The sequence below is a fragment of the Martes martes genome (genome assembly GCF_963455335.1).
Source record: "Martes martes genome assembly, chromosome: 9".
NCBI classification, from domain to species: Eukaryota; Metazoa; Chordata; class Mammalia; order Carnivora; family Mustelidae; genus Martes; species Martes martes.
In genome coordinates, this window is record NC_137896.1 from 57,271,200 (window position 1) to 57,551,330 (window position 280,131).

Below are 280,131 nucleotides of genomic sequence, written 5' to 3' on the forward strand. Positions count from 1 at the left end.
GGTGCAAGCAAGACACTGTTCCAAAAAGAAGTAAAACAAAAGAAAGAAAAAAGGATCATGGAGATCATGCCTTCACTTTTAATTTCAGAGAAGAAGACCTGAAGTTGATTTCTGTTTAGATCAGTTGTGTACCAGTTGGAACACGGGTGCCTAGCCCTGCAGTGCGGTAATATGATCTGTGCTTTAAATAGCTGCCAGATAGCCATGTGGTGGCTGGCAGCATGCTACCTCCGTGTTGCAATGAGAGCGATCTGTTTCAAAGTGAAGCCACATAACAAGGGGACAAGTAAACCCGATGTGCAGGAGAGCCGTTTTTCATTATCTTGCTGTGTTTTCCTTTTATAGATATTTAAATGTATTCTCCATTTTAAAAGGGCACTAATTCAATTTGGACTTTTTTGGAGGGGTGGGGGTGGAGAGGGATTGGCCAACCACATATAGAAACCCACCCAAGTGATTTCTGAGCTCACTTTTCTTCTTTGGTGGTCTGTTTTCTCTAAAGGGAACATAATACTACAATGGTCACCCCTTCCCCCAAGTTTTTCTGGCTCTCATCACACTCCTGGGAAATCTTATACAAGGAGAGGCAGTGACACGGAAGATGTTCATAAGGAGAATATATAGGAATAAGAGGAGGGAGAGGTCCTGGAAAAATCGCATCCACTGACCTTTGAAAAGTGAAGTTAAGAAATCCGGGATCAAAAATCAGCGTAATTCAGGGTGCCTGGGTGGCTCAGTGGGTTAAAGCCTCTGCCTTCAGCTCAGGTCATGATCCCAGGGTCCTGGGATAGAGCCCCGCATCGGGCTCTCTGCTCAGCAGGGAGCCTGCTTCCCCCTCTATCTCTGCCTGCCTCTCTGCCTGCTTGTGATCTCTCTCTGTGTCAAATAAGTAAATAAAATCTTTTAAAAAAAATCAGAGTAATTCAAAACTATAATAACAACAATAGCAAGAGTAGATAACATTCGTTCATTCATTCATTCATTTATAGATAACATTTATTAAGCACCCACTCTGTGTCAGGCACTGTTCTAAATACCTTGCATAAACATTTTACTGTCCTTACTTTGTAGGTAAGGAGATTGAGACATAGAGAAATCTATAATGCTCAAGATTGTGCTGCTCGTAGTAGAACTCGGATTCCAACCCCGGCCATCTTTCTCTGTCTCTCCAGAGCCCTCTTGCTTATCTGGAAGGTCTCTGTCCCTGCTACCCCAGTTGGCCTTAAGTGGGAACTGTGCCAGAAGTCCAGCTGCAGACTGCACATTGCACTGGGGGCTTTGCCCAATTACACTGTTTAGAGAAAAGTAAAGAGGCTCAGTGATTTGCCTGAGGATACACAGATAGGTTTTAGACTCAGAATTCCACTGTCTTTCCTCTATCACATAGCTGGGTGTTTTTTCCAACACTGTGAGTGACAGTTTTCAATAATAAAACCAGGAAGCCACTTCTGCAAGGCAATATCTGCTTTCCACGTAGCAGCATTTCTATTTTGCCCCCGCAGTGGCATAAGCCATTAAAGTGGCTTCAGACCCCTATGGCCTCACACCGGATCCTAGGTCACGGAGGTCACTGAGCATGTCACAGGGACCCCGAAGTACTGTAACCATCCCATTAATGCTTGAAGCCCAAAGACAACATCAAAGGGAGTGGTCAGTGCAGGATTTTAAAACAGCTCACTGTGTGTGATTTGGTTTTTCATTCATGCAACTAATCCAACACATACCCATTCACAGAAATCTTTCTGTTTTTATTCAAATATGTTCAAAACCACTTTCCAACTGCTATTAGGGGGAAGCCAATTGGTATTACAGAAAGAACATGGAGATTCAAAGACCTCCAAAACAAACCTCCAACTCTCGCTAGCTGAGGAGTGTTGGGCAATGTACATGCCCCTTCTCTCGCCCTTCCTTCAACTGCCCAGGTCAATGACCCCACAGACCACGTACGCAAAGCTACTGGCACACAGGAAGTGCTCAAAAATCATCGTTACTCTTGTCTTGATTTTCGTTCAGTGGAAATTTAGAGAGCACCCTTTATTTTCCTAATGTGATCTTCAATTGCCCACAATTACTTAACTCATGATAACCCAGGGGGACGGTCTTTACTTTTCCTCCTTTTTAAACTATGCCCACATAGACAACAGCAAAGGGACTCCAAAAACACAGACTGGGTTGGCATGCTTTGAAGCTGTGCTGGCTTGGCTGTAATTGAAAGAGTGGAGTAATCTTTGAAATATTTAAAGACACAAACAATGTTCAAGCTATAATATTAAGTAAAAGACAAAACTTTATTCTGTATGACCCTCTTCCGGCTACCTATTATAACTATATATACCACTTGACTCTGGTGGTGGAATTATGGGTGAAATTTGTGTTTTTCTTTCAGCTTATTTATACTTTCTGAATTATCTAATGAATATGTATTACTTTAGTACAGGAAAACAGCTTGGAGAATTAAAAGATTTCTTTAACGACTTTTTTTTTTTTTTTGGTCCTATTGTGTCTGTGAATAGGCAGTAACAGACCTTGGAAACTATTTTTCTGAAAGCTTGATAAGTAGTGGATAAGTAGTGGAACTGTGGGCTTTGGGGTTCACCATTTTATGATTAAGACAACAACATTATAAAACAACCAGGTTAATTTAGAAAATCTTGCTATCTATAAAAAGTAATGTGCACAGATAAAAGTATTGGAAATCATGAACTAGAATGAGAATACTTTGGTCAATCAAAAACAACAATATCTACTAGTGTAAGATGTAGTCCCTCTTCCTGGGCACTTGAGATGTTTTACTTCTTGTGCTAGCGGTCAATCAGGCCAATTATGAAAGAGCAGAAACTCTTCTATACTCCCCTTAAAAAATAAACTCCTCTAATTTTACTACTGATGAATTAAGAAACAGAAGAATTTCTTAGAAGCCAAACAGAGTCAATTTTAAAAATCTTCTGATCATTTTATCAACCTTCCTTCATATAATATACTTTTCCTTTTATCTTAGGGTATTTTCCCAGATCAGAAATGGACAACCTGAAACAAACAATGTGTAATCTAGATCCAGGTTTCCAACGCAATATCCAGTATGTGTGTTGATTATTCTTAAAATAGGAGGCCAGAGGATTCCCATCATGCCAGTGGATGGCTTTCTGACAGTCAGCGGGATTCTTCTAGATTGGAATAAAACTAAGGCCATCAGATATAAACAGGAAATCTCCTTCTCTTGGGGTGCCTGGGTGGCTCAGTGGGTTAAGCCTCTGCCCTCGGCTCAGATCATGATCCCAGGGTCCTGGGATCAAGCCCCACATCAAGCTCTCTGCCTGTTTCCCTCCTCCCCCTCTGCCTGCCTCTCTGCCTACTTGTGATCTCTCTCTGTCTGTCAAATAAATAAATAAAATATTAAAAAAAAAAAAAAAAGAAATCTCCTTCTCAAATACTTATCTAGAGAAGCAAGTCAGGGAGCATCTACCTTCACTAGTGTGATAGAAACTTCCAGATAGGCAGCAACATCCTGACATACTGATTCTGCTGTCATTTTCTATTCCTACTTAAAATATTAACAGATTATCTTTCAACTGTGTTGACTCCCTGGGGTCTTATTCATATGCTTTGCTGATAAGCAATGAAGAGTATTACATTTGACCTATACAAGGTGATTTGTTCAACTTTCCGTAACCCTGACACCTAACGTTGGAACTAGTATGTGGTAAGTGTACAATAGGATTTTTGTTTGTGTTTGTGTTTTGTTTTTTGTTTTTTGTTTTGCCAAGTGTAATATAGTGAGTGTTTTCTCCATCCTGGGTGTCTTCAAGTACATGACCTCCTTTAAGGGACGGCAGGTACACCGTCCCTTCACACATAAATCAGCATGCCTCATGACCCCACTCTCGCCATGGTCCTTTCCCACATCATCACCCTCTCTTCTGGACAGAATGACCTGCAAAATAAGCAAACTGACTCTCATTTTCCCAGATCTTAAGAATGCTTCTCCCAGACCTCACATTCCCTTCTTCCCAAGTCCACGACCCTTCGCTCTCCTTGAAGACAGTCTTCTAGAAGCTACCCAACATGTGTTCTTCACATTCTCACCTCTCATCAGCTCCTCGCAACAATCAGATCCAACTTTTGTCCCCACCATTATGCCAAGACTTCTGTCATCATGTCACAAACAACCTCCAAGCTTCCACAGCCAGAGGTCCCCTTTCTTTCCCTGTCTCAGCCATCTTCTCAGCAGCATTGGTAACTGTCCTGTCTCAAAACATCCCCCCACCCCCAGCCTTCCCCCACCACATTTCCTATCAATGCTTCCATGTCTCTTTCCGGCCTCTCTTCAGGCTCCACCTTCAATTCATTCTAGAAATGTTGGGTTCTCCAGTGCAAAGAGTTCTTTCTCTTGCTAGCCATCCTCCCTCGTCGTCTCATCTTTCCTGTGACTTTAAATGTGGTGACTCCCAAATGTGAGTCTCTAGCTCAAGGTTGTTCCTCTGAGCTTCTGACTGTCACATACTAGTCTTTCAGCTTGGATATTTCACAGATACCTCAAACATTGAGATACCTCAAATATTTCACAGATACCTCAAACATTTCACAGATACCATCAAAATGGACCACAGATTCCATCCCTTTCCCGCTCATACCTGTTCCCTCCCTCACCCCAACTTTCCTGTTCTAGACGTCTGCATCTACCCATTTGCTTAGGTTAGAAATCTGAGAGTGATTTCTGACTTGTCCCTCTCCTCATCCCTTATCCGATCCACCAGCAAGTTCTTTCAATTTTCTGCTTCAAAATATGCTCTAACATCCGCAAGGGGTCTAAATGATTGGGCCTTTCTTCTCCAACTTCATCATGGAACCCTGCCCTTCAATGCCCAGCCACATACACCACCTTGCTGTTCTTAGAACATGTCAAGCTCTTTCCACACTCAGACTGTCTGTCACTAGTCCCCTGCCCTGAGCACCATTCACCCTTCCTAATTTTTATGCACCTGAATACTTGGTGTTCTAATTCAGAATTCTCTTTGTAAGGAGAACCTCTCTGACTACAATTGTGGTTTTATGTCATTATGTCTTATGTATTTTTCCTTAGAGGACTTACCACAATTTCTAAATCATTGTGGGGTTGTTTTTTTTTTTTTTTTTTTTTACTCATTTGCTTGGTGTCTATATTATTTCTCCGAATCCTAGCTTGAAGAATGAAAATACCATGTCTATCTTTTTTAGTGATATCACCCAACATGCAGTACCATTTGTGACATGTAGTATGTACACAATTACTATTTGCTGAGTAAACTAGTAAATATTTTAGATGAATATACTGAGCCAAAGTAAGGTGGAATAACTTGTCAAATTATAAGTTTAAAATCCAGGATTGGATTGTGTGTCTTCAGATACAGATTTAAAACCCTTCCCACCACACCAGAGGATCCTTCCTACAAGTGACCCAAATAAGGAGTTCATGAAGCAGCCGGTTTGCTTAACCTTCTGCAGGAGGATTCAGAAAATGTATCAACAAGGCATGTTGCTTTAGAAAGGAATTCTTTTATCTGGCAAAATTTATTACTATTGAATAAATATTAATTAACAGTTAGGTATCAGTTGTTATAAGATGTTCAAAGGCAAGGTCATTGCCATTAGGCATACATAGGGTCAGACATAACCCATCCACATGCATCACCACATATGCCCTGGATCTAAGGACGAGAGGCTCTGATAGCATTCACTGAGTCTCCCCTATATTCCTCACTCATGGTTGGGCTAGGCTTGCAATAGCATAAAGATAAAATACACCCTCCCTTTCAGCAAGCCTTAAGAGCTCAGGAACGTCCAAGACAGATAGATATTTACAATATGCACATATGATATAAATTTAGGCATTTATTATATACAAACATATATACCTTATATGTACAAAATATTTTCATAAACACACATGGATTATGTATATATGTACATATATATTCAGACCTGTCTATATATTGACAAATATATATGTATTGTTATCCAAAACCATATACATACATGCATAAATTCTAACACATATATAACTATAAGCACTTATAGGTATGTGGGTATATGTTCACAACACACAAACACACACACACACATACACAGAGGTTAATCCAAATTTCTGTTTTACATTTCTCTAGGCATTTACATATACCCATAAAATTCTTGAGAAAAACAAAGGTTGCATTTTGCATTTTGGGGGAGTGAAGACAATATATCAATACTGTGTATAGTGTCTATATAAGCCACACCAAAATATGAGCCAACAAGCATTCTTCTTTATATAACACTCTTCTTAAAGCTGTATTAATCAAATACCTATTTGTTTAGCTAGTTTTCAATGACAATCCAATCTGTAAGCACTGGTAAATTTTTTAACAGTGGCAGTCTCTGTCTAGAATAAATGGAAAAAGAAATGCTAAGAAAAATAAAAACAACTGCTGTGTAAAGAGGGGACTATTTATGTTTTTAGTGAATTATGTCACCATAACTCCTGGACTCTCAAAAGAATGGGAATATTAAAATTTTTGCGGCCTGTGTACTTATTTTATCCCAGTGAGCCTCCACTCCCCTAGACTATCCACACAATACTCAGCATCAGTACAGGATGCCAATTACTCCAACCACACTTATTTCATAAAGCCAATTTTGACTATCACTGTCATTTGTATAAACCAGAAAAATCGTTACTTGAATTCAAAATCATTCCAATTTATTTGCTTATAGATGCCTTACAAATAGAACAGAATGGTTAGACACGCCATACGATTCTCTACATCCAAAGACATATCATTTTATAAAGGTCTATCAGCCAATTGCCTCTTCAATTGTTCCCCATCACAGCGACACACTAGTGGGAAACATGACCCTTCAGAAGCCAGAGTGGGACTTTTCTTAGTACTCCACTGTCATTTCAGACTTGTCTCCAATACTTCCCACGCCTGCAGACAGGTCCAGGCTGATCTTAATCTTCGTGGAGACAGAGGTCCTAACACTTGCCTTGGTTAGCTAGCTCAGAAACCCTAACCCCAAGTTGGTTGTTTGTTCTTTCTTTCCTCCTACCCTGCTAACCAGGTTAAATGTTCCTGTACATGCTTTATGTTCATTATAATATACATGATGTTTAATATTTACCCACCGTCCTTGGCTTTTAACATCAAATACACCGTCTTCTTAAGTTTTTGTTGGAATTTCTGTACCTACACTCAGTCATCATGGAGGAAATGGCTCTATATATTTAATGCTCTCAGACAATCAACAAAAATGTAGTTTCTATTTCATCTCTGCTGTATGAGCCCCCTCATTCCTGGTGGCATCCCACCAAAATCAAACTGGGGACTCATTCTCTTAATATATTTCTTTCCATATAACCCCAGCACTATGGGTCTTTCCCCATAATGCTACCCCCCGAAGATGTATGTACAGCTTACTTTTACTAGCATCCCCTATCTGTCTAATCTTTAATGACATTCTAAGCCTTTTCACAAGCCTAATTTGGTTTCTTTCATGAAAATGTAAGTCAAATTATGTGTTTACCTGAACTGACCATCATCAGTTGAGGAAAACAGGTAAAGTAGTACTCAGGGACATAAACTCTATTACTGTCCCCCAACACTGATTTTTAAATTTTTGCTTATCTCAATTATATTTATTTCTATCATTCACTTTATCTCTTTTATCCAAGGCTATAATTCTGGGTAGACACACACACATACACACACACACTCGCATGTGCTGATGATAGATAAATATTAAGAATCAAATACTAACACCTCATCCATCATATGCCTTTATAAGTGGATTTAATATTCAAATTCAATAAATACATTTCATACATTAGTCATAAAAGTGACTAACTGGCCAGTAATAGCATACTAGTGGTATTTTTTTTTAAGTCCTACCCGCAGCCCCTATATTGAACATCATCATTTAGCTTCTCTCTATGGTTTTTCCATCTAGTTCCAGTGCATAGGCTAACCCCTAACAAATACAATATGGGAAAATCACAGCTTTCCCCAAAGTGCAAGGGCAAAACTCACTGCCCTCTTCATTCTTTCCAGAATGTCACCAGAAAGATATCTTATTTGTTACATTGAAACTTCATGATGCAAAATCAACTCTCTTAAAAAAGGTTTTAACACAGTATTTGGAAGCTTCTGAGAATTAGTCAATACACCAAACAGAGACACACATACTATCCTAAATCAGACATAAGGCTGTTATAAGAATATACTGTATATTTCTGCTATTTTCAAGTATATTTACTTATTGACACAGTACGCACAACTCACCTTCCCTCCTTCCACGGATTGCTGGTAAGTAGATCAGGAAATGCATCTGAATTAAGGTGACTGATGCATTACAACTATGAAATACTTCCAAAGTATGTATCTGTGTAAAAGTGTCATACACATCAGATAGTCAGCCAATTGCCTTATGATAAATATATGGTAGCCGCATAAGTGTATTAGAAAATGAGGATAACCATCTGAAATTTATAAATATTCAAACCTTTACTGAAAGCAGCTTGTATGTGAAATTTAAATGACATATAATACACCAGAAAAAAGGCTCCATTCCAAAGTTCTACAAAAAGGAATTGTATTTACAGATGACATGAACTAATCAAATACATCTAGCATCGTCTGGAAAACTTAATGGCATGCCATAACTTAATATCACAGTAAATATGCATAACAGAACCCATAATTATTTTTCTAATAATCAAACCAAAAGCAAAAAAGTAAATGGAGCAATATAAAAATGAAAACAGAAAAAGACAAAGGCTAGTACCACAAAAAAAGTTTATAACTCAGATGACTTGAGAAACCAGTTAAACCCCTGAAGCTTTTGTTTTTTTGTCTTATATTTTTGTGTTTTGTTTTTATCACATGCTCGTCCTCCCTGTCCCTAAACACTAAAATGCCCTCAAGATTCTGCAGATAGCTCAGAGCGTGGCTATTCCTCCAGAAATCCCTCCCGCGGAAACAGGTTAATGGAAGGTACAGATGTGTCCAGAAGACAGGCAATCCCTCCGTCCCGGGAGCGGCTGAAAGGAAAGCAACAGCCCCTCTTTCCTCCAGCATCTTCTAGGCGGTCACTGTTAATTTTCCTCCGAGCCCTGCCTTAGGTATTCACGACAGCTGCAAAGTAAAATGCTGAGCCCGGAACAAAGCTCACAGACCATGCAGGTTCTCTGTTCCCTCATCAACACCAAACTGCTCCTCCGGGGAGGTTTCCAAAATGCAAATGCAGTGTGGGCTTCTCAGATGGATTTGATTTCAATCAAAATTAGGGCCAAACAAACATCTTTGATATGCAAAATGTCTGCATGTCTACACTAGCAAATAAGAAAGAATTATCCACCAACCAGAATCAAGTTTTCTTCCAAGAGGTTAAAGGAAGAAACTAGCATATCTGTAAATGTTAAAATACCTGTTGTAAAGATGAAGAAACTGAGAGACAATAATAAAGGGAATCAAATTATCAGAAGAACTACCATAAAACCTTGGGAAAAGTTAATATTTCATAGTCTTTAATAAAGCAAGGCTATTATCATTTCATATGGAAATATTTTGAAAGTTTATAGCTAGTGCATATTAAAAGCACATTTCATCAATAAATTTTCACATGCTGAACATATTAGCATATAATTTAAAGGAGGAATTTTAAAATATCAAACAGAATGAAGTACTAAGCTAAGGTGCCTTGCTTTTACGTATTTTCAACCATATTACATATTACAATTAATCCACTGAGCTCCTAACAATCCATTCTGCATTAAATGTAATTTGTTGTACAGATGAGTCACTTTTAAACACAGTTTAAGGTTTATATAAGGACGCACAATTAAGGGAGTACAATTAGGTGACCAAAGTCCTGTTGGCGGGAGAGTGGAGTAAGTATGCGTCCTCAGTCTGGTTGTGGCCCATTTGAACTGATGGGTCTGCCTGTTCTTGCCACAAGCACGCTGCTATCTATTTTTAAGTTTGAAATAATTGGCTTACAGGACTCAGTAATGCATATGTGGAGACGCATGTGTGTGGAGAGGAAATGGAGGAAGTTCTCTGACAACACTTGTTTTCCATTTAATTATTCTCCAAAGTTTGTTTGTTTTTGTTTTTGTTTTTGTTTTTGTTTTTTCAATATCAGCAGAAGTGAATGCCAAGAAGGAAGTTTTAAGTCAAAGCTTCACTGGCCCGGGTGGTGGTGTTATGCCATTATCAGGCCTTTGTAACCTGCATGAGCTCTAACAGTTGCAGTGAGAGGGAGGCCCATGTTACCTGCTCCTAAGAGAACTAGGTTCTTGATAGCACCTACAGAGGATGGAAACATGTGGATGTCCGGAAATATTCTAGGACCTTCCTATTAGAGGAAATCACAAGTAAAATGTAAAAGCAAAATTCAAATACCAGCTCAACAACTAATTCTATGCTGGGATCACCAAAACAAAATGAAAAAGAAATGCTCTGTTTTAAAACCTCTCAAGAAAATGCTGGTGGCAACGGTTTGATTAGTGATGTATCTGTATATGCCGCCCAATAACTAGAAACAGTAATCCAGCTAGCAAAGAAAAAAATATCCCCGCCGGGGCCAGGAAAAATGACCAGCCATAGACAACAGAAGGGGCGAACTCCAAGCAGTCTCTCATTTTCATGTTTTTGTAGCCTTCCATGTCAGCCACTGCCTGGACCCAGATGACATACAGCATCACCACCAGGGAAAACAGGATGCCTGAGAAGGACAAAACAAAAGACCTTTAGCCTTTCTGAAGATGTTTTCCCAAGAACAGTAACCAATCATTTGCCCGATGATAAGTCTCTAAAAATACCATTCTAGCCAAATCACCTACTTTGTACCATACCCTTTAGTATGTATTTTATATGCACCCTGCTTATCTTAAATTTTCAAAGCATTAAGAGTTATGACAATATAAGTACAATGGCAACAGCTGACATGCATTTATTAAGTACTTACTGTATGCCAGGTGCTGTACTAGGTGCTTATGACCATAAGAGTCAAAGATCCTGCCTAGTGGAATTTCTCCTAACATTTCCCTTCTGTACTATGTGTCTGGTTTGGGGTGAGCACTGCAATACATTATTTATTTTGAGACGTACAATGAGTTGATAAAATAGGTACTATTGACCCTCGGTTTTAAGTATGTGCCAACACAACTAGTAGTTTTCAGAGCTGATTTTCAGCTCAGGTCTTTCCAACTATTATTATATTATTATACCATAGCTAACTAGTACTGCAGATAATTTTGTCAATGAAAACAGAAGCCAAAGTAAGTATCAGACGAGAACAGAGATGCAAGCACCGAACTCCTATAAAAGAATAGACGTGATTCTTTTTAATTGAAATGAATTGATGCTGAAGACTGTATAGCATAAAGGCAACATGCCCGGAAAGAATGAGGAAAAAATTTTTAATGAAAAAATTCTGTGGAATGTAAAACCATAGGTTTAAGAGCAAGAGCCTTATTAGGCAAGAAAAGGAACGGAGGAAGGAGGCAGGCATGCAGGGAGGGAGCAAAATGACAGAAGAGCTTCACGAATGCTAAAATTTGAGAATACTGCAAAGCATACACTTTTCCACATGGCTGACCCTGAAATAACAGAAGGGAGGAGCACCACTGTGCTGAGCTGCAAACCCAGGACAGTCGGCTAAGCTGAGACACTGGTGAGTGAGTGACCGGTCCCACACACAAACCACGCAGCCCGAGGGATTCAAATTTGTTGCTGAGCAAAATATACTTGAGGTCATTTGCTAGCTGTCCAAAAGTTCAATCCAAGCAAGTCAAGGGCCTATTACAGTCTTTGAATTAATGAACAAAACCATCAGGCATGAAATCTCCATATTCTAATTGCGAGTCAGTCTGAAAGGTAAACATAACCCTACAACTGGGAGCAGAGATGAAGGCATATTGGCAGGACAGAGTAGCTTTTAAGAGCCTAGCTATTAATCACCCTTCTCGAGTTAATTGTACTCCTCCAGTATTTAGGATGTCCTCTCTCGCTTGGGCCATCCATTGCATAAAGAATCCTGAGAAGTACACACAAAAGAAGAACGGCTCATAAACATGCCAAGGTGAGTCTTAAACTTTCTCATAATCGGGATACAAACCACAGAGCAATGGGGAATCAACATTGATGCTTTGCTAATAAGAAACATCCTTCACACTGTGGTCTGTAATGTAAATGCAAATACTGGAGCACAGAAGAGTGCAATTTAGCCACTGAACAACAGCTATGTCAGAGAGAAATAGTAAAGTCATAGCCGGCGAGCAAACTCCCTGCAAAGCCGTACCTCAGATGCTGACAACAATATGGCAAGGCCATGTGTTGTCGAGCAACTCTGTGCATTCCAATACATTTTTCTGCAAATATATAGACACTGCTCTCCCCTAATGTAAAGGTTTGGCTTAGTTATTTGCATACCACTTGCCTTATGCAAACAGACTGCAAACCTTTGTTATTATTTGTTGATATGTTTCTTAATTCTCTTGCATCATGTGAGTCTCGTGTGCTTTCAGATAGTTTTACACAAACAGAAAATTGCCTTTGTGAAGAACCAGTAGCCTTATGCATATTTTCTTTCAAAAGTTGCAAAAACCCTTACTGAATTTAGAGTATTTAAAAAAAAATGTATTGCAAGTAACCATGTAAATGATTCTTAATAAGGAAGAATTAACTTACATTTTAAAATTGATGTTATTTGAAGAGGATTTACATCCTGAAATCAATGAAAATAGGTGTTTACTACAATCTTTAACTTGTTCACTAATTGAAGATACTGTCATTTAATTCATATTATGTCCATTTATAATTACATCTTCCCATGGGGTAAGAGAGTGTTTCCCTACCTATTAAATTGCTGGTGTTTTATACCAGCGTGTGTATGTGTGCATGTGCACGCTCAAATGCAGAAGGACAAACAGAAAGTGAATGGACTAACAGACAATGGAAAGTATTTATACCAAGGCCAATGGTTTATTTAGCTGACATGGTAGCAAGAATTTATGATGAGGGGTTTATGTAATACATCCGGCCAACAGAAGAGTCAGGAGACTATTACATAGGGGTAGACTGATCAAACCAATAAATATATTGAGGTTAATTGGAATCATGTTCTTCTTCACTGCCTGAAGAGAGAGTTGCAAATTTGAAAAGGGGGAAAGCTAGAATAAAGTCTATGATGTTGTTTGGAATTAAATGTATCAGGGTGAATTTATGGTTCTAGATAGATAGACAGATATAGAAGTAAAAGTATGTGTGTGTTAAGATATGTCCATGTGTATACACCTACATACATTTCCTGGCTCTACGTCCTGGGAGGATCTGACAGCCATAACACCCCCATAGTATGGAGCACACCAAGTGTCTAGATCTTGGCTTCTAAATATGAGGAATCAGACATCTCAAAGAAATAGGTGAATCCAGGTTGGGACAGAAAGTACAAGATAAGTCTGGAATGTCAGATGTGGTCTCGGAATGGTGGGAGTGTTTCAGAAGCTAGCTTTAGAGGCTTCCCCCTGCCAGTTCTGAGGCAATCAGACTATCCAACCAATAATGATAATGGCACATGATACCTCACTGAATAAAAGAGAAATCCATGAGCCCACAGTGATAGAAATACATGAATGAATACATTAGATAGGGAGAAGGGAAAGCTTTTCCTTAGAGAATGCTAACTTATAAATGGAGAAGGAATAGCTCAATTAGAAATCACCATTTGACAATCATTTAAGTAATAATTCAGGCAAGAAACAAAAATGGATGCTAAAACTAGTAAATGAAATTTAGATGAGAAATAAATATTTACAGAGGCTCAACATCTCTTCCTACAAAATACTTATCAATTATAAAGAGGAAAACAGTAATTCCATACTGAAGAAACCTGGCAAATTTCACCTTACTCAAATGATCAGAGTGAACATCACCAGTGGCATGGCATATTGATGTCACTAACCACCTTGTAAGATACATTGAGAATAACACAGCATCACTGCTACGATACAGCCAAAAATGGAAAGCCTAAATCCAATCAGAAGGAAACATCAGACACACCAATTCGGAACATTCTAGAAAATCATGGGCTGTACTCTTGTAGAGCCAAGGTCATGAAGGTCTAAGTAGGACTTATTCTGGTCTGATGGAGATGACATAACTACTAAATGCAAAGCACGTTCCAGGACTGGAGCCTTTTGCTATAAAACACATTGAGATAATGAAACATGAATGGAGTCTCTGGGTGAAGGGATTTTCATCTCCTATGTAAATCTGAAAATATTTCAAAACAAAAGACAAAATGAATGAATTAAAAAAAAACAAAAGCATGGTGGGAATCTGCGGTTGTGTGTTAGAAAGGGCATATGATGGTGGGAATGGGAGGAGAGTACACGTGTTTGTACACCTAGAAAGACACATCTTCTTTTGGTGGACTATTGTGACGATTAATGAACAGTAATACTGCTGATTTGGCTCACCTACCAAGTGGAGAGTCTTATCTGGGGGAACACTAATGGAAAAATACTACGTTAAAATCTTACTTATTATCCTTTGATATCTTAAAGGACTCTCCTTCATGAAAATATAAGTAATAATCGTCCTTGAGTAACAAGTGAGTTACATGTCAGACCCACTTGTCTCTGTGATTTTAGCAGGAATAGAAATATTGCTAATATTTAGGTAATAATTTATTTTAAATTGTTATATTTAAATTTGGCTATATTTTGAAAGCATAAGTTATTTCCAATTAAATTTAAAAATACCTAATTGTTTGAAGACCAAAAAAATGCATTAAACAGCTCACTGGAGGCATAATCAAAGTAAGGTACCAAATCCCAAGAAGATTTGTGATAATAAAACCATGGACAAATAATTAAGTTACAAGAAGAAGGTGTTGGTTCTCTTACTAACATGCAGTGTGGGGAAGAGCCACTCATGATTTTACAACTTTTACAAAGTTGAAAACTTTTCCCTCTAAATATCATGAATTCAATCTGGAAAGCGTTTTCTCTGAAACAAAGGTCACAAAGTCACAACAGACCATTAGGAACACAATTGTTGATGACAAACAATATGGAAATGTTCACAATGTAGGAAAAAATACAAAAGAATTTTACCAACACCAAGTCACAGACTGAAAATAAAACTGCATGTCCTCAATATTTCACGGAAACAGGTATGGAAAAACAAAGATTTTGTATACTACATTATAAAAACCAGATTTAAAAACACATTCCTAGGGAAAAGTTAGCCACAGAAATGGAAACTCTTCAAAAAGACAGGCAAATGTCAAACCCCTATATTCTTGCCTAGAAATACATATACCTGTATTAAAAAACAAAAGCCTTTTAGAGTTGCTGCAAAACAATAAACTTGATCTTTAACTGCTTAGATATAAGTCTTTGAAATGTGTTTTAATAACTTCAATCATGAGCAGCTATTGGGTACTTGGGAAAGAATCATAAATTCAAGATGATTCCACTGGCCTCTTTTAGTCATGCTTGCACATAAATTCAATGGCAACTCATTTCAGCTTTCTATGGGCACAGGAAAGGCCAAAGAATTCCATAGTCCAAAAAATTGCATTATGAAGAAAATTAAAGTGAACAGTAAATTAGAATCAGAATAATATTGCATTTTCTCTAATAGGAGGCCGCATGTACTTTAAAGACAGGACAATATTCAGCAAGAGCATCTAGAAAAACAGAAGTAGAAAATCAGCTTCATAAAATTTTAGGGATGATAGCATCAGCTTACTCCTTGTCTATTTTCAGAGGATGAAATGAGGTCTATAGTCACAAGGTCAAAGTAGCCTGTGGCATAACTCAGACAGACACCCTAATAGCAGGTATAACACAGTAGGATGAAGACACTCACAGACACCCTACAGTGGGGGAAATTTCCAAGGAGGTGGTGAGCAATGAGGGTACTTTTCCAGGTGGGGCTCCCGGGAAGGTACAGAGTGGGTTCATGCTAACTACAGAAATGAAAAAAAAAAAAAAAAATCTGGAGTATGGGTAAGCTTCCAAAAGATAGCAGCATTAATGGAATGGTGAACCTGGATCTGACATGCCCAGGAGAAAAAACAAAAAGGAAACTTGATAAGCTATGTATTTACTATCATTCTCCAAAAGGAAACATAGCAATTTATCAAGAAATACATAATGAATGCCTTCTCAGATCTGCAGAGGAGTACCAAGCAGCATAAATGACCATGTCCACACAAGAAGCTTTTGCAGAAGACCCTAAGTGGTCTTCGTATCAACATTTCTGAGATTGGCCCATACTAACAGTTAAAGGTATTATATTAAGCCCCTATAGTTTGAAGGTTGTTCTGATGGGTAAAAAGCATCCCGGGTTCATTGTTTCTCTTTCTCATTTTTTTTAACCGAGGTGTAATTTACATAGAGCAAAATGTACAAGTTTTAAGTGTATGGTTTGATGAATTTTGATAAATGTAAACATCAGTGTACCCACAGTCCATTAAAAATAGAACACATCCATCACCGTCACTCCAGGGAGGTTCTTTAGGCCTCCTCACCCCCATTCCCCAAAGCACCTACTATAGCAGAGCTTTGCTCTTAGAACCTTGTAGAAATGAAATCATGACAGTGTGCAGTCTTTTGTCTCTGGCTGTTCATACTCAACATGATGACAGAGAATCCACCCTGGCTGTGCATGTCTTAGTAGTTCCCTCCTTTTTACAGCTGAGCACTATTCCCATTGTATGAACAGACCATGGTTTGTTTATCCATTTATCTCCTGATGATCATTTGGGTTCTTTCTAGGTTTGGGCTATAATAAATTAAGCCACTACGAGTATTTTGGTCCATGATGTTCTAACTCAAACACAGAGTCCTGAAATGACATATACAATTCCTTAGACAAATGGTTTTAAAAAAAGAAATGGGCAACAGTATCTGTTTATGAAACAGGATCTTATGCCATATACAGTGACGCTGGGCTTACAGATGCTATGGCAGTGACCTGCAGTGAACCTGCTTTGACTTTCCCCCACACCCCTTAAGAATAAGTCTTCTCGGGGCGCCTGGGTGGCTCAGTGGGTTAAAGCCTCTGCCTTCAGCTCAGGTCATGATCTCAGGGTTCTGGGATCGAGCCCCGCATCGGGCTCTTCGCTTAGCAGGGAGCCTGCTTCCTCCTCTCTCTCTGCCTGCCTCTCTGCCTACTTGTGATCTCTGTCTGTCAAATAAATAAATAAAATCTTTTAAAAAAAAAAAAAAAAAGAATAAGTCTTCTCTTCCTCAAGCTTCAGTTTTGTCAACAAAAATTTGACAGCTGTTCAATTAAAAGCCTTTGAAAAGCATTTGAAAGCTGTGCAATTAAACTCTCCTAGGGCTTGGAGCACAGGGATGACTTTTTAAAGTCACAGCTTTTTGTTTTTGTTTTTGCTTTTTTTTTTTTTTTACTGCATTTATGTATAATGCAGTAAAAATGTCATATTTTGAAATATACAAAATATGACATATAAATGAATGTTATGAAGTTTCATTATCAAATGAACCCCTGCAAACTGATCCCCAAATTAGGAACCAGAATGCTACCTTACATCTTTGTTTTCTGGGACTTCTTTGGAAAGACAGTTGCCCCTCAGGTATCTAGAGATCATCTCTAGCCTTTAATTTAGAGGATATAGAAGCACAACCAAGGAGAAAGAGCTAGACCCTTTCTGAGAATGGGCAAGGGTTTAACCTCTTGGGATGGAATAATAGTGCTCCTTCGTGATACGGATGACACTGGAGTCCATAAGCAATATATGTTTGGGGTCCAAATTCATAAAAGACTTTGGATAATGTCTGCAAATGACCTTGTATATAGGGTCATTACATTTATGCACGTGTTTTAAAAATATAGAGTATTAACTTTTAAAATTAACTTTAAAAATATAGAGTATTAACTTTTAAAATTAAAACTAATTAACAGTACCACAGTATTTTCAAACCAGTTTAACATGCGTTAACTTTTAATACAGTAGGAATCTTAAAAATTGCAGTGTTTGAGACCTTTCTCAACTTTTTAGAAACCCTATGTGTCAGGCTCAGGGAGTAAACATGGCCATTAGTGTAGGCTATTCTCACAGATCCATTCCAGAATCTAAAATGCATACTTATTTTTCTAAACATTACATGAAGGGGAAAAGAAAATTTGCCAATTCTGTATTTTCTCAAGAGTAAGACATGACATTGCATTGTAACATACTTTCAAAGTAGTTATGTATCTGTTATGTATCTGTTATGTAGTTATGTATCTGTTAGTTCATTCACTAAAAAGTTCACTTTTCCAGAAAATGCACTAGAAGTTCTTAAAAAATAATTTAAATTGTACTTTTGTAATAGTCCTTCTTTACATTAACATGCTATCCCTTTCTCTTTTAATTAAATTATGCTTATTTTTACATATCAGACTTCAGAAATTTTTAAACTACTAATGCATAATGGCCAACCACAAACAATTTCCACTCTTCATTTTCTCAGACTCACTTTCCACTGATTTTTCTCCAATTTCCTGAGATAGCCTGAATGCCTTATATAATTTCATGCCTGTATATTTTCATTACATTTATCTGATTTCCAAGTATTCATAACTACCTACGCTTCACCATACTACTGTCCGAATGTATTAACTGCCCTTCCCTTTCATTTTCTGGCCTCATGTTTTTATTTAGTCAACCAAACTTATATAATGTCTATTGGATTTCTCAGATATTTATTACTTTCTTAGATTGGCGTATTCATTGTAGGCATTAAACATCCTGTCTATCCAATACTCTGTACTCTCTTGAAAAACAGTTATTGATAGAGAATGATCATGAGGGTTTATCCATCTGTACAAGTCATTAGGGACTGCATCTGAAAAGCAGGTTTTCATTGAACCCCAAAGAAGTGTTTACTCACAAGAGATGAGTTTCATGAAGCAGGAGGTGGCTGAAGGGCACAAGCCTGGCTTCTGACTGCCCGGGTTTAAATCTTACCTCAAAGGTGTACAAGCTGGGAAGATTTACACTTGACTAGCTGAGTAACCTTGAACAAGTTCTGTACTTCTCTATGTCTCGGCGTCTTTGTTGGTAAAATAGAGATCAAGCAGGTGCCTACTGCAGAGAGTAGTCAGAAGGAATTAATGGACATAACGCACTTAGCAAGGTGCCTGGAACAGGGCAAGCACATAATAAGCATTGGCTAGTTATGTTATTATCATTATTTTTATTGAGCTTTGGCATGAACTCCTGCTAATGGATAGCAAATATTATTCTCTGAAATCTTTTAAAGCATCAGAGCTTCTCATATGACTGGGCTATTTCAGGACTAGTCAAGAGGCAAGGGGATAAACTGCCCCAGTGCCTTCCAGTTCTGAGATTTCATGAGAAGTGAGGGAGGTTGTCTGTCCATGTCTTACTAGAATCTTCCACCAGGTGGCACCAGTCACCCCACAGGCCCATCACTGAACATTTCAGAAAGGGTAACAGGTGAATCCAGACTTGTGCTCACCTATGTGTTAAGGACCATTTTCTGTCTTAAGGGTCCAGTCAGAAAATTTCCTGTCCTTCCTCAACAACCTTTTAGTTACAGGAAGTAAAAATTATTTCTAGTACAGACTTAGTATATGTCAATCTGGTCATTCAGAGGAGTCTATTACTAATGTATCTCTCTTTTGTATAAGTAAGTATAATGGGTGGGGGAAAAGGCCTCAGAAAACTTTCTGTTAAAAAATCGATATGCCTTATTCATTTGCTACTAGTTATTTCTGAGCAAAGTGACTCTTTGGGGGGAGGGTATGGAATAAAACAGAATATTTGCAAAGAAATTAAATCTTTCCCAGAACTAAATTAATGGTAGATGTTAGTGATACACATACTTTAAAAAAGGAGTGTGAAGCAGATGGAAATTCATTCTGCCTTTCCACCATACCAAAACCTAACCCCAAACTAAACATGCCATTTATAAAGTGGAAAGAATCTCATTACCCTACACATCTGAAAACTCCCTTTCAGTGCGGAGGTTAATTACATCCCATAATAAAATATCATGTGAGTAAAAGCATTCATTTGCCAAGCCTACAGCTCTAATTCTCAGAAGAACCACACAGATACATTTTTAAAAGGGGGTGGGGGCCATTTATTCACATTTGCGGTTCAAGGTTTTCCAGAAAGTCCCACTAAAGCTATTACTGAGGTGATCTCTCATACCCTAGGTTCATCTGGGCAGGGGCTGGACCATCACCCAGAATGTTTCCAGTGAGGACACATAGGCACACCAAGCCCAGGTAGGGGTAGAGATTCAGGAGCACAACAGCTCTCTCCAGAGAAACCACTCTGTGTCTCTACTTCATATTCCTCATCCCTTACCCAGGCTCCACTTGGCTGGGGTGTTGGAGGCTCACAGGACTGGGTCTCACTCACCCCTTTTGAATTCTTCCTCTGGGGACCTGCTTCTTCACTGGAGCATCGTACATCCATCATACTGGTGTCCCATTCAAAACTGAGTGGGGACAGGTCTGATCCCAACAGCCTGTTATGCACATTCCAACTAATAGGCAATGTGGGGGAAAATACTTCAAAGAACTGAGAAAGAATAATTATAGGCTTTAAAACATTTCTGTTTTATATAAAATAAAAATTAAATAAAATTTCTTCATAAATAAAATAAAAATTCTTCAGAACTCTTTCCTCTTTAATATTGACCAACGTTGACTCATTCTAGCATTTGACATTTCTGTGAAATGACATATTGAAGACATTAAAATTCCATATCAAAATTTGAAGAGAGGCCTTCCCACGTTATTATGGTATCAATATCCAAAATAATAACTTTGACTGATTCAGTTCCCAAATATGACAACTGAAGGCACAAAGCCAGGGTACGAAGCAAGTGCTTTTAGAAACATAAGGGTGACTGGCTCTTCCGGAACTACTCAAAAAGCAGATCTAGTATAGGAGCTTTGGTCTGACCAAAAGAGAAATCCAAACTGCTGTTTCGTGTTTCATAAAAATTGAAGACAGGAATTCTACTACAACGAGCACATCTGCTAATATATCAGTAACCTACAGTTCTCATGAGTCACCCTTTTGCTTCCATGTGTACGTCTGACAGAACAGACTTATGAATAAAATGTGAAGTCCTAGACTTTGGTCAAATATTCTGTTCCCCACTAGGAGGTCATGCTCATCATTTTCTCCTTCTGGTGCACTAAGAAAGACAGAGAAGCTTTAGAAAAGTCATTCTGGCAAGCATTCCCTGCCCTTCCAGGCCTGTTCTGCTAACACAGAGGCCCCTTTGCTTGTCCAGGGTAAGCGGCTGTTTATAGCCTGGATCTCTCATGATATAGACATGGAGACAGCAGGTGCCAGCAGGGAGATGCGTGTGCCGGTAAGTTTAGAAGCCTGCATCAGGGCTGTCAGCAGTTCCTCCCTAACCCCTTCCTGCTCGTGGTCTTCTGTTTCCTCCACACACTCTTCTCTTGCTCTGCTTTATCTGGAGGAAGACGTGAGGAACAAGGTATGACACTGAGTGCTTCCTGGAAGCCATGTGGTCATTCTCAGCCGCCCCCCCCCCAAAAGGAACATCTGAAATATGTCCCTTGGCTTCTGTGACCTATTTTTTTTTTCTAGAATTAAGGTGAAAAAACACCTTGTAGTTTGCATCCATTTCATCTATCTTATTTCCTACAGAAAGAAATGTGGTTTACTGATGAGCCACTACAAATTCTATTGATCTTTGAGAGAAAAAGGAAAACAAACCTCAAATCCAGTTTAATTGATTCAGTAGTTTATAAATTTTTGTACTCAGAATTTTATATTCTCTTTATATCCACTCACCCTTCCTATGCTACGTTTTTAAGAGGGTTCACATCACTACGCTTTTAGAAAGCACTGTCCTCCAGATCCAAAGGAAATAGATATGAGCTGTGGAAGGATGTGTGCCCAGCATTTTGTCCCACATGGCAGAGGATTTATAAAAATTCATCCCAACTCACTCAGCTGGTATCCCGTGGTGACCAGTAATGGCTTGAGCAGCAGCTGTCTGGGCAAGGAGAACCGTCTGTGGTCACAGAATGGGGCAGGAGTCAAACCACTACTTTGCCTCTAAAGGACTAATTGTTCCAAAGGACCAATTACACTGCAGAGGTACCCTTTGCTTCCATGAATACCTCCTGGGTCTAGACTAAAGGCTGCTGTATTCCTCTAGCTTACAAGATGTCCATATAGTCTCACCAACGTGAGGTCCCACAAGGGATTTAGACATGATCCAGAAGCTTTTCAGGCATCTCTACCCTGGAGGAACTCTGTCTGGCTCTACATTCAGCAGAAAAAATGTAATCGCACTTTGTCACTCAGGAAAAGGTGATTTCAATTACAAAAGAAAAATCTTTGTACCCTAATATGTTGGTAAAATACTGATTTCAAGTTTTTATGGCTTATTACCCAGTGATGTCAGTATCCCAGAACTTCCAGATCCCATCTTAAAAGTTTTATAATGCTATGCCTACCCATTCTAACCTCTTCTGCATCTTTCCTATCACCTCTAGTATCACAGGGTTAGGAGAAGACAAGCGTGAACCCCGTTGGGTCTGACAGTTCTCTGGGACTCCACATGAAAACAAATTTCAGCACTTGTTTAGGCTTTGTAGAGTGTGGGATGAGACTCACGGAAATAGGCTCAGCATTATAACATTCTGACAATTACCATGCACTTGTTCCAGAACTGAACCTCCTTGGAGACCCATGGCCTAGCCTGCCTGAAGAGGAATTTGTCCAGCTGCAAGGAGTGGCAACATATGCCCTCCAAGGTTTGCTCTGAGCCTTTTGACAGAGCAAGGAATAACATGGACCCCGCCCCTTACTCACACAGACAACTGTGACATCAGGAAGACTCAGCCACGCATGGAATGCCCAAAACCAGTCTTCCTGCTAATGCCAAAGAGTCTTTATGCATGCACACACCCAGCATTGGCCGTTCAGAATTTGGCTATTCTCCGTTCTAAAGCCATCTGTCCAAATAAAGAGAGAGTGTGCAGTCTTGTTTGTGGCACTGATAAAACTGCCACAGCAACCCAAGGCCCAAGCTGCACCTGTTCCCAACTGCCCAGCAGAGCACAGAGCATTGGCACAGGGCTGCACCAGAGACTCGGGCAGGGACTGACGAGGTAAGCCGTAAAGAACAAAGAGACTCTAGAATAGCAGGCCCATAGAATACAGTCTCTTCATTTTGACAATATAAAATCTAGCCAAAGAAAGCATTATAAATTTAATTCAGTTTAACTCAGTAGATGACTGTATGCATGGTTCCATATTAAAAGTGGCATATAAAAATTTGGCTGGCCAAAAAACCTAGTGTTTGTTACTTATCTGCCAAGTGTTCATATAGCACATGTAAGTTTCCACTTCCGACTTTGAAAGGCTAAATTGTCCATTAACATTACCCGAAAAAAATGTTCATCATCACTAGCCATCAGGGAGATTCAAATTAAAACCACATTGAGATATCACCTTTCACCAGTTAGAATGGCCAAAATTAGCAAGACAGGAAACAACATGTGTTGGAGAGGATGTGGAGAAAGGGGAACCCTCTTACACTGTTGGTGGGAATGCAAGTTGGTGCAGCCAATTTGGAGAACAGTGTGGAGATTCCTTAAGAAATTAAAAATAGAGCTTCCCTTGACCCTGCAGTTGCACTACTGAGTATTTACCCCAAAGATACACACGTAGTGAAAAGAAGGGCCATCTGTACCCCAATGTTCATAGCAGCCATGGCCACGGTCGCCAAACTGTGGAAAGAGCCAAGATGCCCTTCAATGGACGAATGGATAAGGAAGATGTGGTCCATATACACTATGGAGTATTATGCCTCCATCAGAAAGGATGAATACCCAACTTTTATAGCAACATGGACGGGACTGGAAGAGATTATGCTGAGTGAAATAAGTCAAGCAGAGAGAGTCAATTATCATATGGTTTCACTTATTTGTGGGGCATAACAAATAACATGGAGGACATGGGGAGATGGAGAGAAGGGAGTTGAGGGAAATTGGAGGGGGAGATGAACAATGAGAGACTGTGGACTCTGAAAATCAATCTGAGGGTTTTGAAGGGACGGGGAGTGGGAGGTTGGGGGAGGCTGGTGGTGGGTATTATGGAGGGCACGTATTACATGGAGCACTGGGTGTGGTGCATAAACAATGAATTCTGTTACACTGAAAAGAAATTAAATTTAAAAAATTACCTGAGAATGTTAATAATAAACAACGAAAATATTTTTAAAATTCTTCTACCAAGAAGTATGGAAGCTCAAGGATGATTTATTGGCCCCATAACTGCCTTACAGAATTGTGTTTCACAGTGGAAATTGACACTAGACTGCAAACTTCAGTTATTCCTGAGAACATCACTTTTTCTGCCCAAGATAATTTTGTCTCATCCAACAGAATTTGTCTCTGTGTTCTGCAGAAACAAATGGTCCTACACAAACAATAAAGAATTTCGTCATGAAGGAAATTAAAAGTCAAGTTTGAAAGGAATTGTTCAGTTTGGTTGTTTGCAGAATGGGTCCCAGAATCCCATGGACACCTCTCAGCTCCCAGGGTTTCCACAAGAAGATCTGAGGAAGGGGAACTGCAGCCCCATTCCCACACATAGCAAAGATTCCTCACAAAAAGAAAACACACTGGTCAGTGGCATATGAATACATACCAAATGCTTTTCCTTCCTACAGAGTTTTCAGCCAAATGAAATTCTTTGAATATACTACCTTCTTGCACAATTTAAAAATGATCAACACTTTTTTTCCAAAAGCACTAAACACACACACAGACACAATTCTTTGATCAGACTAAACCAAGGATCAGAGCATTCCTGAGTTTAAAACAACCATGCTTCCATAATGTGTACTAAATTCATGCTTTTACACTTGATCCTCGAGTATGGTGGGGTTAGGAGCACTGATGCTTGTGCAGCTGACAAACTGCCCATAGAGCAATGTTCACAATAGCCAAACCGTGGAAAGAGTCGAGATGCCCTTCAACAGGTGAATGGATAAAGAAGATGTGGTCCATATACACAATGGATTATATTACTCAACCATCAGAAAGGATGAATACCCAACTTTTGTATCAGCATGGACAGAACTGGAAGAGATTATGCTGAGTGAAATAAGTCAAGCAGAGAAAGTCAATTATCATATGGTTTCACTTATTTGTGGAACATAAGGAATAGCATGGAGGACATTAGGAGAAGGAAGGGGAAAATGAAGGGGGGAATCAGCAGGGGAGACAAACCATGAGAGACTATGGACTCCAGGAAAGAAACTGAGGGTTTTAGAGGGGAAAGGGGTAGGGGAAAGGGTGAGCCTGGTGGTGGGTACTAAGGAGGACACGTATTGCATGGAACACTGGGTGTTCCATGCAAACAATGAATCATGCAACATTACACCAAAAACTAATGATATATAGTACGGTGATTAACATAACATACTTAAAAAAAAAAAAGAAAAGAAAATTTCAACTTCCTCAAATCTTAACCGCAGTTGAAAATTTGCCTATAACTTTTTTTTTTTTTGCCTATAACTTTTAGCACCACGAAAACGTAACTGTAGTTAAAAATCTGCCTGTAACTTTTGACTTCCCTAAGATTTCATGACTAATAGCCTACTGTTGACCAGAGAAGTCTTAGTGATAACATAATCAACTAACACAGACTTTGTGTATGTATTATACACTGTATTCTTATAATAAATTAAGCTAAGAAAAGAAACATAAGAAAAATATAAAGAAAAAATAGATTTACAGGACTGTACTGTCAATTTACTGGACAGGACCGTAAAAACATAAGAAAGAAAAAACAGATTTACATATATATATATATAAAAATCCGTGTATAAGTGGACCCACACAGTTCAAACCCAAACTGTTCAAGGGTCAACTATACATACTTCCTTTATTGGAAAAGATTTAAAAAGAAAAGTAAGGGATGAGAAGAAACAGATATTTACCCATCCTATCAGACAGCTGTTATTTCTGGGAAGATCATGGAAAAATATGCACCTTCACAAGACCTTGGAACGAACCAAAGTTGGAAAGTGGTTTGGAGAAGGAAAAAATATTTGGCTCAGAAAATGCTCAGTTTTATGGCTTATGAGGGATTTAGTCTTATGAAATTATGAATTAAAGAAGAGAGATTATAAATTGAGGTTGAAGTGAAAAAAGCCTGACACAAAAGGCGACACGTTGTATGAAGCCATTGATAATGAAATTTCCATAATAGGCTAACCCACAGACATAGAAAGTAGATGAGTGTTAACTCAGGGTCAGGGGGAGGGAGGGAGGGGAGACAATATGAGGTCTCTTTGTGAGGTGATAAAAATATTCTGGAATACTTTTATATATTTTATAGTGGTGCCTGGGTGGCTCAGTCAGTTGGGCGGCTGCTTTCGGCTCAGGTCATGATCCCAGGGTCCTGGGATGGAGCCGTGCATGGGGATCCCTGTTCAGTGGGGAGCCTGCTTCTCCCTCTCTCTCTGCCTGCTGCTCACTCTGCTTGTGCTTTCTCTCTCAAATAAATAAATAAAATCTTTAAAAAATTATTCTGGAATCAGAGAGTGGTAATATTTGTACAACTCTGGACATGTATTAAAAAACACTGTATTATATACTTTAAAATGGTGAATTTTGTAGGTAAATCAGGCCCTTGAAAGCAAGGTCCATGAAAAACCAGTGAGGAAAGGAATTGAATAAAAGTCAAAAGAATGACAGAAGAGGTTAAACAGGACACTTATTCAGAGGGTGGGTTTTGGTTTTGGTGGGTTGTTTCTTTTTCTTTTTTTTTTCTTTTTTGAACTCTTTGAACAGAGGATCCATATCTGATTATTCTTTTTAGTCCCTCCACAGAATTAAGCACAACGTTACGTAATAAGTGTGCTTAAAGGAACTGTTGATTGGTCATTGACTAAATGATGATGGACATCAAGAGCTGCGTCTGCAATGATTTAGAGATGACAATGTTATCCATTCTGTTTTGTTACTATCACGACCATTTCATACAGAAACTCTGTGCCCCAATTTGATGTTACAATATAGCATAGCCATGTACGATTTGGTTTTGGTCATAGTGATGTTTGTCTCATTTTCTAGAACTCTTATCTTTACAAATCATCTATGCTTATATGTTTTCAGATTAATGTTCTTGCTTTTATTTCCCAATTAAATGAGAAACACTTGATATTTGCAAGACACATCTAGTCAATTATTTTCCTATCTGTACTAAGATCTCTGTAACAGGCATTAAAAAGACTAGTTGGAAAGCTGACTAAAAAAAACGCAGGCTTCGCCAAGGAAAGAATGTATTTCTATAACACACACGAACCACAATTAAGAAAAGTGAGTGGTGACCCCGTAGAAAGAGATGTTTTTTGCCTGTGATAAATAAATCATGCCAGTTTGTAATATCATCATGCGGCTCTCTCTTTAAGAGTGCACAGAAAACTTCACCCATATCCTGATGTTACAGAGAGACATGCTCTGGACCCATTTTACAGATAGAAAATAAACAGGTTAAGTGAGGCTAAAGAACAGAGCTTTTCCTTCTAGCGGGTTCTTCATACCATGTGGATGCAGTAAGCAAATGGCGGGCGCTCCAGCAAAACTGTGTACTATTATTACTATAGAGGTCTGAAACCTGAAACTAGAAAAGGAAAATATCCAGAAAAGCCATGGCTGGAAATCACACCCTTTGCCTCGCACATACCTGCAGCAAGGTAACCACCTCCACCGGCTTTATAGAGAACGTGGCTTGCGAAGGGAGCTGCACAGATGATCAGAAAGCTTGCAGTCACCACGGTGATGACGCCCAGCAGCATCAGGACTGCCCAGAAACCACGGTAAACTAGAGATCCCAGAGGGGAAAGGAGAAAAGAAAACTGCATTTAGATTGTGAACCCCACTTGGATTGTAACACGCAGTCAGTTTCTTTCCTCTTTATGGTTCTGATTTCAGTCCCAGCACAGCGAGGCAGAATCCCAAGCCACAGGTCCTGAATGACGATCCAAAGGAAATCTTACTAGAGAACTTTGTACTCAGTGATGTCAACCTTCAACTACCCCGTGTTTGGTATTTGCACCACACACATGCTCAGTACACTCCCAGAGCTCATTTTCCTGACCTTGTTTTCCACTTTAGAAGTGGGAATGTTCTAAAGTTCTGGAAAGAGTTCCCTTGAGTAAGAACCTAGTGTTAGGGTGTTTCATACCAAACGTACAAAGACATGAAAAGTCATTCACACTTACAAACATCATTTCTGACTACCATTGTCACCCCCTAGAAGCTAATAATCACCCCCAATCCCCTAACAAAAAAGTATACCTCTATTTAGACTGTGACTCGACTGGAAAATAGTCTTCGGTAAGAAAAATGGCCAACAAAACCAAAATTAAAAGTTTGTACAGACTGAGATTTTAAATCAGATATATTTAAGGCATACTACTTTCTAGCAATATTTTTCTTAGAAAGGCTCAAAATGAAAAGTTAGAGTGGTCTCTTATGCATGGACCAGAAAAGCTGGATTAATGGATGCAGCTGGTGATAAATGGATTGTGGGTTTGGTGATACATAGTAATCAAATAAAGAGGAATTCTAATGATCATTTTTGAGTGGGATAATTACTGATCTATTAAACAAATTCATCATTTCCCAAGGCCTAAAACACTAACATAAGTTCTTTTTGGTATAAATGAGGGAAAGCTCCATAAAACACATTAGTCAAATTACATTTTTTAATGAAAACATAGAACTTTGTATAAGAAAGCAAAATAAATGATTTTCTTCCACAAGCCCACCTGGTAAGGGAAAAACTGTGCCCATCAGCTAGAATCTTAGAGTAAAGAGTATAGGAAGATGGAAATTTGTGGGGAGAAGGCCCTGCATTTAAATTGGAAACAAAAGCTGGAAATTGTGTGTGGACACGTGTGAAAAACAGAAGTGAAAGACCGGCTTGTACCCCACATCCCATGCTTTTCACTTGCCAGTGGTTTCTGGGTTTGGGGTGCTAGGAATATTCTTTGGCTGCATTCAGGCTCCGCAGGGTGCCAAGCAGAGGAGAAGTACTGAACATCTTTGAGCGTGGGAAGAGTGGTAGACAGTGAGCCAAACACGTTCTGTCCGGGTCATACCAGAATTTACTGGAGAATTGGCAAGCTTCACTTTTTACATTTTCATTCACATGCACACACAAAGATTTCCTTCACATTGGTGAGCCTCACATTTTACGCTTGTATTCCCTTCAATTACTTAATTGTCTATCATGTGGTAGGTTCTGTGGCAAGTATTAGGGGTGAAAACATGATTAAGAGGCAGTCCACAGAATAAGGAGCCTATTCTGTGGCTCCCCTGACCACAACTTAAATGTGGATACACTTGGCAAACAGCTATCTGAGGAGTCAGGAAAGTAAACAGCAAGTGGCTTAAGGAGAGAAGTCAAAACTTAAGAAAAGATAAAATTGGCTACAAAGAGTTTTCTGAGTTTATCCTTTTTTTTCTCCTTCTGGATTTGTCCTGAAAGCAAGCTAAATTGGGAACTTTATAAAAGGTGCAAACAGCAAGGGCGCCTGGGTGGCTCAGTGGGTTAAGCCTCTGCCTTCGGCTCGGGTCATGGTCTCAGGGTCCTGGATCGAGCCCCACGTTGGGCTCTCTGCTCAGCAGGGAGCCTGCTTCCCCCTCTCTCTCTGCCTGCCTCTCTGCCAACTTGTGATCTCTGTCTGTCAAATAAATAAATAAAATCTTAAAAAAAAAAAAAGGTGCAAACAGCAAAACAAAAAAACAAAAACAAAAAAAATCCAGAGTTAAGATCATTCTGGCTAGATCAGCAGGAAAGGGGCTTCCTATAAGCCAGAGTATGGGGAAAGTCTCTGTGTTGAATTTTCTCTTTTTATTCAACCAGTCCTGCCTCGAGGCTTCAAAAGTAAATCTGTACTGCTACCCCAGGGGAGACATGGACACCTAAGATCCCAAATGATGATACAACCTTTTGGCTATAAGAAGCAGAAAAATGGTGTGCCTGGGAGGTTTAGTGGATTGAGTGACCAACTCCTGGTTTTGGCTCAGGTCGTATCTCATGGGTCCTGGGTTGAAGCCCCATATCCAGCTCCCCCCTGCATTAGGCTCTGTGCTTAGCAGGCAATCTGCTTGAAGATTCTCTTCCTCTAACTCTCCCGCCCACTCACGTTCTCTATCTTTCTCAAAAAAAAAAAAAAAAAAAAAAAATCTTAAAAAAAATCTTTAAAAAAAAAAAAGAAGCAGCAGCAGCAGAAAAAAGGACACCCAGTTTGCAAAGAGCAAAGGAACCACTGCTATGGGTTTTCCTCTTCTTTCACTGCTTTGCACTATGATACAACTGCATGAAAGTAGGCCATGGCTCAGGAGGTCAACTCTGAGAAACATCTTTCCAGCGAGAAAAACTGGAAAAGTGGATCCTGGGAGCCTGAGAATATGGAAGAAACCCCACAGATGAGAGAGAACCAGAGAAGAGAATCTCTAATCCTGTGTTTGAACCCACACAAGTGCTGAGCTTACCTTCAAGTTGTACATGCACCAAAAATGCCCAAAGAAGTACAATGAAGACTTTGAGAACCGAATTACAGTACAACATCACTCAAGAACCAGAGCAAGCCCAGCAGACCCAAACAGCATCTCAAAGGCTTTGAAAACTTAACTGACCTTGACACAACCACCACAAAAGCAAAGGACATATCATGCAAGTAGATTGCTTGTTCAAACAACAAACAAATATTCTCCAGAGAAGTTTCACAGCGTGCAAGGTCTAATGATATAGTATTCAAAATGTCCAGGCTATAATCCAAATACTAACAACCAAATCCGACCAATTCTCAAAGGAATGAGCAATCAGCAGATGCCAACCCAAAGACGGTTCAAATGTGTGAATTATCACATAGACTTTAAGGCAGCTGCTAGAACCATTTTCTATGAACTAAGGTGGACACTCTTGAAATGAAAGAGAGAAATTCTTAAAAGAAATAGAGTCTATAAAAAAAGAACTAAATCGCAGTGAAAAATATAATATCTGAAGCTTAGAATCCATGAAATGAGCTCAGTAGCAGAATGGCGATGAGAAAGCGCAAGTGAACTTGAGGAGTGAGCAGTAGAAATTATCTAGTGTTGGGGCGCCTCTGTGGCTCAGTGGGTTAAAGCCTCTGCCTTCGGCTCGGGTCATGGTCCCAGGGTCCTGGGATCGAGTCCCACATTGGGCTCTCTGCTCAGCAGGGAGCCTGCTTCCTCCTCTCTCTCTCTCTGTCTGCCTCTCTGCCTACTTGTGATCTCTGTCAAATTTATAAATTAAAAAAAAAAAGAAATTATCTAGTCTGAACAGAAAGAAAAGAAATTGAAATAAAAAATCACTAGAGTCAGGGGTGCCTGGGTGGCTCAGTCAATTAAGCATCTGCCTTCGGCTCAGGTCATGATCCCAGGGTCCTGGGATCAAGTCCCACATTGGGATCTCTGCTCAAGGGGAGTCTGTTTCTTCCTCTGCCTCTCCCCTTACTCATGCTCTCTCTCTCTCATTTTCTATCTCTCAAATAAATTAAAAAAATCTTTTTAAAAATGGCTAGAGTCTCAGTGACTTGAGATATAAAATCAAAAGATGTCACATTTGTGCCACTGGAGCCCCTAAGGCAGAGGCAGACCATATTGGTGCAGAGCGAACATTCATAGAAATAATGCCTAAAAAATACCCAGATTTGATGAAAGATAAATTTATAGATACAAGAAACTCAACAATCCCCAAAGAACAAACACTGAAGAAAAAAAAAATAAGCCCAGACACATAACAATAAAATTATTGAAAACCATAAATAAAGTTGTTTTTTTTTAAAGATTTTTATTTATTTATTTGACAGACAGAGATCACAAGTAGGCAGAGAGGCAGGAAGAGAGAGAGGAGAAATCAGGCTCTCCACGGAGCGGAGAGCCCGATGTGGGGCTCGATCCCAGGACCCTGGGATCATGACCTGAGCCGAAGGCAGAGGCTTTAACCCATTGAGCCACCCAGGTGCCCGATAAAGAAAAAGTTTTAAAAGTCATCACAGGTGGGTAGGGGGGAAGACAGATTGAATACGGAGGACAACAATCCAAGGACCACATTTTCTCATCAGATATGATGGAGGCCAGGAGAGAGCAGAACAACATCTTTAAGGCAAAAAAAGAAAAGAATTATCAACCTCAAATTCTCCTTCTAATGAAAATATCTTCCAGGGATGAAGACGAGAAAAAGCCATTTCTCAAGGAAGAAGACAGAATTTATCTAAGCAGACCTGTCCTCTAAGGACATAGGAGAAGGAATTTCTTTAGGTTGAAAGAAAGGACACCAGGGTTCACTCGAAACTTGAGGAATAAAGGAAGAAAAACAACAAAGGTGAGTATCTGCATATATGTGACCTAGTATTTTTCTCATCTTCATTTCTTTAAAGTATTCTCGACTGTTGAAATACAAACATGTATTGTCAGCACAATGCAGTAAAGACATGAAGCTTTTACAATCAGGGTGACCTCAGTATTTACCACTTACATGGGATGTTTCCTTGGACCAGTCACTTAAGCTTCCTGAACATCTATCTCTTCTGTAAAATGCAGATGTTTCCATCCATCCTTTAGAGTTTTGGAAGAATTATTAATAAAGTATGTGAAGTGTGTGACATAAAATAAGAAATCAATGAATAGCATTTATTTTGTGGTTGCTTTTATTTACACTATTATTTAAATTGCATGAACACTACACAGCAGGTGGTACTGTGTTCAGTAATAGGAAAGTGAATTACTTTCCTCAGAGAGCCTTGCGTGCTGCTTTTATGTACCATCGACATTTGGAAATGCCTTTAGATTCCAGCACACTGTGCAGAAGAGAAGTTGTGTTTGACATACTGTCTTCCATGGGACGTTTCCTTGTCCCCTAACCTCTAGGAAGGCACTGGCCCTTCTTAGAACATGGGACTCTACTCCTAAATACCCAAAATACACACAAATGAGGTCAGACACCTAACACAAAGACAGATCAAACACGGTGACCTCTGACCCATGTCTTCCGACCTACGTTTTGTAAAGATGAGTTGGGCTAATCCTTGTGATCCCTGGAGAATGGGAAACCTGGAAACATGAGGTGATCTACTAATCAAGCCTGAAGTTAAAAGGAAGCACTGGTCGCTGCTGGATCTAGAGGAGCCATATGCAAGCAAGAGGACGGGCATTATGAAGCGGACCACAGAGAGGACAGAAGCAGCAGGACACGCCTCTCCAGGAGAAAAGCAACGGGACTGAAAGCTGAGAAGCACCTGTGGAGGGAGAGAGAGAAAGAGAGCAAACCAGGGATGTGAATGGACGCTCTTCAGAGCTGCTGCTGTTCCTGACAGCGGCCAGTTCCCGTCCTGTCCTTTGCTCTAACAAAATAGCCTGATTTGATTTTGATTCTGAGTCCTTAGAGAAGGCGGAGCAACAGATCTGCATTTAAGGCAAGGGGGAACCTCGTGCCTGAGAGTCGGGACCACACAGAAATCGCTTCCAAGAGAGACTCCTTACTGCAGTCACTGTGGGCTTTATTTTTCTCCTTGTGCTTCAGCATTCCAAAGTGCGTAACTTCAAGCTTATTTCAGAACTTTTTGGAACTTCCTGTTCCCTAGCTAATTATAGTACCTAGTTTGCATATGTGGCACACGTTGATTCCAGATCTAAAATGTTCACCCGTAATTCAGAATTGTCTTGTGGAATTGGGTAGAGTTCTTTCACTCTCTGAAGTAAAACTGAGGCAATCAGAGAATCTTTAACATAAAATGAAGGAAGCCTATGTGTTTTCGGAGTCAAACATGATACTGGGGTCTTTCCACTAATTGTGTGACTCTCACGGACCATAGTTTTCTAAGATGGAAAACAATATCCTTCACATAAGCTTATAGAAAGAATTGAGAAAATACAAGGAAAGGAGCTACGTGCAGTGAGTATTCACATACATTTGCTATTATTATTATTAATTTTTACCACTTTGTAATAAAATGTCCTTGCCAACAATGTAGCTGACACATAAAAGATATCTACTAATCTCATGGATCTGGGATGGGGACAAGCTTTCAGTTCTAATATATCTACACCTTTGGAACTTTGGCAGGGAGGACGTTTGTATTTGGTTAGTGGTTTGTATTATTTAAGACCCCTAGATCATGACTGTATCTCAGAGAATACTTCACTCATTTTCTTATTCCTTATAGGAATTATAAAAACTGTGAAGTTTTGTCTTTGCAACCTTTGGACTGTGCCAAGTGAAAACAACTCTAAAAATCCATTTGTACCACTAAGTACAATTCAATTAACTTAAACAATATTGGATTTTTATTAATTCCTACGAGAACATGAAGCAAGATTTACAATGTAAATAGATTTACATGTAATCTATATAATCACAATTCGGATTAATTAAAAGAAAGCATCATCTGAATCTGCAGAAGGCCAGAATTAACAACTACTTTCAAAGCAATGAAGTTCTGTTGATTCTGGATAAATTGGTGAATTGACCTAACAAAGGGCTCCTTGCTCGGGTGTTGTAATGAGGATGAGTAGTAATTACTCTAACAACAGATGTTGTAGAAATGCTTCTTTTAGAGTATCCAGTTTATTTTCCTGAATAGATTAAGCTTTTACCCGTACAGTATTAACTTTCACTACCAATTTACTTGGTAACTTCATCCTTGTAGATCTAGATTAAAAATCATCAGCCCTGGGTATCCTGAAACGTCCTCTCAGTATATCCCATGTATGTCCCTTCATATTTTTATACTTTCACTAACATACAGTATTTTTCTAATTTTCATTTGAGGACTATCCTTTTGCTTTTTCGTGAAGAAAAGACACATCAAGTCATTACAGATTGTCTAGTTTGTTAAATAAGAGCGTATGTGGAATGCAAAACTCTGTTTACAATGTGCTTTACTCATAAAAAGTACCTAACATAAAGAATATTACTTGCACTGCAAATTCAAATTTCAGACTGAAACATATATCAAAAAGAGTTCATACCTTGGATATACCTAAAAGATCAAATTCCAAAGTGACATAATTAGGAAGTGTAGGGAGATATGTATTAAGCATCCTTCAGGAAAGAAATGTAAAAATCACCCCAAACACTAGGACAATGAAGGTCATGAATAAAGCAGACTATTAATTATGTACATCAATATTGTGCATAGGTATGAGTGTGTGTGTGTGTGTGTGTGTGTGTGTGTGCACGCACGCACATTTTTGCATGTGTGCAGATTACCGCAGATCTCAAATGGGAAAGTAATGGCAGAACTGGCATCTGCTTTGAATTCCATCTACAAGGTTAGAAAAATAAAACCCTATAGTATCTCTTTTTCTACGAAGAATGTAATAAACGTGCCCTAAAACTCATTAATTTCGATGATGCTTAGAAGCACCCTGAAGTTTTAACTCTGGATTATTTTATAAGACGTTCCATTCCCAGCCATTCACACCCACTCAGCAATTCAAGCCAGTGTCTCCCAAGGGATCGCAAAGAGAGACCCTGCCAGGCTTGCTTGGTGAATAAGTGTGTGGTTGACAACCATGCGCTCCTTAACTTAGCAAACATACTTCCACGGCTGTCTAGGCACCAAAGACCACTAGAGTAAAACATAATCCTTGTCCTCACAAGTTCAATCCAGGGAGGGAAATACAAGTCAGTTTAAGACTGGGTGATAGGCGCCCCAGCAAAGATATGCACAGCATAGCCCGGAGCTGGATGGACAACTGCCCTGAGAAGCCACTATTTCAGGATTGAAGGGTCCTGAGTAAAGCCCTACAGTTCTGATTGTAGTTGAAATGGCAGAATGCAGGAGGAAGGTCAATCCAATCGGAGTTTCCCCTGCATTGGGAAAGAAAAACAGCTCCCTGCAGCTGCCTCCCCTGTGGACAAAGGCACCAAGAAAGGAGGGACAGGAAGGTAGTCACAGCCTCATGTGCCACTCAGAAAGTGTTAGTCCTTATCATACTGGCCCTAGGGAGCCCCTGAAGGTCAGTTATCAGCAATTATAGCCACATTTGTATCCGAACACCACTCCTGCCGCTGTCCAGAGAATAAACTGGTAGGAAAAAGAACAGAACATGAGAAACTGGTCAGGTGGTTTTTCCAACTGGGGCCTAAAGCTGGGAAGTCAGGATAGAAATGAAATCAGCTTTAGTGATAAGCTGTTGTTACAGGAGGTGAGAAACCAGCAAGAAATAAAGCCTGTTTTCATGGGGTTTTCATTTGTATGCCAGAACAGTTTGTTCTCTTAAGATATTAACAAATCTCCTCTTGATTTTGTAATATTATAATGTATACAACCAACCTTCCGTATGGAGTATGGAGGGAAAAAGTCAACCCAAATGATCACAATTCCAAATTCGTAGTGTTTTGATAAATTATTTTATTGTGTATATAAAAATGTAAATATTGTATTTGCAGTTTAAAGATAAACTTAAGTGTTATTCATTTTTCAAAACTTGCTATCTTGCCTCAGACACCTCACAAAGCTAGTTCATAAAGCTAATCCTATGTTTCGACACATCCTCGAGCACACAGTGTGAAGTGCTATAAAATGTTTTATGAGAAGCCAAAACAAAACACGCCACCCCCCTCCACCATCCTCAGCAGCAAATGAGAACCTCCAGCATATGTTGCCGTAGCTTTAGGCAAGACGCTTCTGTTACACAGGCCAGCAAGCCTGTCCTGCATCTCCATACACTACTTGTCTTGGCAGCGTTGGGCAGGTCTAAAAATACAGTCATGCCTTCACCAAAGCAGAAGGACAGGCTGTACAGCGTGTCCGCGTCTGAGCTCCGCAACTGTGGACGTGCCAAGCAAGCCAAGTCACGTGCTCTCCATGGTCCATTGATTTTTTTTTTTTTTTTTTCAGAACAAAAAGAACATTGAAAGGCCTGATGGAATTTATTTACCTCCCTACTGCAAACGGAGGCAGTGAAGGGGAAGAAGGAGTGTCTTAGGTAGGTGGGACAGAAGCCTCACCTCCCGTGCTGGCTGTGACCTTGGCAAGTCCCTGCAGCAGGAGAAACGTGGGTTTCTTCACATAGTTTCAAGAGCTTTCGAGGCTTGAGAGTACATCCATGGTCACTATCTTGTTTCTCCTCCTAACGATCTTAGGGGGTGGGCGGGAGGCTGCTGGACTTTGCAGTACTAGAAGCAGAAGGGGTGGTGGTCGTGGGTAACAGGGGTACTAGTACAGTGCAGCTTGATTGCAGGAGCAGCCGGCATGCTCAAGGTCACAGGAGCAAGGAACTAAAGGCACTTGGAAGTGAGGTGAAGGGGGTCAGAATGTGTCACCCCAAAATATGCCACTTTGGGTAAGATTATTTTGAGCTGGAAGCCAATGAGAATCAGTGAATGTGGAAAGAAACCTGTGGGGAATCTTCCTTTTCTGACTAAAAGCAGAAACTTTTGAGAAATGGGGACTGCCACAAGTCCACTCTTACCGGGGGAGTCTGATGGCCAGGAAGCAGACAGCAAGTCAGCACCAGGGTGGGTCTGCGAACAAATCTACCCAAGTACCCTTATTGCCCCCTTCTCCCCCTATATATTTCCTAGTCACTTTCTCAGTTTGCCACCGCGAGCCTAAAACCTTTTCTTCTCTGTCTTGTCACATCACTACATCCATCGTCCTTTGTTAAAAAGGCATATAAGCTCTCAGGCCTGTCTGCTCCTTTGGCTCTTCATTTTTCTATGAAGGTGTCCGTATACATTTATACCAATAAACCTTTTCTCATCTTCCTCTCTCTTTATAGTCTAATTTGCAGGGTTACAGTCACTGAAACTAAGGGGGTAGAATAAAGTGTTTTCCTTCCCCACAGAGGTATTGTGTACAAAGACACTCAGATCCTGATACAGGGGACCAGATTAACCTCCAGCTCCAAGGTCTTCCTCTGACCCCTGCTGCCTCAGAGGGCCTAGACTGGCAGCCTGCGTCCCTGCCTGAGCATCAGAGCCGCCTGGAGGATTTTAATGTCATACCCAAGCCAGGATTCCAACCCCATCCATTTAGGTGAGAATCTCTCAGGGTGGGCACACAGGATTATATTTTTTAAAGCCCCCTGGGAGGAAGGAATGTGCAGCCAGGTTGAGGACCACAGGACTCTCTGGTCTCTCTGGAGCTGCCAACTTGATTGCACAGGCGCTGGATGCCAGTGGCTCAGCCTTTCCACGGTTTCATCCCTGCTCTGTAGTTTACACATAAGGCTGGAGAGGCTAAAGACAGTTTCAAAAATTAAGCAGTCAGTAAATGACAAGGTCAAGATTTGAACACAGGGCTGTCTGAGTTCAGTCTCAGACGCCATTAGTTTCTGTGTTCTTTGTGGCTCTGTGTGTGTGTGTGTGTGTGTGTGTGTGTGTGTGTGTGTGTGTTTCTCAAATAAACTGCCACAGCTGCATCACAGTCTTCCAGGCTCAAATCCCTCCCAGTCTGGCTCCTCTTACCTGATCCTCCAGAAATGCTGAAATTTTACTGAAGTTTCCTGGTGGGAAATGCTGTTATGCCTCTAGGCTTTTGCAATACTGTTTCCCCTCACTAGAATGAATCGGGCTTCCGACATGTACTTGAGATCTAGTCAAGCTCCTTCCCTCCTTGAAGGGACATCGTGGAGTTACCTCCTCATCTCCACCAAAAGGCAGGAGAGCGTAGAACCACTAGGAGTATAGCTAGACTCAAGAGGTGGAATGCCTCATCCCAGTTGTGTGACCTTGAGCAAGTTACTTAGCCTCTCTGTGCCTTCATTTCCTTCCCCAGCATGTGATAATAATGATACCTATCTTATGGTATTATAAGAGGACTCAAAGAATTAACATAGGGAAACAATGAGCAGAGTGCCTGGCCTGCTCCTCAGTCAGTGTTCTTGACACATGCCAGTCTCGAGATTCAGTGCACTCTGGGCTGTCCTGCTCCCTTTACATAACCACCTCCACTTCTTGACTGCGAGTTCCTTCCGGGCAAAGACTCAGTCTTGCTCATCATTCTAACCCTAGGGGATACTTCATGCCTGAGTGTAAGAGATGGTCAATAAAAATAGGAATGAGAGAATTGTCAGTAATTTATCACCCAGCACCCACTGAAATCTCAAGTGGTGCAGCCAAGGCTGATGGAATATTCGGCCGGGGGACAGAATGAAGCAAACTCATTCAAAACAGAAAGGAGTCCATGGTCTCAGTCTCATTACCACAATGACTGGGGAGAGTTCATTACCTAAAACCCTACTTTAGGTACTTGGAAGAGAAGATCTGAAGGACCAAGTAATGAGACATTAACACCTGGGAGCTAAGGGTACTGAGGACTATGTAACTGCCCTTTCCCAGCTCCTGAATACCCAGTACACAGAAATGAATCAAGAATATCAGGGAGTCATGTCAGTTTTCCCACTGGCCTCTAAAACTGTCAGAAAAGAGATGCATTTCTTCCTTGTCTAAGTCCCTTAAAAAAAAAAATCTGATCTGTACCTGAGAAGCCTTATTATACTTTATATTAAGGCATGAAAAGAACATTTTTAGGGCAACCTTATTCATATACTTTTTGTAACATTGAATTTGAACCTGCTTGCCCAAAGCTTTTGTACAGACAATAGAAAATAATTATTGCCAAGACTTGCTTCTCAGTTGCAAGTGTTCTAGGATTCCCAAGTCAGATGATTTGCATCTACAAATCACTAAAATCCTAGAAAACACGTTTCTCCAGGGGATTGTATGATCTTTTATCATACTGCAATTATTTGTCCAAAACCTTTCCTTAGAGACGTGACTCAAGAGTAGTTTCTACTATTTCTGCATCAAAAAGTTACTTTAGGACTCTCATAGAAATGAAATTATTTGATATGTTCCCTCTATTTTTATCATAAAACACCTAACAAAAGAAGTGATTAACAACTAAATTAATTTCACTCTTTCATCTACCTACACTTAGATACTGATTGAAAAAATCTCCCTTGTATCAGGCACTGTGCTAGATAAGCACTTACTGGTGATATGACATGAATAAAAGTAAAGTATATGTTATCAAGCAGTCTAATAGGAGAGAGTTACACAATCAGATGGCTATTGGCTATGTCAAGTAAAGAGAGAACTCAATGGCATATTACATAAAAATATACCAAGGTATTCAAGTAAGGGTACTTAACCCAATCTTGGCATATGACGGAAGGCTTCCTGGAGGAGGTGACTCTTAGAAGGGAGAGTAGGAATGCAGGAAATGGAGGCAGAGAGCAGAAAGCACAAAGGATACCAAGGAGGAAAGCAGGGTGCAAGGAACTTAGTGTCAAGGCACAGAGAGAAGCTTTGGTAGCAGGGGAAATGTTAGAGAAAGAAAGTAGGAGACAGATCACAATGGTCCATGTAAGATACAATCATTTTCCAGTGGAAGATTTTTGGTCCATGTTATATGAAACTTTCCCCACAAATGATAAGAAAAATCACTGATTAATTTAAATCAAAATAGGCTGTTTGTCCACATGAAGCTTCTATCTATCAATAAGCCAACCACTGGCAGGAGATTTGTGGTCTGGTTTGTGGGTGGAAGTGTTTTCAGTGAGAAAGACAGACAAAGATAAAAATTTCTTATAGAAATTTGTATTTTCCTGTTTTGTTTCATTCTGTTTTGTTTTCCCTGAAGGAGTAAAATACTATGATAAAGCCACCAAAAAAAAATCTCATAATACTTCATGGAAACCACCCTGCCCTGTGGGGAAAATGAAATGGACAAGGAAACCTTATGGAAGAATTAGAATAAAAAAGAAATGAAGCAACAAAGTTTCTAGGAAGAAAATAAAGGTATTGAGATGAGGGTAATCACAAGCTGCTGGGGTGAAAGGGGTTTACTGGCAAGTAGTGGCCTGTCCCTGCCAGCAAATGCCTTGGAAAAATACATAGCCAGCTGAGGAGAAGGACCTGCGTAGTCTGGGCTGGGAACCACGCATGCAAGGAGTGCTAGTACAGCCAGTGAAGATGAGAGTCGCGTAGGGACAGACGAGATAGCTGGACACAGCTGGCATCTCCAGCAGGGCAATGCCTCATTTTACTCCAGAACAAACATTCACACTTAGCTTGTTCATGAACAGAATGACCGTCATGTTTGTCCACTTAACAGGAAACGTGACCTTTGGTGTTCAAAGTCACCATTCACCAACTACCGTACATAAACCCCTCCTGGGCATCTTTCACTGACTTGACCTCTTCGAGCAGCCAGTCTGATGGAATGTGGCAGAAATGCCTACTGGCAGCCTGGAGTTCTCACTGACCTACCAACTATTTGCTGTGTGTTCCTTAGAAGAGAGTCACTTAACCAGCCTCCCTAATTTTCTGTTTGATTCTTGATAAAAAAGACAGCAGTCTCAGAAGTCACTTCCAGCTCTTCTGGTTAGAGTCCCAGCAAGTAGATGGTCAATATTTCCCTTTGATAATGAACCGCACAGACTGAACTTCCAAGTCTTCGCTTGAAAGGACCAGTTTCCCAAAACTGCCCATTTTAAGCAGAAAATCATTGAAAAGATCAAACATAGCATCCCCATAGCTACTCTATACATGATCTAGTGGGGGGTTTGGTTTTATTTATTTATTTGCAGTGACAGGATCCGTCTTTGGAAAACTTCCCTCTCTAGCTACTCAACATAGCAAACTGTTACAGCAAACACCCTCCACATTGCATAACAACAGCTGTTGCTCTGGAAACAAGTTAACACTTTGCTTTCCGTAAATTGTATCACTTCCCTTAAGGATACTAAGTCAATGCTCTCTGGATGTGAAGAACAGCCTTGGCCACTCACAGACCTGACATAATCAATTTGTGTACTAGGGGAGGCACTCCAAAGATCAATCTATTTTTAAATAATCACATTTAGAAGTCACTTTAATTTTACTTCCATACCCCTAAACTTGTTTGTAAAGAGTAATAAATAGTAAGAGAACACCTGACATTGACTCACCAGACCAAAACTAAAAAGGGAAATGATAGGACTTACCAATTCTTCTCTAACCAATGGATTTTGCTTTAAAGTATATAATGAAACATAATTTTCCCTACAATGTTATCAAGAAGGTGATTATGCAAATAAAGGCAGCTCACTGCAGAGCATGATCTTTGGGTTGAGAAACCTAAACACTCTCTGTTTCCTCGGCTTTGAAATGGCAGCAATAAACCCTATCTCATAATGCTGTCACCAGATCTAAGGGAGTAGATATGTATGACATATGTAATGTCAAGTAGGTGGGCTGGCACAAAGATGGCACATAGTAGGGGCTCCACATATGCTCCCCTCAATCTATTTAACTTGTAATAAGAAATGAAGAAAGCCATTCTGTTGTGATATCAGTGATTTCTAATAAGATCAATAAAATGGGGCATCTGTTTGGCTCAGTCAGTTAAGAATCTGACTCTTGATTTCTGCTCGGGTCATGATCTCAGGATTCTGAGATCCAGCCCGGCACTGGGATCCACCCAACATGGTTCCAGCTTAAGAATCTCTCTCTCCCTCTCCCTCTGCCCCTCCCACCTTTCTCTCCCTCTCCAAAATAAATAAATAAAATGAAATATTTCTTTTTTAGACATCTGTTAATAGATTAGTAGGTTTAAATAAGCAGAAAAAAGAAATAAGGATAGAAACAAATAGCTCTGAAGAAATTGTTATGGTATCCCTGAGAAAGTTATAGCTCCAGCTACTAAAAAATTCACTCGTTCTAATTCCTCTTGCCAGTAGTGGAATTTATCAAGCCATATTTGTGTTTATCATTTATTTATTATTATTTACAGAATGAAGAAGGAGAAAAAAAAGAAGAGTGCAAAAAGTGTTAAAAGGGAAATAAGAGTCGTGAGTCTTCGAAAAAGAAAACCCAGCTTGGGAAATGGGAAATAAAGTTGCTGCCGGCAGAATGTTCAGCCCAAGGGTCAGACGACGTGCCATACCTTACCTCACCTCTTGGTATCACTTGACCAAACTTATCACTCTCTCCTCTGAGAAGAACTTAACCATGGAGCATCCTTGGCCTCAGTCCTTGGGCTGACCTCCTCACTCCCCAAATTGTCCCATCTTGTCCCATAGCTTTAAATATATCTCCACACGATGACTCCCAAAGATGTAATGCCTGCTCAGACCTCTACCTTTAACACTAGATTCTGTGATCCAGGAGCCTACAAAACATCTCCACTGTGCAGCCTCAACTTGACTGGTCTGAAACCCACCAAATATTCCTCTTAACAACCAGCTCTACCTCAGCTTTCTGCTTCTCTAATAATAGCAGCAGCATCCCTCCAGTTGGTAAAGACAAAAAAAGGTCACCACTGACTCTGCTCTTTCCCTCATAACCCACCCCAAATCCATTAGCAAATCTGGTCAGCTGTTCCTTCAGTATACAGTCAGATGCAGTGAACTTCTGCTTTCTTCAATCACAACTGAAATCCCTGGAGATTATCTATGAAACAAACAGAAGAAGCTTCTGAAAGATAAATAGAAGAGGTAGACCAGCTGGGGAGCGTGGAGCCCAAGCAATGGCACAGGGGTGAGTTCCCTGAGTTTTCTTTTTGCTTCATTCTTCTTATACTTAGCACTAGAGATTAATAACCAGAAAATGGCAACAAACAGAGGTCAGTCTAGATAAAGTGCCAGCAAAGGGACAGTCCATCATGACAGAAAACATTCAGACAAACACCACAGAAGATTTCAACAAAGTCTGAGTGAGGAGCCTGGATTCCCCTTCACTAGACTCCATGGACCACTCCAACACCCATGCTGGGTGGTGTCAGGGAAGAAAGGGAGATGAGACTTTCATCGCCACCAGGTGATACCAATCAACCCCTATCCTGTGGTGTCCATGGAGATGGAAAAGCCAGTAACCTGGAAATGACAACGATCACTGAAAGAAGTGCCCCCAAAACAACAGTTTATCTAAAGGACAAGGTGAGGGGCTGTCTAGTAAGGCAAGGAACTTTTAGGAGATATGCACTACTATGCTAATAAAACACCACAGAGTAAGACTTTGGCTCCCAACTCTACTCTCATCAGCAAGGACCAAGAATGGAGCCTAAGCTTTGACCCTTGACAGGCTATAACAAGGTGCCCCAAACACTCCCCCTTAAACACACACACACACACATACAAGGATAAAGGATGTGTTGGAAAAGGCTAAATAAGCAATCGGAACTTTCATCTTTGCAAGGATAATGAGGTGACCAATCACAGTGACAGGAGAGATCATGTGTGGAGCCTGGACTTCCACCCCTGTTAGGTGAAAATTAGACATTCCTTCCAGCTAGGGTGCTATCAGAAGAAGTCTCATGGAGAGTCAAGACCTAAACGAACACCCGTAAAGAGAACACCCCTTGCATACTCCCCAGGTCAGTGGAAGCAATGAAAGAAGCTGTAATTATTCAATCCTATCCCTTCTGGCCAGGATGATATCAATGGAAGCACAGTGGAAAGCCCGAACTCTCACTGCTGCCCAGTAGGACCATAGCTTCTCCTCATGTTAACACATACTAAGTGGGGAACATGGAATTCCACTCCCACCTGATTTTTATTGAGGCAGTACCCACCCCTTCTCCAGCAGAAGCAGTATCAAAAAGCCAACCAAAACAGAAGATCCAGAGTTTCATAACACAATACCCCCAAATTCTAGGTTTTAATTGGAAAAAAAAAAAATGACTGGCCATACTGATTAACAAGGAACATCTCAACTTCAGTAAAGATCACTCAGTAGACCCAGCAATGGCACCATTAGATATTTATCCAAAGGTTAAAACAGTGATTTGAAACGGCACCAGTACCCCAGTGTTTATAGCAGCAATGTCCACAACAGCCAAAATATGGAAAGAGCCCAGAGTTCCACTGACAGATGAATAGAGAAGATGTGGTATATATATATACAATGAAATATTACTCAGCCATCAAAAAAAAAGAAATCTTACCATTTGCAATGATGTGGATGGAGCTAGAGGGTATTATGCTAAGTGAAATAAGTCAATCAGAGAAAGACAATTATCATGATTTCACTTACATATGGAATTTAAGAAACAGAACAGATGAACATAGGGAAAGGGAGGAAAAAAGTATAAGATGAAGTCACGGAGTGAGACAAACCATAAGAGATTCTTACCTATAGGAAACAAACCGAGGATTGCGGGATGGGTGGTGGGTAGGGGGATGGGGTAACTGGGTAACAGGCATTAAGGAGGGCATTTGATGTAACGAGCACTGGTGTTATATGCAATTGATGAATCACTAAACTCTACCTCTGAAACTAACAATACACTATAGGTTAATTAATTGATTTTATATAAAATAAAATTTTTAAAAAAGATCACTCAGTAGATACTAACAGACAGAGTTAGTATTAGCTAATAAAGCTTTTGAATGAGCCATGATAAAATGTCCCAAAGAGAAATATGGATGTGCTTGAATTATATTGAAGAGAAAAAAAAATCTTGCCAAAGAAATAGAAGGTATAAAGAGGACACAAATTACTAATATCATAAATGAAAGAAGGAACATCACTGCATTTTTTGCATGGATTTTAAAGATTTATTTATTTATTTATTTATTTGACGGCGGGAGAGAGAGAGCACACATAGGCAGAGCGTCAGGCAGAGGGAGAGGGAGAAGCAGGCTCTCTGCTGGACAGGGAGCCCGATGTGGGGCTCGATCCCAGGACACTGGGATCATGACCTAAGCCGAAGGCAGCTGCTTAATCGACTGAGCCACCCAGGTGCCCCTTTTGCATGGATTTTTAAAGGGCAATAAAAGATAGCTAGATTTATCATGGTGAACACTTCATAATGTTGAATCACTAAGTTGTACACCTGAAATTAACATAATACTGTATGTCAAGTATATTGCAATAAAAAATCAATAAGCTGAGGGAAATTGGAAGGGGAGGTGAACCATGAGAGACTATGGACTCTGAAAAACCACCTGAGGATTTTGAAGGGGCGGGGGGTGGGAGGTTGGGGGAACCAGGTGGTGGGTATTAGGGAGGGCCTGGATTGCATGGAGCACTGGGTGTGGTGAAAAAACAGTGAATATTGTTACACTGAAAATAAATAAAAAATTAAAAAAAATCAATAAGCAGCCAAAAAGTGGGATAATAAAGAAATACTATGAAATATTCTATGCCTACAAATTTGATAATGTTGATGAAATGGACCAATTCCTTTAAAGATGCAATCTGCCAAAACTCAAGTAATAAATCCCAGTATCTATTAAAGAAATGGAATTAACAATTAATAATCTTCTTAAGCAGAAAACACCAGGCCCAGATGGGTTAACTGGTGAATTCTACCGAATATTTAAGGAAAAATTCTATCAGTTCTCTACAATATCTCAGATGATAGAACAGAGGTAATACCTCCAAAATCATTCTAGGAGGCCAACATTATTCTAACACCAAAATCAGACATTACAAGAAAACTAAAGACCAATATCTCTCATGAACACAGATGCAAAAATCATTAACAAAATATTAGCTAATTGAATACAACAATGTGTATAAAGAATTATGCACCATGATCCAGCGGGATTTATCCTAGATACGTAAGCCCGATTCAACATTTCAAAAATCAATTAATAAAATCCATCATATCAGCAAATTAATAAAGGAAAAAAATCACATGATCATATCAATAGATGCAGAAAAAACATCTGACAATATCCAATAGCAATCATGATTTAAAAAAAAAAAAAAAAGACACTCTCAAGCAACTAGGAATAGGGCACCTAGGTGGCTCAGTCAGTTAAACATCTGCCTTCGGCTCAGGTCATGATCCCTGTGTCCTGGGCTTGAGTCCCGTATCTAGCTCCCTGCTCAGCAGGGATTCTGCTTCTCTCTCTGGCCCTCCCCCTGCTTGTGCTCTCTCTCTCTTTCTCTCTCAAAAATAAATAAAATCTTAAAAAAGAAACCCAAGAATAGAGGGAAAGTCCTCAAATTGATAATGCGTATGTACAAAAATCCTACAGCTAATATTATGCATAATAGTGAGAAATTCGAAACTATTCCACTAATATTCAAGGATGTCCCTTCTCACCACTCCTTTCCAACATCACACTGGAAGTCCTTGCTAATGTAATGAGATGATAAAATAAAATAAAAGGTATATAGATTGGGAAGGAAGAAAGAAAACTGTCTTCGTTAATTGAAGACATGATCATCTATATAGAATATCTAAAATAATCTTAAAAAATACCTCTGTTACTAATAATAGCAAGGCTGTAGTAACCCTGGTACACAAAGTCAATTGATTTCTTATATACCAGCAATGAACAAATAAAATTTGAAATTAAAACCAAAATGCCATTTATGTTAACACCCCTAAAATTAAATAGTTAGGTATAAATTGAACAAAATATGTACAAGATCTATATGAGGAAAACCAAAAAATCCTGATGAACAAAATGAAAGGTCTAAACAAATGGAGAGATGCTCCATGTTCAATGGTAAGAAGACTCAGTATATCCTAAATTTAATTATAGATTCTATGTAATCCCAATAAAAATCCTAGCAGATTATTCAGTAGATATCAACAAACTGATTCTAAAGTTTATATACAGAGGTAAAAGACCCAGAATAGCCAGAACAATATTGAAGCAGAGGAACCAGGTAGGAGAACTGATATTTTTTTACTTCAAGATTTACTATGAAGCTGTAATAACCAAGACAGTGTGGTACTGACAAAAGAAATGACATATATAGATCAATGGAACATAATACATAGCCCAGAAACAAATGCATATAAACGTAGTCAACTGACCTTTGACAAAGGAGCAAAGACTGCAAAACAGAGCAAGGAAAATGATACTGGAACAACTGGACATCTGCATGCAATAAATTGAATATAGATACAGAGCCTACACCCTTCAAGAAAACTAACTCAAAATCGATCATAGACCTAAAAGTAAAACGCTTAAACTATAAAACCCCCAGAAGATAATATAGGAGAAACATAGATGTCCTCGGGTATGGCCATGACTTTTTAGATACAACACAAAGGCACGAACCAAATAATTGATAAACTCAACTTCATTAAAATTAAAAATTCTTTCACAAAAGACAATGTTAAAAGAATGAGAAGACAAGTCACAGAGTGGGAGGAAATATTTGCAAAAGACACATCCAATAAAAGATTGTGATTCAAAATATACAAAGAACTCTTAAAAATAAGAGGACCAAAAAATCCAATTAAAAAGTAGACAAAGGGACGCCTGGGTGGCTCAGTTGGTTGAGCAGCTGCCTTCGGCTCAGGTCATGATCCCGGCGTCCTGGGATCGAGTCCCACATCGGGCTCCTTGCTCGGCGGGGAGCCTGCTTCTCCCTCTGCCTCTGCCTACCACTCTGTCTGCCTGTGCTCGCTCTCTCTCTAACAAATAAATAAATTAAAAAAAAAAAAAAGTAGACAAAGACCTTAACAGAAACAAAGATATAAAGACGGCAAATAAACTTATGAAAAGATGCAACACATTATATGGGATTGGGGAAATGCAAACTGAAGCAACAAGATACCACTACACACCTATTAAAATGGCCAAAGTCCAGAACATTGACAAGATTAAATTCTAGAGGATTAGAGCAGTAAGAAATCTCAACTCTAGTGAGAATGCAAAATGGTTCAGCTACGGTGCAGGAGGGTTTAGCAGTATTTTATAAAATGAAAGAAACCCTTGCCATTCTATCCAGCAGTCATCCTCCTTGTATTCACCCAAAGGATTTGAAAAGTTGTGTCCACATAAAAACTTGCACATGGATGACTATAGCAGCTTTATTCACAATGGCCCAAACTTGGAAGCAACCAAATTGTCCCTCAACAGGTAAATGGATAAATAAAATGTGACACAACCACCCAATGGAATATTATTCAGGGATGCCAAGAAATGAGCTATCAGGCCATGAAAAGACGTGGAAAAAATTTAAACACCTATTACTAAGTGAAGAAAAAACAATCTGAAAAGTCAGCATGCCATATGATTAAACACAATATGACATTCTAGAAAACGTAAAACTATGAAGACTGTAAAAAGATCAGTGGTTGCCGGATGTTGGGGTAGAGTGGAGGTGAACAGCTAGAGCACAGAGGATTTTTTAAAAGATTTTATTTATTTATTTGAGACAGAGAACAAGCATGAGGGGGGCAAGAGACAGAGGGAGAAGCGGGCTCCCTGCTGAGCAGGGAGGCCAATGTGGGGCCTGTTCCAAGGACCCTGAGATCACGACCTGAACCAAAGACAGATATTTAACTGACTGAGCCACCCAGATGCCCCAGAACAGAGGATTTTTAGGGCACAGAAATTATGTTATATGATAACATAATAATGGATACAATACATATCATTATACATTTATCTAAACCCATAGAATATACAACATCAAGAGTAAGCCCTAAAGTAAGTTATGGACTTTGGTAATTATGAGATCTCAATGTAGTTTCATCAGTTGTAACAAATGTACCACTCTCTTGGGGGATGTTGATAATAGGGACGGCGTGCATGTGTTGCAACAGTGGGTATATGAAAAGTCTCTATATCTTCTCTCAATTTTGCTGTGAATCTAAAATTGCTCTAAAAATTGTCTTCAAATAGAAAATGGATAGCTTAGCAGACTTGACAAAAAAAATCTTCTAACCAAATGTTGTCTATAACTCACTTCAAATATAATAATTTAGAAATGTTGAAAATAAAAAAGTGAAAAAATATATAGCACATAAATATCAATTCAGAGAATGAAGGAATAGGCTATTCTTAGATAAAATAGATTTTAGAATAAAGAAAATTACTGGCAACATTAAATAATGATAAAAGGATGATTCTACCAAAAAGACATAGCAACACTAAATGTGCATGCATCTGACAAAAAGCAGGAAAATATGTGAAGCAAAAACTGATAGAAATGAAAAGAGAAGCAGATAAACCCACAATTATAGCTGGGGACTTCTGTATCGCCTCTCACCAATTACCAGAACAGCTAGACAGGAAACCAGCCAGAATACAGAAGAACTCAACAATGCCATCAACAGCCTCTAACTGACATTCAGAGCACATTCCATTCAACAACAGTACCTTTTTTCAAATGTCATGGAATACACAGCAAAATAGACCATATCCTAGGTCACAAAACAAACCTTATTAAATTTAAAAGAATTTAAATTGTACGCAGTATGGTCTTTGATCACAAGGGAATCAAACTAAATATTAATAACAGAAAGATTGAAAGAAAATCTTCAAACTCTCGGAAACTAAACAATACACTTCTAAATAATCTATGAGTCAAACAATCCGTCACAAGGGAAATTAAACAACACTTTGAGTTGAATGAAAATAAAAATAAATCATATGAAAAGTGTGGGAAGCCGGGGTGCCTGGGTGGTACAGTCTGTTGAGCACCCAACTCTTGGTTTCTGCTCAGATCATGGTTTCAGAGTCAGTGAGATCCAGCCCCACATGAGGCTCCATGCTCAATACAGACTGTGCCTGTTTCTCTCTCCTTCTCCCTCTGTCTCTCCCCACTCTCTAAAATGAATACATAAATCTTAAAACAAACAAACAAACAAGAACAACTGTGTGAAACAGCAAAAGCAGTGCTGAGAGTGAAATCTCTACCCGTAAATGCTTATATTAGAAAAGAGGATAAAATATCAATAATCTAATCTTTCACCTCAACAAAGTATAAAAAGAAAAGCAAGACAAATCTAAAGCAATCAGAAAGAAGGAAATAAGAAAAGGCATAGGTCAATGAAATTTAAAACAGAAAACCAATAGAAAAAAAAAAGAAAAAAAAACAATGAAAAAAAAAAGTAGCATCTTTGAAAAGTTCAACAAAATTAACAATCTTCTAACAATACTGACAAAATAAAAATAAGACACAAACTGCCGGGGTGCCTGGGTGGCTTAGTGGGTTAAAGCCTCTGCCTTCAGCTCAGGTCATGATCCCAGAGTCCTGGGATCGAGCCCCACATCGGGCTCTCTGCTCCGTGGAGAGCCTGCTTTCTCCTCTCTCTCTGCCTGCCTCTCTGCCTGCTTGTGATCTCTGTCTGTCAAATAAATAAATAAAATCTTAAAAAAAAAAAAAGACACAAACTGCCGATATCAGGAATGAAAACATGGGATATCACCATAGATACTGCATTCATAAAAAATAATAAGGGAATATTTTGAACTCTATACATAAAAATTGTACCACTTAGACAAAATGAACCAATTCCTAGAAAAACACAAACTGTCACAAATCACATGTTAAATACATAATCTGAATAAGCCTGTAATTATTGAGGAAATTAAATTTATAATTTTAAATTCCCTGAAAGTCAAATCTCCTGACCCAGATGATTTCACTAGTAAGTTATATCAAATATATACATTTAAAGGGAATTAGTAACAATTCTCCACAATCTCTTCCTGAATACAGAAGAAGAGAAGACACTTCCCAATTTACTTTATGAGATCATTACTACAGATACTTAACCTAGATGAGCAGTAAAAAAAGGAAAACTACAGATCAATATCCTTCATAAATACAGGTGCAAAAATCCTTAATAAAATATTAACACAGAATTCAGCAATGTGTAAAAAGAAATATTTATCATGAGCATATGTGGTTTATTCCTATGACAAGAGGCTGTAGTTCAGTATCTGAAAATCAAGAAATGTAATAGACAATATTAATATGATAAAGAACAATAATATTGTGACCATATCAACGGATGCAGAAAAAAATTAACAAAATTCAACATCCATTTATGACAAAAATGCTCAGGAAATAAGGAGTAGAGGGGAACATCCTAGAGTTAATAAAGAACATCTACAAAAACATAAAAAAATAAATAAATAAAATCTATAGCAACATCATACTCAAGGAAAAAATACTGAACTTTTTCTCCTGAAGACTAGAAATGAGGCAAGACTGTCTGCTCTCACTGTTGTTATTCACCATAATATTGGAAGCTATAGTGCATGCCAAAAGGCAAGAAAAGGCAATAAAAAGCATATGTTTGGATGCAAGCAAGGAAGAAATAAAACTGTCCCTATATGCCAATGACATGACTCTTTATACAGAAAATCCCAAATAATGTACAAAAAATAAAACAAAACCTCCTAAAGCTACTAAGTAAATTTAGCAAGGTCTCAGAATACAATGTAAGCATTAAAAAATCAATTATAATTCTATTATCAATAAACACATAGAAACCACAATTTTAAATACATTAGCAGTTGTAATTGCTCAAAAATTGAAATACTTAGATGTAAATCTAGTAGTACACATTCAGGATGTGTAAGCTGAAAACTATAAAATGCTGATGAAAGAAATTTAAAAAGATCTAAATAAATGGAGAAATATATTGCATTCACAGATTGGAAGACAACAAAATAAAATTAATTCTTCCCAAATTGATAGAGGCAATTCTGTCATCCAAGAAACATTTTTTTATAGATATAGGAAAGACTATCCTAAATTTCATATTGAAATGCAAATAATCTAGAATAGCTAAAATAATTTTGAAAAAGAACCTAATAGGAGGAATCATTCACTCCAGCTTCAAGATGTAGCTAAACTCATGAGGATGATGTGGCATTGGCAGACAGACCGACATATAGATCAACAGAACAGGACACATAATCCAGAAATTGTCCCACACAAGTATAACTAATTATATTTTAACAGGTGTACAAAGGCAATTCAATGGGGGGAAAGACAGTCTTTCCAACAAATGGTGCTAAAGCAATGGAACACACATTCGAAAAATTGTAAATCATACACTTTACACAAAAGTAACTCAAACTGGATCATAAATTTAAATGTAAAACATAAAACTTAAAAACTTTTGGAAGAAAATGGGAGAAAATCTTCAGAACCCAGGGCTTCGTAAACAGTTCTCAGACATGACACCAGAAGTATGATCCATAAAAGAAAAACTCCATAAATTAAACTTCATCAAAATTTGCAACTCTTACTCTGTGAAAGACCTTCTTAAGGTTATGAAAAGACAAACTACAGATTGGGAAGAAATGTTTGGAAAACACATAATAAAAGACTCATATCTACAAAATATTTAAAAATCTCAAAATTCACAATAATAATTATTTGATTAGAAAATATGTTGATAATTATTGTGCCCACTTTGGCAGCACATATACTAGAAAATATGCTGATAACTATTGTAAGTGTTTGGAAGTTTCTATAATGAAAAATTTTTAAAAACTACAAAAAGGGAAAAATGGTATTTTAAGGTACATAGCAGTCTGGACATAAGGGTTGTATTTTATTGTGCTGTGTTACAGGCATTGTCCACTTGATAGATGTCCTTACTGGTTGTTAAATAATTTTAAAAGGACCATGCCAGATTCAGACAAACTTTTACTTCCTAACGTCTTTGTGTTAGCATCTGGAATATAGTAAACTTCCTCATTTGCCTGCCTGATTCCACATTTGACTTTCTACAGTCTGTTAACAATGCAGTAACTGGAGAAATTCTTTTACAACACGAATTAGCTCAAAACCATCCACTAACCCCCTTCTCCTCTCATTCAGAACATAAGCCAAGGTCCTTACAACTTGCCCAACCTCCCCCATACCATCCACCTCCCTCACCATCTCCTCTACTCTCTACTCACTCTCTCTCTTCCTGCGGTGCTGCTACTTTTGTGTTCATTGCACCCATCAGGCATGTTCTAGCCTCTAGACTTTATATCTCATGTTCCCTCTACCTGGAACACTCTTCAGGACATCATATGGCTCACTTCCTCACCTTCTACAAGTCTCCACTCCATATCATTTTCTCAGAGCCAAACTCCCCTCTAACCACATTACAGAGTTCTTATCACCCTCATGTCTGTCAGTCCCTTGTTTCCAGCCTCTTTCCCTGTTTTGTTTTTCCAAGGCACTGTCATCTTCCAACATGCTCTAAATTGACTTATTTTATCTTGCCTTATGTGTCTCCCCTTTTCAGAATGTCAGCCAACTGGGGACAGAGATTTCCTTCTGTTTTGTGCTCTGTTGCTCCCCAGAACCTAGAACAGTGCCTGGCATATAGTACATGCTCAATAAATATTTGTTGAATGGATTTTAATCAAAATTACTAGATAAACAGTGGCAAAGCTTGGCCAATACAGATGGTAGTATTAACTATCTTGTACCAGGATGATGGTGATCTGCTAAGGATAATGATAATGAATACTAGTTTTGAAGTCCTTATTCTTTGCCAGAAACCCTACCAAGTGCTTGATGTGACTGCACACACACACACACACACACACACACACACACACACACTTCAAAGAGCAGGAAGCATTTCACTGGGGAAGTTATGATGAATTCACCTGCCCTCATGAGGACTTATTTCCAGTGCTCTAAATTGGTATATTGCCATAAAAATGGTTGACATTTCTTGAATGCCAGCGACATGGCAACTACTCTGCTAAGCACTTGTACTATTATCTCTTCTTATTTTAACAACTGTGTGGGTTAAGACTATACTAATCTCCCCTTTACCAACAAGTACAGTGAGCTTTGTGGAGATAAAGAAGCCAGAGTCAGGAAGCACTGGCTCCAGGTAGTGAACACAGACACACTGGCTGGAAGTTCAGCTTGTAACTTCCACAAAACTCTTACCACAAAAGCCAGCCCCTGTGCTAAGTACTCTCTGTAGAGCATCCACCTAGTCCTCAAAAAGAGGGATCAAGGAACCATGACAGGTTAGCTAGATGACAGAGCCCATTCGGTCAGGGCTGGCCAACTCAAAACAGACATCACCTCTCTGGTCACCTTATTTAATATTGAGATTGCCTCCACGCATACACTATCACCTTTTATTCCCTTCCAAGTACCTGACTGACTTATTTTGTCTACCATCTGCCTCCCTCCTATAATGAAAGCTTCACAAGGGCAAGAATTTAGGGCTGACACTAAAGCACCCAGAACAGTGCCCAGGATACAGTAATTCTTTGACATTTTTTCCACTGGATTGAGTAAATCTCTTTCCTAAGAAAAGATCCACAGCTTGGAGCAGAAGCAGTAAAATTTAAAGGTAAGAGAGACCCACATAAGCTCCTTGCTCTCTTTTTTGTCTGCATATTCTGCATGGAAGAAGGAAACTGACCATTATTTATGTGCTTTTGAGCCATGGAGACTTGGAGGTGGGCACAGAAAGTACAGAGTGTGAGTATAATTCTGAAGAAGAGCTTGGGTCCTCAGAAGTGTTAGCAATGAATATCTACAGTGCCCCAGTAGTTCTTGTCAGAGGTGATTTTGTGCCCACCCACCCTAGAACATTTGGCTACGTCAAGAGACATTTTTGACTGGCACAACTGAGGGGTGCTACTGGCATCGAGTGGGTAGAGGGCAGGGGTGTCACTAAAAATCCTCCAATGCACAGGATAGCTCCACAACAAAGAATTATCTGGCCCAAAATGTCAATACTACTAAGGCTGAGATAGCCTGGCACCAAGAGTTTCTCTATGACTGGAGAAGATTTCTACTTCTGAGTGTGGCTGACATTTTAATAGGTATCACCAGAAGCCTCCGTAGAGGCTGGAGCCTGTCCTCCATGAAGGGAAGCCAAGCCATATGCACAGTCTTGTTTACAGAAGGTAATCTCCCCCATGAGTGCAGGGATGTTATATAAGCTGTCAATCAATCCTTAGATGTACATGAATCAATTGTAGGGAACACAAAATAACACCCTCTGAAAGAGTGATTTTTAATTTCAGCTTTGATATTGGGCCCTGGAACTGGAAAGCCAACTAACTGTATCCTCATGAGCTGCAGCTGTGGAAGGCTGAGTGAGATGCCCTGTGGGTGCCTCCAACCTGAATGCAAGGGAGCCTTCCCTGGGTCACAGATAAAAAGTCAGCCAGAAATCGGGAACTGTGGGCACCCTGTAATATTGCACTGTTTCTGTGGCCATGGCTGTGTAATCCCAAATGTATGAATGAACAGTGGGTCACGGAGTGGATGTTAAGGTATTTCTCAATACCCAGGTACTTGACATTTATAATCAAAGAAAAAAAAAAAGGACCTGTAATTTCCATCATATTTTTGCAGTGTAGTTTTTTTCCTATATAACTAAAGCAGAACAGAAGAAGTTTGGTAAATTTAAGACAATGTCCAGATTTACCATATTTGAACATGAGGAAATTAGGAAATAAGACCCAGCTACACCAGAATTATTGATCCGGAAGCTGGAGGTCATCCCAATGAAATTAGATACCTAGGACATGCTGATATATCTTCTTAGTTATTTAAGTATTTTCATTAACTTTAGACTCAAATCTTAATTCGTTTCTGTGCTGTTTAAAATTGTCAAATATAAGGGCATTTATATTTGATCTTGCCTGGTATAAGGCAACATGTGTGTGTGATTTTTTAAAATTTTTGTTTATTTATTTGACAAAGAGAGAAAGAGATCACAAGTAGGCAGAGAGGCAGGCAGAGAGAGAGAGGGGGAAGCAGGCTCCCTGCTGAGCAGAGAGCCCAATGTGGGGCTCGATCCCAGGACCCTGGGATCATGACCTGAACCGAAGGCAGAGGCTTAACCCACTGAGCCACCCAGGTGCCCTGTGTAAATCCTGTGCCCTTGTGGACTCCAAGTCCAAGTCCAAGCTGCTGGCTAATCACAAAGGTCTCAAATTCCTTGCTGCCCATTCCTTAAACATTCTGTATGAGGGTTCACACCCCCATCATTCTGATGCTCTGCCCCTTTATGAGCATCTCTGCTTTCTGACCTCTCCTCTTGGAAACGGAGAAGGAGGAGGAAACCTGAGGTAGGGCTATTGTCAGGTGACAGAACGTGCAGGAAAATGGAACAGTTCCCTGGGGGAGGAAGGGCACTACCAGGAAGGAGGGCAGGGCCTTAAGGTCCGATCCAAGGGAACAGAAAGTAAGCAGGAGTGAAATACAGAGCAGCAGGCCTACAAGTCTCAGGCCAAACCAGCAGAGCATGTGGGATTAGGTTTAGAAAGAGATGCCTCTGTAGCTGGGTCTTCAGTGCAGACAGCTATCAGTGGTCATGAAAACTCTTGCATTATCCCATCTTATCCAATTCCTTCATGCCCCTCTCATTCTCAGTCACTCTGCATTTGTCACTGAGGGCTACCAACTCTTTCCCAAGAATCTCTCCACCACCGAACCCTGTGGCAGGGCTGACAGCCTGCTCATCAGCGGGCTTCTCAAGGCTTCTTTTTCTTTCTCTTTTGTGGGTGGTTCTATGCTTCTTTCTTTCTCCCCCTAAATATAATTGAAATTTTACCATCTCTTTTTCTATGACTTTTTTTGTAAAGATTATATCTTATATCAAAAACTACCTCTGTGGGTATTATGCTTAGCAAAATAAGTCAATCGGAGAAAGACAACTATCATATGATCTCCCTGATATGAGGAAGTTGAGAGGTAAAGTGGGGGGGTTGGGAGGTAGGAAAAGAATAAATGAAACAAGATGGGATCGGGAGGGAGACGGACTATAGGAGACTCTTAGTGTCACAAAACAAACTGAGGGTTCCCGGGGTGGAGGGGGGTAAGGAGAGGGTGGGGGGGTATTATGGACATTGGGGAGGGTATGTGCTATGGTGAGTGCTGTGAAGTGTGTAAACCTGGCGATTCACAGACCTGTACCCCTGGGGCTAATAATACATTATATGTTTATAAAAAAATTAAAAAATTTTTAAAAAGTACCTCTGTAACTCTTCATCAGCATCTGCTGTTCTAATTAAGGTCTTTCAGGGAAGTCAGTTGTACACAGCAAGCTATGGGCTGAATTATTTTGCAATGGTTTTCAACTTTAAAATGTTGAAATCCAAACTAAATCCCCATCCTCCACCTTCAAATGTGACCCCCTCCTCCTACTGCTCATATTTCTGCCCTCCTTACCAAATGTTCTTAGCTGAAGTCATGCACAGTTCAGTGCTTGCTGGCAAGCAATGAGGTACCATGGCATAACACAACAACAAAGAAAACCTATCCCTACTTTCTGATTCACACTCCTGTAAATATAATCCAAAGAATTAATACAAATTATGACATGGTACAGGCATAAAATTATTTTGATTTTAAATGTTTTTACCTGTTACTTTTTTCATTACATTAGTTTTAATGTGGAAGTAGCAACTAACATATTTAAAATTTTAAAAATCATTGGGTAAAAATGTGGAGAAATGCTTGCTAACTTAGAAACATGTTTATAACAATTAAAACTATGTAAAATATGCATATAAAAGGATTGGCAAGAAATACTCTAAAATAGTATTTATCAATGGGATGGAGGTGACTATCTTACCCTTTACTGCACATTGTTTAAATTGTTTAAGTGTTTATGCCTTCTTCAAAAGGGAATTTCTTCATCATCCTAGATTCCTCCAGCTTTGTTTTGTTTAGCTACCTAGTTTTACACATTAACTCTTTTTTTTAATTTTTAAAAATATTTTATTTATTTATTTGACAAGGAGAAAGAGTACAAGCAGGGAGAGCAGCAGGCGGGGGAGAAGGAGAAGCTGAGCAGAGAGCCCCCAGTGGGGTTCCATCCTAGGACCCGAGATCATGATCTCAGCCAAAGGATGACACTGAACCCAGGCATCCCTACACATTAACTCTTTAAATAAACCTATATCCATTATTCCTATCCCTATATCCATTATCCATTATATCCCTATATCCATTATCCATCATCCAAATAAACCTATATCCATTATCCCTATATCCTTGCTGCCCTGTCCTCATCGGCCCTGAGGACATGTTGACCCTTTAAGGGATCAGCACTTGCTCCTAGCCCTTCTCCCTTTTCCTCCTCTGACTAGAGAGCTGGCAACTCTAGGTCCCAGCCCACCAAAGCCACATGACACTGCTCTGATGACTACAGGATTGGCAGAAATCCACTGGAGAATTCTAGGGACAGGCTGCTCTTCTGAAGGTGGAAGAACATGGCGTCAACTGTGCATTTTTTAGCTCGTTAGTTTCCTGTCACTTACAACCTAACACATGGCTGACTAATATCTTGCCTACCTGCCTCCTTCCTGTTCTAGTCTTCTATAATCTGCTTTGCCTTACAATTTTGTGTAAGGGTGAAGAAAGAGAAGACCGGAAAAGAATACGAAATAAATAAACATTGACAATAAATGCAAAGGGCAGCTGACATGTGAAAGCAGTGTTGAAGGCCGAAAAATTATTTTTAAAAGTATGGAAAACAATTTAAGAGTAATCTAAGTCCACTTAGTAAAGGCTTGAAAAATTCCTACACACACCAAGAGTTCCTTAGGGCACCAGGATGAATACCACAGTATAGGGTAGCAACGAGGCTCCCCCAAAGTTTTCATTTAGCATTCAGTCTCTAGTGGGTACACCAGTGAGCCAAACACACAAGATGTCACTGCCATGGAGCTTAGAGTTGAACTGGGAAGTAAATACATGAACAAAATAATTACACAAGCAAACAAAATCTGTGCTACGGATAGTCATGGCTCAGTATGTTTGGCTCAGTCAGTAGAGCATGCAACTATTCACCTCAGATTTGTGAGTTCTAGACCCACATTGAACATGGAGCCTACCCAAAAAAAAAAAAAAAAAAAAAAAAAGAATGGTCTTGATAACGGAGAAGCTGGTTTAGCCCATGTACTAGTGGAGCAGAGGGCTGGCAAGGAAAACTTCCATAAGAAAACTGACCTATGCACTAGCTTGGGGGATGAGCCTGCTTGTTAGAGAAACAAAGGGACGAGGGGCAGGGAAGAAAGGAAGAGCTTTTGGAGAGGAGGGACCCCCACATCCAAAGCTCCCAAAGCAGGAGGGCAAACACTGATTCTGAGAAACACAAGGAAGCTCATGGTGTGTGTGTTTGTTCCAACTCACCAAGAAAAGGAAAAATTACTTTCATATATTCTGCTTAAGAAGAAAACCAAGGAGCTTTTGAACTAAGTCATTCCATAGAGATACATAAGCATTTACTAAGTACCATGCACTATACTAGGTTCTGGGGTATAAATATGAGTAGGATACATTCTGTGCCTTTAGGGAGTTCCAACAAATAATAAAGAAACTAAAGTAAACAATGGCAGTTGCTTATAAGGAGCACTTTGATGTAGGTGTGGCCAAAGGCTGTGGGGACAACAACGAAATGATTAATTCATTCAGAGGCTCAATTACCTAGAAAATTAATCTATGTTCTGTACATCATTACCAAATGATACTGAATAAAAGAAATATGACTGAGTCTAATCATGAAACGAACCACAAAATCTAAATTCTGACAGATATCAAAAGGTAATGGAATTGTTTAAAAGACTTTGAAGTATACAACCCTACTTTAACAACCTCTCTAGGCTTGGGCAACCATTCAAATAACCAGATTTGCGCATAAAGAAATTTTAGGGTATCTGTTTGAGGCAAAGATAAATAAAGGAAACACTGAATTAGAGCTCATCAGGATCAGATAGAAAAGTAGAAAAGGTCAACATAACGTTAAAATTCTTCTTTTGTTGAGATCCAATGAGAAGACTTGTACTTAAGAAGATTTAATGGCAAACATTAAAATCTGCCTTTTCATTCACTTAGTTTAGATGATTATCAATAAACAAAATCCAGAGACTTGGGCCTTTGCATTAGTTCTGCCAATAATCAGCTGTGTGAAAACAGAATCACGTGGTGTCTCTGAATCTCAGTCTCCGTATTATGAAATGGAATAATTTCATCATTTGCATCTGATGATTGCAAAACAGTCTTCCAGAAAAATTAGATACCACTCTTTTATTTTCACTGATTTCAATACTGGCTAACTACAAGTTACAAAAACTCAGGAGAATACAGAGCCATTTTACCAATTATTTGCCAGGCTGGAAAGCACAGATTTTACAAATAATACTCTCAATTTAGCCAAGATAAATTAGCAAATGTATAATGCCTGATCATTATAAGGCTACATGAAGCCAAAGACTGGCTATGGAGTGTAGTAAAGATTAGATGGCCTCACTAACTAGGAAACATGCACATTCAATCAGGTAAAACCCTTCTAATGATATCTATGGCCCTTCTCTTGGATAAAGGAAATCATAAGAAAAAATCACCCAAATATAATGTCAGATATCATTGTACATTATTATGAAGGTAAATGAAATATGGGTATGCTATTTCTATTGTAGGACATACTTTTTCCCATCTCAGTCATTTTTGCTAAAGTGTTTGATAAAGTTCCTTAAAGTGAATAGGGAGTTACAATATGTGAGCCAAAGAGGAATCTGCTAATTAAAAACAAAAAAAAAATTGGAATATGGTTTTGTCATCAGATCCAAAAAATGACACAGTAATTATATGCAGTGCTACACAATAATTCTAAGCATAATTGCAGTATAATTTTTGTGACATGCACTTTCTATCCATCTCCATCATAATTATTATGTTTAGATCATGTCACCTTGTTTTTAAAGTTCTCTTCTATGTCCTTAAGGTTCAGGCTTTTCAAATATGTAGAGTCATTTTAAAACATATGTACCCCACAATACCTATCTCTTCACAGGACCTGAATATACAAGTATCAACGAAAATCCTAATATTTATGCAAATACCTAATGATGTGGAAAGTCAACCCTGTACCACTTCTTAGTCCATTTTACAAAAATAAGAATATCAGGGAAATACTTATTTTGCAACTTTTTGTAATACAAAATGGTTTCTCCTACTCTTTGCTACGCCATCTCTTCTCTTATCAATGAGAAGGTCCATGTCACACAGGATGCAAAGGGCTTTGACAAATGGAAACTGCCTTGTGCAGTTTTCAATGGGAAAGAGCATCCACACTGCATGTTCTCAAGGCCAAAAGCCACAGGCATTTTAAGCACAAGCAACTTTGATGGATAGGCATGGCTGTGTGTCAGTGCACCTCTTTTCCTATCCAGACCCCACATCCACTACATAAAATGTCATGTTAATCATGTGATCTAAGCAGATGGTATATCCTTTGAAGAACTTAAAATTATAAGGTATAGATATACATATTTTTGTAGAAAAATTTAAAAAATGATGTATGCCGTAAAGATTTGTTAAGATTTATGATGGTTAATCTTATGTGTTAATTTGGTTAAACTACTCATAATGGGGGTGGGCCTCATCCAATCAGCTGAAGGCATTAAGAATAAAGATTGAAGTTTCTTTAAAGACATTCTACCAGAGTTTCCACCCTTTAGAGTCAAGACTGCAATGGCAACTCCTATCCAGTCTATAGGCTTGCCTTACAGATTGTAGACTTGCCAGCCTCCACAATGGCATAAGACAATTCCTTAAAATCTCTCCATCAATCCATCAATCCATCCATCAATCCACCCATCCATCCATCAATCAATCAATCATCCTCACTCCCCAACCTCCACCCCCACCCGTATACCTCCTACTGGTTCTCTGGAGAATACTGATTAAACAAGTCTATCCAGAACATTAAATATATTACTTATTATCTTTTAAAAAACAAATATTTGTGTTCCTGTTTATGACATTGGTAAATTCTGAACCAATTCTTAGTTTTAAGATTATGATAAACACCCTTTATTAAAAACTTCATGAAACCAGCTAAGAATAAAGCTGACATATTGAGCTTAAGTACTTTCTCTAAAACTAGATTTAAGTATATATTATGTATTTTCCGTATAAATTAAGTTTGTGTACTTTCTATAGAACAAATAGTATGAAAAGACAAAAGAAACTAGGTAATTATGACTCTCAGTTAATGATATTTTACTGTTCTTCTCTGAGTTATCACATATAACAACGTTCAGTCATTTTATAGGAAAAGAGTAACATAATCATATTTGTATGTACAACAGCTGCAAAAACAATGTTGTAAAAGTAGGGTATTTATTATGATTACTTGTTGTTGTAAAACTAGTTTCAGGTCAGTTCTTCCTAGTATCACTATTTCCACATCATAAAACACACTTAAAAATATCTTTATAAGTAGCAAGTAAATTACAATGGCTTTACTTCTATTTAAATATTTTTAAAGATTTTTATTTATTTATTTGGCAGAGAAAGAGAGAAAGCATAAGCAGCGGAAGTGGCCAGTAGAGGGAGAGGGAGAAGCAGGCTCCCCACTAAGCAAGGAGTCTGTTGGGGGGTTTGATCCCAGGAGGCTGGGATCATGACCTGAGTTGAATGCAGATGCTTAACGGACTGAGCCACCCAGGTGCCCTACAATGGCTTTACTTTAAAACCTAAATTATATTCAATTAGAATTATAAATGGTGTATTAAAAAGGCCTCCTATTATTTTATATATAACAGATTGATACCAGAGAAAATGTTGAAATGATATATGTTAATTTTTTTTTTTTTCCAAAAAAAAGTCCCTCTCAGAGGCGTTCTGTGGACCGAGGTACTTACTAATAGCAGAATCATAGGAGGTTGAGTTGTGCTCTCCCCTCATAAAGGGATATGGCGACAGGTAAGCATGTGCGCAGTTCTTGGATACTGGCTGATTGGCTAGAAAGGAGACCAAACAGAGGTAGTTGTTATTGAGAAAATGAGAGAAGACTTGTTCCCAACAGAAGAGAAATGTGGGATCTGGGGTGCACAAGCTAAACAAACTGCAGGTTAGATCAACAAGTTCAGAGGACAGTTGAATGAGGGGGAAAAAAATCTCCCATCAAGCAGCTCAGGGGACCTGGAAAGTGGATTTATCTAAAACATCTAACTCATGATATAGTTCAGTGCAGAGAATGCCCCTAATATCACCTTAAAATTAAAGGCACTACTCTTTATTTATTTTCACAAACATATTCTCCAGTTCCTAATTTGATGTTTAGTGCATATTAAGTTTTCAAAAAGTAATTGCTTTAAAAATCTAATAAATTTAGATTTAACCTTGATCAGTTCTGAATAACATGAAAGTATTCTATATTCTATTTTTAGGGAAAAGATGGAAATGATAGGTCATACAAGTTAATAATTCAAATGCATTTTTACTATTTGGAAAAAATACAAGAAAAAACTTTTAATGTTGTTTGAAAACTTGAAGATTTCACTACGTACTCTTTAAGAAGGAGTGAAATTCTTCCTTCCTCTAAGTCCTTGGAAAAGTGTTCCTCTTGCATAGTCTGACTTACTCTATCAGTCTAAATAGTTTTCATTGGAAGATACTTTTTCTCTTCCCCAAAATGTCTGTGAGAAAGCCTGTCAACTATTTCTTGCAAAATTTCATCTCATTATTACTTGGTTCCTTTTACACATGCCTACTTGCTGTCAGCTTGCTTGCCTTCCAAGATCTCATATTTTTATTATGTATTCTTTATTATATATATAAATGTCATATTTTGATAAATCACAGGAGTATATACCATATTTTGATATATCGCAGGAATATATGATAAGGAGACTAATAATTTCAGCCTACAATAACCTTTGGGGTAAGATAAAAGATAGTTATTTTCAAAGATTAATATAATATAGGAAATACAGTGAAAAGAATGTATCATATTTTTAAGAGGCTTTTCTACTTCAAAAGAGAAATTTCAAGTTTCTATGAGAGAATGCAAACATCAAAAGCCAGGCATTTCTTCATATTGCCCACAAACTTGGTTGAAGCCCAAACAGAGTGAGCTTTCATCCACTGCGGCTGGTAATTAAGTTTTATTATTTAAAAAGATTTTGTTTTAACTTTAAAGTCATGAATATAAAATTACACATCTCTATTTCTAAATTTTTAAATTTGAGGTTTCGAGGGATAACCAAAAAAAAAAAATTATTTGCAACATAGTAATAATAGACACTTGAGAAAAATACTATAGGTAATATCAAGGGGTTTTGTTTTTTGTTGTTTTTATTAAAGTTAGGGTGTTTTAAATCAGAACAAGGAAACAGCATATAATTCAGTTTTGCCATAAATATTCAGACTCCTACTTTAGGTTAGAAAATAAAATAATTATTCATGTAGCCATTTCTACCTACTGAAAAAGAACCACTTCATGAGTCTTTTGAAGATGTCCTATCAAGATTCTGTAGTTAAGAATCCAATCCTGTCTTGTAAATGATCTGTACTAAATAAGAAGCTTTTCATTCTTATTTTAATGACAAGGGGGAAAGTAAAGCTAAATTGCACTTACTGTACCAGAACTTCCAGATACTGGAATCATTGTCTTCCACAATCCCATTAAACCAACATCTCCAGAAGAATCCTTCGTGGTGGAAAGTGATGTTCTCTATCTACACAGAACACAAATGAAGTAACTTGCCATCAACACAAAGTACATAACTTCAGTTACCATATCCAGGAAAATGTTAAAGCAATGCATTTTATCCCAAATCGTAATGGTCAGTAGCTTTCTACCTATCTCTTCTGGGAAGAAGAAATAGGGACTCCACCACTACTCTCTGATTTCAAGAGGAAGGCTATCCTCATCTCTACCAAGTACATCAGTATTTGGAAGAAGAAACGCACATTCTGTTCACCTGAACACTTCCCCACTTCAGTTGCAAGAAGCCAATAATCCGATCCAAAGGCCACCAAAAAGAGCAAAACCCCCAAAGCACCAAAGAGAGCCCCAAAGAAGATGGCAATATTTAGTCTCATTTTCAAGGCACTGGTTTCCCTCTAAATAAAATAAGAAATTTAAAAATGGCAGACACTTAGCTTCTCAATTAAAAAAAGAAAACAAAAGAAAAGAAGAAGAAAGATTTTTTGAGTAAGCAGGATCTTCTTGAGAAGCCTCTCCTAGCTCATGTTGTGGTGGCTTCTCACTTACACCCCACGGGTGGATTTGTGTTCCCTTTGCTCTCCCCTGGAGGGACTCCAGCCCAGCAGCTGAGAATGGCCATCTATTTTAGGATACTGATTGAGAAGCTGTCTCTCTCCCCTGGGGATCAAAAAATAGCTGACCTTCCCTTGACTGTAGAGAGGAGTGTCAGGAGCTGGTTAGAATGACCATTATTGCTGTTGGGTGATCCATAGAAGTGGAAAGAAGATGCAGTGGTATGAAGTCATTGGCAGTATTGACCCACCATCTTAAGTGTCTGAACAAGCCTCTCTTAGTCTAGAATGACCATTACAACCCTGAAGCCAAAGACACTTAAGGCTCTCTTTGAAGATAGATAAATAACAGCTATAAGAAACCACAAAGAGTTCTCTTGAGTACAAATGAAGTTGTAATTAATTTCTTAATTCTTTTTGGATACTTTTGGGATACAAAATAATCTGTGTAGTCTAATTGAATACGTAACACAAAGTAGAGTCTAGATTTATAAACTAGACAGACGTATACTTAAAAGATCAATAATAAAGGAACAAACTATTTAAAGTATAAAAAAATACTTTCACGCTACATATGTTTTTATGTAAAAACAGCATTTTCTACCACAGCTCCCAGATCTTGTACAAGTCACTGAAATAACCATCTCCAATGTGGACAGGTTAAAAAAAAAAATCTCAAAATACATTATTCTATGGATTAAGATGAAAGAAGCTAGTCTACCCTTTCTTTTGTTCCCTTCGTTTTAAACAGCTGATTTCCTCATGTGTCATACTTGATTCTTATACAAACCACCTAATGAATTGATACTTTCTTCATGCTTTGTCTTCTACAGTTTTTCTCTTTTCATGTCTGATTATGTCAGACAGTATGTTTAAGTATTGGTGTAGCATTTTAAAATTTGTACTATCTCTATGGCTACTGTTTTTTTTTTTAAATATATATTCTCAACAATAACATGAGTTACTGCATATTCTGAAGAGGCATCAGCTCTACCAGCTTCCTTCAACAATTCTTCTGCTGGTCTGGGACAGATCCTTAAATATGGATTTGGTGAGGGCAAGAAATGACTCTTCAGTATGGATTAAAGGCCTTGGCCAGTTCCAACTAAACACAGCGGGTGGGGGGGGGGGCAAAGGTCACGAATGGAATTCTAAGTCACAGAATTGGTGGCTGTGAGGGTTAAATAGAATTTAACAGTCCACCTGAGATGTCCTAATGTTCAAATCTCTTTTGTAAGACCCCCATGACATCAAATCATGCCATTTCTAGCTTGCTGTATTGAAGGACATCATTAATGTTCATACAACCCAGCCTTAATTTCTGCCAAAAGCTGTTTCCCTAAAGTTTCCAAGATTAATCCTAGTCAGTCCTCTGAGATTGCACAGTACAAGTGTACAGTCCTGTCATGCCACAGAATTTTCTGGTATTTTGAAGAAGTGGTCATTTTGTGCCTCCTCAAACCACAACTGCCACTGGACCCCTACATGTAGATCTTCTCTTTTCTAAGCTTAACTTCCTATTCCTTTAAATATCCCTTAGACTGGCACAACTCCAAATCTCCCTACTGTTCTGGTTCTTTGCTAGAATTTTCAAGTATTCGATTTAGGTGAGGCATAGTAAAATATTCTGCATAGAGTCTAACACCTTATTCCTATCACCTTTCTGATTTGGAGGCTATGATAAGCAGAGTAATGGTCTCCCCAAAATGTCCACACCCTAGTCCTAACTGTAATCACATAATCTGTGAATAGGTTACTCTTTATGGCAGTATCTTGGATGATACAGGTAGATCCAATCTAACCATATCAATCTTTAAAAGAAAAGTAGAGAATCTCTTCTAACAGAATGGTCAAAGAAAGAAATGTGACAAGAAAATGGTTAGAAAGTTCCCGGTTTGAAGGGGCCACAATGCGGATGGCTTCTAGCTCCTGGAAGAGGAAAAGAACACAGATTGTCCCGAAAGCCTCCCTGCGGAAGAAACATAGCATTACCAACACCTTGATTTTGGGGTTTGCTGACCTCTGGAACTGTAATGACAATAAATTTGTATTGTTACAAGCCATTAACTTTTTATCAATTTGTTACAGCAACAGTGAGAAACTAATACAGATGCTATTCCATAATTAATGCAATATCAGATCAATTTAAGGGGTTTTGGGGGGTTGAAGAAGGAAATACTCTTGAAGAAGTGCTTATTGAGAACTTGTGAGGGTCCAGGCATTTTGCAAGATATTAAGGTTACAGTACATAGGCCCTGACCTGGACGAGTTCATGTCCTAGTGGGAAAAAATGATTCATTAGAATGAAGCACACAGAGATTGTAATAATGAGCTTCTGGCCAACCTAGACACATTCTCCTGCTCCCCACCTACCCCTCTCCCAACACTGGTGTGGCTGTGTGGTTGTGGTTGTGGTTGTAGGCACCAACACTGTTCTTTGGAGAGGAGGAGGGATTTTTTTCAGGAAGGTTTTATTTTATTTAATCACAAAGGTTTATAGAAAAGATCTATGCATTAACACTAAATCTTTAACACACAAATTCACAAACATACAATTAGATTTTTAAAATAAGCAGAAAGGAACATAGAATTTTGTTATTATTATAATTCATCTCAATTTTGGTCTTTGTCATGCACAAAAAATCATCTTTCTGACTAGGTCCATCAATGAAAAATATTTTCTTACCATTTATGGTTTATCCAAAAATTGTATAAGCATCGTTACAAAAATGTGTTTATTAAGTCTTTTATTAAGTAACCAATCTAATTAATTCCACCACTCATTTGTACACATTAATTTGATAACACAGAGTACTTCTGACATCATGAAACTGAACTCCTTTAGCTCCATTATCCCCAGTGCTTATCACAGTGCCTGACACACAACAGGCACTAAAAAAAAAAATAAATAAAAATCAATTTGTATTAGGCCTCTTGGCTGAGATGCAAATACATGACCTTCTGAGCTATCCAACTGGCAATCCATCCCAGAAGAAATGGCCCTGGTCTGGCATGACCCGTTCTTTGTGAAACTTGGAAGAATGGATTTGGCGGGCGGGGTGTGTGTGTGTGTGTGTGTGTGTTTCCTCTGCACATGCTCACACACCACCTTTTTGAGAATTTCCATCAGACTCTGAGAAATGAAATGGAATTTACCATCCAAGGGTCAAAAAGTGTCTCTCTTCTTTAGAAAACCAGACCCCTCGCCTGTCATTTGCAACTCCTCTAATTTTGCACGATTCCCAAAATATTTCTAACAGCTATTCAGCATCTCTTCCTCGGGTTCTCTCGGCAGCCTGAACAATTACCCATGTACCAGGAAGATGGCTAAAAAGCTGCTGGGTTCTTATCATCTGTACGGATTTGGGCAGAGGGTCTCTTTTTCCCTTTACACTCCTTTCTAGTGAAAGGCCATGAGATGAGGAGAGACAGACATACTGAGGCACCAACCTCAACTCATAATAATCCCATAATAAAGCATCTCCATTACCTATCCTTTCTGTGAATATTGAATCTATTTTTATGTTGATATGATTATCACACTGAATCTGCAAGGCCACAAGCATCTTATGGGAGAGCTTGATTGTCAAAAATGCGAAGCTGGGCGCCTGGATGGCTCAGTGGGTTGAGCCGCTGCCTTCGGCTCAGGTCATGATCCCAGGGTCCTGGGATGGAGCCCTGCATTGGGCTCTCTGCTCAGCAGGGAGCCTGCTTCCCCCCCCCCCCGTCTGCCTCTCTGCCTACTTGTAATCTCTGTCTGTCAAATAAATAAAAATCTTTAAAAAAAATGCGAAGCTAATATTCATGAGCATCTACCAAGTGGCAGACACAAACCTAAGCACATTAAATATCTTGACTACAGTTAGTCTTCAATAGACAAAATATGAAATAACCACTTTCTCTGTGGGCATTCACGCTCTTGGGCAAGGATCTTAGCATCTAAAAGTGTTCTTGGGAGCAGGAAGTAAAGATGCTCTTGTTCACATCAACATCGCCAGAGGTAAGCCAAAAGAGATCTGCATGCAGTCTCACCACCAAAGGCAATTCACAATAATTCATGGGTGATGTTTCTATGTGTATACCCTAAACGTTAGCCCATAGCTTTGTTACAACTTTCAGTTGTTCTCTGTGCCCCACAGACTAAATGAGGAGGCAAGGCGGCTGAGTGAAGACTTCGGACTTGTTCTCCAAATACAATAAACCTGGGCACGAGGACAGGACCTGCAAGGGCAGCTCCGTTCCCTGAGTTCTCCCCAACTGCCAGTCTTTTAGAATGAGAATTTCATTGAATTAAGAAGAGTAAGAATTTTCTTTCATAGATAGTGATCGTGGGCAAATCATTCAAATCTCTAGGCTTCAGTTTCTTATACGGAAAACAGGAACAATACTTGAGAGGATAATTGGGGTATTAGGTAAGAGGACGTGTGTCAAATGTGTTGGTACGTAATACACATTAGGTTTCTCTTCTATCTTTGCTTCAGCTGAAGATCAGTTTTTGATGGAAAAAAAACTTAACAAACAATCATAACATAAAATAAAACTCCCTGTGATAGCATTCCAGGTAGGACTCGGATTTATTTCAACAGACTAACCTCTCACCAAGTGCCTCCAGTACTCCCCATGCCCACACACATTGTCCTCCTTCTTAGGCCACCAGCAGCATTTCCCCCAGTCCTTTCCTATTCTGCTCCCTTCTCATTAGAAGCCTCTTCTCTTCCATCTACCTGATGAACTCTTCACTAACCCACTCAACAAATAGGTACCAAGTCCCTACTATGTGCTACATGTTCTTCTAGGTGTTGAGTACCAGCAGCAATCCCCAAGGAGACTGTATTATACAACATCTAACACTTTTTCCTATTTGTTTAATTACACTCTTGCTCTTCTATAGACACTTTTTGAAGCCCTGTGTCTTGGGAAAACTTGGATCAAGAAATGTATGCTCGATGAACAAATTAATAATATATAACAAGGGGTGCCTGAGTGGCTCAGTCATTCAGCGTCTGCCTTCAGCTCAGGTCATGATCCCAGGTCCTGGGATCGAGCCCCACATCAGGCTCCCTGCTCATCGGGGAGCCTGCTTCTCCCTCTCCCTCTGCCACCCCCCTGCTTGTGTTCCCACTCTTGCTGTGTTTCTGTCAAATAAATAAACAAAATCTTTTTAAAAAGATCATATATAAACAACTAAATGAAATCTCCATATAAAATTTGCCATGCTGTTCTAAATGTTATCAAAAATGCTGGTCCCTGCAACCAGTCAGTGTCTTTTTATGAAGACCAAGAGGAAATTTCTGAATGCTGAAAGAAGTTCTGTTTTCACAGACCAATACTATTATTTTTAACCTTAGAGACACTATAAATCTTTATTCATTTAAGACATATTTATCACATGCCTGTTCTAAGACATATTGCTGTGTCCCAGAATGGTGACAATGAATAAACAGTGCTCTCTAACCTCAGTGAGCTTATCTTCTCATAGCACTGAGAGTGCTTCTCTTCTAACCTGGGTACATTAAAAGCTCAAAGCCAAAATGTACAAAGGTGATGTCCCAGCTTCCCACTCCTTCCTCTACCTTCCTTCCTTAGTTTTCTTCCTGTGTGACCCTGATTTTCTCTCCCACATATACTTGTTCAACCTTTTATTTTACATATATTTATGTAAGCTGCTTCAAGTACTTTTGAAAACAACATAAAGACTTAACAATGAAGCAAACAAACATAGACGCGTTGTGAAATCAGGTAGGAGAAGGCATCACACACCAAGCTAAGAAAGCTGGTCCGGTTTTGTTGTTCCATTCTGAAAGCTCCATGAACGCTTCGGTCATCCCTGCTGTTTTCCTCTCATCCTGATCATTTCTACTATCATAATTTCATTTGGAGATCCTCCTGACTTCCTGGAAATAACTTTGTTTTTAGAATCTTTTGTCACTTAGAGAAATTGTGACAAAAATGTTTTTAGGTTTTTTTTTTTTAATTAAAAAAAGTTCAAAAATCAATCTTCTAAAACATAGATTATATGAAGATCATTATCACCATATTACCACCAAGACAGTTGGTAAATTTCCTTCATGTTTTCTTCAAGTTAAATAAAACTGGAAAACCAAAGTCTTCATGACCATAAACAATGAAAGGCTTTGATTATTTTAATCCATTGTCTTTTTTTTTTTTTTTAGTTAACTGTGTTTTTTAATTGGTAAATACACTGAAACTTAGCAGAAATCCCAAGTCATGTTTAATTGTGAGTGATAATGAGCAAAACATTCATTTTACCAAAGTTATAATTTCCAATCCTGATACTGCAATAGTCTTAATTCTCTCAAAATACCACATTAAACTAAACGTTCTCAAAATGAAATGAACTCTAATTCATTTCAGTTTTTAAAAATTCAAGAATAACAATACCCAGGACCTAACAATACTGAACAAATTTATAAACAAACATAGGCATATGTCAGAAATACCGTAAGCTTGGTTCCAGAGCACAGCAATGAAACAAACAAATATCACAAAAAAGCCAGTCATGTGAACTTTTTGGTTTCCTAGTGCATATAAAAATCACGAGTTTATGGGGTGCCTGGGTGGCTCAGTGGGTTAAAGCCTCTGCCTTCGGCTCAGGTCATGATCTCAGGGTCCTGGGATCGAGTCCCACATCAGGCTCTCTGCTCAGCGGGGAGCCTGCTTCCCTCTCTCTCTCTCTCTGTCTGCCTCTCTGCCTACTTGTGATCTCTCTCTGTCAAATAAATAAAATCTTTAAAAAAAAAAACATGAGTTTATATTCTCACAACACTGAGAGTGCTTCTCTTTTACACTATACTGTAGTCTTGTACGTGTACACAAGCATCATGTCTAAAAATACAATGGGTATATCTTAATTAAAATATTTTATTACTAAAAAATGTGAACCATTATCTGAGCTTCAATGAGTGGTTGTCTTTTTAGTGATTGGAGAGTCTTGCTTCCATGTTGATGGTTACACACTGATCAGGGTGGTCGTTGCTAAAGGCAATTTCTTAAAATAAGACAACAATGAAGTTTGCAACATGGGTTGATTCTGCCTCTCACAAATGATTTCTCTGTAGCAAGTGAAGGAGTTTGACAGTATTTTACCCACTGTAGAACTTCTTTCAAAATTGGAGTCCATCTTCTCCACCTGTGGCTATTGCTTTATCAACTAAGTGTATGTTATATCCTAAATCCTTTGCTGTCATGTCAGCAATCTTCACAGCGTCTTCAGGAGTGGATTCCATCTCACAAAACCACTTCTTTGCTCATCCATAAGAAGTAACTTCTCATCCATCAGAGTTTTATCACGAGATTGCAGCAATTCAAGTATAATAATAATGAAAAACCTTGAAATACTGTAAGAATTACCAAAATATGGGGCGCCTGGGTGGCTCGGTGGGTTGGGCCTCTGCCTTCGGCTCGGGTCGTGGTCTCGGGGCCCTGGGATCGAGCTCCGCGGCGGGCTCTCTGCTCGGCGGGGAGCCTGCTTCCCTTCTTTTCTCTCTGCCTGCCTCTCTGACTACCTGTGATCTCTGTCTGTCAAATAAATAAATAAAATCTTAAAAAAAAAAAAAAGAATTACCAAAATCTGATACAAAGACATGAGTGAGCAAATACTGTTGGGAAAATGGCACCAACAGATTTGCTCAATGTAAGGCTGCCACATAGTGCCAATTTGTAAAAAACAAAAAACCAACCAACCAACCAACCAACCAACAAAAAACCCTTGCAGTATCTGTGAAGCACAACAGTGTCCTGCAATAAAACGAGGTATGCCTATATAGAAAACAAACTCTCACAAGCTTCTATAGACTGACAATCCATTTTCCAGAAAACTAGAATTTTTTTTGGAGATTTTTTTGGGTTGGATTCTTTTTTGTCATGGAATAATATATTATAGATCCAAAATACTTATCTGCCATTCCAAAATCTCTGAAAACCAAAAGCTGTTGGCAAAACAAACCTAATTGGCATAAGGGTGGGTGTATATAAATTATAGTGTGAATTTTCTTGTATTTTATTGCATAAGTATGAATGCATTTGATTAGAGGGCTCCCCCAGATTACATTGGGGGTGTTACATAATATATAGCATATTGCTTTTCCAAAATCCCCAAGATTCTGACTCTAAACACATCTGGCCGGGGTTACAGGTAAGAGACTCTGATCTCATAGTCTTAAATATAAGACAATAGACTGTATCATGACCCTAAACATCGGTTGCTTCCCTATGATCATTATTGAAACAAGATTTTTACTGCCAATGAAACACTGTCATCTGTCGCTGTGACTCTACTGACTTCTTTTTTTGGCGGGGGAGAGATATAGAGAAGGAGTGGTAGGGGAAGGATAGAGGGAGAGAGAGAATCCTAGGCAAGCTCCATGCCCAGTGTGGAGCCTGATGGGCTCAATCTCAGGACACTGAGATCATGACCTGAGCAGAAATCAAGAGTTGAGGGGGATGCCTAGGTGGCTCAGTTGGTTAAGCATCTACCTTCAGGTCAGGTCATGATCCTGGGGTCCTGGGATCAAGCCCCACATCGGGCTCCCTGCTCAGCAGGAACTCTGCTTCTCCCTTTGCCTGATGCTTCCCCCGCTTGTTCTCTCTCTCTCTCTCTCTCCCTCTCTCTCTCTGTCAAATAAATACATAAAATCTTTTAAAGAGAAAGAAAGAAAGAAAGAAAGAAAGAAAGAAAGAAAGAAAGAAAGAAAGAAATCGAGTTGGACGCTTAATGTACTGAGCTACCCAAGCACCCCTCTACTAACCGTTTTAAATTTTATTTTTTTAAGCTGATTCTTGGTTCTTGTGTGTGTTCATCCCCACTACCTTCCGCATCCACCAATATGACAACAGGACCACATCCTGTAGTTTTAAAGGTTTAGATTTAAAGGCTTTCTCTTTTTGTAGATTATTTAAAGGCTTTCTCATTTTATAGGTAGTACAGAACAACAAACTCTATGTGGGGGATTAGTGGTTCTGTTTTTGTTTACTGCCATATCCCTAACACCTACCAGGACTTGTACGTGGGCAGGAAAAGTTTAGCTGATCAAATAAGTAATCTTATGGAGTTGAACTGAACTGGGTTGAACACTGCCATCTGCTGGCTACAGGTAAAATTTGCATACTATGGTACACCATGGTCGGTTGTTAGGATTTTTATATAACACAAATATTGGAGTGCAAAGATTTGCTATTTTCACAGTATTTGATACAGCAAATCAAGATGACACCACCAAAGTATCAAGACCCTGATGAGTAGCTCACACTGAACACAACTTTAGCAAGATCCACTGGCTCATTCACCTCATTAATTTAGACAGTTTATCCTCCATTAAATCGAAGGCCCCTTACACAAGTAAGTCACACAAAGGGAGTTATATTACATTAACATCTTTTACTTTGAAAAAGAGTTCACTATCTAGCTCCAGATTAAATTCCATAAAGAGCTCAATTAGTGAACTTAAGTACATCAACTCCTGAAAGAGGTAAAAAACTTAGAATTTATTTGTTAAAAAAAAAAAACACCTTTATTTGTAATCAAAACACAATAAAACATTTCAGAAGCAAAACTGGGGACCAAAGGGGAATTTTTTTGATACATAAAACTAGAAATGTAACTTAGCAGAGTGTAATTTAGCAGAAGCTATCTATCATACAAATACACATCTTAAAGGATTGCTATTTTGATTTAATTCATTCACCACTTTGTTTAGTTGCAATTCTCTCTTGAAGGTACATGCTACACTCCATGTGCCAGAAACCTGTGAATGAAAACATTCCCCTCTCCTGTCCCTTGGTTGTGAAAGTGCTTTTCATGAATCTTGTGTGCCATAACCTGAATTTTAACAGAGAGAAAGATATTTTTACTCTTGGCTCTGGGATGTGTTGCCTTTTCTTTACATACCTTTGCCACTGGATCTTCTTTATCAGTAAAGATGAAGATGGACTTTTAATTCCCACCTCAGATGACTTTCCCAAAGCAAGATGCTCAAATAGGCTCAGTGTCTGCAAGCCAGTTCTGGTTATGTACCCCAAAGGAAAGACAATCCAATCCACAGGTTGGAGAGCAATGCGGGGAGACACATCCATGTGACCTTCATCCTACCACGTCTCCAAGAGGAGAAAATAGTTGGTATTGCGCTGGTGTGAAAAATCCAGTCAGAAGCTGTCCAGAGTGGCCATTGTCTGCAGGACTGTTGAACATGCTGGTAGTTCCTACAGAGAGGACTCCACAACTTCTCTTCATGTTTTCCCTCAGCCAAGTCTTCTAAATTCTAAGTTCTGTTAATTTAATTACATATACAGTATGGAGTAAGCACTTGAAAATCAGGACATATCAGGATACTCAAATAACACAACAGCTAAATAACAAAAATGAGAACAGAAACAAAATAATAACACCCAGCAGTACATAGCACTCACTTTGCTCTAAGCACTCCTCTAAGTGCTTTGCTTCACAATAACCCACTACAATAAGTCATGATTTCTCCTATTTTATCAATAAGGAAACTGAGGTAATTCTGTATCTCTCTGTGGCATGGTTTCTTATTATGCTGATTTGCATGCCCCACCTCCACCAAATTCCTACATTGAACCCCTAACCCCCACTGTGGCTCTATTTGGACACAGGGCCTACTAGGACTTAATTAAGATAAAATGAGGTCATAAGCTTAGGTGGTACCCTAATGTTTTACTCCAGAACATAGAGCTTAAGCCAGGAATTAGATGCTCTGTGAAGATTTCAGTTCAACATCCGTTGTCAAAGAATTACAGCAATATTAAAAAAAAAAAAAAAGTAATAAGTTCCCTTTTCACCTTGGAAGTATAGAGCACTGGAAAGAATTTTTTTTTTAAGATTTTTATTTATTTATTTGACAGACAGAGATCACAAGTAGCAGAGAGGCAGGCAGAGAGAGAGAGGAGGAAGCGGGCTCCCTGTGGAGCAGAGAGCCCCATGCGGGGCTCGATCCCAAGACCCTGGGATCATGACCTGAGCCGAAGGCAGAGGCTTTAACCCACTGAGCCACCCAGGTGCCCCTGGAAAGAATTTTCTGTCCACCTTTTCCTCAAACGAAAGGTTAGACAAACTTCCCATGAATGACTCTTCTTGAACACATGAGAGAATTGAGGTGTAAGTTAAATAACCAAACAGTTTGGGTCTCTGAGGAAAAACAAGTGTCTGTAGGAAGAAAAAGGACCCAAGCATTTGCTAACCTATAGTGGATCAGGCTGAGTAACATACAAGCTCCTAAGAATATTCAACTAAAAATTCCTTATGAATTGCTATCGGCCAAGTGGGGCTAGGATGAATCCTACAGGTCCCACACAGAGGGATCTGCACCAACTTATTCACATCAACAAACCCTACTAGGTATTTACACAGACCACCTCTGACCTCAATAATGCCTGCGTGCATAGAAAAGTAGCCACTGCCAAACTCTACTGAACTGCCTCCCATCTGGAACAAAAGCCTTAATTTGCATGGAGAAGAAAAACACAATGTCCACTAGGGCACTCATTGGTGAAAACCTTTTGTAGCTGACAAAGACAAAAGGATTTTTTCTTAAAAAAAAAAAAAAAAAAAAAAAAGAAGGCAAGAAAGAAAGGGAGGGAAAAAGGAAGGAAAGAAGGAAATTTTCGCCAAGAGAAACAGGAATAAGCACACAGCATGAAGAATTGTTAGAGCAGTGAGGCTATTCTGTATGATATTCTAGTGGTGGATAGATGCCATTATGTATTTGTCCAAACCCACCGACTCTACAACACAAAATGAAACCACGGTCTTTGTGACAGTGATGGTTCAATTTAAGCTCACTGATTATAACAAATATACCACTATGGCACAGAATGTTGATAATCGGGGAAACTGTGGATGTACGGAGGCAGGGGATATATAGGAACTCAATGCTTTCCACTTATCTTTTCCTGTGAACCTAAAACCAATCTGAAAAATAAAGTCTATTCATAAAAACCTCTCTCCCCAAGCACCTGGATGGCTCAGTCTGTCAAGTGTCCAACTCTTGATTTCAGCTCAGGTCATGGTCTCAGGGTCACGAGATCAAGCCCCATGTTGGGCTCCACATTGAGCATGGAGCCTGCCTAAGATTCTCTCTCTCTCTCTGCCCCTCCCATTCCTGCTCATGTGTCTTCTCTCTCTCTCTCTCTCTCTTTCTCTCTTAAAAAAACAAAAGAAAACAAAAATAACTCTTCCTAAGTTGGCAACCAGAACATGTGGTGCCAGGCCCAGTACTACAACTGGATGAGAATGTGAACACTTGTGAAAGGCCCTAATGCCAAGCCGGCACCAGTATACTGACAGTCTACATGTCAATATACATGCCAGCCACCCACATACTGACGTGAGTCAAATAGAAATAACGGTGGACTACACCTCGGACCTGCAAGAGAAAGACTGTCGCTGAGGGGCAGTGCGAAGCCAGCCAAGAGAGAAGCAGATGTTATGGGAAACACTCTAGCAAACCACCTGAAACATAAGGTATCTCTAGAGCAGTGTTTCCTAACTTAGGCACTACTGACAATATGTACTGGATAATTCTCTTATGGATGCTCTCCTGTGAGGTGCAGGATATTTAACAGTATCTCTGTTCTCTACTCACCAGAGATGCCAGTAGCACACTCCCAGTTGTGGCAATCAGAAGTTTTGGGGTTTTTTGTTTGTTTGTTTGTTTTGTTTTGTTTTGTTTTTTTGTGGCAATCAGAAGTATGCCAGGCAGTCTCAAATGTCTCCCAAGGGGCAAAATCACCCTCAGCTGAGAACCCCTGCACTCTAGAAACATCAAGCCTACGGCACACTGAGAATAACCATCATGGTAATCACTGAGGGTAACTGGGCAACAACAAATTTCAAGCTCAGTCCAACTCCTAACTAGATTAACACACACCCTCATGCTGAAGGATCAGCAGAAGGAAAGTTATGCTCACCTCTAAATATATAAGCAAAATGTACGTATATATTTTTATTTATCTGACTAACTAGTGTTCTACAGAATATGCCAAGTTTTCGACAAACTATTACAGAACATGTGAGAAGCAAGAAAAAAATAGAGCCTGAGTTTTACTTCAAGAATGGCAGCTTGCAAGCAGAGAGAGTCAATTATCATATGGTTTCACTTATTTGTGGAGCATAACAAATAACATGGAGGACAAGGGGAGATGGAGAGGAGAAGGGAGTTGAGGGAAATTGGAGGGGGAGGTGAACCATGAGAGACTATGGACTCTGAAAAACAACCTGAGGGTTTTGAAGGGGCGGGGGGTGGGAGGTTGGGGGAACCAGGTGGTGGGTATTAGGGAGGGCACGGATTGCATGGAGCACTGGGTGTGGTGCAAAAACAATGAATACCGTTACACTGAAAAGAAATCAAAAATTAAAAAAACAAAACAAAACAAAAAAAGAATGGCAGCTTGCAGAGCTTCATGGACACATTCCCTAATAACACAAGCATAACTGGTAAAAGCTATTATTTACTTTTTCAAAATATTTTATTTATTTATTTGATGGAGAGATAGATAGCACAAGTAGGAAAAGCAGCAGATAGAGGGAGAGGGAGAAGCAGGCTCTCCGCTGAGCAGGGAGTGTGATGCGAAGCCCTGATCCCAGGACGCTGGGATTTTCACCTGAGCTGAAGGCGGAGGCCTAACCAACTGAGCCACCCAGGTGTCCCCTGCCTTTTTTAAGATTTTATTTATTTATTTGATAGAGAGATAAAGAACATAAAGGTAGAAGCTATTTCAAACACCCAACCATTTAAAGTCTAAAGAAATTGTCCTAAAGGCATACACTAAATGTAGAAACACTGAGCCAAAAAGTCTACTAAAAATTTTATAAAAACAGCAAACGTCTTTGACATTTAAGCCATGGCCCACTTTCTCCCCACCCTTTTCTAATGAAATACAGAAAAAATTAATTCACTATGGATCAAAGACCAATATTTCAGAGCTAAACTATAAAATTTTTAGAAAAAAACATGGGCATATGACTATGGATTAGGCAATGTGTTTTTGGATATCACAACAAAACACAAGCAAACAAGAGAAAAAAAAAAAACAGACTGGACATCCTCAAAGTTAAAACTATTATTCATCAAAGAATAGTTTCAGAAAGTGAAAAGATAACCTGCAGAATAGGAGAGATATTAGTAATTCACATATCTGCTTAGAGATCTGCATCTAGAATATATAAAGAATTTTTATAACTTGATAACAAAAAAACAACTCAATTTAAAAATGGGCAAAGTATCTGAACAGACATTTCTCCAAAGAAGACATGCATTGCAAATGGCAAATATGCACATAAAAGATGCTCAATAGTATTAGCCATCAGCAAATGCAAATCCACACAACTACCATTAGATAATAAGTATTGATGAGGATATGGAGAAATTAGAACACACATCCCCTGCTGGTGGGAATATAAAATTGTATAGCTACTTTTTTTTAAATTTTTTTATTTCTTTTCAGTGTAACAGTATTCATTGTTTTTGCACCACACCCAGTGCTCCATGCAATCCATGCCCTCCCTAATACCCACCACCTGGTTCCCCCAACCTCCCACCCCCGCCCCTTCAAAACCCTCAGGTTGTTTTTCAGAGTCCACAGTCTCTCATGGTTCACCTCCCCTTCCAATTTCCCTCAACTCCCTTCTCCACTCCATCGCCCCATGTCCTCCATGTTATTTGTTATGCTCCACAAATAAGTGAAACCATATGATAATTGACTCTCTCTGCTTGACTTATTTCACTCAGCATAATCTCTTCCAGTCCCATCCATGTTGCTACAAAAGTTGGGTATTCCTCCTTTCTGATGGAGGCATAATACTCCATAGTGTATATGGACCACATCTTCCTTATCCATTCGTCCATCTTGGTTCTTTCCACAGTTTGGCGACCGTGGCCATTGCTGCTATGAACATTGGGGTACAGATGGCCCTTCTTTTCACTACATCTGTATCTTTGGGGTAAATACTCAGTAGTGCAATTGCAGGGTCATAGGGAAGCTCTATTTTTAATTTCTTGAGGAATCTCCACACTGTTCTCCAAAGTGGCTGCACCAACTTGCATTCCCACCAACAGTGTAAGAGGGTTCCCCTTTCTCCACATCCTCTCCAACACATGTTGTTTCCTGTCTTGCTAATCTTGGCCATTCTAACTGGTGAAAGGTGATATCTCAATGTGGTTTTAATTTGAACCTCCCTGATAGCTAGTGATGATGAACATTTTTTCATGTGTCTGATAGCCATTTGTATGTCTTCATTGGAGAAGTGTCTGTTCATATCTTCTGCCCATTTTTTTATATGACTGTCTGTTTTGTGTGCGTTGAGTCTGAGGAGTTCTTTATAGATCCTGGATATCAACCTTTTGTCTGTACTGTCATTTGCAAATATCTTCTCCCATTCCGTGGGTTGCCTCTTGGTTTTGTTGACTGTTTCCTTTGCTGTGCAGAAGCTTTTGATCTTGATGAAGTCCCGAAAGTTCATTTTTGCTTTTGTTTCCTTTGCCTTTGGAGACATATCTTGAAAGAAGTTGCTGTGGCTGATATCAAAGAGGTTACTCCCTATGTTCTCCTCGAGGATTCTGATGGATTCCTGTCTCACGTTGAGGTCTTTTGTCCATTTCGAGTTGATCTTTGTGTACAGTGTAAGAGAATGGTCAAGTTTCATTCTTCTACATATAGCTGTCCAGTTTTCCCAGCACCATTTATTGAAGAGACTGGCTTTTTTCCACTGGATATTTTTTCCTGTTTTGTCAAAGATTATTTGACCATCTGGGCTCTCTACTCTGTTCCACTGGTCTGTGTATCTGTTTTTATGCCAGTACCATGCTGTCTTGGTGATCACAGCTTTGTAGTAAAGTTTGAAATCAGGTAACGTGATGCCGCCAGTTTTATTTTTGTTTTTCAACATTTCCTTAGCGATTCGGGGTCTCTTCTGATTCCATACAAATTTTAGGATTATTTGCTCCAGCTCTTTGAGAAATATCGGTGGAATTTTGATAGGAATGGCATTAAAAGTATAGATTGCTCTAGGCAGTATAGACATTTTGACAATGTTTATTCTTCCGATCCAAGAGCATGGAATGGTCTTCCATGTTTTTGTGTCTTCTTCAATTTCTTTCATGAGTGTTCTGTAGTTCCTCGAGTACAGATCCTTTACCTCTTTGGTTAGGTTTATTCCCAGGTATCTTATGGTTCTTGGTGCTATAGTAAATGGAATCGATTCTCTAATTTCCCTTTCTGTATTTTCATTGTTAGTGTATAAGAAAGCCACTGATTTCCTGTACATTGACTTTGTATCCTGCCACGTTACTGAATTGCTGTATGAGTTCTAGTAGTTTGGGGGTGGAGCCTTTTGGGTTTTCCATATAAAGAATCATGTCATCTGCGAAGAGAGAGAGTTTGACTTCTTCCTTGCCAATTTGGATACCTTTTATTTCTCTTTGTTGTCTGATTGCTGTTGCTAGGACTTCTAATACTATGTTGAACAAGAGTGGTGAGAGTGGGCATCCTTGTCGTGTTCCAGATCTCAACAGGAAGGTTACGAGCTTTTCCCCATTGAGGATGATATTTGCTGTGGGTCTTTCATAGATAGATTTTATGAAGTTCAGGAATGTTCCCTCTATCCCTATACTTTGAAGCATTTTAATCAGGAACGGATGCTGGATTTTGTCAAATGCTTTTTCTGCATCAATTGAGAGGACCATGTGGTTCTTCTCTCTTCTCTTATTGATTTTTTCTATCACATTGATTGATTTGCGAATGTTGAACCATCCTTGTAACCCAGGGATGAATCCCACCTGGTCATGGTGGATAATCTTTTTAATGTGCTGTTGAATCCTGTTTGCTAGGATCTTGTTGAGAATCTTAGCATCCATACTCATCAGTGATATTGGTCTGAAATTCTCCTTTTTGGTAGGGTCTTTGCCTGGTTTGGGGATCAGGGTAATGCTGGCTTCATAAAAAGAGTCTGGAAGTTTTCCTTCTGCTTCAATTTTTTGAAACAGCTTCAGGAGAATAGGTGTTATTTCTTCTTTGAAAGTTTGGTAGAATTCCCCAGGGAATCCATCAGGTCCTGGGCTCTTGTTTTTTGGGAGGTTTTTGATCACTGCTTCAATCTCGTTACTAGATATCCGTCTATTCAGGGTGTCAATTTCTTCCTGATTCAATTTTGGGAGTTTATAGTTTTCCAGGAATGCATCCATTTCATCTAGGTTGCTTAGCCTATTGGCATATAACTGTTGATAATAACTTCTGATGATTGTTTCTACTTCCTTGGTGTTAGTTGTGATCTCTCCCCTTTCATTCATAATTTTATTAATTTGGGCTTTCTCTCTTTTCTTTTGGATTAGTGTGGCCAATGGTTTATCGATTTTATTGATTCTTTCAAAAAACCAGCTTCTAGTTTCATTGATATGTTCTACTGTATCTCTGGTTTCTACCTCATTGATCTCTGCTCTAATCTTGATTATTTCCCTTCTTATGTGTGGAGTTGGTTTGATTTGTTGTTGATTCTCCAGTTCTTTAAGGTGTAGAGAGAGCTGGTGTATTCTGGATTTTTCAATTTTTTTGAGGGAGGCTTGGATGGCTATGTATTTCCCCCTTAGGACCGCCTTTGCTGTATCCCATAGGTTTTGGACCGAAGTGTCTTCATTCTCATTAGTTTCCATGAATTGTTTAAGTTCTTCTTTATCTCCTGGTTGATCCAAGCATTCTTAAGCAAGGTGGTCTTTAGCTTCCAGGTGTTTGAGTTCCTTCTGAACTTTTCCTTGTGATTGAGCTCCAGTTTCAAAGCATTGTGATCTGAGAATATGCAGGGAATAATCTCCGTCTTTTGGTATCAGTTGAGTCCTGATTTGTGACCCAGTATGTGTTCTATTCTGGAGAAGGTTCCATGTGCACTTGAGAAGAATGAGTATTCTGTTGTTTTAGGGTGGAATGTTCTGTATATATCTATGAGGTCCATCTGGTCCAATGTGTCATTCAATGCTCTTGTTTCTTTATTGATTTTCTGCTTGAATGATCTGTCTATTACTGAGAGGGGTGTGTTAAGATCTCCTACTATTAATGTATTCATATCAATATGACTCTTTATCTTGATTAATAATTTTCTTATGTTATTGGCTGCTCCCATATTGGATATTTACAATTGTTAGATCATCTTGGTGGATAGTCCCTTTAAGAATGATGTAGTGTCCTTCTGTATCTCTGACTACCATCTTTAGTTGAAAATCTAATTTATCTGATATGGGAATCGCTATCCCGGCCTTCTTTTGAGGCCCATTGGCATGAAAGATGCTTCTCCATCCCTTCACTTTCAGTCTGGGTGTATCTTTAGGTTCAAAATGAGTCTCTTGTAGACAACATATGGATGGGTCCTGTCGTTTTATCCAATCTGCAACCCTGTGTCATTTGATGGGCACATTTAGGCCATTCACATTGAGAGTGATTATTGATAGATATGTTTTTATTGACATCATGTTACCTTTGAAGTATTTCTTTCTGTTGATTGTCTCTATATTTCTGTTCAATGCTATTCTTAGGATTTTTCCTCTTTTATAGAACCCCCCTTAATATTTCCTGCAGTGTCGGCTTGGTGGTTGCATAGTCTTTTAAGCCTTGCCCGTCTTGGAAACTCTATCTCTCCATCCATTTTGAATGTCAGTCTTGCTGGATAAAGTATTCTTGGCTGCATGTTCTTCTCATTTAGTGCCCTGAATATATCTTGCCAACACTTTCTGGCTTGCCAGGTCTCTGTGGACAGGTCTGAGGTTATTCTGATGGGCTTTCCTCTGTACGTAAGGAGCCTCTTTGTCCTAGCGGCTTTCAAGAGATTGTATCTACAATTATGATTTCTCAATTTTACTATCAGGTGCCTTGATTTTTTTTTGAATCTATAATCTTGGGGGGAGACCGTTCTGCTCTAGTACATGAACGCTGGTTCCATTCGCGAGATTGGGAAAATTTTCATGAAGAACTTGTTCCACTATATCTTCTAGACTTCTTTCTTTCTCCTCCCCTTCAGGGATTCCAATAATTCTGACGTTGGAACGTTTCATGGCATCATTTATTTCCCTGATTCTGTTTTCGTGGCTTCTAAGCTGTTTGTTCCAGGCTTCCTCCTGATCCTTTCTCTCTATTTGTTTGTCCTCCAGATCACTAATTCTATCTTCTGTCTCAGTTACCCTAGCTTTTAGAGAATTTAGATTAGATTGGAACTCATTGAGAGCATTGTGAACCTCATCCCTGGTGGCCTTCAGCTCTGCCCTAACATTGTGAACATCATCCCTGGTGGCTTTCAATTCTGCCTTAATCAATTCCACTTGGTCATCCATGGCTTTCTCCAACCTAGCTATTGCCTGGATAATTGTTAGCCTGAATTCTCTTTCCCACATATTGTCTATGTTGATAGTCGTTAGCTCTGTTGCAGAAGGCCCATCCTCCGTATTTTTCTTCTGTTGGGCATTCCTCCTCCTAGTCATTTTGGTGAGAGATTGCTGAACGGATGTAGCTGGATGTACCGACCGTAGTGCAGTATAGGTGCACCCTGGAACGCTTTTGAGCAATCAGGATTCCCCACCCAAATGAGAGAAAAAAGAAAAGAAAAAGAAAAAAAAGAGAGAGAGAGACAGGAAAAAAAGGGAAGCTAAAAGAGAAGGTTCAGCCCAAATGGGCCCTAAGGTAAGATTTATGAAGTATACAAACAAAAACAGACAAATAAAAAGACTGATAAAAGCAAAAAAAGGAAGAACTTAGTCAAAAAGAACCCCAAGTATAAGCTTTATATACTATCAGGACAAACACAAATACACAGAAACACTGGCGGAAGAAAAAGATGGGAGAGTGGTTATAAATTCTCAGTGTGGGCGAGGAAGGTTATTTTGATTCTTCCTGGATGTATCTTGATATCTTTGTTAAAGGACTCAACTTTCCTAAGATAAAGGGGGATTAAAAATTAGTTTACTGGGGCGCCTGGGTGGCTCAGTGGGTTAAAGCCTCTACCTTCGGCTCAGGTCATGATCCCAGCGTCCTGGGATCGAGCCCCGCATCAGGCTCTCTGCTCAGTGGGGAGCCTGCTTCCTCCCTTCTCTCTCTCCCTGCCTCTCTGCCTACTTGTGATCTGTCAAATAAATAAATAAAATCTTAAAAAAAATTGGTTTACCTATAGGGGTAGCATTGATTGGGGAAAGGGGGTTACCTTGAAATTTAACTCTATATGAATATTAGAAAATAAATAAAAAATGAATAAACTAGACTAAACTAAACTAAAATTTTTTAAAAAATTAAAAAATAGAAAAGCAAAAGTAAAACACAGGTGTATGTATCAGAAAGTTCAGGTTAGAAGGTTATTATGGAATGTACTGGACATCTCACTGTGATGGTAAATAGGTTAAAAAATTATCTATGTATTAAAAAAAAATGAACCAGAATAGCGGGAATGAGTTAAAAATAAAAGTTGTATCTATGAAGTAGTGGTGGTTGTTCTCTTGTAGTCTTTTTTTTTTTTTTCCCCTTTCCTGGTTTGTTTTCTGGGGGAGGGGCCTGCCATGTGGGTTTTCAGTCAATGATGTTCCCTGAGTTAAGTCCTCCCGCCCCCCTCAAGGAGGTGGGCTCTGAGGAAACCAGTTTTTTCAGGCTTTTGTTCTCTGGAGGTTTTTATGTTTGTTCACTTTTTTTTTTTAAGATTTTATTTATCTATTTGACAGAGAGAGATCACAAGTATTTGACAGAGAGAGAGGCAGGCAGAGAGAGAGGGAGAAGCAGGCTCTCCGCCTAGCAGAGACCCTGATGCGGGGCTCGATCCCAGGACCCTGAGATCATCACCTGAGCCGAAGGCAGAGGCTTACCCCACTGAGCCACCCAGGCACCCCTGTTTGTTCACTTCTTTTCTCTCGCCTTGACAGCTTTTGATGGCTTTTGGAGGTTTAGAGGAAAGCGAACTGCACCCTGAACTCCCTCTCAGAGAGAAGCCACAGTCTGCTCCCCTGCGGTGCTGCAGAGCCCATATAAATTTCCCCTTGGCCGCTGGCAGAGCAGGTTCTGAGTTGCGGTCCCTGGGGATGCAGGATCTCCTGCTTGTACACAAAACCACGGCAGCGGCGGCTGTCTGGGCAGCTCCAGACCGCCAGAGTGGTTCCAAGCAGTGATTGCACATTGAGATTTTCCCGCTGGCCCGAGCTGGGAGTGCCTGGTCTTTCCGGGTCTAAGAGAGCCGGTCTTGCACGCACCTCTCCCAGGGAAGGGTGTGGGGCGCGCGCGTCTCAGGCTCTGATAGCACGGCACGGCATTCTGCCATCTGGTGAGGCTCCCAGCCCCTCACAGGAGCCAGACCCCACGCGTTCTCAGGCGCGCTGGCGGTTCAGGGACCAAGACCTGGTATCTCTGCCGCACTCTCTGGCTCAGCACCAGGGGAGGCTGTCCTGGGTCCAGGGACTTAAGCCCCTGTCCCTAACCTCCCCGATTCCCACAATTTCCCCCCGCGATCCTTTGCTCTTTTTGAGTGCTTTCAACCAGACTCCAAGTTAATGCTGGTCCCCAGACGCAGGGCACTCTCGTATTGGGGTATTCCTTTCCAATCGGTCGCCTCTGGTGGCTCCCTCCCCCTTTTGTTTATCTTCTGATATCAGTCCGATGTTCCCACTCCGCTTTACCTGCCCACTGCGTCTTCTGCCCCTGTAGAGATCCAGACGTGTATAATTCTGATCTCAGGCTGATTTCATGGGTGATCAGAGTTCTTTGGTAGGTAATCAGCTCACTTTAGGGTACAGGTTGAAACGGCGCCTCCTCCTACTTCCCCGCCATCTTGTCTCCCCCCATCCTCGTGTAGCTACTTTTAAAAACAGTTTGATCATGTTCTGAGCCAAAGGCAGACACTTAACCAACTGAGCCACCCAGGCACCCCAGAAACCATCTGGTATTAATGAACTCCTCTATGGTCACCAGGTGGATGACTTTCTGACCTCCTGGCAAAAATCTCCATGTGCTTTCTGATGGCCTCTGTTCCCCTAAGCCTTCTGACTGAGCATGGCCCATCACTGTCTCTACTGTTCCCATTAACAACTATTCAGAGGCACCTAGGTGGTTCAGTCGGTTAAAGTGTCTGCCTTCGGCTCAGGTCATGAGCCCAGGGTCTTGGGATCTAGCCCCACATTGGGTTCCCTGCTCAGTGGGGAGCCTGCTTCTCCCTCCCCCCATGCTTGCACTCTCTCTTTCTCTCTCTCTCGCTATTTTGCTCTCTTTCAAATAAATAAATGAAATCTTAAAAAAAAGAAAAATTAAAAATATATCTACACAAAAATTTGTATACAAATGTTCATAGCAGTATTATATCCACAATATCCCCAAATTGGAAATAACCCAAATGTCTATTAACCAATGAATGAATGGATAAATAATATATGAAATATCCTCACAATGAATGTTATTGGCATCCATGTTACAACAGGTTGAACCTTGACATCAATATGGCAATAAAAACTGGTCACAAAGGAACACATATTGCACAATTCCATTTATTATGAAATGTCCAGAATAGGCAAATATAGAGACAGAAAAAAGATTACTGACTTTCTAGGGCTTAGGAGGGTTGGGGGGCTCCTGGGTGATAGCTAAAATGTTCAGGTTATCTTTTTCAAGTGACTCAAATATTCTAAAATTGATTGTGGTGATGGCTGCACAACCCCATGAGTATTCTAAAAACTCATGAATTGTACATGTTAAATAGGTGCATGGTATAATATGTAAATCACACCTCAACAATGTTGTTTGTAAAAAAAAGAGGGGTGCCTGGCTGGCTCAGTTGGAAGAGAATGTTACTCTTGATCTTGGGATTGCAAGTTTGAGTCCCACATTAGGGATAGAGATTACCTAATTGAATAAAACTTGAAAAAAAAAAAGAAAGAAAAAGCAGAGTCTAAAGAGACTGTATTGAAGCTATCATAATACGAAGTTAAAATAACTAATAAATGTTAAAGACCATAATGGAAAAGGTAGACAACATTTAAGACTTGATATGTATCTTCAGCAGAGATATGTAAACAATAAGAATCAAATGCAAATTGTGGACACGAAAACACAGTAACAGAGATGAAGATGGCCTTTATCAAATTCATCAGCAAACTAAACAAAGCCAAGGAAAGAACCAGTGAACTTGAAGATAGATCAATAGAGATTACCCAAGGTGAAATGCAAAAAGAAAAAAGAGGGGGAAAAATAAACAGAACACACCATTCAAAATCTGATGGGCAGTAATAAATGGGGTAAAGTATGTATCACTGGAGTCCCCTACAGAAGACAGAAACTGAGGCAGAAGAAATACTTTAAGAAATATGGCTTAGGAATATACCAAACAGACCCAAGTAACTCAGAAAATATTAAGTAATACCAATACCAAAATAGGAAGAAAAAAAGTAGGTCTATCATATGCAAACTGCTGAACAACAAAGACAAAGATAAAAATCTTAAAGGCAGCCAGGGAAAAGAAGTCAAATTACCCATAGAGGAATAAGAGTTATAGCAAGACTTCATTAGATAACATGACAGGAGAAGATGATGGAGTGAAATGTTTTAAGTGCTGGAAAAAGTAAAACCCACATGCCATTCCAGAATTCTATACCCTTTAAAATGAAGGAAAATCAAGGCTAGTTATACAATAAAAAGAGAGAATTCACCGCCAGCAGATCTACACTTTTAAGAACTGTTAAAGGAAGTTCTTTGGAAGAAGGACCGTGATACATATTAGAAATCTTGGTCCCAAAGAAAGAAATTACAATTGTTCTTCCTTTAGTTTACTCAAACATAGGTTTAGATTACTGATTTCAGATCTTTCTTCTTTCAGATATGTGCACTCAGTGTAATAAATTTCCCTCTGAGTGCCACAACTGTTGCATTTCACAATTCATTTAGTTGAAAAAAAAAATTTTTTTTTATTTGAGAGAGAGAAAGAGAGAGAGAGAGACCACAAGCAGAAGGGTCAGAGGGAGAGGGATAATCTTCAAGCAGACTCCCCAGTGAGGGGGAAGCCCATCACCAGACTCAGCCACTCTGAGAGATCATGATCTGAGCCGAAATCAAGAGTCGGGCTGCTTTACTGCTTGAGCCACCCAGGTAGTCCAAAAAAAAATTTTTTTTTAATTTCTTGTAAGACTTCATCTTTGAGCCACGTGTTATTTCGAAATTTGTTATTAATCTTGAAGGGTGTTGAAAATCTGATAATTTTCTGTTATCAATTTCTAGTTTTTCCATTATGCCTACTTTTTCTATTTTTCTAAATTTGTTAAGGTCTATTTTAAGGCCCAGAATGTGGCCTCTCTTAGTGAATGTCAATGTGAATTTGAGATGAATGGATATTCTGCTGATGCTAGATGAGGTATTTTGCAAATGTCAATTAGATCCAGTTGAATATTGGTGCTGTTCTTTGGTTTTCTGTATTTTGAATATACAGGTCATTGTAGGGTTTTTGGTATTTATCCTGCTTGGTATTCTCTGAGCTTCCTATGGTATGGTTTCTGTATTAATTTTGGGAAATTCTAGGCCATTGTTACTTCAAATAATTCTCTTTCTTCTTCTGGTATTTCAGTTATGTATATCATATACTTTTGGAAATTGTCCACAGATCTTCAATATTTTGACATTTTTTAAAAAAAATTCATTATATTTTATCTTTGCTTTTCACTTTGGGAATTTTCTTCTGAACTATCTTCAAACCCAATGATTCTTTACTGGGCTGAGTCCAGTTTACTGATAAGCACATCAAAGGCAATCTTCATTTCTATTACAATGTTCTTGATTTCTATGATTTCCTTTTGATTCCTTCTTAGAGTTTTCATCCCTGTTTGCATTGTCTCTCTGTCCCTGCATGTTGTCTACTTTCCATAATAGCCCTAGTGTATTAATCATAGTTACTTTAAGTCCTTTTATAATTACGTGACCTGTTCTATCTGAGTCTGGTTCTGATGCTTATCTTTTCAGAATGTTCATTCTTGCCCTTTACTGGGTTGTAAAATTTTTGCTCAAAGTCAGACATGTATGTATTGGGGAACAGAAACACAAGTAATTAGGCATTTAATGTGAGGTTTTATATTAACATTGCTAGGAGTTATGTTACATTTAATATTTTTACAGCTATAGGTTACATTTAATATTTTTATAGCTTCAGTTTCCTCCAGTTCCCTTGTTTCTCCTTCCCTGCTTTCTTTAGAAAGTCCTTCTTATATACAGTCTATTGTTTTACATCTTTCTCGGTTGTAATGCTCTGTTACTATACTGGAGCTCTGTTGATATTTTCTTCAGTTGTAGGGAAGGGGGGAAATTCTATAACCTCATGATTAAATCTGTGTTTTAGTGAGTTTGAAGTCCTTGGATTATGACTTTTAGAAGATACCTTAGCCTTTTTTTTTCTTCTGTGTGAAATAAAAAGATTAGAGGGTGCTAGAATTAATTGTCTTTTTTCAGGTCAGATAAGACTCTGATAGTTTCTCTTCAAGAGTAAACCTTTGTCATAGAAAATGAACTCGGTGTATCTCAAAACTACTAATTTTCTCATGGGTATATTTTTAAATGTTTACTTTTCTCAAATCTTCACCATAAGAATCTGGTGTGAAGCTTCTGTTGGTAAATACCATGAGTATGGGGATCCCTAAGACTAAACTCTAAGAATCTAAGGATTCTTAGTCCACTCTCAGCCTCCAGCAATGCATTAAAATTACCATGGAAGTGTTCCTACTGGTTACCAGTACCAGAAATTTCTGTTCCCATTAAGTTGACCTTCACAGTAATTGTCTGTATTAGGCTCTCTCCAGATTTCCAGGTAATGGCTTATCCTGTGACCTCAACTTTCAGATGAATCTATTAAAAATTGTTGGTTTCCAGTTTCTCCATCTTTTTTACTTATTGTAAGAATGACAGTTGCAACTTCTAAGCTTTTTATATACTGGAGATGAGAACAGAGTTCTGTGAAATCTTCACATACATGGAATCCTACAACATGTATTTATTTTTATCTGGTTTCTTCAGTCAGCATAATTATTTCGAGAATCATCCATGTCGTACTATGAATTCATAGACTTTATTGCTAAGTAGTACTCCATTGAATGGATTTACCACAATTTGTTTAGCAATTCACCTTCTGATGGATAGTTTCTAGTCTAGGGCTACTACAAATAAAGCTTGTATGGACATCTCTGTACAAACCTTTTTTGGATATATGTTCTCATATACATTGGGCAAATATCTCAGAGTGTAACTGCTGAGGTATATGTGGTAGGGGTATGTTTAACTGATCAACTTTTTAAAGAAATTTCCAATCTCTTTTCCAAAATGGATGTGGCATTTCACATTCCCACTAGAATTATTATTCCATATCCCACCAACACTTTGTATAGTCTTTTCATCTGTAGTCATTCTAATGACAAATGAGAATAATATATTAATATTCAGTCTTCTAGTCCATGATCATAGTATATCTCTCCACTTATTCAGTTTTTTTGTGTTTTGTTTTGTTTTGTTTTGTTTTGTTTCCTATCTCTCAGTGTACAGGTCTTTGCTTGGTGTTTAATTTAATCTTATGCCATCTAAAAATTAAGTTAGCCTATTACACTGTTTCACAGATGCCAACAGAAGACATGGACCTCTGTATCAGAGACAAAAGACTTTATTACTCATGACATGAGAAGTAGCATAAACATCAGCATGTTTGCACCAGTTTCTCTTGTCTCCATGTTCCATGGAAGTGATGCAGCAGACCCATATGGATTCTGATTCTGTACACGTAGTGGTTTTTACACACAACTGATGAACACTGAGCTTGTTTGCAACCAGAAAGTCAGCTTTATCTTTGAGCAGTGGAAGGACATTACCTCACCTTTCAAAGTTACCAGCTGTATAAGCAGGTCTGAGAAAATGACGTAAATAAAATAATGGTTAGAGGCTTACCATCTTGCTGTGCCTAGTAAAAAGCATTGGAATTCAATAGGTCCAAAATGGATCATCTCTCTGCACGTTTTTTAATCAATTTTATCTGCATTTCATATTTAATGTTTTCTTAAGGTCTTTTTCTTAAACCCCAGTTTCTAACTGTTGTTAGGATATGTGAATAAAATTGTTATTTGTACAATGATCTTGTCTTTTGCAACCTCATTAAACTCTTGGTTCTAGTAGATTTCCTCTAGATCCCTTAGTATTTCTTACATAGATGACCATGTGGTCTATGAATACAGACAGTTTTATTTTCTTCCTATCAAATCTGGATGTCTTTGTAACTTGCCCTCAACTGGAACACTCATGAAACTCACTGGAAAGCCACCAGCCGTGGTGTCTGTGGAAATGGTTAGGAAATTATTTGCTAGGGCACCTGGCAGGTTCACTTAGAGACGAGCTAGGATGCCAATGGAATTTGTGGTGTGCATGGATGCCACTGAAACTTGCTGGAAGCTAAGCACCATTGGGTATTTCACACTCTTCTGGCTGTCATACAACACAGAAGCAAGAAGAGAGAAAACCACATTCATCTGGAAGAGAAGCTCCTTCCTCAAGAAGTGTCCCCTTAGCACCTTCTACTAAAAAAGTTTAACATTACACCAGCTAGTAAAGGAGAAATTTTGATAGGGTTCTTCTCCAGTATCACATAGCAGGGCAATTATATGTGTATTTGGAACTGACATCAACGAATCAATATCTTTGTCTGCCTGATTATTAAAGCCCTCTGCAGTAGATATCCAATGGTAGGCATTCACACAGGAGAAAAATATCTTCTACATCCTGTGCTCCTTTAGACATCCAGCCATATAGCTCTTCTGTAGAATTCTTTGCCATTTATCTTCCAAGTCTATTCCATCTAGCCTATTAGAAATTGCCCACAAATAGTATATTTTATTTTTGGCCATCTCTCACTCCAGACAAAGTGACTAACCAAAGTGCCACTTGAAGTTCCAACTAATGTTAAGATTTTCCTTCACCACTCTACTTCAGAGTCACTCCTGTGTAGTACTGCAGTGCTACAGCTGTCTACTTTGAGGTGGTACCAGAATATCATGCCTATCATTTATAAACCTGCCTGAGGACTTTTCTTCCTCAGTCAGTTGGTTGTAAGAAATTCCCAAAAGGCCATGGAGGGATGGAGGAGACAATGCAACAAGTGTCAGTATTGAAGGACTCCTGAGTCAGGACACCAGCTCATGCAATTTGTAATTTCTGGAAGAGCCCAATATTGATTTCCATTTCATGATGTGCACATACAACCTTATGTCTAGGTGAATACAGTAGGCTTTTGTTTCCGCTACCTAAGGAGACATATCTAGAAAATCTTGCTAAGGTCAATGTCAAAACTACTGCCTCTGTTAGAAGTATTTCATGGTTGCATCTCTCACATCTAGATCCTTAATCCATTTTGAGTTTATTTTTGTGTACAGTATAAGAATGCGGTCCTGTTTCATTCCTTTGCATGTAGCTGTCCCAAGCAAAAACATTTTAGGTAGACTTTTTTCAAAGGATAATAGTTAGGCCTGTTATGTTAACTCCTTTCTGCACAGTAGCTTAGGGTAGTTACGTGATAGATAGGCACTGAGTCTTTGTCAATTTCCCCTGGTAGACAACATTTCACATGTGTCACAACTTATAGCTGGAAGAATTAATGATGTCTTGACTCCACTGGAATAGGACTCCTGGAAGCTTGTACCTATTTTTCTTTAGACTTCATTCCATGCAAGTCACTTTGCTGATTTTGCTTTGTGTCATTTTCCTGTAATAAATCTTAGCTATGACTATATGCTGAGTCGTGTGAGTACTCCTAGCAAATCATGAATCTAAGACATGGTCTTGAGAATTACCAGTTCAGCTCCATTTTTACTGGTGGGGCATAGTGCATTTTGAGCCCCTAATGATTAGTGTCACTCTGGAGCCAGCGTCTAGTAATTCTCCAAAGATCTGGCTATTTCCTTTTTCATAATGCCCACTCTAGTAACAGCTACAGGATACGTAGTGGAAAGTAGAGAGGAAGATTGATGGTACATACACATGTAAATGCATCAAGATTCATTCTAAGGTTACCTAGACTCCCCTTGAGTCAAGAGGCTGTTTGTGAATTGATTTTTGTCTAGCAGTGAGTGAGAGGTTTTAATTCTCCTGTGGCAAGTCAAGTCAGGATTCTGGGTACCCAATCTAGAGTTTTTTTTGTTATATAGCTCAAACAACATTCTAGTAGACTATTTAATTCCTACGGATATTATGGTCAATTATCCATAGTCAAAAATCCTTGAAAGCAAAGGCGTTCTGATTACTGATACATGCTACCTTTTACAATAAATGCGCCCACCTCATCTTTGATGTCAAAGTGCTACCACCTGGCCTCTAATGATCTGGAATCGTATTACCTCCATTTAAAACAGGGAGCTCACCTCAAAAGCAGTATCACCCATAGCTACACCCAGCCTAAACAGAGATCAATCACAAGCCTTTACAAGAATGTAAGAGTTCTTGCCACTAACAGTCCTCAATGCCTTATTAAGGTAGTGCCTTCTGGCCTTTTAATGGAATATATTCGGGGGATATGCATGCAGGTCATACATTGTAAATCCACTCTAACATTCTTATCTCCCAAACTTTGGATCCCCTTTTTCATATTATGCCAGAAAACATCTGGCATCCCAAGACTTAAATGTAAGTCACCTTTGAGTCCACGTTATCAGTCAACCAACCAAGTAAACTATGAAGAGTCACCTCTAGCTCTCCAACCTAAGGCATTACATCTGGAATCTCTAGCAAGTGCACCTTTGTCAGTGAATTCTGCCTAATCTAGTGTTATATTTTTCCCTCCTTAATCTGACACACCTAAATTCTCTACCCCATACATTTCCAAGGTATGCTGATTATACATTAGCAGAGTCTTTCAATTCTTTTGGTGTGTAAACAATTTCCTCAGAGGTCATAATGTCTACCTGCCCCCTGGAACATGCTGAGATTTTTACCCTAGCTATTTATCTAGTGAACACAGTGAGTAGTTTATCTTTCTTTTCTTTCTTTCTTTCTTTCTTTCTTTCTTTCTTTCTTTCTTTCTTTTTTTGATTATTTATTTATTTGACAGAGAGAGAGAGACATCACAAGCAGACAGAGAGGCAGGCTGAGACAGAGAGGGAAGCAGGCTCCCTGCTGAGCAGAGAGCCTGATCCCAGGACCTTGAGACCCCTACCTGAGCGGACACAGTGAGTAGTTTCAATGGGTCTTGAAAAACATGCGCATTCCCCTCTTAAGGCACCTACCTCAGATGGGTTAATCACAAAAACTTTAAGCACAGGAAGGCTAGTTTCCTCAGACACAAGAGGACACACTACTTCTGGTGGCAAAGGAGGCTCAGAGTGACTTGGGGGGTTCAAGATTGCCAGCTTCATGTAGCTCCAACCACGTATCTACACTCTAAATTTCAGTATCTCATTCTTTCCTAAACAGTACCCTAACTTTTACGTGATAAACTCTGCAAGATCGAATCCTACAGATGTAGTCATTTAGCAACCTGCACAATTAAAATGAGATTTTCTTGAAAATCTCAGACTCTTTATACCAGAGCAAGAAAGGAATGAGTGCTGAAATAAGTTCCTGAATAAAAGAGGGGCTTGTCACCATAGGTAATATTAAGTACTTATCATGTGTCAAGTCGCTGTGCTACATGACTGATAACACGCCATCTGGTGCCATGCACTGCTTACCTCCTCTCACTGCACTCATAATTAAACCCTAAAGCTCTACCGGAGCCTTTTAAGTCCTGAGAATGATCCTGCCTGCCTCCTGCCTGTTTCTCTGATGACTCGGGTTTGTTCAGAAAGTTTCAGCCACATATACCTCCTCAGTCTTTTCAGCCTGCATGTCCCCTCTTCCAAGCTTCCAAAGGACACCAGCGCCCCCCCCCTTAGTCTCCCCCCCACCCCGACCCCGGAGACAGAGCTTTTCTTCTACCATTTGCCACCATATTGTTTTACTTATCGTGCTCTTCTATTGTGTATTGCACGTGTATTATTTAACTTACCATGTTTATTTACTGTGCGCTTATTATTATTACTCCAGGAAACTGTAACCTCCCCTTGGGCTCCGGAAGCATTTGCAGGATTCTCACAGCTCTCTAAGGTTAGTCTACCTTATTTCTGCCTGCTTTTCCAACAGACAGAATGAAGTTTGAAGGGGCCATAGGCACCCCTCCAGGTCACGCAGAGCCAACTAGGGCCTGAGTCTGTGGGTCTCCCGAAGGCGGGGCTGGCCGCCACCCCAGGCGGCCCCATATTCTGTGGGGAAGCTCAGCACAGTTCCCTTCCGCCCTCCAACACCAGAAGCAGCCTTCCCTCCAAGGAAATGGACAGCATCATCATTACCATTACAAAACTGGCGCGCCCTAATTCCCTCCCGCCTGAAGCCAGCCACGTCCCCGCTCAGCCACCGCCCCGCAGCCCGGTCGCGCTCCCCTCTGCGCAGGCGCACGCCGCTCGCTTCCGCTTGGGGCGGGGCTGGCGGGCGGGGGCCGCCCGGCAGCGGCTGCGGGGGTCCGCGCCCCCGACCCGTCCGCATGGATTCGGGGGTGCGCCGCGGCCTGGCCACCGCTGGGGGACTGGCCTCGGCGACCCCGATGCCAAGGCAGGAATTGGGGGCCGGGGCTGAGGCGCGGGCTTGCGGCCCCGGTGCCGTCGGAGCCCGCCGCTTCCTGCTCTGTCTTTACCTGGTGGGCTTCTTGGTGAGTGCCGGGGCTGGGAGCGAAGGGCGACTGCGTCCTGGACCTGGAAACCGATTGGGGGTGGCTTTTTTCTTGAAGCCCGAGTGGTCGTAAGTCTCAGCGAGGGCTGGGAACCTGCGATCTGCCTGGTGGTGCCTTCTTACCTTTCAAGCCTCTTTTTGCCCCCAAACCTCTTTCACTCTGCGCCAGGTCACATTGCTCCCTTGCGGGGCCCAGCCCGCGGCTCCTCTGCCCCACCTGCGGTTTAAGGCGCCCCCAGCACCAGCGTCTAGTGTGATTGAGCCGCGCTCAAGGGTGACCCCAGGTGTTAGGTGCTGTGAAAGGTACAGAGCACGCAGAGTGGATAGCTGGGCTCCTGAGCAAGTTTGAGGACTGTAGGTGTGGTAGGTATACACAGGCCTTTTTGCCAGGCCCGGTCAGCGAAGTCACTGTTGATGATCTCACTTGGGCAAAATTAGGCACATTTTCATTAGGGCTCCTGATAGACTGAAATGCTTAAAAATGCAAACCATAGTGAATTATACCTATGTCTGCCTTTCAACAAACTGTTTATTGGACTAGGCAGATTTGTTTTTTGTTTTTTGTTTTTTTCATGATGTGTGTGTGTGTCCTGGTTTAATAAAGACAATTATGAATTTCCCACTTAGAATGGAAAGCTTAAAAAGATGAGTGTATGATAGGAGAAGTCATCCATACATCCATCCATTTATTATTCACAGAATTTCTGAAAACATTTTATGTGGCCAGGGCTGTAGAGCTCCAGTCCCTGTAATACACAGTCCCTGCCAGGAAGAACTTAAAATCTTACCAGAACGCTGTGTTGGTAGTTCATGGGCCATTATCTGCAGGAACCCTAAATCCAAGTCCTCTTCTCCTTCCAAGTCCAGACCTGGTTCAGTTGCCCTGGTTGTGAGCTGGTCCAGGTTAGGAGAGAACTGGGACGAGGACTCAGTAGGATTTCCTCTTTGCTGAGACTGAGACTATATCTTGAGGACAAAAGGAACTGGTCAGGTTAAGTGTCACTGGACAAAGACTGCCATTGGGGGCCTTGAATAGTCTGCAAAGGCACTAGGTCATGGCAAAGAGAAATTACTATTTTCTGCCCAGACGCAGGTTAAGACCACTACTCTCCAGGATATTAGCCTCACTAGAGTTTGGATACTGAACCATCAGTCTGTAACCATCCTTCTGTAAAGGTTTAATGTTGACTTAATAGTTGTTAAGACAATGATGAAAGCATTTTCCAAATCACTGTGAACACCACACCATGAGGCACTCAGGGGGGCTCCAGTTAACCTTGCCTGGCTTAGCCCCCAGGCTTAATGCTTCAGGTCAGAGCCTGGCATTCCTTAATCATAGTTCAGTCTCAGGGTGCATGCAGATGCCTCTTCCATGTTCTATTCCAGCCATCCACAATTCAAAATTATTGACGGTGAGCGGTCCTTGACATTTCCGAAGGGAGTTGGCTGCCATCCACCCTCTGGTAGAAGCTGGGGACTGTCCATTGGCTACTGCCTCCCTCCCGCAGACAGTGCTACTATCTGGTTCTGCCAGATGAGAAGAATTTGAACCCTCACCTGGAAAGTCCAGATTGGGAGTTCAGAGAAACCAACATGACCTAAAATTCAAAATAGTTTGAATGTTTTAATGAATCCACAGGCCATTCATTATAGTTGGCCTTTCAGTACAGATTAGAATATTCAGAACGTCTCCTGTGTTGTGTATGAGCTGTGCACACAGCAAGTCTAATTTAGCAAGCCTGATGTAAAATTGTAATAATTTGTTCAAGAGAGTTACTAGGTTTCTAATAGGTTCAGGGTAGAATGTAAGATTTCCGAAAAGTTAAAAGAGAATAGGGATTTTTTAAAAATGGAAAATGTAAGCAATTAAAATATGTGCAGCTTTGGATATCCTTGTAGGATCTAATGGCTCTTTGTTAGGTAACATCTAAGGAATATTATATATAACTTAGTTATTACTTTTATTATATATAGAGATGTAAAGAACCCCTAAGACTTTTGGGAAAATGGTTTCAGATTAATAAGAGAGGAAGGGAACAGGATTAAAGAAGTCATTTGCCAAAATGTTGTTTTTAGTTCTCATCTGGGCTTCCAGGTTTTAATTTTGTTTAAGAAGGAAGATGAAGATGGCCCTCTAGGCCCCTTTTGTTTAGCATTGTAAGATGGTGCTAAGACCTAGGACTTCAATCCCTTCTTTCCTCCAGATACAGAGATTCATATTTTATTTCATCAGCTGTAGTGAGGTCTTATTCATTGTTACTGAGGCAATTTGCTGATCAAGAAATATTTAGGTTCCTACCCTGAAAAAGATCCTGAAACTTTTTAGTGTATTCATCAGTTTTTGTTGAGAGATGTAGATGTTCCATGAAAGGTTTAAGTGGTCCCCTCTTGCCTGATTTCCTTATAAACGGTTACAAGCACATGACCAGTTGCCACATTCAAAATACGTTCAAAGCCGGTGGTTTTGAAGAAACTGCAGATTCACAGCAACAGAGGAGTTGCCTTTTTTGGTAAGGGGAAGACGATTTTAGAGCACAACTTCCTGAAAGACAATTCTAGAGCACCAGCATCTGTGGAAATAGCTAATACTTTTCAGGCTCACAAAGCATTAAAATAATACTGATCATCAGTTATTACTTATGAGTCTGTTTTCTTATTACCTGCCGTAAATGGCAGCCTACTTAATTATTTCTTTCCCATCCTTTATTTGAATGTTAAATAACAAGTTGTACTGGGAATTTTTTGGAAAAGAAATCTTTTTGGACAATTGAGTTTCCTTTTCTGAAAGATGCAGAAAATTCAGTAGGTAGCTGATATATTTGGGGTCTTTTAAGTGATATCGTACATCAGTAGGCTGATAAAAGAAGGCTGGGAGCCCAAAAGACATGGGCTTAGACCCAAAAGACTTTTTAAATAATCTTAAAATCAAAATAAGCTGTAGTTCAGGTAGTATAAATTTATGAACTACTTAAGAACACTAGATAGTAAGTATATGGCCATCTAAAGATGTAACCCTGGAAAAGGGCCACTGAAAAGTACATTTAGAGGTTCCTGTTTCTAAAATTAGGTGAATGCGCAGCCACCAGGAGAAGGGACAAGCAAAAGATTAACTATGGGCCCAAAGAAAAAATACTTTTCATGCATTTATTTCTATTTAAACCAGATTATAAGGAAAGGAGTTCCAGTTGAATATAAAGAAAACCATGTGTGTACAATGTGGTTTCCTTCTTCTAAACCAGTTGTTGCAAGTATTCAAGTGAAGTAGGGATGAGAACAAAACTTGAAGGAAAAATTAACAATCGTTCTGTTAACTCAGAATACCTAGCAAAAAGGACTGAAGAAAAGAGAAAATATATTTGAACTGCTGTTGTGTGTTAGACCTGTCTCAATCATTACATCTTTTAATGGACTTCATATTTCTACCAGACAGGTGTTATTATTCCCATTTTTTTGCAGATGACAGCACTGATGCTTGATGACATTAAGTAACTTTCCAAGTACACATGCTTAGTAAGTAATGGAGCCGGAACTTAGAACTGTCTGTGTAACCCCAATGCCATGCACTTTCATTGACTTAGCTACAGAACACTGGCTTTCCCCAGTACCCCATCCTTCTCTCTCCTTCCTGCTTTGCTGAGACCTTCTCTTCAGGTATTATTTTTAAGGCTATAAGCCACAGATTAGTCGCCTTCCCTAATTCCAGGAGGAAATTCATAGTATGAAGCAAGTGCTGCTTTGTCAAGAAATAGGCATTGGGGCTCCTGGGTGGCTCAGTGGGTTAAAGCCTCTGCCTTTGGCTCAGGTCATGATCCTAGGGTCCTGGGATCAAACCCCGCATCGGGCTCCCAGCTTAGCAGGGAGCCTTCTTCCTCCTCTCTCTGCCTGCCTCTCTGCCTGCTTGTGATCTCTGTCTGTTAAATAAATAAAATCTTAAAAAAAAAAAAAATGAAATAGGCATTATCCCTGCTTCCTTTCCCACTTCATTACACACAAACATTTTTGGTTTTTGTTTTTTATTTGAATAACTTCTATAGCACATCCTCCTTGAGTATTAAGGATCAATCACAAGGAAGCTAAGGTCGAAATGATTCTCGGTCATGGTGGTCAGGCATTTATAGGTAGCAACTGTTACAACATTATATTTTGATTCTTCGGTAAGTTTACTCCGATGGGTATAGCATACTGTAGAATTACGATTTCTTGTTCCCTCAAAATTAGATATTGGTTTATGTTTTTAATCAGTTCGTTATTAGGAGTACCACTTTAAGAACACCTAATCATCAGTTTCTAATTTGAGTTAATTGGTGTTTTGTTGTCTAGGATTTGTTCGGTGTCAGCATGGTCGTGCCTTTACTGAGCCTTCATGTCAAGTCTCTTGGAGCAAGTCCAACAGTTGCGGGAATAGTTGGTAAGTAGTTAATATTGTACATTTCAGAGCACTGAATTTTCAATCCTCTGGACTAAGAACCTAAAAACAAATCAGTCTTGATAGCTGAATATCATCCAAAGCTAAATTCAAAGCGGGCTAAAAGGAATTTTTAGAATACATCAGAATGTTACCCTGGAGCAAATGTAGTTCATCTTTTCCTAGACTACCTGTGTTCAGAGAGGTGTTGAGGGTTAGCATCATTCCTTTCCCCTCACCGCCAGTGACGTCGCAGTTCCTCCCTGAGCCTCTCCAAGGAGCTGGCTGCGTGTGTCAGAGGGTAGGTACACACTCCTGCCTGCAGGAACCAGAGAAATGTAATCTACAGAAATCAAGTCACACAGCAAAGGGACTCAGGGTGAGCCTTGACAAATTGGTCACAGGCTTCCTGTACCACCACCAGTGCATCTTAGGGGGTTGTAGAGTTTCTCTACCTGTGCAGCATAGAACCTCCATCTGAAAGTCACTGATTTACCAAAGAGAGAGGACACAGCAGGGCTTAGGACTATGCTAATTAACAAGGAATTGTTAGACTAACAGCCCTTGACTGTTCGCAAGCTGGATAAGCAGATGTTCGGAGACTGTGGTGGACACAGTATTTAGTAAGTCCTCCATGCTATGACTTGTATTTCCCTTGGAAAGTAGAATTATACTGGCCCACACAGTGGCACGAGGGTTTTTGTGAAGAGCAGAAGGGACATGTTATTTGATACAATGGAGGTAAAGGCACTCTGTAAAATTTTGTCAGTTCTTTATAAAACTAAAGCATTTTGTAAAACCGGAATGTTAGAGGCATATGAGAGGATACAGAAACTTTTAGACTTAGTAGAATTTTTGTAGAATTTGGATTTCTATTCCCCGAGTACTCTCTATTCTGTCTTCTCAGTCAGGGTTATGCATGCTTACAGAGCAGGAGAAGCTTCTCTCAGAGACCGTGGGCAGCCCTTGCCATAGTCTCTCTCCTGTTTCCTTCAATTTTTGAGGTTTTTTTTTTGTTTTTTGTTTTTGTTTTTTTTTAAAGATTCATTTATTTGAGAGGAAGGAGAGAAAGAGCACAAGCAGGGGGAGCAGCAGGCAGAGGGAGAAGCAAACTCCCCGCTGAGCAAGGGGTCTGATGCAGGGCTCAATCCCAGGACCCTGAGATCATGACCTGAGCTGAAGGCAGACACTTAACCAACTGACCCATGCAGGCGCCCCTGAAGGTCTTTTAATAAATATTGTATTGCTTTACTCTTCCAACTGTAAAAAGGGGGGGATATCTCCTTTTTAAAAATGGTCTTCTTTTCCCCTAATGTTTTCCTGTTAATTTCTATGTAATTATTACCACATTGATCCATTTTCGTGATGGGTCCAGCTGATTTTCTTGATGTTACTGATGTTTTTTTGTAGGCTCCTCCTATGGCATTCTGCAGCTCTTTTCCAGCACACTGGTGGTAAGTTGTCTCCCATCTGGCATCACATCTCAGTCACATTTGGGGCATCTCCATGGTGGTGGTGGTTAAAGGTGGGGAGTCAGAGGACTTTCTGTGTTCCTTGCTTTCCTCAGGGCTGCTGGAGTGATGTGGTTGGAAGACGGTCTTCCTTGCTGGTGTGCATTCTGTTCAGCGCCCTGGGTTATCTGATTCTTGGAGCATCCACCAATGTGTTCCTGTTTGCCCTGGCTAGAGTCCCTGTGGGTAAGTTCCTGCCCTTGGGTGTGTTTTCATTCAAAATAAACCAATTGTCTATAAATGTATAAAGAGAGACCATCTTACCTGTCAGTGCCTTCTTTTTCTTTCTTTCTTCCTTTTTTTTTTTTTTTTTAGATTTTATTTATTTATTTTAGAGAGAGTGAGTCTGTGCGAGCAGCAGGAGGAGCAGAGGGAGAGGGAGATAATTTCCAGCAGACTCTGCGCTGAGCCACAGAGCCCCATGTGAGCCTGGATTCTAGGATCCTGGGATTGTGACCTGAGCTGAAACCAAGAGTTGGATGCTTAACGACTGAGCCGCCCAGGCTCTCCTGTTGGTCCCTTCTTGGTCACAGCTTATGTCAAGAGAGAATAATGGCAAGAGCGATTATAACTGGAACATCAGACGCTGCTGTTGGTGGAGGACTTGGTATCACTCAGGCTCTGCTCAGATGAGCACAGCCACAGAGCTTGTCCATGATGGGGCCTGGAACCTTCCCTGTCAGTATGAATCATTATACCACCGCACAGACCTGGCTCCTTCCCATCGATCTCTCTACATTCAGTCAGTAAGAATTTGTTAAATGTCTTTGGCCAGCACTGTGGTTATTATTCTTCCCCTTGGCCAACTTCTAGTTTTAAAATTGGACTTCCTGACTTCAGATGGAGATTTCCCACTGTAGCTTTCCTGCAGCCTCCTGTAAATCCGGCTGTTGGTCGGGGGAGATACTAGGATGACGATGGCGTGGCTCATGGGTTAGTTTCTGTTTCCAAACTGATCTTGAATGTTCCTGACATTTTTGAACTGGCTTTTATTTTGTCCATTCTTTGAGCTGCCGCTGTTGACTGCTATCCTAGTGTGGCGGGTAGGCAGGCCCTGTAGAAGCTCTTTGTTCTCTCTTTGCCTTTCTCAGTTGTTAGAACCCTGGAGTTTCAGTGTTTCTTTCTCCCCTGACTCAATAGAGCACTGATAGACTCAGCTGCCCTGGTAGACAAGTTTGCAGCCCTGGACCTCCGCCCATAGTCAGTTAAGCTGCTCCTTTTCACCCAGTGCCCCAAAGGAACAAAGCATAAAATAAGTCCTTTTAACGTATGGTTGATGATCAGCTCATTTGGGATTTTCACACCATTTCTGTGACATACATACTTACTCTCCAAGTCTTTTGAGTTCACCCTCGAAAATTCATGCTTTGCCTTTCTGTTGACTCAAAAACCTGAAAATACTTACAAAGGTCTTCGCTTTAAATATGAGCTGTCATCCTAACTCGCCCCCCCACCACACAAAATCCAACTGATGGCTGCTCTATTTGCATTCAGAGTCAAAGTTATTGTACATGCTTGGTTTGGGTTGCAGTGTGTAAATATAATATACTCCACCATTCAGCAGTAAGGCTGTTTGTAATTCTAAGAAATATAGATTAATCGGTGCTGTATACAATAGGTTGAAATTTATAGAAAAGATTAAAATGTTTTTATTTAATATGAAATGAGCCTGCTTTGAGTAGTGATAGTTACACTAACATATATCTTACTCTTGGCTAACAGGAGAGCTACACATTAAATACTCTTCTGCTATGGGAACTTCTACAGTGTTCGGTTGGCCCAGGAATATGAGGGAGCCCTGGGGAGCCTTGCCAGGGTTATGCTGTACAATGTCATGTAGGTTCAGGTCCTTGGATCTGAAGGTGAGCCTGACAGAGGTTGAAGTACCAGAGGTGGACACACGGTTTTCCCCTCTTCTCTCTATCCCCTAGCCCAGCCTCTAGAAGGTAACAGGAAGCTAGTCTGGGTCACCTTCACCACAGTCCTCCTTCCCCGGGTATATAAGGTGACCTCAACATTGGTATCATTTCAGAAATAATTACAGGATCCCTGCCAGGCCTTTTGGGAATCATCTTCCAGCCTGGTCCTTTCTCACATTTAAGGAAATAGATCTAGAGACAGTCTGTCTACCTAATTCTAAGACAGGTTTGTAAGTTTGTTTCCCATAGAGGCTGGTTATCAGGCAAATATCTGCTCTAATGTTTACACGCAGCTGGATATAGAACCCAGGATCAGGGTGCAAGCCGAGTGATGTACAGAGTGATGCTTCTTTCAAGGAAATCACTGGAAACCATTGTGTTTCATTACAGTTAGGAGCACGGCAGGCCGACCCAGCAGCACCACTGACTGAGCTGCTGCCATGTATTGATCAGCGTGGCGGGCAGCGTACGTTACCAGAACCCCTCAGTCTGTTTATTCAACATACGGGTGTATGGGTGCAGACAAGTCAAATACATCAGCAGAAGTATGAGGAACATAAAGCTGCTATATACACGTTAATCTTTTATTAAGTCGTGTCCCACCTTTCAGTTTGTTTAGTCAACCAATTCATAAACCTCTTGCTAGGAGAAAATCAGTTGGTAGTGTTTAGATGACTACGTTGTCATGTTTTTATATTCTTCCTCACTCCCTATCCTTCTTCCCTGCTCTCTTCCTCTCTAGCAGTTATCACCTGTACCCATGTATACACATACACATGCTCTGTGAAGAGAGGTACATTTGTGGGGTTTTTTGCTCTCTGTTCCTTGCATTATCCTCAGGGTCAGGGTCAGGGTTAATGCTGAATATACAGCATGCATTCATGCTGTATGTATGTGCATTCAGCGTACATACATGCTGAACATACAGCTGAACATTCGCATGCAGCGAATGTTTACTCACTGAGTGAATGAATGAAGAATGATACATCTCTGTAGAGAAGCCCACCACGAATTGCACTTGGCTAACAGAAAACTGGAGATACTGGGATATCAGGGTGGATGGTGGGAAAGCAAGGAATGTAGGGCTTGACTACCAGGAATAAGGTAGCCAACTAGGACTGTGGGGCTAGATCAGGAGTCCAGTCACAGTGGGATGAAAGTACAAACCTTAGAGGTTCAAAGAGAAGGGAGATCAGAACTCTATCTGTGGTAGAGATGAAATGCAAGATCACATCCAAGATTCTTTTGGTCTGAAAAATGTTACAGAGCATGTTTCTTATCCCCTTGCAGGTATTTTTAAACATACCCTCTCCATTTCAAGGGCTCTGCTTTCTGATCTGGTTGCAGAGAAAGAACGGCCACTAGTAATTGGACAATTCAATGCGGCATCTAGTGTGGGCTTCATCTTGGGCCCCATGGTTGGTGGATATCTTACGGAGCTAGAAGGTGGATTTTATCTGACAGCCTTCATCTGTTTTTCTGTCTTCATCCTCAATGCTGGTAAGCTGACGTTTCATCCTAAGAAGGCTGTTTGGTTTATGCATTCTTACTGACCCGTCTACCTGCTTTACTTTTATCTCCTTACACTTTGTTGTTCTTAAAACAGGCAGACTTTTTGTTGTTGTTGTTACACTGCTAAATTAGCTTCAGGTGTGCAAGTCAGTGGGTCAGCGATTCTGTACATCACTCAGGGCTCATCCTGATACGTGTACTCTTAATCCCCTTCACATTAGAATAGGCAGACTTATTTTTCAAAGTTGGACACCTCGTCCCCTGCTGCAGACCACCTGCCCATGTCTTCCCATCATGCTTAAAGCACGTATATGTCTTACATAGCATTTGGGTGGGCAAGCCCTACCCCCGACCCTTCCATGTGCTCCAGCCATACCAGCTTCCTGGTCAGCCTCACACACGCCAGACTCATTCCCACAGGAGGGCACTGCAATTTGCTCTTTCCCCCGCCTACAACATTCTTCCCACATATCTTTACTGGGTCTTTCTTTCTTTCTTTTTTTTTATATATATGTTATTTATTTGACAGAGAGAGATCACAAGTAGGCAGAGAGGCAGGCAGAGAGAGAGGGGGAAGCAGGCTTCCTGCTGAGCAGAGAGCCCGATGTGGGGCTCGATCCCAAGACTCTGAGATCATGACCTGAGCTGAAGGCAGAGGCTTAACCCACTGAGCCACCCTACTGGTCTTTCTTATCATTCGAGTGTCAAATATTTGCTTCCTTGGAAAGGCTTTTCCTGATGATTCTCTTACACATAACTCCGGTTTCTTCACAGCACTTCTGAAATTATATTATCCATTTGTTTTCTTGCTTATTTTCTCTCCTCTCTTCCTCCCCACACATACCATTAGAAACTAAATGCCACAGGGTAGAGATTTTCTCACCGTTGTCACTCCTGCCCAGAACTGGCCAGGCATAAAGCCAATGTTCAATAACATTTGATGAATAAAAGAACACTTACTAGACTATGAACTCCTTGGAAGCAGGGCCAGTCGCCTAAAGCCAAGAGGATAAACCTCTTTGCCTAGAGACTGGTACCTTCCTGAGCCTTAGATAAACAACTTCAGACACAAGAGGATTGGTTCATGTTACTCAGTTTTCCTTAAATTTAATGATAGCCTACTCTACTGCATCTTTTTTAGTCTTTGTATTCAAGGCTCCAGGTTGCATGATGGATTCCATGTTGAGCTAGGATATCACACTCGGGAAACAGAGCTCAGGAGTTCAGTGTCAATTGTCATAGGAATACTTTATGATCTCCTGCCAGAAGTTTAACCTGTAACCTCGGCCAGGAGGTGAGGTCTGACGGATTAGTGCAAATCTAGATAAAATACCTGAAGCCCATGACTGGCTGGTGTGGCCAAGTACCTTCCCATATGAAGGAATGTGATGAATGTGATAGCTCTCGAAGTCAGAAGTCAGTGTATAAACGAAGACCGTGATTATGGGGTTCTGTTTTGGATTCTCCAGCGATGATGCTGTTCAATATCATGCCCTCACCTAAGCCTGTGAATGGATCTGAGTCAGTCAGGGATAGTTCAGCCATAAGTGTTCTCAACTGCAGTGGCTAAAAATAGTAATAGGGATTTCTTGTGCATTCTTAAGAAATTTAGAGGTCAGCAGGCCGAGCTGATGCAGAGAATAGCAGGGGAGAGTGATAGGGGCAGGACAGTGTCTCACACCGGGCTTTGCCTTCCAGCACAGAGAACAGTGTATTGCATTTTTTTTTTCCCCTCAGTGACTTCGGCTCTTTTCCTAAACCTCTTTTACCCCTTCAGCTTCTCATATCCTCATTCTGATAGGCCACTTTGCCTGAGAAGGGCCTCTTTTATGTCTTTTGTGGCATGATTTCTGATTTCATGGTTAAGAACTCAGACTCTGGAGTTTGACAAATTTGGATTCAGATTCCTGCTGTGCCACTTTTTAGTGTGGGCCTTGAGCGAGTTGCCTCAGTTTACTCATCCATAAAATGGGATAACAACACTCCCAGTCTTACTAGGGCGAGCCCTGGAGGTCTTGCACGCGAGCAGTTCACCCCACTGCGTCAAGAATGCTGCATGCTCAGTAAACATCAGTTGCTGTCATCATTATCATTTTTATTATTTTAATTACACTCTTTGTCTCAGTCCACCGGAGATAGCCCTTTCATATTTTTATCAAGATTGTGTAAAACATCTAAGGGCCCTTTTAAAGATAAGAAGTGGTAGAAAGGCCAGGCCTGCATTCTCATGTGGTTAATTTCTGTCATAAATGAGTCCCTGGCGAGTAGTCCCCCTAGACTGTGGAGAAACCACATACACAGATGTGGTTGCTGAAAACAGCATGAAGCGGTCTGAACGGCCACAGTCCAGTTGAATTTAAGTGTGGAAGGACTGAAAACTCCGCAGGAGGAGTTTGGAAAAAATGTCCTAGAATGGCAAGCTGGAATTCAGTTTCAAGAAATTTGGGGGCATGGATTGGCAGTAGGTCCTTCTACTTGGATGGCATGGGATACATAAAGCGACCGAGGTAGGAATGCACCAGTCGTAAGGGTGGAGGTGGGATTATCTGAGTAGGAATTGGGCTGCTCTGTAAGGTCATACATCATGGTCTGTGAGAATGGTACCCCCAAAGATTTTGAGGAGTGACTTGCAAAAGCACATGGTGGGCCCTGACAGGGGACAGAGCCAAGCAGGTGCTTTCCTGACAGGTCACTGGTGTCAAGCTGCCCCTCTTCCCACAAGCCAAGGCTGGCTGCCTCTGCTCACAGCATCCTGGGCTTCCCCCAACACAGTACTCACCCTGTAATCCAGTTGCTCTGTTTTACTTGTCCAAACCCCCTTTTAGATTTAAATTCCTTGAGGACAGGGATGTTATAGGCCTTGTCTTGTTAATATATTCCTACTGTTTAGCACAGGCCTTAGCATTTAGGAAGCATACATATTCAGAATTTGATGAAGTGTGGGTGGGGAATGGATGGGAGGGTGGATGGATGGGTAGGCAAGGTGGTAGACAGGCCCGGAGTTAGAAAGGTAGTGAATTTAAATATACAGCATGAGAATTTCGATACCCCATGATACAGGAAACCATCATGGGCTCTTGAGCCGGGGAAAAATGTGAACATTTTGTAGGTATAGAATTTTTCTAAGGTGAAGAGTGGAATGCTACCATCAAAATGGAGTAGAAGTAGCTGTGGGCATGGTTAAAAACTGGATTCAAAGACAGAGGTTAGTAAATGTACTAATACAAAACTACAGAATAGAAACCTCATGCACATACTAAAGTGCGCCTCCCCCCGGATTGGCGGCAGCCTGCGAGTCCGGGCGTGCAACCGAAAGATCCCATGTCGTCCTACCAGGTCTGGTTTGGCTGTTTCCCTGGTGCGAAGCGAAGCTCTCCAGTGCAGAGAAAGGCCAGCCAGCGAGGAGGAACTCTGCACCATGGGGAAGGAGAGATGGTCACGGGCAGGAAACCGCCACCCCCCGCCGGAGCACAGTCCGCACCAGACCTGCCAGGCCGCCCTGGCTGGAATTCGTTTCCACACTGCGCGACATGAAGAGCCTGATATTTTCCGAGATGTGGGACATCTTCGCCGTACGCTTGCTGATGGCAGTGGCGGTCATGCTCTACTACAGTAACTTTGTGCTGGCGCTGGAGGAGCGCTTCGGGGTGCGGCCGCGGGTGGCCGGCTACCTCATCAGCTATGGCAGCGCGCTGGGCGCCCTGGCCGGCCTGGCGCTGGGGCCCCTGCTGCGGCTGTACCGGCACGACGGCCACGCCCTCCTGCTGCACTCGAGCGCGCTCACCTGCCTGCTGCTGCTGCTGCACGCCTCCGCCCGCTCCGTGCCCGTGGCCGTGCTCTGCTCCTCGCTGCTGGCCGTGTCCACCGCCGTGGGCAGGACCTGTATCACCGACCTGCAGCTGGCTGCGGGCGGGGCGCAGGCCAGCGGCACGGTCATCGGCGTGGGGCAGTCCGTGACGGCCGTGGGTCGGATCATCGCCCCGCTCCTCTCCGGGCTGGCACAGGAGGTGAGCCCGTGCGGGCCCCCCAGCCTGGGGGCTGCCCTGGCCCTCGTGGCGATTTTCCTAATGTCACTCAACAGAGCCCGCTATGGTGGTGCCAGTAGTGGGAGTGATAAATTAAAACGTGAGTAGAGTGGAACTGGATAGAAGAAACCAACTCTGAGGCCATGAGGAAGGGACAGTGGCCAGGAAGGGTGGTTTCCCAGCAGGTGTGCTTTGTTGGGAGACTCCCAGGTCCAGCCTGCGGGGTGATCAGAAGTCAGAGCCTTGTCAAAGGGGAAAGTATTAAACCTTATGTAGAAGTTTCCTCTTCAAACCCTGCCGGTGGGTTCAGATTTTCCAGGGGGAAACGCTACCAGCTTCAGGACGGGAAGGTGGTGGTGAGATAACAGAAGGTGATAGGCCCGCTAAGTAAAAACAGGGTAACCCATTAATAAAGTGATCTGCTGGGACACAGGCTTCGTGTCACACTGCATAAACCAAGGGTTTTTTGTGCTCTCAGAAGCCTAGAGATTGAATAAGCCGCTTTATTGAAATTAGCCTGTACCTTTCTCAGGTCCTAACAAGGTTCTACCTGGGAAGCTGGGGAAAGATCACACTGCTGCCTCAGCCCCCAGACACTGGTTCTGGGGGCCCAGGGGAGGCCCACAAACCTATATTTAATGAGCAACACTTGCACTTCCTCATGGAGGTAGAAAAAGGATCATTCAGAGACATACAGGTTTGGATTCAAGTCAAAGCCAGAGACTTGGTTGTGTGTATTGATAGCTAACTCAGTTTGAAGTATTAAGATTATGTGATCCCAAAACGTTACCTTCTCCCCAGCTCTTGGCAGTCATGCTCCGTAATAGGAGAAGCAGGTTCACGGAGCCTGTCCCCTGTTGTCTATTGCTTCGGAGGCTCTGTGCTCTGCAGAGAGCTGAGGTTGTCAGTGTGGCTAGTTCTCCCGGGATATCAGGCATGAACTGCTGCCAGAAGCCAGGGCTCCATTGGGCTGCATGGGTTGGACGATGGTAGAGCACAGTGGAGAAGACAAAGTACAGGAATGCCTTTAAGAGGAACATCTCGTGCAGGTAAGAGAGTCAGGTGCCATGCCTCATGAGACAGACTTAACTACAGCGTCTTATGTTGAAAGTCATTTCTTTTCTCTCACTTTAATATCATACCTGAGAACAAAAGAGCTGCACACTGATCTACAGGGAAATGCCTTTTCCTAGGCCTAGGCTAAATGGTCATTCCAAAAGTAGTGTGCCAGGGTCCAACTGGGAGGCTCGGAGTGAGGGTTAGCACAAAAACACAGGGAAGCATTTGTGTGATTCTTGCTACTTGGATGATGTCACCTATTAATAATAATTACATTGGAGCCCCCTCTCTTTGCCTCATGCAAACTACCGAAGCTCACATTCCTCTCATTCTTTTTCATCGGTCCACTGGAAATTACTCCTGTTTTCAACCAACACATGTATAATTGTAAATGTATTGTATGTAAAGCAGAAAAAAAAAGTTTCTCTAGTTTTAGAAGTTGTGTATGGGTTAAACCCAAATGTTTAAGATAATTAATTGGATGTTTGAAGATTGTCCTTTCTCCTATCTAGCTACAGGGAAAATACTAACTTTTTATGAAGTGTTGTGATTGTGAAGCGCTAAGTGCTTTTGAGGAAAGCAAAATATAATACAAAATGGTGTGGCCCTTAAGGAGCACACCAAATCAGCATAGAGCTTAGACTCAAAGGACAAGAAGTAATCAAGGGTTTATGCAATGAAGTCAAATTTCTCCGAAGAGTATCTTTTCTGTGCACTCAGAAACAGGCAAGTTTCTTAGACATTCTTTAATGTAGTCATTATTAAATTTTTGAAATCCTAGCACTTTATTTTTGAGGTTAAATAAAGCCTATACATTTATTAAGACTTTACAGTTACCAGATAAATGGGAATACTGAAAACCAGGGTTGATCTTCATATAGAGAGTAGAGAAACATTTTTGCTATTATCCACACTCATGTGGGTTTTTTTTTTAGATAAATATTATGCAGGCATACCTCGTTCCATTGCATTTCATTTTATTGTGCATCGCAGATACTGCATTATTTTTTTTTTTTAACCAGTTGAAGGTTCGTGGCAACCATGTGTTGAGAAGTTTATTGGCACCATTTTTCCACCAGCATTTGCTCACTTTGTGTCTGTGTCACATTTTGGTAATTCTCACAATATTTCAAACTTTTTCATTATATTTGCTGTGGTGATGTGTGGTCAGTGATCTTTGATGTTACTGTTATAATTGTTTTGGGGTGCCATGAACCACACCCTTATAAGGGGGTGATTTTAATCCATAAGTGTATGTGTTCCAAGAGCCCCACCAACTGGCTGGTCACCCATCTCTTGCCCTCTCCTTGGCCCTCTCTCTATTTCTTGAGACGCAAAAGTATTGAAGTCAGGCCAGTTAACAGCCCTTCAGTGGCCTCTTAAGTGTTCAAGTGAAAGGAAATATCAGCCGATGTGGCAAACTTCCTTGTTGTCTTATTTTTAAAAATTGCCACAGCCACCCCAGCCTTCACCAACCACCACCCTGCTCAACCCTGAGAAAAGACCCTCCACCAGCAAAAAGATTGCCAGTTGCTGAAAGCTCAGATGGTGGTTGGCATTTTTTAGCAATAGTCTTTTTAATTAAGGTACGTACATTGTTTTTTAGATGTAATGCTACTGTAAATTTAATAGACTATAGTATAGTATAAACATAATTTTTAATGTACACTAGGAAGCCAGAAAATTCATTTGACTCACTTCATTACAGTATTTAACTTTATCACGGTGGTCGGGAACCAGGCCACAGTATCTCTGATGTATGCCTATACCTCTTCTTAAAATATCTGATGTGTGGATATTCTGAAGTGTGTTCCAGAACCAGCAGCATCCACATTCCCCTGGAGCTTGTTAAACATGCACTCACACCCCAGCACGGACCTGCTGGGAACCATTCTCAACAAAATCCCCAGCTGCTCTGTGTGCACAGTAAACTTTGAAAACCACTGGTCTGTAGACAGTTTTTGTATAATTTATGGACTATGATCTCAGGGAAATTAAATCTGCTCCACTAAAGTTTGTGTTGTTTTGTTTTTGAGTCCCTGAGCAACTTCCATGATAATGTCCAAAGTATTTAGGTTGAGCCACATGAAATTGCTACTTTTCTAGGTCAAAATTACCTGCAGTTTCACATAGTTCAACTTAATAGTATATGGAATCTTATTTTAGGGGCACTGAACTTGCCTCAGAAGTTTATAAAGGATATGGCATCCTTTCAGCATTATACCAGCCCCAACTGCTAAGTTTTGTGAATGAGCCTCAGGGTTTTGGGTTCTAGAAGACTTTGGAGGGATGGTATACCTCTGCTCCATGTCCAGAGAGGTGAGCAGAAATCAGAAGGGGAGTGGGGCATGTTTGGCCAGGGCAGTAACATGGGCAAAGCTCCAAAGCCCAAGTGTGTGGGTCAAAAGTTATGCCTGCAGCAAACAGAAGGGGCAAGACTCAGTGGTTCTGGCTTCATAGTAGAGTCACCTGATGCCCAGAGCCCACTCTAGACCTCTAGAACCAGACTCCAGAGTGCCCCAGAGGTGAGAGTCCCTGAGTTAGATCGTGAAGGAGTTCATGGACCATGCTCAGGAGTGAGCTTTTATTCCCACAGATGAGGGGGAGCCAGTGAAGAATTCATGCTGGTGAATGCTCTGTGGACTTGATGTTAAAGATCCCTCGAGGGTAGTCATCCAAGGGGAATGGGAGGGAGAAGTCACAGGCACTGAGGGAATCAGGTAGGGCACGAAATCTGAAAGGCCTGGGGACCGTCAGCTTGTGACCTCCGGGGAGGCACTGGGTGGCAGACCTTAGACAAGGTTAGCTAGTGATGAGTGCTGAGACATTCTGCCCCATCCTCTGTTAGCTGTAAGAGAACATGTGTGGGCAATTATGAGAGATTGTTCTCTGCATGTCCTGAATATTAGGAGACGTCTTTTCTGTGGGACACTTTTATAAGAAGTTTAGACACCTGTGGGGGAGCCCCGGGGGAGTCAATCCACTTAGGGGAAATTTCCAGCTTTGGGGCACCTGCTAGAAGGGATAGCTTTTTATTTGGAATGTATAGTAAAAGCCAGAATGGTGATTTCCCATGTCCTATTCCCTCTGGAAACCTTAGCCTTCCAGAAGTCTCTGAAATAAGATTCCCACAGATCTAGCCAGGATGATGTATAATGTAGCTCTTCTCAGAACAGGGTGATGGACTGAGAAAAATTGTTTTTCTGTCCTAAAATTGTATTTTTCCAAAGAACTTTGCCAGTTATGTGGTAATAATTTTCTTTAATAATACAATCCCTTTAAAATTATAACAAAGTGTTATCATTTATTCTGAGTGTAATTTTTAGGAGCTGTTGCTCTATCCTGACTGTATATGTAAAGTCAGGGTCCAGAAGCACTGGGAAATGTTAACTTCCAGTTACGCTAAAACGCGTCCTAATAGAACAACAAGCATTTGGCTTTTCAAACCATATGCTAATACCAAATGTATACATAATCTGAAATTTATTGCACATCTTTGGCAAGCAAATTGTTTTAAGATGACATCTCATCAGTAGGATTTATTTTTACTTAATCAGATACACAAATACTAACTTATTTTAACACAATATTTTACGGTAGATTTCTCATTTCTCCCAAACAGATCACCTAAACTCACCACTTCACAGACAGCTGTGTACGAGCACAATATAGACAATTTCTGTTTTCCTGATTCAGTACATTGTAAGAGATAATGCTGATTTTAATTTGGAATTGGATACTCTCAAACAGCTTGCACTGTTCCTCAAGGGGAAAAGATAATTATAAACATTAAGGAAGGAGGTGTTAATTATTACCCATAATTACATAGCATAAACTATAGCATAAAAGTGGACTAAGGACCTTGTTAGAATAAAAAAATTGTATTTTGATCAGACTTGTTGTAAACTATACTACATCCTGATAAATAAAAATCCATTTTTTTTCCAAAGCATACACTGTGGAGGGAAAAATAGTTAAAATACCTATGAATAGTTGCAATTTACAACATTGAATAGGAGATGACCTTTCTTTAGGCTTATCAAAGAATTTCTTCTATTTTGAATCACTGGGACTCAGGTGCTTACCCAGACTGAGAATTTTTTTTTTCGGGGGATAGCTTACCCACCTAAACCTATCCTGAGTTTGCCTAATGAAACTGAAACCACATGAACTCTCCGGAATGAACCTGATGTAATAAACGCGTTTGCTGCTGACTATGGGGCCTGGCCCTCGGATCTGAGTGTGCATGAATGGGTACATGACCCGGGCTTGCCCTGGTCTGTGCTGTGGGCTGGGCTGGAACATAGGCCCTGGCATCATAAGCCAACTTCTGACAGTGCCAGGTGGTCATGACATGGAGAAGAGCGAGCATTTTCTCCTGGTCACCTTCAGAGCACCTTCCCTGTGCCATCTTCTAGGAATGAACAAAACAAGAAAGTATGTCAAGTTGTAACGCTTTCAAACTCATTCTCCAGCTAAAGGTAAGGACTTGAATTGGATGCCCGACAGGGGTACATAATTATGGTATCAAATACAGTAAACGGGGTTGAGTAGGTGCCAAAAACTGTATGTTAGTGAAAACCTAAAAATTTGATGTGTTGGTACAGAACCCTGCATAATCTTGTAAATTTTACCATAAATTTGGTAAGACAGTTGATGGCATCCACCTAATTTGTCTTGCTTGAGTTGGCTTGGGAAGGCAGCATGAATATTCCAAGGCATGCATTATTTTTGAACCCTTTACAAGGGTCTGTTTACATAGAGAAAATTAATCATCATTTGAGTTTCTTTAACACAGTTAACAATGTTATCCCTGTTCTGAGATATGATGTATACTTGAAGCTAAAGCAACTGAAATTTGTAATACTCTTAAATTCTTACCTTTCACAAATTCCAGGTATCATGACCCCATTTTAGCACACATGAAAATGGTTTTGATATATAAATGCAAAAATCGAAATTGGAGTGCTGTCCTGATTTCTTGTGATGCATTATTTTATCCATAGTGATTAAATATCTTTATCTTTATTCCATTAAATGTTTCCACTCCATACTGATTCAACACTTAGATTTTTGTACATTTCACAGAAACCAAGAGAAATTCTTTGTTGGTATACATACATAAAATTTCTGTTTGGCAAGCATAATTACCAAATGCTGGATGCAAAGAGCCCTCATTTAAATTGCGAATTTTTTTTACCACGTGTAGTGATGACACGTGGACCCAGTGAAATTAAAAAGGAGGGAGAAGAAAAACATTTGCATATTTAATTCAGGGTGTTTTGTTGGCATTCTGTCTACTGGACAGGGCATTTCCATACCGCACAACACAAGGATAACAGATCCCCATGAACCACCTGCAACATGAAACCCCTGAAGTCGGTTCTCAGCCATTCAAAATCATCAATATGCTATGCAGATCAAAAATTTGATAATCCATTGACAGCAGATATATTGACTCTAGACAAAGAAACACCTATTTCTCTGACGAGACAGGTAAGAGAACTGACCGGTATTTCTTGACTATTTTTAGAGGTAGTAAAATAGAATTTTCTTTGAAAAAATTGTAGGAAGTTAGAAGACAGAAGGGATCAAAAAAACTATGTACCATTGCAACATTAAAGAAGACGTTCAAAACTAACCATGTCGGTGCTTCGGCCACACATCTGCAGGGGGTGACCACGTTTGAGGGGGTCAGCCACATGTGGAGTGAATGACATTAGAAAAAATCTAAAGGAAGGTGTCCTTTCTCTTGAACAAAGTGCTGTGGTCACAGCCAGGCAGCAGTTACCCCGATGGGGGTTCTCTCTGCCTTACAAGCAGATCCAAGAAAGGGCCTGGTTAAGATGTTGGATATAAAGTACCAGCAAGCTACACATTTTGCTCTGAAAGTTACACACACACACACACACACACACACACTCTCTCTCTCTCTCTCTCAGATCATCCGACAGTTGAGTCCTGAGCGTTCCTCGTTCATCTTAACAAAGGGAATCAACATACAATGTTCAGGCTTGGGCAGATAATGCCAACACCTACTTCAACCAAAGAAATCTCTTTAATCATTCTTTGGAGAGGAAAGTAAGTGTGAACTTCAAACTAACAATATTACAGTTCTTACATTTGTTTATAAAATGCCAGTTTTAACATAAACATGATTTGGGCAGTACGACAAATGGAAAACATACTGAGACATGTAATAAATAACTTCTCTATGCTCTTTATATAAATAAACACTACCCTCCCCCTCTACAAAGCTTAGTAAATGCCAAAGGGAATTTTGTCCCAGATATTCTGGGAGCTTGTACACAAAATGCACATTTTTTTAAACTTTTGAACTTTGGAGCCAATTTCTAGTTGTTTGCTAACTGTCCTGTTCCCAAAAGTCAGCCCGTAGCATTACAGGTAAAGAAATAAGCCTAGACTTTGCATTTATAGGTAGTTCAAGTCAAATTTGTTACAACAAATACCAAAGACCCATTAAAATTCTATAGTCACACTGGAACTTTGGTTGGATCAAGTATTACTTAAATTAGGGGAGTCATTTACAAAGGGTTGGGGATTTTCTGTAGTACAGGAAATTTGGACTTTTGATATTTAAAGGGTTTCATATTTTCTCCTATAATGTCTAGAACTTAATAATTTTATTTGAAAAAAAAGAAAGTATAGAGAAAAAGCAAAATGGAGTCAAATTTATTTTTCATTGCTTTTGTCATCTAACAAATAAGAAAATTAAACTGATAATAAGATGACATAAGTGCTCCTTTTTTTTTTAAATTCATACAGTGTCAACCAAATTCTTTATGACTTTTAATCAGTGCAAGCTGAATTTGGTCTACCTGCTTAACAAGAAGAAATTCAATAAAAACTTTCATGTTTTCTCCTTTGGTTCCAGAAAATTATAATATCTATTATAATATTATAATATTTATTATTCTAGGACACCAGAAAAAATCAGGAAATGTATTTTTAAGGTCAATTTCCACTTTAAACTTTCTTTTCATTAAGTTCTAAAAATTTACTGTTGGCATTTTCAAAAATATATATCCCATCTCTTGATGAATCACATTCCTATAATAAAATTCTAAGTTAAAAGTCAGTTTTAATTTCTTTTCAGGAGGAAATAGATATATATATATATTTATTTATATAAATATTTTCATTTAAAATTAAGATACTTGGCACAGAGTCCTAAGCTTACAGTTTTCAAATGGTGTCTGTCCTGCTCTCCACTGATCAACATGGAAGAGTTTGGGAAGGAAATTGTGTTCTTCATACACGTGTACCTTGTGCGTTTATCTTTCCCTCTGCCTCACGCCCAATGATCTAGCAGTATCCCAAGACTGTGGAAGGTAAGAGAAAGGGTAGATTGATTTCTCCACATTGGTGGGGTTAAAGGGAGAGGATAGGAGAAACAGCCCTGGGGATTTCTGGGTATAGTCTTATTCATTCAAGTTTTCCCACTAACAATACTGTGGTCGTTTGTATCTTTGGTTGCATCTCCAATGCACAACCAGGGGACTGTATGCATGGTCTCACTTGTATTTAAACCCAGACATTTAGAATCTTGTTCCAGTCCAGTTTTTGTTTTTGTTTTTGTTTTTTTAAGATTAAATTTATTTATTTGACACAGAGAGAGAGAGACAGTGAGAGAGGGAACAGAAGCAGGGGGAGAGGGAGAGGGAGAAGCAGGCTTCCTGCCAAGCAGGGAGCCTGATGTGGGGCTCGATCCCAGGACCCTGGGATCATGACCTGAGCTGAAGGCAAATGCTTAATGACTGAGCCACCCAGGCGTCCCTCCAGTTCAGTTTTAAAGAGGATTTTTTCAGGGAGGAAAAAAAGGCCAATAAAATCTACAGTTTAAGATGGAAATTCAAATATTAATCTTTAATGATTATATTCCACTTCTTGTCTTTCTGCTGTACTTTTAAAAAGTACTCAGATGAGTAGCATCCATTTTTATATAAAGAATTTGAGTCACTACTTTATTGAGGGGCAAAAAGATAAATTATTGAGTAGTGCAAAAAAGAAAAAAAATAGAACTCCTATATTCTTCAAAGTGCTTCCTGAATAAATTTCAAAACCTGAACTCTCACCAATTTGTTAAATGTTGGAATACTGTCTATATAAACTGACTGCTTGGAGCCTCTGATCTGTTTTCAAAGTTCTAGAATGTTCTACAGAAAAATTCTATAGCAGGTAGTCATAGATGGGCATGAAAGGGAACCTCCTGCATCCTCCTCCCAGTATTGCACAATGTAAAACCTGTGAACAAGTTGTAAGCGGCTGCCTTGTCTCCCCACGTACACCATGAGGCCCACATGCCAGAACTTCATCCAAAGCTGCCACCAAGTCTGTCATACACCGTGTCACCCACACAGCCTTTCTCTTTGCACCATTCAAACACACACAAGAGATGGAATCTCTAGGTCACCCTCAAACGTCCGGTAGCATGAGGAACAAATTAAATCCAGTTGACTCATTATTTCACGGGAATCTGCGTTCTGGGAGCCAGGCCTTCTCATGTGCCCAAACGTTCTGACTGCCTCCCCAGTCTGAGTTCACCAGGCATCCCTTCTCCATGCTGTGCTCTTCCTTTACCCACTGCTCATCAGCTCAGGACGGGGAAACACCTTGGCTCTGAGCGGATGGTCCACCGTCCCCCCGGAGCTGCCCTTTACGCCTTGGAAAGATGCAGAGTATTTTTAACGCCCTTCGCTTACAAACTGATTACAGATATACATAGGTTTTCATAAATAAAATTTGAGGCATATATGTATATATTAAAATTTTCACCAACATGGGTGTGTTAAAAACTTCAAGTTCTGTCATTCAAGTTCAATAAAGGCACACAATTTTTTTTCTTTAGGCTTGCGAAGAGTATAAGTGCTAGCGAGAAGTCATAAAAGGCATTTTACGGGGCTTTTTTTCTTTGATTTTCCTCTTCTTGGGTTAAGCATTGATCCGTCAGTCAATGGCATGACTCTACTACCCAATGAAAGTATTTAGGTGCATAGAGGGTATTAAATGGATCCCACTGTTGTGTCAGGTTTCAGAGTAACAAACCCCAGCCGCGCCGGGTCAGTCATCCCAGTTCTGCTTTGGCCATTTCCATTAAGGCTTCTCACTTCCAAATCGGGCTTTCCGGTTGCCAGGTTCTGATGCCCTTCGGACCAGCCTGGGTGGTGGCTTGGGTAGGACGCCTTCAGTCCCACTGTCTTCCTTCACGGGGCCAAATTGGCCTTTGGAGAGAAGGGGCTGTCGTAGCATGCCTGGGGTCTGGGTGCCCCCCTCTTTGCTGTGGGGAGTTGGGGGGGTACAAGGCTGCCCCTGTCCGGAATCAACGTCTACCTCGTTCTTCCATTCCATCTTATAGGGCTGGGGGCCTTTCTTTGAGAACTGTTCTGGCAAGAAGCGCCTTGCTCGGGGCTGCAGATTGAGGACGGTGGTCCCAACATCTGTGTCCGAGTCACTGCTGTTGCCGCCTACCGCAGAGCAGAAGGACAATGTGGGCAAGCGTGTCAGAGAGAAGGGATTGTAAGTGACTCAGCAATGCATGAGCGGGTCCAGCACCTGCTGTGCCCTCAGGCCCTGGGGGCTGGGTAGGGGAGATCAGAGGGCTCACTACCTCTAGCCCACAGACCTGGGCGTAACACAGTCTCTGTGGGCGTTCATGTTAAATGCGCACACCCACACTGAAGGGTTTAATGTGTGCCAGGCAACTATCACGATAAGCTCTTTTAAATGCATTTACCTATTCAATCCTCATAATCACCCATTTGTCAGGGGAAGTAACTGGAGTTCAGGAGATATTAGTAAGCAGTGGAGCTGGCTTTCAAACTGAGACTCTCGGGCGGCAGCCACTGTGCTCCCACCTGCCCCATCAGAACAACCCCAGGAGGGCTCTGCTCCGTGTCTGGCACACAGAAAGCAGACCAGCAATTAGCTGCTATTCTGAAAATTCGTGTCTTGATCTGGAATCTCAGAGACAACTTTCTTTCTCTCCTTTTTGTTTTCATAAAAGGGCCGAAATACCAATGCACACTTTCCAAACAGGGGGAAGACACGTGATCAGAACTAGCTGGTTGTCAAAATTCATGTCCTAGAGAACTGTGGGGAGGACAGCGGATGGGAGCTGAGATTCTCGGGACGAAAGAGTGTTTTGGTTGGATGCATGCTGCCTGGCCTCCCTTCTCATTTCTCATCTCACCCGCCACCACCACGTTAGACATTAGACTTTCCTCTTCTTGGTTAATTAAACAACCAAAAATAAAAGGGGGTTACCCTTACATCCTACATTTTAATAACATGGTATCCTAATATACTGCTCCTGGGGTTCACAGAAAATGGCTTGGCATCTACATAAAGATTATCATTAAATAAAGAGATATTTAGACTTTATATGTCAAAGCTTTAACGATTTGGGGCAGAAGTAAAATTTATGGCTCCCTTTATGAAAATATATGAAAACTGTAAAAATTTAAATATACCTCTGCAAATTTACAAATTTATAAATTATTTCTGTTTACCTGTTCACTGATCACAGGTGACAGCACTTGCTTTTGCTATATCCAATGTCCATTATGGTAAATAATGGACTCAGTTATTTATAATGTGTACAGAAGCTCCATCCAAAAAGCTCATGATGCTAATAATAAGTCATCATATTATTATTTCAGACTTGCAAATCATTAAGCTCATTGTCCTTCATGAAGAAAAAGGATGGGGAAATTCCCTATTTTATGAACATTAGTTAATAAATTTACTCATTCTGCTCCAACTAAATTCATTACCTGCATTAGAAATATTCTTTTTCTTTTGCAGCTTTTCTGGAAGCTTTGTATTTTTTGGTAAGGATAAGTATCGAGAGGTTGAAGTGGAAGCCTGTGGAAAACATGGAAAATCTTACTTAGACTCTGCAGTTGCCATTTATTGTGTACCAGAAATTTAAAATCTTATATCAAACCCTGAAGTTAAAAATTAAATTTGTACTTCTCTATTCCAAAATCACTTTGTGAGGGGCTGTAGGGATGGTGAATAAAGTTCCAAGTAATAATTATTTCACTTCAAACAACTAAATCTCTTCTAAATCTTTTCTAAAAATAAAATAGAAACCAGTATTAATGAAAATGAAAGTAAAGTGGGACCATTAGAAATAAAAATAATGAAATAATAAGGAAAACCATCGAGTCTTCTTAAAGAGAAGCTACAGAGACACTTATTTATGAGTATTACTAAAAAAAAATAGAACCTACATATATGGGAAGAAAATATATGAAAAATGTAGCATATTTAAGTTTTAATTACTTTAGTAAGTCTTGAAAATGATAGAATGAAAAGTATTACCATAGCTGATTAGCTGACAATTCAAATGCCACAATCTCTACTTTCTTTAACTTAATCAGTGCTTCCACATTTTCACATTAAAAAAAAAAAGATAATCTTCTTGTTCACATATTACCATTTTGGTCTCTGATGGCCCAATAGTGAATATTATTAAAAATGAGATGCAATCCTAAAACTAATGCAACATTGTGTGTCAATTATACTCAAATTAAAAAAAAAAAGCTAAGATACAGTGTCTGCTTTGTGAAATCAATCAATCATAATGTCATTTAAAAATGATTTTCCTTATTTGTTGACAGTGCCCTGGGCCAAATGAAAAGGTAGACACTTGCACCCCTAGCTGCTGTGATTCTGCAGCTTCAGCACAAGCGGCTTGCAACCTCTCCCTGAGGAGATCAAATAGGACTTTCCAAATGTAGCTTGGTCCAGCCATGCTGCTTAAATTTGTAACTTGACTAACCCTTTCCTGTCCTCCCCATCTCCCTCCTCAAGCACTCACTGCCTACTAACTTAACAGATAACACATTCCATTGCTGGGCCCACGCAAAGGTAACCTTGTCTGTTTCATTCACCCACAAGTGCCTATAACAGTGCCTGGAACACAATAGGTGTTCTAGAAACATCTAGAAAAACTTCACACAATTAACTCCGTCCCAGAATTCCCATGAATCAACCCTCAGCAGGCCATTCTGTCAGCAGGACCTCCAGTACGGCAGTTGGTTGGTTCTACTCTTGGAAGCCTTCCTCGTCCCAGACAAATGGTAACAAACAACAGTTACCTTGCGCTCCTGGTTCAAGCTGCTGTCTTTCCTGATACTTTCTCGCAAACTGTGCCTCCGTCGGATTAGAATCTCCTTGGCCTGTCGCTCGCTTGTGTCAGCCGTCAGATTGTGTCTATTGTAGGACAAAGTCTGAAACGAAAACACAGGAGACTTTTTACAAGAAAAACAGATTGCTACCCCAGAGATTCCAAAACGTTACTAGGTTGCTTTGACTTTGCACCTGAGTGAGGCACTTAATGAATGTGCAGAGCAGAAAAATAAATAAATAAAAAGCACAAGAGTTAACATGCATGGGGGGAAAAAAAGTTAACATTTGTTCAAAATTTGAAAGCTCTTGTCTTCTAATGAAAGTCTGTAAGTTATTTTTCACTGAGAAGTGTGATCTTCATAAATCAGAAGAATGATGGAATTCATCAAGTACTTCTGTCTACCTTGAACTACTTTGTATGTATATAGACATCATTAACAGCTGGGGAAAGAACACAGTTCATCTTTATACATTCTCTGTTGAATAGGAATTACTGGTATAAAGACAAACCACTTTGGGCCACTTGGTGGTGCCATGTCCTTTTGATTAACTTCCGAACCCTACTTTTTAACCAGGTTGTCAAACTGAAAAAGCTGCTGCTAGAATTAGGGATAACCATGTGCTGGTATTTAGAGCAGTAAAATTTCTAGACCAGGGCTGTGCATGGCATGCATTTTTAGTTTTATAAGTTTCCTAAAATGAATTGCAACTAGTCATCAAGTTCAATTTCTGATAGAATAAATATATATTTCTTGGGAATATCCCTGTGTCCTGAACTATATTAAATCTTGAAGAAACTGTGAAAGGGACAGAGAATACGGCTCAAAACCTGCCTTGAGAAATGCGTTCGCTAGTTGGACATCAAAGGCCAACATAATAATATAAATCATGAAATGCTAAAACTGTGTGGCATGGGATGAGCTCCAAGTGCTATCCCATTGAAAGGGCTGGGAATAATATGGAGGTTTTGAGGAAACCTGAAAACTCGCAGGATATGGAGCAGCTGACAGGAACCAGTGGGCCGTTCCAAGTGGAGCCAGAGAAGAGAGGAACAGGCCAGGGAAGGAAGACAGAACTTGGGTATTTGGGGGACGGGAGGGAGATGTAAGGTTGGCCACAGTGGAATTCGGAATCAGAGATACCAAATTCTGAAAGAAGAGTTTAGCCTATAAGCCATAACTGTTGTTTGTTACATTTTAAGTAGGAGAATGCTGCCATTAACATGCTGTGGGGAAAAAGGCAGAGCAAGAGTAATGAGTGATGGAATGAGGACAGTCTTTGGGGAGACCAGCAAGAAAGGACAGAAGTGACCCCAACATGAGTAAGGAAGGCTCCTGACAGACTATGTGGACTGTGTGACACCTTCCCCCAACACTGTATCTTAATTTATTCATCTATAAAATGGAAACAAGAGTAACACCCCTTGGAGGATTGAGTTAATACATGTTGCAATGGGGCATGGCCAACTGTATGTTTTCTCGAAATGTTAGCTATATTAGTAGCCAATCGGTAGAATGAAGTGTTAGTAATGGAACAGCAGGGGCACCTGGGTAGCTCAGTCAGTTAAGCAGCTGCCTTTGGCTCAGGCCATGATCTCGGGGTCCTGGGATCGAGGCCCTCATAGGATTCCCTGCTCAGGGGGGGAGTCTGTCTCTCCCTCTTCCTCTGCCCCCAGCTTGTGCTCTCTCTTTATCTCTCTCTATCTCAGTTAAATAAATAAAATCTTTATTAAAAAAAAAAAAGAAAACAATGGAACAGCAATGAAAGAAGTCACTCAGGAGATACATTAAAGGAAGAAACTATAGCACTTAATGAAAAGCAAGGAAGATTAAATACATTTTAATAAGTTTTCTTAAAGCTGTTAAGTATTCTGTAAGTTATAAAGCTATTTCATTAAAAAAAAATTAAAAGAGAGCCACAATTAGTTAACTCGGATGCTTTTATCTCCAAATCCATAGAAGCAGAACTCCTGGCACACTCTTATCCTTTCCCCATAGTGTCTGAGAGGGAGTGGTCCCTTAACAGGATAGGACTCTCAGAGAAGAGAAGATGCCTGATGTGGGACATGAGAAAAGTTCGTGTCATTGTTGGGCAATCTCGGCTACAACTGAGTAGCAGTTGTAGCATATTTTTAGCCAAAGGCAAGGAAATATTTTTCTAAATAAATTATAAATAAATTATTCCTGGGTGCCTGGGTGGGGTCAATGGGTTAAGCCTCTGCCTTCAGCTCAGGTCATGATCTCAGGGTCCTAGGATTGAGCTCTTTGCTCAGCAGGGAGCCTGCTTCCCCCTCTCTCTCTGCCTGCCTCTCTGCCTACTTGTGATCTCTCTCTCTGTCAAATAAATAAGTAAAATCTTTAAAATATATATATATAAATAAATAAGTAAATAGATTATTCTTACTCGCTGACGGATTTGATAGAGATTTCTGGATAATATTTCTCGAATTTCATCCATTTCACCAGGTGTGAGCTTCCTTATTTTTTCTTCACGACAATCACTGTGAAAAGTTAGAAAAAGAGTATCTTTTACTAGGCAACAAACATTGGAATCCTAAATTTTCCTTTTTGGAGATATGATATCATTTAAGAAGAATATCATTTAAGATTAAGAATCTTAGCTAAAGAATACACTTAAGGAGTATTCAATATTTTAAAATAACTCCAAACTCTAAAACTTTTCAGTGTCAAAATTATTCAAAATGAGATTAATCATGCCCAAGTTTTCAGTCTGTTCATGCAATTATTTTTTTTCACACAAGTATTTTTTAAGGAAGAAAAACTGTAGCAGCTTATAATGCTATCACTTTATTATTGTTAATACTCCTTAAGATGGTACTACACAATTGGGTTTTGTTTTCAACAGAAACTTAATTTTCTACATTCTGCTATTAAGGCCTACTCTTTTAAACTTCATTAAAAATATCTGCATAGACACTGTTTATAATAGGTAGGTATATACAGTCAGTCATCATTATTCAAGGATTTCATAATTGCAACGTCAAAGTCACCTACTTGCTAAAATTTATTTATAAACACAGTGCCAATACTCATAACACTTTTTCACAGACATGTGCAAAGTGGGGGAAAATTTGAGTTCCACAAGGTACAGGTTCCTAGATGAGGCTCAACCTGGCGAGGTTCTGCCTTCTTGTTTCAGCTCCTGTCCTGTAAACAAATGTCCTTTCCATGGTCTATTTAATGACACATTTTCACACTGTTGTGCTTTGTTTGGTGACTTCACTGCTTAAAATGGCCCTGAAGCATAGGTCTGAAGTGCTGTCGAACATTCCCGAGCAAAAGAAAGCTGTAATGTGCCTTCCAGAGAAAAGTCATGTCAGATGAGTTTTGTTCAAGCATAAGTTATGGTGCTTTTGGCCATAAGTGGAGTGTTAATGAAACCATATATATATATATATATATATATATATATATATATATATATATATATATATATATATAAAATAGGGTGTGTCTTTAAATGGAAACATACATAAAACAAGGTTATGTATCAGCTGGTTGAGGAAAATGTCTTCAGGGCCAGAGGCTCATAAGGACCTAAACCTGCATTTCTCCTAGGAGCAAGCGTTTGGTATTCACAAATCCGCATCCATGGCAATTTTATAGAACATAACTACTGCCAACAATGAGAACCAACTATATTTATACACTTCTATTCTAACTGCTTCAAAAAGGCTTTGAGGGGGCCTACAAAAATATATAGTACAATAAAATACATAGATAAGAAAAATTAAAGCTGAGAAGGTTAACGTACATGAATGCAGGTCTTAAGGAAGATGGGCAGGGACATACCAATTGAAGAGCACAGTTCTCTTATTTTTTGTTTTAAAGCAAACTTGTTACTAAAAAACAAGTATAATATTAATTACCTATGCCCAAAGGGTAATGGAGAAACACTAAGGAATGAACACAGAAATCTAAGGCTTCTGCAGAACAGACTTGCCTAACTATAAATGATTCATTTTGGGGGACACCTGGGTGGCTCAGTTGGTTAAGCGGCTGCCTTCGGCTCAGGTCATGATCCCAGCGTCCTGGGATCAAGTCCCACATCGGGCTCCTTGCTCCGCGGGGAGCCTGCTTCTCCCTCTGCCACTCTGTCTGCCTGTGCTCACTCTCTTTCTCTCTCTCTGACAAGTAAATAAATAAAATCTTAAAAAAAAAAATGATTCATTTTTGCCTCAACCTCAATTGCATGGATGAGTTTTTAGGAAGCATCTTCCTAGATGGAGGCATTGTTGTTTGGACAGCTGTCCAGGTTTCCAATAGGGTTTTTTGATCAGCTAAGTTAATTCACAGAATTTTAGAAGGACTAGAAGGTCAAGAGGTAACCAACTTTTAAGGATCCGATATTCCGGTTTTATTCAACAAATGTTTGTATAACTCTAGCGATAAGTGCACAACTACCTACCTTGTTTATACTTAAAATATATTTTACTGGAATATAATTCAAAAGAGAAAAGTACATGAATCTTACATGTAGGGCTCAATGAACTATCACAAAGTGAATGTACTTGTATAACCGCTACCCAAGTCAAAAAACAGAACATGAACTAAAACCCCAGAAACCACATCATATTCTGCCCCCCAACCATCTCTACCTCCCTGCTCTTTGACAAAACAGCCACCATCCTAACTTCTGAGCTGACAGAATAGTTGTACCTGAATTTGAACTCTATATAAATGGAGTCTTACCTATATAAATGGAGAGTACCTACTACTACAATAGGTAGTCTCATTTCTTTATTTATTTATCTATGTAGGTATATATTTATTTTTTTAGAGTAGGTAATCATTTAAATTTAGCTTCTTTTGTTTAGCATTGTGTTAGAGAGTCCTCTGTGCTATCCCATGTAGCTGTGCTTTGTTCATTTTATTCATTGTATGATATCCCATTACATGACCATATAACAATTTATCCATTTTTCCATTGAGGGGTATTTGCCCTATTTCTGAATTTTGGCTACAACAAATAATGCTTTATGAGTATTCTCATATACATATTTTGGAACACATATGATTACTGGCCATTTGGATATCCTATTTTGTAAACTGCCTGAACAAGTCTCTTGTCCATTTTTCCATGGGACTATCATTTTTTTTTTTTTTAAGACCTTTCTCAGTTTTCTGTGAGGCAAGTATCTTCTTCCATTTTATGGTTTGCCTTTTAATTCCTTTAATGAAATATTTTCCTATCACAATAGTAACAGGATATTCTCTCATATAATTTTGTATATGAGATATATAATATATATGAAATTTTATATATGAGATATATAATATAATGAAGTATATAATTTAGATTTATAAATTATATTTGAAATATATAATATATATATTATATATGAGATAAAATATATAATATATATGAGATATATAATATAATTCTCTCATATAATAAAATCTTTATTGTTTCCCCACTCCCATGCATACCTATGATACTCCTTGGCTTGATATAATGTGAAGTTGTGTTCAATTCCACTTAATCTCCATATGGATCCTTAACTGACCGAGGGCCATTATTTTAAGGTCATCTTTTCCCTACAGTTTTGTGCTATAAACTTTGATATTAATATTTATCCATATATGAGTGGGTCTCTTCCAAACTCTTACTTTGTCCCATTGGTCTATTTGTCATTTTGTCTTTGTTCAGTATCCCACTGTCTCAGTCACAGAGCTTTATAGAAAGTCTTGCTACCTAATAGTATAAATCCTCCAAATTTGTTCTTCAGCTTTGAAGACAATTTCGTCTTAGTTAATTTGGGCCCTTTACATTTCCACAGAAATTTTAAGACCAGACTGTCTAATGACACAGACACACACAAACACATTGGGATTTTTAATAAAACTGCTTTGAATCCATACATCAATTTGAGAAGAATTGAAACCTTATAATATTGAGTCTTTCTTTTTATTAATATAGTCTTTATCTATTTTGGACTTTCTGTGGAGAGGCTTCACACATATTCACTAAATTACATTTTGATGTTTGATATTGATATGTATGTTTCATGATACTATTCTGAATCAAACATTTTTTAATTTTTATTATTCTTTTTAAATATTTTATTTATTTGAGAGACAGAGAGATCACAAATAGGCAGAGAGGCAGGCAGAGAGAGGCGGGGAACAGGCTCCTTGCTCAGCAGAGAGAGCCCGATATGGGGCTCAATCCCAGGCCCCTGAGATCATGACCTGAACTGAAGGCAGAGGCTTAACCTACTGAACCACCCAGGCGCCCCTCAAGCATTTTTTTAAATGTCACTTTCTATTTGTTGATACTTAGGAAAACTACCACTGATTTTTTTTTTTTTTACCATGTATTAAGAAACCTAGATAAATTAATTTATTATGCCTAATTATTTATTTATCCATAGATTCTTTTGGATTTTCTGTGAAAACAATCAAGCTATTTGGGAATAATGACAGCCTTCTTTTCCTATCTTTAACCTTCAAATTTTTTTTTGTTGTTGTTTAGCAGTGGTACAATATTCATAGAAATCATAATGATATGCAACTGTGTTCCAATCTTAAGGTAAACCTTTCAACATTAAAAATACTATTCGCCACAGATAATTCATGAATAAACTTTATCAGTTTGAGAAAGGATTTCTTCTATTCTAGTCTATTTATATATATATTTTTTTTAAATCAGGAATAGAGGGGCACCTGGCTGGCTCAGTTGGTTAAGTGTCCAATTTGATCTTGGCTCAAGGCTCAGTGTTGTGAGATAGAGCTCTGTGTCAGGCTCTGAGCTCAGTGCAGAGTCTGCTTGTCCCTCTCCCTCTGCTTCTCCCCCTGCTTGTACATGCACTCTCTCTCTCATAAATAAATAAATAAAATACTTTTTTAAAAAAATCAAGAATAGATATTGAATTTTATCACATAATTTTTCTGCCTCAATTTCAGATAAATAATGACCCTTGATTTTTCTTCTCTTATTCTGTAAAAGTGGCAAACAACTGATTGATCTTTTACTTTTAACCCACCCTTATATTCCTGGACTAAGTCAAAATTATTCTGATATATATCTTTTTACATATCTCTGGATTTGGCTTGCTAATATTATGTTTGGAATTTTTACAGAAATATTGTCTATAATTTTCTTTCTGTATAGGTGTCTTTATCAGGTTTAATATCAAAATTATGCTAGTCCCATAAGGCAATTTGGGAGGATTTCCATCTTTTCTTACTTTCTGAAGAAGTCTATGCAAGATTGGTTTTATCTCCTCCTTAAATGTTTGGTAGAATTTAAAAATAAAGCCATATGGCCTTGGGGGTTACTTTGTGGAAACAATTTCAATTACAGATTTATTAACTTAATACTTGAGTACTATTCAAATTTTCTGGTCTTTTAGGGCTTTAATTTATTGTTCCTTTTTCTAATTTCCTAGAATGGATTGTTGATTTTCAGCCTGACTCTTTTTTTTTAACATTAAGTGTTAAAAAAATGTTTTGTTTTCATTAAATGTTAAAAAAATTTCCCTTTAAACAATGCTTTACACAAGATTTCATATGTCATACTTTTCAAAATATTTTCTGATTTACATCATAATTTATTTGATTCAGTTTTCATATAACTTTTAAGTAAAGGGATATTTGACTTTTTATACTATTTTAGATTTTATTTTGTTTTCTATTCCTTTCTGGTAAGGGAACATATCATGTGTGAAACTTTTAAAGACTTGGTTGTTTATTATGTGGTTGAAATCTTCTATATCTTTACTGAAAGTATGTCTGCTTGTACTGTCAGTTTCTAAGAGAAGAGCTATACAATTATCCACTATGATTATGAGTTTGTGTATTTCTACTTATGGCTCTGTTCAGTTTGGGTTTATATATTTTGAGGTTATGTTATTATTTGTATGCTAATTTAGACTTTTCTATCTACTTTTAGAATTGAGCCTTTTATCATTATGAAATGAATCTCTTCATGCCTAACAATATTTTCCCATAATGTTTACATTTTATGAAAATAATTACACAAACTTTCTATTGTTTAGTGCTTCAACAAGATACCTTTTTATCAGCCTTTCACCTGTAAACTTTCCGTACCCTGAGATAAAAGCACTAGCTCTTATAAGCAACATCTAGTGAGTTGTATATTTTCATCTACTTTGATCATCCATCCTTTTATTTATTTTTTTAAAGATTTTATTTATTTGACAGAGATCACAAATAGGCAGAGAGGCATGCAGAGAGAGAGGAGGGAAAGCAGGCTCCCTGCTGAGCAGAGAGCGCGACGCGGGGCTCCATCCCAGGACCCCGGGATCATGACCTGTGCTGAAGGCAGAGGCTTTAACCCACTGAGCCACCCAGGTGCCCCTCATCCATCCTTTTAAATGGAATAAATTTATATTTAATGTAATTACCTTTGGGTTCAAAGCTATAATCTTACTATTTGCATTCTATTTGTTCTATTCTATACTTGCTTTTTCTACTCTGTTGCCTTTTTAAATTTTATTTTATTTGGCTGTTTTATTTCCCTGGTCTGTTAGCTTGTTACATTCCTTTACTGGTTTTTCAGTGGTTATGTGGGATTACAACATTAGAATACAACACCAGTCACCTCCCTCCAATTTATAAGCTATTTTTGTTGTTAATTTTAATTCTATTTACACTCAAAACCCCACATATATTATTATTTTATGCAATTACTATTCATTTAGGTTTTATAAATATTTATCTTTTCCATTATTTTAATTCCTTCCTTAATCTCAAAGCTTCTAGGTGATTCTTCCTTCTGTCTGAAACATTTTATCATTCAATGTAGTATGATGGCTTTTTATCTATCTAAAAATATTTTTATTCTACCTTTTTTTTTAAAAAGAATATTTTAGCAGGATATGGAACCCTAAGTCATCAGTTACTTTCTTTCAGAATTTGGAGGATGCCAATGGTTTCCATGGCTTTTGTTGAAAAATAAGTTGTCAGGTATGTTTTTTTTTTCTCTTTTGAAGAAAATAGGTCTCTTTTTTCCTCTGATTATACTTAAAATTTTCTCTTTGTGTTTTTGACTTGTAGCAATTTTACTAGCCTTTGGTTTTGGTTTTCTTCTTACTTAATCTGCTTGGGGTTTGTCATAATTCATGTCTTTAATCTGTTTGGGAAAATGCTCAGTCATGATCTCTTAAAATACTATTCCTACTAATTTATCTCTCATTTCCTTTCAGAACATATCATAATATCCCATATATTTCTTACTTTGTTTCCCATATTTTCCATATTGTCTTTTTCACTATATGCTTCATTCTGATTATTCCTTCTGTCCTATCTTCCAATCAATCAATTCATTCTACAGCTGTGTCACATCTTTTACACTATCAAATGAGATCCTAAATTTAGTTAATTTTTAGTTCATATATTCCACTTAGGTCTTTTTTATTTATATCATCTCCATGACAATGTCAAAATTGTTGATGCCATTTTCCATCCTTAAACATACTTTTAATTTTAAAGTCCCTAACTCAACTATCTGAAACCCACTTGTGTGTCTGTTACTACTGTTTTTGTTATCTTTTTCTCAAAGGTTCCAATAGCATTTCCTTATCTACTTACATGTTTTTGATTTGGTTGCTAGACATTATATATGAAAAATCATGGAGATAGTTTAAGTCTCTTTATAATCTTATTTTCCTCCAGAGAAGATTTAAGTTTATTTCTCTCGGTCAGCTGGGATAAAAGTAATATCAATCTCAGATGATTTAAACAATCATGGATTGAGATAATTCTAGGTCAGACTTCTTTCCTTTGAGGGTTAAAGTGTAGAATCCTAAAGTAACAAATTATAGCTGAGCACAAGAGTTCTTCTTTCTTGGTAGGTCCTAAATTCCAATTTTATTCTCAAAGACCAACTAGTCTGTCAAAACTTCTGTTTTAGCCTTTTAGACTCTTAGATCATTTCTCTGTGATCCAGGGGGAAAAGGGCACCAAATGACAGTTCCATCTTCTTGGACTTCCCTTTTCTGTTGACTCTAAGCCAAGAAATTCCTCATTGTCCTGGTACTTTCCAGATTTTAAGCAGATTTTTAAAATATATTTTGTTCTTTTTTCCTAGTTGTTTTCCTAGGATAGTCTGTCTAGAACATTTAGTCCATTACTGCCAGAAATACAATTCTTTATTACCTCCCTTTTTGCTTCTAAATTCCCTTAAAGAAAACATTTCAGGAGATGTGGAATGGTCAATATGGTACTCATTTATCTAACTGTGCAGCTGACCATTAATTCTGCTACCTACTTCCATAACCTTTACCTTTGCTCTTCTTATTACCAGTTTCTAAATGAAGTATAAACAGAGAATAAAACTAAGATTTTTTTTTCTCCTGTGATCACAAGGACATTGGCTCTCCTTTGTGAAGCTGAATAATTGAATTATCCCTTGCTACAACTGCAAACAGAATAGTGCATAAGAAAGATCATTAACTTGTAAAGCTAGAGGGAAACAAAGATCAAGTCTCGTCCCATTTTCCACTCGGAAGAAACTCAGTCTCAGGGAAATAGATGAACCAGCTTAAGGTCCCAGGGTGAATTATGGCAGGGTGGGACTATAAATCGGTCACTCTGCTCACACCACTACTGTTTACAGGAGGCCTGTACCTCCAAGCTCTCCTGACCACTGTTTCTTTTTCTTCTGGATCGTGTAAACTCCTATATTTTTAATAGGGGATTTACAGTCTTAGTAAAAAGCCTAGTTTATATGGTTGGGTGTGATTTGGAATTTCGTGTCTCATTTCGGCTCTCCCACAGATCGTATTTTAATTAGGTGACATGTATTTTAAAGGTACTTCAAGCTCATCAGTGAAAGAAGAAATCAGCAGAACCAGTAATTTCTGTCATTTTTGTGGTAGGGAAGGATTGATGTTTACATGGTAAAATGACCTACGGTTAACTGAGCAGTTACTGTCCTGCTATGGATTTGCTCTAAAATTTTGGATAAGTCACTTTATCACTCTGAATAGTCATTCCCTCATTTTAAAACTAGGGAGACAGAAAAAAAAATGGCTCCCAATCCTGACTGCATACTAGAAATAGCTGAAGAAATTTAAAAGAAAATATACCCATACCTGGGCCTTACCCCCAGAGATTTGGGGTTTACTGCTGTGGGTGGGGCCTGGACATCTGTATTACTTAAATGCTCCTAAAATATTTTTAATGTGCAGCCTCAGTTGAGAACCGCTGTACCAGGTGATCACGACTGTTCTTTGCAAGCCTTCAACTATGACTGGATGAATAATCTATGAGGAAACAGCTATGTAATTACATGCATACTTACAATCACACACCTTAAGATATTCCATTTCAAAATGCTTGCTGAAGAGGCACTTTGCCAAAGCAATGAATTACCGCAAGAAAATATAACAAAGGCGTAATTGCCCTAAACATGACAAGGTATTTTCTGGCCAGCCAATTGTAAAATAACACAACATGATGGGACCTGATGTAACGTAACAGAAGGTACATTTCTAGGCTTCACGTTTTAAGAATCTCGTTCTTCTGGGAGGTCTAGGGCATAGAGGAAATTTGTTACCATGACTGCTTTCAAAAAACTATAAAGACGCACTTAGTAGTACTTTTATTTGCAAGACCGTACTTACTTCAGAGATGCAAAAGAAGGAACCGCGCTTATCATCCCTGTCTCTGCCATCTCGATGGCGTGTTTTATTTCAAGCTTTTTATATAAAGACACAATGCTTGACTTGGGTTGGTTTTCGCGAATCAAAAGCTTCCGCAGGTATTTGTCATCAAACTTCTTAAACCTGGAAATAAAGAAAATCCAAACTTCAATTAATTAGTACTACATTGACCACCCCCCCCGCAGATAGCCTCAAACACAAGCCTGTTTTTACCATCATTTCTACCATACTCGGGAAAAAATTGAGTAGCCGTGTTTAGCTTGCCTGACTAATATATATTTTTATATGTGCATACCTGGATATATGTGTATATAAAATATATGTATTTATAAATGTTACTATCAGTACATTTTTGTATAGATCCATGATATACATGTATCTAATATCTACTAATTATAGATTAAAATATGTATATTTTTAACATTTGTAATTTTCCTGCTTTTCCTTTCAGCAACATTACTCAAAAGTGTTAATATTTGGGGTGCCTGGGTGGCTCAGTTGTTAAGCATCTGCCTTGGGATCAGGTCATGATCCCAGAGTCCTGGGATCGAGCCCTGCCTTGGGCTCTCTGCTCAGTGGGAAGCCTGCTTCTCCCTCTCCCACTCCCCACTGCTTGTGTTACCTCTCTCACTGTCTGTCAAATAAATAAATAAAATCTTTTAAAAAAGAAGTGTTGATACTTCCTCCAATTCCTCTTTCTCCGCTTTTCTTTTGAACAGTCACAAATGAGGACTTTTGCCCCCAAAACTCTGCTGAAGCTACTCGTATTGAGGTCACCAGTGACCCCAGAATATAAATCCAATGGCCAATCATTAGCCCTCACCTTTCCTGACCTCTCTCGCTTAACACATCATCTTCTAGAACAAAACACACCCTTGGGTCCCCTCCTACCTCTTTCTCAACCTCTTTCATTGGGTCTTTTTCTTCTTTCTGGCCTCTTGATGTAGGACCCAGGGTTCCCTCTTGGTCCTCCTTACCTCCACTTGCTCTGGCCATCTTGCCCAGTCCCCTGATTTTAATGGCATTTCTATGCCAGCAACTCCCACATTTGTATCTCCTGCTCCAGTCTCGCCCTAAGCCCTGGAAAGGGCTATTCAGCTGCCTAGTCAAGTCCGAAGCCAGTCCCCACTTCGATATCTAGTTGTCAAACTTGATGTTCCCAGATTGAATGCATTTTCTCCTACAGTCTTCACCATTTCAGTTAATGCCCACTCCTCCAGGCCAAAACCCCCGATGTCACCTTTGATTCTTCTCCTTCTCTCACATTCCATGTTAAGGCCTAAATTGTGTCCCCCTAAAAATTCACAGATTGACATTCTCACCCCTAGCACCTCAGAATGTAACTGTATTTGGAGACAGGGTCTTTACAGTGGCAATTAAGTTAAAATGAGATCATGAGGGCGGGTCTCAATCCAATATGACTGGCGTCTCTGTGACTAAAGCAAATTTGGACAAAGACGGGTAAAGTGGCAGGAAGGAGGCCAGCTGCAAGCCAAAGAAAGAGGCCTGTACAGATGCTTCCCCTTGTGGCCCCCAGAAAGAGCCAAATCTGCTGACACTTTGATCTTGGACTTCTAGTCCCCAGGACTGTGAGAAAATAAATTTCTGTTGTTTAAACCACCCAGTCTGTGCTACTTTGTTATAGCAACTCTAGCAAACTCATACTCCGTTATCCACTCTGTTGGCAATTTCTGTTAGTTCCACCATCAAAACATAAACCCAACCCAACCATGCCTCACCACTTCTACACTCCTATCTCTTGGATCTACCCTGGTCCAAGACATCATCATCTCTCAACAGATTCTCGCAACAGGCACCAACTGGTCTCCATGCTTCCACTACTGCATTCCTACAGACTACCCTTGACACAGAAGCCGAGTGATCTGGATAAAATACAAGTCAAACCACGTAAAACTCTGAGTCTCCCTTGACTAAATGCGCAATGACCTAGGGGGCCCTCCACAATTTGGAGCTGCATCTCCTAGCACTGTTCTCATGTCCAGCCTCGCTGGTGTCCTTTCTGCCCTGGAAACTTGCCAGCTCTGCTCCCACCCATGGGCCTTTAGACCCAGTATTCCTTCCACCACGAACACCCCTCCCCCACACACCTGCAGGGCTCAGTTGCAGACCCTCATTTAAGTCCTTCCTCAGGAGTCATTTATCAGAAAAGCCTTTCCCTTCCAACCCATTAGAACCACATGCCATCTCCCACCCCCGAACTTCCTATTCTACCTGCCACATATATTTTTCACCATAGCAGTTATCATTTTCAAATATGCTATATAATTCCTCTTACTTTCTGTCCCCTAGCACTAAAATGATACATACGGGCAGATATTTGTTTTGTTTTCCATTTTTGTCCTTTACCACCAATGCCTGGCACGCTGTAAGCACAGACGGTGGAATGGATCATTTGGTCTCAATTCCTCCCTCTATCCGCACCCTCTGCCCTATTACTTGGCCATGTCCTTGCACCATGGCCTAAGTGACCTGTGCTATCCCGTTTCCTGTCACTGGCCTTAATAACGTTCTCTGCTCTGGTCAGTGGGCTGTAGCAGACATAACAACTGGGGTAGCGGCTTAAAATGGGCTTGTACTGAGGATTACTTCTTTGGTTTCCACAATTACCACGAGAAGGATATGATTGGAGTGACTCAGTCCCAGGACAAAGGTGAATGCCACAGGATGTAGAGTTCAATCCCTCCAGGCACACCAGAGAAGGCCAGCTGGGATCAGCTGACAAAACCAACCAACCCCCTGAAGCATGAGCCAGCCCTGTCCACAGCAGCCCAGCACAGCCCAGAGCCTGGACTCCCAGACTCATGACTCATGTGCCTTAATAATGTGACTGTTGTTTGAGCAGCTGAGTATCAGGGTGGCTAGTTATGTAACATTATTATGCCAACAGGTAAGCAAAACTGCATTCAACGAATATTTTTGAGAAAGAAAGAAATGCATTACGGTGATTACCATAAGCCCAAGGAGGTTTATAGGTACACCTGTGCTACTACGATAGGAACAATGCGAACCCATATTCTTGGTACTGGCCCTTTGTTCTACACTGGAGGGCAAGAAATAATTAAAGGGTCATCCTTTTCACTGACTACTGCATGTAACAGGGACCAAGTTTTTTTTTCTATATTTATTCTAAATTTCATGTGAAGCTCATTGGGCCAGGACTCCTGGCTGCAACACATCTTTTTAAACTTCAGTTACTCTTATTATTATTTTAGCTTTTCACTAGAGAGAAACAAAAGGGAGAATAAGCATTAAGGGCAAAGACATCTGATTTAGCATAGGAACTGTATGCTTTCTTTGCTTTATTTTCACACCTTTCAGTTCTCTGCCAACCTACACCCAGGCGCGCTCTCTCGCCGTCATTAGACTCCTTTTACCAAGTCTGAGAAACTTCCCTCCTCAAAGGTTTAAGACTTGCCCTTTCTCAAAGGATCAGCTGCCTTACAAATTCTCTGGCAAGACGACTAGAAATCCACAGCCTTAAGGATTCCAGAGGAAATGGAAAGATACCCAACATACCTAAAACAATCCACTTCTTTATATATGATCTTTAGTAACATCAACAATTATGTACATACCAGAGATAGGATCTGAGCAGAGCTGATTTTGAGAATGACCTGCGTCAGCACCAAATTCCTCCATACCCACACACACTTCTCTGCTCTACCTGTGACATCCAGTACACTTGACAAATCCAGGGAATTATGCTGAAATTTACCTGGAGACTGTAGTGCACGGAAATATACAGGGGTTGAAAGAAAGACACACACTGCAGAGGAAAACCGGAGACACGTAGCTATGATACCTTTCAGACATGAAATCAGAGTTGGCTCTGCCATCTTTAGTATTTATAGTCTAATTAGCCTGGCAGCCTGTAGATGTTGGCCTGGAACAGACTCACGTACACCAGAGACAGAGTATCTCTGCCTCTGGATGCGGCCAGACTTTTTCTGACGTTCCTTTACCTGAGGTTCCAGACCAAATCTCCATGACCACAGGGTCCACTACTTCCTCCTAACACTGCCCCAGGGATGCTGACCTGATTCCTGCTCACGTCTTTGTCCCCATTTGGGAGGCAGAGGCATGGTATACATCCTTACCCTAATTTCCCCTTTGGAAAGGAACCAACTGTCCTGGGTGATGACTTTCTCTTGCCCCTCCAGGGAAGGACATGGGATGCTGGAGGAGTGAGAAAAGTGATCAAGTGATCGGGTGGAAAGGGAGGAGGCAGGTGGAAAACAGACTTGGCTGAGAAAAAAAAAAAAAAAAAAAAAACAGAGGAAGAGAAGCAGAAATGTCTGAATTGCTGGCTTGGCAAAGAAAAGGATCCGTCTTTGTTAGGAAGGTCCCAGGCACATAAAGCAGGGTAGTGTGTAGAAAGTCACAGCACCGATGGGTAGGGTTCTCTCATCTACCCCCTGACTGCAAAAATGTGACTCCTGCCCAAGACAAATGGTCATTTTTTCCCCCATATTTTTTCCTTTTTTTTTAGATTTTTATTTATTTGACAGACAGAGATCACAAGTAGGCAGAGAGGCAGGCAGAGAGAGAGAGGAGGAAGCAGGCTCCCTGCTGAGCAGAGAGCCCGACACGGGCCTCGATCCCAGGACCTGGGATCATGACCTGAGCCGAAGGCAGAGGCTTTAACCCACTGAGCCACCCAGGCGCCCCTTTCCCCCATATTTTAACAATGGAGATTTTAGTTTGCTTTAGTACTTTGTACCCCCTCATAGTTAACTGGGTGTTCTCTCCATACAAATAAACTATTTTTTCTTTGCTTACAGAGTAAGGCTCAGTCTATGAGGCTTTTCTCCATTAGTAACCAGTGTGGTCAGGTTTGTCAAGGGTGTTTTAGCACTTAGAGTCTCTGTAACTCATCTTACTACTTAATGACAGCAATCACTCACACACACACCCATTTGCTGTGTGACTGTTCTGTTGCCTTTATTATATCGCAAAATTTTAAAGTCCTGAGTTCATGGTTTATACTTCTGCTATAATCCAGCATCATGTCAGAACATGTGAACAAACAATAAGCACTCAAAAACTCCCTGATGTTAAATTACATAAATTGGCAGCTTGGTTAAGTTCATGTAAATTAGTGGGGGGGAGGGGGGGAGGGAGTCTATTACAAGTTGGGAAAGCAAAGGCAAGAAGGTAAGAGGAATCTACCAAAATATAGTTTAAAGCTGTTGTCTGTCTCCTTCAAAAAGCTTTCCTAACCAGTGATGTGGTTACTTATCCTCATAAGTGTTCACAAATCGTTTTATGGGGGGGAAAATGGGCCCTGGTTTATAGTATTTGTCAGTTCCTCCGCATACGACCCCCGGGCTGACTCAGGCTACCTGTGTGGGTGGCACTGAATGTGAAGTCAGGAGGAGAGGCACACGGTCAGCTTCTGGTGGTCAGGTGAGCTGGGTCCTGAGTTCCCAACTCTGGTTCTGTGGTCCCCAACTCTGCTGTCGGAATTAATCCCTGAAGTCTGTTTTTCAGTTTATATGAAAGCATGTACCAAATTCTGCCTGGCTAGTGTACCTTGTCCACTTCAACTACAGGATCCTTGAAGAGGGGCGCCTGGGTGGTGCAGTGGGTTAAGCATCTGACTCTTGGTTTTGGCTCAGGTCACGATCTTGTGGTCTTGGGATCGAGCCCCACATGGAGCTCTGTGCTCAGTGCAGAGTCTGCCTGAGATTCTTTCTCTCTCCCTCTGCCCCCACCCCATGCTCACTCGTGAGTTCTCTCTCTCTCTCTCAAAGAAATAAAATCTTAAAAAAAAAAGAAGAAGAAGAAGAACCTTGAAGGGAGACCCTGAATCCTATTTAACCATCACAAAGCCTTTAAAAGTTAAAAGGAAAAAAAAAAAAAACAGAAATAGACACATTTATATAAGCCCACATAATCTTTCATAGAAGTACAGCTTTAAAAATATTTGTTACTTCTATTTGTTATAATATCTGTATTTAAAGTTTGTTTGTAAAATACATGTTAGTCTAATTATATTGTCAGGTGCTCTGAGGCTCTGCATTTGACAAAGCCCCACAACATATGTGGGACCACAAACAGTAACGGAACCCTCAGTTTTTCACCGAATAGGCTGTATATCCCAGCCTCCCTTGTGGTGAGAAATGCCCACATGACTGAGTGCCTGCCACAGAAGGGCAAGGCCATGTGTGTAACTGGAAGAATTGTGTGAAAGCATCTGGTAACTCCAGTTAGGAGGAAACCAGTAGTACATATTCTTTGTCTCTTCGTTATCTTTCTTTCTACATGCAGCCTGGAATGTGTGCATGATGGCTAATGCTGGAGCAGCCATTCTGGTCCAAGAGGCAACCTTGAAAATGGAAATTGTTTGCAGATTCACCAGGACAGAAGCGTCCTGGGACCATGACAAGTCCGTGGAGCAGAGCTCACCTATTACACCTACATTGCCTACAGAGGTCTGGCTTTTTACAGAAGAGCAAGATAAGCTTCTATCTTGCTCCAGGTTTCTGTGACTGCTGAACTTTATCTCAAAGGACATACTACGGCACAACACAGGACAGACTCGCAGCTCTGAAAAATAACACAGGTCAGTGAGTCCTGCCTCCAGAGTGAGCCAGGGCCCCTTCATAATATAACGGTGTAAGACCTTCTTACTTGTCTCTCCAGAAGTTGTGACCCCAGTGTCCACAAACATCTTCAATCCCAGTCTTCACATGATCAAAAAACTGAAATAGAAAAAGTAGGCTACTGATTTTTACCTGAAATGAGTAATTTACACTCTATTTATATCATGCCTAAACTTCAAAGACCCTGACCATTTTTGCTTTTCTTCTCTTGTCGGGTTTTTGTTTGTTTGTTCCATTTTGTTTTCACTAAAAGCAATGAAACAATGATTTCTCTCCAAATACATTGATTTTATTATATCAGTAATAGGCAATTCTCAGGTTATTTTTCTCATCATAATAGTCTGTTCATAATTTTGGAAAATATGAAATATGGTGATAATTTTCAAATAGAAATATTTTCAGACTAAAGGAAGTAATAAGAGGGATTCCTGATTGCTGAGGCACTTGGGTGACTTAATTGGTTGAGCGTCCGGCTCTTGGTTTCCACTCAGGTCTGATCAGGTCGTGATCTCAGGGTCATGGATCAAGCCCCAGGTTGGGCTCTGCACTCAGTGCAGAGTGTGCTTTGGGATTCTCTCTGTCCCTGCCCTTTTGCCCTCCTCCTGGTCATGCTCTCTCGTTCTCTCTCTAAAATAAGTTCTTAAAAAAAAAAAAAAAAAAAAAAGGGATTCCTTGTTCTCCCATTCCCAGGAGGTCTAGCAGGTTAATGTGGAGAAGCCACTATGGGGCTGTGCTCACATCCCCAACTCATGCCCTCTTTGGCCCTCTCTCCCTTTTACCCTCTGCCATTTCTCTCTCCTTCAAGAAATGAGCAGTAGAATGCCAAGCTGTCGACTGAACCCAACAAGTTTTCTTTTATCATTTAAATCATGATTACTACATTAACACTTACCCTGCAATGGATTTCTTCACTGACAGCTTGTTGTTTCTTATTAGACCTCTTAACATCGAGAAATTCCACCAGCGGTCGGATAGTAATTCCCTGCACGGGGAGGAAAAAAAAGTGTATCTTCTTAAAAAGTTAAGTGAAAAATTTAAGAATAACTTTTATTCTTCCAAGCTTTGATAACCAACAAAAGATATTCTCCTTTCAAGATTTAATACAGTATATGTAATATTTTGTTCATTTTTCCTCCTCTCCAATAACTGGCATATTTTCAGAGGGCCATGTCCCAACACGTGCTATTAGAAACCAAACAATGGATAGTGTTCAAGAAACTACAAACTAATTCTAAGCAATTCTAAGAAAGAGAGAAAGAAAGAAATTCCAAGAATTAATGAAGTATTAATCAAGTCAAAGGAATCACCTACTTGCATTATCCACAGGCAACTTTTCAATAATCCTTACATTCATTAATTTATTAAAACCATTTTCATGGTACTTTGATGGCACACATGTTAGGGTCTTGGCATTTGGGATACAATGATAAATAGTTAAGGCCCTCAGTGGTAGGACTTTGTAGTTTTAAAGGGAGGATAGGCCAAAAACAGTTACAGAGTACACTAAAGGAAGAATGAGAGATACACATGAAGTCAGCCCAGAAAGGCCTCATAGAGAGGGAACAATGAACATGGTGGAAGCATATCATAGCAGGGATCAACCACAATTAAAGAATCAGCAGTGAGAAAGGGTATGGAGGGTTTGGGGCATATTTGTGAACTTGGAAAATGGACAACCTTAGCTATTTGGTAACCTAAGAAGAAAAATTTCCTTAACATGATAAAAAAGACATCTGCCAGAAATCTACAGTGAACATCTGACTTAATAATTAAACATTAAAAGCCTTTCCATTAGAACTGGAAATAACACAAGGATACTCTTTATCTGCTATATGACACAGTTCTGCATGTTCCAGTCAGTTAAATAAGAGACAGAGAGGTAGAAGTGTAGATACTAAAATTGAAATAATGAGATTTTTGTTGCTCATGAGTGATCTAGTTTTTGTCCTAAAATATCTAAGATAATCCCTTTTTCATTTAAAAATACCAAGAAAGTTTAATAAAGTGATTAGATATAATGTCAACTTAATTTTAAAAAAGAAACAGAATAAACACCTACACGAGAGGGAAAATATATTAGTGTGTACTAATATATAATAACATATAAAATATATATACTATACACACATTAAATATATATACCTATATACTCTATCCATGTATATATATATAATATATAGTCCATGTATATATATGATATATGATATACAGTAAATATAAGATATATAATATATAATATACAATATATACAATATACTTATACACTCTATCCATGTATATATAATATACAATAATACACATGTATATATGTACTATAACACACATAATACACAATATATAATATATAATACTATCATGAAATGCATAAAACCTTCACAAGAAGAACTATAATGGGATTCCATAACAATATTATTTTGACAATTTTATCTCAGTACATGCAATACATGCAATACAATTTCAATACCACATTCCAAAAGGATTTTTATTAACAGAACTTGAGAGGTTAGCTCTAAATTAGTCTGGGGCAGTAAAGGTAACCAGGAAAATTTAGAAAAGGAAGAATAATAGTAGAACTTAGATATCAAAACAAACAATCAGCTAATATACTTAAAATTATGAGACATGAGCACTAAAATAGCCAAGGGAGGAGGGGGTGAGAAGGTGGGGCCAAGAAGATCCCCATACTCCTGCATGGCAGGCAGACGGCTGGCCCTTCCTGACGTGAGGAGCACATGCATGGGGGTGGTAAGAGGATTGGGGGCAGTGGGGAAGGGATGGGTATACTGAGATATGTTCCCTGCCACACATTTGATTTCGTCTCGCTTTTCTGCATGCCTTTATTTGAAAATGCTTTTGATAATATAAACTGTGACACACACATTCACTTTTTAAAAGTGGTCATTCACTGTTCCATCAATCCGACTTTGGGCATTTTTTAAGCTTAACTTCAACTTTCTGGAGTGTGAACCGATTTTGACCAAATTTGACAGAAGACACACCTTATGGCCTATTGGCCTTTGGGTTCGTCATTTTGAAATCACACAGGAGGTAATAAACAGTTTTCTAATCAACATGTATCCCGTAATTTTTAACTTATGTAAATGAAAATGGGTGTAAACATTGTTTACGGTGATGGGTGATTCCACTGAACTCCAGATTCCATGAAGCTCCAGGTTTAATAAGCGCTCCAGGAAAAAAAAAAGGCAACAAAATCAGTTCTAAGGACGCTAGCTGTTGTTTGCATGTTTTTTTTTTCCCTATCAGTATCCTTTAGTAAGAACAAAAATGTGAGGGCCCAGCAGTTGTAAATACAGGACTTAAAATAAAGACAGGACACATGCCCTAGTACAGATGTTGAGTGCTTCCCCTGGACAGATAATCTAGAAGCTAGTGCACTGTCATAAATAAAAACTGATCAGCTACAGAAGCGAGCATGGCCTAGTTCCTAGCGTGACTCCCGTTTCTAAAAATACCACATAGTATAGTTTATAACTAATAAAATGTATTGGTTATATGCAACGGGTCATGGACACTGTCTTTGAACAACCTCTACTTAAACAGCTGCCTTCAGAATCCCCTATTTGCTCTTTGAAGTATTTGCAGTTGTCATGTCATGTCAACAGGAATGATTTGATGGGTTCCTCTCCCTCCCTTCTTCCTTCCTTCCTCAGTCCATCTATTTTGGAGACAGAGTACGTGGCAAATGTCATATTAAGTTCCCCAAGCTGGACGCTATCCTCTAGGAGCCCTGGGTCTTGGGTTGGGAGAAATAAAGGAAAAACACAAGCAAAAACAAAAAACAACAGCTAACCTTTGAGAAGGCACCTTATTTTAACCACATTGCAAAATTTCCAGTTTAGGTCACGTGGGAAAGCAACCTGATAAGCCTTAGAAAAATAGCTTGTTACCATCTGTGTAGGTTAAAACAATAAAGAAATGCCTTGGTTTTCCAACAAACCACCGAAAACCATGTTTGCAAAGGACAAACGACAGGTTCACCCACTCACTTCGGCTTTGGCACGATGCGCACAATACCTCGGGGCCAGACCTGAGGAAGGGAATGGCTTAACAGCAGGCATGAACAGGAGGACAGCCAGGCGAGCTTGGTTTTTTCCACCTTGTGCCACCTCTGTCTCCACCTGTCCTGCCTCCTTTTGCTCCCAGGAACATGAAGCACCAAAAAACCAACTGCTGTCTGACAAAGTCATGAGCGTTCTTTTGGTTTGAGCTTTTGGAAGAAAATGATTTCTTGTTTGTTTTTTTTTTTTAATTAAAATTTACACACACACACACACACACACACACAGAAATGGGAGAAGCTGCCTTACATTTCTCTGCTGATTAAGTAGGCAATGTCCAGAAAAATGTAAAGAAAGAAACTCACTAACAACAACAACAAAAATGTCACTCATTGCTCTGTTATCCCATATCCTCTGTAAAGCCTCACTCCCGTTACAAACTTGATCACAGAGATCACGGGCCCGGCTGCCCGTGCGATGTGTAGCTTTCAATGGGTAAGTGGTCAAGAGCCATAGTCAAGAGCCAAGGTCAAGAGCCACAGTCTCCTGGCTCTGTGTATCTTTCTTTCCAGACTTAACCACACTGCACAGCAACTGGCTGTCAGACGTCCGTCTCTTCCTCTAAATCACGTCTTTCTCTTCACTGTGCTATCAGTGTTTCTCTCTACCATCCCACCAGCATTCAGGCACGCTGCTATGGCCCCCATCTTTGAAAAACAAACAAAAACCCTCCTCTGGCACACATTCCCCTCCCACTATCACCCCTTTCCTCTCCCAGACCTCAGCAGACTTGTCTCCTTCTCCCCATCTCCAGTCTCTATCCTTCTCCCCGGAATCCAGGTGATTAGAGTTCCCATGCCCCCTGACCCAGCACTCTTGTGAGTAGGTCCACTCATCCAATAGTCTGCTCTCTGCTCCCACCTTGCCTGACTACACCCCTCTTGATGTTTCCCCATTTTACTATTCACCTTTTTCATTCTCCTTGGCTGGATCCTGAACACTTCCTGGACGTCTTGGTATTGGTATGCCTCCTCTATACTCTCCCTGTGCTCAAATTTCTATTTCCCACTCTGGCTTCTCCCATAAATTCTAGACCCATACATACAATTGCCTAGTCAATATCTCCATGTGGATGTCTAATAGGCAATAGACCTGTCCAAGATATATGTGGCCAAAACCAAACACCTGATTCCCCATCCTTCAAACCCAATACTCCCCTAATACTAAATTAAACATCACCTTCTTTTATCTACTTACTCAGTCACAAACCCTTGCAACTAAAATATTGCTTTCTCTCAGATTCTAAATTATCCATCTGCATTTTTTATCTTAAAAAATCTTAATCATCTTGCTCATTTTTTTGTAGGGCCAGGATGAACTTTTGCTAATTCATTTGCTTAGTAATGGTATATGTTAATTAAATATAGGAATGTGTCACTGTTGCGCTATACATGTATCTTAAACATGACCATTCCTTTAACAAATCGAAGTACAATGTCTATAAAATAGTTGACATCATCGCCCCAGTTCAACAGGCTAAGTCAGCAGACGTTATTTTTTTAATTTTTATTATTTATTGGTGGGGAGGGGCAGAGGAGAGGGAGAGAGGAATCTTAAGCAGGCTCCACACCTAGCGCAGAGCCCCACATAGGGCTCGAACTCATGACCTTGAGATATGACCTGAGCTGAAATCAATAGTCGGATGTTTCACCAACTGAGCCACCCAGATGCCCCCAGAGGAATGTGATTATTGGGAAAGGCCAACCCACCCTGAGTCCTGAGGGTCCCACATACTCTTCCAGGGGGTGCCCATGATGCAGGGCCTCAACCACCTTTACCCAGGCCATTTCCAGGGCTGCATTTGCAACAAGCAGCATCTAAAGATGAGGCAATGTCACCCTCAAGACAAAGAGATATAGATCCTCCCACTCAGTGCCTGTATCCTGGAATGCAACCCACTGCATGCATGGATATCTATCCTGGGTCCTCCGTCGGGGAACCTGGAGTGCTTGGAATGCTGACACAAATGAATGTGAAGCTCTGGCTACTACTTTGGCCATGAGTAATAAAGCCCTTTGTCCATGAAGCAGGGGTCAGGTATCTTCTGCAAGCATCCCTGGAAATTCTACAGCCAAGTTAAACTTGTTAACTTGCAAATAAGGTAAAATCCCAGATGCTTCCAAGATCTGGACAATGACTCACGATAGACACGACACGGATCTGCAGTGGAGGCACAAAGAGATTGTCCTGTCATGAATTCCAGTTAACCTTGCTACCTGATGGGCTTCTAGATAACCACTGAATGGATTTCCAGAATTCAGGGGGTCTGCTCTATAATAAATAATAAATAATAACCAGATTGTTAAAGTGTTCTGCAATCATTTTTCTTTTCAAAGAAAAGAAACGTACATCGAAGGGCATTCTTTTTCTTTCTTCTACTACCATTTTACTTAACGTCATAATTAAAACAGCAAATCATTAGGTTAAATCATCAAATACTATGTTTACATACCAATTTCCTCTCTACTGCCTGGGAGGAAGGTACCATTTTCTGAACCCATAGAAGCTCACAGAGGCTGTTCTGGACAATAACTATCAGAATATCAGCCAGAATCTCAGCCCAGGACAGCTTTACTCCAGTGTCTGTGCTCTCTACTATGGTACTCTACCTCGCCCCCAATCTTTAATATAATTTTATTTTATTTTTTAATATTTTATTTATTTATTTGTCAGAGAGATAGAGAGAGTACAGGCAGGCAGAGTGGCATGCAGAGGCAGAGGGAGAAGCAGGCTCCCTGCAAAGCAAGGAGCCTGATGTGGGACTCGATCCCAGGACACTCAGATCATGACCCGAGCCAAAGGCAGCCGCTTAACTGACTGAGCCACCCAGGCTTTCCTTGAATATAATTTTAAAATGAGAGCTTATGTTTTATGTAACATTACCAAAATTATCTAAAAGAAAATGAATTCACATGCCCAAGGAATCAGAATCATTTACTCATTCAGTATTCCATAAGCAAGACTGTATTCTGGTAACATGTTAATATGTTTCAGCAAGAGACTACTTTCTTAATTATCAGCATGATTCAAGGAATGTTAAAATTCTCATTATAAGTCTAGGTTTCCAATGATAAACCATATGTCATATGGAATGCTATTTTAGAAGATAGTACTAACTCAACAGTATCAGGGATAGGAGAGTTCATTGTACAAGAAATACTGAAATAAGGGGAAAAGACACTTAGACATTTAATGATAGATCCATCAATATAAAAGCTGTCACTTGAAAAAGAATGCATAACCCTTAATCAGAAGACAAAATGTTATGCATAGATTATGAGTAATTATTTCTACTCTGTTCATAACCCATTAAGTATTTTCTTTCAGGCTTCTTTCCCTGAGTTCCTTAATTATTGATGTATTCTGGAAAAAAATATCCTTTCCGAAGGGAGTGTGTGTGTGTGTGTTTGTGTGGGTGTGCACGTGTGTATTCATAACCCAGAGTCTCATAAGAGCCAGATTAGTCTCCAATCTATGCCCACAAAAGGGTGGGACAGACAAGAGTGACAGGAAGATTATAGTATGAATGGAACTACAGAAATTCCTCTTCCCCACAGGCATCAGAGAGAGCTTCGCCAGATTATCCTTAAACCTAATCCGGAAGAGAAGACCGCCCGGGGAGTATGGTTACACACTCTAAATACTGACCCCCCCCCCAAAATCTCTGGAGGGTTAATATGATATGTTTATGATACCAAATATAGCCAATAAGTCTAAGCTATTCTGTTTGCGGCTTGTCTTTTTTCATTTGTCACATCAAAAATTCTGTTAAATATTGCTATACACGCTATTCATTCTAAGTGGGTGTGTAGGCTTTAAAGATGAGGAATCCAGATTTCACCTATATCTTTTGGTCACTTTACAATTCCCAAAAGCCAAGATAGGAGTATAATAAAGAGACTCTGTATTAATCACCTATGCACACAATTATTGAGTAATAATATACCTTTCTGCAATACTTTCCTTTTTCCTATGCTATGTTTCATCTGATCGTAGAAACGTAATTTTCTGTCTGTTGAATATACTGACTGAAAAATTTGAGCTTGTCTTTTGTACGTCCTCTCCTGAATTACATCTTCCTATTTAGTCATTTTTACTGGGTTTTACAAATGCATGTGTCCATGAGGTTGGGGGAAGGAGTCACTTCTGCCCGGCAGATATTTGAGAAACACTTGGATGGATAATGGCCACTGATATATTCATCTCCAAATGACCCAGTTCCTAGTTACACTAGACCGACACGGTTCTATTTTTGTATTTGACACCTTCAGTTCTGAGAGCATGGAGGAGTCCAGGGCACTGACTAAACCTTGGCAGGGCTCGTGGGGAGTGCTAAAGGACAGGGCAGCTGGCCTAGGAGAAGCGGCTGAGACACTCACCCCCACCTGACTTTTCCCCTCAAGCCTGATGCCCTAGGATGCTCCTGAGAGATTAAAAGGCTTGAGGCAAAATGGATTCAATGTGCCATTTTGCCTCAGGTAAAGTACAGGAGTAACAAATTGGATGACTTTTTACAAGGATCCTATAAACACTCCAGTAAAAAGATAAAGACAAGGGCATTCACTTCTCCTCTACACCCAGGTATCTCCCAAAGTATAAGAAGTACATGGGATATTTGAACCAAAACTAGCATGTACTACTTTAACTGAAGCTATTACTAACCATGACCTGGTCAACAATGTCTTCTGAGTGAAGTCAATGGAGGTCAGTCGGTCTCAGCTTGTCTGTGGGTCAGAGTCCTAGGCTCAAGTTCAGCTTCTGTCACTCACTCACGTGTACCCTTGGGTCTGTCTCCTTTCTCTGTTTCAGCCTCACGGGGCTCATTCTCAAAGGTCTGTTGTGAGGATGAAATGAGATAACACATACAGAAGAGGTCTTGTCCGAGTGCCTGACACAAGATAGCCATCACTGATGAGTACCAGCAGTGGGAAGGTGCTGGTGACAAAGACGACAACAGTAAGTGGCCACTTCTTGACTTAGGATAGGGGCTCCCGAGGCGTTCTTCTCCTGGATTCCTCACACAGGACAACCCACTGTCCCCAGCCTGGGAGGTGTCAATGATGAAGGATGAACTGCTTTTTGGGGAACTGATCAGCGGAAGGAGAAGGAGCACAGTGAGTTACAATACTGAACTCTTACTATGCAATTTATTTACAGTTAACACCAAACTGGTTCCTGTTTCACCTTTTACTATCTGTGTAGACTTGGGAAAGGCACTGAAGCACAGGCTCAGGGCCTCAGTGTCCTCATCTGTAATATGGGAATAATAAAAGTGACTCCTAGAGTTCTGTGCCATAGAGTTGTTATGAGGATTAAATGAGATAATATAAAAAGAACTTAAACCTGAGTCAGGCAACTAGAAAGCATTCTGTGATGAACTATTAAACAAAATTTGTTTAAAAAGTACCTCCTAAAGGGGTGTCTGGGTGGCACAGTCAGTTATCACCTGCCTCTTGATTTTGTTCGGCTCAAGCTGTGATCTCAGGATCACGGACCCCTGCATCTGGCTCTATGCTCAGTGAGGAGTCTGTCCCTCTCCCTCCCTCTCTGTCCCTCCCCCAGTCCCCATCTCTCTCTCTCTCTCTCAAATAAATAAATAAATCTTTAAAACAAAGAATAAGTAAATAAAAAGTGCCCCCTAAAAATAAATAAAATAAAAATAAATAAATAAAAAGTACCTCCCAGTTCCCCCTTTGTCGTCAAAACTTGCCCTCAGGCTCCCTGGCTGCCTTCCTCTTCTCCCCAGTGTCTTAAGTTTGGGCTGCCCTAGATACCAGTTCCTGGTCCTGTGTACTGGCTTCTTGGATGTATATTCACTCTCTTGACCATCCTGTCCAGTTTCAGCGCTTCAAACGCCAGCTCTCGACTGCCTCCTGAACTCCAGACCCAGTACCTTGCCTCCCACTCATCCCTTTGCTTGTAGGTCTAATCAGCACCCCTAACTGGCCATGCTTGTAAACCAAGTTCCATCCTTTCCATCCACACCCTTCCCTTCTCATGTGAAAGGAAGTCTGTCCTCCCAGCAGCTCGGACCAGAAGCTCTGGAGTCCTCTGGGATGGCTCTTTCCCTCACACCCACGTCTACCCCAGTGGGGAATCCTGTAGGTTCGACCTGCAGGATGGATTTGAGAATCTCAGTCCTTCTTGGGACCTGTTTTGCTTGGTGGCTACACTGGCCTCTGCACTACATTTTCCATGTCTATCCTGTCCTCTTAGCAGACTGTTCTTCAGTGTCCAAGGTGATCCTTTTACAAAGTCCGTCAAAACACATCACGCTTCTACACAGAACCCAATGGCTTCCCTTCCACTTGAAGAGCCAGCCCCTGCATGGACAGTGTGGCCTTATCCTATCTAGGACCCCAGAGTCTCATGTTCATCCCCATCCCTCCAGCCACACTGGCCAGGAACATATTGCCTGCATACCTTTGGTCCTATCAGTCTGGAATGTTCTTTGGCTTAGCTATACTATCCCCCACAAACTTTTACTCAAATGTCATTTTTTCTCCATTGCTTTCCATGACAATTCTATTTAGAAGCGCAACTCCCCCCACTCACTACTCTGCTTCTTGAAACACAGCACCTTTCACCTTCTTATATACTCTATAATTTACTCACTTCGCATGTCTAGTGTCCAGTATCTGCCATCCCCTCTGGGATGTAAGTTCGCTAGCGCAGGGATATTTCTGCCTTTTGTTCACTCATAGATCCCAAGCCCCCAGAGCACTGTCCAGCACATAGCAGGAGCCTCATACATATTTACTAAATGGGTATCTGCAAAATAGAATCTCCTAAGGGCCGGTTTGTCACTTAAAGAGACTGATAGGCAAAGTCAGACTGATAGGTTAAGTCACTTAAAGAGACTGATAGGCAAAGACCCAAACCTGTGTTCTTCCCACCACACTTCCTGCCTCACAATACTAAGCATGTAGTCACACATCCCACCATCTCAAGGGACACACTGCTATGCCATCAACTAATGTCAAATTGCTGCTGGAAGGTCATCACACAAGTAGCATTTAATGAGTATATTTACTAGGTCAGGGAGTGACACAAATGACAAGGATTAGCGAGCTCGGTTCCTTAGTTTCCACTAGTAAGCTTAGATCACTAAGCTGAGTTTCCTTAAATAAGAATTCCTGCATGGGAGCCAAGTGACTAGATTGGATTCCCTTGGGCCCCAGCACAATCAGGTGACACCAGGAAGCAGCATTTTCCCAAACATCATGACTACCAAAGCCGCGACACACCTCGGCTGCTTGGCCTCCTGTGAAAGGAGTTTGTTCTGCGAGCCTGAAAGATCTTGTCTCCTCTCGGTAACCGGAGAGACTCTGCTGAGAGAGAAGCTTACTCACCAGGATGAAGACAGTAAAGAATATGACAACGATTGCAGCTGTAATGAACAGCTTCTTCCGAGGAAACACAGCAGCAGGGAGGAGAAACACGAGCGCAAAGCAGATGGCACCTCGGAGCCCTCCGTAGGCAATGATGAACTGATCCTTAAAGGTCAGGGGAATCGTCCGGAACCAGTTAATGACCTGAGTCAGGACAAAGACACCTGAGAACGAAAAGCAAAACCAAAGAAAACAGAGTGTGTGAGGCCAGAACATGAAACCAGGAAGACTCATTCTCTGCACTTCTGTGACAGGGCGAGGTGTCTAACGAGCCCCACAGTCTCTCCCCTTTTCCTCTGCTCACGGGCGCTTGTTGTTCCAGGGTTACAGGGGAGAATGGGAACTCAGGGAGGCCAAAAGAGGTCAGTGTGACTTACAGCAAAGTCATGAAGGTACTTGGGGATGAACAGAATCCATGAGGAATGGGGGAGAGGTGAGGGAGAGGGAGAGGAAGCAGCAGCAGCAGCAGATGAAGTAGCCAGCAGCTGAGGGGGGGGACGAGAAGAAGCAAGCCCCGTTCTTCTAGTGAGTGCTGTCGGGTGTTCCTTCGGGAAACAAGCACCATTACCCAGCGCTCGCCAGATCAGACAGAAGGCAAGAGTGAAGCACACGAAGGCCCAGTTCCACTCGTGGTTCTTCCCGACGGTGGACACGCCCATGAAGATGAAAATCAGGGTCTCGCTGACGCTGCTCAGCATCTTCATGAAATACTTGATGGTGGTGTACGACTTCTGAGATACGTTTTCTTCCACATACTTATTCATAGTCATTGCACAAGCAGTGATTCTGCAAGGAGAGATACAGCTTCTATTTAAACATGACAGTGACCCTAATCTGAATAGAAGAGTCTGCACTTAAGAGCTAAGTCATGGCTCAACCCTTCTGCCCATCACTGTAACATCGTTGATGGATTGGTATAAGTGAATGTGATTTGCATCTTTGGAACCCCACTGTCTCTGAAGGACCTCGTCATTACCTATGGCTGGAACTTCTCAGCTCTGCCCAGCTTTGTAGCCCATGGGCATCGGCACCTGCCAGCATCACAAATGGAACAGGTCTGCGATATATTCAAAACCCGCTCTCCTCCTGTAAAACCAGTTTCATCTTCTCTATCGCTCTGGTTAGTGCCTAAAATGCTAAACTTGAAACTGTAGTCTCCTTGGCCTTCTCTCCCTGCCACACCTCCTCCATGTCCCCCACCCCCACCATCTCATTGGTCACCAATTATTTTCTACTCCTCATCCCGAGAATCTCTTGGACCCACTTACTCTTCCTTTATCCCAACACCTTAGTTCCACCTCTGGAAAATTCACAACATAGTTATAGGCTCTGAGATCAACGAAAGAACAGAAACCCTTTTTCCTATTCCCCCAGGATCTTCAAAACTCTGGGACCACAGAGCTCTGATTTCCCCTCCAATGGAATTTATTTTAATAGAGCACCTGTGCACACTCTGGTAAGGGAAGGGCCCTCAGGTCAAGTCCATGCTCCTAGGTTGGACGTCTGAAAATTTTTACACTCTTCACTCAGTGGACAAATCCAGTTTCATCTCTTACCCCATCTCCAACCAGCCTCACTTGTCTGTAATTTCCCTGCTCTTTCCTATCTTCTTGCCTTCCTGTGGGCATACGCTCCTCTCTGTCTGAAATGTTACCCCTGCCCATCTCAAATGCCACCTACAAAGGGAAAGTCAGTATGAGCTTGGTGACGGCTCATCCTAGGTTCCATCTAAAGAGACACCGATGCTAGACACCAGCTGTAGTAACATTTTTCTAGACATGTATCCTAAGGCAAGGGAAATACAAGCAAAAAAAAAAAAAAAAAAAGGAAAGGCTTAGGGACTTCATCAGAATAACAAGTCTTTGCACAATGAAGAAAGCAATCAACAAAACCAAAGGACAACCTACTGAGTGGGAGGAGATGACATATCCAATGACATATCCAATAAAGGGTTAGTATCCAAAATATATAAAGAACATATACAACTCAATACCCAGAAAACAAGTAATCCAATTAAAAAATGTGAGCAATTGGGCGCCTAGGTGGCTCAGTTGGTTAGGTGACTGCCTTCGGCTCGGGTCATGATCCCAGAGTCCCGGAATCAAGTCCCGCATAGGGCTCCCAGCTCTGTGGGGAGTCTGCTTCTTCCCTCTGACCTTCTCCTCTCTCATGCTCTCTTTCACTATCTCTTTATGTCAGATAAATAAAAAAATCTTTGAAAAAAATGTGAGCAAGACATGAACAGACATTTCTCCAAAGATGACATACAGAAGGCCAATAGGCAAATGAAAAGATGCTCAACATGACTGATCATCAGGGAAATGCAAATCAAAACCACAAAGAGATACCACCTCACAACAGTTAAAATCAAAACCATAAGAAACAACAAGTGTTGGAGAAGATGTGGAGAAAGGGGAACCCTTATGCACCATTGGTGGGAATGCAAATTGGTGCAGCCACTCTGGAAAATAGTATGGAGGTTCTTCAAAAAGTTAAAAATAGAGCTACCCTATGACCCAGGGATCACACTAGTGGGTATTTACCCCCAAAATACAAAAACACTATTTCAAAGGGATACATGCTCCCCTGTGTTTATAGCAGCATTATTTACAATAGCCAAAATATGGAAGCAGCCCCAATGTCCATCAGTTGCTGAACGGATAAGGAAGATGTGGTATATACAAACAATAGAATATTATTCAGCCATAAAAAGAATGAAATCTTGCCATTTGCAATAACATGGACTGAGCTAGAGAGTATAATGCTAAGCAAAATAAGTCAGAGAAAGACAAATACCATATAATTTCACTCCTGTGTGGAATTTAAGAAACACAAAAGCAAAGGGGAGAAAAAGAGAGAAAAAGAGAAAAACCAAGAAACAGACTCTTAACTATAGAGAACAAACTGGTGGTTACTGGAGGGGAGGTGGGTAGGGGGATGGGGGAAATAGGGGATTAAAGAGTATACGTATCATGATGAAAAAAATTAAATAAAAAAATAGAGACATGTATACTAGGAAGCAAATGACTTCATTATCAGAAGGCATTCTAGAATGAAGGAAGACAGAATTTGAGTGAGCTGTCCGCCTTCCACTGAGTGATCACTGTGCTCTAAGCCAACCGCTGGTCATGATCCGTGAAGGTTTCCACATTCTCCTCATTTCAGAGCTACAGTGACCCTAAACATACCCCACCCCCAACCACTGCATGGAGTCCTCCTTACCCTGAGAAGATTTCTGCTACTTTAGGAAAATCTTTACTTTTAGGAAAATCTTCCTACTGCAAGCAGACGGATAGGCAGAAGAACACAAACATAAGGGCCCTCTGAGTAAAGACCTAAACGGGTAATCATGCACCCATTTCACTGTTCTTACACACACACACAACATGTCTCTTTATCCGTGTGCCCCTATTAAAAGAAAACAAAGACCCGCACCAGGTCGGGAACCCTGAATTTAGCCACAATGTCACTGGCCCCAGAATGAGTGGGTACTTCTTTGAGATTTATATGAGGGAGGAATGCATAATTAACGTGGTTCCCAAAAGAAAGAGTGCCTTCTTAAGTCAGCTAATAAAATTCAGCAACCACAAACACAAGGCAAGGCCTTTGAACAGCTGAGGGCTTCTATAATAAGTCACCCTTTATAGCTCCCCTGCTCTGCGCCAGGTTCTCTGTAAGCACTCTGTGTGGATTATGCCAGTTCACCTCATTACAAACCTCTGAAGCAAGTTCTGTTAGCGTTCCCATTTTACAGATGAGAGAACAAAGGCAGGCAGAGGCCACTTATCCAACAGGACTGCTAATAAAGGGTGGTGCCAGGAGTTTGACTCAAGCAGTCTGACTCAAAGCCTGCGCTGTTATAACGCACGGTCACCTCAGCTGGGGAGGAAGTCTCACTCCTCTGCTAAGCCGTTGCTCAGCCTTTCTCAAGTACAAGCATGTTTGTATTAGTTCCCAATGGCGGTGGTAAGAAATTAGCCAGAACTTAGTGACGACGACGAAGATTCATCATTGTGTGCTTGCAGAGGTCAGCAGGCCAAAACCACTTGCACTGGGCTAAAATCAAGGGGCTGATAGGGCTTTGTGCCTTCTGGAAGCTCTTGGGGAGATAGTTCCTCCCTTTTCCTAGTCTGAAGCCTGCTCATGTGCCTTGGCTCAGGAACCCACGATCCCAACCTCTGCCTCCTTGGTCGTGTCTTCTGACGGTTGACCCTCCTACTGTCCTCTCTTCAGTATCCTTGTGATTTTATCCAGTGTCGTCTCCCCATGTCAAGACGCTAACATAATCACACTTGCAAAGTCCCTTCTGCCATGTAAGGTAATATACTTGCAAGGAGGTTCTGGGGATGAGAATCTTTGGGAGCCAGTGTTCTGTGGATCATACCATTGCTGGCATTCCCCTCCCTGGCGTGGTGCCCACAACCAAGTGCCTGTCTCCTGAAGATGGTGGCCAGAGTTGCTTGAGTGTGCTTGGCGACGGAAGCTGACAGACGCTCTGTCCTGCTGGCTCAAATCATAGGCTAGACCCTCCACCAGCAGACGAGAGAGACTGAGGAGAACAGGAGGGCCCAGTGGCACCTCTCTGAGTGAGCCTACATAGGGCATCATGCCAGCCCCCACTGCCATAAAAACCATTTGTTCACAATGGTTCCGAACATCTTCGTCTTTCATAGTTTGGTTTAACTTTTCTTTAACCAGACTTCGAAAATTAAGAGTTGCCTGATACAAAGTAATGAAGGCAAAAGCCCAACTAAACTGATTACCAATCTAAAGCAAACTGTGTTTTATCAAAAAAGAAAAAAAAGATATATACAGCAACACAAACTAATGAGCCTTTCTTAAATGTTATCAGGCTAAAACTTTGTAACAAAAACAAATTCTAATGGTCCTATTACTTCCTGAAATTCTCTAATGCCATGCAAAATGTGCCTCTAAATGATTTTATTATAAAGCATTTAAGCTTAGAGACAAATATAGGAAATAAGCACTGAAGTACCCACTACCTAGTTCTTTCTAATCACTTTTTTTTTAAATAAAACATCAGCTACAGAGTTGAAATCCCTCCATTTTTCATACTACCCCTATATCCCTCTCTCCCTCCTGGCTTCAGATTATTTTTAATCATTCAAAAAGTGATTTTTAAAAGGCTGGAGAATATTGTTTTTGTGACTATGATAAACATTTCCCTCTAAGAATCCGTTCCCGTCAGTCACTGGGCAAAACGTAAACCATTCAGGTGAAGAGTAACCTTCAGTTCATTATATGGTCATCAAGTCAATAAAAATTTTACTTGGAAATTATTGAAAAACATAGCTTTGGTGTAAGAATAAAAAAATAAATAAATGAATATTGCATGAATGTCCATGGGATCAATTTCCCTCGCTTTGTGTCCTTAACGTGACACCAGCAGCGATGCTCATGTCTGCCAGATACCACGCTGTAACTTAAAGCTATTTCCTACCAGCACAGTGAGAGGCTGGAGGGAGAAGAATGCCCCTGGTGGGGACCAGAGGCCTCAGTATCTGGTAGTGCCCCGTTCAAGAAGCCTGGGGATGTCTATGACATTGATGCACTCTACGGGCTGGGGACAGAAGGTCCAAACGTCCCTGCTCTGGTCTGTCCTCTACACACTCATGCAAAGACCAGGAGGTGTTTTCACTGTAAGAGGTTTTTGTCGTGGTATACTCTGACCTGAAGTCAAACCCCCTCACTGCAGTAACATCACAAGTACACACAATGAGGGAGGCAAATGCAACATAGTCTCCCAGAAGTAGAATAGAATAGAAACCTTCTCTCCCCCCTCTGCATAAACCATCATCTACAGCTGATGGTCTTGGCACCATAACTTTGCTTCTTCCTCATTTTTCTAAAGGAAGCACAAGAAACTTATGAGGTGAGAATGGTGTTGGCTGTTGCCTGACTGTCCTCAGCCTCACAGGGTCTGAAGTGCCTGGCCAGGAGTGTCCTTAGGTACAAGCTCATGTTCAAATGTTATCACAGTAGCGCTGCATTTCCAGAGAAGTGAGATTCCTTCTTCCATCAGCACGGACACCCATGAGGATTTCAGACCTGAAATCCATGGCTTCTCATTCTGAACATCCCTGAGATAGATAATACTCACATCAAAATAATAACCTAAAGAGACTCATTACATTTTAGAAAACTCTAGTTGACTTTTTTTCTTTTTTAAAGGTTTATTTACCTGAGTGAGAGAGAGAGCACATAAGTAGGAGGGGCAAAGAGAAAGGGAGAGAGAATCTGAAGCAGACTCAGCACTGAGCAGAGAGCCCAACGCGGGACTAGAACTCATGACCCTGAGATGACGACCTGAGCCAAAACCATGAGTCAGATGCTCAATCAACTGTGCCACCCTGGTACCCTCTAGTTGGATTTCTTAACCCTGAAGGGCCTTCAATTTTTTTTTTTAATTTTTTTTTTAAATTTTTTATTTACTTATTTGACAGACAGATCACAAGTAGGCAGAGAGGCAGGCAGAGAGAGAGGAGGAAGCAGGCTCCCCACTGAGCAGAGCGCCTGATGTGGGGCTCGATCCCAGGACGATGGGATCATGACCCGAGCCGAAGGCAGAGGCCTAAACCACTGAGCCACCCAGGCGCCCCACCCTGAAGAGCCTTCAAATAGAGGACAACTGGCCTTTAGCATTTGCAATAGGACCTTATTTCTATTAACCTATGTCACTAAGTCTTCCCCCCTCTTCCCATGCACGTCTCTCTTTCCTAATCTCCATATTTGGCCAATATGATTATGAAGGACATTTAATATCAACCAACATTTTCTTATCATCTACTCAGGGGCAAGTTCTGTGCTAGGGTCTAGAAAGATAAAAGTAAGTAAGACACAGCTTCTACTTTCAAGGGTTCAAGGTCTCAGAGAAAAAGGGTCACAAAGATATCATCGTGGCAGAACAGTGCAAGGGTCAGAAATGGGATTGGGAGTGCAGGGAAGGAAATCATGACCTTTGCCACAGAAGGGGGTCCATTTGAGTCACATCTCCACAGCTAAGTGAAGAACTCGGGAACCAGGAAGAAGTGAGCCAAGAAAAAGAAGCGGCCATGCGCAAAGGCCTTAAAGAAAGAAACAGGCTGGCATATTCAGGCAATGGGGAATGATTTTGGTTGCCAGAGAAGAGAGGGATGATATTAAGCGACAAGGATGAAAGGAATTAGTGGCTAGATAATGACAAATGACGCTGTTATGTTACCTTCAGGAGTTTCCACTTTATTCCATAGGCTGGAGGGAAAACGTGAGAGATTATATCTTTGCTCATATAATTAATGTCTGTTTTCCTAACCCAACTGGTAGTTTTAGGAGAAAAAAAAAAGTATTATCAATGCTTAGCGTAGTGTCCAGCAGATGATTAGCGTTTTTCAACTCAATGACTATATGGACGAACTGTTCATAGGGACAGTGGTGTGGTATGGCCAGATTCTGAGTTTTAGAAAGAGAACTCTGCAGGAACTATGGAGAACAGATTTGGAGGGACACGAACCTAGAGGCTGGAGTCCACTCATTTCTTGTAGTGGCCTGTCATTTTGTTGGCAAAATCCATGGTAGCACCTATTTGGCCCCTACAGTATCCCAAAACGCGTCTGTGTTTTTGACAGGTATTGCTTCCACTCCATGGGGCCACATGGAGGTAAGGTATGTATAGAATTCACTGGTGCTTTCTGCTTTGTTATTACCTTGCCTCACGTTACGTTTTAACATAAATGTATGGTGATTATCACCAATTTAGAGACCGAGAAGCTAAAGCCCTATAATTAGGGGTTTTTGCAGTAAACCAGCAATTGAGGTTTTCTTCACCACTATGTCATGCTAAATACAGCATACAAGAACTTCACGCCAGCTAATACTATCTCAGCAGAGTCTTCCAAGGGAAAAACAGACCTTATCTTTAGAGGATCTGTCATTTGACTATTTCTGAAGAGAAAAATTCCAACAAAGACTTTTCTCTGTACCGTTCCATGATGCCATCTTGGCAGTCCATGAAGCCACTCTTCTGTAGACATTCAGTCCCTTCTACCAGAATGTATGCTCTGAAAGAGTGGGGCTATCATTCAGCCATGCTTACCGTGGTTGTCTGCACGTCATGGTACCAAGATGCGTGGTCAAATAATACTGACTGAGATTAGTTTAATGAAGACCCTGAACCTTTCATTTAAATGGCTGGGATCTGTAGAACCAAAAGGACCAGCATCAATACTGGAGGCTGGTCGGAGACAGCAGATCTCTGGTTATGAAGATAAAAAAATATATCCTGTCTGTGTTTATGTACATAGGGTGATGCCATGTCTCAGTGAATTTGGTTTCTAAGTACAAGTGCTTTCATTTTTTTTCAGAAGGGGTCAATTCTCTAATTTCCATTCCCAGATTAGGAGATGCTTTCTGTAATCTGAACTGCTTGGAATATGAGTTAAACAGATAAGAAGAATGTTGCAAAATTCTTCTGCTCCCATTCTACCTCTTCCGTGTGAACTGAAGAAAGGATGGACCCAACTGTAGACAAACACAGTCCAAAGAGTAGCTGTATATTCTCGGTAAAGACTTTGCCAGATATGAAAGCACACCCCACTAGTCAGTGTCAAGCATTAGCAATGATGAAGGTCAATTAAAAAGCTTTCTCTGTATTGATTAAAGCCAGGTCTTGGGGGGACTCAGGGTGAATTGGATACTCTCAGAATAAAGTATTCACTCATGAGAAATAAATTAATTATTCCAGGGCATGAATTTGCCATATCATGGATTGCCTCTTCTAGAAAGCCTAACAACCAAGAGGAAAGTGAGTTTAACATACGAGAAAATACAAACAAAATTTTTGTTTGTTTTGTTTTGTTTTTTGAGAGAGCAGGACCATGTGAGCAGGGTGGAGGCAGGGGCAGAGGGAGAGAGGGAATCTTAAGGAGGCTCCACATCTAGCACAGAGCCTGACATGGGGCTTGATCTCACAACTTGACCCTGAGATCATGACCTGGGCCAAAATCAAGAGCTGGACGCTTAACTGACTGAGTCACCCAGGGACCCCCAAGGCTTGTTTTTAAGGGAGGATCCAAGCATAAAAACTGAACCACCTTTCTTAATATAACAAAAAAATAAAAATAAACTTAAACTATTATAAATGCCTGATTATTGAGACAGTCTTGCCCATTTCATGGATTTTCCACATCTTTTCATCCCTTCTCCTTTATAGGCTTTCAACTCAATTCAACTAATGTTTATAGGAGATTCACTAACACTTAGAGCAGTCATGATTCTGTGGAAAGAACACATACAGAATCACAATTCATAGTCACTAGAGTAATGAAACACAAAGCATCAAGGGGCCCACAGAGTCCACTGACTCTAGCGCAGAGTGTTGGCAAAGGCCTTGTGTTTCTTTTGTAAAAGTATGGCTTTTCTAGAACTACTAGAAATCCTTGGAAAAATGTAAATGCCTGAGCCCCATCCCAGACGTATTGGAATCAGAATCTCCGGCTGGGGCCTCGGGTTCTGTGTATGTCAACCACATTTCCAGGTGATTCCTAAATACCTCCAAGGTTGAGGAAAGCAAGAGGGGTTATAGGCAGAGGGTTCAGGGGAGGAAGAATGAATGAGGGAAAAGAGGTGAAACTTGAATGATTATGTTGACAATTTTACTGAAATCTGAAAATAAGGGCCAGTGTGAGATGCGAGGACTTAATTATACTTTGCCACCTATCTTCTGCTTCCCTTCTCCCAATTTCCATGACTTGGTTCTCGGAATGGGTTCCATCTTCTCTTGCCTGGACTTACATGTAGGACTCTGCACACGTTCTTTCCCTGGCAAGCCCTCACCTAGGCACCTTCGTCCTGTTGTCAGCAGCTCCTCTCTCTCCTCCTGCCCAGACAGTGACTGCCCCAGTCCTGGGGCCCAAGGCCATGACCATCAGCTGTTACCCCAGAGCGCTATGGAAACACTGGTAGTTTTCTGTGTGATGGCATAAGAAAGCTTTGGAGGCACTCCAGTCCTTGCTGAGAAACAGAAATACACTGGTGTCACCTCTTTGCTCAAAGCTTCGAGTTCCCGATTGCCTACAGAACAAAACAGGGCAAGACCTGGCATCTATCCCCTTTCTCACCACCCTGAGGTTCGGTCCCCCGGAGGTAGCAGAGCTTTTCACCTTTGACCCGCCACCCTCAACGCACAGTGCTCTTCATCACTGAAGCTTCAACCCAGTCTATCACCCTCCAACCCTCACTCTGCTTTACTATAAAGCACTGAACGTTCCTCATTAACTTGTAGGCAATGGAGACTTCCTTCTTCTGGTACTTCTCACACCGCAGAGCTGGTCATGTGACACGGTCTGATCCAATCACAGTTCTTCAAATCCCTGAGCGAATCGCAATCCTTCCTCTGAAATTTCTTTTGACAGGAGCTGACAGAGTGGAACCCCTGCACTCTTTAGGGACAAGAGTCACAGCGATATAAAGCCCAATCTCTATGTGATCCTTGTCTGATGTTTTAGAGATGCCTGTCCTATCAGAAGGAAGCCATCGCACAGAAGAAGGTGAGACACAGAGAAAGAGAGAGAAAGGTGGTTCTGGCCTGGGGTCCCACAGCCCCAAGGCCAGATCTATACAAGCCCTCATCAAGAGTTGATTCCTGTGAGCCAATGAATGTGGTTTGATTTGGGTTTCCCTTGCTCACACAGAGCCTCCCTCTACTGACTGAGCTGGGCTCCTACTTACAAGGACCCCAGGTGACTCGACTGTGAGGGTGCATGTGGGAAAAAGAATCTCGGCCACTTGGCCAGGTCCCTTGGGAACATCAAAAAAGGCCTGAGGTATGACTGATGGAGAAGTGGCAGCAGAGGGAGAAGACACATTGGGAGAGCACACTAAAGCTAGAGCATCAAGGGGAGCGACTCACGGCTTCTCTGTGCCAAAGAAACCAACAGAGCAAGACTCTGGGGTGGCACCAGGCTAGCTTCCTCCCCACTGCCCCAAACAGGCAGCTGCTGAGAAGTACACTCATGTTTGTTAAAGTGAGGTGAAGGAGAAAAAGGTTTTCCTTAGGGCACCTATCCTGTTCTTGAAGGAGCAAACTGTGACTCCCATAACTGAACTCCCTGACACACCTAAGGGCAACACCAAAGCCCTTCAGTGAAAAGGGTCCCAAATTATATCACTTTATTCATTTGTTATTGAAAAGAAATCTGCAAAATGCATTTCACAAAATGAAATACTCTTTCTGAGAGAGAGAGAAGAAAGAAAGAGAGAGGAAGAGGGACTGGGGGGAGGGGCGGAGGGAAAGGGAGAAAGTGAATCCCAAGCCAACTCCACACCCAGCACAGAGCCCAACACGGGGCTCGATCTCAGGACCCTGAGATCATGACCTGAGCTGAAATCAAGAGTCGGGTGCTTAACTGACTGAGCCACCCGGGCACCCCAAAATGAAACTCTCTTATGGTAGCATTTATTGGGTCAGCTCTTTTTCATTTTTATGCTGTTTTCAGTTACCACCTGTGTAACTGAATTACATACCGCTCATGTGGTTGAGAGTTCATGGACTGTATGAATGATATTCTCCATACAGGTGATTCTGATAATGTTTTTAATGTTTTTTTACTTATAAGAAGATGAGTCATGAAATATATTCTTTTTAACATTGAATAGTTGTAGTATCAGTTTGTGAAAAATACAAACTAGCCAACCCCAGAGAATCTGTTTTAATGGACTGTGCTCATTCCTATAACTATGACAACTTTTCTCAGGGAGATTCCCTCCCTTGGCCAGGTTTTGAAGATTTTATATTAAAACCCCTAAATGTGGATCTTGGGTAATGTTTTTCCTTTGTTCTCAGTGGCTTCTGCCCCTCCCTTCAGTTATTCCTCTCATTTTCTAACTTCCTGTAGTCTCAAAGAAATGTTCTTTATAAACAGCATGATTAACATCAATGAATGGAATGCGTTTCTGTTCTGTTTTCTTCTCCATCTTTTTACGTTCTATTTTTTTTTCTTTTACTTCATTAGAGGGAAGAAAACATATTTCAACAAGCCTTCAAACATCCAAACAGCAAAAACTAACCATGAGCGCTGGAGAACAATGTTGTCTATCAGAAATATAATGCAAGTGGTACTTGTATTTTTGAACTTTCTGGTAGTCATGATTAAAAGTGTAAAAAGAAACTGCAGAATTTAATTTTCATACTATATTCATTTAAGAACTCAACAAATCTAATTTATTGTCATGTCAACATGGGAGTTTCTACAGTCTTTTCCTACTAAATCTTAAAAATCTGATGTATATTTTAAACTTAGAGCACATCTCAATTTAAACTAGCCACATTTTAAGTACTCAAAAGCTACATGTCGCTGATGGTCACCACACAGGACAGCACCCAGGGAAAAGGTGACAGGCCACTGATTCTTCTCCTTTTTTCAGAAAAACCAAGCAAATGCTATGGTTCATGTGTTGAACCTATTTAATTAAACAGCTTAAACCATAAAAATAAATCCAAGTAATTTTATGAATCAGTTACACTACTCTGGACAAATATTGCAGGATCTCACTCATGTGAGGGATCTAGAAAAACAAAACAAAAAAAAAAAAAAAACAAACAAAAAAACAAAAAACAAAGTCATGGGGCACCTGGGTGGCTCAGTCAGTTAAGTCTCTGCCTTCAGCTCAGGAGCTCAGGTCATGATCCCAGGGTCCTTGGATCGAGTCCCACATCAGACTCCTTCTTCAATGGGGAACCTGCTTCTCCCTCTCCCTCTGCCTGCCACTCCCCCTCTCTCTGCCTGCCGCTCCCCCTGCTTGTGCTCTCTCTCTCTCTCAAATAAATAAATAAACCCTTTAAACACACACACACACACACCCCAAAGTCATAGGGGCATCTGGGTGGATCTGTTGATTAACCATCAAACTCCTGGTTTTGGCTCCGGTTATGATCTCAGGGTCATGAGATTGAGCCCCACATCAGGCTTTATGCTCAACACAGAGTCCACTTGTCCCTATCCTTCTGTTTCTCCCCTTGCTCTTTCTCTTTCTCTCAAATAAATTAAATCAAATCTTTAAAAAAGAAAAAAAAAAGCCGTAGAAACAGAGAGTAGACTGATAGTTATCATGGCCAGAAAGCAGGGGTGAGGGTTGTGGGAGGGGAAGAAGGCGGGGAAATGGGTAAATGTGGCCAAGTGTAAAACTTCCCCTGTAAGATGAATAAGTTATGGGATTTAATGTACAGTATATGACTATGGTTAATAATACATTATTGCATACCTGAAAGTTGCCAAGAGAATAGATCTTAAAAGTTCTCACCACACACACACACAAGGGTCACTACACGAAGTGATGGATATGTTAACTAATCTAATTATGGTAATCATTTTGTAGTATATACATATATTAAGCCATCATGTTGTACACCTTAAACTTACACATGACAATTATAAAACTAGGGGGAAAAGTTTTTAATTTCAAATTCCCTTCTTCCTTTTCTAGTTTCACCCTGCAATTTAGGGCAAGTTGTACAAAAGGAAATAAAAGACATGTGAGTAGTAATAAAAAATAATAAGCTTTTCATTTGTTTGTTTTTACTGCTCCCTGAATACGCCCAGAAAATTAAGGGAGAGATGATTTATTTTCTCATTATTTAACTAATTTTCCTGCCTCATTTTACTATCTCCTCCCAAACCCCCACCATTTAGCATTTGTGTCTGAGGTGGTCATACAAGATTTTAAAGAGGTCAGTTTGGGCCAGAGTCATAAGTGAAGGCATACACCAAAATCAACAGTAAAGCTTTGTTTTGCCAAGACAATAGAAGGTATAATGAGCCAATGAAGAGAGCAGAGGTCACAGAACTGGAGATCTAAGCCTACCATTGGGGTCCCCTCTGTCCTCCTCTCTAAACTCTCTAACTCTCCCTGCTCTTCTTCATAATCCAAAGGGTTGACGTTGAAGGCCAAGTGGCACCATGTATTTGGATGTGTGTTAGAACCATGATGCTCAGGTTCTGAGGGCTGGAGCATGACGTGGCGCAGACTGATATAGCAGAACAAAAGTATGGTCTGAGCTTCCTCCCACTTCATCTCCAGTCCCACTCCAGTCTCTCCATCCCCCGTAGAAGCGCCCCCGTTACAAATGCCACGTGCTGCTCTTGAGAAAATGGACCCATCACCTGGAGCAATGAAGGATATTAGAGCTGGAGGCTCTTCCTGAAAGTGTGTTCACTAAAACTCCAAGCATCGAAGCCTGAATAATTTTCACTTCGGTAGGTTAGACAGGTAGATGTGTGTTTTGGAATGAGGACATGGTAAATTTAACCGAGGACGGATGCTTGTTACCTGTGCTATAAAGATTGGTTTCCTAGGCCTGCTTATTCGGCTGAGAGATGTTCTGTGTAACTCTGAGGTATAGATTAGAACCCTGGGACAAGAATTAAAAAGTTGTTTTCTGTTGTTGTTGTCGTTGTTGTTTTAAAGCTCATTCACAATCAATTGTGTGTTAAATGTTACTATCTGTCATGAACCTGCCAATGTGTACGTGTCAAACAGCTGACATCATACAAGAAACTAAGATATGCTGGGTTGTCCTGTAGGAATCTGAAATTAATGTTGAAGAAGCATGGTGCCCAACATTACCAATGCCTCATTCTTACTGTGCAGCCAGTGTCAAGTGCACCAAAGCATTCCCGGAGGCAGTGCTGATGGGAGTGAGGCATTTTGGAGGCTCAGAGTGAAGCCTGTCATAGAGACCAGAGCTGGCACCTGCCTTAGAAACTGGTACAAGCTTTGTTAGTTACACTTTGGATCTTTGTAATAACTGAGATTTTATAGAACAGAGTAACTCTCTGTTCATTTGGCTGATGCTGTTGGAAATAAGATTATGTCTTGCTTATTTAGAATAAGTTTCTGTTTATCTCTATGCCCCTAAAATTTTAGGATGTTACAAGCTCTAAAGAGCTAGAGGAAAACAGAGCTTAGACAGGAAAGACGTATATGTAGAAGTATACGTAAATTGTGATGTCCGCGCGTTGGCAGCCACATGGCACCAGGACCTGGGCCTGTTCCTGACAGCATCCCCTATCCATTCTTTACTGGTCACGCTTCAAGCACCCCAGCTGGCCTGCCTGGAAGCTAATGACTGACTTCAAGGGCTGGCTTCAGCATAAGCCAGTTCTTATGAACCACACGCAGTCCTTAAAGGTCATCGCTTCTTTGCGTGTGGGTGGGGAAAAGTATGCGTGTTGCGGACGGGCGTGCATTTGAAGTCTGAAGTTCACACTAGAAGTAAGCGGATGTGATGGGCTTGCTCTCTGTTTGGACAGGCTTTGAGACCAACTGGGTTTGCATGGAGGCCAAGCTGGAGAGTGTGTAATAACCGACGGCCTGTGGGCAGACAAGTATTTATCCAGGTTGCATTATCCAGACTGATTTGTTAAAGCTCCAGATCACATCATGACATTAAGAAAAATATTTGGTAGGGCGCCTGGGTGGCTCAGTGGGTTGGGCCTCTGCCTTCAGATCAGGTCACGATCTCAGGGTCCTGGGATCGAGCCCCGCGTCGGGCTCTCTGCTCTGCGGGAAGCCTGCTTCCTCCTCCTCTCTCTCTCTGCCTGCCTATCTGCCTACTTGTGGTCTCTGTCTGTCAAGTAAATAAATAAAACCTTTAAAAAAAAAAAAGAAAAGAAAAATATTTGGTAAGCATGAGACAAGTCTGGGAAAAAAGTGAATAAAAGTAGCCTGTCCTACACATACATACATGTAAATATACATATATCTGTACATACGTAAGATGCTTTGTATAAGGTTTTATGAATGTCTCACAGTATCATGCATTCTTTTTTTTTTTTTTTTTGCCATATTTGGAGAAGACCAGAGCATGTGACCATTCTGTGAGGAGGAACATTCTGGCACATTTACTTGACTGTGAATTCACATATATGTATCTTACAGACGTGATCTCCTCAATGCTACCAATGGCAGGCCCGTCATGAGGAACCAGGACAGAAGCTTCAAAATGGCAAGCAAGGGCATCCTTTCCTATTTTTCTCAAAGTGTGAAATACACCGGCTCATACACAGAGAAACGAGAAAGAGAGAGAATTATGGTGTCCACGTCTTCAGCAGCAACTGCGTCTGTCCCACTAGCTTGGCCTCCTCCTAGACTTCATGCCTGAGCTTATCATTCTGGAAATTCCCGTTTAAAGTCTCACTTAAAAATTTTCATTGAAATGTGCTTGTTTTTATTTTTTAAGTGGATGCTGAGACATGAGCTGGCCAGCCTGAGAACTGGAGACTTAAGGTCCAGGCCCAACTTCCACAGACTCACCCACAGCCATATTTTTTGCTCATCTGAGCCCCAATTTACTCATTCATAAAGCAGGACTAACATTTACCATTTCCTATTTTCTTTGCCTTAACACTGCTGGAATAATTGAAACAGCAAGTAGAAAACATTTTAAATACCCTCAAGAGAAGGATGACTAAGGAATTACAAATCCATGAAAAAAAAAAGAAAAGAAAAACAGTTGGGGCATCTGGGTGACTCAGTCAGGAGAGCATCTGACTCCTGATTTCTGCTCAGGTCATGATCTCTGTGTCGTGGGATCGAGCCCCATGTCAGGACCTGCACTCAGCACAGAGTCAGCTTGTCCCTCTCCCTGTGCTCCTCACCAGCCCCCTCCCCCCACCCCTGCTCATGCTTTCTCTCTCCCTCTCTTTCAAATAAATAAATATATAAAATCTTAAAAAAAGAGAGAGAGAGAGAGAAGAAATATTGAGTGCCTACTCTTCTATCCAAAGGAAGACTTAGCCACTTTTTGAAATTCCTGGAGCACCTGAAAGAGAAATTTTACACATCCCCAGAGGCCACCAGCTTCTGTGGAGACCCAGCCTCCCTTCCTTCATGACCGTGTATTTTCGGCGCCTCATTGGCTAGAGCACAGGGGAATGCGGGGGGTACAAGGTAAGGACAAGAAAAGGTGGCTGCTGTTCATAAGGAGGGAACGAAGACCTACTATGGATCTGATTTAAGGAATTATCTTTAAAAAAAAAAAAAAAGGAAATCTGTGTCTTTGGGTAATACAGGAAGGGGACAATGGGGACTCGTCAGTGTTTTATCTGTGAGCATTTTTCTGAAACAGTCAGATGCTCCACCAACTGAGCCACCCAGGCACCCTTCCGAAAAGCTTTTATAAGACAGGAGGAGAAGGCAGATAGAACACCACCTCTCATTACTTCACTTACTTGTTGTTGGTGAAAATGGCCTCACACCACAATTCCCTGACCCAAAACAAACAGCTGCCACGGGGCTTTGTGAATGTCCAGAGTACATCACTTCCGACATCTCTCCAAAGGAACCAAGATGTTGAAGTCCTGCCCAGAGCTTTCCCACTGAAAACACTGATCTGCATTTCGAACCCAGACCCAACTCTTCTGTTCTGTGGAAGGATGTTTCTTTTTAATCAGACTTTTGTGTTAACTTCCTGCTCTTGGAGTGATCTCAATCGGAACAGGCTGCCTCAGAGCCTGCCCAAGACAGAGCTGAGACACAGAGGGTCGTGGGATCTGAAAGGCAATCCAAAGGGGCAGGGAGAGGAAGGAGGGTCGGATGGAAGGAAGGAGGAGAGCCGGCCAAACTCACGCAGGACAGCATCACGTTGCTACACCATTTTACAGATTCTGAGAGGGGCTTTAACCTTTCTGCTCCCTGGCTGCCTACCTTCAGCGCCTCTTCCTTTCTGTATGGCCGCTCCCTTCTCTTAAGCAAACAAGGCAGATTACTGAGCACGCTCAGCACGTTACATGCCTTCCCTCCCATTAACCTTAAAATTGGTTTTTAAATGGCAAAAGCGTGCAATTAGCACGAGGTATGATAGGAATTCCTAAACAGAGTACAAATTTAAGTGCAGAAAAAAACCCACTATTTTATAAAAGAAGTGCATGCGAGTGTGCAATTTTAATTACATCATTATAGTGGATCCCCTGGACCAACATGGCAAGGTAAGGATGGCACTTGCAATGTGGGGAGCACACGGTGCACTTTCCAAATGCAGAGGGGTTGTGCGCACCTACGATGTACACCACACAGAAGCATCACCCACGGGTGGGTTCTGAGGAGCACACGGATCACTTCACATTAGAGAACAGGGTATCACTTACGCGAACAAATACACTCGGACATCAGTCTGTCTCTTCACTGGCTATCATAGGGTAATGGGCGTGTGTGGTCATTCCCGATCCAAAAATGTTTAAACCTCCTGTAATATCTTATATAACAGTTAATTTATGATTTTAGCACACTCTGTGCTGTGACAAAGTAGTTTCAATGTAATAAAGGACATTTCTGTGCGCCAAGCTGTAAAGAAATGATCACTTTGAAGTTGGAAACAGAGGTGATGCTTTTCTTCCACCGACAAAGCACGCAGAGAACTACCTGCACTATTTACCAGGAACACGATGTCCTATTTGTCCCTGACTTCCTTAATTCCCAGACCAAGTAAACCCATGATCCCCTCTTCACAGGCGGTCGGGGCCTCAGTGCAGCACCACCTTCCAGCCTCTGTGGACTCCGGCCCTCACACGGACATTTCTAAGCAAGATGCACCAACAGCCCCAACCCCTTCCAACATTTTCACTATCCCCCCTGATTCTGGATCTTCCCATCACAGTTCCAGCCCCCGAACACCAGGCCAGCTGACAGACATAATGGAGACAACTGTATGGGCGTTCCAGAACTCCTCCTTAGGCGTGTGGTCAAAGTAGATTCAAGGTTCTTCCACAAACTGCCATTAGCATATTGCTGGAACACCAGACACGGAGTCCCACCCCCACCCTTCTGTAGAGACCTTGTAACTCGCTGATCACACACTTTCAATGACACTGGTCAAAGAACAGTGAGGAAACTGGAAGTCAGACAGATGATATGAATAGCAACCAGGAAGATACAGAACATTTCATTACTGGGTCAAAGTGGATTAATATGTTGCTTTATTTAGGTTCTCGGTGAAACGGAAAACCACACAACCTTTAACTCCTGGCTTGCATTATAATGGGTCCCACTCTCCTTAGGGAGAGGCACCTGACCTCTCTTACCACAAATCTAATCTGCTTCTGATACAAAAGCGGGGACACGAGGTGAAAAACAAAAAGTCCTTAATCAAAGCAACACCTAAATCAGGCCGCACAAGAAAAACCTCAAGAACCAGACCTGGGCTGACCACACCAAAACTTAACACGTCACAGGCCCTCGCATAGAACCCAGTACCTTTCAAGCTGTAAATAAATATCTGTCCAAATGAAAACTTATAAAGGCTTTCCATTACTAAGTATTTCTCACCAACCCTATACAGGGTGTAGCCATCATAAAATAGGCTTGTTTTTGGAAGCTCGGTTACAAAAACATCCGTACCCCATGAGGAACCTCCTTCAAAGTGACCCTCGGAAGGCTAGAATCAGATCCAACCACCACCCTTCTTGAGAAGGTCCTCCTGAATTTGTTAGTGAATGACCGGCTAACTGTAGCCATAAGAAAGTACTTCTTGCTTTATACATTTCTTGCTTTATAATCACGCCTCTTTATTTGAAAAGCTAAGTCAGAATGACATGATGACATGCCTTATTCATTGGATTTTGCTTGGAATGACTTAATGCAATTATTTCAAATCAAATCTAGCATACCAAGTGAAGGTTCCCTACCACTAAGGTCATTCTAATGGATATCCTAAGCAAGTCGAGAATCCCAGACGCAGTTTAGGTGAGAGGACCTTGCTGGAGTCAGGGTAAGGGCTGCCTATATGGACTACCCTGAGTGGGCATCAAACCCAGAAGATTCTTGGGGCTTGACAATCAACCCCAACCATCTATGGTCATATTTCCTACAAGACCCCAGAGGTAATTCTTAAGTAGTTTTCCATTCTAGTACCAGATCACTTTAGTATAAATTTGGCTGGGTGTCTCCATTTCTTTGAAACAAAGAGTCAGGAAAATCCATTTTTAATTTTTCTGAAGAGGATTTAAGGAAACCTCTTTCATGAAACTTACACGACCCCAGCATCCTAGCTGAGCATATGTAAATTAAATGAAATGTCATGACATTAAGTGCTTTTAACGAAGAGGGGAATACTTACGCCATGATACCTGAGAGGTGAAACATTTCAGCCGTTATATAGGACAAATAACTGTACAGAAAGACAAAGAGTGGCTCAATCACTCGGATGTTATGCGTGAACCGAGTAGTAAACGCCGCTATAAATCCCAGGAAGATGCCAATTAACACCCCACCAATTCCCACAACGAAGAAGTTTGCAATTCCAGCAAACACGTCAATGGTCTCAATGGTTTTCATCTGGCAAAAGGACTTGAACAAGTTGTACAGGACCTGTGGGAGAAAGAGAACACATGGTCAAGACTCCTTCCGACGTCCCCGTTTTCACTGAGGCCACAGAAAAATCCACCCATCCTCCTAACAAGGACATTTCTTCTGTGCTCCCCAAGTTGATGGCCAGTGGCAAAACTGTATTGCCCCATCTCATGTTTTAATAGGATATTGAATAATTTTGAACAAAAAACTAGATAAATGTGTGTTGTCTGGAAAGCTAGTTCTGAAAGTGAGGGAGAGGAGACGGCACAATTACGACACCACTCACTCCTAAAATACCATTTTTAAGATATCATCTAAAAGACAATCTCGAAAGACTTGGCTGTCATCCGACAGGCCCTGCTTGTGTTAGTGATGCTGCGGAAGGAACAGGTCGCAGAGAAAGACGGTCAGTGCTGCTGTGAAGTCAGTTACTTTGTGAGCTGTCTGGTGGGGTCATAACACAGAAGGGGCCCCAGCCATCAGTGCAGGTAGCCCACATGAAGCTATCTTTCTCCCAGGGTGCTGAAGTCCTCTCTCCTCACCCCACCCACATACATCTGCTATAACATGAGACCCGAAGGAACTTTTTTTTTTTCTTTTTTCTTAAAGATTTTTATTTATTTATTTGACAGACAGAGATCACAAGCAGGCAGAGAGGCAGGCAGAGAGAGAGGAAGGGAAGCAGGCTTCCCGCTGAGCAGAGAGCCCGATGCAGGGCTTGATCCCAGGACCCTGGGACCATGACCCGAGCCGAAGGCAGAGGCTTTAACCCACTGAGCCACCCAGGTGCCCCCCGAAGGAACTTTCTTAAACAAAGATGCAGCCACCTGTGTTGTGTGTGTGTGTGTGTATAAGTGCTATAATTTCATACATTTTGTGTCCCTCTTCTAAAGGAATGAGCCCACACAGCTGCTTGGCTTCTGAAGCAGCCACACAGTCATCACATAGTCTTAGTTTGTAAGCTTCAAAAATGCTCGGCCCTTCACGTCTGCTGGGAATCTGCTCGCAAATGTGTTTCCAAGGACCCCACTGAGACAGGAAGTGATGGCTGGGACCCTACCACATTTTTTGCAAAGCCAGCAAGGAAAATAGGACTCCAGCAGGCGCCCCGCTTCTTCTCACTGGGTTACTGACAGCCAGACTATCCAGGAAAGCTGGCTGTCAGGACACTGGGGTGAAGGCCTCTGACGGTACAGGCCATGCTAGGCCCTTATTTGGTCTCTGAGAAACTAAAATTGAACCCTTTGTCCAGGGTCACACAAAATATCAGATGTGATAGAAGAATCCTGGTCTCCTGACGTTCCAGGTACATTTTTCAAGGTTTACGCATGGGAGAACGAGTCAGGTTCCGAGCCTGCTAGCCAGAGTGGGATTTGGCAAAGTTGGTTCTGTTCTTTGCCTCCCTGAAGGCCCATCAGAGCCCACCACATTGGCAGGTTTTATGTCATTTTCCCCCTCTTTTCTGCTGGATCATAAACTCCTCGTGGTCAAGGGTCATTCCTTATTATGACTAGCTTTTTCCATGCTGCCTGGGAGATGACAGCACAGATCTGCTGCTTTTGAAGAAAGTGGTGGATTGGGACTTAGAAATAAATGAGCTTTTCTTTTCTCATCATCATCAGTATGACATTCAAAAGCAGTTGGTATTGTAGCACCAGGAAATGACTTGAGTAAGAAGGAACAAAAAGAGCAACTCCTTCTCCTGAGGATTTAAAAACATTGAGAGGATCATCATTTGCCAGAAAAGAAAGGGACTTCAAGTAGCAGCCGCTTCCCACTTCCAACCAGAGGCATGCTGCCGGCGGGATTCCGTCCGCATCAACACACTGTGGTCATTTCCGGAGATGGGATCAGAGATGGGCTATATATACCTCTTGTCTCCAAACAGCCAAGGACGAAGAGGGACGGCTGCCTGCTGCCAGAAGAGAGAGGCAGGCTTCCCCACCAGCCATCTCTGCAGAGACAGCCTCCCTCCCCCCAGGCCACTTGGTCACTGCAGTTCTGTCCCCGGACTCCCAGGCTTCTGCCCTCCCTGACTCCCGCCCACACCAGCAAATCTCAGCTCACCGTTGCTCGATTGCCCCCTCCAGCCAACACGAGACTCACTTCCTTTAAATACTGCCATTCCATTTGTCACTCTCAAGTTTAAAATCCTTGACTTTGGGAAGGCTTAATACACCTGCTGTTGTTGTTGTTGTTGTTTTGGGGTTTTGTTTTGTTTTGTTTCTTTTATTTTTACTGCTTTCCAATACCCTTCAGTCTGGGAGAGGGTCTCATCCCGGCTCCACAAAACCTGATACCATCACTCACCACTGCCCCTGCTTTCCCTCTTGCGGTTTCTCTTGGCAGGAACCCAGCCCCTACGCCCTGGGAAACTCTATTCATCTTCCAGGGCCCAGCTGAAGCCACCATTCCTCTCAAGAGCCTTCCTGAACTCCTACAGCCCCACAGATCACCTTCACCTCTGCCCTCCTGCAACAAAGATGATCTCCTAATCTAGTCAGGCTTCTGGGACAGGCCATCTTCCACAGTGGGCACTGGTGTGGATCTACCCCAGCAAAATTAGAGACTCCTCATCCACAGGACCCAGATCTCCTCCTCCTCCTCCCTCCCCACCCCACCAAGAACATTTATGAGGACTCCAAAGGTGGCTCAGGCCTGGGTCCCTAAGTTCCCACTGACATGCAGTCATAGTTTTTCCAAAGGCATCTTCTGGCAACCCAGTCCATCAAATTGATCAAAGGGACATGCCAGTTTCGACAGCTCTCCAGGTTTTGCACAGAACAGAGATGAGTCACAGGCGCTGTACCTTCAGCACATGGGGCAGGAGCTCTAGTTCAATCATTCTACTGCCTCAGAAGCCAGGGAAATGTTACGGGGCAATGGCTTAGGTAGAGACGTTGCCTTGACAACCAGAAGGCTTTCCGTACCCTCCCACCTGCTTTATACTGAACCTGATACCCAGTGATCAGCACAAGATAAAATTCTTTCAGTTACCACTGGCTATAACCCATTTAGCTCATTCCTCTTAAATACTTTAATTGCATCGCAAGGGAATCTATGTAGGAAAGTGCTTCTGGAGTTAGAATTTATATATGTATAGGCATATGCATAGGTACTAGGCATGTTGGCTACAATTATGTCTCTAGCTGGTCTGCTGGTCTACCGGTTCTTTGTCAGAAAAGCTCTGTTCCAGAAAAAATAGTTTTCAGGTCATCCTTTTTTTTTTTAAATATGAAATACAAGAAACATTTTTGCCTAAGGAATTTAAAATATATTCTGCAATTTGCAAGAGCAAAAATGAGTACCAAGTGGTTACTGTTTACCTTCCAGCTTCCTGAAGTTAAATTCCAGCGCACAGCACCTAATGCCTGGGCCATAAATCCCACCCCTAGCCTGGTTCCAAAGAACCAGCTCTCTCTAACCAAGCCTCCTTATGGCAGATTGAGGAAATTCTTTAAATGTTCTTGAAAAATGCATTCAATTATTCAATGTTTGCATTATTAATGTGTTCTGGAAATGATGTCGGAAATTACCATATGAACATAAGTCATTTGATTCTGGACTACTGCAGAGGGGCAGGACTGATCTTGTTAAGTGAGAACCTGAGTGATTTTGCCTAATATTTAAGCTAAGGGAAAGCACAAAAATCCCATTTAAAAATCTGACCTTTGTTCCTTCAGCTCTCATTTCTCCAATCGATTCCAATCTACTGTAACCTTGGACAACGGCACTGTTGGACCATCATTTATATAGCGTCAATTTCTCTTTGCACGGAAACATTTTCATGGTAGGTTTTCTCCCCTTAACTTTGCTAGCTGCACATTGAATCTATCATGATTTGGGGACAGAATTCATTACACAGACCTATAATTTTACTCATACTCCAGACTACGTTTTTAACATGAATCTTTTCTGTTTAATCTTCACTCTTCCAGTTGTGACCCCTAGTAACTCATCATTTTCACTGTGAGCAGCAGGGTGCATACTTTTCATGATGAGTTCCTTAATCCGTGGGTTCCTTAAATCTCTCCTACAGATAAGACTAAACATCAAAGAATCATCCATAAAGCATCTCCACCTCTGTACTCTGAGAGTACCTGACAAGGGAGGCAAAATGATCATTTTTTACAATGTCATTCTAATTATTCCTAACACCTGACCCGTTCAGCCCACTATTCAGCCAATTCAAGGAATATCATACCCGGTGGCCTTTTCTTCAGTGTTAGGAAGGCAAAACCCCTGGGCTTGCCCTGCTATCTTATGGGTGTGGCTTTAAGGGTCCACAGGCTCTGAGCCCAGGGTATCTAACTCGAGGAAGGCTCATTCACGGAAAACTGTTAGTCATTGACTTATAGGCTTTGGCCTTGTAACAAGGGATTCCACATCTAAAGAGCAGCCATGCCCTTTCTCTGTCCTTGTCTTCCTTCCTGCATTGGAATGGCGCTCTCAATCTGGCCCACTGCCTTCTCTGGGTCAGGCCTCCCTCTCTGTCCATAAAATCACACTTGACGGGTTGAGGCCTCTTGACAGGAAGCACCGGATGTGACCCTGGAAAGCCTGGGGCCTTCACGCAGTTTGAACAGGGATCTAGCCAGACTCTTGGCTCAGACCTGAGTCTTGACGAACTCCAAGAATGGACATGGAGGTGTCTGAATAAGAAATTCTTTAAGAGAAGAGAAAGCAGTGTAAAGGCAGGGAATGTCACTCTAAAACTGAACTGGCTTGGCTGGACGGCCCTAGAAGAAGTGTGCCAGGGTGTCATTATTTCTTTATAAAGTTTCCTGAACATGAAGGAAATCCAAGAAAACCTCATGAAAATATCCTCGATCTACCTCAACAGGGGTATCATGTATATAGCAAACATAAGTCACAGTAAAATGTTGAAGCCTCTGGGAATTAGGATAAAGTATAAAATGTCTTCATTGCTGTGGTACTTTCCCAGTTAAAATTTAATATTGGTAAGTTAATGACTAATCACCATTAGTGAATAATGGAATAAATGAAATGTATTTTGTTACTTGAGTGAGGGACCTTAGCTGCCTCAAAACAACTATCTTAGCAGCTATTCTAAAAAATGGGATTTCCTTATCAATAAATTACTTTCTACATAGTAATGTCCACATGGAGCTAAGGGACACCCTTCAAAATGATATTTTATTTTGTTTATAAGCTAACGGGGAGTGATGTTGGTTTCTTCGCTGACTTTTAAATGAATCAGGAATCATATTTTAATAGGAGGAACAAACGAAGGGGGTAATATAAATTAGTTAAGTTACTTAATTTTTCTCTGCCTCAACTTTCTTACCTACCAAATGGGAAAAATAATGACCAGGTAGGTGGTCACAAAGACCCAAGAACACAGGAGGCCCTCACAAGAGGTTAATGGCGGCTAACACAATAAAACAGCATCACTGGGGCCCCCTCATGGGTTTAGCTATACGGGGTCACCGGAGTGTCTTTCACTGGGAGAGGACTATTTTGTAGGCTTGTGTGGGGGTGGGAAGGCTTCCTCACGACTTCCCTACACTTTGCCTGAGCTCAGAAAATGGGCTGGAGGTAAATTCTGCTCACATGAAGATCAAAACAGCCTCTGACTCTAATTATGTGTTAATTAGTGAGAATTAAAAATAAACTAGCATTTTCTGAACAAATACCCACTCACGGGAAAGCGGTGGGGATCAGAAATAAGCTGGCTGAGCAGTGACAGCAAGTAAGAGTGTAATGAAAAACTGGCCTGAAATCATAAAGGAATTAATAAACCATCCCCGACACAGAATGGCATGTGGCGGGCATCGTCATTTCGCTTCTGTTCTGCATGTTCACTCCCGACAGCATCACATCTCACTAAGAACTCTGAAGGACCTGAAGTCCTTGAATTCTGATCAAAGACCGTCATTTTCAAAATGCCAACTTAGAAATCCTCAGATAGAAAAGGTCACCATCACTTTCATGGTCCTCTGACACCAGCAGGACCTTGCAAGCAGGGACCAGCTACACAGTCTGTGCAACCTCGTGCAACACGAAAGTGAGGGGCCCATTATACAATAATCAATCAAAAATAATCAATAAAAAACATTTTACAAAGCACTTCAAGATGGCAGTGACAGAGCCTTAAACCAAGTGAGGTGTCCATCTAAGCGCAGGGCTGTGTGACTGTGCAAGCGTGGTTGGTGCCTGTGGTTCTCCCCTCTGCTGTCACTGTCAGAAAGCTGATGCAGAGCGGGGGTGGCCGGTGGTGTTGGGGGGGATGCAGCGTGAACCTATTACTCACCACTGTCACTGCATCATTCAGCAAGGACTCTCCAAAGACCAGGATGTAGAGCTGCTCATTGACGTGAATGTTCTCGAAGACGGCAAGCACAGCCACCGGGTCCACGGCTGAGATCAAGCTGCCAAAAAGTAGATTCTGGAGCAGAGTGATGTCACTCAGGCCAAAGGCTTCAATTTGGCAGATACCATACAAAGACACCCCAATGCCAATGGAATTCCAAAGGGTTCCTACCACAGCATACCAGAAAATGGTGCCAATGTTCTCAAAGAAGGGGCGAGTGGGCATGAAATAGCCCGCGTCGAGCACGATGGGGGGGAGCAGATACAAGAAAAACACATCAGTCTTCATGGCAGGGGGGGACTTTTCATCAACCCCAAAAATAATCCCTCCTAGCAGCAGGCCAACCATTATAAGGAGGCAGCTCTCAGGCACTATTGTGGGCAACTTGTGATACAGATGGAAACCTGTGAAGGAAAAAATAAAGACAAAGCATTGGGGGTGTGCAAGAATTAGGGCAAAGATAAACTGGTTCTCTTTGCCAGAACCAATAGATTCTATTCCAAAAACTCCCAGGTCAGTATAACTGGCTACAGAGTATGGCGTAAAAGTCAGATGATCTTAAAACTATTCAGGAAGCACGGGCAGGCACGAGTGCAACTTTACATCAGGAGCTCAATGATACGGGTACACCATACTTACACAGCACAGCTGTTGTCTACCTCCAATGAAGTTTTCTTAAATAAAACCACACAATTTCATATTTGAGGCAGTTTTGTGATCTCCAACACATTTTCAAAGGTGACATCTCATTTCATCCTCATAAAAACTTTAAGGAAGGCAGGGAAGTTGTTTCTATCTTTTTAAATTTATTGATCTAAATGGAAACCGGGGCTCAAGGAGATATAGGGTCTTGCCAAGGCCGGGGGATCACACCCCAACTTTCGGGTTACCACTGTCCCCTCTGGGATCGAACAGAGTTTGCAACTTATTTAATATTTTTATTTTCAGGGGTAGCCTGGGTGGCTCAGTGGGTTAAGCTTCTGACTCTTGATCTCGGCTCAGGTCATGATTTCAGGATCATGAGATTGAGCCCCACGTCAGGCTCAGCGCTCAGCACTCAGCGAGGAGTCTGCTTGAGATTCTTTCTCTCCCCCTCCTTTTGTACCCCCACACACACCCAATGCATGTGCTTGCTCTCTCTCAAATAAATAAGTCTTTTTTTCAATTTCAGGCTAGTGTACTTGGAATGCTAAGTATGTTTCATTTTTCAGAGGTCCGCTCCTTCAGAAACAACCAACTCAATCATTCAAAGGCACTTCTGGTAATTACTACTTAAGAGATGTAAACCACCATGATCTCCAGTCTCAGAGTTTCTAATCAAGGCAAAGGAGCTGATGTTTATGACCTACTCTAATATAAGACACTGTGTGATCAGGTCCCCGACCAGCTCTAGGGGTTAGAGAAGGAGGAAATCGGCAAGGACATCAGGGAGGAAGAGCATCTGGCAGGGATTCCTGAAAGGACAGACATTAAATACAAAGAGAAGGGGATGACTGGGTGGCTCAGTTGGTTAAGCCACTGCCTTCGGCTCAGGTCATGATCCCAGGGTCCTGGGATCGAGTCCCGCATCGGGCTCCCTGCTGAGCAGGGAGCCTGCTTCTCTCTCTGCCTCTTCCTGCTTGTGTGCACGCTCTCTCTCTCTCTCTCTGACAAATAAATAAATAAATAAAATCTTCTAAAAATAAATAAATACATACATACATATAATAGAGAAGGCATGAAGAGCCTCCGAGGAAGTAAAGAGATGGAGGAAAACACCCATCTCCTAATTCATGGTGGAGCCAAGCATGGCTTTAATACAATGACCATGTTGGCGGGGGGGGGGGGGAGGTGGCTGGAAGCAGGGGGAAAGGAGCAGAATGTGGGGTGTACCAGCACATGTGGCAACCTGAGGAGCAACTTCACACAGGAAGGTCACCTAACAGGGCTTACGTGAGGATAGCCCTTATTTACAAGACAACAGCCAGCCATCCTGAAGGCACCTCACACAGTTCAGAATTAAAGCAGCAAATGGAAGTTATCTGAATTATAGGAGCAAGATACTACAATGAGAGAATGAGTCTTAGCAGCTTAGTATCACAGCAAGTTTAATAAACCAACCCTTAAAACTCTACACACCGTACTAAAGACATGGCATGGCACAGCTTGTGAAAAACAACAAAAAAGTGATCATGCTAATTTGAAGAGATTTCGAGAATTTCTAATTAATAACGTGAACACCTTTACATGGGGATTCAAATCATCCCACCCACTCTGATCAAGTTTTTATTCGTATTCTCGGAGGCTCCAATCACTGTTGGGGAATAAATGTATTCAACCGGTTCAGCCACCCTTCACCCATGACCTCTGCCCTGCTGACCTCTGTGCTGAACAGAGAAGTTGAAGAACATCCCCTGAGAACCTCACCTTCGTAACTTCTCTTCACACTGAGTCCTGCTTCTCTGGGCAACATTCCCTGAGTATTAAGGATGGGCCTGCCCCTAACAGCCCCCTTGAGTCTAAGTGAAATCAGCTCCTTTCAAGAGCATAGGGCAGTAAGACCCAACCTGAAGACGCTGTGTGTGCCATGGGCCTTGTTGGATGCTATATGATGACTGTCCCCGGCCTCAGACCCAATGCCCCCCACGTTGCTTGTGACCATGGGGACGTTACAACCAGGCCTGGGCCCTGTTTGCTCACTTGCAAAATGGGGACACACTGACGTATATCAAGGACTGTAACCATAATGAGGCACCACTATACCTGGGACATCACGAATGCCCCCCATTTTGGTTCCCCCCCTTCCACATGAGAACACAAGAGGAAAGAGTTCTTTTTTAAGATTTTATTTACCTTTTTGACAGAGAAAGAGAGAGAGCACAAACAGGGGGACCAGAAGGAAAGGGAAGCAGGCTTCCCACTGAGCAGGGAGCCCTGATGCGGGGCTCGATCCCAGGACCCAGGGATCATGACCCAAGTCAAAGGCAGACACTCAATCAACTGAGTCACCCAGGTGCCCCAAGGAAACAGTTCTAAAGAAATGCACAGAAGCAAGGAACAGGTTCCTCTGCAGACAGACTAGAGAGTGAGCAAGGCTGACTGGTGTCACTCAGGCCACTCTGGTGGCTCCCACTTCTCTGCATGGCCTCTCGCTTTCCTTGACTTGCCACACAGACCCAGGTACCCAGGGCTTTCTCACATGGGATATGGTCTCCTGTCACTGGGCTTCAAGGAGGTTCTTATCCTAAGGACGGAGGGTTGGAAACACGGTCAATGGGAGAAAAGCAGAAACAGACATGCAGGATGGCCTGAGACAAAAGGGCCACTGGGACAGGTGCTGGGGGACAAGGAGGGGGACCTCTGGGCCCTGAAGGGATACTTTGTAACATAAACACTAGTTGGAACAGTAACATATAAATTAGCAGCAGATACCAGAAAAGAACAGCAACAAACCAGCAGTTGCTATTTAACAAGATCCTGTGTTTACATTTTGAAAACCCTCCTTTCGGGGCACCTGGGTGGCTCAGTGGGTTAAGCCTCTGCCTTCGGCTCAGGTCATGATCTTAGGGTCCTGGGATCAAGCCCCGCATCATCAGGCTCTCTGCTCAGCGGGGAGCCTGCTTCCTCCTCTCTCTCTGCCTACTTGTGATCTCTGTCTGTCAAATAAATAAATAAAATCTTTAAAAAAAAAAAAAAAAAGAAAACGCTCCTTTCTTTTAGGAAAGCTCAGGTCCCCCCAAATTGGCCCGAGTGACCTTTTGCTTGAAACTGGAAGGTAGTTACTGGATCTGCCCAGTTATTCCAGCAATAAAGAGGGATTAAAGGAAGGGTGGTCAACTAAGATCTTAGTTCTATGATTTCTGGTGAACATAAAGCGGAGAAATCAAATCTTATAATACACTCTCTGCGGGCTGGAAGGTTTGGTGTGTAAGCATGTAGGGTGTACGGATGACGAGAGTCAAATGTAGCAGGAAAACAAAACCAAAGTCTTCTTAAATTTCTTCGTTCCCAGAGTAAAACAAAGGAATCAACATTTGCAAACGTGCATTCACTTACAGCTCTCCCCAACCCGGACTCTTCCTTGGGTAAATGAACTTGAATAGACAGAATTTGCTCTCCAGGGTCATTATCTCATCAAATGTTATGGAGAAATAGATGGGTTATCAGGAAAAACAAGATGAACTTTTTCACGGTTTTTACAAGGCAGAACGTGAGCTACCACAAGTACAATCTACTGCTCAGTCCGGGGGTCAGCTAACTATTTTCTATCAAGAGCCCCATAGTAAATATTTCCAGTTCATAGGCCAGATTTTACTCAGCTGTCATAGTACAAAAGGAGCCAGAGACAATACCTAAGTGTAAGAGCGGCTATGTCCTAATAAAACTTTATGTGTGGTCATGGAAATGAGAATTTCCTACTAGTTTACATGTCACAAAATATCATTCTTCTTTTGATTTTAACAGCTTAAAATTATAACAGCCATTTTTTACCCCCACACCGTACAAAACGGGGGTTGGGGGGTATCTTTGGCCCCTAAGCTGTGGGTTATCTCCCCGTTTTAGTGTCTTCTTTGTATTTCCTGCTAAGTTTTACTTAGTAGTATTTGGGGCATTGTACTTGTGTCATTCACTTTTTATTACTAGCACATAAAAGTCTGCGAGGATGAGTACTTTAAAGTTTGTTTTATTTTAGGGGTGCATTGGTGGCTCAGTAGTTAAGCAATCCAGGGTCCTAGGATCAAGGCCTGTATTGGACTCCCTGCTCAGCCGGGAGTCTGCTTCTCCCTCTGCCAATCCCCCTGCTTGTGTTCCCTCTCTTGCTGTCTCTCTCTGTTGGATACATAATGAAATCTTTTTTTAAAAAAGTTTATTTTATTTAAATTACTGTAGAAATTCACTTAGTGAGAAGGGGCACAGGATTAGGGTTCCGTACAAATGACACCATTAAGACAAACCTCTTAGACTGAATCTATTTTAATTTCTTTTTGCATACAAGTGTTGAAACAAACTGAACTGAAAAGCTAAAGATCTCTGTGTAGCTGAGTACAAAGCAATTGATTCACTCTAATTTTTCATTATACTTAAAATAATCTATTTGTCAAATGCTGGGAAGAGAAGGCAGGAAGCTTCCAGATAGCAGGATCCACAAAAGGGCAACAATGTAAGAATCTGAATCACAGAGAACCACAACCACCATCAACGATAACAAGAAACCATACAAAGTTTCAAAAATTATATACAGTTCTAATGAACAAGTGACACCACCAGGGGGAAAAGGGGAAATAGGCAAGGCACTAAGAAAGCCCTCTGGAGAGACACAGCACAGCCTCCAGGTGCAGACAAACACAAACCGTCCAATTAATGTTCCGTATTTTATGAGAGCTTAAAGAAAAAATAATGACGTTTATTAGATCCACCAATATTTTCCAAACCCGGGTTGAATACCCTGGGAAACAAAGGCAGCAGAGGCAGCCTGACTCAGAACTAGTTTCCCAGGCTGCTCCTTCTTGACGCAACTCTGGAAAATACCAGATTTAATGTAAAGAATAGTCTAAAATGAGCCAGGCCTCTTAGGCTGGGGGGAAATAAAGGTAAATATTTACAGAGTACGTTAAATTTGTTTTTCAGTATTAAGAGAAATAAGCAAGTTCATTCAAAGGTAAAAATGCAAATACACACTTTTTAAAAACATAACTGCAGTAAGCAATAGGTAATGAGAAACAGGAAGTAGTGAGAAACATCATTTTGATCTGAAACAGCAACAAGCTGTTAGCATTGCATGATAATGCTAAGTGGACAAAGACTGAGTGAAAGAATTCAATCCTAAAAATAAACAGAGGGGCACCTGAGTGTCTCAGTTGGTTAAACATCTGCCTCCAGCTCAAGTCCTGGGATTGAGCCCCCCCCCCCCACCGTGGGGGCTCCCTGCTCACCTGGGAGTGTGCCTCTCCCTCTCTCTCTGCCTCTGCCACTCTCCCTGATCTCTCTCTTTCTCAAGTAAATAGATAAATAAATAAATAAAATCTTTAAAAAAAAATAAATAGAATCAAATGGAGTAAATAAGTAAAAACAAACAATAAAAATATGGAAAGAAATAAATGCATAAACAGAATGGAATTCAGTAAATAAAACAGAATTAACTGATTTATGTCAGTAACACATTCTTACAACATTTAGTCACATGCTGGGGCTGAAAGATACATTTAATTTCTTCCCACTCAAAAATAGTGCAACTGTGAATATGGAGCCATACCTTGTCTTACTGCAATTTGTTTTACTGTGCTTTGCAGATATTGCCTTTTTTATAAATTGAAGGTTTGTGGAAGCTCTGTGTCCTTGAGCAAATCAATTGGCACCATTCTTCCAAGAGCATGTGCTCACTTCATGTCTCTATATCACATTTTGGTAATTCTCCCAATATTTCAAACTTCTATATTACTATTATATTTGTTATGGTGATCTGTGATCAGTGATTATAACTTGTTCAAAGTTCAGATGATGGTTAGCATTTTTTTTTAGCAGTCAAGTATTTTTTAATTAAGGTATCCATATTATTATCTTACATATAATGCTATCAAACATTTAGTAGTAAACTACAGTGTGGTATGAATATAGCTTTTACATGCACTGGGAAACAAAAAATTTCACTTAACCTGTTTTATTGCATGTGCGCTTTATTGCAGTGGTCTTGGAACTGAAGCTGCAATCCTTCTGTAGAGATTTTAAAAAATGCTCCCCTTATGAGGTTGCAAAGGACTTATAATAATAAAATAATTGGAAAAAAGAAAATATAAATGAAACATTAAAAATCTGTGGGAGTCATTCCAAAGCAGGGCTTAGGTGGTATTTGATTTTTCCAAATGACATGACTGCTTGCAAAGGAAAGAGAAACACAGTGAGTACAGTCTGCCTATGAAGAATTCTGAAAAGGAGCCAAAAGTTAAACCTTTGTTCACCAAACTACTGAGTCCCTTCCCTGCACAAGGCTCTGAGGCACCTGGTATTGGATCCTAAATGGGCTGTATCTTCAGTGAGCTTCTATTTGGTACAGAAGATCAGACATGAACACAAGTCATTATCGTACAAGACAGGAAAGAAGAGATGTAGAAAGTACTAGAGGGGCAGGGAAGGGAAGGCAATTCAGATGAGGAGGTTCAGGAAGGAATTAAAGGAGGTGGCATTAAGATAACTGGCTGTGGATATTTCAGTTTCGGGAGGATGAGGCACAAGGAAGGCACGGGGAAAGGCTAGGCGCCATGACAGTGGGACAGCACAACCAACCTGGCTACCAAGTGTACGCAGCAAGGAAGAGATGAGCCAATCAAATAGGGAGTGACCCCACTGTAGAAGGCCTGGCAAGCCAAACTTGGAAGACCTGCCTCTGTTCTGTGGGCAAGGGAGAGCCAATGAGGGTATCTCAGAACCCTTCACGTCTTCCACACATGGAGTGAACGGAGACAAGCCCTGCCCAAGAGACTAGAGACTGGAATTTGGAAATGAAGGGATAAGAACTGTCCAATTAGAGTTTTACACCAGATGGACATGATTAACCATCACTGAAAATAAAGAAGATATTGATGCAAACATGTAACTAAAAAGCTTAAGAGGAGCCCAAACTCCAAAGGGATCTATGCATAATCTCAGAAAGGAAAGTCCAAGAGGAGAGCCAATCCACACACTTACGTGGTAATGCAAAAGAACATGTGTATACAACAGGAAAACGCTATGTTGCAACATTATATATGACATGGAAAATTCAGAAGCAGTAGAAATGATCAATGTCATCCAATCGTATTTCTCATTCAATATACCTTTATAGGGACTCTACCATGGGCCGGGTACCATATCAGGCACTAGGAATGCAGCAATGAATGAGAGAAAGCCACTGCACCAGAAGGCTGCAGTTTAATGGAGGGAAACAGGAAATGAAGACATCAACCAGTAAATTCATAGCAGCAAATAGTGCTGAGCCCTACAAAGGCAGACAGAGAAGTGTGAGAGCATGCAAAGTGACAGGACGAGATGATACTGGATACCAGTCTGGTCAAAGAAAGCCTCTCTGATGGGTGATGTCTGCACAAAACTCTGTATGGACATAGTATGAGAAACATGCGGAAGAACAAGGGTCCTGAGTTGGGAGCACCCTGACCCAGGAAGCCACCATGGCTGGAGCACGGAGAGTAAAGAGAACATGGTAGGAAATGAAATGGAAAGGCAGCAAAACAGTAGAGTACACAGCACATGCGGTCATGAGAAAGACTTTAGATATTTTTTTAAGTGCAATGGGACCCACTGGAAGCTTCTGATGAGAGAAACATCATAATCAGATTCACGATTTTATAAGGTCATTCTAGCTGCTACTGAAGAACGGAGGCAGGAATACCAGTCTGTCAACAATCCAGGAAGGAGATGATGGTTTTCACCAAAGTGGTGGTATGTATGAAAGGAGGTGACATGCGAAATACATTTTGACACTTGTTCCAACAGAACATGTTGCTGGTCTGGATGAGGGAAAAGAGACTGATTCTCTGATACAAGAAAAATATTTACATTATTGGTCTTCTTCCTCAATTTCCTGGCCCTCATCCCAAGCTCCTAAAACCTTTGTGATTTCCTAAGTGATAGAAGTGCTAGGAGCATCTTTTAGTATATTTGGCCTTTGACCCCAGTTCTTGACACAGAGCTCTTAAGTTCCTTGGAATTTCCTGGGTGACAGAATTGACTTTGGTTCTAATGAGGCAACTCATAGTGAGCTTCTGGATAGCCACAGGATGAGGACTGGTCACCAGGAAGACCAAGCCATGAGGAGCAGCTTTTAACTTTCAGCTTCATTGCCTCATCCTCTGGGGAGGGGAAAGGAGCTGGCGAGTTAATAATTGATCATGCCCATGTGATAAAGGTGCCATAGAAATCCCTCAACTATCGTGCTCAGAGAGGTTAAGGGCTGATGAACAAATCTACTGATGGGAGGGTGATAAAATGCAACCCCACAGGGACAAAATTTCCTGCCCTGGAGACCTTCCAGATCTTGCTTTATATCTCTTTGCCTGGCTATTTGCATTCTTTATCATACTCTTTCTCATGTAATACCTCAGGAAGCACAACCATTCCCCTAAGTTCTGTAAGCTGTTCTAGCAAATGACTGAACCCAAGGAGGGCTTCACGGGAACCTCAATTTACAGCTGGTCAGTAAGAAGTACAGGGACTTACAATTGGCATCTGTAATGGGAACAGTCTTAGGAGACTGAGCCTTTCATTAATAGGCTCTGACACTAACTCCAGGTAGATAATGTCAGAATGGAATTGAATTATAGCACACCCAGTTGGTGTCCTCAGAAAACTGGAGAATTGCTTGGTGTGGAAAACCCACACATCTCATGGCCAAACTTGTTCTATAAGTGCAGAGAGAAAAACATTGATTGTTTTTCACCAATGTTTTGCTCTCAGTGAGACAGACGAATCAAAGACAAATCCAGAAGTTTTGGAAAATTACATATAGGTCAAAGAGTGTAGCACTAGAGAAAAGAAAGAAGAATCTATAAAATACACCAGGAGATCTTATGCTGCGATCATCTCTCTTACAAAGGAGTTGAAATATTCCAAACAGTGACCCCAAAGTGGAGAATATTAAGACAGAACTTAGGGATGCCTGAATTAGGTACCTTTTAAAGATTGTGGGTTGGGGGGGAAGGTAAGAAAATGAAGAGTGAAGAAAAAGAACCAACTTCTGCTTCTGGAAAGATGGAATATGCATTTTCCTCTAACCCTTCCACGAAGGAAAAAAAAAAAAAAAAAACAACTACAATATCTAGAAATTATATACAAACAAGCATAGGAAGGTTTTGAAAGTAGCCAGAAGAAGGAAAACCAGCTTGGGACCTGGAGATCTGAAAAACAACACAGTTTTGAGTTTCTTGGGTTTTCTTCTTCCCTCTCATATCCCAGACTTGAAGAAGCCATCAGGCTGGAAATGCCAATGATGACAGACAACAAAAGTCCCAACAAAAGCCTCCTCCATCTATACACTGGACCAGGAAAGAATCAGCGTAGAAAAAGAGAAAGCTTTTATGTAATAGCTGCTCTACTCCTGCCAGACACCTAAGAAGAAACCGTGGTCTCAGTCTTAGCAAAACCTGAGTGGGGAATCTAGATTCTATGTTTACTACACTGTAAGGAAAACCCCAACCCCTCTATTGGGGTGGTTTGAGAAAGAAAAAAGCACAGAGGTAGGACTTTCTTCACAACTGGGTGGTAACTCTCTTCCATGATGCCAGTAAGACTATGTGGAGAATCTGGACTTCCACAGCCTGCATTAATGAGGCCTCTCACATCCTCTTCACTGAGGTCGGTCAAAGGAGGCCTAGTGGAGTCAGGACTTGCTCTTTTACCCACCAGATATGAAGCCACCACTCCACTAGAGTGTCGGTGGAGGCCACCAGAAGAACAGCAAGGAGGTACTCCTTACCCCTCTCAGCCAAATAGGTACCAGAAGAGAACGAGTAAGAATACAGAATTGCCAGCCCCCATATGGTAATGAAGAGCATCCCCCTCAGGTAGCCAATCAAGCAAAGTGAGGAACCTGAAAATCTACCCCTAACTGGCAATATGACACCTCCCTCTCCCACTTAGTGTCATAAGAAGTCATCTAAAACAGAAGGCATAAATAATATCCAGAATCTGATAACTAATATTCCAAATATTCATGTTCCAGTAAAAAAAAAAAAAAATCACTCATTGTACCAAGAATCAAGAAGATGTCAAACTGAATGAAAAAAAAAAAAAAGAAAGAAAGAAAATTAATAGATAACCACTATCATGATGACTGAGATGTTAGATCTATCTGGCAAAAAAATTTTGAATACTGCCATGATAAAAATGTTTCATGAACAATTACAAACACACTTGAAAAATATGAAAAAAAAAATAGGAGATCTGAGCAAAGAAATAGAAGACATAAAGAAGAACCTTATGGAAATTTTAAAACTGAAGAATATAATGATTGAAGTAAAAAATTGAATTGTGTAGGCTCAATAGCAGAATACAGTGAACAGGAAGGAATTAGTCAACCTTAAGATAGAATGATAGAAATTACTCGTTCTGAACAGGGAGAAAACAGACTAAGGACATAAACCTATAGAATCAAGAAGGTAAATAAGCCCAAATATGATTAATCCAAAGAAACCAAGAAACCTATAGCAAGACACCCCACAGTCAAACTTCCAAACATACAAAAAAAAAAAAAAAAAAGAAAGAAAGAAAGAAAGGAAGGAAGGAAGGAAAGGGAAGGGAAGGGAAGGAAAGTAAAGGGAAAAGTCCTGATAACAGCCAAAGAGAAAGGACACCTTCTCTACAGGAGGGAAAACAGAACATCAGATTTCTTGTCAGAAACCATGGAGACTATAAGGAAATAACACAACATTATTCACATGCAGGGGAAAAAAAGAAAGAAAGAAAGAAAGAAAGAAAGAAAGAAAGAAAGAAAGAAAGAAAGAACAGCTGACCCAGATTATATATCCAATGAAAATATCCTTAAGGAATAAAGGGAAAATCAAGACCTTCTCAGCTGGAGGAAAACTAAGAAAATTCATTGCCAGCAGACCTGCCCTAAAATAATGGCTAAAGAAAATTCTCAAAAAGGGAAACAGTGGAATCTTAGAACATCAGGAAGGAAGAAAAACAGAAAGAATTAAAATATGAGCAAATTCCATGCATTTTTCCTTCTCCTCTTGAATTTTCTAAATTAAGTTTGACCACTGAAGCCAAAATTAGAACACTACTTGATGTGGTTCTCAATGTATATAGAGAAAATGTTTAAGCCAACTCTATGACAAGTTAGGAAAAATAAAAAGATATAACAGGAGGTAAGGTCTATACTTCACTCGAAGTGGTAAACGACTGTACCAGTAAACCATTAGTTATAATACATATCTTTATGAATAAATATATATCTATATACACACACACAAAATATTACAGATAATACATATACACGTACATATATGCATACACACACACACACACACATATATATATATACATGTATATATATAATTCCTAGAGGAACCACTAAAGAGGCTTATACAAAGAGGTACTCCCCACAACACTAGATAAATAAAACTAGAGTTCCAAAAAATGTTCAAATAACCCACAGGAAGACAGGAAAAGAAAACAGAGAAATAAGAGAACAAAAAATAAAGTCACAGATTTAAAACAAACATATCAATAATTACATAAATGTAAATGTTCCAAATACATCAATTAAAGACAGCTGTTAGTAGAATAGATTAAAAAGTATCACCCAACTGTATGCTGCCTACAAAAACCTCACTTCAAATACAGGGATATAGGCTGGGTTGAAAGTAAAATAATAGAGAAAGTTATATCAATAAATAGTAATCGAAATAAAGTAGGAGTAGTTCTATTAATACTCAATAACATAAGCTTCGATGCAAAGAAAACTACCAGCAGGACAGGACAGGCCATTACATAATGATGAAAGGGCTAATTCACCAAGACATGGCAAGCCTAAATGCACATGCACCAAACAACAGAACTACAAAATACATGAGCAAAAAGTGACAGAATCAAAAGAAAGAGACAAGCACACAATTATAAAGACTTTGATACCCCACTCTCAACTGATAGAAAACTAGGCCATCAATCCTACTCCAAACGCAACAGCAGAATCCACCTTTAAGAATCCACAGACCAGGAGCGCCTGGGTGGCTCAGTGGGTTAAAGCCTCTGCCTTCGGCTCAGGTCATGATCCCAGGGTCCTGGGATTGAGCCCTGCATCAGGCTCTCTGCTCAGCGGGGAGCCTGCTTCCCTTCCCCTCTCTCTGCCTGCCTCTCTGCCTGCTTGTGATCTCTGTCTGTCAAATAAATAATAAATAAAATCTTTAAAAAAAAAAAAAAGAATCCACAGACCATATACCAAGATAGAACATATCCTAGGCCACAAAAACAAACCTCAGTAGACTTAAAAGAACTGAAATCTTACAGAATATATTCTCTCATCACAATGGAGTCAAACTAGAAATCAGTTACATATTAAAAAAAAAAACAAAAACAGGAAAATCTCAACTTGGGAACTCTTCTAAATAACTTACGGATCTTCACACCCACTAGGTTGGCTATCATCAAAAAGGCAGGTACTCACAAATGTGAGGATGTGGAAAAATAGGGGTCCTCCTACACGGCTGCTCGGAATGTAAACTGTACAGCCACACTGGAAAACAGTCTGGCCATGCCTCAGAAAGATAAACACAGACTTCTTGGGCCTAGAAATGTCATTCTCGGGTATATATACAAAAGAAATGAAAATCTGTCCACATAAAAATTTGCACAGAAATGTCATAGCAGCATTATTGATAACAGTCAAAAGGTGAAAACAACCCAAATGCCCATCAACTGATGAGTGGATAAACAAAATACGGCAAAAAAATGGAGTATTATTTGGTCACAAAATGGTGCAACCTATTGATACATGCTACAACATAGATAAACCTTGAAAACATTGTGCTAAGTGAAAGAAACCAGTCCCTACAGATCCTGCCATCAAAAATAAAGCAACAGACCAATATTCTTTAAGAGTACTGTGATATGGTAATTTATAAGAAGAAATACACATTTGTTCTTCCAACGCCTTTCCTGGCACAGAGCCCCTAAAACCTGTGGGAGCTGACACTACCTCCTGGTAGGTGGTGTCAGAAATCCTTAGCAAAATATTAGCAAAAAATTCAGCATATATGAAAAGATTTATACATTGTGACAAAGTTTTATTTTGGGGAATACAAATAGGACTCAATATTAAAAAACCAATCAGTATAACCCATCATATCAAGAGACTGAAGAGGAAAAATTATGGGATTGATGTGGAAAAAGTGCTCAGCAAAAATTAAACATCCGTCCATCATACAGACCCTCTGCAAATTACTAATAGAAGGAACTTTCTGAACTTGATAAAGATCATCTATAAAATCCTGATTTCAAATACCAAGTCATAACTACCATGCAAAAAAAGTACCTAGATAGCAGAAAGGTGGCCTCCTCGCTTTTTAAAACCCCACGTTGGTACTCGAGACACATATGTTGGAGAAATGATTGAAAAGCCTGTAAATCATTAGGTGGAAGTCATGTATATTACAGAAAAATAAATGCAAAAGAAAATATTCATCCATCCTAAAACCTGAGAAATAACTTACATGATCACTTATTCTTTCATTGATTGACCCACATGTATTTCCAAGCACCCATCATTATCAAGTGTACAAGGCACTAGAGACACAGCAAGATAATGGCTCTGTTTCCATGGAGTTTATACCATCCACACGGAAAAAGGATGTCAAAGAAGTCATTACAAATGTCGTGCTTGTTACGGAAAGGGAAATGTGAGTCACAGCGGAACCACAATAAGTCTCTACTCTGATATGTCTCACTGGAGAGGAGTTCCTTAAGGAACTGAGGGTAGGAACTGTCATAGCCAAGAGGTGTGGGAGGGGCTTCCAAGCAGAGGGAACAATGTGTGCAAAGCTCACTAAGGTAGGCACCAAAGTGTGGCTTCTAGGAGGCACTGCAAGAAACCCAAGAGAGGGTGAGAGTAATCATGACCTAGGCTTTGTCCTCCAAAATTTGGAGTTACCTCAAGGTATTGGGAAGTAGGACCACCCAACGCAGGCAACAATATGATGAAAAAGGAATGCTCTTCATCCAAGACCTGAACAACATGCTTTGAGAGGACAGCAAGTGGCTCACGTGGCTCTCTGTTCTCAGCCATACTATGCTGATGCCTTTAGCAGACTACTTATTGCACTAGCGCTCCCAGATCTACCTGAGGGTCTGCTGCACCTACTAGAACATTTTCTTAGGGTAGAGGCAAGGTTTTCTCTATTCTGCAGTCCCACTGGCCCAGAGTTTGTAGCAGGGGGACAAATGTGGCAAGAGAGAGAGAAGTTCTTTACCTTCCCTTTGATCTGGCTATTCTCCTTTAAGGGCTTTTCTCCATGCCCACGGAGAGGCACACCGGGAAAACGCACCCCACCCCGCCCCCATGGGTGCTGTTGCTGGGGTTCAAGCATCTGAAAGCAAAGATCATGGGCCTCACCTCTTATCACAGCCTTGGCTCACATTCTTAGCTCTAACTTTCCTATCATCTTCTATAATCTGCAGTTTTGTTATTTTATTTACCACTAAATGCCCAGCCAACTGGTCTGTATCTGATTACCCTAAAGGCTTATGCTTTCATCACTGATGGTGACTTCTACTACCTCTGCCTCAATTTTGCTTATGTTGTAAGAGTTATGCTGTTTCTCCTTAAAATCTTCACTTCCACCGAACACAAAAGAACAACTGCTGTATGATTCCACTACATGAAGTACCTAGAGATGAATTCGTAGAGACAGAAAGAAGAACAGAGGTTCCCAGGGTCTGGGAGGACCAGGAGTTACTGTTTCCTGAGCAGAGTTTCTGTTTGGGAAGATGGAGAAGTTCTGGAGAAAGACAGAGTTGATGATCGTCCAGTACTGTGAATGTGCTTAAGGCCACCGAATTGTACTTGTTTGGGTGAATATGGTAAATTTTATGTTACGCATCTTTTCCCACAATAGAAGACAATCTTCACTTTTGGTTCTCACTTTCCTACTTGTTCTTAGAAAATGATTATGGCACAGCAAAAGGAAATATTGATATAGCTACATAAACACTGCTAAGCAAACAAGTATGAAAAGATGTGGCTCAAACTGATCTCTGCTGATAGGTGCTGCCACCATGCACATATTCCTAAATAACTAACTGATCAGCTGACCCACAGCCTCCGAACGGGGTCTTTGACAAGCAGCTCTCAGAGTGGGGATGTGAAACGTGTATCTGGGATTTTCACCGTGGACATCTTGGCCACAAGCATTTTCACTTCCAAACATTTTCACGGCTAAGTAATTGACCATAAGGCAATTCTGCTCTGAAACACAGAACGGATTGGCGCTTTGGTTTTATTACTCCACTGACAAAGTTCCCATTTTTACATTACTGATTACATTACTCTTGGCTAGAGCTTATCGTGTTCTATACAGTGATGAGTGGTCATGGCGGTCTTCAATAGTGGATGATAACTAGTATGTATCAACTCAATAGAAAAATACGGTGATAAAACCTCCTGGAAGTGTGAAATAAGACAATATAAACCTGGATTGCATACTATACTAGAAAACAATACATCGGTTACATTGGTAACAAAGCTCTGTTAAAAATGCTTTACAGCATTAATATGTCTTACACATCTCCCACAGAACTCTGGAACGTCTCTTGAACGGACATGTGACAATATGTCAGGAATGAATAGGAGTGTAGAAGCCTTTCATAGCACAATACAAAAGCTCAGTTACAAATGTGCATCCTAGTATTTGGAAAACTGACACTTCTCCAAATGAAGGAAGACATTAACAATGAATTTTATCATTCATTTTTTTCATGTTTAATTATATCCTTTAAAACGTCCCTGTTTTATTTTTCACGGCTTTCGCTTTTATGGCAAATATCCTTATGGCACTTTAATTAATTTTTTCATGTTTCATTATGTCTTCTTTACTGAATGTTCCTGTTATTTTTCGTGATTTTCTCTTTTATGGCAAAACTGCCTTAAGGCCAATTAGACAGGTGGCAAAAGAAATAAAAGGTATCCAGATTGGCAAGGAAGAAGTCAAACTCTCTCTCTTTGCAGATGACATGATTCTTTATATGGAAAACCCGAAAGACTCCACCTCCAAACTACTAGAACTCATACAGCAATTCAGTAATGTAGCAGGATACAAAGTCAATGTCCAGAAATCAGTGGCTTTCTTATACACTAACAATGAAAATACAGAAAGGCAAATTAGAGAATCGATTCCATTTACTATAGCACCAAAAACCATAAGATACCTCGGAATAAACCTAACCAAAGAGGTTAAAGATCTGTACTCGAGGAACTACAGAACACTCCTAAAAGAAATTGAAGAAGACACAAAAAGATGGAAGACCATTCCATGCTCTTGGATGGGAAGAATAAACATCGTTAAAATGTCTATACTGCCCAGAGCAATCTATACTTTTAATGCCATTCCAATCAAAATTCCACCAGTATTTTTCAAAGAGCTGGAGCAAATAATACTAAAATTTGTATGGAATCAGAAGAGACCCCGAATTGCTAAGGAAATGTTGAAAAACAAAAATAAAACTGGTGGCATCACGTTACCTGATTTCAAGCTTTACTACAAAGCTGTGATCACCAAGACAGCATGGTACTGGCATAAAAACAGACACATGGACCAGTGGAACAGAGTAGAGAGCCCAGATATGGACCCTCAACTCTATGGTCAAATAATCTTTGACAAAACAGGAAAAAATATCCAGTGGAAAAAAGACAGTCTCTTCAATAAATGGTGCTGGGAAAACTGGACAGCTATATGTAGAAGAATGAAACTTGACCATTCTCTTACACCGTACACAAAGATAAACTCGAAATGGATAAAAGACCTCAACGTGAGACAGGAATCCATCAGAATCCTCGAGGAGAACATAGGGAGTAACCTCTTTGATATCAGCCACAGCAACTTCTTTCAAGATATGTCTCCAAAGGCGAAGGAAACAAAGGCAAAGATGAACTTCTGGGACTTCATCAAGATAAAAAGCTTCTGCACAGCAAAAGAAACAGTCATCAAAACAAAGAGGCAACCCACGGAATGGGAGAAGATATTTGCAAATGACAGTACAGATAAAAGGTTGATATCCAGGATCTATAAAGAACTCCTCAAACTCAACACACACAAAACAGATAATCATATTAAAAAATGGGCAGAAGATATGAACAGACACTTCTCCAAGGAAGACATACAAATGGCTACCAGACACATGAAAAAATGTTCATCATCACTAGCCATCAGGGAGATTCAAATCAAAACCACATTGAGATACCACCTTACACCAGTTAGAATGGCCAAAATTAGCAAGACAGGAAACAATGTGTGTTGGAGAGGATGTGGAGAAAGGGGAACCCTCTTACACTGTTGGTGGGAATGCAAACTGGTGCAGCCACTTTGGAGAACAGTGTGGAGATTCCTCAGGAAATTAAAAATAGATCTTCCCTATGACCCTGCAATTGCACTGCTGGGTATTTACCCCAAAGATACAGATGTAGTGAAAAGAAGGGCCATCTGTACCCCAATGTTTATAGCAGCAATGGCCACGGTCGCCAAACTGTGGAAAGAACCAAGATGCCCTTCAACGGATGAATGGATAAGGAAGATGTGGTCCATATACACTATGGAGTATTATGCCTCCATCAGAAAGGACGAATACCCAACTTTTGTAGCAACATGGACAGGACTGGAAGAGATTATGCTGAGTGAAATAAGTCAAACAGAGAAAGTCAAGTATCATATGGTTTCACTTATTGGTGGAGCATAACAAATAATATAGAGGACAAGGGTAGATGGAGAGGAGAAGGGAGTTGAGGGAAATTGGAAGGGGAGGTGAACCATGAGAGACTATGGACTCTGAAAAACAACCTGAGGGTTTTGAAGGGGCAGGGTGGGAGGGTGGGGGAACCAGGTGGTGGGTATTAGGGAGGGCACAGATTGCATGGAGCACTGGGTGTGGTGAAAAAACAATGAATACTGTTACGCTGAAAATAAATAAAAAATTAAAAAAAAATGCTTGTGGCAAACGTATTTATGGTGAAATGATCAAGAACCATAAAATGTGCAAAGCATGGGCTGTCCAAAAATAAAAAGAAAAAAAAAATCAGAATTTTCTGCAATGCAAAGTGTCAAATAACAAATTTCTACAAAAAATGCCCATAGCAAAATATCAAAGAACAGACACGGCTGAATGAGGTCTAACATGCCGACGTGATGGCGACATGATTTTCCAATCTGCCACAGGACGTGTGTTTATTATGCCAATACTCCTACGGGTTTATTCTAAATGATGCTCAGTGAACAACAGCACAATAACCTGACTTGTTTTTATCTTTTTTTTTTTTAAGATTTTTATTTATTTGACACAGAGAAAGAGATCACAAGTAGACAGAGAGGCAGGCAGAGAGGGAGGGGGAAGCAGGCTCCCCACTGAACAGAGAGCCCTATTCGGGGCTCGATCCCAGGACCCTGAGATCATGACTTGAGCCAAAGTCAGAGGCTTAACCCACTGAGCCACCCAGGCACCCCATTTTATTATCTTTAAAACTGTTAAAATCACTTATTTTATTCACAGACACATTTTTAAAGGAAAGCGCCTCTTGTATGGGACCTGATCATCTACTGAGTCCCTGAGACCAGACTGTCTTATTGAGAATGACAAGACATGCTTTAGCGAAGGGAAGCAACATTTCCATTGTTTAACAACTGTCAGGATAACATCTGATTTCTTGGCAGAGTTTACCTTTCGTAGATAATGAAGTTAATGCGTGACTTCACTAAAGGTCAGAGGCAGCGTGAGAGGGGCTGAGATTCCATGCTTACGAACTGGCTTTCCATCTCTTAAGCAAGTGCGTAGGGCTCAGCTCCTTAGGGGTACCTCCCTGTTTTGGGGCCCCACGGCAGGTTTCTGTCAATGGGTGAGTTCCCTGACAGGCTCTAAGCAGCACACTGAGAGTTGGTGACATTTGCTTCTGCAAGCTGAGAGAACTTCTGGGGTGTACTGTGGGCCTTGGACTTTCCTTTCCAATGAAGACAGCTGAATCCTATCTGACCCCCAAGCCAGGACTGGGCCTAGGACTGGATTCATGCCCACCCTTGCCTCACTACCAAATGCATTAAGCCCTTTCTTCACGCTCAGACTCATTACTGGCATTCCTGGGCACTTGCCAAGATAAGATCAATTTTCAGTATTATAGCTTCCTTTCTACAAGTTGGGCCAAAAGACTTAGCCTATCACCATGAGGCTGGAAAAGTATTTTTGCCGAGTAGACTAGGCAAACATCCACAAACAGACATTTCATATTTAGTTTTTAACTAGCAACTTTGTGATGGCTCATAACTGACTTAAAAAGTGTGTGTGTGAGGCGCCTGGGTGGCTCAGTGGGTTAAAGCCTCTGCCTTCAGCTCAGCTGTGATCTCAGGGTCCTGGGATCAAGCCCTGCATAGGGCTCTCTGCTCAGCAGGGAGCCTGCTTCCTCTTCTCTCTCTGCCTGCCTCTCTGCCTACTTGTGATCTCTGTCAAATAAATAAATAAAAATCTTAAGGAAAAAAAAAGTGTGTGTGTGTGCATATGGGGCCTGTGTCACACACGTAGACACACCCACAAGAGTCACCATAAGTCCTTCTGGCTTGCCCTGCTTCATGGAAGACACTGTATTCAATGCTGACTGAGAATATCATGTCCCGCAGAAGACCTACACACTGGGGCCAAAGGCAGATACAACTGGAGGTGGGGCTCTCAGAAATCTGCTGTGGAAACAAGAGAAGACTATTCTCTCTCCGGATTTCAATGGGGGTTGCAAACTGAAAGAATGCAAGCCATCCCTTCAAATGATAATGTTTTGGTTCCACAGGAAGAGGGTTTGAGGAGCACTATACGCAGAGCAGTAAGGGGTGGCCCAGAAAGATGCTCCTGGCCCCAGATCCCTCCACTCTCAGGAGCTTGGAGGGTGAGCAAAAAGGCCCAGGGTCTCTCCACGCTTCGCTGCCCCAGTCCATTTGGGGCAGGCCAGTGACTAAAGAAGTTCTCCTGGCTGGGAAGGAGGCTGAACCACAGTGGCAAGCACACGACACACGGCGTAAAACAGAAAACTTCCATGGAGGCAGCTCCCTGGCTTCCGCCTTAACAGCCAGCCTACTGTCCATCAGTTTATTTCTATAAAAGCGATTCCGGTGATGTGACCATCGCAGGCCCCGACAGCCCAGTGGTGACTTCTGGGACAAAAAAAAAAAAAGCTTATGGTTTTTTTCCAGCAATTTTAAGAGAGTGTCGTGCTAGAGCCCAGCTAATTAGCATCTCTGCAAAGCATACCTACCACAATTACTTTGCCTAATGATCTTGTAAAAAGTGGATCCATTTCTTCCTTTTCAAGATTAAGGAAGAAATTGTGCTTGGAGAGTGAGGAAAGCCAGTGAAGAAAAGAACAAATAATAAATAAACACTGTGCTTTCCTACAAATAATGTTTCTCGCTTCTTCTTTAGTTTTTCATGGTTTTCAATTTTATATCAGCGAGCGTACCACTAACAGGCTTTCAGAGGATCAAAACCACTTCTGTACTTCACCTTCTCGATCTTCCGGATGGAGAAGACCCTCTTGGATTATTTCCTTGTAAAGCGTCACGTCTTCTTTCTGCAGCTACAGGTGGAATGGGCCGGGAGGAATTCCAAAGATGGTCAGTTCTTGCCATCAGCAGGCTCGGATCATGTCCTAGGAGTTTTACAAACTTTTTTCCACAAGCACCTTGCTGCCAAGGTGAGGAGACACGCCGCACCGCCCACACAGCCCAGAAACAAAGCGGTCTGGGGGCGCCCTCACGGCCCACCAAGGCCGCAACCCTGGACCAGGAAATAACGACAACCCTGGAGGGTGCCCCAAGTATTTTCGCATATTTTATGTCTGGGTGTGAAGTATGGGCCTCCCCGTGCCAAGTAAAGTAACCCGCAGGTGCCAGGGGAATTTCTAATGTAGCCAGGTGGGAAACAAGATCCAGGCTGTTAAAATGATGAGTGCGGCCCTTGGACACGCAGAGAATTCTTCTTCAGAAAAGTCCTCGACTCGGGTTTCTGGTGAAGTACACGGAGAGTCATCACAGGGCTCGTTCTGAATCTGTCAGGACTGCCGGTAGAGATGCTTCGGCTCTGAAGCAAACTTCATGGCCTCAGATTCCAAACATCTTTAACTTTACCAAGCTTCACCGGCCCCTGTGGCTCTCGGCCCACACCTGTTCCTTTTTTTTTTTTTCTTTTTCCATTTAAGCAACCCCCTTTGATGAAGGGGGTCGGTGGAGGAAGGGGTAGAATGAAAGAGATTGTTCTGAGGGTAAAGACTTCCCTGGGTGTAGGCATTATTTAGGGGGAATGACAGAATCCCAGGGAGTCGTTAGGCTCTGCAGACTGTTTCTGAATAGACACTCTGCAGATCAGGAAGAGGGACAGAGAGGCGACACCAGGATCCAGGACTCTGGTCTACTGTAAATGAGAGTCAAAACTTTCCATGCAGGTCAACAGTCAAAAGCATTTTTTTTTTTCTTTCACCCCAGGCTAGATGTTAAATCCCCAGCTTTGTCATTCTTTCAGCCCCTGTGTTAGTAAATGATTTATGCCAAGTTGGGTTTTGTTGTTTGCCCACCGATCATTAAAGTTGTACACGCTTATCCAGGGAGCCTACCCCACCCACACAACCACCTTGCGTTGGAGTTTTATGTTCTGTTTGGTTTTTTATTCTTGGGAGAGCCTGCCTTCCAAGCAAATTTACCACTTGCTTAAAATAAAGAGATCAAAGTATAGTAGAGGAACCCACAATCACCAGTAATTGCTACCTAATTTCATTTTTCAATTAAGTGGCTGCTAACACTTAGCTGCAGTCCCCAGTTATTTACACAGACGGGGTCTGCGTGCACCCGGGTGGCTAGAGCTAAATTAAGAAACTACCCTATTTGGTAAATTATACTATTTTCTAAACTTACCAGAATCATCCTATTTTCCTTCATTGTGCCTCCTCTCCAGCTTCTGATTACCAACTCGGTGGTCTCTGCCCTTCCATGTGTCTTTCCATTCGCTTATTGTTGCAAAGACCAAAGGGGTTCCAATTCTGAAGATGTCGATATCTGAAGAATTCTATGGCCCTACCATTGTCGTAATCATTACATTTTATTAAAATAATAATCAATGCTACTAACATATTTAGTGGAAAAAATGAAAGACCGGAGTCCTGCCAATCACATGTTTGTTCAGAGATTCAGGAATAACAGTAACTTCCCTGGTTTCAGTGGCCTCAAAAGACAAAATTGAGGGGTGCCTGAGTGGCGCAGTCAGTTAAGCGTCCGACTTTTGGTCTTGGCTCAGGTCATGCTCTCAGTGTCATGAGATCGAGCCCCGCACTGGGCTCTGCACTCAGCGCACAGTCTGCTTCAGATTCGATCTCCCTCTGCCCCGCTGCTTATGCTCTCCCTTTCCCTCTCTCTCAAATAAAAATAGAATCTTTTCAAAAAATTAAAAAAAAAAACCCACAGAATTGAGACATCAAGACCAAGTGAAAAGAAAGACAAAAATAAAAATCACAGCAGAAGGAGTAAAGCCATTAAATACATAAATTAGCTACCTTATCAACCAAATCGCTTTAGCAAAACCATTAGCACTCACAACTGAACTTAGAATGTAAGCGTGCGAATGAATGATGACTGTCAGCAGTAAGGCAAAACCAAATGAAGGCTCTTGAGAGCATCAAAAGAGACTTTAAATGTGAAAGAGCTGAAATATATAGAATACAAAAGAGTACTAAGAATGTAGACATCATTAGTTTTAAGTGCCTGCTTCCTCAGCTCCACAGATGTCGACAAAAACAAAAGAACCAAGGCCCCCATCCCCAGAGCCTTGACTTGAGAAGGAGGGACAGCGAGCACACCCAGGTGACTAATGAATAAATAAATACATGTCAGATAGTGATCAAGGTGCTGGCATAAGGCTGCACAGCAGGACCCAGAGAGACTGGGGCAGGAGCTATTACACGCAGGCATATGTACATTTCCTAGTTCCCTTAAAGATGGGAGCTCCTTGAGCCAGAAGCAGCATTTTCATATCCTTCCAGACAGGTCAGCAGAGCATAAGGAATGATGCCATTCTCCTAAGATCGGTTGACATGAACGGTGTATGTTTACCAAACATGAAGACCACACGTTTCAATCGTATGGAAAGGAGGGGCCACAATTTCTCATTCTCCGTTCTCCATACCATTCGGGTCTTTTGTTTGAGAAAATGGACAGTCGGCCAGTGTGTGATTCTGCCTTAGAATACTGGTGATAGGAGGGCCAGGTGACCATTTTTAAGCAGTAACAATTACTTTGGGCAGCGCTTTGTTTTAAAACTCTCTTCTGCCTCGATTCCTAAAGAAACACAGTTTGTAAAAAAAAAAAAGTACAAAGGGACTTGAAAAAGATCCGCTGAAACGCACATTTCCACCCCGGCTTGTGTGTGAACTGACCCGGAGGATACTGAGTATACCCAGCAGCTCAGAGAGGGTTATGGGGAGGGTCAAGAAGAGAGCTCGCTCCTACAGAGAAGGTCTCACTGGAAAGAGCCTTCTGTGCTGGTCCTCTCTTTAGCCTCCCGCCTATTACACCTGGCTGTTCCCCCTGTAGTTTCCAACACAGGAACCTGGGACAAAGGGTGTGCACCCCCTTTCTTTTCCATTGAAAATTAACTTACAAAAGCAGATAGATTTTTTTTTAACTTATGCAACAACGAAAAATGAAATGTGCGTGATTTAGAGGGAACCCCAGACATAACACCAACAGTAGGAGACAGGACCATCCAGGTGATCAAACAACTTGCTACAGGTTAATAACTGGACAGAACAGACCTTCTTGGTGCAATGCCATTATGCTTTGGAGGAGAAAGCAAGACCTCTGTTCTTATGCAAGGGCTAGCCACATATCTAAGGTCTGAAGGTGGCAAGTTTTCTACCTGCATTAACTCTACCCTCACGACAACCTAATAAGGAAGCCACTATCATTATCCTATTTTACAGATGAAATAATTGAGGTTATAGAGGCTTACTAACTCACCCAAACTCCACACCTAACAAGTGGTAGAGCTGTATAGCTCAGATTTTAGATGACAGAGCTGAGGTTATCACTCAAAGTATGTGCAAGAGTAGTATAGGCACTATAAGTAGAGTGGCCAGATAAAGGATGATATAAATGAGGGTATGTGAGAGTGAAGGACACACTATTAATACGGGTGCTTGGATAACACAGATAGTGGCTATCACGGACAACCAGGATGCACGGTTACCTTAACTGCCATATGATTAAGCTGAGGTGAAAGCAAACGTGTCTCTAAATGTTATTTAGTTATTTGTTTTCTCCGTACTTATTTATTCAGTACCTGCTACACGCCACGCACCATTCTGGACAATGAGTCAGAGAGAAAAGTCCCTTCCCTCATGGAGCTTCTGTCCTAATGACTGTCATTTATGTGTACCTATATGTCTGCCAGATGCACATGCACATGTGTGTGTGCAAGTCAACACATGTGCATATGCGTGCAACAGAAAACAGATTTAATACCTTCTACCCTGTCAACCTGTGGAAGTTGAACTTGGCCTATTAAAATTTACATAGTAGCCCCGGTTATGGGTTGAACACTTCACCCATGACTCTTAACAGGTTAAATCTACATTTCGAAACCACTAGAATTCTATACTCCCTAAGCTGTGCATGGTGGCAAAAGCGAGACCAAGATTCAGAAATCCTAGACTTGAGTTGTAGCTCTGGTACCATGCATGAGTTCCGCCACCTTTCCCTCCATCCCACCAGTTCACCGAGTTGTGGTGAGCTTGGTCTAATGTTAACTGTGGAGTCAAATGTGCTTGCCTATATTATTTCAGTTGGTCCACACCATGATCCTGTGAAGTAGGCAGGATGTAATTATCATTGATTTTACGGTGAAAATCTGACAGTCAAGATCAAGGTTAAGAGTGTCTAAGATAAGGCACATCAAGGTGCTCTGGAGACCACAGACAGATATTAACATCCTTCTCCAGGGCGAAACACAGTGGAGCGATGGGGTACACTGGCCACGGATCCCACCTATACCCCTTAAGAGCTGTGATACCCTGGACGAGTTACCTAAATTCTCTCAACCTATTTCCTCATCTATTTTTTTTTAAACTGGGGATCATCATGGTGCCTACCAACCTGAGTTGTTGTGAAGATTAAATAAGACAATGGGTATAAAACACTTGGCTCAAATACCTGGCATGGGATAATGCTTCAACCTTGTTAGCTATTGCTATTTTATTCATGAAACCATGAGAGAGGGATTACGTAGGCCCACCCATCTCCACCCTCCCATGCCACAACAAAAGACTCTGCTCGGCTGCATTACACAGATCAGATTCCCCAGCCCCAGGATCCCTAGGAAAGAAGCTTCGTACGTAATAGGGAGCAGCAGAATCGCCAGTGGAAGGGTCACAGGGATATGGCAAAAGAATTGTTCCACTGCCTCATGGCTACACGAGAGACTTTCTATGGATAACAAAACTTTTGAAGCTTCTTTAGAGCACTTTCACATAGAGAGGGTGGCCATGTGTCATCCATCTCACTTTCAGTTGAAATTTCTAAATAGATCTGTGAATTTGACTTTGAGCCTTTCCATGCCAACGCTAAGTAATAACATGAAACTCACCTTTAAAATACAATTATGTCACAGCCACATAGCCTTCAAAGGAATTCCCATTCCCTCCCCTGGAATTATTGACTAGGGAAAGGAACACATACACCTTCAAACAAGGGATGAATTTTACAAATCAAGATCAGAAAGCCCTTGGATGGTGATGAACAATGTGCATGATTGTTGTAGGAAGTACATCAATTATGATTCATTACATTTAAAAGATGTAATTGCAAGAGAGTAACCTGTAATTGTGCATGCCTCATTTGGAATGACAATACGCCCATGTCTGCACGTCACTTTAATATAATAAACACATGCTTCTCTTGGCTTAAGTTTCTTTCACTATATAAAAGTAACATCTTTGTCATAAATTACTTCCTCCCCTACAGAGTATCTCATGTTATCCCTGTGGAAATGTTAAATAGATGGGGCAGATACATATCCCTACTTCTACTAATTAAATGTGAGAACCAAGTAGTTGAAGACTTGGTAGGGCCATACAATAAAGTTGATGGCAGAACTCAAATTGTAGTAGGGTCTTCCTGCTTCTAATCTGGAGGACATCTTTTCCAAAACTTAGGTCCAACACTTCTTCAACTGATCAATTATTTCTCTCCCACCCAACTATGAAAACATAAAAGATAAAACCAGAATAGTCGTATCTTCACATCCTACACATAGAAAAACTAGGAAAGCACTTATTATATTCACCTTACATTACTAAAGAGAGTCCATTATGATATTCTATAAGCAGAACATATCCATGGATTTTAAACATCATATAGCAAGCATTTGTTTAAGAAGTGCCAAGTAAAATGTCACTGAGCCATCCAACAATGCAAACACAGATAAAGCCACCTCTTACTTCAAACATGTAAGATTAGTATCAAGCCACATTCAAGATGAAGGAAAATGTCTGGAAGGCCAGAAATAAAGAGAGGAGTCAAAGCAAGAGATGACGGTAGGATTTCAAGCCACCATGAACCAGGGGGATTCCAGACAAGTTACTGGCCCTATGTGCTAGGACCCAGTATTTGAACACCTACATGAACACAAGAAATTTGACATAAGACCAGTAAGGGAAGCATTCATGCATAAATTCCGGAGTCTCAAAGAGCTACATTGTGTCAAATAAATAAATACTAAAAGATGCCTATAGCCAGGAAAAATAGAAGGAAACACATCAACTCTTTACAGCCTTGAGTAGAAAGAAAATTTACCTACAAAGTATAAAATTCCAGGTTTATACCACATACGGGTATAAAGTTCACTTGAATCATATAGGAAAACCAAACTAGTACTAAAAGCCACCCACTAAACCTCTGGGTCCCAGCATGAAAACTCAAAACCATTTTTGTAAGAACCATTCATAACTTAAGGGAAACAAACCACTTCCAAGTAAACATCCCCTGCTGAAGCTAGGCTCACAACAAAAAATATAATCTATATAAGGAAATAAATATCCAAAAGGGAAAGTCAGTAAATGTGACAAACATAAGAATTAGAAGCAGCTAAAAATAACAGAAAAATTTTAAAAAAAACCTATAAAATGAATATAGTTTAAATAAATTAAAGAATAGAAGGAGAAATAAAAATTAATTAAGAGTGGAAAAGTATGTACAAAAAGGAGATCCACTTAACAAAGAGCCAAACAGCATAAATGAAAATATAGTTAAAATGAAAAATTCAATGAGTAGGTTAAGCACAGATTAGAAACACTTTGAGAGTAATGGGATACTAGGAAAAACATTTGATAAAATTGCTAAGAAATAGAAAATAGAGAAGAAAAAGAAAAGAAAACAGCAGTAGAAAACATGGAAGCACAAGATCCAAGAAGCAAAAACAAAATAAATCAATACCAAGACATATTGAGGAAACAGACGAATATCAGAAATAACCAAATGAAGAATCTTAAATACAAGTAAACAGAAAAGACAGATTAATTCCAAAGCGCAATGAGAAAAGTAACGTAATTCTCCTTAGGAACAAAAGGGGTCAGAAAGTAATGAAATAATGTCTTCCAACTTTTAAGAGGTAATATTCCAACCCCTATACTCTGTTATATAATCATTCAAGAGAGTAATCAAACTAAAGACATTGTCAAAGATCAAGAGAATTTCTCAATCAAAGGCCCTCCCTGAAGTATCCATCAAAGAACATATTTCAGTAAAAAGGAAACAATCTGGGGGAAAAGGGGGAGACAGAAGAAGTAATAAAAAAAATTGGCAAGCATGTTTTCAAATGTAAACACTGCCTATAAAAATTAAAAACTAATTTGGAGGAAATTAAATAGAAATCAGGTCTAAAAATTAAAATCTGATTTGGAAGAAGTTAAATATAGACCCAGTCTGAACTATAACACAAAAAATTAAAATTCTGCAACAGACAGCAGTTAAAAAAATTCTATAGTTTAAGTATTATTCAAAAAGTGGATAAAACAATAATAAAATAGCAAATACTGTGTTCACCACATTCCAAAAAGTTATTTTAAGATTTTACAGATATCAGCTAATTTAATTTTTACAACAGCCTATGACATCGGTACTTTTATTTACCCATTTAACCAATAAAGCAACTGAACCCAGAGAGTTTAAGTTATGCACACAATATTATACAACTACAAAATATGTAGGAAAGTGTAACTGAGATGTGAGCCAAAGCAACCTGGCCTGACTCCTGCTATCTGGTAATCAGATTAAAATTGAAGAGTCACCACAAAAGGAAGAGAAACAGAATGTATAATAATATATAAAAAATAGGGGCGCCTGGGTGGCTCAGTGGGTTAAAGCCTCTGCCTTCGGCTCAGGTCATGATCTCAGGGTCCTGGGATCAAGCCCCGCATCTGGCTCTCTGCTCCGCAGGGAGCCTGCTTCCCCCTCTCACTCTCTGCTTGCCTCTCTGCCTACTTGTGATCTCTATCAAATAAATAAATAAAATCTTTAAAAAAATAATAATAATAAATAAAAAATAAATGAAAAAAAAATTACTAAACCAAAACCTGACAAGAAAACTATAAAGACACCAAGTAAAAGCACAGTAAATAAAGAACAAAGTAAGCCCACATATATAACTCACAATGAATGTAACTGTACTTTTTGAAATTGCAGACATTTTAAAAATGTAAAGACAGGGGCGCCTGGGTGGCTCAGTGGGTTGGGCCTCTGCCTTCGGCTCAGGTCATGATCTCAGGGTCCTGAGATCGAGTCCCGCATCAGGCTCTCTGCTCGGTGGGGAGCCTGCTTCCTCCTCTCTCTCTGCCTGCCTCTCTCCCTACTTGTGATCTCTCTCTGTCAAATAAATAAATAAAAATCTTAAAAAAAAAATGTAAAGACAAAAAAAATCCAGTTATAGATGGTTTAATAAAATATATAGAAAGGAAAATTAATTGATTTAATAGTAATGTTATAAAAAGAGATACATCTGGAAAATACAGATGTGGAAAACAGATACAGAAAAAAAGACATATGCAAAATCTAGTTTTATTTTGAATAGCAATGGTAATAAAAGAAAAATAGACTATGAGCCACAATAATATTATTGAAAATAAAGAAGTTCATAACTTAATAATTAAAGGACAAATTCACTCAGAAGACATAACAATAAACTCATATGCACCTAATAGTAATATCAAAATATACAAAGCAAAAATTAACAAAATTATGAACCGTAATTGGTATCACAATCTTAGAGGTTGATTTTAATGTACCATATAATCTAATAGATAAAACAGCCAAAAAACTTGGCAATTCTATTAGAGATCTGAACAGCATAATTACAAATTTAATCTAGTGCGTGTGTGTGTGTCTGTCTGTGTCTGTGTATGTGCACATGTGCCTGTATAAAATTCTGCACCAAACAGAGAATATATAATCTTTTTCAAGCCAAGTGTGGAAAATGCAGTTTAAAAATGACCATAAAATTAGGTGATACACCACTAAATTCTGCTCATAAAACCAGTATTACACTGTATGTTAACTAACTAAAATTTAAATAAAAACAAACAAGGAGCACATATTAAACCACAGAGAACATCCCAATCAATATCAAAAATCAGTATCAGGCCTATCTAAACAAACTGTAATAAGATATGAATAAAATAAAAAATAACCACATATCTCTATATGTTTACTAACTATAAACTACCACTGTAAATAATTATTGGACCAGAATAATAAAAATCACAAGCTGGGGGTTGTCTATGTGGCTCAGTGGGTTAAAGGACCAACTCTTGATTTGGGCTCAGGTCTTGATCTCAGGTCATGAGATTAAGCCCCATATCAGGCTTCACACTCAGCTCAGAGTCTGCTTGAGAGATTCTTTCCCTCTCCCTCTGCCCCTCCCACTGCTCATATACTCTCTCTCAAAAATAAACATACAAACAAACAAACAAATAAATAAAATCCTTTCTAAAAATCGCAAGGAAATTTAAAAATACTGAGAACTAACAATAGTGAAAACTTAACATATCAAAACTGTACAATGCAGGGGTGCCTGGGTGGCTCAGTGGGTTAAGCCTCTGCCTTTGGCTCAGGTCATGGTCCCAGGGTCCTGGGATCGAGCCCCACATCGGGCTCTCTGCTGGGCAGGGAGCCTGCTTCCTCCTCTCTCTTTGCCTGCCTCTCTGCCTACTTGTGATCTCTGTCTGTTAAATTAATTAATTAATTAATTAAAAAAAAACTGTACAATGCAACTAAAGTAGGACAGAGTATAGTATTTCTAGCCTTCAATACATATATTGCTATCCTTCAAAGATATACCCATTTGGATCACAAGAAACCATCTTTAAGAAGAGTTTCTTTTAATATTCCTATTTCAGCTCATGAGGCATTTCTTTGATTCCATGAAGACTAAATTGGATTTTATACACATCAGTGGCTGAGTGCCCCTGATGAGATACATCAGTTTTCTTTCTAGCTTTATCACTGATATTGGTGGGTTAAGCTCTTCTCTCAGAATATAATGGTTTGTCAATTGATAACAATAATGACTTCATGCAGTTTCGTAGGAAACTACAATTTCATCTCCATCTCTCCCCTGAATTCTTTAGTCTCTGTCATGCTCTTTATTGTTGCAATTTGCAATAAAGATGAATTTACATAAACTTAGAATTATCATGACTATGCATTGTACCAGTCTTAAATGTCTGTTTATCATAGCTTTGAATTTAGTAAAAACAAGGAAATAGCCATATTTAGGAGAAACTGATGAAAAGAAATGGCTTCTTAGGAGCTATAATAACTAAAATAATAATAATAATAATAAAGGAGTCATAATAATTAAAATAAACTACTGAAAGAGTTTTGCCCATTTTAATAAGACTGATGTCATTTTAGTGTAAGGGTATGCCAATTTTAGAGCAGAGTTCATAAAAATATTCATCACTGAAATTATTGAAAGTAATATTAATATATTAATATAATTAATAATTAATTAATAATATTAATATTTTATTGTTTTCAACTATAAGTGTTCTTTCAGGGATTAACTACACTTGTAAGGTGGGAATCGACATATTAGAAAACAAGTAAAATCAATAACTAACGAGCTAAGCTCTAAATTCAGGAATGGAAAAAAATAACAAAATACACACCAATTAAGTAGGAGTAACTAAATAATAAAGAGAAGGAAGTGATAAACTAGAAATCAATCAAAATCTAATTCTTTGAAAAAGTATAAAATTGATAAACGTCTGAGAATTTGGTGAAGGTAAAAAAAAACAAAAATAACAGTATTAGGAATAAAAAGGCAGAATAATAAATGCAGATAAAGTAGATTATTTTAAATAGAAAATAACGTCCTTCCCATAAATTTAAAAACTCAGATGAAATGATGATTTCTCAGAAAAATAAGAACACAAATACTAAAGTCGACTGAAGAAGAAATAGATAAGTCAAACAGAACTATGTTCTTTAAAAGCAATTGAATCACTGATGAAAATCTATCCATACAAATCAAATTCACTTGGTTTTACAGGTGAATTTTTACAACCCTACAAAGAACAAACACATTTATACAAAAAGTTCTTTATATGATTTTAGGGCTTCCTAATATGTGAAAGAATTCTGTTTAAAAAAAAAATGTATCCCATTGATGATAATTATTGTCATGGTGGAAGTTGCTACGGAGAGTAACATTTTTGGTGAAAATTTACCTGTTATTCTTTGAAAAGGTAAGAAAATATTCCTCTGTTAGAGTGATAAAATTCTAGAAGGCACCTGAAATGATCTTGAAAAGAATACCAGAAAGCTGTTGTGTCATCTTTCACCCTTTGGTTAGCCCAAAGGGAAAAGATGGAAACTTTGAGACAAAAAGAACCAAAACTCTTAGCTTAAGGACAAACACATGCCATCAGGAAGACTTAGCTTCAGAAGTGTTCACAAACAGGTGAAGATCATGAGCTTCACCCCCTGACCAACCAGCTGCTGCTTGAGGATAACCGAATACAACAAAGAGAAACAGATCAAGGGCAAGGGTAGGTTCTTCTAAGAGATCCAGATCTCAGGTGATACAGATAGATATCAACTGAAGAAACTACCTGGTTTCATATTTCAAATCAGGACAGACTGGACCCCAGAGGAGAAACCCTCCTTATGGACCAAACTGCTTTGCCTTTTCCTTACAACAATACTACAACTTATTTAATGTCAAGACAGCAGGGTAGAGGGAAGTGGAAAATTCTGCATCCTAACCCCAAGTTTAGGTATAAAGGAAATGAAAAGGGCAGGATTCATGCTGACACCTGGAAGAGGAAAACAGGCCAGCTCAAGACGACAAGATAAGTGAGGGGACATCTGGGAAACCCCTGAGGACAAAGAAGGGAGTCCTGTTGCTTTAAACAGCAGGGACCCAGTGCTCTGCCCCTTAACTTCGAAGAGAGGTAGAACACATACCCAAGTTCACCCAGTTTAGGACAAATCCCACTGATCCACTTCATGGGCAAGGAAATCAGAGAAGACCCTCTTAGAACACTCCAAGAAATTTTTCTCTTTCTAATTCTTTGGCTACCTATTATTCTAAGCTGCAGAACTCCATCCCTGTGTATAGGATTTACCAAGCAAGGTGTGCATTTATAGCTGTTAAAAAAAAAATCAACAGTTACTCGAAATATAAATATTCAAAATAAAGAACAATAAAGGTTCACATATGTAAGGATCTAAGTGAAAAACAAGGGAATGTTTCTTGCCAAAATTTTAAAAACTATTCAAGGTTGTACTAAATTCTATGTTCTTTTATTTATTTGACCTACTTTACATGTACAATCACATTATCATTATTTCTTTTAAACCAAATAATTCAGAAACTGAGTTTCCCTGATAATCAAGTAAAAACAATAAGAAGTTGAATCATTCAACGCTCCGCCAGAAATTCACTTGCCCACTATTTTATTTATTTATTTGACAGAGAGAGAGAGACAGTGAGAGAGGGAATACAACCAAGGGGAGAGGGAGAGGGAGAAGCAGGCTTCCCACTGAGCAGGGAGCCCAACCCACATGGGGGCTCCATCCCAGGACCCTGGGACCATGACCTGAGCAAAAGGCAGATGCCTAATGACTGAGCTATCCAGGCGTCCCGCACTTGCTCACTTCTGACTGCAATATTTCTAAGATTATATTGTGCTGCGATCTAGTAAACCATGCTGAATTCACCGTCCGGCATGATTTAAACCTCCCTCGGATGTGATTCGGAGCCTCTATTTGGGACAACCTGTTACCTTTGTTCAATTTAATCACTAGCAATGTATCTCCATGTTCTCTGTGGCAGGTAAGTTCAGGCACACTTGGTTCAGGGCATAAAAGTGCCCCAAATAGAAACCATGGCATTTCGCATGAGTTAACACATCTGTTATCTTATCACCTCAAGTCCCCGGCACAGCTCAATTTGTTATCCTGCCCCAAATATAAGCAAATTAAATCATATAAATCACCCCAAAGTAAGTTTTTCCAGTGCAAAAGTTTAGAATGACTAGATACTGCTGAATGGGCTGGAAAGGCAACCCTCAGTACAAGGACAGTCTTCCCCAAAGCCAACAGAAAGTTTAGGGCCTGGGGGAGAAGGTGGGGGGTATCTGCACATTTCCAGGCACCTCTAAGGACAGATAGAGCTGCAGCAGGAGAATAGGGGTGGACTATATATAGGAAGAACCTAAGAAACACCACAAGGACCAGCTTTTGGGATTCTAAAACCATACCTTCCACTCTGGGAACTATATCCTTCAACCCACGCATGGCAGTCTCTACTCGGGTCTCTCTGCTCAAACGCTTCTGGTTCAGAGACATGAACACTATTTCCATTTCTGTGTCACATGCAGATGCAGGAGAGAAAGAGGAGATGGTAGCCAGTGAAGCTGAGAATTGGGGGTGGGGGGGGGTTACCTAAAAGATTGGGAGAACAGCAAGTGCCAAGGAATGTAAATACATCTGGATTAAAAAAAAAAAAAAAAAGTGCCCATGGGCAGATCAATACACCTATGAACTCAAACAAGCCTTTTAATAAGATACCATACAATTAACAGAGTAAGGTCCAACAAGATGAATAGATCAAGATAGAAAAAGAACAAGTATGAGAAAGAGAATAAGAGCACTTGGAAAAAGCTGAGCCTAAAACAGAAACAGAGAAAGGCAGGAGGTAGCCCAGCACAGTGGAAAAGGAAACACAGTGCCCACCCCATGAGGTTACTGCCGTTCCTCTTCCACTCCTCCTAGTGATGACACTATTCTGCACTTACCCTATGCCCAGGATTTTCTAAGAATGTTAAACATAGGCAGTCTCATTTAATCCTCCTGACAAAACAAGCCTCCAGGAGAGACACGAAGATGAGACATCAGACAGACCTGGGTGGAATTCTGGCTCCCCACCCACCAGCAAGGGAACCTCCCCATTTCTGCTTCCCCGTATAGGAAACGGGGTAATCATACCTACCCAGGATGGTTGTGAAAATTAGAGATAATGAACTTAAGAGCCTACCAGCGGCTGTTATTAGTGTAATTAATTAGATTAAAATAATCAGGAGCGAAGATCAAAACAAAGAGTTGTAATTGAATAGAAATGGCAACCAAGAAGCAGTCATGGAAACAGGGCACAAACGCATCAGGCCAGTGATGGAGGCTGGGAGAGAGAGAGTCCAGGAGCCTGCATTTGGGTCCCTACTTTATGTGTCTGTGGACAACTCACATCAACTCTCTGGAGCTTCAGTTTCCACCTCTACCAAGCGTGTGTGTGTGGTGGTGGGGTGGTTAATAACTGTCCTTCCCACGCCGCAGGGCTGTTGTGAGGACCATGGGAGGACATAGCACCTGAGTTTATTATTACAGGCAATGAATTTATGCAAATGCACATACCTACTTGATAAATGGGAAAATCCATTTCCTCTGTTTCCATTTCTCAGGTGGAATTAAAACATGCAACTAGCACAACCCTGTCAAAGCCAGGCAATGGCAGACTGCAAAGTCATTAAATATTATGTGCCTCCTTTGGTCATCATTAATAGAATCTAATTAATTTAATCTGACATCAGGCTTACCTACCCCAATTTCCACCATCGTACAAACCCATCTCTTTGGACTGCTTTGTGCTCTCCCCCCAATTCATGCCTCTGTTTATTCCTCTCTAGAACATTATTCCTTTTCCTCTCCAACTGACTATACCCTGGTCATCCTTGAAAATCCCATTTAAATGCTTCCTTTGCATGAGGAAGTGATTTCTGCCTCCCTACACTGCCATACTGTCACACTACTTAGCACTTTCCTGTACTAAGGTCACTGGTGCGTGTGCGGCACCTCTCCCACCAATCAATAAGCTGGAGGATGACAGGCAAGGTGTCTTCAATCCTTTATGGAGACCTGCCTCACCACACAGCACAGGATTTTTCCCAGGACAAATACTGAAGACATATGCAATAATGCAAACATTCTCTCCACCTAATAACTTCTTTGAATCTTTACAACAGTAGTTGATACATTTTAAAATGAAAAAAGTACTTAAAATATAAAATCAAAATAATGCAAAGCCTCATGATCACAACAAAAGTTTATGGGGGCGGGGGGGGGGATGAAGATGAGAAAATACCTTCTGAGCTTCTGCTTTCCAAATGCGAGTTAAAGAGATAGCTTGAAAAGTGGGTTAATGGTCTTTAAATATGCATCTCACTTCATTGGCCTCAGTCGCCTAAGAAAAAGCTTCCTGGAGAGTGACAGCCTCAGCCCAAAGGAGGGAGGAGACAGGGTGTTCCTGTCACAGCTGCAGGCTCTCAGTTGTCCCAGGTTCCCCCCCCCCCCACCAGGCACTTCATTAGTCAGGTGCATGGCAGGGTCTGTGTCTTGGCCCAGGCGCCTCTTTCTCCCCAGAGCATCCAAGGCTTTGACTATTAAAACCTCTGCACTAGCCTGCACCTCTCTCCCAATGACAGGACTAAACCTCAGCCCACTCGCCTCCTCCCTCAGTAAACAGGTCTCTGCTTTGGCAGAGGGCTGTACCACTTGGCGTCTGAGGCAAAAGTAAGCAGCAAGTCACTGAGTTTGGATGGGCTCATAGTCTGGGGCTATTTCAAGGCCAATGTCCACTTCAGAATCAAAGCCTGAAAATGCTCCTCCCCGGGTCCCTTTCGACTCAGACGCCCACCCGCGCTTCCCCACCGGATCGCCCTCACCCCAGCTGGAGGGTCCAGCTCGCTCACCTATCTTAGCCAGGGAGGCCAGCAGGATCCACAAGGTGATCTCGAAGGGGATCTGCACGTGGGGGTAATCCAGGGTGAACACTGGCAGTCGACTCTCCTCGAACGGCGTCGTTCCGGGAGCCACCACGCTCGCGGGGCTGGGCGGGCTGGAGCTGGCGCCCATGGCCCTCGACGCGTCCAGCAGGGTCTCAGCCAGGGTGCCCGCCGGCCCCGCCACCTGCAGGAGCAACAGCAGCAGCAGCAGCGGCGGCGGCGGCGGCCGCAGGCTCCGCCCGGTGCTCCTGAGCTCCATGGGTCGACTCCCCGAGCCGCCGGCGACCCCGCGCTCGGCTCTCCGCGCGCTCGGCCCTCCGCGCGCTCAGCGCATCGCTCCCCGGGCAGCGCCGCCCGCTCGGCCGCGCACAGTGCGGAACAGAGATCCTCTGCCCGCCGCCCGCCGCCTGTCGCGCAGCCGGGTCTCTGCAGCCGACGGCTCGGTCCCCGCTGCGAACCGCCACACCGCCGGGGCAGGCGCGCACCCTCGGCCACCCTCGGCCACCCTCGGCCACCCTCAGCCGCCCTCCGCCGCCGGCCGCCGACCCATGCCCGGTGCGCCGCTCGCCTGCCGCAGCTGCAGGCCCTGCCCGGGGCGGCCCGGGGGCGGGGGCCGGAGCGGGGGCGGGGCGGGCGCGGCGCCCGGGCCGCGGGGCGGGAGGACGCGAGCGGGGCGGACGCGCCGCGCACCTGCCCGAGCCCGCGGGCGACGCGGGGCCGCGCTCCCCTCTCGCCGGCACAGCGCGCCCAGACCCCCCACCCCCGGAACCAGCCAGCTCTGGGCGGAATCGCGCAAGGTGGCCGGAGCTGTCCCCGCCCCGGAGGCAGCGTCGGGCGTCCCTCCAGCGAAGGGGCCGGCGCGACCCACGCGTCGCGGCCTTACCCCCCCGCAGGCACCTCCGAGGGGACGCGGGGTGCGCTGGCCACGCGGGGAGGCGGCGCAGGCTCGGGGTCGGGAAGGGAAGCCGGGCCCCGCGGGGGTGGGGGAGCTCCCGGCCCGGGAGCTGAGGAGGCCGGGACACACAGTGGAGCTGTGTGGAGGGTGCAGAAAGTTGAGAAAAGCCTCATTTTGTTCCCCTTCTTAGGGTTATCAAGTCGCGGACTGTACGGGGCATTCTGTCTGCGCGCCGAAGCTGCCTGTGCGGGACTCCGTGTACCCACGCTCCCACGGAATCGTTTCCTTTCTCCCTCCACCTTGTCCTGGTCTCACTCCCTGTCCCACCGTCGCTTCCCCCTTTTTTCCCCACGTCCCCCGTCACGATAAAGAAAAAAAAAAAAAAAAACTCTCTGTTTTCCAGGCTTAGAGGTGCACATGTCCGAGAGCAACAGAAATATAATTATTTCGTGAAAAGCCAGTGATTTGCCTAGCTCAGACTGACTTGCTCCGCTAATTACAGGACGGCTTGTGGTTAGGAAAGGGAGCGCGAATCTCCTTCTGCATCTGAAAGAGCTTCCAGAGCCAACCGCTCCCCCCCCACACACCCCACCCCCGCATTCGGGGCGCAGCCTTCTTACAACGGAGTCTTAGACTTCCCTGGTTGCAGTCTTCTAGTCCGAGCATCTTTATCAGCAGAAACCGAAACGAACGTAAAGGCAGACTGGTTGTCACTCAAATAATTGAAACAATTTTCCCTTCGATATTTAGGAAATGAAATCCTTCTCTTTTTTCAAAATTTTTGAATGTCAAAACACGACTGCTACTATTAAGCACTCGCATTTCAAAATTTCAAGCAGATTTCTTATTTCAAAGTTCTGACATAGGGAATCCATGAGATGTCAGCAGAGGACACAAGAAAAAAAAAGAAGAGAAAAGAAAAAAAAGAAAAGACTCTCCACCTGAATCGATGCGTATAAGGAAAACAGTCCTCTTCAGACTTTGAAATTAATGCAGGGACGAGTTCAGAATCTAGGAGAGGACACAGAGTACCTCAGTTAATATTTTATAAAGCGTTAGTGTCTCAAAAGTACAACAAAACTTAATGTACAGATGTCCTATCTTCTTAAAAAGAATCATTGAGCCAACCAAAAATCTGCCTCCCTATCTAAATTCAGTGGAAATCTTCATTAAAGATATGTGTTTGGGGGGAGCCTGGGTGGCTCAGTTCTTAAGGGTCTGCCTTCTGATCGGGTCCCGATCCCGGGGTCCTGGAATCCAGCCCCACATGGGTCTTCCTACTCAGAGGGAAGCCTGTCTCTCCCTCTCCCACTCCCCCTGCTTGTGTTCCTTCTCTTGCTGTGTCTCTGTCAAATAAATAAAAATTTAAAAAAAAAATTTTAAAAGATATGTGTTTTGTATTCCCCAAAAGGAGCAGCAAATAATAACTTTGTAAAATTGTGTAGCTGTGCATGGGAAGCTCCATGCAAGGTACTATATCTGTATTTTTCGTCAATGATCACAAAGCCCCAAAGAGAGAAACATTCTTATACCCATTTTGTAATTGAAGAACTGTAGATGCAGAGATGTTTACAAACAAACCAGCAGACAGATGTATCCAAATTTACAAATCAAATCAGAGTCTAGAAGGAATTTAAATCAGCCTATCCATGCCAACACTGGTTTCAGTACACCCTCTGGTTGGGGACCAGTTTCCCATAAATGGTAGGCTATTTTCTCAAGCTCTTTTAAATATAACGGTGGAGGATTATTCAGGGATTGTCCCCCAAAAAACCATAGCAAAATAAAGTTTTATTTGCAGTAAGCAAGTCAGGCCAGTTCTACAAGTTTGGTGAAATAATAGTAGGGCAAGGGCACATTTGGGCAATAATTTCTAGGAGTTTGAGTACACATAATGCTTTCAAGAATGATTGTGCATCAGGGGTGCTTGGGTGGCACAGTCGGGTGGGTATCTGACTCTTGGTTTCAGCTTGGGTGGTGATCTCAGGGTCACGAAGCTGAGCCCTGTGTCAAGCTCATCGCAGAGCCAACTTTAGATTCTATTTGCCCCTCCCCATAAGTCCGTTTGTGTTCATGCTCTCTCTCTCTCTCTTCCCCTCTCTGAAATAAATAAATCTTTAAAAAATATTTTAAAAAAGGAAGATTGTGCATCATAAACAAGAAGATGAATGACAAATCTACGTGTCTGGTATCTTACTGCCCAGAGTAACTGTAGAAATTATAGACTCTAGTATCACTCTACTTTTATAAATCTATGTTAATGTAGTTAAAGATTAGCAACTTTTTCTTACATTTAGAAAAGTGTTCTTTTATATAAATGGAAGATGAAAGACATAGTTTTAAAAACAGTCTTTTCATCTTTCCCCTTAACCAAATAAGAATTAAGCTATACCCCCATGTTGAAGAGGACCTGGATGAGCCATTTTTCAAAGGGCCCTATATCTAGGAGCTCATCCCCTGAAAGTGATAACACCACCTATTACTGTTCCTCTTAAGTGAACGAAGGCAAGGTCATGCCTCTATCAGGTTAAAATCCTTCAGTGACTTTTCAGTGCCATTTGGAAAAATTAAAATCCTACAGTGGCTTACCTGATTTGACCTCTGCCTTTCACTCTCACTACTTTACTCCCCCACCCCCACTACCAATGCTTTATGAACTCTGACCAAATCTCCAGGCTCCCTTTCACCTCAGGACCTTTGCACATTCTGTTCTTTCTCCTCTCTGCCCTTCACCTGTTAATTCCTCCTAGGGTCTCTCTGCTCAAAGGTAACTGACTCGAGGGTCTTACCTGGCACCTGCCTTCCTATTTTATGTCCTCTGATATCAGTCCATACTTTTCTGTCTTAGCATTTAATCGTCCTACTTTACCCCCACTAGACCGAAAGCTCTGTGAAGGTAAGGATGATCAATTTGATTCACTTATTTACCCTTAGTTCCTAGCACAGTGCCTAGAATAGAATAAATGCCACTTAGTAAGTATTGTATGGATGACAGCTCTTCTGCCTTAGGGATATGGGCCACAGGCCTTTCCGGTGGGTGAATCAGTGGCAGGACAGACATGAAGAGTTCCACCTGAAATACTTCCCTCCAACGATCCCTGGTTCATATTTTCGGATCTCACATCTCCTTTTTTTCTTTCCACCCAAATACTTTGAAAATCCAATCACATGACAGGATTTCTAAGTATACACATTATAATTACCTGATTTGAGACTGACCTTCACATCCTAGCACAGATGTGCTTACAAGGATCTTATGAACCCTATCCGAGAAACTGGTGAATCTCTTTCTCTACTCGCTGATCTGAAGTGGTCTCTTGGAATATCGGAATATCAGTGTATGTAATGGAATCCTGTTACGGGAATAACCCCTTCATCATGCAGTCATCAAGCTGGACAATACCTCTGGCATCGTTAACATTCACAAAGGACTTGGGAATTAAGCTTAAGAGAAAGTGCATGGGGAAAAAGGGGGGGGAGTGCACCTTAAAAAATAAAAACGGGATCTCTGCTGGGAAGATCAAGATCATGGCCAAGTGCAAGACTGTTCTTCAATCTCTGCCTCCTGCCCTGGAAAGCTCTGGAGGATCTGGGATTTAACTTGGTGGATTGCCACACAGAACTGGGAGGTTCGCGAGGTTGTTAAGTGCGTGTGAAGGAGCAAGCTGGGATCCCCATGTCCTAGCAGACAACTCCAGCAGGCTGTGGATCACTCCTATTTGTCAGACAGAGGTCCAGGGGAGGCTGACCAAGAGGAGGCCGTTGTCCATAGGTTGCAGTGGCTCCCCTCCACCACAGCGTGGCGCCCGTCCTCTCCCCACACGCAGCAGTTGGGGGATCCTTGCCGCTGTGTGTGCTTGCTCCAGAGAGGGAGCCTCGAAGGGCTCCCCTGTTAGGTACTACAGAGTCCCTCGTAATAGAAAATAGACGTTTCGCACTATGTATTTCGCACTATGTATTTTCTACATATTTTTATAAGAGATTCATATTTTATTCATATTTTAACTTCTCCTTTGCAATCTGCGTCGTACAACTACTGACCCTTACTTTTGTAGTGACATTTCAAGTCAAAATCTTTGCCTCTGAAAAGTCAGCACTCGTAGTTGAAAGTTACCGTATTTGGAAGTGTTCAAGTCTAAAGTAGCTTCGTTTTTTGTTTTGTTTTTAAAGACAGTCCTCAGCAAAAGTCTGGAGTCCTCTTCTCAAAGATCTGTGCTAACTGGGCTCATGTAGTGGTGTGAGTGTTTGATTATGTGCATGAGATGAAATTCTCTCTCTTTTTAGCCAGAGACACTTGTTTCGTCTCAGTGGAGAAATGCTTTGCTGTCTGAAAAGCTACTTTCTGCAAAGTGAAGGTTAGTAAGAGTGGTACTTTGAATGTTGGAATCTCCTGGTATATTTAAAAATAAGATTCTGTCTCTAGATAGTCAGCCACGAAGCTTTTCAGAGCCCCGGCTTTCCTGTGTGAAAGAAAAGACTTGGGATAATGAACTTTATGTTTCTTTCTTAAAGGCTTAAATAAAATCTAGAATGTGAATGCCACACATCTGCGTAAAAGAGACACACACCTACATCCTGTGTCATCCTCCTCAGGCCCTGTGACATCAGGGTGGATGAGAGGCTCCCTTTCCTTTAAACTCTGTTGTGTGATGTCTCAATTCTGATATGCAGTGCACTCAGAAAGCAAAAAGACAACCTCCTGGGAACTTCCGAATAGTATCCCATTATTACATGTAAGGCACACCCACTCACCAATTCAACAAATATTTATAAAGTGAGCCTGGGCAGTGGCTAAGCACCTGCTACAAAAAGTCTCTTTGTATCTTTGGGAGCCCAATAAATAAGAGAATTTCACGGGATTGTAGGGGAGGGAAAATCATTTTTCTTCTACCCTTCTGAGTTTTTAGCTGAGACCCCTATAATAAAAAGTTAACAAGAGAGAAACAGAAGCTTATTAACATGGGTGCCTCGTTCAAACATGGAAGCTAAGTGAGTATCTCTCCAAGGTGGTGTAGAATCAGGATGAACTACCACCTTTGTAGGAAAGGGGAGGGGAAAGGATTAAGAAAAATGAATGGGCCCTTAGAATAATAGATGAGAGATGATAGTTCATGTCACAATTTGTCTGGTGTCAACGTCTAGTCTCCTTTCCCGTGACAAGTCAATCTTTCCTAGTGGATGAAATTCCTGGGAAGATGTACAACAGCCGACTTCCTTTTGGAGAATCTGTCTTTAGGCAGATAAAGGGAGTTTGGAGAAAGCCTCTCCCTGTACCTGCTGTTTTTCAAACATCCACAGCTCAAACTGATCAATCTACCCAAGTGGCATACTTGAGGGTAGCACATTCATTCCACTGCTCTTGAGGATCATGGCAAAAATGCTTCTAGAAACAGTTGGAAATAAGGAATACCGTCAAAAATTGTATATTTTCTATAATATTCCAGAACATAATCAATAGCTTACCATACTGGAAATAAAAAATGTGACCAAACCCAAACCTGAAAACAAAGGAGGTGCCGTATAAAACACCAATCTTGGGACTCCTGGGTGGTTCAGTCAATTAAGCGGCTGTCTTCGGCTCCAGTCATAATCCCAGGGTCCTGGGATGGAGCCCTGCATCGGGCTCCCTGCCCAGAGAGAGCCAGCTTCTCCATCTCCCTCTGCCTGCCGCTCTGCCTACTTGTGCCCTCTCTCTCTTTCTCTATCTCTCTCTCTCTGTCAAATAAATAAAAATCTGTAAAAAATTTTTTTAAAAATTAAAAAAATAAAACACCAATCTCCGCCCAACCATCTTCATCCACTTCCTACTGCTCTTTGATCTGAACTAACTCCTTAAAGCTTTTTGAGTTTAATTTATCTCTCCAAAGGTCACTGTAAAGGCATGCTTGCACAGATCTTATTTATTAAAGGTTCACTCTGAGAAAATCTCATCAGCCGCATCCAATGTGATGTCTGACCCACACTGTTCAGAGGGCTGTTTCTCTTTGATTCTCAGTGCTTCCCCAAGGCAAAACCGAGTGTGCATACCTCTGAGTCTCCATTCTCCCTTCTACAGTTCTCTTTATCATCCTTAAAACTTGAAAATTTCTTAAGGAGACAACATTCACTTAAAATTGAATGTGTACTATATTATGCCCTATTTTTGACCCATTTTTTTATTTATCCATCCATTAATTTATTTGTTCAACCAAACCTCAAGTATTTATTTAACTTTTTGAGACTCTACTAGTGTGCTAAGCGTTCATTAGGGCAGGAAATAGAGATAGACCATATGAATCTTGCCCTTGAGAACTATATACCACGATAGAATCAATAGAATATCCACAGCTAACATTTACAGGTCACATGCCATGAGACAGGCTGTTTCTCAAAGACTCTACCTACCATCTCATCAAATACTTTGACACCTTAAAATTATAGATATTATTAGTAGATCCCATTTCACAAATGAGGAAAACGATAGACAGAAGGGTTATGTAACTTGTCCAAGTTCACCGAGCCAGTGAAGTTTTGAATACAGATAATTTGACCCTAGAAGCTATACTAGACACTGTGCTATAGAACAATGACGATGGTGCTAATGGTGGTGATGATTATAATGGTGATGATGTGGTGGTAATCGTGGTGAGAATGATGGTAATGATCGTGATGGGTGGTGGTGGTGATGATCATGGTGATGAGGGTGATGAAGGACAGGGATAATGATGATGATGGTGGTTGGAATGGTGATGTTAATTATGATGTCAACATGAATGGAGAGCTTTTTTTTTTTTAAGATTTTATTTGTTTATTTGACAGAGATCACAAGTAGGCAGAAAGGCAGGCAGAGAGAGAGGAAGGGAAGCAGGAAGCAGGCTCCCCACTGAGCAGAGAGCCCGATGCGGGGCTCAATCCCAGGACCCTGGGATCATGACCTGAGCCGAAGGCAGATGCTTTAACCCACTGAGCCACCCAGGCGCCCCGAATGGAGAGCTTTTAGTATGTTTTCTTTACTTACTGGTACCCAACCATCCTATGTGATGAGTATTTCCTCCCCGTTTAGATAGAGGAAATGTGAGGCTCCCCAAAGTGTAAAAAAAAAAAAAAAAATTGATCAGAAGCTAATCAGCCTCCAAGTGACAGAGCTGAAATGAGAACAGAAATTTCTTTCCAGGCTTGTAGGCTGTGAATAAACAGCCATAAGAGTGTCTCCAATGTGATAGAAGCCCCCAAACGAAATAAATATCAAAGGTTATGGAGTTCAGAAGTGAGGATCCGGGAAGAAATAGGGGCCTTAGCACCAAGGGCCCTGGAGGCCCTGACAAGGACATTGACATTTACATGGGAAATCTTTTGAAAAGTTTGAACATGGGAAATCTTCTGAAAAGTTTGAACAAAAATCAATGAGATGATCTGACTTTTGCTTTAATGGGATTCCTCCAGTTCTCGTCGTGAGAATGAAGATTAGGAGAGCAAGGACAAAAGCAGCGATGCAAATTAGGAAGCTTTTAAAATAAGCCAGATGAGAGATGATGCTAAATTGTATCCACCTAGGGGCAGTAGAATGAACATTATTACCTGAAAGATCAGCTTGGAGGGTGGGAGAAAAAGAAGAATCTAGGTTAACTGTATGCTATCTTCTCTGAGTGGCTTTAAGTGGCTTTAAGAAAGTTCTGGGATGGGGCGCCTGGGTGGTTCAGGTCACAATCCCAGGGTCCTGGGATTGAGCGCCATGTCAGGCTCCCTGCTCAGTAGGAAGCCTGCTTCTCCCTCTCCCACTCCCCCTGTTTGTAATTCCCTCTCTTGTCTCTCTCTCTTTCTCTCTGTCAAATAAATAAATAAAATCTTTGGGGGGGATAAAAAGGAAAGTTCTGGGTTCTGGGTGTCTACGTGGCTCAGTCTGTCAAGCATTTGCCTTTGGCTCAGGCCATGATCCCAGGGTGCTGGGATGGGGGTGGGGGTGCATCAGGCTCCCTGTTCAGCAGGGAGTCCGCTTCTCCTCTCCCTCTGCCCACCCCCATTCATGCTCCTTTCTCACTCTGTGCATTCTCTCTCTCTCTCTCAAATAAATAAATAAAATCTTTTTGAAAAGGGAAAAAAAGAGAAAGTTTTGTTTTGTTTTGTTTTGTTTTGTTTTAACACAGACCAGGAAGTTTGTGGAGGAGCTGGTTTAGAGTGTGGTTGTCAGGAACTTTGGAAATGGTAAGCTTAGGGTACCTATCAGACCTCCAAGTGGCAATGTCAAAACGAGTTGAATATTCAGGTTTGGGATTTAGGGGAGAAGCTCCGAATGGATATGTTGATCTGTGAGTCACCAGCTAATAGATTGGTATATTAATTAGGGCAATATTCTTGCTAGTACAGAGAAACGCAGCCTCTAAGTGACCAGAGCTGAAACTCAAAACCAAAACCTTACTCCTTAAATTTGTAGAAATTTCTCATTCCACTAAAATCCAATCCACACTGAGGAATAGGGAAATCTCAGGGGAAGGGTTCACACCGTCATTAAGGGACATAGGCTAATCGAGGCTTGCCAATTGGTACCGTCACCCCACGGGTGGAGAGGAAAAACAAATCTTGTCCCTGGGAAATTTTGGAGGCATACAGATCCCTTCTACTCATATTCCATTGGCAAGAAATAGACCAGTGGTCATAATTCGATGTGAGAACTTGGAAATACAATCTCTGGCTGGGCAGTTTTTTCCCAAGCAACAACAGTCACTAAGGAAGGGGAGCACTAGTCTTTGCCAATTAGCTGGGCAATTCTTCCAGGGGTAACACCGAGACTACCCAAGGAGGGAGCACAGAGGGAGAAAAGAAGAGAGGTTCAAGGACTGAACCACGAGTTGTGCTGACGCTTCGAGCTTGTAGAGCTGAGGAAGAACCAGTAAACAAAGATTGGGAGTGCACATTGAGAAAATAAGAGGAAGCTCAGCAGAATCTATATCCTGGAAGCCAAAAGAAGAGAGTATTTCAGGGAAAGAAGCATGAGTAACAATATCTAATCCTGTGACGGATTGAGTAAGATGAGGACGAAGACAGGACTTTTGATCTAGACACATAGCGGTTTGGGGACCTGAAGAAGAACAATTTTGGTAGAGCACTACCTGTTAAATCCCAACAGGCTGAAGAAGGGAGTAGAGGAGAGGAATCGGAGACAGTGAGTCCCAACATCTATCAACAAGGATTTTACTGTATGGGGAAAGAAGTCAATGAGACAATAACCAGAGGGAAACAGGGGGTCAAAGAGAGAAAAATTTGTAAAGACTGGAGAACTAGCAGCATATTTGCCTAGTGATGAGCATGATCCAACGTTAAGGGGGAAAAATGACTTAGAAGAGAAAAAAAAAAAATCTCTGAAAGACTATCCCAGTTAGAGGAGAGGGATGGTATCCGGTGTGCAGGTGGAAGGACCAGGCTCGGCTGGGAGCAAGGCCAGTCTATTGACAGCAGCAGGAGAGAAGGGCACAGACAGGTCAGTGAGCATTTGTGATGACAGCGGCTTAATGGGTTCTGATCTCATCACTTTGAGTCTTCAGTGAGAGTGAGGTTAGGGAGAGTGGTATTGGAGATGTAAGGAGAAAATGAAAATATAAAATACTCATTCAAGGACATTGGAAGGGTGAAGGACTAGGCATATAAATTATGAATTCCAAATACAATTAGAGCTCACTTGAAGTCTATAACCAGGAATATAAAAAGGGACCAGCCGGTTGGACTGTGTGTTTTCTGGGTCCACATTCCCTTGCACAGGTGCAAGCATGCAGTGGGCAGAGATCAGATTAACCTATATTGAGGTTTCACCAGGCATGTAGGACAAAGTGAAGGGCTTGAGGGAATATGCAAGGGCAATGGCAAAATGGCATTTAAGTCAGGTAGGACCAAGGGACTGTATCAGAAAGATATGAAAGGGCACTGGAGAGTAAATGTCTAGTATTTGAATTTAATAAAGAATTTGTTTATTTTCATGCAGACTTTGATTTATGAAAAAGGAGTTGCCTACGGTTAATATAACTTGTGAAATGTATTCAAATATTGATTTGTTGGGCGCCTGGGTGGCTCAGTGGGTTAAAGCCGCTGCCATCGGCTCAGGTCATGATCCCAGCGTCCTGGGATCGAGCCCCGCATCGGGCTCTCTGCTCAGCAGGGAGCCTGCTTCCTCCCTTCTCTCTCTGCCTGCCTCTCTGCCTACTTGTGAACTGTCAAAATAAAATCTTTAAAAAAAAAAAAAACAAATATTGATTTGTTCATTCAACAAATGATTATTCAACTGAATTCCTTTAGACTTTGTGGCAGACTCTCATCATTGTACAACATGAAGTATTTTAACTAATGAAGCTCATTATCTCATGGGTTGGCCCAAATCATCCATATTAATTCAAGCTCAGGGACTATTCCAACTCTAGGAGCAAATGAACAGCCCATAAGATATTGACCTTGTAGACTCAAGTTTATATACCAATATAGATGGCAATTTATTTTTGCACAGGGAAATGGCCTGGGATTTCTTCAGAATTCTGTACTTGAGTAAAATGGGCTATTTTGCATTAAACGATGATTTATCCCTAGTATGAGCATATACATAAAAAATCCCCTTGATTTGCTCTCGGAACCTATTTTTCTTCTGGGTCAGAGACATTACTTAGAGGTGGTTTTGTCAATTCTGGAATTCTGAGGAATATTATACAGAGAAAAATCCTTACAGAAGACTTTATATAGCCCTTCTTTAGTTGCTTACAAGATAGTCCATGGCTCTCTTCCTTGTATTCATTCATTCTCTGTCCTCATCCCTTCATGTGTGTGTCTCCTCCAGGAACGTGAGCTGTTCTAGAGCAGATGCCATAGCGTTTGGTAGATTAGGAGGGCATGGTAAATGCCTAGCCAGTGGTTGAATGAGTGAAAAAAAAATCACTGAATGGTCTTGATTTACTCTCTGGACATGCCCTACTTAATTCTTAGAGAATTCTTTTTCATTCTGTTTATCACTCAGTCCAATGTTTGCTCCTTGCACTTTCATCTAAACTCTCCATCAGTCTTTATTACATGCTTTTAGCATTCTTGTAAATTATACCGATAAAGAGCAAAGGCAAATCTAGCTGGCAACTGGCTTTTTCTGCTCAGGAGTCCTGGGAATGTCCTCCCAAATTGTAACATTGCAGTAGTGGATTCTTCCTTAGGTGAAAATGACGATGTGGAATGCCAAGACAACTGACTAACTTGAAAACAAATGAAAGGGTCACTTTATGTGAAAGCCTCAATGAAATGTTTAAAATTAATTAGGTACAACAAATCAAGTGAACAGCAATGCATTTGCCTCTCTATGTCACCCTTTCCAAAGGAGTTACTACAGAGCTTCCTTCAGAAAATGAAACATTTCTTTTTAAAGATTCATTTATTTGTTTGAGAGAGCGCCTGTGAACACGAGTGGTGGGAGGGACAGAGGGAGAAGTTGAGAGTGCATCTTGAGTGGACTTCCTGCTGAGCATGGAGCCCAGGCAGAGCTTGATCTCATGACCCTGAAATTATAACCTGAGCTGAAACCAAGAGTCAGATGTTCAACCCACTGAGCCACCCAGGTGCCCCAGAAAATGAAACATTTTCAGTTTAAAAAAAAAATGTAATCCCTCCACCCCTTCTAAAATAAAACTGATTGCAATCATCTCAAGTCTGCCTGGGTTCCAGAACTACTCACCGTTCATCTCTGAGGCTAGGACTGTACCAGTAGCAGGATAGGTCCACACAGACCTTTCCAGATGAGTCGAACTATTGTATTTTAAAACATAAATATACAAAAATTAGATCTCAAATTTGTTATGACAGTGGGAGTTACAAAATGGGTGAACATGATAAATAGGAATGATCAGAAACCAAGACCAAGACATTCCCTACCACCTCATGTAAGGGTCCTCTGTGCTCTTTCTTAGAAAGAAAATTGGAAATTAATCAGAACCATACTGCACACCACTTTCTATTTGATTAATACACTACTTGCTTTTTCAATTTTTACATTTAATATTAAATTTAACATTTTACATAAAACGGTATATATTTCCTGTTTATGTCACAATGTCAGAGAGAGATTACCTTTTGCTCACTCTGGGTTTAGAGAATTGAAATAATTCTGATATGTTGCTTGCCAAGATACTTGGCCTGGCTTCCACAGAAATTAAGTTTCAAATATCAAGAAAGTTTTACTCCCTAAAACAAATTTTAAATGCATATTTTATGCTATGAATTTAATATATTTAATGTTCTTTGAGGTTAGAATACAGATTAAATTTTATGAAAAATAATGTAATAGCTTTGAAGAGATACCTTAGGCCAGCTAACAGGTACATATAACTAAATACACACTAAATAGTCTCTTATGTTAAAGGGGCACCTGGGTGGCTCAATCAGTGAAACAACTGCCTTTGGCTCAAGTCATGTTCCCAGGGTCCTGGATTGAGTTTCTGGTCGGGCTTCCCGCTCAGTGGACACTCTGCTTCTCCCTCTCCCTCTGTATCTCCCCCTCCCCTGCTTATGCTCTCTCTCTGGAATAAATAAATAAAATCTTTAAAAATAAATAAATACTCTTCTCAATAAAATAGACAGATTAAAAACACACAAAGAAAAATTCACTGATGAAGGGCAGTATGGCATCACCAACCTACATGACTCACATATGCACAATCACTCATCCTAAAAATGGAATTTCACATTGTGCTGAGGTTTCCTAAGAATTCTATTGCGGAAGGAAAACTATCCTTCTATATTTATAGATATATATTTTATATATTTATATATTTTATATCAATATTTATACAAATATATATTTATTCCCTTCTCTGGAATAATTGATCAAATACTAGACTTGATTGTTTTTCAGTGCTTACTACTATTAACATTTCTTTGGTGTTTCCACATACATTTTATAACTTTACCAATCATATTTCTGCCTTGAATTGTTCTTCCATTTTATAAGTGTGGATATCTTTTCTATCCTAGAGTTAGTTGGGAAAAAAGTGATATACATATACGAATACAGGAGTGGCAAAAACAACAATAACAACAACACCATATTAACAATGAATGTGCATGATACTTATGAGGGTCCCTATGTGGGTACGTTTTTACAGCTTCACAAACATCAATTTATTTATTTTTTTCATGTATGCAGTTAGAATAATGGTGTCTACTTTGCAGAGCTGCTTTTACGATTGACTGCAAAAACATATGGTTAAGCACCCAGTGCAAATCTGCACAGAGTGCACATTAAGTAAATATTAACTGTCCTTCCTACATCACTGAAAGTCCCTGGCAGCCTCGAGGTTCTCTGTATCACATCATGTAATGCCTAATAACCATTGATATTGCTCCGTAACTCTTGGGTCTTCTCTGAATCCCAAGGAATCCTAAGAATATATATTTAAGCTTGACATCACTTCACTAATGTAAAGTATGCCAGTCTGAACTGGAGGAGATATAACTCCTTCACACATATGGTTAAGAAATGAAATTCTTTGCCTCTATGGACCCAAGGGACTTCAGTTTTCAGTGACTCAAAATTAACTTGTGATCTTTTAATCACTTGGGCACTTACGGAAACAATCATAAAGACATACATAATGGGGGTGAGGAGTGATTAGCTGAAGCCCCAGTTTATACTATGTACTCAAACCATCACCTTCCTTTGAATCTCTAGGTACACTGGACATCAGGATCACTAACACCAATTGGGTATGCAAATAAGAAATCAGCTTCAGTTCTACTAGACTAAATTTCAGGCCTATTTAGGTTTAAATTCAAGCCTACGTAGGTTTGAGTTTCAGAGTAAATTCACTCCTACTCGGATCCATTTCCAACTGCTCAAAAACATGGGCACAGTTACCATGCTCAGGAGTTAAGGGTTCAATTACCCAGGAAGTCTGTGTTGTCCTTGAAGCCACAGGTTAGCAGGAAGGCCTTCCAACAACAATTTAGTAGGAAAACACACACTATGGCCACCGAAGCAGCTGCTTGCACAAAGTTACACTGGCCTGGACACTGTTTTCCCAGATGTTAGTGTTTAGTTGTTACATCACAGGTGTGAGCCCGATGACCCAGGCTTATAAACTGGAGCCAGATGAATCACTGAAACGCAAAGGGTTCAGGTGCCTTTTGAGTAATACTTACAGTGGGGCAAGACAGCCCCCACAATGCCAAGTAGTAGAAGGAAACACGGAAGGGAAATGTCCACGTGCCAGTGTTAAGGAATAGTATCTCCCAATTTCTCAATTGCGTGAGAGTGTGCATGCGCGCACGAAGTCTTTTCCATTCCAATGCCTGCATTTACAGAAGAGAGTGAGGTCCTAACGAATGCGTGGACTTAGTTTAAAAAAAAAAAATCAGTGCCATATCCAAGAAAAGGATCCTAACCTGACCTGTAGCTTGGTCTCTTCCCATTCAGCTTAATAATACTTGAGCATTTCCTGGTATCTATCTGGGACCGCCTGGAAGTTTTCTTTATCAATGTCTGACCTAAATAAAGATACTATGTAAATAAAACATAATCACAGATGTACTGAGGCATAATGAGGTTCCATACTGCTGGGTTGCCATTATAAAATAGCATGTTTTTATCAAGGAGAGTGAGATTTGGGAGGAAAGAATTAGCTAAGGACAAAGAGAAAGGGAAATGATTTTTCTGATCCCAAAGAATGTAGGCACAACCTGATCTACACTCCTACCTGCAGAGAAGAAAGAATTGTGAAAAGTTACTGTTGATTTGCCATGGAAATACAGGCTCACTCAGAATTGAAATCAAATCTAGCTAAACCCAAGAAACTTTATTTTGCAACACATGCATGCGCGTGCACGCATCCCCCTCCCCTCCAGCTCAGCCACGGTCTGGCAAAGCCAGGCGGGCCTTTACTGAACACCAGCACCTGCCGCCTTCCTCGCCTTATTCTCAAGACTCCCGCAAGCTTGCCTGGCCCTCTGAGGGAAAACAGCTGTAGAAGGGAGGTTTCAGTGACCGACCGAGGATAACGGCCTCCGTGTGGTAAAGCGTAGGAGCAAAGGTCAGTTGTGATAACAATCTTCAAAGTTGTGATAAGGAGGAAATAAAATCAGAAAAGAAATCTCAACCCAGTTTTCTTTTTTTCCCTCCTGTTCTCTATTTACTCACTTAATGATGTCCTTATTATTCTCAGACTTCAGGTACCTGTCTACTGACAAGTGGAAAATTTTGTGATTATCTGGAAGAATGAAGTAAGGCAGTCACGCTCCCATTCCTACAGGACTCTACTTTTATTATGGTCCCTGTGATGAATTGTACTTGAGTGCATGATACATATTCGTAAATACAAGTCTGGATGTTTACGTGTTTTGTCTTGCTCTTTGCATCTGCGAAAGAGTGTAAGGAAACCAGAATTATCCCTTAGTGTGGGAAGGGACTGTGCCATGTTGTTTTCATAGGTTTTTCTCATGGTATGTCTCTATCTTCCTCCTCCTCCCCCTCTTCCTCTTTCCTTCTCCTCTTCTTTTGTTTCTCCTCTTCCTCCTTCCTTGTCCTTCCGCCTCTCCCCCTTCCTTCTCCCTAATAGATCTTTCCTCTTACACACATGTGCATACACATATGTAAACATATACTCCTCAGTTTGAAGCCATGTACAGAGAATGCAATGATGACATGGAAACAATATAACTATCTAGCTCACTCTATCTATCTACCTTCTGTCTCTCGCTCTCTCTCTCTCTCTCTCCCTCTCCGGTGCCATACTTTTCTGCATCTACACAAGGAGGCAGGCTTCCTTCTCTTCATACTTCACTCCAGTTTCCTTGGATCCAGGCTTTTATTGCATTTCAGGGGGTCAAGAAGTGTTCTCGGTTTACTCTCAACTTCTTCCTATCATGAGCATCACTTGCCATGGTCCTAGAGAGGTGGTACTATAGGATTTTGGCTTATAAAAGAGACCAAAAAAAAAAAAAAAAAAAAAAAAACAAACCCTGGAAGTTAGCCATCAAAATTAAAAAAGGATATGTCTATTTATCTAAAATTAGTGGCCAATCTGTGTTCATAAGAACACGTTATTTGGCTTATATTTAAATCATTTTTAACAACTGATGTGACTCACTGCCTGAGTCATAGTTATATTGTGAAGACAACCAAAACATATGAACTCTTTTGACTCATTCATCATGTGTATATTCTACTCAAGGTAACAGGCAGTTTCCTCTTCAAAAGTGCCTGCGGTGCGATCTAGCTTTCACTATTTAAGAACCAGTTCTTATAAACCTGTTTTTAAGACCTGTTGTTTATTTCACAGACATCAAACAAAGTTGTAAAACCAGTTCCTCTATTAGGCTGTACCAAGAAGAGCCTACTTCTTGTCATTAGATTATGTAGTTGTCTCTGTTAAGCAGACTTGCCTTCTTCCACTAGTACCTGGGTTCCACATTTTATAACTAAATTGCTTCTGTCTCAACAACTTGGGTTGATAAAGATGCTATATCATAATTTATTAATTTATTTTTTAAAGATTTTATTTATTTATTTATTTATTTATTTATTTATTTGAGAGAGAGAGAGCTAGAGAGAGCACAAGCATGGTGAAGGGCAGGGGTAGAGACAGGCTTCTTGCTGAGCAGGGAGCCCAATGCAGGCTCAATCCCAGGACCCTGAGATCACGACCTGAGCCAAAGGCAGATGCTTAACCAACTGAGCCACCCAGGCTCTCTTATGAGTATGTCTTTAAATTAATAAATTATGAGGGCACCTGGGTGGCTCAGTCAGTTCAACGTCTGCTTTCGGCTCAGATCATGATCCTGGGGTCCTGGGATCGAGTCCCGAATCAGGTTCCCTGCTAAGCAGGGAGTGTTTCTCCCTCTGCCTCTGCCTGTCCACTCGCTTGTACTGTGTCTCTCCTTCTCTCTCAAATAAATAAATCTTTAAAAAAATAAATGAATTTATACTCATGTTTTCCACCAACATCTTAGCATGCTCCTGTCCTGAGATATGTTATACTCTGGGATGTGGGAATTGGCTGCATCAGGCATGGTTGTATCTTGATTCAACAGACTGTGGTTGAAATGACACCTATCTAAAGGTGTATCTTCTGCCTTAACATATAAAATGTTGATCCATACAGATTTTTTTCCAAAATGTTTAAAGTATCATGGTAAATTACCATACATACGGGATATGCCCCTAAGGTACTGGGCGTAGAGAATAAAGTAAGCAAATAAACTCACCTTGTGCATTGAAGTCACCTGAAAACAAACATAAGAACATCAACAAGAGATTGAGCAATGGAATGTACATCGTTGCGGAAAGCCCATTTTTATTTTTTTACTATTGACTGAAGAGTTTATTATTTCTGCGGAGCTGATCAAAATAAATAAATTCTGAATTTCTCAAATAATTCTAAGAAATTTTTAAAAAATACAAAATAACGAGTTGTTTTGCCTCCCTGGCGAGATCCCCTCACCTGTCCACCCTTTCCTTGTTGACCTGTTGACTGATATTCTTCCCCATTCTGTCCTCCTATTTTGAGTATTCTCCATGAGAATCTTCACCCTCTCCCTGGCATTCAATCCCGACTATACTTGTGACCTGTAAAGCTACTACCAGTCCTAAATTCTCTATTAAACTTCAGGTTCATGTTTACCGCTGGCTGGAAGACAGTACCTCCTAGGTATCTCACAAATGTTAAAAATAAACCAATAGGCCCCCAACAGAGTCACTTATGCTAAGCCCCATGTCACCAAACCAAGGCTTAATTTAATTACAGTTCCAGCTCTTCCAGAAATGGAATCTTGAATCAGTTGATCAAGAATCATCTCACCAGCACTAATTAGATAATCTTCCAGAGAAGTCCCTGTTATCCCCCAAAGGAAAGTAAGGTTGCCATAACCTTGCACGTGTTAATGTGTCTCTTCTCCATCTTCTTCATTCCAACTCCTTTCTGCCCATATAAGTCCTCCATTTTATAGGGTTCCTTGGAACTTCTTTATGGCTTCTAGATGGGATGCTGCCTGATTTGAATTCATTTTTCCACAAAAAAAAAAACCTCTTAAAATATTTAATATGGCTCAGTTTACCTTTTAACACAGTAACTCAGTATTTTAGAATAAAATTTATCTGTAGCTCCCATCAACCCAATGTGACCCTTTCCTCTAAGTCTTATTTCATTAAATGTAAAATCTATTTGATTAGTCAAGAAATTTGTGCATTGTACTTGATTTCTCCCTCTCCATTCATCCTGCATAAAATCAAACTCCAAGCCTTCTCACCAGGACTCCCAAATGTCACTGGAATCCATCCAATGGAATCCATCCCTCCAGTAGCTTCCCTGCCTCCTGTTTCTCCACATCTTCGATCCACTCTCCACTCTGTGCCCATAGTCACCTCTCCACTCAAACTCTGGGCTGCTTCTAAGCAACATCTCTCCTCCACCTTTGCCTTTTTAACTCGTATGTGTCAGTTAGGCTTTAGCTTAGATATCATTTTCTTGGTAAAACCTTCCTTCACACTAGGATTCGGGGTACGCTGCCCTTCCAGTGGACTCCCATAGCATCCTACTGAACGAATTTTCCTACTCAGTTGTTCTGAACTTCATCATTTCTGCCTGTCTTGTTCACTGTTGTACTTCTAGAACCTAGCACACAGTACCTTGCATAGATGAACTATTCTAAATAATTATTAAATAAATTCATGGATTCATAAATGAATGGTTTTAGGACTAGTTGAATACGAAATGGAATGAATTGGATTGATGGCAGGAAATCAAACATTCAGCAAGACAGTGAATGAGGACAAAATATTCTGTGAATTATCCCTAATGTCTTTTTTCTATCATAAATTCCTTAAAAATGCATTTATAAACTTACAAGTTTCGCATGTTTGCAACAGATGTCAATACTTCCCATTCTTCACTCCTCCCTGTATCTTGGCCACTTGTCAAGTAATTTTGCCAAGGTTACTAAGGGTGGGCAGGGCACATTCCTCACTTCGGCTCTGGTTTCATCCAGGATCGAGGCTTTGGTCCACAGGTAGATGAGAAAGTAACACAGTGTTAGTCTGAGTCTAAGACTCAAGAGGCCTAGCATGTTTCTGCTGGTCCTTTTATGCCTCAGCCATTGCCATGAGAAGAATATGGCTGTGCCCATGCACTGATTCCAGGAAGAGAACATGAGACCCATGGAACAGAACGACCCCAACCAAGATGCTTCAGCTGAACCCAGCCTAGATCAGCTGACCCCAACTGACCTCTTCCCTTGGTTGCTATATAAATGCCTATTGTTTTAAGTCACTGTGTTTTAGAATAGTTTTTTATACCAAATATTTGTGATGGCGATAACTGCCTGCGATATATATTACTTGAATGTTTGGGTATCTATTCCAGAGAATGGTTATGATATGTACTTGCCACTGTTCATTAAAAATAATTGTTTGAGAAAAAATGTTTATCTTATTAAAGAGTTGAATCCAAAATACATGAAGAACTATGGTCTCTTCAGCAGCACATATACTAAAATTGGAAGGATACAGAGCAGAGTAGCAGGGCCCCTGCACAAAGATGAACGCAAATTTGCAATTTATACAGAGAACTCATAAGAAAAAATACAAATGGGGCTCCTATGTCTCAGTGGGTTAAAGCCTCTGCCTTCAGCTCAGGTCATGATCTCAGGGTCCTGGGATCAAGCCCCGCATTGGGCTCTCTGCTCATGGGGAGCCTGCTTTCCTCTCCTCCCCCCGCCTCTGCCTGCCTCTCTGCCTACTTGTGATCTCTCTCTGTATGTGTCAAATAAATAAATAAAATCTTTTTAAAAATTTAAAACTAAAGCACATGTTTTATGATTCAATTTATGTGAATTGTCATATAGGCAAAATAATTGTTAGAAACTAGTGTTTTGTTTTGTTTTGTTTTTCTCTCTCTCTTAGGGGAAATAGTGCAGAACTGACTGGAAAGAAGCTTGAGAGGATTTTCTGGGATTTGGGAAATGTTTGCTATTTCCACAGATGGCAGTTAAATAGGTGTGTATGATTAACAAAACTCTTCAGAATGAATACTTAAAATCCATGCATTATATGTAAATTGTATAACTACATCCATGAAAGATTGTTCTGGCCAAAGGGGATGGGGAGACTATATACACAGATGAAAAAGAAAGAGACACACATACATACACAGAGAAAGAAAGAGAAATGATCAAAACTTAAGGCTATACTTCAAGGGGGCAGTTGCCGTGTCTTTGCAGTGTCTTGATAGGGGAGGGTGCTGTCCATATACACAATTTAATAACAAAAAGAAATAGTACTTTCTACAGGGAACATGTGGTATTTGTGAATGAAGGGCTGCTACAGGTCGTCCTGAATAATAATCTGACAAAATACAGATGAATGAGAGAAAAACATAATGTACTGACATGGACAGCATACATGCATGTGGGAGGAACTCAGTGACGGGTAACTCAAAGGGATGGTTCAAACTTGGACTTATGTGGCATTTGAACAAAGAACGACAAATTTGTAGGGAAGTGACAAGACAAAGGGAGAAGAGTTTCTAGGCTTCTAGGGGCTGCAAACTGTGGGAAGCCACCTACATGGGAGAAACTAATAGAAAAGGAGGGCCTTCTTAACAAAGTTTGTCTGTGCAGGTCCATTTTGTTGCCAGCTTTCCATCTTCTGCATGGCCATAGAGCTTCCCTGGGAGAGGGCATTTGGGCAGTTTTCCTTTCCAGAAGCTTTTGCTTTGAGTCAGGTAAGAGAAGCTCTGAGAAGGCTTCTTTCTGCACGTCTTGAATATCCTCATACTAAAGCTGTACATTAGGGGGTGGCATATTCTGTTTCTCCACACTAGCTAGTAAGCTGTGATGAAAGTTTTGATATTTAGGGTTAAGTCCTTATTTTTACTAATCTTAGAAACCGGAAATCAACAAACTTCAATTCTCCTCACTATGCTCCATATGCCAAACTCGAACACCACTTTACACCATGGTGTAATTGTTTTGTTTAAAAGTGAACCAGTCCTTAATGAGAGCTCATAATACTGCCCTCTAGATGGGTTCATGCTAATCATTTTTTTTTGTAATTTAGATTTAATACTTTGCATAATACCATAGATGAATTCCCGAGGAAATTGTATGTAAACTGTGATCAAATCATGTTCATGCACTGGAAAGGCTCACTATTTAACAGATTCACTACAGGAAAATTAGATGGAACCTCTCTCTATGCAATAGTGCCAGTGTCCCTGACAGCAAGCAGAAGGAATACATTGATTTTTCTCAAAGAGGAAATGGATGCATTGGAGAGAGAGCTGGGGCTCAGGGCAGTAAAAGCTTATGTTCCAAACCAGACCCTGGCCACAGAGCTCTGGAGTGCTGTGTGGTAAGAACCGCAGTCAAAGTCACAGAGCAGGCACAGAGCACTCACACAGCAGTTCCCACCGTGAGGGCTGTGGCTTCACCCAGTGCCCTCACTCTTGGGCCATTCTCCTAATCAGCGCTCCCCTAGAAAGTCCAAATGTCCAAAGGACTGTCATGGGACCTCCTGCATGGGACCCCCTGCTTTGACCCCACAGTTTTCATAGCGAGATGTGAACCCTACCGCCTACGTCAAAGACACAGGAAGGTACAATTCTCCAAAAGGGTAATCCTTGGGTGCCTGGGAATGGTGAAAAGGACTGACAGTGGGGGCTGGCAGTCCCAAACCGACAAATGTCAACTACAATTTTGTTCATAGTTGAAGAGTTTCAAGTTGATGCAACATGGAGATACAGTTTCTTTTACATATAAGACTGGCAAAAATGAAAGCATCCAAAGCATCCTATTACTAAGAGTGCTAGAAAGCAGTCTCCCTATCCCATGGGTTGGCACGTAAGCTGTTATAATTTATTTAGGGAGCAATTTGGCAATTTCTATCAAATTTCAGACTATGTAATCTCTTTGAACCCACAATTGACTTTCTAAGACTGAAAAGCTATCCTTTTTCTTTTTTTGTCAAGTGCCTTTTTATCACTAATTAATACTTCAAAATACATTTAGAATATTTTACTAGGTTCTCACATTCCACAGGATGGATTGGAAGCTCTACTTTAAGATAATTAATCTATGTCAGTGTCCAATCATTTTATATGACACCTAATCCAGAAAAAAATAAACAAGCAAACTCACTGATATTTCACAGGGAAGACTATCAGTGATATTCTGATATCCCCACAGGGGAGAAACAATCCCCTGTCCATACAGTAGACTTACAAGCATTTTTAAGTAAAACCTCTTCTAATTCTTAATGACCCAGAAAACTGCTTTCCCATCTAATGTTTCAATTCTTTTTTAATTTTTATAATTTTTTTTTTTTTTTTTTTTTTTTACAGAGAGAGATCACAAGTAGGCAGAGAGGCAGGCAGAGAGAGAGGAGGAAGCAGGCTCCCTGCCTAGCAGAGAGCCTGATGTGGGGCTTGATCCCAAGACCCTGGGATCATGACCCGAGCCAAAGGCAGAGGCCTTAACCCACTGAGCCACCCAGGCACCCCTAATGTTTCAGTTCTTAAGCTGGGGTGAATACTTGTCCCCTAGATACTCAAGAGTCCTAAGCTATATAGCACAGATCTGTCCTTGACTGGTAGCTCAACAGGGTCCTACACTTTGGTATTATCAACATGCACAGATGTAGGGATTTGCATTTCTATCTGAGGGCTTCACCCTGAACTGCCAGATTTTGCAAATAAATATACAGGGAGCTGAGTTAAACTTGAATCACAGACAAACAATGAGTAATTGTTTAGTGAAAGTATGTCTGGCTTGTTTATCTGAAATTCAAATGAAACTGGGCACCCCATCCAGAGGAGTATTTTCAGGAAAAGTCCCATGAAGCTTTGTATTATGGTATTATTGATTACAAACTGAGGGTTTTGGAGGGGAGAGGGGAATGGGGGGTTTGGTGAGCCTGATGGTGGGTATTGCGGAGGGCACGTATTGCATGGAGCACTGGGTGTGGTGCATAAACAATGAATTTTGAAACACTGAAAAGACATAAAATAAAATGGGGGAGAAAAGATATTATTGAGGACATTGCTTATTCTATCACATAGTTTCTTTTTCACAAAGGGACCAAGCAAAGTGGGTTTTGTTGTTCTTTTTTTTTTTGTGGGTTTTTTTTGGTTTTGTTTTGTTTTGTTTTGTTTTTCTGGTCACAACACCAGGAAGACTTGGTTGTCTTCTGTGAAATTCATTTGTTTTTATCTTACAGAGTCTGTTCGGGAGTCCTTGACCAGGCCACTCTATTCACTGTGGCTGCTAGCAGGTGAAAGCCACATTTGTGGCCCATAAGCGTGGAAGAGAGCACATGGATACCGTGTTTATGCATATTTTTAGCCTCTTTTCTGGCTCCATTTTCTGGCCCTATCTTTAGTTTCCTTTATTCTGTTGCTTCTGCTTTATTATTGTTATCTTCTTGGGTTTTGTATCATTTTTAGCACTCTTTAAAAGTCTTGGGGACAGGGTGTGTGAAGAAAAACAAATAGAGTAAACCTGCAGTCTTATAAAAATAGTTTGGTAATTTGACATGGAGTTCTTTGTTTTGGATTACATCTAAAACGGTTTTATGGCAAAAGGCTTATTTATTGCTATTAGGGGGTCTACAATGTAGGCCCACTGTGAAGGGGGGCCCATGATCGAAGCCCCCAAAATGTCAATGGAGCGAGGACCCAGGGCATTTTCATTCTTCATTCACGGAAGAAAACGTCTTAATTCTTCACCTGGCTGTTGTATACTCTTTCCTTTATTACCAGCTCTAAAATTATCATTTTGTTCAAAGCACATTTGTGTTAATATCCTATTTCTATTTAAATAAACACCCTACCTCCTGTTTTTTCTTTAACCTCTAAGTTATCAGTATGCAGATAAGCAATTTTATACCTTGTTGTTAGAAGGGGAAATAGGGCCACTGTCCATATGGGATGCTTTATGGGTAGCCTCATCTGAGAGCTGAGTTAATTACGCAGAAAGTTAATTGCTTCAGTCAGTGCAAAGGTTGAAACTGAACCCTGAGTTTAGAACCAGAGTCTTAAGGTTAACTCTTAGCTGGCTGACCCTCGATAGCCTAAGTTTTTATGATTTGGTGGCAATATTCCCATTTGTACTTGCGTCACAGGATCAAGTTTTCTTCTTTTCTTTTTTTTTTTTTTTTAAAGATTTATTTATTTATTTATTTATTTATTGAGATTGAGAGAGAGAGAGGGAAAGGAGGTAGTGGAGGGGAGGGGTGTGGGGGAAGAGGGAATCTTGAGCAGACTCCATGCTAAGCACAGAGTCCAACTCAGGGCTGGATCTCATGACCCTGATCATGACTTGAGCTGAAACCAAGGATCTAATGCTCAACCAACTGTACCACCCAGGAGTCCCTAAGATCGAATTTTCTTGCCTTTAATTTCTTAAGTAGTTATCTCCTTGACCATAGCATCAAAAGCTGTCTCTTTCATTTCTTCCACCCTCTGAGTTTACAACAAGTGTGTATCAGTACATAAACAATAACAACAAATACAAACTAAAAGTAAGAACAGTTAAAAAAAGAAAAAAAAAAAAACTACTCTAAAGCACTGTGACTTTCTCTTCCAAAATGCAGTATGGGGTTTTTTAATTGCCTTGATTAGAATGCCTTGGTGACTCATGAAAAATAAATCCATAGAACAAAACATTTAAATCTTTGAATGCTGAAAACCCAGGAAAATCATTTAAAAAGAGTGCATTTAAGCTTGTGCCTCTGGGATACGGATATACAGAGAAAAAGATTTGGACAAGTTAAAAGTGTGGGGCAGGCTACTCACAGAAACACACCAACTGTGCTGTTCTGCTTCCCATTTGCCCTAAGCTCCTTTGATATTATCTCCTCCTCAGTTTTGTCCAAGGCTGAGACTGGCTCCCATTTTAACCTCAACTTGACTGTTGTCACGAGAACTCCTTTCTGAAATCCCTTTCTGCACTTTCTGGTTTCATCAAGAGAGGTCACTGTGGCACTGCTACTAATAACAGCCTATCTAGCTAGCAGAACAATGGAAAAATGCAGTCAGTCAACAACCACGTCTTTGGATGGTATCAGGCACCACTGACAGGCAGGGAGAACAAAGAGATGCATAAAGGAGGTGGTCTGGATGGGGCTGGTAAGTAGAGGAGTAGGAATAAAGGATGCCAGGAAATATGCTAAAACAGTGACTATGCGCCAGAGCATCAATGGCAAAGCCATCAGTGTCCCGTTTCCATTTGGTACTTGTTCCTTCAACCGCGTTCATGTACAGTCTTAAAACCAAAGAACTACTTTTTTAAAAAGATCTGATTAACTTGCATCGTTTATTCTATAGTTTAAATACTATATACATAGTATTTAAATACATAGTTCAAAATACTATGGCAAAAAATGTATGGCTTCAAACAAGCAAGTAAACAGACAAAAAACAAATCCCCAGGAATCTCTTCTTTTGAGAAATAAACTCACATGTGTCATCACATTTTACAAACACAAGTCGCTACAGCAGGTAACAAAGAAACTCTATCCCTTACTTTCCCCTAAAGCAGTGAGGTTGAAGCTCTTGGTTGAGGCTCTTTTAAAAAATCCCCTTGCCTGGACTTTAGCCCACGCAGATGACATCAGAACCCCGGGCAAGGGGGCAACACTAGTGTCCATTAAAGCTCCCGAAAACTCCAATGCGCAGCCACGACCAATAGCCAGTGCCCCGGGAAGTCCTCAGACTTGGTCATCAAATTGGGTTCTTGTCCAACACTGAAAGTGACTGTTTTTTTTTTTTGTTTTTTTTTTTTGTTTTTTTGACAGACAGCAATCACAAGCAGGCAGAGAGGCAGGCAGAGAGAGAGGAAGGGAAGCAGGCTCCCTGCTGAGCAGAGAGCCTGATGTGGGGCTTCACCCTAGGAACCTGGGATCATGACCTGAGCAGAAGGCAGAAGCTTTAACCTACTGAGCCACCCCGGTGCCCCGAAAGTGACATTTTATAAATGATTTTTTTTTTAAACTATTTCATGGAAACTGCTTAACAGATGAAGGGCCATTTGGTTCTAAAATTTTAAAAATTGCACAGACTGAATGTAGGGCTGTTGCCACAGTTCATTTTAAGAAAATGATGGAGTTGTGAGCAGGTACCCTTTTGAAGGCTGCCAACGATTATTTGTGGGTCATGTGAAATGAGTTTTATGTCAATATAGTAGAAGCTGTTTTGTGTAGTTAAGTACTTTTGCCTGGTTAAATAAGCAAACAAAGGTGGAATAGGGAAAGGAGCAGAGTCTGATTTGCTTTGTGCTCACCAGATAAGTGGCCTCCCTTTCTCTTGATTTGGTATAGAAGAGAAACTCTCTCCCTTCTCGGCCCCTGGTTTGTAATTAACAGAAGCTGACTGTTAAAGAGACCTAGGTACAGGACTTGATTTTTATGACTTCTCTCTTAATCCGTGACTATCCTTTTCACTGAAGTGAGATTTAAGCTATGTAAATACTTACTGCATGATGAGAACTGGTATTATTGAAAAGATTGTTTTAGACATTTAGTCTATTGAAATCTGTGGTGATGATTTTTAATGCATAAAAATTGCTAAAATATTTTTTTCCGCTACAGTCTGGACTCAGTATGTTAAGAGTAAGGGAAAATGAAAGTGTCTGAATAAATTGAAAATTGTACAACTCCATTTCTAGTGAAAGATCTCAAACAAAAGCAATAATGAAGTTCATTTCCTCTATTAAATTATTTTTAAAATTATAATGTGTATAGTACCAGTGAAAATATGAATGGAACTGGTATATCTGTCCATTTCTGGAGACCACGTAATGTGGCAGAAAACATTGAAAAATTATTTGACAATAGTTACAACAGCTTTAAAAAATTCATACCCTAGGGGCATCTGGGTGACTCAGTCCGTTAGGCGTTTGCCTCCGGCTCAGGTCATGATTCCAGGGTCCTGGGACTGAACCCTGCAAAGGGCTCCCTGCTCAGCAGGGAGTCTGCTTCTCCCTCTCCCTCTACCTCTCTCCCTGCTTGTGCTCTCTCTCTCTCTGTCTCCCAAATAAATAAATAAAATCTTTAAAAAATTCATACCCTAAGTAATAGGAATCAAATAATATTAATATAATATACAATGTTCTTAATATTATGGTTAAATACTACAAAAAGAATTTTGTAACATATGTGATGTTCACTGACAGGAAACTCCACCTTATAAACTTAAAAACTGGAAATCAGGGAAGTTAAGTCATTGAGACATCAGAACCAGCCCAAATTATAGAACCACTATTAAATATAACAAATATAATAATATATACTATAATATATAATATATAAATACACCAAATTAAAAAAGTCATTTTTAAATCCACACAAAGTAATACCTTTTCTGGTGACAAATGGTAACTACATTACTATGTTGTGAACCATAAGGGAAAAAAAGTAATACTGCTTCTTTTTTTTCAAAGCTTTATCTCTTTATTTGAGAGAGAGAGTGCACGTGTATGTGTGTGCAAGTGGTGGGAGAGTAGAGTGAGATAATCTTCAAGCAGGCTCCTGCTGAATGGGGATCCCAGCAGGGGGCTTGATCCCACACCCCATGAGACCAGGACCTGAGCTGAAACCAAGAGTCAGTCACTTAACCAACTGAGCCACCCATGTGCCCCCGAAAGTTATACTTCTTAAAATTAAAATTACGAAATAGAGCAAGAGTACCTGTTTATTTAAATACACACAAATGAAAATATTTGGAAAATAACTGAATCTAAATGCCTAACAGTATATTATATAATACATTATATCTACAAATACCCATTGTTGAGATATGTTGATATGTTGAAGTCCTTACTTTTATAACTTAAAAATTGTCTGTGAAGCAACATAACAAAAACTCACGCCATACATGTGATCAAGAATGAGTTGACATGAGTCAACCGAGATGCGTTACTTAAGATCTGGATCAGGGTCCGAAAAAGTCAAGCAGCATGAAAGATTTGCTCTAATAGAGGTGACAGTTATTATAGGACTTGGGTTGCAGAGACAATAATTTATATTGGGGGATTAATAAAGCTTTAAAAGAAAGATGGGGCCATCTAAAATGAGATCTGAGAGGACAATATTAGCAGGAAGGTATCTGTGTAAAGTTGCTTAACCAGCTGTAGAACGCGGGTCAGTCAAAGGGAGAAACACATGAGTGCAGAAGGCATGTGGGGAAGTGTAAATAAACTACTTTCTTGAGAAAAAAAGTCCATACCCTCTTACTCAGTAATTCATTCAATCATTCATTCAATCTACCAATATTTATTGAGAAATTACTTGAAACTTATTCTTCCAGGTGTCCTGGTTATAATGGTGAAAGAGACAGTTCCTTCGTTCATGGGGTTCCTGTTCCAGAGCATGAGACAGGAAAGAAGTGCTGGATTACAGAAGTGCTATGAGCTTTTATTGGGTACACTACTAGTGGGTGACTCTGCTTCCAAATATTTTTTATTACAATTAATGACAATAATAACCTTATGAAGTAGAAATTCTGTCAGGCTCCTTTCAATTAGTGTGGTGGAGTTACCATCTAGATATCAATACCCAAACTAAAACTGCATCCTGTAAGTAAATTTCCAACAGAAGAATATGGATCAGGGGCACCTGGGTGGCTCAGAGGGTTAAAGCCTCTGCCTTCAGCTCAGGTCATGATCTCAGGGTCCTGGGATCAAGCCCCGCATCGGGCTTTCTACTCAGCAGGGAGCCTGCTTCCTCCTCTCTCTCTCTGCCTGCCTCTCCACCTACTTGTGACCTCTGTCAAATAAATAAATAAAATCTTAAAAAAAAAAAAGAAGAATATGGATCAGCCGGAGGAGGGGATTATAACTTCTTTGAAGATGCATGTCAACCAATAGTTTTTCATTCATGAGAATTTCTGCCCCTCCCATTGCTGTCCTTTAGGATTTTACCTGGACCTTGAGTACAAAGTCCTGCCTTCCTTATTTAAGAAATTCATTCTGGGCACCTGTGTGGCTCAGCTGGTTAACTGTCTTCTGCCTTTGACTCAGGTCATGATCTCAGGGTCCTGGGATCCAGCCCCGAGTCAGGCTGCCTGCTCAATAGGGAGTCTGCTTCTACCTCTCCTTCTGCCCCTCCCCTCTCCTTCTGCTTGTGCGAGTGCTCTCTCTCTCTCTCTCTCTTCCCCCTCACTCTCTCTCAAATAAATGAATAGAATCTTAAAAAAAAAAAAAAAGAAATTAATTTTACCTAATGAAGAACTATTTGCTTGGTACCTAAGATATGTTGAGTGTGCTGTTAAGCCATCAGGACACAGTCAAATAAATCCTGGTCTCTACTCTCAGACAGTATAGAATCTAGTGGAGGAGACCAAAGACTGAGAGATCAATGCTGATAGTAATGCACTCCAAAACCAAAATGAGGAATCAGGGCCAGCTTCCTGAGGGAGGTGTTATTTGAGCAGGGTTGTGAGGGGTGAGTAAGAGTTAACCAGATTAAAAGAAAGTATGGCATGGTAGAAAACATTCGAAAGGAAGGGCACAGTGATAATAAGGACTTGATTATTTATTAAGCTCTTATACTGGATGGCATACATTTTACGTGCATTAACTAAATCTTAACCTTATAAAGTAACAGAGGTATTACCACTGTTACCATTGTCTCTATGGTAAAGATGAAAAAATTGAGGCACAAAGCTGTTAAGGGTGACTCTAGATCCTGACATTTATCTCTAGGGACTAACTAGACTATTCTACCTCTCGTAGTGTCAGGGCCCTTTCCCCAACTCCAGTGCATTCTATGGGCTGTGCCATGCTTAGTTATTTTTTTTTTCATGCATATGTTTTATCTCCCAACTATACTGGACATTCCAGAGGGCTGCATGCCATGTTTCTTATTATACCATGCACATTACTTTACAGGTGTGCTGAGGTTTCATTTGACCTGCTGGCTGAAGAAGAAATGTCTGGTTTCAGCAAACCAGTAATTAAAAAGAAAAAAAAAAGTAAAGGAAAAAGAAATCCCTTTGGGAGAGATTGGTCTCTTTCAAATATTAGAGATTCATCAGAAAATATTTAATTTCCTTTATTTCTTATCCCACAGGCATCAATGTTTCAAGAATGTTCTTTAAATCTTACATGATTTATTTGCTGATAATGTGTTGTCTACATCTAATCCATAACTTGTTGGATAATATGTTTCTTTTATCTTGCAAAATGATCCCCTTCCTCGAGCTGTGATAGCTGTTTTTCTGTATGAGGAAAGACCACATTGTTTTGCTCTTATGTACATGTTTTCCAGTGACTTTGAACTGAGAGGCCAGCACCCCTTGATGGTGCCAGCTGGTTCTCAGACTGTGGCCCTCCTGGGGAATTTTTTGCTTCCCAGATATATAGAGTGTAAGTATTTCTTCTGCCTCCTATGAAACCTTCTGTGCTGTTTTAATGTCTGCAGTTTCTTTTCCAGATCTGCTATGTTTTTACTAAAGCGTGGTAACCAGATCTCAGAACATACTTCTAGGTGGTCATTTCCTCAAGGACTGGAACTTATCCTGGAGAAATGAGGCCATAGCAAGTGAGAATTTGTTTGCCATGTGACCAGTACCCCATAAAGGTCTGGATGTAAGGTCAGGGGCTAAGTCACAACCAGGGACCCAAAGTGTGGTACTCCAGGGCTTAGCTTCCCAGGGCGGGGAGGAGGCAGCACAGGCAAAAGAGACAAAGAAGGACAAAGGGAGCTGAGCACAGGCAAGGCCAGGAAAGAGGGTGAGCATCCCAATCAGAATTAGCTATGCAGTCCTGCAGGTTAAATGAAACTCTGTGCTTTATCCAAGATCGGATTCATTGTGAATTTCTCAAAATGCAGATTCTTGGGCCCCAGCACTGATTGGATTATCTGGGGAAGAAATGAGGGAGAATGTGCAGCAATCCAGGTTTGGATGAATTCCCCAGGTATTTCCCATGCGCAGTAAAGACAGAATCATTAAGACAATACTGGGTGGCTCAGTGGGTTAAGCCTCTGCCTTCGGCTCGGGTCATGATCCCAGGGTCCTGGGATCGAGCCCCGCGTCGGGCTCTCTGCTCAGCAGGGAGCCTGCTTCCCCCTCTTTCTCTGCCTGCCTCTCTGCCTACTTGTGATCTCTCTCTCTGTGTCAAATAAATAAATAAAATCTTAAAAAAAATTAAAAAAAAAAAAAAAAAAGACAATACGTTCATACAACACTTTACAGGTGATTAACTGTGCTCTTAAGAAAACATTAGGAGTGTGCAAATGTCCAGAAAATAACCTTTTAAACCTTTCTACTTTGTCCAATTGCTTCTAGAGAAAGACCTCCCTGAGAAAAAAGACAATTTTAAATTGCATGGCAAAAACAAAATGGCACACTTTCGCATTCCCTTCAGCTAAGCTTAAAGATACACTCCTCAGTGCTTTCTAGTTTTTACTTCAATAGATTGCTTAAAGTGGTTGCTTCAAGTCAGATCAAGTTCTGCTACAGCACTAGTTCAGACCAATTTTCCTTTTGGTCTGGAGCCTCACACAGATTTGAACACATCACGTTTCCTTTTAGGAAGGCCTCCCTTCTTAAAGTGAGTTGAGAGGGAATCCTCTTTTTCCCTAAAAACCCTTTTCAACCACTTTGATGCCTGAAATTCATTTTCTTCAAATGAGGCTTTGAGGAAAGTTATATCTGAGAGCTCTAACACACCAAAACGTAAGGTGCTTCTTCTGAACTTGCCTAAGGAGGCATTTGATAAAGTAAAGGGTGGGGGTGGGGGGCAAGGCCTGGAGGGGAGGGGCGGGCTGAGCAACAAGGAGCTGGATCCTTCGGAAGACCTCGACCCCTGTCATCATTTCCTAGGACCAGCCCCACCCTGTCACTACTTACTTCCCCCAAGAGTAGGGAAGAGCCATTTGGAGACAATGGCTGGTGCTTCCCAGAAACATAGCTATTTGCCTCTGAAGGACCCACTTGCTCAGAATCTGGCCCCTTGTCTAAAAGGAACAGAGGAAAGACTGTTTCTCGCTTTACGCAGATAGTAGATCAAACCAGGGAAAACTGATCAGCCCATAAAAGCCTTTCAGCCAGACTATATTTGCTATACAGAAAAAGAAAGGCGTTCTATTTTAGCTACTCTGTACCTCCTCCCTGAGCTGCCTTAATTAAGGGTCACTCCAGGATTTTCAGTTTTCTTTGGTGGCTTCAGAAGGGAAAGATAGGAGGTGGCTTTGAACAAACAGGAACCTCACCCATAAAGCCAATCTCAAATTTCAACCTCAGTTCTTTTGCCAGCTAAAGCATCCACATAGAGAAGGGAGTGGGCCTCCGTGCCAGGGAACTCACCCTTAGGGAAAGACAAAACCCCAACAAGCGAGGATTAACAAAAGATTATCTCAGAAACAACCCTTCACACTGGCCTTCAGAGCGAAACACACTCTAGGTCTTAATTCCTTATCATTGAAGATAACAAGTCCAAATACTGGGACCTGGATCCCTATGGCGGAAGGGTACAGCATGTACTTGGGGTCTAAAACTTGGTGTTCTCCAAATTGTAGCCAGGGGTCAGGTGAAGTCTCTCAAATACTTTCTGATGACTCCCAAAGTCTCCTCTAGTTCTCTTAGTTTACAGCCTGGCTGTGCTTACCCATCTAGTAACTCTTCGTGACCCTCGGGTGTCACCTAGTGATTCTGTCCCCAGCTCCCAGGCTGCCATCCCAAGTCTGAAGGCATTTTCTAGAAGAGTTTGAAGAAGAGCCAAATGGAAAGTCAAACAGGCAGAAAGCTTAGCAAGAGATTGGCTCACAATTGGTATGTGTGTTTTGGTGCCCTGTAGGGCAGTGTTGTGCATGGAAAAGCTATTCAGAGGTTTACTTTGGTTTTAAAAAGTTAATACAGGTATCCCCTGATTTTCCAAAGGTCTCATTGCATCACTTTGCTTTAACAAAAGACCTATATTAGTACCTGCTTTCCCTAACCCAGAGAAATCCAGGAAGGATTTTGGCTTTTGCAAAAAAAGCCAAAAAGTAAAAATAGCATTCATTGTTGGTGTTGCTGCGAGCTACTATAGAGACAGTGCGTGTGTGAGCCCCTTCCCCAGGAGCTAAACTCAGCATCTCAGCATCTCAGTGATGAGGGAGCAGAAGGCTGGCTGAGGACGAAGCAAAAGCTGGCACCTTACACCCCCTCTCCACCTGCTCTCCTCGGTTAATATGTGTGACATTCCTCAGGCACCCCTGGCTGCCCTAAAAGAAAAACAAATGGTTAATTTACAAAGATCACAATCCTGCAAGACAAGAGTCTCCCTCAGTTTACAAATGTCCTACTGATTTACAACAAAGAAGCTGTCTTATCAATAGCCCAATTTCCAGAGACATGTAACTCAGTTCTTCAAGCCCTAACATCACCCTCCCCTCCATAAAACTAAAGGAGGCTGAGGCAGAAGGAAATGGAAGTAAACTTAAATTTCTTCTAAACCTGAAACTCACTGACAAGGATGTTTGATAGGAGAAATGTAACATTCCACCAGGAAACTCCCAATTGTCTTCATGTTAGTGCCTCATTAGAGGGAAAGATGGCCTTGGCTTGATAATATCCGATATCCAATATCCAATATCTTGACAGTCTTCTTTACCCTGATAGCCCTTCTGAACACCCCCTTTGTCCTCACCTACCCAACTCCTGTGTATATAATCAGCCACTCCTCAGTATAGCGGGGCAGCATCTCTCCTGCCATGGGTCCTGTCCCTGTGCTTTAATAAAGCACCTTTTTGCACCAGAGACGTCCTAAGAATTCTTTCTTAGCCATCAGTTCTGGACCTCACCCCATCGAACCTCACCTAGGTTCTATAACTTCATCATCAGCATCACACCCCCAGAACTCTGACCTGTGTCTGTGATCTTCTGGGCTTTATGCACATTTGTTCTGTGCATCTGTTAGCAAGATGTGTGCTGAAGGTATCAGAAAAAGCCTAGGAGAGGTTATTTTTGGAGTCTGGGAATGCTCAAAACTTTTTCCATATAAATGAACAGTAATTGTGTCTTTACTTGATGCCACTTTATGCCAGTTTAGGAGAGATTTCATGGGAACACTCTGCTTTGGGGTAGCAGAAGAAATCTGTAATAAATTTACTAAAGCTACAGATTTAAAATTCTAACATTCAGCTATTTTTCTAAACTTTTAAGGTCAGTCCACATTTGATGAATCAAACTTATAATTCCATGGCTATTTGTAATCTTCCTAAAATGGCTACTTAAAAATCATGGGACTATTTCAATTTCTTGAATATTCATCTTATACTGCATTAATAAGGCTAATCTGTTGTCTGTATAGTTGAAAATCTGAAACAATACAAATACATAAAGTATCAATCATGCACAGATTTCTTAATTATAAGATGTCAGTACCAAAGATTAGATCTCATAGATATTTTCTATATTAGGTTTTAAGTCTTCCCATCATTGAAAGATAGGTATCCAGTAAGGGAAGAATTATGTCATTTCACACATTTGGGGATTATTTTCCCATATAATTTTAGGTGATACCTTCTCAACTTGGTGAGATTTTTTTCCCCCTAAGATTTATTTATTTGATAGAGAGAGAGAATAAAAGAGAGAACTTGAGCAGGGGATATGGGGTATAAAGGGGAAGGGAGAAGCAGACTCCCCACTGAGCAGGGAGCACGAATCTGGTCTTGGTTTCAGAACCCTGGGCTTACTTCCAGGACCCTGGGATCATGGCCTGAGCTGAAGGTAAACAACTGACCAACTGAGCCACCCAGGTGGCCCTCAGCTTGGTGAGCTTCTTAATGACCAGGGATTTTAGGCAGGACACGACTGATCCTTGTCTCTGACCCTAAGAGTTGTTATACCTGGCTGTATTTGTGGTGGCTGGATTGATGACTCCATTATTCAGAAGAAGTCAGGTAGTCCCAGTGATAGAATTACACAGGAACTAAATATTTGGGAAAAAAACCTAGATGTTGCACCATAATGCAGAGGGCTCATTAGATTGTATGTGTCTTTGGGTCTTAAGATATATAGTATTTTTCCATTGAGATCTGAAGATCTACAGACCTGATGGAATGCTCCATTCTTTTTTCAAATACTTCCTCTAGCTTGCTGATATTAAATGATACTTGCTTGAATATTGACTCTCCTCTTGTGATTTTGAGTACTTGGTCATAATTTTCATAGTCATTCTGTTAACACTGAGAACAACTTCAGAATGATGTCAAGAGGCTGCCTGGAGAGTTATTTGATGTTAATTTGTGGGAACATACGTGGATCATAAACTGGGCAGCTCCTCTGCTAATGACTAAACAAGTTTTCCCTGCACCTTAACTGGTCATTTCTGCCTTCATTCCCCCCTCCCCCTACAATCTTTGTTCTTGCCAGAAATAACTGTATGCGATAATGCAGGTAAAAATGAAGACCATATAATAATGGAGCTCAAAACACAGAAGAGCTCATTGTTTGGATGGGGAAGATGTGCAAAAAGTCAGGTAGATAGTAGGAAGTGTCCATTGGGAGTCAAAATTTACTGCTCATACAATCAGAAAAGTAGAGTTTGGGAGATGTCCAAAGATGGGGTACAAGTTGATGGTAAGATGTACTTGCAGTATAAAATGGAAGGAAACATTACGCAACTAACCAACCAACCAACCAACCAACCAAACTTCTAGCAAAAAATAAAAAATAAACACTAGAGAGCTCTGTCTCAAATGACTGAATTACCTGGGTTCCAATCCTTATTCTGCCACATACCAACTATGCAATCTTAGGCAGGGGGTAAGTGCTCTGATCCTCAGCTTATTTATTTAAGTGGAAAAGAACCCTACCTTCCAGACAGAGATGTACTGCCCATGAGGAAGCTTTGTTCCATTCTTAGAGCTTCAGGAGACTGCTTAAGAAAAAACAAAATTTTGCTTTGTTAATGTGACATTTGATACTTCAAAAGAAAAATGATCAATGTGTTATCAAGAAATCATAATTCTACTGCATTTCCTTATACACATTTTGTAATTAGTTTCTTTTAATTATCCTCTTGTGTTCATTAGAATTTCTCTCTCTCTCTCTCTCTCTCTCTCTCTCTTTTTTTTTTTTTTTTTGGTTCCTGAAGCCATTACAGGCCATTACCTGGCTTAGTTCCCAGAGTTATTATAAGAATTATATATGTGTGGAAATTAAAAGTTTGGTAAGTGTAATAGATGGCTGATAATTTTTAATGTGAGAGGGACAAAAAGTTAAAGTGAAACAAGAGTTTCATTGTTGCTTTACTTCTTCTACCTGCTGGGGAAAATTTTGTCTTTGACTAATAGCATTCAGGCCTCCTTCAGCTATACCAGCCTTATCCAATTGATTCCTGAGGAGAAAACCTTAAAAAGGAAAAAAGATCACTTGTTGCAGAGAGGAAAGATTCAATATGGAAAGAAAAAGAGAAAGCATGAGAAAAGAATCTAGACCTTGCATGGGTTTGACAATTTTGGGGAGTCTTGACTAAAAGGATGACTTCGGATACCAGCACACTATGGTGGGTCCTCAGAGTAAGAGAGACGTGAAATTAATTTTTATATGGTTTAAGACATTCATCTCAGAATGTTCTTTATATCTGGCCTTTTCACAAGAGAAAAAAAGAACTAAATTGCTTTTCAGCAATTTGTTTTACTTATGGACTATTGTATCTTTCACCCCAAGTCTCTGGTGGAATGAGTTTGAGGTCAGAAGGAACCATTTTGGCTCTGTGTCGGTTACATTGTCATTATAATCAGCATCATTAGTATCATTATTTTATTCGAACTGCATAGAGAAAAATAAAGGATATCATGGAATCCGTGTAAGCAATGAAAGTGAGTTCAGGCAATGAAGAACAGGGACATCCAAATGAAAAGTATGTAAAACGTGGTATAAACCAGTTCAACAAACATGCTGAGCACCTACATTGTTCCAGACATGGTGATAGAGCTTGCAAAGTTTACAAACAAAGATCTCTCTCTCTCTATTTTTCCTTTGTTTATTTGAGAGAGAGCAAGAAAGGGAGAGAGAGCTAGGGCAGTGAGAGAAGAAGATGGAGAGAAGTAGACTCCCCCCGACCCCCAAGTAAACCCAATGTGGGGCTCCACTTGGGCTTAATCTCATGATCCTGACATCATGACCTGAGCTGAAATCAAGTCAGAAGCTTGGGGCACCTGGGTAGCTCCGTGGGTTAAAGCCTCTGACTTCCGCTCAGGTCATGATCCCAGGGTCCTGGGATCAAGGCCCGCCCACATTGGGCTCTCTGCTCAGTGGGGAGCCTCCCACCCCCCACCGCCACTCTCTCTCTGCCTGCCTCTCTGCCTACTTGTAATCTTTGTCTGTCAAATAAATAAATAAGATCTTAAAAAAAAGAAGTCAGAAGCTCAACTGACTGAGCCATCCAGGAGGCCCACAAAGGTCTCTCTTTTAAGAGGATCACGGTCTTGCGGAGGAAATATTCAAACATCGTGGACATAGTAGGTAGGAAGGCTTATCATACAGAAAAAGTGTAACAAAGATAAACTGTTATATATAGAATGGAATGATTCACTGTGAATAGAAGAATTGAGACAAATTCATGAAAGAAATAGAATAGTTCAACTGAACCTTGAGGTGGAAATTGGATTTAGAGTGGTGTTACTGAGAGAGAAGGGGAAAGTTCATGGCTTCACCTTGAAGCAGAATATGCTTGGGCTAAGATTCTGTTATATATGAGTATGGTAAAATTATATACATCATATGTCTGTGGTGAACACAGATATAAAAATCCTAAACAAAATATCAGCAAAAAAATTATCAACATTTTAATAGATAATATGTAACAAGATAATATGTAACATATTATAGATAATAGATAATATGTAACAAATTTAGTAGTAGCACACATAGTTGGTTTAATATTAGGAAATCAACTAATATAATTCACCACATTAAAAAGTAGAAGAGAAAAATTCCATGGAAAAGTTGATAAAATATGAACACTAATCACAGTAAAAATTTCTCACTGATATAACAAATGGAATTTCTGTACTCTGACAAATACTGAGATAACTTATTCAAACACAGCCTAAAACCAAACTATTCACAAGCTCACTAGATGCAGTAGTAATTTAATTGCCTGGAAGAACAAAACTCAATATCATTTGGAGAAAACTAACAAAACACAGAATCTCTACAGCATATCATCCAAAGTGTCCAAATGTTAGATACACAAGGAGACAGAAAAATGGCCCTTAATCAGAAAAAAACACAGTAACAATAGAAGTATGCATAAAGATGTAAAATCAGCAGACAAGGACTTTAACACAGCTATTATAAATATGTAAGTGATTTATGGGAAAAGAGAGGCAGATTTTTGAGCGTTGATAATATCAACATAGAAAGAAAGCTATTATAAAAAGAAGTGGAGATTACAGAAATGAAAAATACATGAACAGGGAAAAAAATAATAGTATTGACCTAAGGCGATAGGACACTGTATAGGAAAGGATCACTAAGCTCTAAAATAGGTCAAAAACCATCCAAACTGAACTTTAAGAGAAAAAAGAATGACACACACATACAAAAAAGAGGCCTTCAATGACAATGGGAAAATATGAGGCAGTCTAACATTTGTGTAATTGGAACCCCAGAAGAAGAAGGGGGCTGGGGAGGTATGCAGAAACTATCTGAAGGAATATGGCCAATGTTTCTTGAATTTGGGTTAAAAAATCAATGTACAAATCCAAAAATCTTCGTGAAACTAAGCAGAATAAAAACAAAGAGAAACATGCATAGTAGAAAATCATAATAAAACTGTTTAAAATCAGTAATAAAGGGAAATTCTTAAAAGGAGATGGAGAAAAAAGATATTAAATAGACAAATACAACAGTAAAATTATGGCTGACTTTTTATTTTAAAAAAATGGAGGCTAGAAAACAATTAAATTGGGTCTTTAAAGTGATGAAAAAAAATCTAGACTTCTATGTCTGGTGAAAATATCCTTAGAAAAGAGAGGAAAATGAAGACTTTTAAAAGATTTTATTTATTTATTTATTTATTTATTTATTTATTTATTTATTTGACAGAGAGAAAGAGAGAGGATAAGAGCATAAGCAGGAGGAATGGTAGAGGGAGAGGGAGAAGCAGGCTCCCTGCCGAGCAGAGAGCCTGATGTGGGGCTCAATCCCAGGACCCTGGGATCATGACCTGAACTGAAGGCAGACCTTTAACTGAGGCACCTCAAATGAAGACTTTTTTCCCAGTTACACTAAAATTAGAAAATTTGACTCCAGGGACCCTGACTATAGAAAATATTAAAAGTTCTTTAAGCTGAGAGGAATTGATGTCCAATGGAATCTTGGATCCATATAACGAATCAAGAGGACAGAAATCCAGATAGTGATACTGGCAATAAAGAGAGATAATAATTCATTGCAACAGAAGGGAGGGTCCATGTATAGACCCCTAGACATCTAATCAGGGATCTGTGACTTCACTATTCAAGATCAAGTAGGTTGAAGTGGAATCTGGATGCAGTTATAAATTTGAAGCTAAGGAGTTAACAACTACCTGAACTGTAAGCACCGGACATTTGAAAGTGTGAAAATAAGTTTTAGTGACAAACACTGTCATTACATGGGAATGGCGGAAGGTAAGGAGCCAAGAAAAGCCCAGTTTTCAGAGTTTGCCCAACAGAAGACTCCTTCCCTACCACAGTGTACCAAATCTTTTGCTGGAAGTGGTCTTACTGTTCTCCTGGACAAAAGGAGTCCATTGCATTCCAGTTTAGACTGGAGAGTCCCTTTAAAAATGACAGTGTAGGGGCGCCTGGGTGGCTCAGTGGGTTAAAGCCTCTGCCTTCTACTCAGGTCATGATCCCAGCGTCCTGGGATCGAGCTCTGCCATCCGGCTCTCTGCTCAACAGGGAGCCTGCTTCCCTTCCTCTCTCTCTGCCTGCCTGTCTGCCTACTTGTGGTCTCTGTCAAATAAATAAATAAAATCTTCAAAAAAAATGACAGTGTACTAGTTATCACTATTCTTGAAAGGATAAAGGAAGTTTGAATGAGGTTCATATTTTGCTTGGAAATGATCATAGCAATTGACATGTGTTGAACAGTTACCATTGACAAGTGGTACTTTAAATACCTTCCAGGAATTCTATTTTCATTTTACAAAGCTCACATGGCCATTATCATCATTTTTGAAATGAGAACATGAATATGAACACCGTAAGTCTACTATCAATGTAAAAGCTAATATAAAAACCCAGGTAGTCAAGCTCTGAAGCCCATGATCTTAACCACTAGGCTATAACTGCCTCCTACCCACACAACAAACACTTTTGCAGCTCCTTTTCTTGGGACTTATTTACCCACATTTTATCATTGCAATTTTGTTACACTTCTTACTTGGTATACCATTTTCAGATAAACCCCAACAACCATAATGTTTATGGATCTGAGGAAGCTTTCATACGATGGTGTCCAAATGTACTCTACATTCCTACTCTACAAAGGGTGTGTGTAATTGGATTATTTGCAAAATTCTGAGGCACAAGTTTTCTTGACATCACGTTAATATTAGAAACACCATTCTCATATTCTCCAACCTCCTTTAACAAACACTTCCCCACCCTGTAACCCAACCTCTAGGCTTTCCTTGTAACCAGTCTGGGCAAGAATGGATTGCTACATTTTCTGAATACAGGTTGTTACCTCTCTCTTTCTGAGTCATGTTTGTCATGATTATTTCTTGATTTCCTTATTCCCCTTTGTATGAGATATCTAAGTTTCAGAGAAACTCAAGCTCATTTCCTTATCTTATGCTAAACCAAACACTTTCTCAGAAAAACCTACCAATTCTTATATTTAACATGGACAGAGTAAGAACTTGGTATGTGTGACTCCTTTATCTGAGCATGTTTAAATCATTTTGCTAAATGTGTTAGCTACTGCACCAGGGTTTAGAGAAATAAAGATGAATAAGGCTTGGTAATTGCCCTTAAGAAGCTGCTGATTCAGTGATAGACTTGTTAATGGACCTTTGGCTGACCGTGGATGGATTAAGACAAATGCCAGAGAAGAAAACCCAGCCAGAGAAGTACCTGCCTGACACCCAGACTGGGACCCTTAGGGCTGCAGAAACCACATCTCTGTATCTGAGGACAGAATGAATTGGCCATTTATAAAAGTAATAAATAGTCACTGAATGTTCACCACATGACAAACACTTAAGTATAATTTTAAAAAATCACCACAATCTTATGGTTACTATTATTACCCTTATTTCATAGATAAGGAAACTGAGGCACAGAGAAATAGGATAACTTGCTCAGGGTCACCATGTGTCAGGAACAGAATTTGTATTTTTAATACCAAAATCATAGGTCTCTACTAACTGGATAGTATCAGGCAAGTTATTTTCTTAAAAGTCAAACAACAGTATTTGGTCAACTTTGAAATAATAATACAATTAAGTGAGTAGCTATTGTATGTTCAAGCATCATTTTAGATTCCAAAAATAACAGTAGTAAGCCTTGCATTCATTTGTGTGCAACATTCAGGCCATATATCAAGAAGCCTAGCTAGATATAAATAGATCTGTTTATTTCTTAATCTTTTCAGTAATTATTTACTAACTCTTCTGGTTTAAACTCTATCCTAGGGGCACCTGGGTGGCTCAGTGGGTTAAAGCCTCTGTCTTCGGCTCAGGTCATGGTCTCAGGGTCCTGGGATAGAGCCCCACATCAGGATCTCTGCTCAGCAGGGAGCCTGCTTCCCTTCCTCTCTCTCTGCCTGCCTCTCTGCCTGCTTGTGATCTCTGTCTGTCAAATAAATAAATAAAACCTTTAAAAAAAAAAAAAAAAAACTCTATCCTAGCTAAAGCCAGCAGATATATCCATGAACATAAAACTTTTAGGCCTCAGGAAGCTCATACTATAGACAGAAGAAGCAAATACACCTGGGTGGCTCAGTGGGTTAAAGCCTCTGCCTTCGGCTCGGGTCGTGATCCCGGGGTCCTGGGATCGAGCCCCACGTGGGGCTCTCTGCTCAGCGGGGAGCCTGTTTCCTCCTCTCTCTCTCTCTGCCTGTCTCTCTGCCTACTTGTGATCTCTGTCTGTCCAATAAATAACTAAAAAAAAAAAAAAATAAAATAAAAAAATAAATACGTAAATAAGCAAATGAATGAAGCTGACTTATTATGATATACTCTGCTTTTCTACAACTATCACCATATGGTAAATAGTTTTCCATGTTGTAAAGAGGTAATGGATCTTTTTATTTTATTTTTATCAATCCTTCAAGGATTTTATTTTAATCCTTTAATAAGGATTAAAATAATATCCTTATTTTATTTTTTCAATCAATATACATCATCCTTTGAAAAGCCTTTGTATGTTGGCATATATTCCCATGTTGCAATCAATATCTTCCTGCCTGTGTCATAGACAGAATTCAATATGCACTTCTTCAAGCTGTAACACAGGTGGACGTGGGCCCCTCCAATTCGGGTGCTTTGCTATAGGATTTGATTTGGAAGGAGCAGAGGAAGTTGGCTCCGCAGATACTCCTACTTGCTGATAAAAGTGGGGGTAAGGCGTCTGTCTTTTAGGGATTGTAAAGTCCAGTCCCTGATACAAAAGGGCAGCAGAGCTAATAGCTGTGGGACTACAGTGGCGTTCCTGGCATCTGGTGTCTGCTCTCCATCATGGCAGCAGCAGGAACAGCATTTTTTAGGCATTTTATGTGGACATTTAGGCTCAGACCCACCTCTCCTTCTGTCCCAATGATACTATGAGCTACTGAATGCTAGTTAATATATTCCTTGTAAACTAGATAGTGGATTCTGTTGCTTGTGACTGATCCTTAACCTATTCAGTAATTGTTACCAGCAGTGGGTGCAGGGAACATGCCCCTCACTTAAAGGAGAAGCTAACAAAGGAGAAGCCCGGTTGAAATGGAAAAAAAACAAAAAAACAAAAAACAAAAAAACTGATGAAAACAAGAAGATGAGATTCTGGCTGTCCATTTCACATAATGCTGGAAGAATTTCTTTAATTGTCATCAGCACTCACCCAGAGTAACATGTCCAGTGCAGATCAGGCCTCGTAGGATGGAGTGAGTGTTGCCTTAGGTAATGGGGAAGACACAAGCAACACAATACTATGTGGGCTGCTGCTTCCAAAGGTGCTGGAGGATGTAAAGGAAAGACAAGGTTAGGTTCAACATTTTAAATTCTCTGAATACAGCAGAGTCAGAGAACCAGGGAAGTTTCTATGCGCATTCTAAGAATATGTTTTGGACCTGAAGACCTACAAGGTTAATACAGCTAAAAATTGTACAGACTCCTTGACCAAGTTAGGATGCAAAATTCAACTGAGTAAATTTCAAAAATCTTACTGGCTTTATTCAGTTATTCATGAGTCAGGCAGCATCCAGTCTGGCAGATGGAGAAGAACTCCAAGGAGCTAGCAGTACAAATGAAAACTTTTACAGGCTAAAGGGAGCAAGAATGAGGAAGTTATATTAGGCCCAAAAGTAAATTGGTTATGGTAACGTTACTTTTCTTTAGGGGATGATAGGGCTCCATCAGGCAGATTACCTAATCAGTGCTGATCAGGAGATTCCTGATTGATTGGTGTAAGATTCCATTTCTGGGAGAGCTGAAACTGTAACTAAGCTAAATCTCAGTTTGGTGATGTGGGGCTTAGCATAAGCATCTTGAAAAACACTGTAATGGCCGTTTCCATAGACGATAGATATGTTTGGGAGGTACTAACTTTGAAGAGGACTTCCAGATCTCAGTGGATGATAAACTCTTGAAAAGTAGCAGTGTTTACTAACCACAGGCAGGGTGGCTGTCGTCCCTGTAGTCATCAGATTGGTTTGTGTGGGTATGAGAATGGTCTGATCTTCAGAGGTCTTTGGCAGTCATTGATTGATGACTGGTTTCCCAGGATGAAAGAGGAAGGACACCTGCTAATATCAGTCTTGATCCCTTAAATCTCTGGATCTGTCAACGAGACATTGGCTTAAATCACCACAGTAGATTCATAGACACTTGCCAATTTTCAGATTTAACTCAGTTCACAAACCCAGAGCCCCTTGAATAAAGGCAAGACCAGGTACCCTTGGACATCTACGATAAATCAAAACCACACACATGAACTATCCCACCCAATATTTCCCAAAGTAAGTTGCAGATATTTTCCTTATCATTGTATCCAAGAGAAAGAAAGATCTAGGGAATTATTGGACATGGGTTCTTGAGGTACCTTTCATTTCTGCAAATCTAAAATTCCACAGTTGGAAACTAGTCCCAATAGAAGCTTATGAGGTAAAGCAAGACATGGAATTTTGGTATGAGTTCTGCTATCGATGGCCTGCTAGATCTATGGATCTATCTGTGGTTAATTTTCCAGATCCTGAATGCACAACTGAAACACAGTTATTCAGCAATTGGCTCCCTGATTCGTCAAATGATGGCTACCACATCACAAAGGAGCAAGTGGAACTATAGACCTTTTCCTGCTCTGCAAAATTGCCAACTGATATTAGTACCACATTCTTGGGGGAAACCACAAGTATTAGTGCCATTTTCACAGCTTAAAACATGCAAGGATGGTGGTTTCTATCATCTCCCCATTTCCCTTGTCTTTTTAAGACTGTGTGTGAAATTTGTGGAGGTAATAGGCATTGTGTGCACCCTTCAGAACCCCCTTTAGGACTGAGGCATAGCTGTTGTCTGCTGAAGGTTTGCAGCTGGCTATTCCTTCTCTAGAAATATCCTTAGCTAAGAAAGTGCCTTGTTGGGCACCTGGGTGGCTCAGTCGTTAAGCATCTGCCTTTGGCTCAGGTCATGGTCCCAGGGTCCTGGAATCGAGCCCCACATCAGGCTCCCTGCTCAGCGGGAAGCCTCCTTCTCCCTCTCCCACTCCCGCTACTTATGTTCCCTCTCTCGCTGTGTCTCTATCAAATAAATAAATAAAATCTTAAAAAAAAAAAAAAAGAAAGAAAGTGCCTTGTCCAAGGTTACGACCCCTTCTTGGGGCAGCCCACATCTAGTGATGGATCCTATTAGAGGTAAAAAGGCCTGGCCCCCTTGCTTTAGTTCAAGTCATCTCTCAAGGGCCATCTCAGCTTAAGAATTCCCTATGAGTTTGGCAGAGGTCTTTGTTGCAATTCCATTACAGTTAAATCTCTCCTTCTGCCTAATCCTTGTCAGCTCTTACTCCCTCATAGGTGTTCCTGGGAACACCATCCATTAAAATTCCTGCATGCAAATCTCCTTTTCAGAGTCTGTTTCCCAGGGAATCAGACCTAAGACAGTTGGTGCCAGGATTGGCCCCAGGAAACAGACTCAAAATGAAATTTTGGAACTGCATCACCCATCAGTTAATAAGGATCTCATATACGATGATATATACACACACAAACACACACATACATACATACCTGGTATATATATGGTATGTGTGGTATTGTGTGTGTATATATATGTACATATATACACATATATATAGCCTTTGATATGCTGTTATTCTGCAGTTATTAAAACTTTCACTGGTCATGTACTGGGACTATATACCAGTGGAAGGAGATACACAAACAGGTACAATAGCTCAGGTGTTTCAGGGACATAAAGAAGTAGAAATTATAAGGAAAATGAGATGAGATTCCTATTTCTGAATGCCATTAATGAATTAGGAAGAGGTAGTGAAATGCTGAGGGTGACTAATTACCGATTTAATACAAAATATGAAGCCAGGGGCACCTGGGGGGCTCAGTGAGTTAAGCCTCTGCCTTCAGCTCGGGTCGTGATCTTGGAGTCCTGGGACGGAGCCCCACGTCGGGCTCTCTGCTCAGCAAGCAGCCTGCTTCTCCTCTCTCTCTGCCTGCCTCTCTGCCTACTTAAGGATCTCTCTTTGTCAAATAGATAAATAAAATCTTTTTAAAAAAATATGAAGCCAGAAGCCTCCTTGGAAGCCTATAAAGACACTCATCTCCTGAAGTTGGAGAGCAAAAAGAGATAAAGATCACACCCAGAACTTAATAATAGAGACAGCAGAGTTCCACAGAAGCTTAATTCTCAATCCCAATAATTCCCAAGATCAGGGTCCTGATTAGGAAAATTTGGTCCTGAGACATTAGGGTTAATGAACTTAGGAATCTTGAATGGCAGATTCTGTGACTTTCTGGGCCTATTGGAATGGTCCACTATTCTCTGGCAAACTCCGGCACTCCCCTACCTTTGGCTGAAGATGGTGTTGAGGTCTCTGCTTAGCAAGACTACATGTGCTCTTCCACGACCTACGTTCGTCTCTCCTCCTGGCACTAACTAGTATTAATTCTTAACATTGTCCGGATGCAGAAGTGCAAGGCCTGCGAAAGGGAAAGTTCCTACACCCCAAGTGGGCAACAGGGCCTAGAACTCATGTGCTGGTAGGAGCTGGTGGAGTATGGATGGGACCGGGTCCTAAGGGTGCTGCATCAAGGTGGTAAGGGGTGCACAAACTTCGATAAAAGAGATTTATAAGTACAGGTGCCCTCTCCCATGATTCAGGATTTAACACCCCAGCAAGTCTTTGCAAGATGGTACTAATACGCTAGGTTAGCTTTTGAAATCCAAATTAAGTTCCAAATTAAGTGAAGTAAAAATGCCCAAACTTCTATGACAAATGATTAAAAAAACAAAGGTGGGGGGAGGGAGTCCAAAGACTCAAATAATTGGCAACATTTGAGTGGATCTATCATGGAAAGCCAGAAATCCACTACCAGTCAACTTTGATCTCTGCTGGAGTTTTGGAAGACACTGAATGTGCTATTGAGAGGACAGCAGCAGCACTGAGAAGCTCAGAGTCATTATCCTTTATAAGGAAGCCTGATGGGAGGAGACTCACTGATGGCAATGAGAAGTAAAATATCCCAAAGTAGGAAAGACAGGTGGAAGAAATGTGATAGCATGAAGTTTGGAGTGGCCCACTGTGAGTCGGACCTGCGGAGACCTACAGAGTAGGCAATTAGAAGGGAATCTATCTTGTTTTGTGGTATGATAGGTGGGTAATGAAGAAAGGTACTAAATATTTACAACAAAATACCAAGGGATAAATGGTTCAGGAGGCTGTCTACATGAGATCCCTATTGCTGCTGTAACAAATTACCACCAATTTAACGGATTGAAGGAAGGCTAATTCATTCTCCTGTAGTTCTAGAAGTCTGAAATGGGTTTCACTAGGTCAATATTAAGGTGTTAGCAGTGCTAGTTCCTATTGGAGGCTCTAAGGGAAAATTTTTTCCTTGCCCCTTCCAGCTTCTAGAGGCAATCTACATTTTTTAACGCATGGCCCCTTCTTCCATCTTCAAAGCCAGCAGCATTGCATCTTCAATTTCTCTCTGACTTTGACCCTCCAGGCTCTCATCTCTTACTCTGCGTCTGACCTTCCTGCCTTCCTCTATACAGACCCTGGAGATTATATTAAGTCTCCTGCAAAGTCTCTTTAGCCATGTAAGGTAATGCATTCACAGATTTTGGGAATTAGGATATGAACACTTTTGGGGGTCATTATTCAGTTTTTCACACTATCCAAATAAACATGGCAATTACTTGACAGCTTTCAAAACCGAGCCAGATTTCAGAACTAGAACCCATGGACCCAAGTAGAGGTCAGACCCCTAAAAGGAATTACTTTGTAACCCTAGAGCAAGTTTATATGGAATGATTTCCTTGTCCTTCCCTAAAGGGACCTATAGTCATTTACTCAGGGAACCATCACTGAGAAAAGAGGGGTACCCAGATGTTTCAAGGACTGTTGGACATAGGGTCTGATTTGACTTTAATACCAAGAGAGATCTGAAGAGCATTACGACCCGTTAAAGTGTGCATGTACAGGAGCAAGATAATAAATTGATTCCTCACCCATGTTTAGCTGACTGTGAGTCCATGGTCCCCAAAGCCCCACCCGGTGGTCATTTTCCTAGTCTCCAAATGTATAATTAAAGTGGACAGGTTTGAAGGTTAGAAGAACTCCACGCCTTTTCCTTGACCCATGGGATAAGAGCTTGGAAAGCCAAGGTCAAGCCACATCCTCACTGTGGCCAACATATTAAATTAAAAACAGTACTGTATCCCTTGGTGAATGGCAGAGATTAGTTCCACCCTGAAAGACTTAAGTGACATGGTGAGTGCAGTCCCAATAATATTTCCATTTAATCCACCAATCTGGTTCCTATAAAGAACACATAAATACTACAGGTTAATTATGTATTATTGCAAATTCACACAAATAATTGCCCCAATTGCAACTGTTACTTATATGTGGTACTCTCTGCTAGAGCTGATAACGGGGATGCAGGTACAATTTATGCAGTCATCCACTGCTGAATGCATTTATTTTCATCCGTATTTAGAAGGACGGCCAGAAACAGCTTGTATTCATGGAATGGACATCAGTATATCTATCTCTTCTTGCCCCAGGGCTATGGTTAACTCTCTATCCCCCTGTCATAATCTGAAGATAGCTGGGCCTTAAGAATTTTATACAGAAGATCCTAATGACATCATTCAAATTGGCTGGATGAATAAGCAATGGCAAATGTTTTTGGAAGCCTTGAAAAGATCATGGACAGCAGAATTTGGAAGATAAACAATATGAAGATTCAGGGATCTGCCACTTCCTGAAGATTTTATGACCCGAAGAGCTGGGACCTACTGAGCACCCCTTCTAATGTGAAGGACAAAATGTTGTGTTTCGTACTTCTCATCACTAAAAAGCATGCCCAAGATCAGGCAGACCTCCCTGGGCTTTGGAGGCGGTATATTTCATACTTGGTAATGTTTCTCTGACCCAATTATCAAGTAACACAGGAAGCTGCCAGCTTTGAGGGGGACTCAGGTCAGAAGGATTCTGCAACAGCTCCAGGCATTAGTATAAGCAGCTCTGCTTACCTGAGCCATCAGAAGTAGTGGACCCTGTAGTGTTAGAGATATCTAGCAGTAAAAGTGTCCATATGGAGTTTATGGCAGAATTGTGTAGAAGAATCACAAAATTAACACCTGCAATTCTGGAGCAAGGCCATGGCATCTGCAGCACAAAATTACGCATCATTTTAAAGCGATCTCATAGTTTCTGACCACCGGACATAAAGTGACCATGTTGTCAAACTGTCTATTGTGAGCTGAGTTCTGTCTGACCCCATTGAGCCAGAAGCTTAGGTAGGCCGAGCGACAAGCAAAATATCAGATTGGTATAATCTGGGATCAGGCATGACAGGGCCAACAGGCACCGGTAAACTGTACAAGCGGGTGATGTGGACCCTTCACCTCTAGGAGTCTTTAGTGTAGGGATAGAAAAGACTTCTTTCCTTTGCCAGCCCAAGTGTATTTCACCATCCTCTGTTGATATTCCTAATTTTGTCTTCACCTTTCTAAGTAGATTCTTCATTGAGAAATCCTTATTTACCAATATTTGAGGATTTCATGGTTTCTTGATAGAACCTTGATGAAAGCAAGAAAGAAGAACCTGCTTGAAAGAAGAACCTGAGAAACCTCACTGACCTGGAGGACACTTGAATTTTCATTGCAAGAGTCATCTATTCTCTTATGCAATGTATGTCTTAACAGGACATCAATGCTCCTTGCAATTTCCTGGTCACCTAGCCTTCTCAGCATGTCATCAACATAATCACCAACATGTCCCATTGGATGGTAAAATAACCCAAATCCTCAAAGTTTTAATTTCTGTGTTTGTCTACTCATGCCTTCAATGCTCAGGCAGTTTACAAGTCTGCCATACCCTTTATTTCCCATTTGTGTAGGGATTTAAAGATAGCCAGAGGAAACCAGAACCCTCTCAGATCTATCCTGCACATGTGAGAGGACTTGTTATCCCCAGGAATATGTCATAGTTTTTTAAAGTTTCTATGGATATCTTATTTCTCAGATTTTCCTTTTAAATTGTTGAGTAGTTATTGTTTGCTGTTGGTGGTATCACACAGCCTTAGGCAGCTGTGATATTAAACAATTTCTGCTGATTGTTTTTGACAAACAGACCAAGGATAGTTTTTCCTCACTGAATAAACACTGATTCAGATCAAATAACAGAAGCCCTATGAACTAGACTTTTCCAAGGAGCTGTCACATAATCACAATTTGCTGGTCATGGGGCTTTTGGAGAATAGGAGTAAGTAAGTCATACAAAACACCACAAAACCTGCCATCTTTACTGAAATTTAGTAGTTATTCATGGATAAACAATCTTCAGATTGTTGTGAGCTTTCAGCCAATTATCAGAACCCTGAAGTTAATTTTGATAATTTTGCCAGTATTTTCATTGTTTTTATGAAGGAAGAAACTAATGCAGCTCCTTTCTCTGCCATTTTCTAGGCAGGTATTCTGGAAAAAAAATTTGTTTACCTTGCTTTGCATCCTTCTGAAAGTCATACTCTTTAGAGTCATGATGTTTACTTACTTATACTCACAAAGTTATGACAATATATGACAAAAACCCATATTTTATAGCAAAAGAATTAATACAGTATGCTGAAACCAACAGAATCCACTGGTTTTAACACATACCCCACTACCCAGAAGTAGAGTAATAGAATAATCAGTTGAAGACTCAGTTATGGAGGCAACTGGGAGAAACTACCTTGTGAATTTGTGTAATAATCTTAAGAAGATGTGGTATGTCAGAGCGCCTGGGTGGCCCAGTCAGTTAAGCATTTGCCTTCAGCTCAGGTCATGATCTCAGGGTCCTGGGATCAAGCCCCGCATTAGGCTCACTGCTCTTCGGGGAGCTTGCTTCTCCCTCTCCCTCTGCCTACTGCTCCCCCTGCTTGTGCTCTCTCTCTCTCTGTCAAATACATAAAATCTTAAAAAAAAAAAAAAAAAGATAGGATGACTGTGTGGTAACTATAACTTGAATACATTGGTCCAGGAATCAAGGATAGAAGTGGGATTGGCTCCCACTCTATTAAACTACATACAATTAATTAGCTCTATTAAACTAAACACAAATATTTTGCATTGGCTTTTGCTATATTTGCACATAAATATACATTTTCTATTCTTATGCCTTGTCTCTCCCAATATGAATTTTCACTCAAGTTTCATTTAAGGACAAAACTGTCATAAAAGAACTAGTAATACTGTTTAATAGGAACATTCTGTTGTGGCTATTTTGTGTTATAGAAGAAGGGTTATATTGATGTTGAGTATCTGAGAGAGAAGGATAGGTACTAGTTTCCATTTTTATGGCAGCCCACTATCTTCCAAATATTTTCATATTTGGGATATGTTTGTCATCATGGAGCTACTGTGCTCTCTTTCAAAAAGAACATTCTTTTTTTTTTTTAAGATTTGTTTATTTATTTTAGAAAGATAGAGTGGGTGGGCAGAGGGAGGAGAAAGAGAGAGGGAGAAAGAAACTTAAGCAGACTTCATGCTGAGTATGGAGCCTGACATGGGCCTCGATCTCACAACCCTGAGATCATGACCTGAGCCAAAACCAAGAGTTAGGCACTTAACCAAATGCATCATCCAGGCAAAGATAACTTTCTATAGGGAAGATAACTCATTGACAGCCTCCAGTTGCCATACCTTTAGATCTATATTAATGTTGATGCCAGAACATATGTCCCTTGGGCTTCTCTTAGCCAGTGAATGAGCACATCAGGTATACTTGAAAAGTCATTTTTAGGGGAAGGAGCAAGATGGCAGAGGAGTAGGAGACCTAATATCATCAGGTCCCAGGCGTTCAGCTAGATAGTTATCAAGCCTTTCTGAACACCTACGAACTCAAGAGGAGATGAAAGAGAAGAAGAGCAACAATTCTAGGAACAGAAAATTGACCACTTTCTGGAAGGTAGGACATGCGGAGAAGTGAATCTGAGGTAACATTCGGGAAGACACACTGTGGGGGGAGGGGCCGGCTCCTGGCAAGTGACAGAGCAGCAGAGCACAAAATCAGAACTTTTAGAAGTCTGCTCCACTGAGGGACATCACTCCAGAGGCTAAGTAGGGCGGGGGGGGGGGGTAGTGGAGCCTTCCTGGGGACAGTGTGGTCTCTCCTCAGTGTCACAGAAAAATTGGAGGTGCCTGAGTGTGCCAGAGCCCTCAGGTGTTGGAGCAGGGAAGCCGGCTTTGGAGACAGAACTAAGGAGTGAGCTGTCAGCTTGGGGTTACTTTAAACTGTGATCTGAGGCACAGTCGGGCCACTGATGCTCAAGCAGGGACCTCACAAGTGGCAGATATGGGTAGACTCACCTTCCTCCCCAGAGAGTAGTGGTGCTGGAGCATGCTGCAGGAATCTGCTGGGTTTGGAGACTTCAAACGGGGCCATGCATCAGAGAAAGAAACACTTGGTCACAGGCTGGGTGAGCACAGAGTGCAGTCAGAGACCAGGAGATGGGAGGGATTGACTGCTTTTCTCTGAGGGGACACTGAAGCATGGGGCCCAATCCCTCAGTTCCTAGGAGGCTGGAGACTGGGAGGCCACCATTTTCATTTCCATCCTCCAAAGCTGTATGGAGAATGTTCAGGGAGCAAAACCTACAAGTTTGAACCAGAGTAGATTACTTAGCCTGGCCCCTGGCAAGGGCGGTGCAATTCTGCCTCAGGCAAAGACATATGAGAATCACTGCAACAGGCCCCTCCTCCAGAAGATCAGCAAAAACATCCAGCCACGACCAAGTTTACTGATAAATGAGAACTGTGGAACTCCAGAGCTAGGGCAATGCAACACATAGAATTCATGGCTTTTCCCCCGTGATTCTTTAGTCTTTCAAAGTTAAATATTTTTTTAATTTTATTTTTTCTTATTCTATTTTTTTAAATTTTCCTCTTTCCTCTTTTAATGTTCTTTAACTATTTTATCTTATCAATGCTTTTTAAAATATCTTTTTAAATTTTCATTGTTATAGTCATATTCTATCCCTTCATTATATTTAATCTTATTTTTTTTTGTATACTTATACGTTTTTCTTTCTTTAAAATTTTAGGATACAGTTTCTTCTAACAGATCAAAGTATACCCAAATCTAGCAAATGGCTTTGTTCTAGTCTCCAGCTTGATCACACTCTTTCCTCCTTTCCTTTTTCTTTTTCTTTTTTTTAAGTTTTTTCAACCAACTTCTTATTAATTCCTTTTTTAGATTCTTTTTTAATTTTCATATTTATAGTCATATTTCATCCCTTCATCATGTTTACCCTTATTTTTGTATATATATAAGTTTTTCTTTCTTTAAAGTTTTGGGAGACAGTTTCTTCTAACAGACCAAAATACACCCAAAATTAACTGTGTGGGTCTGTTCCATTCACCGACCTGATCATCTTTTTTTTCCTTTCCTTTCCCCCTGGATTTTGGTCTCTTCTGATTTGTGATTTGTTTAGTGTATATTTTTCTGGGGTCGTTGTTACCCTTTTAGTATTTTTTTCTCTCATTCAACTATTCTTATCTGGATAAAATGACAATGTGAAAAAACTCACCTCAAAAAAAGAACAAAAGGCAGTACTGATGGCTAGGGACCTAATCAATATGGACATTAGTAAGATGATAGATCTGGAGTTGAGAATGATGATTATCAAGGTGCTAGTTGGGCTTGAAAAAAGCATGGAAGATACTAGAGAACCCCTTTCTGGAGAAATAAAATCCCTTTCTGGAAAAAATAAAAGAATTAAAATCTAACCAAGATGAAATAAAAAAAGTTATTAATGAGGTGCAATAAAAAAATGGAGGCTCCTACTGCTAGGATAAATGAGTCAGAAGAAAGAATTAGTGATATAGAAGACCAAATGATGGAGAATAAAGAAGCTGAGAAAAAGAAAGTCAAACAACTACTAGACCTTGAGGGAAGAATTTGAGACATAAGTGATACCATAAGACAAAACAATATTAGAATAATTGGGATCCCAAAGGAAGAAGAAAGAGAGAGAGGGGTAGAAGGTATATTGGAACAAGTTATAGCAGAGAATTTCTCTAATTTAGTGAAGGGAACCAACATCAAAATCCAGGAGGCACACAGAATCCCCCTCAAAATCAATAAAAATAGATCCACACCCATTCATATAATAGTAAAACTTACAAGTCTCAATGACAAAGAGAAAATCCTGAAAGCAGCTTGGGACAATAGGTCTGTAACATAGAATGGTAGAAATACTAGACTGGCAGCAGAGCTATCCACAGAAATCTGCCAGGCCAGAAAGGACTGGCATGATATATTCAGAGCACTAAGGGAGAAAAATATGCAGCCAGGAATACTATATCCAGCTAGGCTGTCATTGAAAATGGAAGGAGAGAGAAAAAGCTTCCAGGACAAAGAAAAACTAAGAGAATTTGCAAACACCAAACCAGCTCTACAGGAAATATTGAAAGGGGTCCTCTAAGCAAAGAGAGAGGCTGAAAGTAACAGATCAGAAAGGAACAGAGACAATATACAGTAATAGTCACCTTACAGGCAATACAATGGCACTAAATTCATATCTATCAATAGTTACCCTGAATGTAAATGGGCTAAAGGCCTCAGTCAAAAGACACAGGTTATCAGAAATGGATGCATTCCTAGAGACATATAAACTACTAAAACTGAACTGGGAAGAAATAGAAAACCTGAACAGACCAGTAAGGAGATTGAAGGAGTCATCAAAAATCTCCCAACAAACAAGAGCCCAGGGCCAGACAGCTTCCCAATGGAATTCTACTATTTATTTTATTTTATTTTTTAAGATTTTATTTATTTATTGGACAGAGAGAGAGATCACAAGTAGGCAGAGAGGCAGGCAGAGAGAGACAGGGAAGCAGACACCCCACTGAGCAGAGAGCCCAATGCAGGACTCGATCCCAGGACCCTGAGATCATGACCTGAGTTGAAGGCAGAGGTTTAACCCACTGAGTCACCCCGGCACCCCATCTATCAAACACTTAAAGAAGAATTAATACCTATTCTCCTGAAACTGTTCCAAAAAAAAAAAAAATAGAAATGGAAGGAAAACTTCCAAACTCATTTTATGAGGCCAGTATTACCTTGATCCCCAAACCAGACAAAGACCACATCAAAAAGGAGAATTACAGATCAATATCCTTGATGAACACAGATGCAAAAATTCTCACTAAAATACTAGCCAATATGATCCAATAGTACATTAAAAGGATTATTCACCATGACTAAGTGGGATTTATTCCTGGGCTGCAACATCTTGGGCTGCAGATGGTCCAACATCTGCAAATCAATCAATGTGATACAATACATTAATAAAATAAAGAACGAGAACCATATGATACTCTCAATAGATGCTGAAAAAGCATTTGACAAAGTACGGCAAACTTTCTTGATCAAAACTCTTCACAGTGTAGGGATAGAGGGTACATACTTCAATATCACCAAACCCATCTATGAAAAACACACAGCGAATATCATTCTTAATGGGGAAAAACTGAGAGCTTTTCCCCTAAGGTCAGGAACACGGCAGGGTGGTCCACTATCACCACTGTTATTCAACATAAGTACTAGAAGTCCTAGCCTCAGCAATCAAACAACAAAAAGAAATAAAAGGAATTTGAATCAGCAAAGAAGAATTCAAACTCTCATTTTTTGCAGATGATCTGATACTTTACGTGGAACACCCAAAAGACTCCACTCCAAAACTGCTAGAACTCACATAGGAATTCAGTAAAGTGTCAGGATATAAAATCAGTGCACAAAAATCAGTTGCATTTCTACACACCAACAGCAAGATGGAAGAAAGAGAAATTAAGGAGTCAATCCCATTTATAATTGCACCCAAAACTATAAGATACCTAGGAATAAACCTAACCAGAGAGGCAAAGAATCTGTACTTCGAAAACTATAATGTACTCATGAAAGAAATTGAGGAGGACATAAAGAAATGGAAAAATGCTCCATGCTCATGGATTGGAAGAACAAATATTGTGAAAATGTCGAAGCTACGTAAAGCAATCTACACATTTAATGCAATCCCTATAAAAATACCATCCACTTTTTCCAAAGATATGGAACAAAGAATCCTAAAATTTATATGGAACCAGAAAAGACTCTGAATAGCCAGAGGAATGTTGAAAAAGAAAACCAGAGTTGGCGGCATCACAATTCTGGACTTCAAGCTCTGTTACAAAGCTGTCATCATCAAGACAGTATGGTACAGGCACAAAACAGACACATAGATCAATGGAAAAGAATTGAGAGCCCAGAAATGGACCCTCAACTCTATAGTCAACTAATCTTCAACAAAGCAGGAAAGAATGTCCAATGGAACTAAGACAGTCTCTTCAACAAATGTTGTTGGGAAAATGGGACAGCCACATGCAGAAGAATGAAATTGGACCATTTCCTTACACTACACACAAAAATAGACTCAAAATGGATGAAAGACCTCAATGTGAGACAGGAATCCATCAAAATCCTTGAGGAGAACACAGGCAACAACCTCTTCGACCTCAATCACAGCAGCTTCTTCCTGGAAACATCACCAAAGGCAAGGGAAGCAAGGGGAAAAATGAACTATTGGGACTTCATCAAGATGAAAAGCTTTTGCACAGCAAAGGAAACAGTTAACAAAACCAAGACAACTGACAGAATGGAAGAAGGTAATTGCCAATGACATATCAGATAAAAGGCTAGAATCCAAAATCCACAAAGAACTTATTGAACTCAACTCCCAAAGAACAAATAACCCAATCAAGAAATGGGCAGAAGACATGAACAGACATTTCTGCAAAGAAGACATCCAAATAGCCACCAGACACATGAAAAAGTGCTCTACATCAGTCAGCATCAGGGAAATACAAATAAAAACCACATAGAAATACCACCTTACATCAGTCAGAATGGCTAAAATTAACAAGTCAGGAAATGACAGGTGTTGGCAAGGATGTTGAGAAAGGGGAACCCTCCTACACTGTTGGGAAGGCAAGCTGTTGTAACTACTCTGTGAAACAGTATGGAAGTTCTTCAAAAAGTTGAAAATATAGCTACCCTATGACCCAACAATCACACTACAGGATATTTACCCTAAAGGCAGGATCCAAAGGGGCACATGCACCCGAATGTTTATAGCAGCAATGCCCACAATAGCCAAACTATGGAAAGAACCTAGATGTCTATCAAGAGATGAATGGATAAAGATGTGGTATGTGTGTGTCTACACACACATGCACATGCAGCTACAATGGAATACTATGCAACCATAAAAAATGAAATCTTGACATTTGCCATGACATGGATGGAACTAGAGGTTATTATGCTAAGCGAAATAAATCAATCAGAGAAAGACAATCATCATATGATATCTCTGATATGAGGAATTTGAGAAGCAGGACAGGGTATCATGGGGGGAAGGGAGGGAAAAAACAAAACAAGATGGGACCAGGCAGGGATATAAATCATAAGAGACTCTTAATCCCAGGAAACAAACTGAGGGTTGCTGGGGGGTGGGAGGAGAGGGATAGGGTGGGTGGGTTATGGACATTGGGGAGGGCAAGTGCTATGGTGAGTGCTGTGGATTGTGTAAGACTGATGAATCACAGACCTGTACTCCTGAAACAAATAATGCATTATATGTTAATAAAAAAAAGAAAAGTCATTTTTATGTATCATGAAAGATGGCAATTCATTTTTTTTCTGATGCCCTGCCAGTTGTCTCATGATCATTTATTGGTAGTAGTATGTTTCCATATACATGTGAGTTCATTTCTGGAGTCTTTTGGCATAGTCCTATTGGTCAATGTATCTATCCCTTCACTAATACTATGCTGCCTTAATTGCTATAGATTTATAAAAAGATCTGAGATCTGATTTAACCAATTTTTCAAATCTACCTCCTCTCTCCTCCACTCTCTCCTTCTTCTTTCTTTTTTTCTTCACCTCCTCCTTCTTCTTCTGTCATATCTATCTTAAGACTTTGCACTTTCATATAAATTTTTAAATCTTCTTTTAAATTTAAAATTTTTAAATCTTGATAAATTCTATACTGAACATGTTCAGATTTTATTTAAATTTTATTAAATATATGGATACACTCAGGGAGAATTATTATATTATGTTGAGTCTTCCTATCTGTCTTCTCACATTACTTGGGTCCTTATTAATATCTTCCCCCAACTCTAGTAATTTTCTCCAAAGTGGTCTGCAACACTATTTTTGAAAGAAAAAAATAATAATACCAAATCACGGTGTACATATGCAATAATAACACACACACTCTTCCTGAACAAACTGAAGATAAGGGTAGTTATTTTTTTTTTTTAATTATAGCCTGCTAGGTGCTTCCCCTGGTTTTTACATGCATTATTTTATTTATAGCTTACATCCATGGAAATATTATTTTTCCCATTTTGTATACCAATAAGCTAGTTTCAAAGAGTTATGGTCGCTTGTCTAAGTTCCCACAGTTTGAATGTTACATGGCTGTAACTTGATATCAGGTTAATCACACTCCTAAACCAATGCATTTTCCAACATATCAAATGAAATGAACACTCTGAATAAGGAAATAGGAGAAAACTATATAATTTTAGGACAGTTTTGAAGAACTTGGGAGTAGCTTAAAAACAAACATAGAGATAATTCATGGGGTCAGAGGCTTTTTGAAAAAAGATTTATTTACTTATTTTAGAGAGAGAAGCTTGGCAGGGGAGGAGCAGTGGGAGAGGGAGAGAGAAACTCGAGCAGACTCTGCACTGAGCAAAGAACTCAATCTGGGGTTCAATCTCACAACCCTGAGATCACGACCTGAAGCTGAAACCAAGAGTTGGATGCTGAACTGATTGTACCACCAAAGCACCTTTCATGGGGAAAGAGTTTTAATTGGGCAAAAAATGAACTATACCTGGGAACTATACTTTAGCATTCCTGACCTGCGTGGCTTGGTTGGTTGGCCGGCTGCCTTCAGCTTGGGTCATGATCTTGGAGTCCCAGAATCAAGCCCCACATCAGGCTCTCTGCTCAGTGGGGAGTCTGCTTCTCCCTCTGCCCCTCACCTTGTTCATTCTTTCTCTCTCAAATCAATAAATATTTTTTTAAAAAATGAACTATACCCTAAGATATATGCTGTCTCAGTAAAAATCAAATGAAGGCCACTGCTAACCCAGTCTCACGAGAATCCACTATATCAGTATACTACACATATCCTTTAAGTGTCAAATCTATGGACAGCACGGGACAAAGGATCCAATTTGAATTAGTTGCAGATGTGAACAGTAGGCAAGGATGTAGATGGGCCTTATCCCTTTTGCAAGAGAAACTGGAAATTTCGGGGTTGTAGTATTTCCTGTGAGATTTTAACAAATGTTCACAACATTAAGGTGTAAAAGAAAAAAAAAAGTCCTTTTCTCTCATTTTCTAGATTAACCTGCTCCAAGCACTACGGTTTGAGGGTTTTGTTGACTTTGGATTATTTTGTGGTCTCTCAGCTAATTTCAATTCTATAAATTGTAGAAAACTGACAGTACTGCAATCAATTGTCTGTAGACATGTAAATGGATTCTGTCAGGAGAAGAGACAACTGATTTCTCTTCCCACCATGTTAAAAGCTTGTTTCACATCTATTCACGATTTCATTTCAGCATTCCTGACTGCCTTTTAAATGTGTGGTATTTGAGATTCTCCTTTGAGACATTGGTTCCCTCATTAATTAATGAGTTAAACATCATCTTTACAAGTGTGCATTTTATTTTTGAGAGTTATGATGTTACCTCTTAAAAAAAGACTTGCCCTTTCACAGGACCTAGGTGATCTGACTCCAGGACCCAAGACTTTCACCACAAAACTATGCCAACTCCTTCACTAGGGTACTAGGTAAAGTTTATCACACACTAACCATATTGGACACTCTGCTAACAGCTTCAGGATGGTAAATGTTGCCTAAACAAAGTTTTACAAAGCCACAGAAAAGAGTTAAGATTCAGGTCCATTTTACTCCTATACTCCAACTCTTAACCACTGTCTTAGATTTCCTCCTTAAGCCTTCTCACAGCCCCTCAAATTTCAGCTTGCTCAAGACTGATGCAGGGCAAAGAAGACATCCAGATGGCCAACAGACACATGAAAAAATGCTCCATATCACTCGGCATCAGGGAAATACAAATCAAAACCACAATAAGATACCACCTCAGACCAGTCAGAATGGCTAAAATTAACAAGTCAAGAAATGACAGATGCTGGTGGGGAATGCAGAGAGAGGGGAATCCCCCTACACTGTTGGTGGGAATGCAAGCTGGTGTAACCACTCTGGAAAACAGTATGGAGGTTCCTCAAAAAACTGAAAATAGAGCTACCCTATGACCCAGCAATTGCACTACTGGGTATATATCCTAAAGATATAAACGTGGTGCTCCAAAGGGGCACCTGCACTCGAATGTTTATAGCAGCAATGTCCACAATAGCCAAACTATGGAAAGAACCTAGATGTCCATCAACAGATGAATGGATAAAGAAGAGGTGGTATATATACACAATGGAATACTATGCAGCCATCAAAAGAAATGAAATCTTGCCGTTTGCGACAATGTGGATGGAACTAGAGGGTATTATGCTTAGCAAAATAAGTCAATCGGAGAAAGACAAGTATCATATGATCTCCCTGATATGAGGAAGTGGAGATGCGATGTGGGGGGGGTTGGGGGGTAGGAAAAGAAAAATGAAAGAAGATGGGATTGGGAGGGAGACAAACCATAAAAGACTCAATCTCAAAAAACAGACTGAGGGTTGCTGGGGGGAGGGGGGACGGGAGAGGGTGGTGGGGATATGGACATTGGGGAGGGTATGTGCTATGATGAGTTCTGTGAAATGTGTAAACCTGGCAATTCACAGACCTATACCCCTGGGGATAAAAATACATTATATGTTTATTAAAATAAATAAATTAATTTAAAAAAAAAGACTGAAGCAGGGCTCCATATTTCAGAGTTCCCTAAACCCTTGGCCTTGTTCCAGAGTCTCACCCCCTTTGTGAGGTTGGTGGAGTAAATATTGATACTCTCGATTTGGTGATGTGGAACTCACTGAGGAGGTGAAAGGGCTTTGTGGGCATCACACAAGCACTGACCGATGGAGCTAGTACTCCAACCCAAACCTTCGGATTCCGAATTCTATGCTCTACTTTATTGGAGGAAGTGGGTCTCAGTTCACCCCCAGGAAGGTGGTAATGCCCCGTGGGAAAGAATTTACTGCCAGGTGAGTCCTCTCAGGGTAATCCTGGAGAGTGCAGAAGCCCTGGGAGAACTGATGTTAAATCAACATTTGACCACTGCTGTAGGAGGTTTAGTTCTTACCATTTATTAGGGGACACATTAATGCCCCCAACATTTCCCAAGGTGTTCTCTATAGCTGGCGTCAAAGAGTTTATGGTCTAGAAGGGAACAGCGTGGTGTTGAAAGCCTTGAAAATAATTTATCAAATGTAAGGTTATCTTCTGTGTGTGGAGGTTTCCTGAGTCTACCCTAAAAGCAAGGACGGGTGTAATGTGATATAATCACAATCCTACCTTTTTTTCCTCCAACAAACTCATCCTACCTCCTCAAGCCATTATGAAACTACTAACCTGCTTGGAGGCACTCTTTAAAAGCTATTTTCTTTCATCCTGCCTGGAAGAATATACTCCAACTCACCACGGACGTATTTCACTTTTCAAATATTCATTGTCATTCTTGCAGTATTTGTCCGGATATTTTTAACGAGAGCTGCCCGAAGCTCCATGTGTCGGGGAATGAAACTGCAGAAATTTCAGCCGTATTGTCTAAATTCAGA

General features: G+C 40.7%; 3 protein-coding genes across 5 annotated transcripts; 1 reads left to right on the forward strand and 2 right to left on the reverse strand.

Annotated features, from left to right (window-relative positions):
* Window positions 1-7,793: 7,793 nt before the first annotated feature.
* Window positions 7,794-65,842, reverse strand: TMEM182 (transmembrane protein 182). Of its 2 annotated transcripts, none has more exons than XM_080814565.1 (5): window positions 65,461-65,842; window positions 65,126-65,225; window positions 63,408-63,506; window positions 27,763-27,900; window positions 7,794-10,734 (listed from the first exon to the last, which is right to left on the reverse strand). In XM_080814565.1, exons 1-5 carry the CDS (start codon window positions 65,590-65,592, stop codon window positions 10,514-10,516), a joined length of 690 nt encoding a protein of 229 aa, XP_080670691.1. In that variant the 5' UTR covers window positions 65,593-65,842; the 3' UTR covers window positions 7,794-10,513. The 2 variants fall into 2 exon arrangements, with proteins under 2 accessions (XP_080670691.1, XP_080670692.1); XM_080814566.1 differs by having other exon boundaries at window positions 65,472-65,769.
* Window positions 65,843-97,255: 31,413 nt separating this feature from the next.
* MFSD9 (major facilitator superfamily domain containing 9) lies at window positions 97,256-118,601 on the forward strand. Of its 2 annotated transcripts, none has more exons than XM_080814567.1 (6): window positions 97,256-97,489; window positions 101,830-101,917; window positions 103,325-103,368; window positions 103,482-103,611; window positions 106,635-106,844; window positions 110,145-118,601. In XM_080814567.1, exons 1-6 carry the CDS (start codon window positions 97,325-97,327, stop codon window positions 110,987-110,989), a joined length of 1,482 nt encoding a protein of 493 aa, XP_080670693.1. In that variant the 5' UTR covers window positions 97,256-97,324; the 3' UTR covers window positions 110,990-118,601. The 2 variants fall into 2 exon arrangements, with proteins under 2 accessions (XP_080670693.1, XP_080670694.1); XM_080814568.1 differs by having other exon boundaries at window positions 110,193-118,601.
* A 945-nt stretch (window positions 118,602-119,546) lies between these two features.
* SLC9A2 (solute carrier family 9 member A2) lies at window positions 119,547-218,121 on the reverse strand. The gene is made up of 12 exons (XM_080813993.1): window positions 217,514-218,121; window positions 180,457-180,920; window positions 173,950-174,200; window positions 154,411-154,628; window positions 153,804-154,006; window positions 143,265-143,354; window positions 142,401-142,471; window positions 135,708-135,869; window positions 126,500-126,596; window positions 124,066-124,197; window positions 122,734-122,824; window positions 119,547-121,425 (listed from the first exon to the last, which is right to left on the reverse strand). The coding sequence occupies exons 1-12, from the start codon at window positions 217,803-217,805 to the stop codon at window positions 121,055-121,057; spliced, it is 2,442 nt and encodes an 813-aa protein (XP_080670119.1). The 5' UTR covers window positions 217,806-218,121; the 3' UTR covers window positions 119,547-121,054.
* Window positions 218,122-280,131: the final 62,010 nt, after the last annotated feature.

What these genes read in the sequence shown, in the direction of transcription:
- TMEM182 (XM_080814565.1), bottom strand. Translation starts at nt 65,592, where the DNA reads ATGAGACTAAATATTGCCATCTTCTTTGGGGCTCTCTTTGGTGCTTTG. An exon ending in TATCTGGAAGTTCTGGTACA is followed by an intron (nt 63,507 to 65,125) that starts GTAAGTGCAATT and finishes TCTCCTTTCTAG; the next exon opens with CCAATCAGCCAGTATCCAAG. An exon ending in AGGTGGTTACCTTGCTGCAG is followed by an intron (nt 10,735 to 27,762) that starts GTATGTGCGAGG and finishes TGTCCTTCTCAG; the next exon opens with GCATCCTGTTTTCCCTGGTG.
- SLC9A2 (XM_080813993.1), bottom strand. Translation starts at nt 217,805, where the DNA reads ATGGAGCTCAGGAGCACCGGGCGGAGCCTGCGGCCGCCGCCGCCGCCG. An exon ending in TCTTTACTGTCTTCATCCTG is followed by an intron (nt 143,355 to 153,803) that starts GTGAGTAAGCTT and finishes CTCCCCGTGCAG; the next exon opens with GGAATTACTATCCGACCGCT. An exon ending in TCTATCAAATCCGTCAGCGA is followed by an intron (nt 124,198 to 126,499) that starts GTAAGAATAATC and finishes TTTTCGTTTCAG; the next exon opens with ACTTTGTCCTACAATAGACA.
- MFSD9 (XM_080814567.1), top strand. Translation starts at nt 97,325, where the DNA reads ATGGATTCGGGGGTGCGCCGCGGCCTGGCCACCGCTGGGGGACTGGCC. An exon ending in AACAGTTGCGGGAATAGTTG is followed by an intron (nt 101,918 to 103,324) that starts GTAAGTAGTTAA and finishes GTTTTTTTGTAG; the next exon opens with GCTCCTCCTATGGCATTCTG. An exon ending in CCTGGCTAGAGTCCCTGTGG is followed by an intron (nt 103,612 to 106,634) that starts GTAAGTTCCTGC and finishes ATCCCCTTGCAG; the next exon opens with GTATTTTTAAACATACCCTC.